Source organism: Pelobates fuscus, chromosome 2 (assembly GCF_036172605.1).
Source record: "Pelobates fuscus isolate aPelFus1 chromosome 2, aPelFus1.pri, whole genome shotgun sequence".
NCBI lineage: Eukaryota > Metazoa > Chordata > Amphibia > Anura > Pelobatidae > Pelobates > Pelobates fuscus.
Genome location: NC_086318.1, coordinates 317,184,146 through 317,472,503, shown reverse-complemented (window position 1 = coordinate 317,472,503; position 288,358 = coordinate 317,184,146). Strand labels below are relative to the sequence as shown.

The 288,358-nt window shown below is 42.4% G+C and overlaps 1 protein-coding gene across 1 annotated transcript; it reads left to right on the top strand.

The window, feature by feature from the left end:
- The first annotated feature begins 94,756 nt into the window (after positions 1-94,756).
- ARMC2 (armadillo repeat containing 2) lies at positions 94,757-278,515 on the top strand. The gene is made up of 18 exons (XM_063443529.1): positions 94,757-94,817; positions 123,523-123,759; positions 151,478-151,550; positions 154,662-154,824; positions 157,231-157,408; positions 168,279-168,346; positions 184,318-184,425; positions 201,987-202,162; positions 203,125-203,227; positions 204,308-204,534; positions 204,990-205,135; positions 205,295-205,394; positions 253,058-253,361; positions 255,685-255,807; positions 264,811-264,924; positions 268,821-268,953; positions 275,314-275,474; positions 277,986-278,515. The coding sequence occupies exons 2-18, from the start codon at positions 123,548-123,550 to the stop codon at positions 278,138-278,140; spliced, it is 2,544 nt and encodes an 847-aa protein (XP_063299599.1). The 5' UTR covers positions 94,757-94,817; positions 123,523-123,547; the 3' UTR covers positions 278,141-278,515.
- Positions 278,516-288,358: the final 9,843 nt, after the last annotated feature.

Here is a 288,358-nt window from a genome sequence, read left to right as displayed (position 1 = left end):
GGGCACCTGGTCGCAGGGGTTGCAGGGCTGCGACCGCGGTATGTACACCAGTGCATGCAGATGCACACACACTTAAAGGACCACTACAGACACCCAGATCACATCAGCTCAATGAAGTGGTCTGGGTGTCAGGTCCCTCTAGTTTTAACCCTGCAGCTGAAAGCATAGCAGTTTCAGAGAAACTGCTATGTTTCACTGAGGGTTAATCCAGCCTCTAGTGGCTGTCTCACTGACAGCCGCTAGAGGAGCTTCCGCGATTTTAAGACACTGAACGTCCATAGGAAAGCATTGAGTAATGCTTTCCTATGGGCAGGTTGAATGCGCGCACGGCTCTTGCCGTGCATGCGCATTCGGAGCTGAGCGGCGGAGGGATCCCCAGCGCCAAGGGAGTCCGGCGCTGGAGAAAGGTAAGTGCTGAAGACACACACACACTCTCACGAACAGATGCATACACACTAGCTAACAGACACACACATTTACTGACAGAGACACACTCAGCGACAGACATACATACACACTCACTTACAAAACATACTCTCACTGACAAACACACACTCACTAACAGACATCAAACAGACTCACTAACACAAACACACTCAGTAACAGACACACACAGTAACACACTCACTGACACTCACTAGCAGACACACTCACTGACACTCACACTAACAAACACACTAACACTCACAGTAACACACACAGTAACACACACAGTAACACTAACACACACACTAACACTCACAGTAACACTAACACACACACACTCACAGTAACAGTAATACACACACACACTCACAGTAACACTAACACTCACAGTAACACTAACACACACACACTAACACTCACAGTAACACTAACACACACACTAACACTCACAGTAACACTAATACACACACACACTAACACTCACAGTAACACTAACACACACAAACACTAATACACACACACACACACACACACACTAACACTAATACACACACACACACACACTAACACTAATACACACACACACACACACTAACACTAATACACACACACACACTAACACTAATACACACACACTAACGCTTTTTTTTTAAATTTAATCCCCCCCAGCCTCCTTACCTTTTGGAGTGCTGAGGGGATTCCCTGGGGTCCAGTGGTGCTGCTGGGCTCCTTGGAGGCCGGTCACCCGGCGGGCAGTCAGGCGGGCGGGCGCGCGAGGGAGCACTCTCCCCTGAGTGCTTCCTCTTCAGCTCCCTCGCGTGCCGCGTACTGATACCGGCGCCGGAAGATGACGTAATCTTCCGGCTCCGGTATCAGTGCGGTGCGCGAGGGAGCTGAAGAGGAAGCACTCAGGGGAGAGTGCTCCATCGCGCACCGGCCAGCCTGACTGCCTGCCGGGTGTAAGCAGGGCCAGCCTCGGGGGGCCCGGAGGTGGCCGGCTCCTGGGCCCCCCAGGAGAAGAGGCTGGCCCAGAGCGTACATACCGGGTCGCAGGGGCGGCCGGGCTCCCTGGCGGGCCGGGCCCGGTCGCAGCCGCGACCCCTGCGACCCTGGTATGTACGCCACTGGATAGAGAATATAGATATTGTGAAGCTTAGAGTGCTCATGGCATATCTATAGACAGAGTAGATAGTCAGAACGGATATACAAGACAAATGTAACTGAAGCTGCTTAACAGACTAGTAGCAGCCTAAATAGCAACAATGTTCCTGATTGGCTACATATACTCAACCTTCTAACAGTGGTAGAAATAGATACCTATCTATTCAAACATAAAACAAGGACAAGTGAAATCAATTACAGTGTCATACTGTGAATAAGTGAGCAAATGTGATGTCTAAAAAAGACAATGAAACGCCTCCTCGCCATGGTCTTCTTGTGTAAGGGGCGGAGTGTCCTACCCACATATTGTAACCCACATGGGCATATTAAAAGGTATATAATATTTTTAGTAAAACAAGTAATAAAATCTTTATTTTTTTTTTTTTATCTTTGTTTATTAGAATATTTTTCAAAGTATTAAGTGGTACAGAAAGTAGAAATAGAATAGCATTTAAACAACACATTAAGGTAAGTAAATACATCCTTCAGGCTGCTACCCCCATCTAAGCGTACACATCAGGGGTTATGTGGCTGGGTATTTACGTGCGTTGGTGGTTGGACTTCATGAAATAAAATCTTTAATAGTGTATTCCTCTGTTGCATATTTAGTCTTAAATTTACTAATCCCATGCCCATGTGGGTTACAATATGTGGGTAGGACCATCCGCCCCTTAGACAAGAGGATTTATGAACACGTTAATAATATTCGGAAAGGTCTAGATCATCATAGTGTGTCTGCCCATTTTAAAAGGTACCACAATAAAGACCCTAGTGGCCTCACATTTTTAGGAATTCAAAAAAAACCATGGCGAGGAGGTAATTTAATCCAACACTTAGGGAAAGAAGAAATGAAATGGGTTCACACATTAGATACCCTTGAACCTAAGGGTCTTAACATTGAATTTGATTTGTATAACTTTTTTTTAATTTTTATTTTATCAAATTTTTTATGCTGTCTTTTATGCTGTCTTTTAGCATTACTTTTAAACTCATTTTTAGAATAATCTTATTTTAATACACACGATTATATTATTAATTACCCTCTTCTTCTTTTTCCTCCCTCATAGTAGGTGTTCTTTATATATTATTTTTTTTTTTTAATATATTTATTTTTATAGATCTCTTGTCTATTATTTTATCTTAACAAGACTGGTGTGTTTTGAAATATATATGTAATATATCTATGTTATTTATTTTATTTTACTACTGTTTTGAATATGTTGTATGGATATTTATGTAAAAGATGTCTCTGAGGAAGTGGATTAGCTTTTGCTACTTTCAATCTATTGTTGTATGTATTATGGGACTTCCCAAAATAGACATTTAGTGGATTTACCCCTTCTTGTGAATAATACTATGGGAAGCCATTTAAATAATTGATGAACACCACGCCCATAGTATGGGCTTTAAAAGGCAGGACCAGCTGCATCAGGACATGATCTGAGGAAGCCGATTGGGCGAAACGTGTCATCACGTCAATTACGTCATCACGCCATCACGTGATCGGACGGAACTCCGAGTTTCAGGAAGTGTAACCTGCGGTGCTGAAAATTGCTAAAGACTGGTAGATATCGTTTACACAGCACTGACATATGGTTATTAGGCTTCTATATGGGAACGGTGATCTTGGATTTTATTATAAGAAATAAAGGTTGTTTTACTTCTGATAGAGCTGGCGTCCTGCTATTTTGCACCATCATTCAAGTCCTGGGTTGAAGACTACGAGCTGGATAAGTTAGAGCAGGCTTCTACTGCTCTTCCTTTGTGAGTGATATTCCAATTTTAATATTGTTGGTTTTAATACTTATTTCTCAAACAATATTATACTAGGTTTCTCCTTTTTGTACCTTTCTTTATATATGTTCTAACTTGATTCGGAGCATCAAAGGAGATATATATTTTTTCTGTAAGTTATTATTTTGATATTATTTTTCCACTATTCACTTGCAATTTTGCACATATGTTATATTGAGTGTTTATATTGTGTATACACTCTTTTTTGCACTATTTCGATGCATTAATTCGCACTTTAAATTTCTAAAGGTACAGCGCACCTTTTTATTTGTAATTTCGTGTAATATGTATGCCATACCTATGTCTTGTTATGTATGTAACCATTAAATATGTCATGCTATTGTGGCACCGCACTCTTATTGTACCAATTCTTTGCACGACAAAAATAAAGAATTAAAAAAAAAAAAAAGGAAGCAGGTCATTCTTTAAAAAATCAATATAGAATTACAAACATGGAGAATATTTATTTTTCTGTTTTGAATGGTTAAATCTAGCCAGTATCGGTTGCGTCTTTGGAAACTCTTGCTTGCCCTTATATTAACAGCAGCAGCAGCTGTCATTTTAAAGCATTTTAAATAAAAAATAAATAAAAATGCGCCATTAAATAAATGCATTATCCATATGATATTTAAAAATGGGAATCACCTGCAGCATAATAAATTAATATGTTAAATGTAGGAAAAAAAATGCAGATTTTAGCCATATACCCATTAAATATATTTGCAATCCCTCCTTAGAAAGAAACAACAAAAAAGTGCAAAAAGAACACTTACATTCTCTGTCTCTTCTTTTAAAATTTTATTTTTAACTGAATGCCCTGGCATGAATGGAAACAGGGAATATAAAAATGTAATTGCTCTTAATCTCTAAAGGCACCCTGTCCTTTTGCATCCTACAACTAAGACCCCGGAGAGAATTAAAATTGCTTCAACCATGCACTACGTCTAAGTGATAGCTAAACCAGAAATATTGTTAATGTCTACCCAAAGACACATTATTTGTTCCTCTTGAGACTTATGAAACAAACTTTTGAAGTAGCAAGGGACAAGTAGTAAAAGTGTACTGATGTCAAGCTTCCAGGCAGCACAATAAAATAACTGTATATTAGTTGAACAAACACACAAAAAGTAATTTTTATTTTATTTTACAACTACTTATGGAGTAGGAAAGCAAACCAACCACAAACAAACATTATATTTTGCAATAAAGTATTTCTCAGAGGGCAAGTTGTATTAAGAATCTGAATCAGAATGGCCAAATCAGCCCTACTGTATATTCGTACCAGTAAGTTCCAGCATTTTACAAACACCTGTATTCAGCAGACAAAATGACACTTTCCTGCTCCCAAGATTACTACTTTCAGTCAATCAGAATTACGAGATAATTTTATTTTGGGAGCCTTAATATGCAGGAGCTAAGCTGAAGGGTGTCCGCTCTGCACTGCAATCAAGCCCCACTTCTGTTTTTTTTATTTTGTTTTTTTTAATATTACCTGTTCCATGCACTGTAATAGGTAGGCAGGAGCAGATCAGGAAACAAGGCTGGTTGTATGGATTAAGTCTTGCTGTAGGAAGGAAAGTTTGATATTTAGAGAACTGTATCGACTTTGCAAATTGTTAAAGTAATTATGCATTGCACCTAAATGGAAGAGGGTGTGCTGTAGTTGGTGAGAGGATGGCTAGATGCTGAGAGGAGATTTAAAATATAAATTATATAGACCTCGATTTAATAAGCTTTCCAAATGGTTTGTCTACACAAGTCACCGTTAAAGTCTAGGAGAACCTTTGTAGATAATTTATATGGAAAGTTTTTCAAGCATTATTGATTAAAGGACCACTATAGTGCCAGGAAAACATACTCGTTTTCCTGGCACTATAGTGCCCTGAGGGTGCCCCCACCCTCAGGGCCCCCCTCCCGCCGGGCTCTAGGGGGTGGAAGGGGTTAAATTTACCTATTTATCCAGCGCCGGGCGGGGGACTCTCCTCCTCCTCTCCTCCTCCTTGTCGTCGTCATCGGCTGAATGCGCATCCGTGGCACGAGCCGTGCGCGCATTCAGCCAGTCCATAGGAAAGCATTCTCAATGCTTTCCTATGGACGCTGGCGTCTTCTCACTGTAAAAATCACAGTGAGAAGCGCGGAAGTGCCTCTAGCGGCTGTCAATGAGACAGCCACTAGAGGCTGGATTAACCCTATTATAAACATAGCAGTTTCTCTGAAACTTCTATGTTTATAGAAGAAAGGGTTAATCCTAGCTGGACCTGGCACCCAGACCACTTCATTAAGCTGAAGTTGTCTGGGTGCCTATAGTGGTCCTTTAATTTACAAAGCGTATTAAATCATGGCCATAGCTAGAAAAAATGGGATTAAGTTAAGGCTAAGGATGGAAGAGATGGAGAGAGAGTTGAGTTATCACCAATAATTGAGATTTTGCTTTCTTGTGGCTCAACAACAGAAAGAGAGATGCGTGAAAGGCTGTGCTTGCTAGAGATGAATATTTTTACATTATTACTATGTAACTATAGTCTAACTACTCTGTGACATGTACCACCTGACAGTAATGGAATCAACATCTTTAATGTAACGTCTTTAATGTATCTTTGGCATATGAGCTAAACATGGCTCCCACGTTTTTTTCAAAAATATATAAAAAATACAAGGACAGTTGTTGGGACGGGACTAAATCAAGCAGCAGTCTTGTAGTAGGCTCTTTGCCCACCTTATTTTGTTAAGATCAATTTTCTAAAGCAGCATTACTTAAATTTGCCCATTCTCCACAGCTCAATGATTTCTTGGTTAAATTTAGTATAGTTAATAATAATTTTTTCATTTGCGATATTTTTTTTTCTTTTGTGCCATATAGGGCCTGTCCCTAGAGAGAGATTTAAAATTCAAATATTTATTCTTAAAATACTAAAAAGGAAATAAACAGGAAGTTAACAACACACATGAAAATAATGAAGTGAACCTAGGTCTAAATAGTAATAGGGGAGAGAAAAAACATAACGACGGACATACACTGGGTAAAGATTGGCTCGGGGTAGGAGTACCCTAATTGAGTTCTAATAGTGCTAAAGATACAGATGTAGTAGAGAATCAAAACCAGTTAGAGAGAAACACTGTAGCCTAACCGTTGATACAAGTAATATAATATAGGCAACAAATAGTATCTCATAGGAATCTTGTCTACCACACTACACTGTGTTGCAAAGCTACAGGTGGCCGATAATGCCAGTGTGGTGATGTGCCTCAAAAAAGTGTGTAATTGGCTTTGTATCAAATGCAAGCACAAACAAAATGATTTACCCAGTTATAAAAGCCAGAAAATAATTATGGCAGCAGGATCAGGTAAGTATAAACGGAAAATATCATAAGCAAACAGGTATAGTGATATAGTAATAACTGATTGACTGCCTAGTAATCTGGCGGTAACAGCAGGAGAATTATAAATAAGAGAAAAATGTCTGTGCCTTCAAGGGCACCTATATAGACACATGAGACTAGATAACTCACTGCCTGGTAAACTCAACTGATAAGATGCCGGCTGACACCGTATAAGCTATTGGGAGATTCTTGAGAGGAGGTAAGACTAACTGTGCCTTCGAGGGCACCTATCTAAAGTCAAATGTCTAACTGGCTGCCTCAAACGGAGAACAAGGAAGTTCTAGAGAGGAGGTAAGTCTATCTGTGTGTTCGAGGGCACCTATCTATAAACCAATTTCTGTCTAACTACCTGCCTCAAAGAAAGAACCAAAGGTCAGAGAAGTGACCCTAATCCCATTCTTTTGACCCTACTTACCTACCTCGATTCACTGAGTACCTTCTCTTCGAGTGTCCAGTACCACATTTGACAATAGTATTTAGGTTATTATGGTCCCTTCTCGGACCTTTGGTTCTTTCTTTGAGGCAGGTAGCCAATCTTTACCCAGTGTATGTCCGTCATTATGTTTTTTCTCTCCCCTATTACTATTTAGACCTAGGTTCACTCCATTATTTTCACGTGTGTTGTTTACTTCCTGCTTGTTTCTTTTTTAGTGTATTAAGAATAAATATTTAAATCTCTATCTAAGGACATGCCTCTCCTTCTGTATCTCATTATCTAACTAAGGGTTATCCCCTCACCTGTCCTTACTCTACCATATCTGGATGATCATTTGGCTTCACCTTTATTAGTCTCTTCGTTTCAGGTTGTCTCCATATTAATGTTTTTAATATTTTCACTATCTTGACTTGTCCATAACATCTGGCCTTTGCATCTGGCCTTTGCTATACATGTGCTGTAGTTCTTTGATGTTATTCATCTTCATTGACTTTAAGTACAATGTAATAAAGACATCCACCACTCCAAGCAGTCTTTTTACACCAATGAGAGATAGTTAAGGGTGGCACGTTATTAAACCACTATATAATGATGCTCTTTTTATTGACCTCTCTAGCTCTGTGCAAGAAAGACACCCATAATCAGGCGGTACACTATCTTCTGCAAATGTGTGACCTCACTCAAGACAGTCAGCCATAACCATGGAAACAGCAAAGAAGCGGCCCAGACTACACCAGAATTCTTTAGCTTCTCAAAAAGGAAAATCAATGCATAAAAACTATTAATTTAACATGCGTATGAGCATTTAGATTCAGATTTAAATTTCAGAGAGGCATATATCAAAGTAACAATAATTAGGATTGTAATAGAAATTTAGTTTTAGACAGAACACCTCTTTGATTCTTTAAAACAAACAAATAACAAGAAAATATATGGCACTATGCCTTTAAAAGGACACCAAAGGCACCCAGACCACTTTATCTTTAGCCCTGCAATGAAAAACATTGCCGTTTTGTAGAAACCGGAATGTTCTCATTGCAGGGTTAAACAAACCTCTAATGGCTGTCATCCTGACAGCTATTAGAGAAGCTTCTGCTACAATGACCACCATGAAGACGTTGGGGCGAGTGCTGCATTTACCGTGTATGCACTTCTCGTCCCCAATACTTCTCTATGAGAAGCATTGTATTGGATGAGAAGGCAATGAAGTGACGCCTGGCAGATGACGTTGTGGGAGGAGTGGATGGCAGCACAGAGTGAGTCTCATATGCTGGAATTTTAATTAAAATGCTCTTTTCCCAATTTTTTAATTGCAATTGGGGTGGACCTGAATCTAAATTGGGACTAGAACACTATAGCTTTACGAATACATATATGCATTCCTAATGCTATAGAGTTCCTTTAAATCATGTCAAGAGAAATGTATAGATAAATAATACATAGATATTGGTGATGCAAGAAAGATTGCAGTGTCTAAGGTTGGATAGTTAATTGGATAAACTTTTTTTTATTTATTTTCTTTTTTCTATCTATCTTTGGGGAGATTTATTAAGGCAAAACAGGTGCTATTCTAGGATAAAGATATATTTCAGGAGCAATTATCAAAAAAATTATCTTAACATTTGGTATTTTGCACCCAAAATAGCACATATTTTGCATTAGCAAATCTCCCGTCATATTACTAATTTTTGCTAGGTACCTAATTATAACTCCACAGTGTCATTCTTCACTATTCCATTACATTTTACATCAAATAATATTCCCTTATCTATGAACATATACTGCAATGACATATTGAATAGATTTCAAGACAAGCTTTGTCTAAAAATGACATCCTTAGGAATTGTTATATTTGATGTGTGCTTTAACGCAATGAAACTAGGATGACATGTAGTTCACACATAAATTAACTCATTTAGCTATAATGTACAATTTTATATCAATACCTCTTGTATCAGTGTGTAGAAGTGGTTTAGACAATTAAACCAGCAAAAAAAAAAAAAAGCAGCAGTCCAACCCTATTTAGGATTTATTTTGTGTTCCATTAAAACTGTTGATACAGTTTGCATGTTTTTTAAACTAATTAAAATCAATTCTCTGTACACCAATGTGTTTCTGTATATGTACTTCAATAAACTGAATTACCTTGTATTCCCATGTACTGTCCTCACCCAAAAACAATTTGAATGCTGCACTGATATTTCAATTTTCATAGACATTTAATCACTTTACTCTTAAAATCACTTAAAATCTAAATCACAAAATTCAAGCTAGCCTAACGTTGGCTTTGTGAGAGGTTTTGAGACAGAAGAGGGTCTCTTAGCAAAAATGGGGGCTGGACAGATGGTTCTGTTCCAGTGGTTGGATCGGCAGTGCCGGAGGAGATCGTCGTCGCAGCCTTGGTGGTAGCTTGCTCCTGGGGATAGTCTATGACCTCACAATAAGGATATGGTGATAGCCTAATGGAGGCTTGGTGAAAGGTTTTGAGCCGGAGAAGGGGCTCTTAGCCTAAATGGGGGGCTGGGCAGACGGTTCTGTCCAAATGGTTGGATTGGTTCCAACACGGGGATCCTTGGAAGCAAGCCGGTGCTGGAAAGGTTAATTATTAATGGTTAATTAAGCTAATTATAGTTTGGAAGTTATTTAGGGTTATGTTAACCCTGTGTTAAAAAAAATTGTCATTGCCTAATGTTGTTATAAGGTTCAATATATATTTAATGTTAATTGGAGGCAATGACTATTTTATTAAATAAAAATGGCTGTGGCCTCTTTTCAACCCACTACGTCTGTACCTTGTGGTTTGATTTATAGTAGACACAGCCTGGTAGTCGAGGCTACAAATGTCAAGGGCCCAATTAACATAGGGACTGATGGAGCTGCAGTTTCAGGCCCATGCCCATGGAATAGGCCCATTGATTTTGAAAAATAAATTTTTATATATATATATATATAATTTTTTTTAATTTTTTTTTACACACTACTCTTCACATACTCTTGCTTAAAGGGACACTATAGTCACCAGATCAACTACAGCTTAATGTAGTTGTTCTGTTGAGTATAATAGCTCCCTTCAAAAAGGCACTCCTCAGATGGCCACTGGAGGGGCTTCCTGGCTCAGTGCAGCACAGTAAGCAGCCCTGCCGTTAAGCATTGGATGCATCTCTATCAGGAGGCGCTGATTGGCCAAAACTGCATTTGGCCCCGCCCCCTTGCTGATTTTAGGCAATCCAATGCTTTAGCAATTTTGATGATGTCACCAAGGGGGCAAGGTCAGCTCTGGCGGACTCGTGGAGATCTGGAAATATTGTTATAGTGTAATTTAGAAATAAACAAAGATGTTTAAATGTCTATTTGTTCCTGTCCAAATTATAAAAGATTGAATTGCGTATATACGCTGAAGTAATTCAGACTGACACACGGAGTTCAGGTTAAAATAACTTAGAGGAAATTTATTGGCAAGTGAAGCAAGAGCGGGCTCGCAGGCCCTTTTAAGGGGAACTTTGCATCATCATTGATTATCGAGATATCAGTAAATAAACATCGTTAATTGGATTAATTGTTAAGTGTTTGTGTCAGTGACCACCCATCAATATGATTAATTGGCTCAAAAACTAAGTGGTTAGCTAAGTGTCCACCCACCGAGAGGTGGTATTGTTCTGGACACGGGTGTGGACAGAGGGCTCAAGCGCCATCTTTCCCAGCATGAGGTTTACTCGGTGGAAAGGGGGGCTTGAGCGTCATTTTACACAGTTAGTGATGTCAGTCTTGTGGTCAGGTGCAAGGTTCTCTTATGAATAGAACATTTCATTAGTACAGTGTTCTCATGGCCTTCAAATTATACTATGTTGCAAATTACAGGAGATTCAGCAATTCCTGGGTTAGTCATGTCTTTATAGAAAATACAGTCTCTGTTCATTGTATTAAATGTTGCTGGGAAATTCTGTCATGTAAGGTAGTTTAAAATGGATTAAAATGGAGGATCTGTCAGGTAATGAGGACAAAATGGAGGGTCGGTCACAGTGTGAGGTTAAAATGGAGTTAGTGCAATAATTCAATACAAGTTCAATAAAGATTTTTAATAATTCTACATCAGTCCCCCCTATGAAATGTTAGATTCTAAGAGATAAACTTTATTTGTTAATACCAGAAGACGTGTTAGCCCAAAGGCACAGAAATCCCGTGGCCGCTAGCTAGGTGTTAATGCAAAGTGCAACTCTGTCCCTAACTCTGACCCTAATAGGCTAACTCATCGTCAGCATGGCCCTCGAACACTTCATTCCCATGGGTGGCCCATGGTGGCTTGTCCACCACTTCTCCACACGGGGTCTTTACCATTCACTGACAGATGCTGTCCCTAACTTGGTCCCTTCCTAGAACTCTTGCACTTTATCAACAAAAGGGATAGTTTGCAGCGGTATACAGGGTGAGTTGAGATCTTGGAAATCTTGGTCATCAACTTCGAGATGTGTGAAAGTAGGTGCCGCTTGATCTACAGTCTTCATGAGGGATTTTCTCAGACAAGGGAGGACACAACAAACGAGAAGAGCAAAGATAAAAAGAAAAATTAGTATTGCTATACCAATATGCATTAAAGCTTTTTGCCATCCTGTCATCCAACCAAACCATCTGTCCCAAGGATCTTTTATCCCAGAATTCCTCTTTAACTCTTCAGAGAGTTCATTCAATTTTTCTATGGCTAAGGTAACTTTACCATTAGGGCCTGTGTTTTCTGGGATGTAAGTACAGCATGTCATGGTGTCGGGCAAAATTTTACATACTCCTCCTTTTTCGGCTAGAATCATATCTAAGGCCATTCTATTCTGGAAGGCCATTTGGGATGTGGCCTGCAACTGTTCGGCTAATCCCTGGAGGGCATCTCTAGTGTAATTAACAAAGCGCTGTTGGTTATAATAAATGTAATTTATCCAATTTAAATTCTTGTTTGCGGTAACTATGGTAAAAAGTGATTCAAATCCCGCGGTGTCACGTTTAAACATTTGTTATGAAGGAACACAACTGCAGATTTCGTATAGTTTGAATATTTATTAAATAAAGTAAAAGGTAAAGACTTTAATTCCACTTTACAGGTACTGTAGCATTAAGTAATAAACGATAAATGAAGTCCACAGTTACATGCACTGTAGCTTTAAGGAGTAAACGGAACTGAAGCAGCAAGAGTCCTTTAGTAGTATTAGTTAATTAGATGATAAGAAGTTACAATAGCTGTTCCATAGACTTTAACTGAAGAAAGATAGATGCAGCTAACTGAGACAAGTATGTGTTGAAGTTAGCTGTAACGGTTGGCTTTAACGAAGGACTTTGGAGACAGGAAATAACAGCTTTAGATGCAACGTTTATCAGAGAAGTTTTACTTAGCTTCCGGCTTATAGAACACTGGTTCCCGAGATTCCTCAGAGGCAGATTATCCTGCATGGATAGAGTTCAGCTTTAGCCGTGGATGAGGAAAGGTGAAGGGAACTTTGCAGAGTCTTTCAGTCCGGTCTGGTAGCAGAGGCTTTTACAACGAAGTTGTAGCCGGGTTGTGAGTAAGGAACGTAGTTCAATAATCCAGCCCTGATCAGCTGGTGCAGTCAGATTAAATAGGCAGACCGTGTCATAGAGGGGTGTGGCTAGACTCCGTGGAACCAGGAAGTAAGAGGATACCGTAGTTAAGGCATTACAGTACCCCCTCTCTAATGAGCAACCTCAGGGTGCTATTGACTTGGCTTAGAAGGGTAACGCTTGTGAAATTTGGAAATTAATTTGTCAGCATGAACGACAGATGAGTTTTCCCATGTATCTTCATCAATTCCATATCCTTTCCATCTGATGAGATATTGTAAGGAGCCACGATGGAACCTTGAATCCAGTATACTTTGAATCTCGTATTCTTCTTCACCCTGGACCAATATGGGATCAGGAGAAGTAGTGAGATTTCTTTGGAAAGGGTCAGGATGATGAGGCTTCAACAAGGACAATTGATTGGATCTTTGGCATACAGAACAAGATTTGGCATAAGATTCGATAGTTTGGTCTTGACGAGGCCACCAACAGTATCTTTTAGACAATTCAAGGGTCCTTTTCATATCTGGATGACCTGCCAGAGGAGAATCATGAATTAATTCAAGTATTTTAATCCTGAAGGAGGGAGGCACGTAAATCCGGTCTTTGAAATAGTAGAGACCGTTTTTCTTAGATAATTTCATTGATTTAGGAAGTTCAAGAGCATCTTCACTGAGACCTTTAATGTCGTCAATAAGAGAAGAAAAGATTCCAATGACTTTAGGCGAAGGAGGTACTTGAGGAGTTTTGTGTTGAGAAAGGACAGCTCCAATTGCAAATTCCGAAGCATCCGTTTCAAGGACATAAGGATATGAAGGATTTGGAAGTTGAAGGATAGGAGCTGTTGTAAACTTTCTCTTTAATTCACCAATGATTGTAGGAGGAGGAGACTCCAGTTCGGTGTCAGAACAACATGAGGTTTTAGCTAGTTCTTTCGTAGACTGAAGAATTGGAATACGTTGCAAGCATGTTTTCTTGCAATAATCAGAATCAAATGCAAGAGAGAAGGGAAACCATGAGATTTGAGGGTTGTGGTTCCTTAACCAGTTGATCCCCAATATAATAGGAAAAAATGGTGATGAGATGACATCAAATATAAGACTTTCCGTATGAGTATGATTGATGGTTACTTTTAGAGGGATGGATTCATGAAGTATTGGTCCCGATGAGATGAGGGACCCGTCAATCACTTTAACAGGTACAGAAGTTCTTTTACGAACACAAGGAATTTTATTCTTTGTTACAAAGGCTGAGTCGATGAATACTCCATTTGCACCGGAATCGATAACAGCCTTGGTTATGATTCTTTTATTGTCCCACTGTAATACAAGAAAGATAGGGGACATTTGAGTATTTGCTGTAGAGGGAAGTACACTTAGGATGGAAGAGGCATGAGACGGCCTTCTGCCTTTTGTCCGTTTCAATGAAGGACAATCAGAGACTGAATGAACTTGAGAGGCACAATACATGCAGAGGTTTAACATACGTCTTCGATTTTTCTCTTCAGGAGTGAGGGGACTTCTTATTATCCCTATTTCCATAGGTTCGATTGGTTCAGATGGGTTGTCAGGAGGCTTTGGAGCCCCTAGTTCCATAGGTTCACTTGTTAAGGAAGTCTTTTCTGGAGCTTTTGAGGGAGTGAAAGGTTTGCGGTCTTTTGAAAGAAAAAGAGACTTTTCGGCCTTTCTTTCTCTTAATCTTCTGTCAATGCTGATTGATAGGCGAATTAGAGCGTTCAAATTAGTAGGGAGTTCTGTTCTAGATAATTCATCTTTTACAGCTTCCGATAAACCAATTCGAAACTGGTTGCGCAATGTGATGTCATTCCATTGCGTTTCTATAGCCCATCTTTTGAATTCAGCAATGTAATCTTCAACGGGTCTATTTCTTTGCTGTAGTGTTCTGATTGTTAAATCAGCTGTAGCTTGTTTGTTAGGATCTTCATAGAGAAGAGACATGGCTTCAAAAAATTCATCCAGTGAATCTAAGATGGGGTCATCGTTTTCCAGAAAGGAATGAGCCCATGACATAGGTTCACCTCTTAGAAAGGAAATAACCGAACAAACCTTAGTTCTTTCTGTAGGATAGGATCTAGGTTTCAAAGCAATTAAAAGTTTGCAAGAGTTGAGGAACTCCCTGTATCTGGAACGATCTCCATAGAACTTTTCAGGGTTACACACAGCAGGATCACTAGCCGAGTGCAGAGTAGTATGAGGAGTATGAGTTTGTAAATCTCTGATATAAGTGAGAAGTCTTTCATTAGTAACTTGCAGGTCTTGCACACTTTGGGCTAGTGCATTAACTCTTTGATTCAGCGTAGCTATAGTAGAATCGAAATCTGCTGGATCCATTACAATGGCTGGATTATTCTGTCACGTTTAAACATTTGTTATGAAGGAACACAACTGCAGATTTCGTATAGTTTGAATATTTATTAAATAAAGTAAAAGGTAAAGACTTTAATTCCACTTTACAGGTACTGTAGCATTAAGTAATAAACGATAAATGAAGTCCACAGTTACATGCACTGTAGCTTTAAGGAGTAAACGGAACTGAAGCAGCAAGAGTCCTTTAGTAGTATTAGTTAATTAGATGATAAGAAGTTACAATAGCTGTTCCATAGACTTTAACTGAAGAAAGATAGATGCAGCTAACTGAGACAAGTATGTGTTGAAGTTAGCTGTAACGGTTGGCTTTAACGAAGGACTTTGGAGACAGGAAATAACAGCTTTAGATGCAACGTTTATCAGAGAAGTTTTACTTAGCTTCCGGCTTATAGAACACTGGTTCCCGAGATTCCTCAGAGGCAGATTATCCTGCATGGATAGAGTTCAGCTTTAGCCGTGGATGAGGAAAGGTGAAGGGAACTTTGCAGAGTCTTTCAGTCCGGTCTGGTAGCAGAGGCTTTTACAACGAAGTTGTAGCCGGGTTGTGAGTAAGGAACGTAGTTCAATAATCCAGCCCTGATCAGCTGGTGCAGTCAGATTAAATAGGCAGACCGTGTCATAGAGGGGTGTGGCTAGACTCCGTGGAACCAGGAAGTAAGAGGATACCGTAGTTAAGGCATTACACGCGGCAACTTCATCTCTTGCTTTAAATTCATTGGGCACCCCCCTAGGCACCCCAATGGCATCAATATAAATGTGAGGAGCACAACTTCCTTTTACTGGGGCTTCGTGCTTAACCTTGGCTGGGGTGTGTTTGGACTCATGGGTGTTGGAGTGTGTGTCAGAGATAATGTGTATAGGCATAATGGCTTTAGCCAAAGTACACTCCCCCCACCATTCCTTGTCCATTCTGGATCTTAGCTGTAAATCCCCACACAGCCAGTAAATATCCCCTAATGACCTAGTATGGAACTGCAACAAGTTCATGGAGACATTTCTGTAGGTAGCACAATACCCCTTAGAGAAGTTACCCAAGAATTTACCAATTCCATCATAATTAGCATAACAAGTGTAATTACCTTTATATACTGCAATACCATCTGGGGGTTTCACATCCTTGGCTAGAAGAGGATACTCTACTGTCCATGCTTTACATATGGACCTGTTGAAATCGTAGTGATAGGCAAAAAGACTCAAAACACATTCTTCTATATCTACAGGCAGGGTTAAAGGCGCGGTGCCCAGGTGAGGCCGGGCACCGCCACACACATAGCATGCGGTTTTGTTATGCTTGTTGGCATTATATTTCATCCATTCTAACCATAGATTAACATCATTAAAACCGGTTTCAGCGGCCATGGTATCTTCAAAAGTGGGGTTAGCGATGGCCATCATGTCCTTAAAGGACTGGATGTGAGGTTTTAATGGATTTGAGACCATATGAGTGGCCCCTTGCCACTCAGAAGAGTTACACATATCTTTAAGGTAGAAATGTCCTAACTTGTTATAGGAACCTTTTTCCCAATACATTCCCATTACATACTGGTCTGCATCTGTTGGACTTGGATGCTCAATATTGAGGATTAATTTCATTGGTGTACCCCCCCCCCCCCAGGCTTTCTCAAAGTCATTCTCTGGAGAAGGGATCTACCATGATCATCTACTTTAGATAAGGCACTTTTTGGTTTGTAACCCCAGGCAGGCCCGGCATTCCATCCCGCCGCCCCCCAATGGCCACAATTGTGCCCCCATTGTTTGTCAACTAAACAAACATATGGGTCTTTTGCATGAGGGATATCTCTATAGATATTCTGAATCTGTGATGTAGGAAATGGGCATTCTACGATATCACAGTAATCAAAGGTATAAGTAGCCACATGGGTGCATGATGAATTATACCAGAAGGTGTACCCACTAACATCTTTGGTGATGGCTACTTGCTGAGCCTTAATTAGACTAATTAAGGAGATAATGTACCAGAGGTACATGGTTGTGCGGTATCTGCTTCCTCTGGGGCAGGAGTCTTCTTGCAGTGGGAAGCGTGGATCCAATGTGGCCTGCCGGCCAATTTGACGGAGGTTGCGGTGATCAGGAGAACTTGGAATGGACCGTCAAATCTTGGTTCCAGGGTATTTTTCCGCACAAATTTCTTGACCAGAACCCAATCTCCGGGAAGCAGGTTGTGGGTACCTGTATCCAAATCGGGATCTGGAATTGAAGAGAAAACTTGGGCATGTATTTTGTTTAAGGCACTTGCAAGTTCAGTTACATAGTCTACTAAAACATCAGATTGAAGCTGCAACTGTTGCGGAAAATAACAACCTAGTCTGGGTGCTGTCCCAAACAGAATCTCATATGGGGATAATGAGTGCTTCCCTCTAGGTGTGTGCCTAACGCTGAATAAAGCTATTGGCAGGCTTTCTGGCCAGGGCATCTTTGTTTCTTGTGACATTTTTAACATTCTGGCTTTTAGAGTGTCGTTCATGCGCTCCACTTTACCACTACTTTGTGGGTGGTAAGGGGTGTGAAAGGCTAGGGTCACCCCCAGAGCAGTCCAAATTTCTTTAGTCACTGTTGCTGTAAAGGCTGGGCCCTGGTCACTTTCAATGACTTCTGGAAGTCCAAATCTACATACAATGTCTGCAAGTAGACGTTTTGCTGTTGTCTTGGCAGTAATATTGGCTACTGGGTAGGCTTCTGGCCAACCTTAGAACATGTCCACTATTACTAGTGCATATTCATGAGGCCCACTCTTGGGCATTTGTATGTGGTCAATTTGAATTCTCTGGAATGGGTACATGGGCTTAGCCAGGTGTTTCAAGGGCACCTTGGTTGGTTTCCCTGGATTGCATTTTGCACAAATGACACAGGCCCTACAGAAGCTGTTGATCAATGTTGTGATTCCAGGTGCTTCATAATACTTTTGTATGAGGGCGGCCATTAGGTCTTTTGACAGATGTGCAGGTCCATGTGCCCATTGGACAACTGCTGGATATAAATTTTTAGGAAGGCAGAATTTAAAGTTGTTGTAGTATATCCCGTCCTTTAGGACAGCTCCTTTCTTCTTCCATTTCTGGATTTCTTCGGGGGTTATTGCAGCTTGCTGTTCCCGCAAAATTCTTAGGTCAGTAGGAAGGGTCTGCAGGGTAAAAATAGGAACTTCTTCTTCTTGTCCGGACACTTCTTCATCCACTTCCTGCAACTCTCTGGCTGCTTGCTTAGCAGCCTGATCAGCCAAATGGTTGCCCTTTGCTTCATCTGTGTCCAACTTCCCATGTGCCTTGACTTTCAAGACGGCCACTTCCTCAGGAAGTAGGAGGGCATCCATTAGTTCCTTGATTGCAGAGCTGTGTTTGACTGGTGTACCGGCAGTGGTAAGAAATCCTCTTGTCTTCCAAATGAGGCGGAAGTCATGTGCCACACCCAGAGCATATCTTGAATCTGTGTAGATGTTGGCACGTTTTCCTTCGGAAATTTTGCATGCTGAGGTCAGGGCTTGCAATTCAGCTTCTTGTGCAGACATTGCTGGTGGTAAAGATGATGACTTGATAACTTCACCTGTTGTGGTTACGGCGTATCCTGTATGGTATTTTCCTTCTTCATCAGCATACCTTGAACCGTCCACAAACAGGGTGAGATCTGGATTTGGTAATGGATTCTCATGCACCGTTGGTAAGTGTATTGTCTCCATTTTCATCTGTTCAAAACAGTCATGAGGTGTTTCTGGGTCATAGTCATTCACTATGACCAGATCTTGAAATTCTTTTTCCAGGAAATGGCGTGGCCATGCTTCAAGAAGATCAGTTGTTGGGTATTTGGCAATGCCATTTTCCTGTAGCTGTGATTCATCCATGGTGGCCCATAATTTTGCCATGGGCCCAAGATCATTCCATGATCTTGTCTTTAACTTGGTAACGGGGACATGTGGGATAGCAGTATCCCAATGGCGGTACAGGTAATTGAGTTCTGGGGGTAGTTGGATCAGGACCATGCTATTGCCTTCAGAGTCACAATAGAAATCTTGAGCAGTGAGCTTCACCTCTATCCAGTGATAAAGCTCATCTTCATAGCAAGGTTCAGGAGTAATGTTTGGCTTGTACCACATGGTACAGAAGGCGTAATCAGGGCCTTCACAGAGGGGTGTCTTTTCTTCATGAAATGTTAAATCTGGATGCATCCTCTTAATGCACCCACAGAGAAGGTAGATGTAGGTTTCATCCATGATAAACCCATAGTAGATACCCCCCTCAGGGAGAGGAAGAAGAGTGGACGGATTAAGAACTTGACATCTTTGTAATGAAATGTTGTCAGGGAGAAGAAGATGGCACTGTAGACGCAGGTGTCTGGCAGGAGACACGTGCTTGAGCTGGACTTGGTTGATAATGGCAGAAATGTCATGAGGGGCCAGAACAACCAGGGGGTGGCCGAGGACCAGGTCTGCAGTTCTTTCAATAAGTTATCTTGCAGCAAAGACAGCCCTAAGGCAGGAAGGGGTCCCTCTGGCCACAATATCCAGTTGGCAGGAGAAATATCCAATAGGCCTCTGGCGGCCTCTTAAGTCATTTGTTTGGGTGAGGACTCCTGTAGCATGGCCTTGTCTTTCAGAGACAAACAATTTGAAGGGTTTGGTATAGTCTGGTAGGCCCAAAGCAGGAGCAGAGGCAATGGCACGTTTTAGAGTGCGGAAATTGTCCAGAGCTTCATTTGTCAGGCAGAATGGGTCTGACTTGAGTGCATCATAGAGAGGTTGCATAAGCAGAGAGGCTTCTGGGATCCATGCTCTGCAGTAGGAAATGAGGCCTAAGAAGGCATGAAGAGATTTTGAAGTCCTTGGAGGTGGAATATCCAGTACTGCTCTGACTCGGTCCCGAGTGAGATGTCTGGTACCTTGAGATAGGCAATGCCCAAGGAAAATTACTGAAGGTTGACAGAATTGCAGCTTGAGAAGTGATGCTTTGCACCCTTGTTCTGCCAGATAGCAAAGGAGACTAATTGAACAGGCTTCAGTTGTGGGTATGTCATCTCCACAGAGTAATAAATCATGCACATACTGGAGCAAAACAACTTCTGGGTGGTCTGCTTGCCATGGGTCATGGATGGAGCACATGGCTCTTGCAAATTGGCTTGGAGAGTTTTGTGCCCCTTGGGGCATGACAGTCCAGGTATACTGTTGCATCTCATGGGTGAAAGCAAACAGGTATTGACAGGTTGGATCCAGTGGGACACTGAAGAAGGCATTAGCCAGATCAATGACTGTGAAGTATTTTGCAGATGGTGGGACTCCAGAGAGCAGAGTGTGAGGATTTGGTACAAGAGGGGTGTCCAGGACAGTTGCTTCATTAACAGCACGGAGATCCTGAACCATTCTGTACTTCTCTGGCTCACCTTTTGGAGTTTTCTTCTTCACAGGAAATAATGGGGTGTTACACTCTGATTTACATTTCACAAGAGCACCCTTCTCCAAGAGTGCCTTGATTTGAATTTGAAATAGCTGCAGCTTGAGCTGGTTTTAAAGGATATTGTGGTTTTCTTGGTAACTTTGCTCCTGGAATTAGCTTTACCACCACAGGTGGGACATTTAGGTGACCTATGTCTTCTGGGCCTGAGGACCATAATTTAGCAGGCACCTTTGTTTTTAACACATCTGGAAAGTTGGACCTCTGTTCTGCTGCTTCCCCACGGGGTTCTTCTAAATGCAGCATCAGAGGCAGGGAGCACAAGGCTGAGGTGTCTGATTCAGATAGGGGTGTAGACATTTCTACCTGTCCATCTGGAGTGAAGGTGATAGATGCCTGCAGGCGGGAGAGGACATCAGCGCCTAACAGGTTAATTGGGCATGTGGAGGATACCACAAAACGAGCAAGCAGGTTAGGGTAGTTGCCAACTCGTAATGGAGTTGTTAAAGGACTGTGTCTTGGCTGGCCATCCACTCCAACACAAGAGACATCAATATTTGACAGAAAAGACGGGTCTGGCAGGTCTTGTTCTCGTAGAACACTTCGGGCTGCACCTGTGTCAACAAGAAATGTGGTTGGTTGGCCCTCAATGGGTAAAGTCACTGTAGCAAGTGGCCCCCTCTTATCCCCTGTAGACACTGCCATGACAGGGGTTACAGACACAGGCTTGCCAATTTCCTAATCATCAGGTTCCTCAACTATTGGAACCGTTGTTTCGGCCTTGGGGGCCGGGGCAGGCTTGGACGGCTTTCTGGGTTCTGGGCAATCACTTCTAAAATGTCCTTTAGCCTTGCAATTAAAAAAAAAACCATCCTCTGGTTTAGTGCCCCTGGGAACGGGGGTAGTGCGGGACACCATGAGAGGAGCTGAACTGGGCCTTCTGGGGGTCTGGGCAGATTCCAGACCTCTAGCAACTAAGAGTAAAGTATCCAGAGGAACAACCTTATATTCAGGGCGTGCAGAAATGATTCCCTTGCGTATGGAGTCTTTAACACCTTGGACAAACGCACCTGACAGCATTTGTGAATGAATCTTGTCAGTAAGATCAAACCCCAAATCTGTGAACATTTGATACAGTCTTGCATGGAACCTTTCCACTGATTCTCCTTTATCTTGTATAATATCAGTAAGGCCAGCAGCCTGATCTGCAAGTTTGTCCTTAGCCCATTCCCTTAGTTGGTTGCAAAAAGTTACTCCGTAGGGGTAATCAACATCACTTACAAGTAGATCTGTACTGAGGTGGCGGGCCATGCTGGGCCAATATGCATCCCCGGCTTTAATAGCACAAATGCTCAGTAAATCACGCCATGCTGCGGAATAAGTCTTTTGAATCTGAACTATCCCTCGGTAAAAAGGCATAGGCTGCTTTTCTGGGTCGGGGAGTGATTTCATTAAAGCACTAGCTTGAGTGGGATTAAAAGCAACATATTTGGGAGGGGCCCGTTCTCCCCGACCTTTATGTCCAAAAGGATCATCGATGGAATGGTGGGCCGAGACCCCCGCAGCTTCCAGGGAGTCCTGGGATACCCCGTCATCCTCATCCTCATCTATGATCTGGGCCCTTCTACGTAAGGGGACCACCTGAGGTGACAGAACCGGGGGATGTGAGGGATTCCCAGATGCGGGGGTGGCTAGTGGGTCATAAGCTTGGGATGAATAGTCATCGGGAAGTACCGGCATCAGGGGTGCTGGATGACTGGGGGCCGCCATATTGGAGGCGTGAAAGGACACTGCATTAGGGTTAAGGGAAGAAGTGGCGGCCATGTTGGATGTGGGCACTTCCGGGGCAGACTGTGCCGGACTGGGCATGACCGGGATCTGGGGAGTGGCTTGGGGAAGGGGGTATGGATAATTCGGATAGGGCAGGGACATGGGGTATGGGAAGGGGTATGGCCAAGCCATCTGGGTGGGGATTGGGGCGGAACCTGGGGAGGGCGGGACAGTAACATAGGGGTTAGGGAAGGAGGTGGGAACTTGGGTCGTGGGAGGAGTGAGCAAGGGAGAGGACGAAGAGGGATTAGTAGAGGTGGGTGTAGAAGGAGGAGGAGCCGGAGCGGATGCAGTAGGATTGGCGGTAGCAAGGGAGGAGGGGTTAGTTAGTTGGGCGGATGCAGATGGGAGGGTAGGATTATCAACGGAGAGAGAGTGTAGGGAAGGGATGGCAGATGAAATGTTTGGATTAGACACAGAAGGTAGTGCAGGGATGGATGAGGATGATGGGAATGTTAGGGATGGTGAAGGGGAAAAGAATGATCCATCAGAATTCAGGACCGGGCAAACAGGGGAGGTGACGGGATGGGTGCTGGGAGGATTGGGAGTGGGGAACATAGTCAGCTGGCTATCACCTATTGCTGACTGAACCTTGGGGATAGACATCCCCTGGGCGCCATTTTGGGGCGCTGGCTGAGGGAATGCCCCAGCAACCCAATTATTATGATACACAAACAATTTCACACCTTTTTGATTTATTTCTTCCTCAACCCAACCTTCCTGCTGAATAGCCTTCGCTACTCTGTACCACGCTTCAGCAGTCTTCAATAAATCGTTATCTGTAAGCTTGCCTTTCTTCTCTGTCAGTAATCTACGCCAGCTTTCTGGCTGCAATCTACCACATGAAGGCACAGCAATTTTACACACTTTAGCAATCTTTTCAACACCTTTAACCATCTCCTCACCCTCTCTGTCTTCAACTAAATCACATGCGAGCCAGCCCTTACTGGGCTTACTCAATTCCTGTCCCATAGTACCCTCCCCCTATACAGGCGTCCCAGATATAGGGAAAGAAAAAAATGAAACAGAACGTCTACAATGCTCGACTGCCACTCCCTCGTTACAGCAGTCCACTAGGAGTGGCCACCTCTATCCTCACCCTCGTAGTGCCCCTATGAACCCACTCATAAGTCCCACTACCCCGTGGTGATGAAGACAGCAATGCCTGCCCGAATTCACGCACCACAAATAAAAAATTGGAATGACTCCAGCTCAGCGCTCAAAGCTGGAGGGTACCACCTCTCTGCAAGCAGAGATACGTGCACAATGAGGCTAGCTAGGCTATCAAAGTGACACAAGAAGGATCCCAGGAAACTATGAGTCTACACAATCTCCACAGATCCAACACACCTCTTTTTCCATACAGCCACAGCCACGAGGCTCCTAAAAGAGGTAAACAGGCAAAGAAGACCACCAGGAAAACTTCCACAGGTCCACCCCCCTTTTTCCCTACAGCCACAGCAACGTGGCTCCTAAAAGGAGTAAACAGGCAACACAGGACTCCAGGCAAATCCCCCGGGTCCACCCCCCTTTATCCCAAAAGGGGCAACAGACAAACACAGGATCCCCAGGCAAACTACCACAGGTCCACCCCCCTATTATCCCAAAAAGGGGAAACAAATAAACACTCAACCCGGGCACTTAACTAAAACAGGCCAATTCAAACACACCCAGGCAACAGATAGACTAAATGCAGGTAAACAAGTGAGTAACGAGACACCGGGCAAGATATTACCTGTCTTTGATGTCCTCCCGGGAAGCAGTCACAGACACGTGGACGGGTCAATCAAAGGGGCCGGAACATACCGGTGGCTCTGCAGAAGTCTCTACCGTGTACTTGGAGGTGATCAGTCTCCCTTTCCTTCCCCCCGGATTCCTCCATCCAACAGCGTCTTCCTTAGGACGGCTCACCGGCCAGAGGCCATAGCCCGATGCCCCACGTTGGGCGTCAAATTGTTATAGTGTAATTTAGAAATAAACAAAGATGTTTAAATGTCTATCTGTTCCTGTCCAAATTATAAAAGATTGAATTGCGTATATACGCTGAAGTAATTCAGACTGACACACGGAGTTCAGGTTAAAATAACTTCGAGGAAATTTATTGGCAAGTGAAGCAAGAGCGGTCTCGCAGGCCCTTTTAAGGGGAACTTTGCATCATCATTGATTATCGAGATATCAGTAAATAAACATCGTTAATTGGATTAATTGTTAAGTGTTTGTGTCAGTGACCACCCATCAATATGATTAATTGGCTCAAAAACTAAGTGGTTAGCTAAGTGTCCACCCACCGAGAGGTGGTATTGTTCTGGACACGGGTGTGGACAGAGGGCTCAAGCGCCATCTTTCCCAGCATGAGGTTTACTCGGTGGAAAGGGGGGCTTGAGCGTCATTTTACACAGTTAGTGATGTCAGTCTTGTGGTCAGGTGCAAGGTTCTCTTATGAATAGAACATTTCATTAGTACAGTGTTCTCATGGCCTTCAAATTATACTATGTTGCAAATTACAGGAGATTCAGCAATTCCTGGGTTAGTCATGTCTTTATAGAAAATACAGTCTCTGTTCATTGTATTAAATGTTGCTGGGAAATTCTGTCATGTAATGTAGTTTAAAATGGATTAAAATGGAGGATCTGTCAGGTAATGAGGACAAAATGGAGGGTCGGTCACAGTTAAAATGGAGTTAGTGCAATAATTCAATACAAGTTCAATAAAGATTTTTAATAATTCTACATCAGTATTATGAAATATATGATATTTCATAGAACCTGCAACAGTCCAGGTATGCTGCATACCTCCCAACAAACCCACCGTTACAATCGGGATAGGGTGAGCGGGGCCTTGGGGTGGTATTACCAACAACACAACGCTTGTTACTAGCGACAGCCATGACAAGCTGTTTGGCTTTGCACCCAGCCTTTAGGACCCTGCAAGGTGTGCTGCTGAAGCGCTCTCTGCAGGGTCTTAGTGTTCGCTGCCCAGGGCAAACACAGATACAGGACACCAAATTTAGGACTGTCCTGCTAAAAGCAGGACTGTGGGGAGGTCTGATGCAGCAAAACCTAATATAAGCACAGACTATGTGTATAAGAACAGGAGAGATCTGTAAAAAGGTAACACCTGACCCACTAGTGGCATATGGAAAACTCCTGCAAAAATAACTCATTTTAAAGGACTAAAATATACAAAAAATATATGACCATTCACATACAAAAGCTCCTGTTCCACTTACCAGATATAATGTACCCAAACTGGATCAGCACTCCTAAAGCATTTCATAAACGCATAGTAGCACACGCAATATTTTAATCTTATTGAGGTCATTTTTAAGCTGTGTGTGTGCCACCAAAAATTGCTAAAATACTGGAGGCGTACTGGCTTATTTTGGATTGTTTGCAGGACTGACATTGAGAATGTTTTTCCAAAATTACATGCAACATCTCAGTACCAACACTAAAATACTTTTATAATTCCACACCTCCACATATTAATACTGATCTTTGCTGCCAAAGTTGCAAAACATCAGTATTTTGTCATTGTAAAGCGCTGCGGAATTTGACGGCGCTCTATAAATAATATAATAATAATAATAATAATTTTACAATAATCAAAAAATTTACATGTAATAAAAATATTAATTAGCCATACATGTATACTATACAGAACCTGTCCGTAAAAATTCATAATGCAACTTTTTCATCCATGGATCAATAAAAGATTAATGTTACTATATAAAACATTTATTTATTTCTACCATTTTAAAACTGAATATGATTTATGCCATCAATTTCTATGCATAAATCTTCATTGCATTACATTATGTTAAATATATTTCTGCCTTAAAATACCCTGCTGGCATGAAGCATCAAACTCATTTAGTTTCAGAAAGGTAAGCGGCTATAGTTAGACCAAATGATAGACTTGTATAAGCTAAAAAGGGATATTTAATGCCTGACATTTTGATGACATACTAGAATGTCATTGGTCTTTATATGGTTAATCCATTGTTTATTTATAACTATTTTTCCAATAGATATATTAGTTGAGTGCTTTTTTCAAAGTCCTCTAAAATGTTATTTTTTCCATACTAACAAAAACAAAGGATATGAGAACTCTGGGAAACTCAGTAGCTTGCCCTTCTCAAAATAGTTTTTGCTCACTTGTGCCATTATAGAGAGAACATATCTGAAGCATATCAGACTGATCCCACCCGTCACGGCAGTCCAGAACCGAAATGCCAGCAAGTTTCCTCTGCACGAGAGATACAGCAATCCCAGACAATCGTTTCGGCCTTCTTTAGTCCTCGTCAGTGAGGTGTAGCTGATATCCCTCTAGGCAAAGTAAGCACGGGGTCCACGTCTGGATTACCCTTTTAACAAGGTTGAAACGATTGTCGATATGCAAATGGCCTGGTTCTTTTTGTATTGGCACAAGATGAGCTAAAACCATCTTGAGATCTGAGAGGGGACCCACCGAACGGCAGGCTATTTGAGCTGTTGTCCGTTCTCAATATTCTCTTGCGCCCTGTTTTTGCTCTCCCTAAGTTTAAAGGGTAATCCAGACGTGAACCCCATGCTCAAAGGTCAGGCAGCTGTTAGGCGAAATAGGCATTCAATATTTCCTGGTGGGCTGCCCCTGTGGGGGGCCGCAGTTCTGGGCGAGCGACTCTTGAGCCGCCCCCAGTGCCGGGCTGATACTCAAGGCGTCTGAAGGTAGGGGCGCCGAGAAGAGCCCTGTCACAGGGGGGCCAGGAGGTGACCATCTGGTCACCTCAGTGCACCCCTGAAGCTGTGCTAGGTAAGGCAGAGCAGGCACCTGCTTACCTTGATGGCAGGTGCCTGCTCTGCCAACAAATGCCAGTGACCGGAGGAGAGGGGGACAGACGGCGAGGAAGGCTGTTCTTGCAGCCTCTCACTCCTCCCTCGCACGCCCTCTGTGATGCTGGGAGCCAGAAGATGACGCCATTCTGGCCCTGGCATACTAAACAGTGCACTGAAGGAGTGAGGAGCTGCCCCACACTGGACACCAGGGAGGTAGGGAGGCTGGATGGGCCTCAAAAAATAAAATTATGTGAGATGGTGTGTCAGTGAGTGAGTGAGTGTGTGTGTCTGTCAGTGAGTGAGTGTATGTATGTCAGTGAGTGAGTGTATGTCTGTCTGTCAGTAAGTGTCTGTGTGTGTGTCTGTCAATGAGTGAGTGTATGTCTGTCAGATAGTTTCTGTGTGTGTGTGTGTGTGTCAGTGAGTGAGTGTGTGTGTGTCAGTAAGTGAGTGTATGTCTGTCAGTGAGTGTGTGTCTGCGAGTATGTGTCTGTCAGTGAGTGAGTGACATGAGGGGGCGGATCTTTGGATCTTTGCCAAGGTTAAAATGATCTTCTGGGGTTGCTGTATCTCTTGTGCAGAGAGAACCGGTCTGCATTTTGAATATGTCTGATATGCAAATGGCCCTGGTTCTTTTTGTATTTGCACAAGATGAGCTAAAACCAGCTTGAGATCTAAACGGAGACCCACCGAAGGGCAGGCTATTTGAGCTGTTATCTGTTCTCAGTATTCTCTTGCACCCTGTTCTGCTCTCCCTAAGTTTAACCCCTTAAGGATCAAACTTCTGGAATAAAAGGGAATCATGACATGTCACACTTGTCAAGGGGCCTTAAGGGGTTAAAGGGTAATCCAGACATGGACCCCTTGCTCATGGTGCCTATACCGATATCAGCTATACCTCACTGATGATGCCTAATAAACATAGAAACATAGAATGTGACGGCAGATAAGAACCATTCAGCCCATCTAGTCTGCCCAGTTTTCTAAATACTTTCATTAGTCCCTGGCCTTATCTTATAGTTAGGATAGCCTTATGCTTATCCCACGCATGCTTAAATTCCCCCACTTTGTTAACCTCCACCACTTCAGCTGGAAGGCTATTCCATGCATCCACTACCCTCTCAGTAAAGTAATACTTCCTGATATTATTTTTAAACCTTTGCCCCTCTAATTTAAGACTATGTCCTCTTGATGTGGTAGTTTTTCTTCTTTTAAATATGGTCTCCTCCTTTCAGGGCTGCCATCAGAAATTTTGGTGCCCCTGACAAAGCACAAGGTCTGGGCCCCCTCCTCCCCCCCCCCCCCATGTGTAGTGAATGCAGAGAGTGTGTTAGTGTGTAGCGGATGCTGAGTGTGTGTTAGTGTAGTGAATGCAGAGTGTGTTAGTGTGTAGCGGATGCAGAGTGTGTGTTAGTGTAGCGGATGCAGAGTGTGTGTTAGTGTAGTGAATGCAGAGTGTGGTAATGTGTAGCGAATGCAGAGTGTGTGTCAGTATAGTGGATGCAGTGAGTGTGTTAGTGTGTAGTGTATGCAGAGTGCATGTTGTATTAGTGAATGCAGTGTGTGTATTGTATTAGTGAATGCAGTGTGTGTATTGTATTAGTGTATGCGGTGTGTGTTGTATTAGTGTATGCGGTGTGTGTGTTTGTGTATGCGGTGTGTGTTGTATTAGTGTATGCAGTGTGTGTTGTGTCAGTGTATGCAGAGTGTGTTGTGTTAGTGTATGCAGTGTGTGTTGTGCTAGTCTATGCAGTGTGTGTGTTGTGTCAGTGTATGCAGAGTGTGTGTGTTGTGTCTGTATGCAGTGTGTGTGTTGTGTTAGTGTATGCAGTGTGTGTGTGTGTGTTGTGTTAGTGTATGTGGTGTGTGTGTTGTGTCAGTGTATGCAGTGTGTGTGTGTTGTGTTAGTGTATGCAGTGTGTGTGTGTTGTGTTAGTGTATGTAGTGTGTGTGTGTTGTGTCAGTGTATGTAGTGTGTGTGTGTGTGTGTGTGTTGTGTCAGTGTATGTAGTGTGTGTGTTGTGTCAGTGTATGTAGTGTGTGTGTGTGTGTGTTGTGTCAGTGTATGTAGTGTGTGTGTGTGTTGTGTCAGTGTATGTAGTGTGTGTGTGTGTGTGTGTTGTGTCAGTGTATGTAGTGTGTGTGTGTTGTGTCAGTGTATGTAGTGTGTGTGTGTGTGTGTTGTGTCAGTGTATGTAGTGTGTGTGTGTGTGTGTTGTGTCAGTGTATGTAGTGTGTGTGTGTTGTGTCAGTGTATGTAGTGTGTGTGTGTGTGTTGTGTCAGTGTATGTAGTGTGTGTGTGTGTGTGTGTTGTGTCAGTGTATGTAGTGTGTGTGTGTGTGTAAATGTCCAATGAGGAGGGGGAGGGGGGGCATTTTAACATTATTTAAAAAAAATAAAAAAAAATGTAATTAATTAAATTGTTTCTCCCCCCTCCCTGCTTACCTGTGTCTACCTGTGATTCCATCCCCGGTGGTCCGGTGGCATGGTGGGGCCCCCCGGGTTCCCTGTTACCGCAGAGGGGGCCCAGGCAGCACACTGCTTCTCCTCTTCTCTCCTCCAATAACTCTCGCGAGACCCGCGGAGCGTTGCCATGGCAACCGGCTCTCGCGAGCGTTATTAGCAGGGAGGAGAAGAGAAGAAGCAGTGTGCTGCCTGGGCCCCCTCTGCGGTAACTGGGAGCCGGGGGCCCGGGGCTGCACACATAGATAGCGATATTCGCTATCTATGTGTGCAGGGAGGGAAAGTGGGGCCCGAGCAGTCCGGGCCCCCCAGGGTCGCCGGGCCCGTGACAACTGTCACGGTTGTCACCCCCTGATGGCGGCCCTGCCTCCTTTACTGTATTGATGTATGACACCAGGGAACATATACAGGATGTTGGGTCAGGACCCTAAAATAAAATATGTACCGTCAAAATAAGGACTGTTGGAAGGTCTACATTGACCACATGTCCTCAACTTTGTGTGGAAGGAACAGACCATCCACTCATAGTGAAGAATTTTGCTAATCTAGTGTAGTGCATTTCAATGACATGGCTAGTGGCTACATCTAAAACTGTTCATAATGCAAAAAAAATTAACCGGCCCTATACTTACTTTAATGACATTTTGTTTACTAAATAGCATATATTAAAAAAGGAAGGAAAATGTAGAAAATCACTTACCAACTAGGTGCAGTTTCTTCCAAGACACTTTGTTCTTTCACCTTGGTGATAACAAACAGATATCTATAGAATGTAAGCTCGTTTGAGCAGGGTCCCCTTCAACCTATCATTCCTGTAAGTTTTTTTTAATTGTCCTATTTATAGTTAAATCCCCCCTCTCATAATATTGTAAAGTGCTACGGAATCTGTTGGCGCTATATAAATGGCAATAATAATAATAATAATAATAATAATAACAGATGACACGAGTACAATCTCTTGAAAACATTTTGTACCCTTTACAGAATATCAAATACAATGTTTTATCTGTAACCATCATCTAAAGCAATAAATAAAATGGACAACATCCCTAGATTTCAATTATGAACCTGATTATTAGCAGGCTACTTAACCCCAATACACCCCCCCCCCCCCCCCCCCCCAATAAAATCTACTATGCACGCTGAATAGTCAAGTAAAGCTGGAAGAAATTACATTTAAATCACAAAAATTTTACTCAAATTACCTTAATGCTTAATGACATGCATTTATAAATCTTAAAGACTATAATCTGCATCATTTTTTTCTGAGGGCATTTCAAACACAATCTATATTTACTGTTATTTCGAACTCATCACTGTGTTATAAACAGCCTGTTGTGTAAGGCAGAGATATTACGCTTTAAATAAATATCTACAGATGTGAGAAGATATAAGCGGAGTTATAAATAGTTTAATGGACTCAGACGTCTATGAGGTGACTAGTGGGAGGAAGGGCAGCCCTCAGCTTACACCAGAAGGAAAAACAAATTGCTCCCGAATTAACGAAGCATACACTTTCCTCATGTTTTATCTTTTTTTTTTTTTTATTAGGAATATGCCAGGTGCATCCACTTTTAACATTTCATTTTGTGTACGTTTTATAGGTATTAGCCCAACATTAAAATACCGGTTTCATAATTCTTTAAAAATGTAAAATGAGCACAGAAAGAATTCACAGTTTTACAATATGAATGATGCGAAAGCCACAACAGACCATTCAATGGCTCTCTGTATTTCCCTCCCTTAGTGACAGCAAGTCTATTGGTCCGTAGATAATGCGAGGGATTCTGTTCTACTGGCTGCAGCTTTGTGGCTTAAATCTTGTGATAGGCAGACAACAGATGACGTACTGACCGATTGGGTGCGTTGTATCTAGGAGAAGCATGGTATACATAGCTATTTAAATCTCAGACAAGTGATGCAAGCAGGGTTGTCTGTTTTGAAAAGTAAAATAAAAATAAATAAATAAAAAAAATATATAAAAATAAAGGTTAGCACTAATGCAATCTGAGAGGGAATTCTTGTCATGCTGAATTATTCAAGCTCTGAACATAAGTAACTTAATCCACCCCTTCACTGACCCAATTATCAACAATAACGTGAGACGTGCGCTCAGCTTCTGAATTGTTTTGAGACCGTATCATATAATAAAGGTTTCTTTTCCCTAGGGATGCTATCTCCAAGGATTATACCATTGTATGTCCTTATGACCTACATTAAAATCACAGCATACAAAAGTAAAGCATAAGCCCCAAGCAGCATTAAAATGTTCTAATCATTTGTATGCCAGCGCAGTGTTCTTTAAAATCATGCCCAGTGCACTAGTTTTATGTGAATTCAGAGCAGGATTTGGGCAGTTTTTTTTCCCCTTTAATTTGAATCTGCATACGATGAAAGAGAATTTAAATAAAAGTCCATGTCTTAATAAATCATCAATGTTTATCCTAGGTTCTGCCGGCTGTTTCTTAAATATATTGGGAGAAATATAGATTAGTGTCTTGCGAAAAAATATAAATCAGAGTGTAAGAGAAGCAAAACTCGGGCTCTTTATGCTCTGTATAAAACTAAACAGTATCTTAAATCAATAGCATGTTTTATTTTTTTAAGTACGTAAGTGCATTTTTTTAATTACATGTTTTTCTAAATAAATGTGGAACATGAAGAGGATTTTCCAGTAAAAGCAAATGTGATCTGCTATTTCTAGGAAAGAATGCAATTGTTAATTGTTTCCAGTGTTTGCCATCCATCGTAAATAAAGAGATGCTGAAACACAACTGGACGTGTGAAACATGTTTTTCTGATCAGGTACTGGGCTAAAATACTTTGTGATTCATATGGCAGCTACAACTTATTTACGGAAATTAAAGCTGCTTTCTGGGATCACTGCATTAACCGTCATCCATCCCTGTCACATTTCTGTTATACTGATCTTATACAGAGGTCTACACAAAGAAAGTGATTTATATGACTTGTGAAGTTAAAGAACCCTCCAAGCACCATAACCACTAGAGCACACTGTTGTGGTTATGCTGCCAGTAGTAGAGTGCCACGGTGTAAGTAATCAAATGGTTTAGTAATGGTTTTGACTTTTGTTCCATGCCTCCTTTCAGCTGGAATTGAGAACTAGAACCACTTGCTACAAGCTTCCATTAGCTCCCCAGAACTATTCATTGGCTAAGGGTATCAGTTGATTGCCAAGCCTTGTACCTCCAGGCAGACTTCCAGATCTGGACTGGACAATGGCGGATGCCTTTCTTCACAAATGGCCTAGATATAATAGCTCTCCCCTCCTCCCCCCCCCCCTCCCCAATTCTCATTAAATTAAGCGTGTGGTTTATTTCGACCGCCTTCTCCAGGAATTTATATTTCTGGTGGCTCAGTTATGGCAGAGCCACCTTGGTTTCCAGATCTGCTGGACCTATCAAGCAGAAACCCCTTTCTTCTCCATCATTCTCGTTTCTTATCTGAGAACTTGGGAACTTGCATCTTTTGGTCTTTGGCATGTGGCCCCGATGGTGTCTTCTCTTGATGGTCAAAAAAGGCTTCAGAAATTGACCAACGCTTGTTTATCATATACTAGTATATATATTGTTTCTCCTGTATTCTCTCGGGTCCTAAGCTCAGACCTATGATTCAGCCTGTTTACTTAAACCATAAAAAAATGTGCAGTTCTTCATTTGCCATGACACTGTATTTACCTGTGATTTTGCAATATGCTTATCATGCTGTCGTGGCATCACAAGCAAAAATGTTACTCCATGCACTAAGAAAATAAAGATTTTTTTTTAAAGTGAGGACACACTTAGGTCTTTAATGTAATATTTTTAGATACGTTTTTCAAATGATTTAATATTTTTGGGTAAACTTTAAAATGATTTAATATTTAGAAAAAATATATAAAAATTTTAATATAGAGATTTGTTTTTGTACATTGCATTGTATATTTGCAGATTGCTTAAGCCAGCATAAAATTCACAAAAAAAAGTGTTTGTATGAAAACGAGTGGCCAAATCTAGTTGCTGTATTCTGACTTTTTGAGTGTGGAAAAAGAGAGCAGCTGTCTTACTCAATTGTTGTACCCTGCTTGGGTGTATCACAATCAGCTCACTGCACTGGTTGTTTTGCTTCAGTGCGTTGTCCCTCAGAGGCATGTTTTGTGCTTTTCTATAATTCTTGAACTAGGCTAATTCCTTATAGCACTACCTGTTTCCAAGTTTTCTATAATTTTATTGCCTTAGTTTTAAGGTTGGCCACTGTCACTGATTGTAAATATGCTACTATCCTGTTATTGCTTCTAAATTTAAATTAGACTTGAGGTCTGTGTGTTTGGGTCAAGAAGTAACAGAAAGCAAACTTTTTCCAATATACCACATTTATTCACCAGAGAATTTCACTTTCTGTTCAAGGACTTGCACTTTGGCCTTTCCTACATTCCACTAAGACTTACTCTTTACCACAATCTTGGACCTGGAAGAATAGCTTTTCTCAGAAACAAGGGTTGGTTTATCATTCTGTATTTGGACAATTGACTTATAAAAGCAAGTGCAAGTAGGAATTAAGGATAGATCTGAAAGTAGTTATAGAAACTTTACAGACACATGGTTGGATCAAAAGTTGGGATTAATTATTCTACAAGAAAAACAGCTGAAACTGAAATAGCCATTCTATAACATATATACAAGATGTTGCTAAAAGAAATCACCATTCAAGGACGTGAATTTCAACTCCATTTCTTTCAAGGGGATGTTCTTGCAAAACTCTTATCATGGTTGTACTTATCACAGGTACATCTGCCTTGGTTTGGGGCACACACCATGGCCATTTGTCGGTGTTTGGTGTCAAAACTCAAATGTACCCATCAATTCATTGCAAGTCACCTAAAGAAAGTCACTTCATATAAGGCAACCCTACCACAGTTGCTTTTTAAAATCATCAAGCAGGCAGTTGCTCGTCTTTCCTATTACTTCTCTGTAGTCTAATTATGTCCTGGGAAGAAATAAATATCCTCATATCAGTCATCCAAATCTGAGGCACCTTGAATGTTCTAGCCCAGTGGTTCCCAAACCAGTCTTCATGGCTCACCAATAGAGATGTCCCGAACAGTTCGCCGGGAACTGTTCGCTGGCGAACATAGCTTGTTCGCGGTCGCCGCGGCGGGCGAACATATGTGATGCTCGGTCTGCCCCCTATTCATCATGGAGGTGGGAGGGTCTGGGAGGGAGGGTCTGTTGCTGATTGGCTGGAATGTGTCTGCTGACTGTGAGGTACAGGGTCAAAGTTTACTCAATGATGACGAATAGTGGGCGGACCAAACATCGCATATGTTGGCATGCCGCGGCGACCGCGAACAAGCTATGTTCGCCGGCGAATAGTTCCCGGCGAACTGCTCGGGGCATCTCTACTCACCAACAATCCAAGATTTATGTATTTCCCATTTTTATTCCAGTGGAGATACTGACAAAACCTAGATTGTTGGTGGGCCATGAGGACTGATTTTGGAACCACTGTTCTAGCTAATACCTTAAGCAAGCAAACATACTCAAATTTGGGATGCTGGACGTGGAACTCAGGGTGTCCAGGGGAAAATAAAACTACATTTTCTATCAACAGATTGGGCAAGTTGAAGTTTTTCTCTAACATGGTTGTCATTCTGATACTAAGGATTCTGCAGAAAAAAAAAGAGAGACGAGCTGCAGTGCACACATTTCATGTAGCTTTTGGACTGAATGATCACTACCAATTCAGCAAGCTGTTTAGGAATATCATCTGGTTACCCTGCAGTTTCTGAAGACCTTGCCTACAGTAGAGTCTCTCAATGCATGTTCCGCGGGCCTATATTCTGAAGCAATAAAAGGACCACTAAAGTTACCCATCATTGTTTTGCAGAAAGGTCAATGTTTAGCTACAAGGGTTAAAAACACATCTACTGTCTGTAATACTGACAGCCACTAGAAGCACTTCCGCTGCACTGAGTGAATGTGCTGCTGTTCATAGGGAAGCCCTGTATTTAATGCTTTCCTATGAGGAGCACTGGATGGGCGCTTTCCTATGAGGAGTATTGAACTGGACCATCATTGGAGGAATGACGTTGCAGGAGGCAGAGAGGCCAGTAGCTAGAACAAGGTACGTAAAAGCTTTTTATGACAAACAAAGGGCCCTGAATATAACTAGGGATAGGGGTTTGTATTCCTAACACTATAATGGTTCTATAATACCATAAATCAGGCTAAACAAACAGTGAGCTAACAATGATTTGAAATGGATATGGAGTAATATTATTTTTTGGTGGTGCACGTGACCAGCTGATCCTGTGCCTGCCCCTTGATATCAGGTCCTAGGGTTATTTGAATTAGGCTTTGTTGCTCTGTTTCATAATCCTTTTAAGAAACACACCAAACACCATAACCATTAAAGCTGTGCTGAGGCACCCACAAAAGAAAGGACTACTTACCTGGGACTGTCAGACGCCCATTCATACCTCCCTGATTTCCTATAAAGAGAGGCGGAATCTAAAAAAAAAACAGGAACTTTCCATTAACTCTTTTGCTAAGCCATTTAATGAGCTCAGTCAATGACCTAAGCACTACATTAAATAAAGACCTTTCGGTTCTCTACAGGAAGTAGTGGAGGTAGGGAGTGACATCTGTTTAACCTCAGGTAAGAAGTCAAACCATTCTAAACGGTTTGACTTCTTTTACATATGGGGTGTCTGTGTCACCATAACAGTGCTCACTGAAAAGAGATATAAAATATGCACAGAATTAGCATTTGGCAGTCCAGAACAGAGTTCTCTGCTGCCAAAGTCACATGTGCCGGGTGTGTAACTAGTTCAAATATCTCTGTATGGGCAGTGTTTCAAACAGAAATGCTGCAGATAGGGACTCTTACTGATACCGGAGAAACTGACGGAAGCCAAGCACAGAGAGATGGACACAGGTTTCTTCAGGAAGGAAGAGATTCTTTATTCGATTCACCGACCGGGACTCAGAGGGACTAATGTCACCAAAAAACAGCAAAGTCTGAGTCCTGATCATACAGTGTAGGTCCCTTATATAGGCATGTAGCTCCTCCCATAATCAGTTCAACCTACACATACTCTTATCTAATCAACCGAATAGAGACTAAAATCCTGTTTGACCACATGGCTTGCCCAGCACAATGGAGGAGGGGAAATACTCGTATATCCTGTATTCCTACTTATGTTCCTTACACTACTGATTGTATCTTAGCTACGTGTAACTGACTTAACTGGTACATCAACATATGCAAATGCACATACCATGTGGCAATCTTGTCCTAGTAAATTTATTTTTACTGAGATTCCACCACATTACCACCATGTCCAGTTCAAATCACTAAAGTGGTCATGGTGGTTGGAGTAAGATTTTTTATTTTAAGATTTCACTCTATGCTATTCGCTTTTGCTCCATTATGAATTTAGCAGCTCACAGTTTGGTCATCAAATTCATGAGGGCTATTTTAAACATTCTGCCTGCATATGTCAATTTGCCTCCATCACCTTTAACTAAAGTCCATTCTACCTACCTTCTGGGCCTCAAAAGTGTAAATTCTGCTTTACCAAAAAAGCTCAGAAGGAGGTGGTTTTCGGGTGATGGACAAATAATTATTTTGTTTTGAACTGTTCTTAAATTGTTTGAAATAACAATATGGGACTGCACCCATAAACTGTAGAAAGCATAACCAAAACACAAAGCTGTAGTGGATATGTTGCTTAGAATGCACCCTTAAGAACCAAGGTCATTTTGGGACTGGCATGAATAAATAGATTACCAAAAATGTGTTCCCTAGTAGAACAGAAAATAACTGCCAGCAAGGAGCAGGTACATGACTGCAACATAAGTAGTCCGCCCCTGATTGCCCTTGTTCTACATCACATCAACATAAATTATTAGTAATAGATTTCTCAGAACAGTATCACTCCTGACCACACACCGATCACACCTCTACCATTATAGTGTCCCTCTTTGTCTATTGGAAATGTTGAAAGGTATGCCGTCCTTTCTCCAGGACAAGATAAAATAATGCTAAACCAACCATAGCATGTTGATAAACATACGCAGGTTTTTATTGTCCTAATTACAGAAAAATGTTGTAAAAATTTTACTTCTCATTTATTTTTTACAACTGTATTACATTTATTGAAGCCTAATAATGTTCCTATTCAATGATGTATATTGATTTTTAAGAAAATTTTACTTTTGTTTATCTGGCAAAGCAGCCACGATGGGTCAGACTCTTGTGTAATCTGACCAACCTCTACTTCTACTAACATGCCTTCTATTGCATTTTCGCACTTAAAGGACCACTATAGGCACCCAGACCACTTCAGTTTAATAAAGTGATCTGGGTGCCAGGTCCATCTATGGTTAACACTGCCTGCTCTAAACATAGCAGTTTCAGAGAAACTGCTATGTTTACATTTGGGTTAATCCAGCCTCTAGCGGCTGTCTCATTGAAAGCAAAATTTACTGATCAATTAACTCCAAACGTAAGAACATAAAAACAGGAACTTAGAAACATTAGAATCGATCCTATAAGGAAAAACTGGCGGACAATGAAGAAAAACTACCAACTTTGTGTAAGTTTCACCCTGGAAAGAACAGAGATAGGCGAAAGGCAAGAGCCATGGCGTTGTATCATTATAAACGACCATTATAACATACTAACTCATCCTGAGACATCCAGTAGTATTTGAACTAATGTATAACTATGGTAAAAAACAATCCCCAAAAAGCACAATTTACCATATTACAGTCCCAATAACACCCCTATGAGCAAAATAAGATACATATATGGGTGGGACAGAAGAAGAAAGAATAGGGAGGGAAAATACTCGCCTCCTGTCATTACTAAACTTAAGATTATAGGTACACTACGATAGCATAATCTACAATTTTACCACAAGACAGGAGGCTTCCTCCTATTTTAAATTTTTAACGCTTAAAGAAGAAGAGCAAAAGAAACATGAGAAGAAGGACGAAAATAGAAAACACGGAATGTATCTTTGCATGGCCAGTCAGCTGAAAGGATGATATGTGCAAGCAGGCGCTTGACGAAAGCGCCTGCGACGCAGTCGCCCCGCGTACCGAATGCCCTCCGAAACAAGATTCAACGCCAGCTAAGGATAGAAGCCAATGTACCCATCTGGCCAAAGGAGTGGCCGATACCGATCAATGTGGCATGACATATGAGATGAGTAATTGACCAGTCTAAGAGCAACGAGGCGGAGCAGTAACTTCCATGTAATGTAATAATGCCTTTACCACGCAGAGTTGAGCGTCTTGAGGAAAAAACGGGTCAAAAAATTTCGTTGAGTCAGTCTTACAACATTGAGAAACCGAAAATAAGATCCCTTTCCAGGATGAACGAGACTCCGTCCTCATTGAAAGCTCGAATGATGGACACCCGACGAAAGAACACCAAACAGAGCAAAAGCGTCAGTTTTGCTGAGAGGTGCCATAATGATAACTACAAATTGCCCGGCCACGGAGAAAACGCAGAACTATGTAGACATCCCAAAGGCGTGCATATTTTGGAGCCAGAGGACGTGACAATTTAATCCCATGGAGTAGTCTACAAACCAGTGGGTCTCGACCAACCGGTAGGCCCCCGAAATGGCCGAACCTGAAACGTTGATGGAACGATAGGCTAGTCTTGATTAAAACAGATGAGATAAAAAGTTTAACACTATGGGAATAGGTGCAATAAAGGGATCCGAGTCTCTTTCCAAACACCAGCCAGTCCCATGAGTCCCATAGCAAGTCCCTAGTGACCTGTGATAGGCTGTCGACCGACTAGTATACCCTGAAATCGTCCAAGCCACAAGTTCCAGACAGTCTTGGAGGATGAGGGGTGAGGTGCCCCCTGCGTGCCGATCAGGTGATGAGGGAATGAAGGAATGAGAACATAGTTCTAATAGGTCCTGGAACCAAGCCTGGCTTGGCCATAATGGTGCGATGACGAGCAGAGAGGTTCACTGAACTCGAACCTGGTGTATGACTTTCGCCAACATGGAGAACGGAGGAAAGGCATAAGCTCCTCTCAATGGCCATCTCTGGAGAAATGCGTCCACTGCTTCGCATTCTGGATCTGGAAGCCATATGAAGAACCCGGGAAGTTAGCGATTGGTCCGGAAGGCGAATAGGTCGAGTTGGAACAGGCCCCTGGAGTCGACTAGTCGGTGAAGATCATCTTTTGGAGACGCCAGTGGCTGCTGTCCCTTCAGTGTTGTGAGTACTAATCCGCTGTGCAGTTGGATATCTCTGGAAGGTATTCTGCCTGCAACGTGATGTTGCGGGATAGACAAAAACTGTAGATGTCTATGCTCGCTTCCAATAAAGTCTGTGAGCGAGCACCGCCCAGGCAGTTGATACATTGAATCCATGCGCAGCAGGATGCAGCAATTGGTCATGTTGCGAGCCAGGCTGCGAATGGCGAAGGACCCCACAATCAGTTCCAAGCAGTTGATATGTAAATCAGTCTCTTCGCCCAAACAAGGTCCTCCGGTGGATGAGTCCACACAGTGTGCTCCCCAGCCCCAAAGGCTGGCAGCCGACTCCACCACGAAATCCGGTGATGGGCCCTGCATATGTAGGAGCCACCAACAGAGTTCCGTCCGTACTTGAGCGGTATCTTCTGGTCGTATGAGCTGTTGGATTGCAGGTAGTGTGCCTTCAGTCTCTGCATGGCCCGATAGTGGAGAGGGCCCGGGTAAATTGCTTGTATGGAGGCCGACAGGAGGCCGACAATCCAAGCCAGAAGTCTTAGAGCAACGTGTTCCATGCATAGAATCTTCTGAATTTCCTTCCGAATGGCCTTTAAGGATGATCTGTGCCGTATGCAGAGCAGATCTGACAGAAATCTGACAGGTAGGTGAAATACAGGTAAGAAAATGCGACCTGCAACGAAATCCAAGATGGCCGCTGTGAATCTCGCAAGATTCAAGATGGTGGGCCGTTGTGCGCGCGAGGACCTGCCGGGACCAACTCCCACGGGTCCAAGCAGTGTGGAGATATCGCAAGCGCCCCTACCATCCGGCTATAAACCACTCCCCCCACAGACACTGCGAGAATCGGGCTTAGGGACAGGTTCCCTGTGAGAGAATTGTGACAGGACCCAAGCAGGGGGGGGACAGAAAGCAAGGTGGTTATAAGGGGCAATTAAATATTAGCTAGAAGGTTATATAAGGTTACAGTTATAGAAAAGCGTATGAAACTGACAGGCAACCATATATAAATCAACTAAGAAATGAAATAAATACTGTCAAGTCTAACAGCAGCAGTGAGTACTCTGACCTGAACCCTGCTGGAGCAGCAAAGAAAAAGGAAGTGTGTGGGCGGACTTAGACTTATTTAGACTTATATACTCTGTTTCTTCAATCTGATTGGTTGATCTTTATATTGAGATTTGCTGATGGCGTAAAAATAAAGAAAGTTAATGCAAAATAAGAAACCTCCTGTCATGTGGTAAAATTCACATTTTCAACCATTCATCCGAATAACGAATGAGGAGCAGAACAAACAAAACAAAGGAATGGGACCTAACAAAAATTTTCCATGTGCCATTCATTTGTTCCTTCATTCACAATTCACGTTCGCCCTTTTGTATTGGACTGTCTGTAATTCAAAAGTCGGAACGTTTCATTTAAATGCACGGATGGCTCATTCTTTTGTTGAGTCATTCGTTCTTTCTGCTTATTCCCATCACATCTGACGGGAGTGAACCAAACTAACGATTGAGCCTCGAATGAAACAGCCATTTGTGCATTTGGATAAATTCGAACGATACAAAATAAGCCATGGAATAATGTGGATTAAATCAATGGATTAAAATCCATTACATTTTTTCCAAATTCATTTTTTTGCGTTCGAGTCATTTTTATTTTATTAATTCAACAGGATTTATGGATTTTTATTTGGCCTTTTTTGGGGCTGAAAAAAGAAGATTGAAGAAAAAAATTAAGACATCTAATGGTAAGTGGACCCAGGACATACTTGAAAAAGAGAGAAATCTCAATGTATCCTTCCTGGTAAAATATTTTATAAAGAAATAAATAAGTAGGGATGTTTTATTTTACAGGTATTTGGTTTATTGTCTCCTCACTATTGTTAGAGTTGCAATGGCTGGGGGCTAGGGTGGGGGGCATAACAAGACCCTTGTTTAGTATAATAGACCCCACAGATGGGGGCTGGAGCGGGACACTATGTCCATCTCTCAATAATGATTTAGATTTTTATTTTTTTTTACATGCTCCTACTTGCAGCATAGCGAGTGGGGGCAGAAGGAAGGTTATAACCTCTCTTATTTACTAATAATAAGTAATTTTTTAGTAGATAGCTTCCTAATACTTGTGGGATTTGGGGGGCTATTTAATAAACGGCTGCAAGATGCAGCCGTGGCCTGAATTGGAATTATGCACAAACTTCGTCTGCAAACGAATGAGGAAATGGCAGAAATAAGTTTTGGACAAAACGAAAATTTCCCCTATGCCCAAGTCCGTTATGTGCTACAGAATTCTGGATTCCATATCTCCGTTCAAAAAAAAATGCAAGGGACAACATGACAGCCTAAGCAGCACCTGGCCTGTGGTATATGAGCAGATTATTTATAGTTAGTATAACCATGGGTAGCACTCTTTTATTTAAAATAAATGGTCATATCAGATCCCCATCAAATGATGCTCAGTGACACATACGTTATAAGTGAAACTTCTAATGTAAGTAAATAATGGCAGTACAGAACTACTGATGTGCTAACTCCAGGTTATTAAAAAAAAAAACAAAAAAAAAAAACAGCTGGGATAGAGACAAATGGGCTGCTACACAAGTATACCCCACCACCAAATCTGCATTTGACAAATTGTTAGAATAATCTGCTCAACCTACAGGCTTCCTTTTGTACCCCATGAACCACTGTGATCTCCGTAGGGAGACAGTTTAAGTCTTTACTAAAAAGTGTACACCTATGGAGTCACCTTGCACAGATGCTGTTTACTTGGTCATTAGGAAAAATAAGCTAAATCCAGGCCAAACATGAAAAAAATAATATGATGGCTTGGAAGTAAAGTAGGCTCCTTCCCAAGCCTTGTGAAGAAGAGAAAGAAAGTGTGAGCAACTGACTTATGTCTCCTGACACTATTCTCTATATTTTATTTTCTCACATAATTTGTATCGATCCATTGTACAACATTTTCTAAATAAAGATTTATTTAAAGGACCACTCTAGGCACCCAGACCACTTCAGCTTAATGAAGTGGTCTGGGTGCCAGGTCCCTCTAGGATTAACCCTTTTTTTTAATAAACATAGCAGTTTCAGAGAAACTGCTATGTTTATATAAGGGTTAAGTCAGCCTCTAAATCCTCTAGTGGCTGTCTCACTGACAGCCGCTAGAGGCGCTTGCGTGATTCTCACTGTGAAAATCACAGTGAGAGCATGCAAGCGTCCATAGGAAAGCATTGTAAATGCTTTCCTATGAGACCGTCTGAATGCGCGCGCAGCTCTTGCCGCGCATGCGCATTCAGCCGAAAGGGAGGATCGGAGGCGGAGAGGAGGAGGAGAGAGCTCCCCGCCTTGGCGCTGGAATAAAGGTAAGTTTTAACCCTTTACTCTCCTCAGAGCCCGGCGGGAGGGGGTCCCTGAGGGTGGGGGCACCCTCAGGGCACTATAGTGCCAGGAAAACGAGTATGTTTTCCTGGCACTATAGTGGTCCTTTAAAAAATAAAATAAACTGTATTCATTGTTCCAGAGTGTGGTCATGAATGGTAATCACTGCAGTACCTCCTAACCCCTTTAAAGGAAACCATTACAGCTTGGAATCATAACAAATTAGAATTAAGTTGTTATGGTGTGATGAGGTCCCAGGCACCGGGTTACCTGTAGTGGTGTGAGTGCAGTGGCCCTTTAAGTTTTAATCCTGCAATCTGAAACATAGCCGTTTCAGATATACTGCAATGTTATGATTGCAGGGTTATTTCCCGACAGCCACTACAGGCCGTTTCCCCTGTAAGTTTCCCTAGGTCATGTGACGTTTGACGTAATCATACCTTGCATGGGGATATTGAATTTAATCAAAGGGAAGCTTTAGATTCAAGAAGCAGTTAATTGGACATGCTCGCAATGCTTGGCACGCATTCACATATCTTCCCCAATGCTGCTCTTTGAGAAGCATTATATGATCATGGTGGAAGCGACACCTCCCGGGTGAAGTTGCGGGAGGAGGAGCAGTTGGCAGCACCAAGTGAGTGTCGGTGCTGGAAAAAAGGTAAGTAATATTCTTTGTTCCCTATTTTTTATTGCAGTTGGGGTGGGGGCTAAATGTTAAAGGGACACTCCAGGCACCCAGACCACTTCTGCCCATTGGAGTGGTCTGGGTGCCAACTCCCACTACTCTTAACCCTGCAAGTATAATTATTGCAGTTTTTTATAAACTGCAATAATTACCTTGCAGGGTTAACTCCACCTCCTTCATACTTCATACACTTCCTCCTTCATAGCACAGATTATCTGTGCTAGAGCGTCGCTGGACGTCCTCACGCTGTGTGAGGACCTCCAGCGTCGCTCATTTCCCCATAGGAAAGCATTGAAATTATTTTTCAATGCTTTCCTATGGGGAGATGTAATGCGCATGCGCGGCTTTGCCGTGCATGCGCATTAGGTCTCCTCGGCCGGTGGGCGGGATCAGTCTCGCCCACCAGCCGACGCAATGAAGAGGAGGAGCGGAGGAGACAGCGGCGAGGGACATCGCCGCTGCCTCAGGTAAGTGACTGAAGGGGTTTTTACCCCTTCAGTAACCGGGGATTGGGGGGTGGGAGGGAGAGGGTACCTCCAGTGCCAGGAAAACGGATTGTTTTCCTGGCACTGGAGATTCCCTTTAACATGGAGTACAACACTATAGTATTATGAACACATGTTTAACCTACCAGTAGCTTAAAATGAGAACAGCAAGTGAAAAAAGTACATATCTTTTTTTTTAATGGTGTGTCTGGGAACATTGAGCAGAAGTTCATAACAACTTCACTCAGAAGAGTTTGTTATGGTGCCCAGAGTGTCCCTTTAAATACATTCAAGAGACCAAAACATGGTTTGGCATTTCTGCACTTAGCCACAAGCATTTTATGTCTGAGAGGCTTTAATAAATAAGGGCCACAAGAGCACAGAGGTTTTTGCCTTTGTTGTAATTTACAAAAAGAGGATGACTATGAAAAATTTGACTGCCACCTGAAGAAATATATACAGTGCAGGTTGGTTTAAGTATGTAATGTATTACGCAAAACTGCTATCACAATGCATTGTATCAAGAGTAATTTAGGGGCAAAGTTAAAAAAAAAAATGAGGCAGTTAACAGGGAAACCAGTGGAATGTCCCTGGTTATTCTTTCAGAATTACTATTTATATATAACCCCCAATATAGTTATACTTCTGGTTGGGACCCATAGGCGTGCGCACTGGGTGTGCCAGGTGTGCCTGGGCACACCCTAATCAAGCCTGTGCTGCACTGTAATGCCGGCGCAAAAATCCGAAAGACTCAGATTTTTTACATTACCTGCTGTCTCCCTGCAGCCAGCACAGAGCAGCCATGGAAGTAGGCCAGCCACTCCTGATGATGTCAACAGAAGGGGGCGTAACTTTCCCTGCTCTTCCAGACTCCCCAGCAATTTGCAATCTGCAATCCGCTGGGGAGTTTGGGAGAAGAGCAGTGGAAGTCACGCCCCCTCCTCAGGAGAGGCTGGCCTACTTCCATGGCTGCTCTGTGCTGGCTGCAGGCATCTGCTCGAGGCTCCTGTCCACCCCTCCCAGGCCTCAGGGGTGGGGGATTTTTTTTGTCAGCCCATGCCCCCCTCTACAGCCCCTGCCCACCACTTCTATAGCTCCTGTGCTCCATCTCAGTCCATGTTCCCCTTTCTATAGCTCCTGCCCACCCCTTTTTTAGCCCTTGCTCCTGTTCCCATTTCTATAGCCCCTGTGCCAACCCCTCTACAGCCCCTGTGTCCCCCCTCTACAGCCCCTGTGTTTCCCCTCTACAGCCCCTGTGTGTGTGTCCCCATCTACAGCTCCTGTGTGCGTCCCCCTCTACAGCCCCCCAATAGATCTTTTCCCCCCTTGCACATACCCTATCCCTCACCACAGCTCCTGATCCCCTTCTAGAGCCCATGTGTCCCATTTCCACCAGGAATAAGGTGGTCACAACCCCATGTGTTTTGTTTTTTGGGGGCGGCAAAATGCTACTTTGCCTGTGTAGCTAAATGTTTGTTTATTTTGATATTTATATGAGTGCGGGTCTGTGTATGTATGTATGTATGTATGTATCTTGAAAAAGACCCGGCAGGGTCGAAACGTCGATTATTTTTGCTGTATGCTTAACCCCTTAAGGACCAAACTTCTGGAATAAAAGGGAATCATGACATGTCACACATGTCATGTGTCCTTAAGGGGTTAATCACAAAAAAAATCACATTGTACTTTTTTGATACCTGTGTGTGCATCCTGGATTTCTGTTTGTGCTTTAGGGTGCACACCCTAATGCAATAGGCTGCGAACCCCAGTGGCGTACTAAGGGGGGGGCGATTCGCCCCGGGTGCCACTCACTAGACTGTGTCGGGTCCTGGGTCACTTATCGAGGACCCGACACCAGGAGGGGGCCCGGCTTCTTGCTTGATATGCAGTGTGCAGAGCTGCAGACCATGTGTCTCGCGAGATCTCATCAATCAGAGCGTTGCCGCGGGTTACCACAGCAACGCTGTGACTGGGTCTCGCAAGATTCATGGTCTGTAGCTCAGCGGAGCTGCAGACCGGATATTATGGCCATCAGACCACCAGGGAGCCCACCAGACCATCAGGGAATTAAGGTATTTAGTCTGTCTCGGTCCCCTCCTCTCCCTCTCATCATCACCCCCCTCTCTCTCATCAATCCCTCCCTAACCATCACCCCCCACTCATCATCACCCCCTTATCACACACTTATACATGTGTGTCTGTGTATCTGTATGTGTCAGTGTGTGTATGTGTATCTGTGTGTCTGTGTTTGTATCAGTGTGTCTGTATGTGTGTGTGTCTCTGTGTGTCTATATGTGTCATTGTTTGTCTGTATCTGTGTATGACTGTGTTTCTATGTAACTGCATGTGTGCACCTATGTGTCTGTGTATGTGTGTCAGTGTGTGTATATGTGAGTATATGTTTATATGTGCATACATCTCAGCATTTCGCCTACACTACACACAAATACAAGACTGCATTTAAATGTCAGCACTACATAAAAACACACAACCATATTCAAAAACCACACTACAGAAAAATGCACACCTGCATTCAAAGACCAAAAAGTGCAAACACACCCGTACATTCACTCACACATACTCCATACAAAAACATGCTTACATTCAAACACACAAACACTGCTCAGTGCAAATACATAAAAAAAATACAAACACTGTTTGGTGCCAAATGCTCCAGGTACACCCCTGGTGAACGCCTTTTTTACAAAAAAAGCAGAGGAGTACTATACATCTTGTCCTTGAGACAGGGAAGATGGTGGCGAACCAGGGATGCGAGTCTCCTCCTCCAGATACACATTGGGGGCAGGTTTGTGATTTTTATTCCTGCACTAATGTATATAAAATGGCGAGTGTCTTTTAAGGACAAGATCCAATGAAGATCCAATGAAGAAGGGCTATGCCTGAAATGCCAATATTTGTTACATGTTAAATGCTGCAGCACTTGTTGCTCAGACCTCTGGTTGTGCTTACCTCCTTTTTCTTAAACTTTGCTTATATCACTGTAGGAGGCACAGTGAGGGTGGATAGCAGCGTCTATTCTTTGCAATTTAACTTTTAGTTTGGGGTTGTGGCGGAACCCACCTCGCCACTGGACATTGGAGGGGCCTGGCTGCCTGCCTCTTACCCGCTGACTATGGCCCCTGGAAAACTGGTACATTTAAAGATTTATATTTGGGCTTGTTATACTGTATATTGCTGCTACTGGCCATTTTAACAGCATCTATGGACACATTGGGACTTTTGGGACTACTGTCCCTTTAAGACTGTGAAGCATATTCGAGTGTACTGCCTGTAATACTATATATGTATTTATAGATGTGTTAAGTTTATCCTGGGTGATTTGTATGAAGCATTCATCTGATTGTTCGGTAGAATCACTCCATTCAGTATATTGAGTGAAACTACCGAACAACCAGACCACCCAGGAATGAGTGTGCCTCCAATTACCGTTTGCAACAATGTTGCAAACAGGTAATTGGCAATCAGTGCAGTGTGGTCTGTGTCCTCTGGGTGGCCGCCATTCGGGAGCCGAACACGTGGCGGCGGCCATCTTAAACTACCGAACAGCGGTGTTTTGCCGTCGAGCGTCTGGAACTAAAATCGGACACTCGACTAGGCAAACACCGCTGAGACCTCCAGACTTCCAGGATTTCGTATAGAAACTACCGAATGGCCCGCCGTTCGGTAGAAAGAACCCCTCAAACAAGGGAATTCATTCAAACCCTCTCCAGGCTCTATAACACAGGCAATTCGCCTGTTTTCATTCCCTTGTTTGTGACCGACCGCAGGGCCAAAATGCATGGAACTGTTTTTGGATTCTTTACCCATGCGGTCGGTCAAAACTTTGCCTGCTCATAACTCCCGAACCCCTGGTCCGATCTGGGTGATTTTTCAGTATGTTGCTCACCCAGATCAGGGCTATCAGGGGATACCTGTTTTAGGGGTGTATCATATGTATTTGGGGTACATCCAGGAATTGGGGAAAAATGTGTACTATATAATTGGATTAAGTGTTAATCTAAGGGGAGGAAAGGTGTGGGAGGTACATCCATGTGATTGGTCAATTTCATCCTCCCCCTGGGAGTGTCCTGTATGTACCTGTTTGTGAATAAAAGCCGGGCTGGATGTGCCAGTCCAGAGTTCCTGTTTTACCCTCAAAGTGAAGTGTCGTCTCATTATTGGGGGAAGGATTTATTGTATGCTGTTCCAGTTGACTGCTAGGATTGAAAACCTATTCGTATGGTTCCTATTCAACTGTCTACAGCATTCAGAGGCTTGAGAGGATTCATATGCTTCTCTGATTCGGTGATTGTGGTGTCTGCCAGAGTGCTTGGAGTCCTCAGGAAGCGCTAGGAGCATCCATTAACGGAGGTACCAAGTCGGGGTGCCAGGCGATCCGTTACATTGGTGGCAAGCGGTGGGATGGCGTCCTGGTGTGAGAGGAACAACACCCTGGAGACACAGGAATTATTATGGAGTGGCATAGAACCAGCGAGTCCCTGGACAGTGCTCCAGGTGGAAGAGGAGTTTAACCGGAGGTTACAGAACCTCTTGGCGCCACTGGTAAAGCCAATAGTAGAGGCAACCAGGTTGGACTGCAGTGAGAGCGCCCGACAAGAGATGTGGGAAGAAACCCTAGAGGGTGTCCAGCGTTGGCGAGGTGAGCGTCTCCCCAGCAAGGAGCAGCGATTACAAGCCAGAGTGGCCCTACGGATACCTATGCTGGGAGAACAGGCTCAGGAGGAATGGGTGATGCAACTTGATTCACTGGCATGGAGAGAACTGGGTCTCGAGGACGCATACCAAGCGCTACGTTGGTACGCGGTTCAGCGGGTGCCTGGAATGGCCAAATTTGGCAAACCCGAGGGCGAGGATTATAATGGCCCTGGCTTATTATGGGGGACATTTGCAGAACCAGAATTTGGGAGTGCGGCAGAGTCACGGCTTTGGGACATATTTGACTACAGAGAAGCCGTGCTGGATCTCCCTATGGCCGAGGACCTAAGGCCAGACTTGACTGAACTGGCTGTCCAGGAATGGGAGCTGGAGCAGGATTACCAACACCTGTTCAGCGCCAGTCAGTTACCATATACCCCACAAGTACCACCAGAGCAGTGGGAGATCGAACAGAATTATGCGGACTCATATGATCCAGTGACACCGCCTGTCTCTAACCTGATGGGGCTTCTGGACTGTACACCATTGGGAGCGGTGAGTTTTGTTCCCCCTCCCCAACAACTAAGCCCGCCAGTAGGAGACCTGCATTTAGTACCTCCTACTGCCCAACCAGCCCCAGAAATGGGGGACCTTATCGACTGGTCCTGGGAAGACCCACAGATGGCAGGTGGAGATGGGACCGTGGTCTCTCTGCCGGCCCTACAGGGAGGCTGGGCAGTTGGCCCAGATCCCCAGCGGCAGGGCGTGTTACAGGGGGCTGAAGGTGCCGTCCTTGCCCCCCAGCGGCAGCCTAACACACCAAGGGGAGACAGTGAGCCCCACAACAGCACAGAGGAGACCGTGGTCTCTGTGCCCAAGTTACAGGGAGCTGAAGGAGCCGTCCTTGCTCCCCAGCGGCAGTCTACGGTTCAGGGAGAGGAGTTGGTCATTCCCTCTCCCCAGCGGCAGCACAGCTCACCAAGGGGAGACAGTAAGCCCCACAACATCACAGATGGGGCCGTGGTCTCTGTGCCCAAGTTACAGGGAGCTGAAGGAGCCGTCCTCGCTCCCCAGCGGCAGTCTACGGTTCAGGGAGAGGAATTGGTCATTCCCTCTCCCCAGCGGCCGCACAGCTCACCAAGGGGAGACAGTAAGCCCCACAACAGCACAGATGGGACCGTGGTCTCTGTGCCCAAATTACAGGGAGCTGAAGGAGCCGTCCTTGCTCCCCAGCGGCAGTCTACGGTTCAGGGAGAGGAGTTTGTCATTCCCTCTCCCCAGCGGCAGCTTAGCACACCAAGGGGAGACAGTAAACCCCACAACCATGCAGATGGGACCATAGTCTCTGCACCTACACCCCTGGGGATAGGGACAGTCGGTCCTAGTCCACAACAGCCAGACACAATATCGGAAGGGGAGAAAGTCGTTTTTCCCCAACAACAGCTGTGTTCAACCAGGGGAGAGGACACCCTGGTTACTTTTTCCTCAAGCCTTGGACCTATAACTGGACACAAGTGGCAGGGGGCCATCTGGACAACTACCCCATGTGAGGACAGCCAGCCGACTATCAGAGCCCCAGACCGACTGGAGGTCTGGAGTCTGGATAGTCTAAATGGGAAAGGGGAGAAATGTGGCGGAACCCACCTCGCCACTGGACATTGGAGGGGCCTGGCTGCCTGCCTCTTACCCGCTGACTATGGCCCCTGGAAAACTGGTACATTTAAAGATTTATATTTGGGCTTGTTATACTGTATATTGCTGCTACTGGCCCTTTTAACAGCATCTATGGACACATTGGGACTTTTGGGACTACTGTCCCTTTAAGACTGTGAAGCATATTCGAGTGTACTGCCTGTAATACTATATATGTATTTATAGATGTGTTAAGTTTATCCTGGGTGATTTGTATGAAGCATTCATCTGATTGTTCGGTAGAATCACTCCATTCAGTATATTGAGTGAAACTACCGAACAACCAGACCACCCAGGAATGAGTGTGCCTCCAATTACCGTTTGCAACAATGTTGCAAACAGGTAATTGGCAATCAGTGCAGTGTGGTCTGTGTCCTCTGGGTGGCCGCCATTCGGGAGCCGAACACGTGGCGGCGGCCATCTTAAACTACCGAACAGCGGTGTTTTGCCGTCGAGCGTCTGGAACTAAAATCGGACACTCGACTAGGCAAACACCGCTGAGACCTCCAGACTTCCAGGATTTCGTATAGAAACTACCGAATGGCCCGCCGTTCGGTAGAAAGAACCCCTCAAACAAGGGAATTCATTCAAACCCTCTCCAGGCTCTATAACACAGGCAATTCGCCTGTTTTCATTCCCTTGTTTGTGACCGACCGCAGGGCCAAAATGCATGGAACTGTTTTCGGATACTTTACCCATGCGGTCGGTCAAAACTTTGCCTGCTCATAACTCCCGAACCCCTGGTCCGATCTGGGTGATTTTTCAGTATGTTGCTCACCCAGATCAGGGCTATCAGGGGATACCTGTTTTAGGGGTGTATCATATGTATTTGGGGTACATCCAGGAATTGGGGAAAAATGTGTACTATATAATTGGATTAAGTGTTAATCTAAGGGGAGGAAAGGTGTGGGAGGTACATCCATGTGATTGGTCAATTTCATCCTCCCCCTGGGAGTGTCCTGTATGTACCTGTTTGTGAATAAAAGCCGGGCTGGATGTGCCAGTCCAGAGTTCCTGTTTTACCCTCAAAGTGAAGTGTCGTCTCATTATTGGGGGAAGGATTTATTGTATGCTGTTCCAGTTGACTGCTAGGATTGAAAACCTATTCGTATGGTTCCTATTCAACTGTCTACAGCATTCAGAGGCTTGAGAGGATTCATATGCTTCTCTGATTCGGTGATTGTGGTGTCTGCCAGAGTGCTTGGAGTCCTCAGGAAGCGCTAGGAGCATCCATTAACGGAGGTACCAAGTCGGGGTGCCAGGCGATCCGTTACAGGGGTACAGTGGTAACTCCTGCCTCTGTCTATTTTAGTGATGAATACTATGGTGGAAACTCATTTCCACCAATTCTAAGTTTAGGGCTCTGCAGTCAGGGCCGGCCTTAGGCATTTGGGCGCCCTGTGCGAAAAATCTTCACAGCGCCCCCCCTTCCCATCCCCCCTCCCCCACTCATTCCCTCTTCCCACACACCCTGTCACACACACACACAGGCAGACAGCCATACACACACACACAAACACACTCAGGCAGTCATACACAGACAGCCACACACAAACACACACACACACAGACATAGAATGTGACGGCAGATAAGAACCATTCGGCCCATCTAGTCTGCCCAGACAGTCACACATAGGCAGCCACACACACAAACACACACACACACACACACACAGGCAGACAGCCACACACACACACAGGCAGACAGCCACACACACAGACTGGCAGTCACACACAGACAGCCACACACAAACACACAGGCAGACAGCCAAACACACAGAGGCAAACAGCCACACACACACACAGTCACACACACAGACAAACAGTCAAACACACACAGGCAGACAGCCACACACAGACAGTCTCACACACACAGACACACACACACTGGCAGACAGTCACACACACACACACGCAGACAGTCACACACACACAGGCAGACAGCCACACACACACTCACTAACAGACAAACACACTAACAGAAACACACTAACAGAAACACACTAACATACACACACACTAACAGACACACACACACACTAACAGACACACACTAACAGACACAGACACACACTAACAGACACACACACACACACTCACCCACCCACCCACATTAACACATTTTTTAACATTTATTTAAACCCCCCCCCAGCCTCCTTACCTTTGAGAATGCTGGGGGGGGGGTGTCTCTTCCTCCCTGGTGGTCCAGTGGCTGCTGGGCGAGCGGCACTGGCTGGTGGGCGGGCGGCTGGCAAGGGAGCACTTCCTCTGAGCTGTCTGCTCAGCTCCCTCGCGCGCCTCAGAGTGAGTCTGGGAGCCGGAATATGACGTCATATTCCGGCTCCCAGACTCACTCAGCGGTGCGCGAGGGAGCTGAGCAGACAGCTCAGAGGAAGTGCTCCCTCGCCAGCCGCCCACCAGCGCCGCCCGACAGCCCAGCATGTCTGTTAGCCGCAAGGCTAACAAGACATTTGCCTTGGGCATTTGGGGGCGGCTTTTTTTGCCGCCCCCTGGAAAATGCCGCCCAAGGCAAATGCCTTGTTTGCCTCGCGGCTAATACGCCCCTGCTGTGAGCTATGCGGCCGCAGGGCGTCCCCTGCTCAATGGCGCCCTGTGCGGCCGCACAGCTCGCACACCCCTAAGGCCGGCCCTGTCTGCAGTCAAGGACTCATGCATTGACTGTACTGTTTTAGGGGTGTATCATATGTATTTGGGGTACATCCAGGAATTGGGGAAAAATGTGTACTATATAATTGGATTAAGTGTTAATCTAAGGGGAGGAAAGGTGTGGGAGGTACATCCATGTGATTGGTCAATTTCATCCTCCCCCTGGGAGTGTCCTGTATGTACCTGTTTGTGAATAAAAGCCGGGCTGGATGTGCCAGTCCAGAGTTCCTGTTTTACCCTCAAAGTGAAGTGTCGTCTCATTATTGGGGGAAGGATTTATTGTATGCTGTTCCAGTTGACTGCTAGGATTGAAAACCTATTCGTATGGTTCCTATTCAACTGTCTACAGCATTCAGAGGCTTGAGAGGATTCATATGCTTCTCTGATTCGGTGATTGTGGTGTCTGCCAGAGTGCTTGGAGTCCTCAGGAAGCGCTAGGAGCATCCATTAACGGAGGTACCAAGTCGGGGTGCCAGGCGATCCGTTACAGGGGTACAGTGGTAACTCCTGCCTCTGTCTATTTTAGTGATGAATACTATGGTGGAAACTCATTTCCACCAATTCTAAGTTTAGGGCTCTGCAGTCAGGGCCGGCCTTAGGCATTTGGGCGCCCTGTGCGAAAAATCTTCACAGCGCCCCCCCTTCCCATCCCCCCTCCCCCACTCATTCCCTCTTCCCACACACCCTGTCACACACACACACAGGCAGACAGCCATACACACACACACAAACACACTCAGGCAGTCATACACAGACAGCCACACACAAACACACACACACACAGACATAGAATGTGACGGCAGATAAGAACCATTCGGCCCATCTAGTCTGCCCAGACAGTCACACATAGGCAGCCACACACACAAACACACACACACACACACACACAGGCAGACAGCCACACACACACACAGGCAGACAGCCACACACACAGACTGGCAGTCACACACAGACAGCCACACACAAACACACAGGCAGACAGCCAAACACACAGAGGCAAACAGCCACACACACACACAGTCACACACACAGACAAACAGTCAAACACACACAGGCAGACAGCCACACACAGACAGTCTCACACACACAGACACACACACACTGGCAGACAGTCACACACACACACACGCAGACAGTCACACACACACAGGCAGACAGCCACACACACACTCACTAACAGACAAACACACTAACAGAAACACACTAACAGAAACACACTAACATACACACACACTAACAGACACACACACACACTAACAGACACACACTAACAGACACAGACACACACTAACAGACACACACACACACACTCACCCACCCACCCACATTAACACATTTTTTAACATTTATTTAAACCCCCCCCCAGCCTCCTTACCTTTGAGAATGCTGGGGGGGGGGTGTCTCTTCCTCCCTGGTGGTCCAGTGGCTGCTGGGCGAGCGGCACTGGCTGGTGGGCGGGCGGCTGGCAAGGGAGCACTTCCTCTGAGCTGTCTGCTCAGCTCCCTCGCGCGCCTCAGAGTGAGTCTGGGAGCCGGAATATGACGTCATATTCCGGCTCCCAGACTCACTCAGCGGTGCGCGAGGGAGCTGAGCAGACAGCTCAGAGGAAGTGCTCCCTCGCCAGCCGCCCACCAGCGCCGCCCGACAGCCCAGCATGTCTGTTAGCCGCAAGGCTAACAAGACATTTGCCTTGGGCATTTGGGGGCGGCTTTTTTTGCCGCCCCCTGGAAAATGCCGCCCAAGGCAAATGCCTTGTTTGCCTCGCGGCTAATACGCCCCTGCTGTGAGCTATGCGGCCGCAGGGCGTCCCCTGCTCAATGGCGCCCTGTGCGGCCGCACAGCTCGCACACCCCTAAGGCCGGCCCTGTCTGCAGTCAAGGACTCATGCATTGACTGTACATACTTGAATCATTAGTGAATTACTCATATCTAGATCTCTTTATAAAGCAATTACCCCAGTGGGATTTGTGTGAGTAATCGTAATTAATTATACACTTTTTTCATTCTACTCTTTTACCATATGTGTACTGATCTGACCTGAGACACACTCAACCCACACTCGGAGCTGCTGTAGGGAAGTATTTTTTTCTTCTTCTTGTTTTGTGTTTATCATTTTGCTCTCTTGTAAAAACACTTTAGAATACACACTTTGTTACAGGGAATATGTCACCTATTGTGATAAGCATTGAACCCATCTTATTCTTGGCAAAGCTTTGGAAGTTGTAGTAGATGCTCTTGAAAAACATTATTGCATATTTGCCAATCCTCCTTGCCCATCTTGCTGGTTGCACAGTTTAATTCCTAAAATGAGTGGACAGATTATTGTAGCTTTTTTATTTTTTACAAATGTCTTAGTATTATATGCAAATGCCTTAGTATTCTATGCACCGGCTATATATTGGTTTAGAAGCTTTTAGACAAACATCCTGTAATCTACAGGGAGTGCAGAATTATTAGGCAAGTTGTATTTTTGAGGATTAATTTTATTATTGAACAACAACCATGTTCTCAATGAACCCAAAAAACTCATTAATATCAAAGCTGAATATTTTTGGAAGTAGTTTTTAGTTTGTTTTTAGTTTTAGCTATTTTAGGGGGATATCTGTGTGTGCAGGTGACTATTACTGTGCATAATTATTAGGCAACTTAACAAAAAACAAATATATACCCATTTCAATTATTTATTTTTACCAGTGAAACCAATATAACATCTCAACATTCACAAATATACATTTCTGACATTCAAAAACAAAACAAAAACAAATCAGTGACCAATATAGCCACCTTTCTTTGCAAGAACACTCAAAAGCCTGCCATCCATGGATTCTGTCAGTGTTTTGATCTGTTCACCATCAACATTGCGTGCAGAAGCAACCACAGCCTCCCAGACAATGTTCAGAGAGGTGTACTGTTTTCCCTCCTTGTAAATCTCACATTTGATGATGGACCGCAGGTTCTCAATGGGGTTCAGATCAGGTGAACAAGGAGGCCATGTCATTAGATTTTCTTCTTTTATACCCTTTCTTGCCAGCCACGCTGTGGAGTACTTGGACGCGTGTGATGGAGCATTGTCCTGCATGAAAATCATGTTTTTCTTGAAGGATGCAGACTTCTTCCTGTCCCACTGCTTGAAGAAGGTGTCTTCCAGAAACTGGCAGTAGGACTGGGAGTTGAGCTTGACTCCATCCTCAACCCGAAAAGGCCCCACAAGCTCATCTTTGATGATACCAGCCCAAACCAGTACTCCACCTCCACCTTGCTGGCGTCTGAGTCGGACTGGAGCTCTCTGCCCTTTACCAAACCAGCCACGGGCCCATCCATCTGGCCCATCAAGACTCACTCTCATTTCATCAGTCCATAAAACCTTAGAAAAATCAGTCTTGAGATATTTCTTGGCCCAGTCTTGACGTTTCAGCTTGTGTGTCTTGTTCAGTGGTGGTCGTCTTTCAGCCTTTCTTACCTTGGCCATGTCTCTGAGTATTGCACACCTTGCGCTTTTGGGCACTCCAGTGATGTTGCAGCTCTGAAATATGGCCAAACTGGTGGCAAGTGGCATCTTGGCAGCTGCACGCTTGACTTTTCTCAGTTCATGGGCAGTTATTTTGCGCCTTGGTTTTTCCACACGCTTCTTGCGACCCTGTTGACTATTTTGAATGAAACGCTTAATTGTTCGATGATCACGCTTCAGAAGCTTTGCAATTTTAAGAGTGCTGCATCCCTCTGCAAGATATTGATACCGGAGAAACTGACGGAAGCGAAGCACAGAGGGATGGACACAGGTTTCTTCAGGAAGGAAGAGATTCTTTATTGGATCACCGATCGGGACTCAGAGGGACTAATGTCACCAAAATACAGCAAGTTCTGAGCCCCGGACAATAGTGCAGGCTCCTTATATAGGCACATAACTCCTCCCATATTAAGCTCCACCCGCACATTCTCTTGACCAATCAATACTAATAAGAATTAACTTCCTGCTTGACCGCATGGCCTGTCCAGCACAATGGAGGAGGGGAATACTACATCCTGTATTCTTGCACATGCTCCGTACACTACTGATCGTATCTTGCCTCGTGCAACCAACTGATCGATACGTCAGCATATGCACGTACACATGCCACGTGGTAATCTCGGCCTACTAAATTTATTTTTACCGAGATTCCACCACATTCCCCCCTTTGATGCCTCTTGATATTTCACAATTACTTGAGGCATCACTTAACCTTAGTTTGCATACACCGCAAGTTACCTTGAACCAGACCAGACTTATCTTATGATGTGAATCTTCAACACTCATCTTCCTGCATTGGTTCTCCCTGATCTAGAGCCTTATATTTATATATTGCCATTATCTGTGCAGCAGCCTTCCTCTCTGCTATATTTTCTATCAGGCTTTGCACAGACCTAACTATTAAAGGTATAAGACACGGCAGGAGTAGACACAACATTAAAATCAGTAGGACTCCACCTACCACTGCCTTAAGCCCTCCAAACCACTCATACCAGCTACCAAACCAACTGCTTGGATTATACCCTTTCCATACCTGAGTATGCACATGCGCTAGTTTAACCATATGGCTAGTAAGCTATTGCTTGCCCTTCGTCATCTATTTGAAGACAGCAATTGCTCAGGTTAAACTTCCCACATACACCTCCCTCTACTGCCAAAAGGTAATCCAAGGCTAATCTATTTTGGTAGACTGCTGTCCTCATCCTGGTATTATGCTTCGCAAGAAGATTGAGCGCTTGTGATGTCTCGTTAGTAATGATCTCAACCACCGCCTGTAATCGTATAATACGGTTGAGCATATAAATAGGGGTTCTATAACCAAAGGTACCATCTTCTGCCCACGTGGCTGGCCCATAATAATCTATAATACGCTGGGGAGGCCATTCATTATCTTCCCAGGCGCCTATCTCTATGGGTCCCCTTTTCTTCCTATGATTCACATCATACACTTTAACACCTAAAGTCTCACCTGTTTCAATAGGTAACAAGAAGAAGGATGGTTTGAGCATACCCAACACACATGCCCCTTCCCAGTCCTGTGGCAACTCCGAATAGGCTTTCTTACCACAGATCCAGTACAAATTTGCTGGGGCTCTCCAGGTAGATGTGATAGATAGGTCAAACCACACATCCTTTAAATTGGTGTATCTAGCAAACGGGTTAGATGGTTCTGAGACATTTGAAGCCGACCACCAAGTTGTATTCTTTGTATCATCATCATAAGCTTTTTGCCCTAGACAAGTTAATTCTCCTACAGAAGTATTATACATCATTCCTTTCCTTGCTATGCAAACATAACCTATGATGGAGGTCTTTAATCTCCACTCAGATTTACCTCTAACACTCATATGATAATCGGCTTGTGTAGATATTAATTGGTCAACTGCCTCAGAACCGGACATTACCTCCTTTGCTTCCCAAGGCCATTGGTCTCCCATGTTAGTACCTCCACACACATAGCAGTTGGTAACATTAAGACTACCGGCAATACTTTCGGCTAAATCAATGAACAGGTTTTTAGCATTATGGGGGATCTTATTATCTATGCTCATCTCTTCATAAAAGGAATGGTATACTTGATGAGTCTGGGAGGATACCGTATCAGTCTCTATCCCTATAAACAATACTGTCCCAGGATCTAAACCCGTCCCATATATTTGAAACCCAAATAAATTACCATATGTATCTAAAAACTTGTCGGGGTTATTTATAAGTATATGGACTGGATTGCATTCCATAGACTTACAATATGGGCTGGTAGGCAACTTAGTCACTATCATGTCCTTGTCTACTGTCTGTCCCCAAGTTGCCCACCCCACACAAGACCAATATGGGCAAAAGTTATAATCTCTATTTGGGCATCTAGGACTCACATATTTATTTTTACTACTGGGACAAATATATTTATCGTTAGACCCATACGTCCTCTCCCATCTAAGATCCCCACATACATTCCACGGCTTTCTACCACTTGATATCGCCTTACACGCATCAAATAGCAGAACACCCGAAGAATGTACAGATTCTAACACCGTCTTATTAATTAGGGTCCCCTGAGGATCTCCATTCCTGAGAGTCAACCAAATTGTACGAGGTTGATACTCCGGACTGAAGCACTTAGGTTCTCCTACTCCTAAATGGCACACACTATATTCTATATTTAGGTATCTACATCTTGATACATCTCCTTTACACTCGTATTGTGAATGCCAAATTAGGGTTTGGGAAATATGGTTACCTGTTCTTGTAGTCTTAATGCATACCTCACAGCTAGGAGTGTCGGTACCCCTACCTTCCTGAATATAAAAATACACATAAATAAACATTATCAAGAACACATCTTTCGTCGTCATCCTCAGTCTTCGTCCGTGCGAAGGCACCTCAGCTTCCAGGATGTAAGGGCTGCAGGGAATGGAGTTCTGCTCGTCTTCACAGGAGTCCCTTCGAGACTTTCCTGGCTTATACACTATACGTCGGTGGGCGGACAGGCTTTATTATGGCCTCCTCACTCACGTACCAAATCTCTGAAACAATAAAATTTTGTAATCCACAAAGTTCCTCGTCACTCCGACTGAGTCGTGCGTTTTAACCGGATCTTGCAGGGATTCTCTGGATCTGCTGTAACTTGCCAAGAATCGACTGCTGCTGGTTTAACCCTGGAGTGATGTATCCACGGAGTCACTTCGGCTACTTTTATCGCTGTAGGGGTAGACAAAAGAACAACATAAGGACCTCTCCACTTGGGCCCTAACGGTACATTATTCCCCTCTTTAATCCACACTTAGTCTCCTGGGTGGTAACTATGAACTGGGGGATAAATATTCACAGGTAATCTATCTTGTACCCATTTCTGTACCTCCTCCATAGTCTTACCCAACTCTACAACCTGCTGCCGGGTAATTCCTTCTCCCAACTGACTCAAATCCCCCCTTAAGTGACCAAGTACGGGAGGTGGTCGCCCATACATAATTTCAAAAGGAGAGAGGCCCATCCTTCTGGTAGGGGTACTGCGGATTCGCAATAGAGCTATGGGTAAGAGAACGTTCCACTTAAGTTGGGTTTCCTGACACATTTTAGCCAACTGATTCTTAATAGTTCTATTCATTCTCTCTACCTTACCAGAACTCTGGGGTCTATATGCCGTATGAAGCCTCCACTTTATACCAAGCATATGAGTCAGTTGTTGTAGGCACTGATGAACAAAAGCTGGACCATTGTCCGATCCTATAGAGCAGGGTAGTCCATATGGGGGTATTATTTCTCGTAACAGGAATCTCACAACTTCTCCTGCTTTCTCTGTACGAGTAGGACATGCTTCTACCCAGCCTGAATAGGTGCACACAATTACCAGCAGGTAACGATGTCCACCCGATTTAGGCATCACTGTATAGTCTATTTGTAAATCGGACATGGGGAGTCCCCCCATAAACTGGACTCCTGGTGGCTTTACTGGTCCTTGCCTTGCATTATTTTTAGCACACGTTACACATCTTCGTACAATGGCCTGAGTCAAGTTGGACAATCTTGGTATGTAGAAATGTTTTCTGAGAGATTCTTCTGTGCTGTCTCTCCCAGAATGTGTCCCGTTGTGATAGTTTTGGACAATTTCTACCGCTAGTGATGCTGGAATGACTATTCTTCCATCTTCTAACTGATACCACTTGTTCTCCAAATACTTTCCAGGTTCAGTCTTTAACCACTCCTCTTCTTGAGCTGTATAAACTGGAGTCCATTGAGACAGGGGAGTTGGTATAAGAGCAGCTATATGCCCCACATACTCCTGTCTTCCCGATTCAGCGGCACGCTTAGCTGCACTATCTGCCATCCGATTTCCTTTGGTTACATCACCATCTCCTCTCAGATGCGCTCGACAATGTATGATACCGACTTCTTTCGGCTCGCACACTGCTTCCAATAGTTGTAGGATTTCAGCTGCATATTTGATTTCTTTGCCTTCTGAATTCAATAGTCCTCTTTCTTTATACAAAGCTCCGTGGGCATGAGTGGTTAAAAACGCATACTTGGAGTCCGTGTAGATGTTCACTCTTAAACCTTCAGCCAATTGTAACGCTCGTGTCAGTGCTATCAATTCTGCCTTTTGTGCTGATGTTCCTTTCGCCAGTGGCCGAGCTTCTATCACCTTGTCAATTGTTGTTACTGCATATCCTGCATAGCGGATCCCTTCTTTCACATAACTACTGCCGTCGGTGTAATATTGAACATCGGGGTTCTGGATGGGAAAATCACGAAGATCTGGTCTACTTGAGAATACTTCATCCATTACTTCCAAACAATCATGTTGACTTTCAGTAGGTTGTGGCAAAAGGGTAGCTGGATTTAAGGTGTTTACAGTCTCTAAATGCACTCTTGGGTTTTCACACAACATTGCTTGATACTTGGTCATACGGCTATTACTAAACCAATGATTTCCTTTGTAATCCAACAACGTCTGTACTGCATGTGGGACTCGTACATAAAGTTCTTGACCTAGAGTGAGTTTATCGGCTTCAGCTACCAGCAGGGCGGCTGCAGCTACGGCTCTTAGACAAGGTGGAAGTCCGCTGGCCACTGCATCCAGTTGCTTAGACATGTAGGCAACAGGTCTTTGCCATGATCCCAAGTACTGTGTCAATACTCCCACAGCCATTCTTCTTTGCTCATGTACATACAGGTAGAATGGTCGTGTGTGATCAGGTAGACCTAATGCTGGGGCACTCATCAAAGCCTTCTTCACATCTTCAAATGCCGTTTGCTGTTCTTGAGTCCATAAGAAGGGGTCGTGCTCTGTACCTTTGATAGCTGCATACAGAGGTTTTGCCAGTATTGCGTAGCTGGGAATCCATATCCTACAGAAGCCTGCTGCCCCCAAGAATTCTCGCACTTGTCTTCTATTCTTGGGTATTGGTATTTGGCACACAGCTTCTTTTCTCTCTGGCCCCATAATTCTTTGACCTTCAGAGATATGGAATCCCAGATATTTGACAGTTGGCAAACACAACTGAGCCTTCTTTCTAGACACCTTGTATCCTGCCTTCCAGAGAATGTGTAGTAGATCGTGCGTTGCTTGCTGACATATTTCCTTTGTAACTGCTGCTATCAACAAGTCATCTACATACTGTAACAATACACACTCTCCTGGGATGGACTCGAAATCCAGTAGATCTTGACTTAGAGCTGAACCAAATAGGGTAGGTGAATTTTTAAACCCTTGGGGCAGTCTTGTCCAGGTCATTTGGCGTTTTGAGCCCGTTACAGCGTTTTCCCATTAGAAAGCGAAGATACATTGACTTTCTGCGGCAATTCGGAGGCAAAAGAAGGCATCTTTGAGGTCTAAGACTGTAAAGTAAGTAGCCCCGCCCGAAATTAAAGCAAGCAGGTTATATGGATTGGGTACAACTGGATGTATACTAACAACCGCATCATTGACTGCTCTCAAGTCCTGCACAGGTCGATACTCATCTGTACCGGGCTTTTGAACAGGCAGCAATGGGGTGTTCCAGGGGGAAGTACAGAATTTTAGGATACCATACCGTATGAACTTATCCAGATAAGATTGGATCTTCTTATTAGCCTTCTGCGGGATGTGATATTGTCTTAGGCTCACTGGATAAACCCCAAGTTTTAGTTCGATTTTAATAGGTGGAATATTGCGGGCCAGTCCTGGTGGGTTGTTCTCTGCCCAAACTCCTGGTATGTTGAATAAGGATTCATCACTCCTAGGGTTTTGGCTAGTCAACGCTGTATAAAGTCGCCACTCTTCTTCCTTTGGTACGGATAATGTCATAATACCTGAAGGTCCATTAAACTTTAAGGATGTTGTTCCATTTGGTAGGAACGTAATCTGCGCTTGTAATTTAGATAGCATATCACGTCCCAGCAATTGGACTGGACATTCAGGCATATAAAGGAATTGATGTTTTACTACGTGGCCTCCCAATGTACAGAGTCGACTTTTAAGAACCGGTTTTTCAGCACTTCTTCCAGTTGCTCCTATTACAGTAATAGTCCTTCCAGATGGAGGAGCAACTAGATTAGTCACCACTGAATGTTCAGCACCAGTGTCGATCATGAACGCACTCCTTTTTCCCCCTATTGATACATCGACCATAGGCTCCGCTCGACCAAGGGGGATGGAGCCCGGTCGGTATCAATAGTCCTCCATGACCGTGTCAGCCAATCCCACAAAGTCCCTACCTTCTCTATCGCGGGACCTTTGCGCTGCTGGAAAATACCTATCTTCCCTAACACTTCCTCTGTTCCCATTGCTCCCTCTATTACCATTACTCCCTCCGGGGCCTCTTCTACCTCTCGCTCTGCCTCTAAAGTTTTCGTAACCTGCCCTGGGTTGGTCTCTCTCGTACTGCTCTCTTTGTGGGCACTCGTTCCTCCAATGCCCTTCTTCCTTGCAATACGCGCACTGATTCCTACTCAAAGGCTCCCTATTCCATCTACTATCGCCTCTATCTGGGCCCCGTCTATCTACGCCTGCGATCGCTACCGCTAACATATCTGCCTTTTTACGCATCTTGCGCTCTTCCTCTTTCTTACTTTCTGTTTCCCTATTCATATACACTTTATTCGCTACCTCCATTAGTTGGGTAATAGACATACCTGCAAACCCTTCTAACTTCTGTAGCTTGCGCTTAATATCTCCGTAAGCTTGGCTGACAAAGGCGGAGTTCACCATTCGGGAATTATCTGCGTCTTCCGGATTAAAGGGGGTATACAAGCGGTATGCCTCCAATAATCGGTCATAAAAGACACTGGGCGCTTCATCACTTTTCTGAATCACCTCAACTGTCTTCGACATGTTAATAGCTTTCTTTCCTCCGGCTTTCATGCCAGCAATTATAGCGTCTCTATAGGCTCTGAGTTGAACCATATCAGCACCATTTACATTCCAGTCGGGATCGGTGTTAGGATAATGTGTTGCGGCCCATGCTGCTGGATTGGCTTGATTCAAAGCACGGGCTCTATCCTCTAGCGCTTTAATGGCCGCTTGGTTAATCCTTGTCCTTTCCTCATTGTTAAACAAAGTCATTAATAACTGCTGGCAATCAGCCCATGTCGGGTTATGTGTCTGAACTATCGAGGTGAACAGATCAGTCATAGCTTGTGGTTTCTCAGTATACGAGGAATTGTGGGTCTTCCAATTCAAAAGATCGGTTGTCGTGAACGGGACATATACGAAGACTGGGTCAGCATGTGCCATTTGACCTGCGGCATCGATATAGGCTGACCCGGGATTCAGACGAAGAGGCATCTGATAATGTTTTAATTGTTGGGTACCGGTCAGTTGTCGGGTTAGTATGGGGCTACGTAGAGGGGCGTCAGTTAGAGGTTCCGGTCGGGGGGTAATAAAGCATGAGGATGTGGGAGCTTGGTTTTGGGAAAAGGTAGTAAATAAAACACTTCAAGCCGAGCTAGAAGAAGCTTGACCGGAAGTCTGAAGTGGCGCCAAATCAGGATATTCAGATCTAATGGGGGTTGGTTCTGGTTCCGGAAGGGGAGATTTAGTATGAGAGGGGGTGGATTCTGTACTAGAGGAGGAAGCGGAAGTGGATGGGGGCAATGGGGGAAGGGGTGCAGGACTTCCTGCATTTGCGTCACTTCCTCTTAAAGGAAAGTAAGGGGGCGGCAAAGGGATCTCGGACTCAGGGGGCGTGTCCAAAATGGGCCTAACACCAGTCCTAGTGGACAAACAAGTCCTAGCCACCATGAGGCAACATTGCTCCTCGTGGCATGTCTGAATCCATTTTGGCGAGTCATTTACGGCCTGTCTCCAACAATCAATATAAGGAAACTGCCCGTAAAGTTCAGGCCTACCTGATACAGCCACGTGTAAGCGCTGTACCAGAGTTGGATCCAAACTGCCACGTGGCGGCCATGCCGCAACCAAAGTAGGCCACTCCCTAGTACACAAAGTGACCAAACGTACAGGAGACATTTTAACCCCAAAATCACATGTTTTGAATCCCTTTTTAAAATTCTTCACCATACAACCTAAGGGATCCGGAATCGTTGACTCCGACGCGCCCATACTTATCAATGGAACGTCGTTGACAACGAATACTATGCACGCGTACTATTCAACAGTCACACCCGTTTCCTCTGGCAACAGCACCACGTGGTACGGTTACCAAGTGAAACGTACACAATAACACAATAAACACTCAGGGAATTCCCGTACACGCACAGCTGTTACACCAGTCACTAGATAATCAATATTATGCCCTTTGGCGAAACTATACAGTCACCCACGCTATAATTCTCTATATACGAATTACCCGTCTATAACACACCCCAGTAACATCGTCTTTTACAAATAGCGGTTACAGTACGGTTAGCATAGGTCAAAGCACAATTTAAGGTCACAATACAATTATTAGTGGTTATGGTGTTAAACATGCAATAGACGACAATGATTAGTACTTATATACAGTGTCAGTAAATATACAGGGTTATGGTACCGTGCACTATGATACAGCAACACACTATTAACACTCTCGCTAGACGGCTGAGCTCACGCTATCTAACAAGATATACACTTTACTAAACAATCTTTAACACATTTACAATTCCCAACTAAACTATTGGCCAGTACCTTGAATGGACTACCTAAAACTATGTACACCCGTTTTGGTTAGCCACACTGCCCAAGCACCACATATAGCGAACTAGAGGGCGGAATTTACACAGACGCCTCTTAGTCGATTACTATCAAAAATCTAGTGGGTTCCAAATTTACACGCCTTCCCACTTAGCCAAGATAGGTTGAGAGCTAGCGAACCGAATTTACACAGGCGCCGCTTAGTCTCCCGGTCCCTCCGACCTAGCGAACGTAATATACACCCTAGAACGCTAGTCTAGACAAGACACCGGTGTCCGGCTAGGGCTATTTACACCAGAACCCCGCCTGACTAACCAAATCAAACGGTCTGACTAAAGAGCGTTCGATTGAGCGGTGCGCCTTCGCTCCTTCCCTCCAACAGAGGGGGCAGATTCCATACACAAATAACCCCTTATGGGCCTACCGCACAATCGGTATACCCCTAGTGGGTCTGCCGTCTAAAACAGCAGTTGTCTTACCTCCTCGTTCCTGAACCTGAGTTCACACTCATCGACGGGGACACCCCAGCACTTCTTACGTAGAGGCCGATGATCTCCTGGACAACAGACCAGTGGCGCCGAGACGAAGGGAGGTCCACGCAGAAGTTCAGGGGTGCAGCCGTAGAGAACGTGGGCAAAGATAGACCGTCTCACGCCTCTGCCTCTCAGCTACCGTTGAACGATGAGCTTCCCGGCCAATGCACCAAATGATACCGGAGAAACTGACGGAAGCGAAGCACAGAGGGATGGACACAGGTTTCTTCAGGAAGGAAGAGATTCTTTATTGGATCACCGATCGGGACTCAGAGGGACTAATGTCATCAAAATACAGCAAGTTCTGAGCCCCGGACAATAGTGCAGGCTCCTTATATAGGCACATAACTCCTCCCATATTAAGCTCCACCCGCACATTCTCTTGACCAATCAATACTAATAAGAATTAACTTCCTGCTTGACCGCATGGCCTGTCCAGCACAATGGAGGAGGGGAATACTACATCCTGTATTCTTGCACATGCTCCGTACACTACTGATCGTATCTTGCCTCGTGCAACCAACTGATCGATACGTCAGCATATGCACGTACACATGCCACGTGGTAATCTCGGCCTACTAAATTTATTTTTACCGAGATTCCACCACAATATCTCACTATTTTTGACTTTTCTGAGCCTGTCAAGTCCTTCTTTTGACCCATTTTGCCAAAGGAAAGGAAGTTGCCTAATAATTATGCACACCTGATATAGGGTGTTGATGTCATTAGACCACACCCCTTCTAATTACAGAGATGCACATCACCTAATATGCTTAATTGGTGGTAGGCTTTCGAGCCTATACAGCTTGGAGTAAGACAACATGCATAAAGAGGATGATGTGGTCAAAATACTCATTTGCCTAATAATTATGCACTCCCTGTATTTATCTGATCCTACAGAATGCATTAATAAAACATATTTATTTATTTATAAAATATTTAACAAGGGTGGATACATTCAGATTTCTCTCCTTTACAAGTCCTCGGTTATACTTGAGATATATATATATATATATATATGTGAAGGTTTCATGTGAAAGTACAAAAATGTTATTTTGCACCATTGTTAATGATCCCATTTTAATAAAGGAACACTCCAAGAACAATAAGCACTGCAGCCTGATATAGTGGTTATGGTCACAGGAATACCTTAGCTCTGTCTAAAAGGAACAAGTCAAACTATTTAAGGATGGTTTGACGACAACCCAGGTTCCACCAGGCGCCTTTCATTGCCACCCTTGCTGTAGGAAACACTATGCTAAGCCCAGCAATACAAAGACTAATAGAGAAGTGAGGCGATGGCTTCAGCCCATTTGTTTACAGTTTGACTAATTACTCTGTGAGGGTGCCAGGGCACTCCTGACACCATAAGCACTACAGCAGGCTGTACTATAGTGGAGTGTAAAAAAGACAATAGATTTTATGTGCATAGAGTGTTCCTTTAAAATCTCACTTTTTTTTCATTCTGTATTTTTGTTTTCAAGCAATTGACTTATTTTAAAGGAAATGCTGCAGTTTATTTCACTTTGTTTAACCTGGGCACTATAAAATACAATGCATTGCACACCAATTGTCAAAACTCACTAAAGTTACAGGAGAAGGCTATGAAAATTAAAATGGCATAGTGTGGTCGCTGCTGTAATATATAAAAACGTTTTTTTTTGTGTGTGTGTGTGTAATTCAAATAATTATTAAAATATAAGTAATGACATAAGGTATAAGAAACTTCAATCCCGTCATCAAGTAGAATTCCCAGATTTTACTAGTAACATGACGTAAAGTCATGATTTTATTAAAGACACGGAGGCGAGTATTATGCATAACTCTTTCTTTATTTCCTCAGCAGCAAAGATAGAGGAATATAAATATTGTCAAAATGAAAGAAAAAAACTGAACAGGCATAACAGTCAGCCAATCACATAACAGAGGAAGTAGCTATATAAGTCCTGTGTCTCCCACAATCCCCCTCTTTCTTGCGAAAACCGAAGACCAGGTAAGATAACGATGTCCCACTTGATCCAAACAGGAAACGGGAAACAATACGAAAACTTCAAGCTAAAAAAGATAGAAAAATATGGTAATTTCCAAACTCAAAACTGTAGACTTACCAAACATAACCGTGAGGAGCCATACAAAAAACTGTATTCTGAAATAGAAAATATATAAAATTAGGATCCAGCATAAAATGGTCAAGATCATCCAAAACATGATGCAAATACATGATATAAATACATGATATAAATACAGACCTAATTGAAAAGCATACCTGAATAGCACCGAAGCATCTCCTTTCCCAGAATCCACACCGGGAGGGTGGGCGGGAATAATACTCGCCTCCGTGTCTTTAATAAAATCATGACTTTACGTCATGTTACTAGTAAAATCTGGGAATTTTATTAAAGACACGGAGGCTCATATTATGCAAGTTCAAAGCTGTGCCACTACTCGAGATGCGATGTGTTCAATTGGTCTGAAATAGAAATCTCGAAAGGTCGATTCCCTGGACCAGTCCGCCGCTCGCATAATGTCTTCTAGACGACATCCGACTGAGGATGCTTTCGAAGCCATCGCGCCCCGCACAGAATGAGGCGTAAAAACAGAGGTGTCTATACCTGCAGAAGATAGTAGCCAACGCACCCAACGTGCCAGAGTAGGTGTCGAAACTGGCCGGTGAGGTGACTTAAAAGATAAGAACAAATCATGTAGATCAGCGGAGCGAAGGGAATGTGTAGCATCCAGATAAACCTTGACGCAATCCACTGGGCAGAGTGCCGGACAACCAGAAAACCTCGGGTAAGTAAACGACTTGGATGCAGACTTCGTCCTCCTGGATATGTCAAAAGTAACACCTTCTGGGGTGAATGCAACGGCGTCCCAATCCAGGGCCCTGACGTCAGAGACCCTCTTGTAAGAGATCAAACAGAGTAACATCACCAGCTTGGATGACAACCGTTTCAAAGTCAATTCATGGTTAGGGTACCACGATGAGAGGAACTGCAACATCATGTTGACATCCCAAAAGGCAGAGAAACGAGGCCGAGGAGGACGTGCAAGGCGAATACCCTTGAGAAGGCGACATACGAAAGGATGTCTGCCGACAGGGGAACCATCCAAACCCCTGTGTCCGGCCGAAATAGCCGAGCGGGATAGGTTGATCGTGCGGTACGCCTTGCCCGAGTCAAACAGGAACGTGAGGAACTCCAGGATCAGATGTAGAGGGGCAGATACGGGATCCACTGCCCGTTCCATGCACCAACCAGACCACGATCTCCATGAAGCTCGATAAGCCGTTCGTGTGCCTGGGGCCCAGGCGTTATCGAGGAGCAGGAGAGTTGTTTGCGGAACGTCTGAGACAACCCAAGGTCCCCTGAAAGGAACCATGCTATCAGGGGCAACTGGTGTTGAATCACCAGGTCGTGCGAGTTCCCAACCGGATCCAGAAGGAGGTCCTGGAAGACTGGTATCAACCGGGGAAAATCTATTGACAACTCCATCAAGCGAGGGAACCATGGTCGAGATCTCCAGAGAGGGGTGACCAACGCCACACAACAGTCGTGGCGAACAAGTTTCGAGATCGTGCGTGCGATCATGTTGAACGGGGGAAAAGCGTACAGGTGACCCTGCGGCCAGTCTTGGAGGAAGGCATCCGTCGCCACCGCTGCCGGGTCCGGCCTCCAACTGTAGAACCTCGGCAGCTGAGTGTTCAGCCGTGATGCGAACAGATCCATCTGGAACTTTCCCCATAACATGTCCAGGCCCTGGAACACCGAGGCGTGCAAATGCCAATCGCCAGAGTCTCGTAAGTGTCTGGAATTCCAATCCGCTCCCGAATTGTCCAGACCCGGAATGTGCTCCGCCGTCACCGAGACGTTGTTGTAGAGGCAGAACTGCCAGAAATCCTTCGCTAGAATCGCCAACATTTTGGACTTCGTGCCGCCCAGGTGATTTATGTAACGGACCGCCGACACGTTGTCCATCCTGAGCAGAACGCAGCAATTCGCCCGCCCTGGGGTAAGGCTGCGGATCGCGAATGCCCCCGCCAGAAGTTCCAAGCAGTTGATGTGTAACGACTTCTCCATGTCGGACCATCTGCCTCCTGTGGAAACGTCTCCACAACGAGCACCCCAGCCGTGCAAGCTGGCATCGGACTCTATCACTACGTCTGGGACGGAGCCGAAAATGGCTCTCCCGTTCCATGCCTCCATGTGTGCCAACCACCATTCTAACTCGTCTCTGGACTCCGCGTCCAAGCGTATCCGAGATTCGTAGGAGTGGCCCAGTTGAAGGTGCGACCCTTTGAGCCGTTGAAGGGCTCTGTAATGTAGTGGGCCCGGGAAGATCGCCTGAATAGAGGCTGCGAGGAGGCCAATAATTCTCGCCAATTGTCTTACTGACAAGTCTGAGACACGAAGAGCCCTCCGGATTTCCTTCCGAATGGCTTTCATCTTGGAATCCGGTAGAAACAAAAACTGTTGGACGGAATCCACTTTGAAGCCCAGGAATTCTATCGACTGGGCGGGGGTCAGGACCGATTTGTCCCAATTGATCAGAAATCCCAGACCTTGTAAAAGGTTGGTCGTCCAGTCCAAGTGTAGTAGGAGGTCCGCCCTCGACTGGGATAGGATCAGAATGTCGTCCAGGTAAATAATGAGGCGGACCCCTCGGGTTCGGAGGAATGCCACCACCGGCTTCAGGAGCTTGGTGAAGCACCAAGGAGCCGAAGAGAGACCGAAAGGCAGGCAGGTGAAGCGCCATCGTCGGCCATGCCAAGTGAAATGCAGGTAGTCCCTGCAGTCTGCGGCAATGGGAACCGTGAAGTAAGCGTCCTTCAGGTCCAGTTTGGCCAGCCAGTCCGCTTGGCGTAGAAGGTCTCTGAGGCAGTGTATGCCCTCCATCTGGAAATGTTGGTAACGTAGGAAAGCATTGAGAGGGGGAGAAGATTTATCACGGGGCGAACTCCGCCTCCTTTCTTTGGTACAAGGAACAAGTTGCTCGTAAAGCCTCGTGCGGCGAACGGCAGTTCCTCTATTGCGCCCTTGGACAACATTTCCACGACTTCCGCGGAAATCATCTCGTCCTGATCTGGTGGAAGAGACAGTTCTCTGAAGGGATAAAACTGGACAGGCATAGAAACGAACTCTAGGCGATATCCCCTTACACACTGTAGTACCCAAGCATCTGAGGTCAGTGCCACCCACCTGTGATAAAACAAGGCCAACCTCCCCGCTACCTGAGCGGGAGGGGAAGAAGGGGTACTCACCGTAAGGACGTCTGTTAGGAGCGCTACTGCGGGGGTATCTGGAGCCCCAAGCTCTGCCTCTGGCTGGGAAGAAGGTGGGTGCTCTCGGGTCTTGGAAGCCTCGTGACGGAAAAAAGGAACCTCTGGGTGCTCGGAGCGAGCCTCTGTAACCGCGGCCAGGCGGACGGTTCCTGCTACGCCCGGCCCCTCCAAAAACCTTGGGCGTGAACATGCGTTTCATGTTCGCTTGCGCCTTATCCATTGCGGTAAAGGTCTTCACATAGGAGCCCATGTCTTTGACAAAGGAGGAGCCGAACAGCAAGCCCTCCTCAGTCGGGTCAGGTTCTGTCACCGTCATAGCGGCCAGTTTAGGGTCGATCTTTAGGAGGATCGCCTTACGCCTCTCAGAGGACATAGCCGTATTAGCATTGCCCAGCAGGCATATAGCTCGCTGGACCCACCCGATGGCCACATCCATATCCAAAACTGAGTCTCCAGATTTGGCAGCTTCAAGAAGCTCGTATAACTTCGATAGGGGCCCCAGAGTATCCAGGATCTTGTCCTGGCACCCTTTCAGGGAGTGGTCAAGGCCCTTCTTGGGCTTCCAGCCCGACTTATTGAGGAATTGGGCAATTTGGGGGTCAATATCCGGGGTTTTGCCGGCGGCGCTGGGGAGGGAAGGCCTCGGGCATTCGGCGCGCAGCTTATTGCGGCCTTCTTTAGAGATCGGGGTGCGAATACGCTTAGCCACGTATTGGGCAATATGGTCTGGGGGAACCCACTCAGCGGACCTGGGGTGCCGCAAGTCGTCAGGGTCGAACAGGGGGTTACCCTGCGGGTCAAGAATCGCCTTGGTATCTCCAGAGGCGTCTAATAAGTGGCCACTGGTCTTGGCAGAGGAGCCCGAGGGGGTCACGCCCGTAAGGGGCAAATCCTCGCCAGATTCACCTTCGTCAAAGGAGTCATATCCCATATGGTCGGACTCATCCTCCACACTCCGGTCGGTATCCGACCCATCATCTAGGGCTCTGGCCCTTTTCCATAGTCTAGCCTTTTTAGCCCGGCCAGGGGCTCTTTTGCGCGTGGGGTGCGCGCTATCAGTGACCGCTTCCAGCGTGTCATTCATGGCAGGTAGCACCTGCATCGAGGAGTGGGAGCCGACATTTTTGGATTTGGCCTTAGCCTTACGTGCCCCAGGCACTGTCTGGGCAGGGGAAGGGGACCCCCCACCCTGGGAAGTTGGGGTGGTTACTGCAGGTACAACCATAGAGTGCAGGGAGTGGGTAAATGAGGAGGAGACAGCCCCCATGGCCGAGGCAATAGCCTTCTGCAAGGAGGAAGCCATAGTGGCGTCAAGCAATGCTTGAAATTCCTGAGAGGCCATAGCACTCTCAGTAGTCTCCATGGTAAAGTCCCCAGAGGGATCTGCAGGCCCATCATCCCTATCCTGCATGCTGGCTATAGTTTGTAAGAGCAAACTTTTAAACTAACGAAATGGGGCAGGAGAGAACTAAAAGGGTTGAGTAACCCACAGAGAAAAGCAATAAGAAATAGTCAGACCGTTAGTGTGCCCGGGAGGGATCGAGGCGACCGACTGCACGGCAACTAGGAGGCAGACCGCATGGAGGTCCGTCCAAAATGGCCGCCGCACGCGAGGGAAGTGCTCGCGGCCGTGCACCCGTCGGGGGAAGGGGCGCGTGCACTCTGCCCGCGCGGTAAGACCGTGGGCGGGCAGGGAAGTGCACGTAGCCGCGGTCGTGAAGCAAGGACCGGCCGCGGCAAAAATCACTGTTTGCACCCGCGAGGGAGCAAGGGAAAGGCAGGGAGAGAAAAAAATCTCCCGGTAAAGGGGAAAAACCCCCAGGGATCCCCAAGGCACACTAAGAGCACAACAAATAAAAACGATGCATATACATTTAAACAAGGGATGCATCAATAAACACAACACCAAAGTAAAATCAGTAAATGGCAATAATAACAAGAAATACCACAATCAAAGTACAACAAGTAAGAGAGCTAAACATGGATACTTAGCTGTCTGAGGAAGCAGCAAAGAAAGAGGGGGATTGTGGGAGACACAGGACTTATATAGCTACTTCCTCTGTTATGTGATTGGCTGACTGTTATGCCTGTTCAGTTTTTTTCTTTCATTTTGACAATATTTATATTCCTCTATCTTTGCTGCTGAGGAAATAAAGAAAGAGTTATGCATAATATGAGCCTCCGTGTCTTTAATAAAATTCTGAAAAAGGGCCAAAAAGGTCTGCTCAATAATAGAAAACCATAAATAATTAAGTAAAAATTATGTCAGAGGAGAACAAGAAAGAAAAATAAAATGTCCCTCCTTCTGTTACCAGACATGCCAAGCAGCAGTTCTACACAGCTGAGAGACAAGGATGGGAGAAGGTGTGTAGGCTGATTACGTAGAAACATAGAATGTGACGGCAGATAAGAACCATTCGGCCCATCTAGTCTGCCCAATTTTCTAAATACTTTCATTAGTCCCTGGCCTTATCTTATAGTTAGTATAGCCTTATGCCTATCCCACGCATGCTTAACCTCCACCACTTCAGCTGGAAGGCTATTCTATGCACCCACTACCCTCTCAGTAAAGTAATACTTCCTGATATTATTTTTAAACCTTTGTCCCTCTAATTTAAGACTATGTCCTCTTGTTGTGGTAGTTTTTCTTCTTTTAAATATAGTCTCCTCCTTTACTGTGTTGATTCCCTTTATGCATTTAAATGTTTCTATCATATCCCCCCTGTCTCGTCTTTCCTCCAAGCTATACATGTTAAAGGGACACTCCAGGCACCCAGACCACTTCTGCTCAACTGGGTGCCAACTCCCGAGTGGTCTGGGTGCCAACTCCCGCTACTCCTAACCCTGCAAGTGTAATTATTGCAGTTTTTTATAAACTGCAATAATTACCTTGCAGGGTTAACTCCACCTCTAGTGGCTGTCTATTAGACAGCCATTAGAGGGAACTTCCTGCTCTATAGCGCACGCTGTGTGAGGACCTCCAGCGTCGCTCAAATCCCCATAGGAAAGCATTGAAATTTGTTTTCAATGCTTTCCTATGGGGAGACGTAATGCGCATTCGTGGCATTGCCGCGCATGCGCATTAGGTCTCCTCGGTCGGTGGGCGGGATCAGTCTCGCCCACCGGCCGACGGAAGAACAGGGATGAGCGTCGCGGAGGAGGAGACAGCGGCGAGGGATATCGCCGCTTCCTCAGATAAGTGACTGAAGGGGTTTTCACCCCTTCAGTAACCGGGGATTGGTGGGTGGGAGGGAGAGGGACCCTCCAGTGCCAGGAAAACGGATCATTTTCCTGGCACTGGAGTTTCCCTTTAAGATCCTTTAACCTTTCCTGGTAAGCTTTGTCCTGTAATCCATGAACCAGTTTAGTAGCCCTTCTCTGCAGGGGCGTATTAGCCGCGAGGCAAACAAGGCATTTGCCTTGGGCGGCATTTTCCAGGGGGCGGCAAAAAAAGCCGCCCCCAAACGCCCAGGGCAAATGCCTTGTTAGCCTTGCGGCTAACTGACATGCCGTCTGGGCGGGCGGGCGGTCTGCTGGGCAGTGCTGGCGGGCGGGCGGCCGGCGAGGGAGCACTTCCTCTGAGCTGTCTGCTCAGCTCCCTCGCGCGCCGCAGAGTGAGGCTGGGAGCCGGAATATGACGTCATATTCCGGCTCCGCCTCCCAGCCTCACTGTGCGGCGCGCGAGGGAGCTGAGCAGACAGCTCAGAGGAAGTGCTCCCTCGCCAGCCGCCCGCCAGCGCCGCCCAGCAGCCACTGGACCACCAGGGAGAAATAGGACCCCCCCAGCATTCCCAAAGGTAAGGAGGCTGGGGGGGGGGGGGGGTAAATTAAAAAAAAAAAAAAAGTGTGTTAAATATGTGAGTGAGTGAGTATGTGTGTATGTCTGTTAGTGTGTGTGTGTGTGTGTGTGTGTGAATGTCTGTGTGTCTGTTAGTGTGTGTGTGTGTGTCTGTCTGTCTGTGTGTCTGTGTATGTCTGTTAGTGTGCGTGTGAATATCTGTTAGTGTGTCTGTGTATGTCAGTGTGTGTGTCTGTTAGTGTGTGTGTGAATGTCTGTTAGTGTTTGTGTGTGAATGTCTGTTAGTGTGTGTGTGTGTGAATGTCTGTTAGTGTGTCTGTGTATGTCTGTTAGTGTGTGTGTGTGTATGTCTGTTAGTGTGTGTGTATGTCTGTTAGTGTGTGTGTGTGTATGTCTGTTAGTGTGTGTCTGTTAGTGTGTGTGTGTATGTATGTCTGTTAGTGTGTGTCTGTTAGTACGTGTGTGTGTGTGTGTCTGTTAGTGTGAGTGTATCTGCTAGTGAGTGTGTGTCTGTTAGTGAGTGTATCTGTAAGTGTGTGTGTGTTTCTGTTAGCTAGTGTATGCGTATCAATGTAAGTGAATGTGTGTGTGTGTGTATTTAGAAGGCGGGGCGGGGGAAGGGTGGGGGTGGTGCGGGCGGGGGGGAAGGGTTGGATGGGGGTGGCGCGGGCGGGATGGGGGCGCCTGAGTTTTGTCCTGCCTAGGGCAGCACAAAACCAGGATACACCACTGCTTATCTGAACTCTCTCTAAGGAATCAATATCCTTCTGAAGATACGGTCTCCAGTACTGTGTACAATACTCCAAGTGAGGTCTCACCGGTGTTCTGTACAATGGCACTTCCCTCTTTCTACTGCTAATACCTCTCCCTATACAACCAAGCATTCTGCTAGCATTTCCTGCTGCTCTATTACATTGTCTAAGGCAATAAAAGTACCCAAACCACTAAAGAACAAAGCGCAGCAAACCTACTAAATAGTGTGCCCTCTAACAACACCAGAATAATAATATAACAAAATAGATAAGTAGGGATGCAGAACAAGAGATAAACACTTCTAAGGTGCAGATTTAAAAATATATACAACCTTATAATAACGAAGTGGGCGATATCTATATAAAAATAAATAAATCGCACACAGTGTGATACAGAACAAAAATTATCAAGACACGCAGGATGACTATGTGGAACTCACAAGATAACAGTGAATGTCAAGCCCATCATCCTCAGTCAAAAGCGATCTTCAGAATGTATAAAACCAAATCTTCTATATATCCTTTTTTTTTTCAATTCTTTATTTATTTCAAGACAGGATGAAAGATACAGCATAAACAAACCTTCCATTAGCTTTAAACAGACACACATTAACGTACTTTGAACAATAATTGCACAGGTATAAGCAATGAAGATAATGCCGGATATAGTATAACATGTGGTGTCCTTACAAGGAATCCGTGCAATGTGTCTGTGACCCAATTAAAAAAACACGCCATACCCGACATCCCGCCCTGAGGTTTAAGTTAAAATAAAAATGAAATAGTGTACAACTAAATATACGTCTTCCGACAAGACAGGAATGACGGTGTTCCAGTAGACTCCTCCCGTTCGGGAGCGGTGTATATTCTTAGAATATCTAAGCCGTCTCATTCCTAATCTTTGAACCCTAATGTTAAATCCATGCTACGAAGTCGCACTAGGTGAGTCGGAATACGATTGTAAGGTCAAATAGAAAAGTAGTAAAGATAGGATAAGAAGGGGGGGAAGAGATCAGGAGAAAAAAAAAGGGGGGGGGAGGATTTTGTGGGGGTCGACCAGTTTGTCACTAGAGGTACAGTTACTGATTACTGGACCACAAGGGAGTATGCCCTAGGGTAGGTCGGTGGATAGTTATCTCTCAGGGGGGTCTATGGAGTCTACTCGTAAGGTGGCACTTTCTAAATTTGGCCCGCTCGTAGCTTCTATTAGGAGATAACAGGTGCGCGGGGGACTAAGTCCACCCCACCCGTCCTCAGTCGCTAGCTGCGTTCGCCATCCATGGGCCCCAAGTCTTTTCAAACTTTTTCATCGTCCCTCTAACCGTTGCAGTTAATTTGTCCATAAGAAAGGTATCTTTAATCTTTTGTATTACCATGGGGAGTGTAGGTGTTTCCCTCTGTAACCATACTTGAGCCAAGGCTCGCCTGGCTGCTAAGTTTATCTTATGTAAAAGGTTTTGTTCCGTTCGTGTCCAATTTTCTAGGGATCTAGCCAGTAAGTAGACCCAGGGATCTATTTTGACCTCTTTGTCAAAGATGTCTCGCTCTAGTGCCTCTATACGCTTCCAGTATGCCTGCGCTTCTGGACATTCCCACCACATGTGACTGTAGGTGCCCTTTTGTCCACAGCCTCTCCAACACAAATCCGTCAGAGTTTTATGCATTCGATGTAGTTTGACCGGTGTAGTGTACCATCTAAATAATGTCTTAAATGACTGTTCCTGCAAGGAGACACACACAGAGGACTTTGCGGCGGCCTCACAGATTTCCTGCCATTCTATGCCTTCCAGCTCCTCCCCTAGGTCTGCCTCCCACTGATCTGCATATGTAATCCGTCCCCACTCCAAGGTGTGAGTGCTCAAGTGAGTGTATAGGCAGGAGATTAACCCGTTCGGGAACGTTTCCTTGAGACAGATCCTCTCAAAGAACGTTGGTTGTGTTAGAGCAGCTTTCTTCACCTGCGGAGTTTGTGCATAATCCCTTAGCTGAATATAACGAAAATAGTCGAAAGGTCTTAATACAGCCATAGTTTTCAGTTCCTCGAATGTTACTATAGAGCCATTTTCGAATAGATGTCCTAGTCTCTGCAATCCCGTATTTTCTATACCTCTAAAGTCCCTAGCTGCCAGTCCGGGGGGGAACGCTTTGTTTTGCAGAAATGGGGTCATCGAGGATGGGGAGGATGTCAGGCCGTATTTTACGGCACTCTCATCCCATATCTTAAGTGAATGCAATATAGCTGGACAGTTCGTCTGAACCGTCGGTCTATGTTCTTTAGGGGTCCAAATCTGGAATTGGGGTAGATCTGCTCCCGTAAGGGAGGTTTCCAGATCCACCCACCTTCTCTCCTCCGGGGGAGAGTGCCAGAACGCTATCTGGGCTATTTGCGCTGCGACGTAATAATAGTATAGATTCGGGAGTCCCAGGCCCCCTCTATTCTTCGCCCGAAAAAGCAAGTTTCGGGAGACTCTAGGTCTTTTGTTCTGCCAGACAAATTTGCCTATAGCCTGTTGAAGTGAACCAACGCTCCATATCGTTCATTAAAGTACGAATTAGTGGGGTGTAATTATGTTGGTATAATTGGGTCGGGTCGGCCGTCAGTCGAATGCCTAAATACTTGATGGAGTCCTGCGCTACATGTATGTGGTAAGTCGATCCTATATATAGTCATGCCTATGGGGAGCGCGCTAGATTTGTTCAGGTTTACTTTGTAACCAGCTATTTCGCTATATGTTTGTCAATGCCACCATCGATCCTTTAGGGTCCGTTATTGTTAGGAGTATGTTAGGAGTATGTCGTCTGCAAATCCGGAGACCACGTATCGCTGTCCACCCACTGTAACTCCCCCAACGCCCGGAGAAGCGCGTATCATCTGTAGCAAGGGTTCCAGAGATAAAGCGAATAGTAAGGGTGATAGGGGGCAGCCCTGTCTAGTACCGTTGCTCAAGCGAAACGGGGTGACCTTCGCACCCGAAATCCGTATGCGCGCCTGCACGTTAGTGTACATGGCCCGGATTGCGGTGATGAATTGGGCCGGAATACCAAAGTGATGTAATACTTCAAATAAATATGACCATTTGACCCTGTCGAACGCCTTCTCAGCGTCTAACGACAGGATCAATGTTGGTGTGCCCCTCGTGGCCTGTCTCCAAATCAGATCGACATTGCGTCTCGTATTTTCAAACATTTGTCTCCCCGGTATAAATCCCACTTGGTCCGGATGAACCAATCGGGATAGCATCGGATTCAGTCTGCCCGCTAGAACTTTTGCTAGGATTTTAGAGTCGTGGTTTATCAGGGAGATTGGGCGGAAGTTTCCAGGGATCTCTTCGTTTTTGCCAGGTTTCGGTAGTAGAACTATGTCTGCCAGGGACATATCTCTGTCCGGTGTGCCCCCTTCCATTAAATCATTGCACCAAGTCTCTAGGTGAGGTACAAGACCTTATAGTAGCTGCCGTCGAAACCATCCGGGCCTGGTGCTTTATTGCTTTTTAATGCCGATATAGCCGCGTCAACTTCATCAGCGGAGATCCGCTGTTGCAGGGTTACCACATTCGCGTCAAGGAGTTTAGGGAGTTCCATCTGAGACAGAAATTCTCGGATCCCCCCCACCTCATCGCGGGGACCCGGAGAGTCTCCCAGTGAATGGTTATACAAGCTAGTATAGTAGTCCGTGAAGACTTCAGCTATATCGGTGGGGTTAGTATGATATTTGCCTGTCGTGTCCTTGATTTTCGTGATGTGTGTGCCTCTGTGCCGCGGTCGAAGGGACCTCGCCAAGAGCGTGTCCATTTTTTTCGCCTTCTCGTAGTAGTTCCGTTTGGACCACACCATCGCTCTAGCCGTATCGTCCAATAAGGCATCGCGAACTGAGTTCCGTGAATTCTGCACTGTCTCTAAACTGGCCGGGGTAGGATCCGATTTATGTTTTAATTCAGCTTTCCTTAGGGACGTCAAAAGAGTCGACAGTAGTTGGGTTTTGCGCTTTTTCTTTAGCGTCGCTTCGCGTATCAGGGTACCCCTGATAACTGCTTTGTGAGCAGCCCAAATTGTAGCCTCAGAGAGGCCAGAGTCTGCTTCTCTTGCGAAGAATTCCGTCAAATCCGTCCAAATTTTCGCGAGAATCTCCGCGTCCCGAAGCAAAGAGGTGTTTAATCGCCAGGACCAAGGAGACGTCGCACACAATTTATCGAGCGTTATGGTAATCTCCGCGTGATCAGACCACGTTATGGATCCGATGGCGGAATCGGCAACCCTAGCTACAGTCAGAGGATTAACCAGGAATAGGTCTATCCTCGAGTAGGTGTCGTGAGGGTTCGAATAAAATGTATAGTCATTAACGTCGGGGTGGTGGGCTCTCCATATATCAAGAAGGCCCGTATGTTGCATAAAAGTATGTAATAGTTTATCTTGTCCGCCCCGTCTATGGGGCCGCGGAAGGCCATGGCAAGGTCCTCTGTCCGCCGCCGGACATGGTGCCGCATTAAAGTCCCCCCCCACTATGATCATGCCATGAGGCAGAGTGGTGACCATGTGAGTGAGTTCTTACCAGAATTCTTTATTTGGGTCATTGGGGGCATATAGGTTGAGGATATGGATCGTATGAGAGAATAATGTACCCGATAGTAACACATATCGCCCTCCCGGATCAGAATATACCTTGCCTATAGCGATCGGGCATTTGTTATTTATAAGTATGGCAACCCCATTCCGTTTGTTAAGGGCTCTGGATTCGTACGCATTGCTATATGTGTGATCCCTGAGGGCAAATTTCGCTGATGCCGGTATGTGTGTCTCCTGCAGGAATGCAATGTCAGGGTTGGTGCGTTTAAGTAACCTGAACATCAGGCGTCGTTTAAGTTCCCTGAACATCAGGCATAACTCGTCATATAGGTTAACGCTGTGCTTACCTAAGCTGTCACTATGCGACCCACACCTCTGATGTTTTCCACGTAGGTGGTGACTCGGTGATACGGCCATACCGTTTCGGCTATCCTGCAATAATTCGTTCTGTCTGGTCCCCTTCGGTCCTCCCCCAAGGGGTAAGGTATAAGGAGCGGGTAAAAGGGAGAGGAGGGAAGAAAGAATAGAAAAGAGTAAAGAAGAAAAGTGAAAGAGTAACTTATAATACAGAGATTGTCTGGTCTTACCTATAGCCAGATCCATTTGGGGTTTGTGTCCCAGCTCCTCCAGACCGTACCTACGAACCCTGGAGCAGCGGGGACCCAGACCGACCTTGAGTAGTACCTTGCGGGTACCAACCATTAAACGTAACAGGACACGGCAGAAAACGGATCCCACATAACAAAACTTGAGCCCCTAAAGCGCCGTTCTTGCATTCGGACTGGGAGGACTCACCATGCGCAATCAGCAAGTAACGTCCCATCCGTGTGTATTGTTTAAATCCTCCCCTCACCCCTGCCCCCTGTGTGCCTCCCCCTACGCCCCACGCGGTCGTGCCAGGGGCAGGGACACAATGCCACGCGTGGGGATAGCCCATGCATATAACCCACAGCTACAGCCACCCTCCCGGCTCAGGGACCAGAGTAATAAAACTTGAGCAGCTCCCATAAAGTCCCTTCCTCGCTCAACAATAGCGTAAGCATAATTAACAACAATGTAAAATACAGAAAACATCTCTATGTGAAGACTAAACAGTGCCACAGTAGGAACTCCACACCGCCGCCCAAGATTAAAAATCTACACGTGACATAGAAAGCATGACACCTCCCCTCGCCCGTTGGGGGAGTACCGCGAGGCGGCCTGGTATACAGTCAAAGAGCCCCCCGTGATTGTCCCGCAAACATAGAGGTGAACAATAAAGTAATGAAACGATAATGGCAAGTGGGGGGTAGTTCCTACTCCCGTTGCCAGAACTCTCGGCGACGAGACCTACCCAGGCAAAAAAAAAAAGCAAAAAAGAGGGCATAGCCCCAAGAGCATCCCTAGCCCGCCCAATTCGGGTGTAGCCCCCACAGAAATCTGGAGGCCAAGGATCATGGAGCCCCCCCCCCATGTTAACCCGGCAGTAGGGCCATGTGGACCCCAGGGGGTCACCCGTCGAGAGGCTGTGTCTGAGGGAAGAAAAGAAAACCCCCCTCCCAACATAAGCCGTCAATCCCTCCCCAGCAGCGGCTCTGCCCGAGGTAATCACCTTTCCTGATGGGCCCGAGGACGCCGCCTGACAAATACCTCAGTCGGCCGTCGAGAGCCACTCGCGTGAAGGGGTGGCAGTTCCTCCAACAGCACTGCGGACGCCTCCAATTCCACTGTCTCCTGGATGCCCAGCTCACGCAGAAACGCTGTCGGGTCACCATTCATATGCAGAACTCTGGTGCGACCCTCCCGGAAAACCAGTAGCCGGAATGGGTGTCCCCAAGCATACCTGATCTGGTGTTTTTGCAACAATGTAGTGATTGGTCGCCATGCTCTACGTTGTTGTAAGGTAGCTGGGGTGAGATCCTGGAACAGGGATAATTCCGCGCCTTTATACCAGATTGGGCCTTCCCTGCTTCGTTTCATGAGGGCCTCTTTCATGGGGAAGTGGAGAAATTTCACGATGACGTCTCTGGGGTATTGGTTGTCCCCCCGTTTCGCCCGAAGTGCTCTATGAGCCCTCTCAATATGCCACAGATCATCCGGCGTGTCAGGCAGTAGTGGCTTGAAAATAGCAGTAATCACTGCTGCCAGGGGGCCTTCTCCCTCCTGTTCTGGAAGTCCTCGCAACCGGATGTTGTTTCGGCGTGATCTGTTACCTAAATCATCCATGGCGGATTCCAGCAGCATCAGCCTGGAAGTCAAGCGGTTAATCTGGGCTACAGCTTCGTTATGAGCCACCGCCGTCGATTCCAGCCTCGTTTCTAATGCCGCCGTCCTTTCTCCCACTGCCTGGATCTCCAGTTTGACCTCATTGGTGTTCCTGGCGATTTCGGTGGCAAGGTAGGATCTCACCTCCGCTAGCTTCTCCAGGATTTGAGCAGCATTAGCCTCCGATGGTGCACGGGCTGCTGCGTCCTCCGGGCTAGGGGGTGTGTGTGGGATTCTGGGGCTCTCCCGTCCGCCATCTTGGGAGCTCAGCCTCCTGGCGCGGGAGGCCGCAAACATATCGGAGACTGTTGCGCCCTGTTCCGACGTTTTTTTCAGGTGCTTTTTAGCCGTCCGTTTATCCATGGTTGCACCTCTGTGGGTCACTGCAAAAAGAGCCGTGTCGCTATGCTATAGTGAGCTGTCGGCCCTTAGATCCGAGCGGAGCTTCACCTGGATACGTCCAGCTTGCTCCAGCCACAGACCACGCCCCCTCTTCTATATATCCTTGTAAAGGAAAAGAGACCAAATAATAGTGCAGATGGAAATAAAACTTGACAAAATGTATTTTTCAATGCACTTACAACAGGGTCCAAATAAAAAAGCATGTAATCCACTCCAAGGTGGTATCGACAGCATACAAAGTAAGTCCCCCAAGTGGTGTAATCCGACGCGTTTCGTCTAAGTGACTTCCTCAGGGATTATGATTTTCTGTTCCATGGGTCGCCATTTAAATGTACCGCCAGAAAGCCGGAATGTGCTTCACCTGTGTAATTCCTCCGTCGTGTGCGTTTCAGCTTGGAACGCACTATATACGTCCGGCGTCACTTCCGGTTCCGGTTTAGCGATGAAACCCTTCTATCTAAACCCTTTTCACAAGCGAAAACCCAGAACATAAAAAAGAACACTACATAGTTACAATAAGATGTCCCATAGTGAAAAGATATATTACTACTTCTGGTAAAAAACGTAAAAATGACTGTAAAACAGAAAAAATATGTATATATCCAGTAATCATGGGACACCTTTTTACATCTATAATATGGAAATACATATCATAATGCTGTTTGAAAACAAACAATCATATATATATATAAAACCAATGTATAAAAATATATATATTGACACTCCAGTGAAAATGGAAATAAATATGACTATAAACTTCTTGCTCCAAAGATATTTCTGAAAACTTAAAAAACAGAAATTAAAAATCAAGAATGCACAAAATATAATAGAAAATAAATAAATAAAAATAAAAACAGATAAATAATAAGACAAAATGTATTATAGATAAGCAAAAACCGGCAAGAAAGAGTAGGAAAAGGAAAAAGGGAAAAAAAGACTACAGATCTGTCTATCAGGAAGAGTCAAATTAGTCCTGTGAGATCTATATCCATATTTAGGTCCTTTTTAAGGGTGCCCAAGTTGTAAATCCATTGTGCTTCTTTTTTGTTCAATAGTATAGATCTATTACCTCCTCTCCAATTTTTGTCGGCTCTATCTATCCCGATAGCCATAAAATTCTCCCATGAAAAAGACGGACAAGTATTACAGTGTTTAGGAACACTGTGTTCCGTTTTGTTGGTGCGGATATTAAAAATGTTCCGCCAATCTAGTATGTAGTTTACGTGTTGTTCGTCCCACGTATTATGCACCACAACCACATTGTAAAAGATAAATGGCAAACGTAGTGGAACATTGGATAAACTTTTTTATCCCATATTTTTTATTGGTGTAGGTGCCAGTAAAATCATGTGTGGTTCTTTTTTTGAAATTTACAAGTGGAACATTTCCCACAACTGTAGAAGCCTTTTAAATCAAATAGATGGGTATCAACTTTTTTTGTACGTAGTAAACTAGGTGCTAACTGATTTTTTTTTAGATTTTCCGCCTTTTTATATATCACCATTGGCTTTTCTGGGATCACTTTTCCTAATATATCATCTTTCCTCAGTATATGCCAATGTCTTTTCAGAATTTTTTCAATTTTTTTGGCCTGGGAATTAAACCTGGTAATGAAAGCATATTCAAATCTATTATTAATTTTATTTTTTTAAGAAACACTTTGATTTCTTAATAGAGATTGTCTTTCTATACTTTTTATTTGTTCCTCATCCCGATTTATTTTGTTCAAATCATAACCTTTTTCCTGGTAACTCTTTTTAATAATCTGTTTTTGTTCCTCAAATGTTGATAAATCTGTACAGTTACGTCTTAGACGCATCATCTGGCCCTTAGGGACATTCGTAAGCCACGGACCGTAATGTAAACTAGACTTATTGATTGCTGTGTTACAGTCTGTGCTTTTAAAGAAGGTTTTGCTCTTTAATTGTTCTCCTTCAACATAAAGGGTAAGGTCCAGAAAATCAATAAGTGTAGGATGTATGACTGATATGAAATGTAAATTATAATCATTATTATTGATGTTATTTATAAAGGATACCAGTCCATCTGTCTGACCTTCCCATATAATCAGGACATCGTCTATGTAGCGTCACCATAGGACAAGACCGCCCCCGGCCGCCTCATCCATCGTGATAGCCCTGGACTCCCAATGGGACACGTAAAGATTGGCAAAGCTCGGGGCGTATCCTGTCCCCATGGCGACGCCACATAGCTGCAAAAAGAAAGTAGAATTGAACCAAAAATAGTTCTTGGTTAATACAAAATTAATACAGTCAATCAAAAAGTCTATCTGGTGTATATTCAATAACTGTTTGGAAACTAGAATCTCTTTTATGGCTCCTAACCCCCTACAATGAGGGATACTAGTATATAAAGAAGATACGTCCACTGTAGCCATAATATAAGTGGATTTCCACTTTATTATTTGAAGATCATGTAATATGTGTCTAGTATCCTTAATGTATGATGGGATCATTAGTATATATGGCTGGAGAAAAAAAATCAACATATTCGGATAACCTAGAAGATAAAGAATCAATCCCGCTGATAATTGGACGGCCCGGGGGATTAATCTGATCCTTATGAATTTTTGGAAGGAAATAGAATATTGCCGTTTTGCACTCTATATTGAACAAATAATCAAATTCTTCCTTTGTGATTATTTCTTTTTCCATCCCGGCTAATAAAAGATTTTTAAGATCTTGTGAAAATGCTTGTGTAGGATCTTTGGGTAAGGTTTTATATGTGGTGGAATCTCCTAGGATCCTATTTGCCTCTGTCATATAGAATTGTCTGCTCATTACGACTATCCCCCCACCCCTTTGTCAGCTTCTTTTATAATCAAATCAAAGTTATCAGTTAGTTGTTTAAATTTAAGTTAGTTGTTTTAATTTAAATAGATCAAAAAGAAATTCTATATCTCATCAGGGACCTTAGACTCCAAAAACAAGATCTCTCCGTTCCTTTCCAGCCAAAAAGACCATCGTGTCTCAGCCAGAAGAACAGGGTATAAATCAAGAAGTTTTTTAGACAAGGCGCAAAACCGAAACACACATTTCTTACCCACCCGCAATCGACTGCACAATGTAAGATCCCTAAACAAAAAAAGACCTTACATAGAAACAGAAGATTACCCTCTTCCATCCCAATCCAGGAAATAATCCCTGCGAATAAAGTTGAAGGTATTTTTAATATTTCCAATATTGACCTTACTCCACATCAATTATCCCTTTTACAAAAAGGTTTAAAATTTGCTCCAGCCACTAACCCACAACCTTTTTATCTCTTTCTGGATAATCAAATATTTTTAAAAAAACTAACCAGAAAAAGATTTTTTGAGAAAAGACAAAAAGAAAAAATAGAAGAACCATTACCTAATAGGAATGATGCTTCTGAAAATTGTGAATTATCTCTAATACCGATAGTACATTCCAAACTAAAAAATAAGTCCAATTTCTATCCCCATATGGAAAAAAACAAATATCTGGAACTGTTCAATGAACTTGTTCAATATGATTTAGAAAAAATTTCACATAACAAATATACCCCAAATCTGTCCAAAAAAGAGAAGGAAGCAATAAAACAACTAACTGATAACTTTGATTTGATTATAAAAGAAGCCGACAAAGGGGGGGGGGGGAGGGGAGATAGTCGTAATGAGCAGACAATTCTATATGACAGAGGCAAATAGGATCCTAGGAGATTCCACCACATATAAAACCTTACCCAAAGATCCTACACAAGCATTTTCACAAGATCTTAAAAATATTTTATTAGCTGGGATGGAAAAAGAAATAATCACAAAGGAAGAATTTGATTATTTGTTCAATATAGAGTGCAAAACGGCAATATTCTATTTCCTTCCAAAAATTCATAAGGATCAGATTAATCCCCTGGGCCGTCCAATTATCAACGGGATTGATTCTTTATCTTCTAGGTTATCCGAATATGTAGATTTTTTTCTCCAGCCATATGTACTAATGATCCCATCATACATTAAGGATACTAGACACATATTACATGATCTTCAAAAAATAAAGTGGAAATCCACTTATATTATGGCTACAGTGGACGTATCTTCTTTATATACTAGTATCCCTCATTGTAGGGGGTTAGGAGCCATAAAAGAGATTCTAGTTTCCAAACAGTTATTGAATATACACCAGATAGACTTTTTGATTGACTGTATTAATTTTGTATTAACCAAGAACTATTTTTGGTTCAATTCTACTTTCTTTTTGCAGCTATGTGGCGTCGCCATGGGGACAGGATACGCCCCGAGCTTTGCCAATCTTTACGTGTCCCATTGGGAGTCCAGGGCTATCACGGTGGATGAGGCGGCCGGGGGCGGTCTTGTCCTATGGCGACGCTACATAGACGATGTCCTGATTATATGGGAAGGTCAGACAGATGTACTGGTATCCTTTATAAATAACATCAATAATAATGATTATAATTTACATTTCATATCAGTCATACATCCTACACTTATTGATTTTCTGGACCTTACCCTTTATGTTGAAGGAGAACAATTAAAGAGCAAAACCTTCTTTAAAAGCACAGACTGTAACACAGCAATCAATAAGTCTAGTTTACATTACGGTCCGTGGCTTACGAATGTCCCTAAGGGCCAGATGATGCGTCTAAGACGTAACTGTACAGATTTATCAACATTTGAGGAACAAAAACAGATTATTAAAAAGAGATACCAGGAAAAAGGTTATGATTTGAACAAAATGAATCGGGATGAGGAACAAATAAAAAGTATAGAAAGACAATCTCTATTAAGAAATCAAGGTGTTTCTCAAAAAAATAAAATTAATAATAGATTCAAATATGCTTTCATTACCAGGTTTAATTCCCAGGCCAAAAAAATGGAAAAAATTCTGAAAAGACATTGGCATATACTGAGGAAAGATGATATATTAGGAAAAGTGATCCCACAAAAGCCAATGGTGATATATAAAAAGGCGGAAAATCTAAAAAAAATCAGTTAGCACCTAGTTTACTACGTACAAAAAAAGTTGATACCCATCTATTTGATTTAAAAGGCTTCTACAGTTGTGGGAAATGTTCCACTAGTAAATTTCAAAAAAGAACCACACATGATTTTACTGGCACCTACACCAATAAAAAATATGAGATAAAAAAGTTTATCCAATGTTCCACTACATTTGCCATTTATCTTTTACAATGTGGTTGTGGTGCACAATACGTGGGACGAACAACACGTAAACTACATACTAGATTGGCGGAACATTTTTAATATCCGCACCAACAAAACGGAACACAGTGTTCCTAAACACTGTAATACTTGTCCGTCTTTTTCATGGGAGAATTTTATGGCTATCGGGATAGATAGAGCCGACAAAAATTGGAGAGGAGGTAATAGATCTATACTATTGAACAAAAAAGAAGCACAATGGATTTACAACTTGGGCACCCTTAAAAAGGGCCTAAATATGGATATAGATCTCACAGGACTAATTTGACTCTTCCTGATAGACAGATCTGTAGTCTTTTTTTCCCTTTTTCCTTTTCCTACTCTTTCTTGCCGGTTTTTGCTTATCTATAATACATTTTGTCTTATTATTTATCTGTTTTTATTTTTATTTATTTATTTTCTATTATATTTTGTGCATTCTTGATTTTTAATTTCTGTTTTTCAAGTTTTCAGAAATATCTTTGGAGCAAGAAGTTTATATTCATATTTATTTCCATTTTCACTGGAGTGTCAATATATATATTTTTATACATTGGTTTTATATCTATATCTGAGTGTTTGTTTTCAAACAGCATTATGATATGTATTTCCATATTATAGATGTAAAAAGGTGTCCCATGATTACTGGATATATACATATTTTTTCTGTTTTACAGTCATTTTTAAGTTTTTTACCAGAAGTAGTAATATATCTTTTCACTATGGGACATCTTATTGTAACTATGTAGTGTTCTTTTTTATGTTCCGGGTTTTTCGCTTGTGCGTTCCAGTATGGAACGCATAGAAGGGTTTCATCGCTAAACCGGAACCGGAAGTGACGCCGGACGTATATAGTGCGTTCCAAGCTGAAACGCACACGACGGAGGAATTACACAGGTGAAGCACATTCCGGCTTTCTGGCGGTACATTTAAATGGCGACCCATGGAACAGAAAATCATAATCCCTGAGGAAGTCACTTAGACGAAACGCGTCGGATTACACCACTTGGGGGACTTACTTTGTATGCTGTCGATACCACCTTGGAGTGGATTACATGCTTTTTTATTTGGACCCTGTTGTAAGTGCATTGAAAAATACATTTTGTCAAGTTTTATTTCCATCTGCATTATTATTTGGTCTCTTTTACTTTACAAGGATATATAGAAGATTTTGTTTTATACATTCTGAAGATCGCTTTTGACTGAGGATGATGGGCTTGACATTCACTGTTATCTTGTGAGTTCCACATAGTCATCCTGCGTGTCTTGATAATTTTTGTTCTGTATCACACTATGTGCGATTTATTTATTTTTATATAGATATCGCCCACTTCGTTATTATAAGGTTGTATATATTTTTATATCTCTTGATCTGCATCCCTACTTATCTATTTTGTTATATTACATTGCCTGCCTACCTTTAAGTCATCAGAAATAATCACCCCTAAATCCCTTTCCTCAGATGTTGAGGTTAGGACTCTATAAAAAATTCTGTACTCTGCCCTTGGGTTTTTACGTCCAAGATGCAATATCTTGCACTTATCCACATTAAATGTCAGTTGCCACAACTCTGACCATTTTTCTAGTTTACCTAAATCATTAGCCATTTGGCTTATCCCTCCTGGAACATCAACCCTGTTACATATCTTAGTATCATCAGCAAAAAGACATACCTTACCATCAAGAGCTTCTGCAATATCACTAATAAAAATATTAAAGAGAATGGGTCCAAGTACAGATCCCTGAGGTACCCCACTGGTGACAAGCCCAAGCTTTGAATATACTCCATTGACTACAACCCTCTGTTGCCTGTCACTCAGGCACTGCCTTACCCATTCAACAATATTGGAATCCAAACTTAAATATTGCAGTTTATTGATAAGCCTTCTATGTGCAACAGTGTCAAAAGCCTTACTGAAATCTAGGTAAGCAATGTCTACTGCACCACCCTGATCTATAATTTTAGTTACCCAATCAAAAAAATCAATAAGATTAGTTTGGCATGATCTCCCTGAAGTAAAACCATGTTGTCTCTGATCTTGAAATCCATGTGTTTTTAGATGTTCAACAATCCTATCCTTTAAAATGGTTTCCATCATTTTCCCTACTACTGAAGTAAGGCTTACTGGCCTATAGTTGCCCGACTCCTCCCTATTACCTTTCTTGTGAATGGGCACAACATTCGCCAACTTCCAGTCTTCTGGGACTACCCCTGTTATCAATGATTGGTTAAATAAATCTGTTAATGGTTTTGCTAGTACACCACTAAGCTCTTGTAATAGCTTTGGGTGTATTCCATCAGGTCCTTTGACTTATTTGTCTTTACTTTTGACTGTTTACTTTTTGAGAAAGATGCAAACCATCTTTTTTGTACAGTTTATTTCCATTCCAAACAGAGCTACCCTGAGAAATAAAGCCAAATCCTTGCTCCAGACACCATTCACCAAGCCACAAGTTAAAGTCCCTAATACGCATCCGCCTGTCTTTCTGAGTGTTATGCACAGGCAGAACTTCAGAGAATGACAGCGTGGAAGCAACCTGCCGTATATCATTGGCAAAAGCACTAAAAACTTCCTTAACCTCTGATTGTGGTGTTGGGGGAGGCTGCTTGCAGTGTTGTATGTTTGTGGAGATGCTGTTTGTGGGGGTACTCGCGTGTGGTGTCGCTTGTTTCTGGGAATGTTTCTTGTGGGGCTGTGTAAGAGTGCAGCTTGTGTATTTGGGGGTGGGCTGCTTGCAGGGTTGCATGTTTGTGAGAGATGCTGCTTGTATGATTGCTGGGGGGAGTCTGTTGTGGGGTTATGTATGTGTGTGTGTGTGGATGGGGCTGTTAGTCGTGAATATTTTTGTGTGCATTTGAATAGGGGCATGTATGTGGATTTGGGCTGTAGTAGTGTGTGTTTAGGGGCATAGGTTCTGCATTGGGTGTTTAGGAGATACAAGTTTTAGTGTGTAATTGGGAGGAAATTGGAGCTGGTGGGCGTGTGGAGAGATAACTGGGGCTGTAGTGTTTGTGTAAGATTGTTTTATTACAGTAACTGCTCGAGGGGTGAGTCTGAAGTTACCCAGTGTGCCCTGCTCCAGGGGTGAGGGAGCCTGTAGTTACCTTCACAGATGTTTGTGGAGACACAAACATTTCCATTTCTTACAGACCGTATGTTATGAAATCACAGCTTCGCCGTGGTTGCCAGGATATCAACAAATTGGAGGAGTGAGAATAAACTTTAATTATAGAGTTTGCCAGGCCAAGGAGTCCCACAGAAGCCAGCACCACCCAAGTAAGCTTTAAACACATTACCATGTTCCAGTGGACAACAGGATAACACAATGGTCCACTGGGAAATTTACCGGTGGTGTCTCAAAGTGGCCATGATGCCGCTCCTCTACCACCTGCTGCAATTCCAACCCTCCTGACTGTCCCGATTTTGGTGTCCTGTGCCTTCATTCCGATTTAGTTCTCAGGTGTCCTTATTTAGTTTCCCTTTATTCTATGTCAGACATTTAGTGGTCAACTGTACACCCACACTACTAGGTGTCTTTCATTTTTGCAAGGCTGGTACACTACAAATAGGGTTTACCAAAATGTAGATCCCAAGCTGTTCTAAGATGTTGTAGTTCTTGCATTATACATATATGTAAGAGTTAAATTGCACTGAATACAGCTTCAATCTTCATTATTATGTTATTATTTATATAGTGCCAACAAATTCTGCAGCGCTTTACAGTGGGTGGAAGAACAAACATGAAGTTGTAACCAGACAAGTTGGACACACAGGAACAGAGGGGTTGATGGCCCTGCTCAATGAGCTTACATGCTAGAGGGAGTGGGGTAAAGTGACACAAAAGATAAGGATTATATTAGACTAATTACAGTTGCAAGAGAGGAATAATTCGGTAGCTATTAACAGTTTAATTTATATGCTTTTATGAAGAAGTGGGTTTTTAATGATTTTTTGAAGGAGTGGAGACTGGGTGAGCATTTAACAGAGGAGGGAAGTGAGTTCCACAGAAACGGTGCACCCCTCGAGGTGGGAATACGGACAGAAGATTGATGTAAGTCTTCAGAAGAGCGTAAGGGCCTAGACGGGACATACTTGTGTATTAGGGAGGATACATAGGTAGAGATTTGAAAGCAAGAACCAGAATTAAAAAAACAAGCCCTATATCTTACAGGAAGCCAATGTACGGACTGACAGAAGGGTGAGGTCTGGGAGGTGCGGGCAGACGGGAAGATGAGCCTCACCGCCGCGTTCATTGTGGGCTGTCCGCGTTCACTGAGAAGCGGATTACAGTAGTCAAGGTAAAAAAGGACAGTGGAATGGACCAGCACCTTAGTCGCATCTGGCGCTAAGTAGGGTCGGATGCGCGCAATGTTTTGGAGATGGAAGCGGCAGGATTTGGCGATAGACTGAACATAAGGTGTGAAGGAGAGGTCGGAGTCAAAGAGAACACCTAGGCAGCGAGCCTGCGTGGTGGAGCTGATGGTAGCACCGTTGACTTGGACGGAGACAGACACAGGAGTAGCAACACTTGAGGGAGGAAAGACCATAATTTCAGTTTTAGTCAAGATGAGTTTAAGTAAGTGAGCAGCCATCCAGTTAGAAATAGCAGAGAGGCAGTCAGAGACACTAGTCAAGCGGGACGGGGAGAGATCAGGAGAGGACAGATAGATTTGCGTGTCATCCGCATAGAAATGATATTGGAAGCCAAAGGAGCTAATGAGTTTACCAAGGGCGGCAGTATAGATAAAGAACCGTAGAGGACCAATGACTAAACCTTGGGGGACACCAACAGAGAGGAATTGGAGACAAAAAGCAGAGCCAGAGAAAGAAACACTGAAAGAGCGCTGGGAGAGGTAGGAGGAGCACCAGGAGAGAGCAATATCTTGTAGACTGATATTGCGGAGGATGAGAAGAAGCTGTTGATGATCAACAGTGTCAAAAGCCGCAGACAGGTCAAGGAAAGAGTTAGGAATTAGGAAAGAGTAGTGACCATAAGAATTAGCAGCGAGTAGATCATTGGATACTTTGGTCACAGCTGTTTCAACAGAGTGACAAGCGCAAAATCCTTTTAATCATTTAAAGGAACACTCCAAGCACAATAACCACTACAACAGTGGTTATGGCAGGATTGTGTCAGGACTGCTCTAGTGCCCCCAAACATTGTTGACTTGGGGTCAACTAGACACCTCTCCAAGCCTCCACTGCTTGCTGTGGAGAACTGGAAGCAAGGTGCTTTGGTCAATAGCCTTCACAGCTGAGAATCTATCTTTTGGGCTCCTCTGGTTTAAACTATTATTATTTTATTATTTAAATAACGACAACAAATTTCGTAACACTGCACAATCAGAGAAAAAGTACAGAGTAACCATAAAAGAGACATACATGGTTATAAAGCATATTTTATGAAATGCATGTATGTGAAATTGAAATCAGAAACTGCAAAAAATTTACAAAAATAGCCAAGCTGTGACTACACTTAAGTTGGAGATTTTTTTTTTCCAGGTCAACTGTTTGTGCCTACATTTTGTAATTTTTTTTTTTCACAAGACAGATTTTCAGTAAAATTCAGACTTTGATGAATAACAAAAATGTGAGATTGGCAAAACGTCAAGAGGAGTTTATTCATCAGTGATTTAAAGTTAAGTGAATTGAAGGCAATTGCAAAATTCAGGCTAAAATAGTTGATTTGGAGGAAATTTTAAACTCAGCTATATTTTGCAGTTTGGAGTTAGATAATATGATTACTTTTGTGTCTGGTTCTCAAAACATTCAGAATGCAGAGGCATTTCAAGAGACTTTATGATATCACAGAGCATGCCTAGTATGTGTACAAAACAACTCTGTATTGAATCATACTGCCTGCCTCCCCTGTCACGTGACATCCCCGCGCATGCTCGTTCAGGCCTAGCAGCCGTGGTTGGCAGGGAGACGGTTTCGGCTTCCCTGTGAGCGCAGACAGGTGAGAAGAGGTACCGGGTCCGCCAGTAATCCGTGCTCAGTATTATAGATAGTGATGGCGTGATATTTAACTCATACCGGTAGCTGTGTGTCGTGCTGGGCGGGGGGAGGCCGGCTGTATGGGAACGAGCGTTGTGTATTGCTGTCGCCATGGAGACAGAACACACGCTGCTATGGTTAACCTGTCCATGGAACGTGTGTATGGGAGTGTAATGTAATGCATACTGTGGGGAATAAGATGTCACATCTAACCAGGGAGGATAATGTGAAACTAGAGATAACTTAAAATAAAATAAATGTTACCATGCAGAATCAGTCATTTCTTAGCACCTCCTCATGACAGTGATGGATACAAGCACATGGGAAAATGATAAATATTTATATATTGTGTGTGTATGTGTATATATATATATATATATATATATATATATATATATATATATATATAACATAGGTAGGGCAGGAGTACTGTCCTCCTCTTGTCCTGTGTTGCAGACTGTTATGATTAAAGGGACACTGTAGGCACTAAAACAATTTATTCTTATTGAATTGGTTATAGTGTTTGGAATCCCCTGGTGCTGCCCATCCATTTTAATGTTTAACAATTTAAAACATTTTTTAACACTGAGCATCCTTGGCAGAGTTGACACACACATTATTAATCTTACCAATTCATACCAGTCAGGATCAGCTGTTTTAAGGTGAAAGTGCTCAGCTAACACTCTGTTTATCGTTGCCACCATGCTTTCTCATTAGCCAAAGCTGCACAGGTGAGATGGGTTGCCGGGGACTCTTATTTAGTGTTCAAGGTACACTAGACCACTTCACCTCATTGTAGTGGTCTGAGTGCAGTGTACCTGTCCCCCTTAATCCTGCAATGAGGAACTGCAATTTTTATATTGCAGTGCTAAGACAGCCACGAGAGTCACTTCCTGCTGTTTCATGGAATTTGACTCTGTGAAACGGTGCTGTATGAGGATGCCCAGCGTCTTTAAATTCCTTACAGGGATGCATTGAGACAATGGTTTCCTATGGAAAAGGACTAAGGCGCGGGGCAATCACCGCACATGTGCATTACATTCCGCCATCAGTTGACGTCAGCAGATGAGGAGCGTGACCCAGCATAAAGGGACATAGTGAAAAAAGGTTTTGTTTACCGGTGGGGAGTGACACTATACACTATAACGATTTCACAATTTCAAGTAGTCGAAATGTTTTAGTACAGATTGAATTCTTACCTACGGTTCACCAGATGCTGCTCCCCACCTCCATTACTAAGTCAGAAGCTTCTAAGCAGGAGCCTCCATTAGCTTTTTAGTGCTACATCCCGCAGTGCAATCATAGCTCGTTAGCTGAGAGCGTCATTTTTTTTTTTTTTTTTAAGTAGTAAGGGTTCTAAAGCCAGGTTACAAATTAGCAGGGAAAAGGGCATCCATGACAGGTGACGTGTGATGGGAAGGGTTTAGATTGGAAGACAGGTCATTACCCTTGAGAAGGGCACTGAGTATAAGCCTAGGATGGTGCTGATGAATGAGGGCAGGAAACTGATTTTGGAAAGAGTACATTTCATGTAATCGTAATTATTTTGGTTGAACACCTTTTTGGCGTTTAGAGCGATCACAAGTGTTGTACGAGACATGCCTGTGAGGGACGACCTCTGTGGCTACTTGTTTTTTTTTTTTTTTTTGTCAATCTGTTTTTATTGAAACATTTATGAAATGGGGTACAAAATGAAGAAAAGGGAGTGTACGTTTACCATACAATTTGGGGCTTTAATGTTACAGTATAGCTTTTCTAGCGCGTTACATCCTCATTTTGTATTAGATGCGCCAATCGCTGCATCACAAGCCATGTTTCAAGAATTGGTATAAAGGTTAGTCTGTGTTTGCTTCAACAGTAGATTACATGCGTACGGTATAACTGAGTAAGTATGCTATTCAGAAACAATACAGGTACAGTAATAGTACATCTAGGCATAGCATGGTTATCCTATCACAATACAGGTTCGGTGAACGTGAGGCTGCACCACTGTCCAATTTACGTGTACATGTTAAGCTTGACTGTCAAATGTTACTGTAAACACGTAGTCTGACTACGCACGTCTAAGGCCTCAGATAATGGGTTGCAGGTGTGCCGTCTAGCAGTCCTACTTGTTATGAACATACTGGGATAATTAGCAGTGCATTGAGCACCAAAATGTAAGTGTACGGGGTCTTGGTAAGTTTAACTAGGGGGGGGATTGGGAGGTTCTGCTCGGGAGGTAGACCTCAATTGTCGGCGCTATCAGCGGGCGTTATTGGATGTACAGTCTCTGGTCTGTCTGGCTTTAATATTCGTAAGTCTTGAGATCCCTATCTGGTGACCAGTAGGGTATAGGGTAAGTACCTATGTGGGTTTCAAGGGTCTGTCCTCTGCCAGCCACTTGCGTGGTCCAGGGGCCCCCATGCCTCCCAGTATGTACCCATGGACATCCCATATTTCCGTGTTTCTCCTTGTATTATCAGGAATTAGCTACCAACTAAACTGGCCGATCCTAGGCGCCTGACCCAGGGTCGGGGTGTTTCCTCAGGGGGGGAGGGAAGGGGGTCAGAGGTCACAGTCGCCAGATGGAACCCGGTCCCCCCACAACCTACTCCAGTATCTAGCCGCCCGCCTCCTCGGGGTCCGGAGGAGATCCCTCACGGTTCTGTCACCCGGTGCGGCCCAAGTCCCGATTCCGCGCCGGACGCTGGTGCAGGTGGTAGGGTCGGTCTACCCGATATGTGTAGTATCCACGGTGTCCAGACCTGCATGTATTTTTCTGTGGTGCCACGTAACGCGGCGGTCAGTTGTTCCATTCCGTGTATTTCCTCCACCTTGTCCATCCAGTTTTGCAGGGTGGGTACCTGTGAGGTGCGCCATCTCGTGGGGATGAGTATCTTAGCTGCATTCAGGAGGTGCTTGACCAGAGTCTTTTTATATTTTGAGATAGGGAGCGGTGTGTGATGAAGAAGCATCTGGAGTGGTCGCATAGGAATATCTGTGTCTGTGATATGTTTGATCTGGTTTCGAATTTGACTCCAGTATGGGGTTATCTTCCGGCAGGACCACCAAATATGGAGTGTTGTGCCAATCTCATTTTCGCAGCGCCAGCAGGTCGCCGAGGCGTCTGGTATCATTTGTTGGATCCGCTCGGGCGTCCTGTACCAATTGGTCAGCAGCTTGTAGTTGAGTTCTTGTTGTTTGGAGCTTAATGAGCTTTGGTGGGTCAGGATATGTATGTTAGTCCATTGATGGGCTGTCAGCGTGACTCCTGTGGCTTCCTCCCAGCGCGCTATGTGTTTCAGTGGTTCCCTCGGTGTGGAGGTTATCAGCATCTCGTAGAGGTGTGAGATTCCCCTGCAGATGTGTCGTCTCTGTGTGCATAGTTTCTCGAACTTAGTCAGAGGTCTGTGTATCAAGTTTTTGCCCGGGAGGGCCTGGTAGTAGGATTTGACCTGGAAGTATCGAAATCTGTCCAGCCCCGTCGGTGTCCGATCAGGTATTAGGTCGGTTAGTTGCTGCATTGTGTCGTTCTTGCACCACTGTTGCATATACGTCCAGTCCGCGGCCCCAAAAGCCTTGATATCTCGTGGTGTGAGTCCGCCAGCCAGGTCTGGGTTGTGCGTAATCGGTGTCAGCGGTCCCGGGGTAGTCGTCAGTGCCAGTCTAGACCTGATGGCGTAATAGACTTTCAGGGTGGCTCCGATAAACGGGTGCTTGTGGGTTCTCGCGACGGTTAACGGGCCTCCCAGCCACAGTGTCGCTGGCAGTGAGCCATTCAATTGGTTCCGTTCTATATGTATCCATTGCTTCTGTGTTTCTGAGACATGCCAGTCAACGATCCTGTGGATGTGTACCGCTCTATAGTAATCTAGAAGCGATGGTAGACCTGCTCCCCCTTGCGACTTTGGCAGACTGAGTTGTGTCCTCTTTAGTCTAGGTGCCTTGGATAGCCAGATGAACCGAGTAATGGCCGTGTCCATGGCTCTAAAAAAGGGCTTCGGTATAGCGATCGGTATGGTCTGAAACAGGTAGAGGAGTCGAGGCAAGAGGTTCATTTTTATTGCATTCATTCTCCCGAACCACGAGACGCTAAGTCCGGCCCATCTGGCTAGGTCCGAACTCAGTTTTGTTTGTATTGGTGTAAAGTTGTGAGCGTACAGCTGGGACAGGTCTGCAGATAACCAGATACCCAAGTATCGTATTTTGTCACGGCACCATGTAAAGGCATATTGGGTTTCAAGGTGGGTGGTCAACTGCTCCCCCGTGGATATGGGTAGAGCCTCTGATTTGTCAGTATTCAGTTTCAAGTTTGATAGTTGTCCATATTCCGCAAAGGCCTTCAGGAGATTCGGCAGCGAGACAATCGGATCGCTGATAAAGAACAGCATATCATCGGCGTATGCCGCCACCTTATGTTCTCGACCATGCATCACAAAACCCTCTACCGCCCCGTCCTGTCTGACCGCCCCCAGGAAAGGTTCCAGGGAGAGGGCAAACAGAAGGGGGGACAGCGGGCATCCCTGCCTTGTCCCATTGCGTATGTGTACCGGGTCCGACAAAGCACCGTTTACCCTAATCCTGGCCGACGGTATTGTATACAGGGAAGAGATCCATGCTAAGATGTGGGGGCCGAAGCCCATTGCTCGAAGTGTCGCTAACATATACCGCCAATCCACGCGGTCAAAGGCCTTTTCCGCATCGGTAGAGAGGAGAAGGACCTTCTGGCCCGATTGTTTCGAGGCATGCATGATGTTCAGGGCGCGGATGGTATTGTCCCTTGCTTCCCTTCCCGGAACAAACCCAACCTGGTCGGGGTGGATCAGGTCCGGCAGGACCCAGCCAATGCGCGTTGCCACAACCTTCGTGAAGAGCTTCAGGTCTGTGTTCAGCAGCGAGATTGGTCTGTAGCTAGCGCAGTTGGCTGGGTCCTTGCCCTCCTTTGGGATCACTGTAATCGTTGCTGATAGGGTGTCTCGAGGGAGTGTGCCACCATCTAGCAGCGAGTTGAGTCCTATCAGAAGCTTAGGCATGAGTATGTCACCTAGTTCTTTATAGTATCGCACGGGAAGGCCATCTGGGCCTGGTGCTTTGTTTGGCTTGGAGCTTTTCAAAGCTGCTTGGAGCTCCTCAATTGTGATGGGGGCTTCCAGGGCTTCCGTCTCTGCGCGGCTAAGGGTCCTGTCGAGGTGCCGTTGTAGGTATTCCGCTATGCGTGTGTCCCTAAGGCGGCCAGCCTCTGTGGCGTCGTCGGCAGGTAAGTTATACAAGTCGCTATAGAACCCTCTAAAGGCACCTAAGATTTCGTCCGGGAGTTGAGTGGTCTTTTGGTCTTTGTTCGTGATCTTTGTAATCTGGCACATCCTGCGTCTCTTCTGCAGGGTCCGGGCGAGTAGACGGCCACATTTGCCCGAGTATTCGTAGAAGAAACGTTGTAATTTGCGGATCGTGTGTTGGAGTTTGCGGTGGAGTATGTCCCTCAGTTCCCGCCTAGCGTCTAGGAGGGATTTGTAGTCATTGTCCGCCTGGGAAGTTTTGTGTGAGGCTTCCAGAGCCGCAATCCGCGTGGTTAGGTCGGCCACCCGCTGGCGCTGCTGCTTCTGTCTATGGGTGCACAGTTTAATAAGATGTCCCCGAATTACGCATTTGTGCGCTTCCCACACCGTTAGGGCTGGGACTTCTGTGAAGTCGTTCTCTTCAAAGTACGTTGCCAGGACCGTCCGGAGTTCCGTGACCACTAGCGTGTCATTAAGGATTGACTCATTCATCCGCCATTGGCGGTCCCTCGGTCTGAATAGGGGGGATTTGAATTTCGCAAGTATTGGAGAATGGTCGGACCCGACCATTGGTAGTATCTCCGCTGAGGTCAGCATAGACAGGAACTCCTGGGATACAAGTATGTAATCCAACCTACTGTATGATTTATGTACCGCGGAATAGTAGGTGAAATCTCTTTCCCCGGGGTGCATCGCTCTCCAGCTGTCGATAAGGCCGGATCTCCGTAGTGCTTGTCGGATGGTTTGAAGGTCCTGTCGTGCGAGGGAGCTTGTGCCTCTGGAAGTGTCACATCGAGGTTCCAAGGCCACGTTCAGGTCTCCCGCCACCACCAAGAATCCTTCTCGGAATCTCTCGATCTTCTGTAGTGTCTGTCGGACAAATCTGCCCTGTCGGGCGTTTGGGGCATAGATGCTCGCAAAGGTATACATGCATCCGGCAATCGTGCCCTTGACAAGCAAGTAGCGTCCCATGTCATCCGCTAGTGTTGCTGTGCAGTTAAAGGGGATCGTATTAGCGAACAGAATTGCCACCCCAGCTTTCTTGGCCGTCTGATGGTTTGCGAAAAACCCTATTGGGTATTGTGCGTCCCGTAGTGCAGGGCTAGTCGTCCCCTTGAAATGAGTTTCCTGCAGAAAAGCGATCGACACTTTCTCGGCCCATAAGGCGCGCAGCAGGTGAGATCTCCGCTCGGGCACGTTCAGACCCCGGGTATTGCACGACCAGAAATGGAGAGGTGCAGGTGTGAACCCCGTCCCCATGGCCCTGCGAAGGGGAGAAGGATAGACAGGGAGAAGGATAGGAGTTATGGGGTAAGTGGGGTCTAGGATGGACCTGTATGACTCAGCACCTGTGGCGGGGGAGCCGCGCTTAGCGCCCTCGGGGAGCGTCTCGCACCCTCCCCGCCAACCTTCGTGTGGCGCCTGTCTAGGGGGAACTGGACCTGCAGAGCCTAGGTGCAGGCTATCTTCCTTTTATACTGAATCAAACTAGCAACAGTAACTGTCCCTTATTCAAGGGTAATTAAATAAACTTTAAATGTGTACCTACTACCTTCCGTCCCCCTGGCCTAGGGTGTCTTGGCTTAACGGGAGGCATAAGGTTCCGGGAGAGCAGGTATGATCAAGCTTGGGATCGTCATGTGGGCGTCAGCGGTCTACGTGGGCCCTAGCCTCGTCCATCCTGGGGGAGCCTGGAGGACCTGCGGGTCGGGTCTGCCTGCGGGGGGGGGCAGGCGGGTCAGGGGTCCAACTTGCCTCGTGAGCACTGTCACTGGGGGGGGTCGGGGTTTGCCTCCCTGTCTCAGCTGCCTTACGGAGCGTCGCTGCCAGTGTGGTGATAGGGTATGCGTCTCCATGGTCACACATCAGTGGGGGGTCTAGGGCGATTAGCATCAGGCATCATGGTCGGGCATCTCTTTGGCAGGTGTCTCAACTCTGTGGCTGCGTCTATTGTGGGTCCTCGGGCCTGCAGTCTGGTGCGTCGTCTCTTAGGGCCTCTACCATCAGTTGTCTGGGGAGGCCCGACATGTCAGGGTTGTCGGTTAAAGCTGTCAGTGTCTCCCAGCGGTGCCTATCGGTCTGAAGTCTGAGGCCCGGTTACCTCCCCCCCAACATACACCCCTGCACGGTAGATGATGGGAGAAGTCCGTTTAGCAAGCTTCCTGAGTGTATTTCCGGCAAGTGTACATGACGTTAGGGGCCGGACTCACAGACCCCGGTGGAGCTGACCCTGGGACCTGTGTCTGGCACCCCGGCTGTCTCCCCAACATGGGAGGTTCCCTGTGGGCCCAAGCCCATCTACTGCCTGTGCCAGCCTAGCGTGTCCAGGACCATGATAGGCCATCGTATGCAACACTGAGTCCTTCAATATTGCCCAGCATCCCCCCTCCCAAGCCTGCCATCCCAGGGTCATGTGCTTTTAGTCCTTCACCTTCCGCTCATATCGACTGGCGATGGCTGTCCAGAATAGTGCCCCACCCAACACCCCATTGCCAGATACCAGGTGGCCTATCAGTCCCCATAAGAGTGTGGCTGCTGGCCCCCCTTGTCAACCCCCCTCCCCAAGTGTCCACTTCCCTCCCGCTGTGTCGTTGTCCCCTTTGTCTTATAGTGTATGTATGTCCCCAGGAGTGGACTGGACTCACCACATTCCGCTGTGCTTGACCGCCTTTCAGGGATTACTCCTCTGGGCCCCCTCGCCGGCTCGGTACGGCGTTGTTGCCTGGGGCTGGCGCCGTTGGGTGTATCGGTGCCAGAGGATCTCTTCGCGCTGCAACAGCTTCGTCCAGGATCCAATTTCTGATTCTGATGGAGGGTAGGCCCAGCGTCCGCAGCATGCGGGGGATGTCCTCTGGCCAGCGGGCCGTAAGCCACGAGTTACCGTGCTTCACCTGAAGACTGAATGGGAAGCCCCACCTGTACGGTATGCGCTTGTCGCGGAGAAGTCCAGTCACCGGTCTCAGGGCCCTTCTGGCATCGAGAGTGAGGCTGGAGAGATCTTGATAGAGAGCAACTTCAGCGCCACGGAATCTTATTGGGGACTGCATTCTTGCGGCGGCCATTATTTGATCTTTTACACCATGCGATGCGATGTGGCATATCGCGTCTCTAGGGCTGCCATCTTGTCTCATCGGGCCCAGAGCTTTGTGTGCCCTTTCAATATGAAAATTGTCAGGGGCCTGGTCCCCCAGCAGTTGTTGAAACAGAGCGCTCAGGGATGTCTGCAGCTGGTCTGAGTCCGACTCCGGTAGGCCCCGGACTCTGATGTTATTTCGCCTGCTCCTATTCTCCAGGTCCTCTACTTGCCTGCGCAGCGTGAGGAGCATGTTACCTTGTCTGGTAACCGCCACCTCTGTCGCTCTATGTTGCTCCTGGCAGCCCTGGGCAGCAGTTTCCACTTCTTCCACCCGGTTTTCAAGCGCTGTGATGTCAGAGCGCATGTCAGCTAGCTCCCCTCGCAGGGCTGTGCGGATCTCTTGAACTAAGGAGCCAGTGTCATCCTTAGTGAGCATCCTGGCTGAGATATGGGCCAGTTCTGCCCTGATCAGGGCCAGCTCACTAACCTGGGCATCTCCTGTGTGGGATTCTGCCGCGTTCTCGGAGCTCGGGGAGACGGGCGCCATCTTGCGCTCACTTTGCGGCCCTCGCATGTCGGGCGTTGTAGCGACAAAGCCGTCCATCGGTCCAGTGTGTCGCCTGGGTGAGTCAGCTCCCGATGCTTCAGCAGCTAACTGCCGCTTTCGGACCATGCTTTCTCCGCTGAAAAAGGCAGATTTTCGCGTGTTAGGCGGCCAGGGGTGCGGAGCTCCTTCACCTTGCGTCCTGCACCATGCTCGGTCAGGCCACGCCCTCCGTGGCTACTTGTTAAGATGGATTTTATATGCTTGAAAGTGGTTCTATATACGGCTGCAAAGGAAATTATGGCATGGGATCAATCCACATAGACCAGAATGACACACTCCTAATTGAAGCATCACATCCTAGTGTGAGATGTGTCTGGTAGCAGCTACACACCTACCAAGCAGGGCACTGAGGATGCATTAAAAAGTACATTTAAAAAAAATATGTTAATTTGTGATTATGTGGTATGCATTATGCATATAATGCTTTACGAAACATAGGGTCATTTTTTTTTCCAACTTGACAATTTTTATTGCATTTTTGTGTGTGGTACAGAAAGGAAAGGGGGGGGTAAAGAAAGACAATGGGGGTTACACATCCTTCAATCGCTTTCTTGGGGACCTCATCCCTCCTTATCATGAGTAACATTCATGCCATGAAGTGTACACTCCTGTAAAACCCATATACAACACACTAGAGTCTTTAGCCTAATTTGTTTACTTTATACTATTCTTTTGGGTACGTACTCATGAAAATTAGGTAATTAGTAGGGTCTTGCCGTCCCAGGCTATGGCTCATGAGAAGAAGCTAATTTTGGCTATCTCACCAGATAGGGCTCACAAATGTTATACGGACATATCCTGCAAATGTGTGATTTGAGCTTCGCTCCCATGAGCAGTGTTTCGTGTAGTGTTAACTCCCCACGTGCTCCTATAACAATGTACAAATATGAACAGGTAACATAGAAAACTTTGTACAATAGTGGGTATTTAGTGAAAATTCGATTTAGAGGGACTTATGAGCTGAGATTTATTAATCTATCTATCCCTGATGTTTCTAGCCTGTCCAGGTAATGGTCTGTGAAGAATCACCACTGACATGTTATGCTCATTCCATTTTGTAGCGTAGGGCATCGCTCTGTCTGCTGTTGTGAGTGCAGTATATATTGATGCATAACCCGATAAATGCGTAACCTAGTTAGGGAGTCACGTTCGGTGGTAAGGTATTCTTGTACGCTGCAAATTTGCATTGTGTGATGCGATTTGAATTGTTTCCTGGCTATGGTCTCATAGTCTAGGTTAACTGTCACCTGGCGTATGAGGGTTTGTTTGAAGGTCCTGGCCAAAAGTGTGAGGGCGACTATCGGTGTATGATATATCAAGATGCTATCCCCTCTGGGACAGCCACCTAGGTGGAGAAATAAGAGAGCCATTTCTGGTGTCAATGTTATATTTGAGTGGCATATGTCAGTGAGTGTGCCTTGTACCATTTTCCAAAAAGGCTGGATATGAGTGCACGTCCACCATATGACATACATTGTGCTGGCATCCCTTCCGCACCTCCAGCAACTATCTGTAATGCCGGGGTAAAGTTTTGCCAATTCCGCCAGCACCATTTACCGCCGGAAATAAATCTTGCTCAAAGTGAGAAGTGCATAGAGTCTTACCCTTATGTGCCCTAAGTGCAGTTTGCCATGTCTTCTGATCAAACTGCAGTTACAGGTCTGCTTGCCATATGTTTTGGTATATACCCGTGTCCCTGGTTCCAGGGTGGTTTTAAGAGTTTGTCTATTGTGGAAAGAAGTCTCTTGGGTGTAGTCGGGGCCAGGCATTTTGTTTCAAATATCGTGAGGGGGGTCAAACCAGAATCGGCTCCTCGTGAGTCACCGAGTAACGATTTGAGCTTTATAGAAGAGAACAATGCTCTGTTTGGTAAATTCAATTTAGTTTGGAGCTCTGGGAACTATGGAATATTGACGCCCTGAAATAGTTGGTGGAAATTGGTACATCCCCCGTCTGTCCACAGTCTGTAGTCAAAAGTGGGATTAACAATATGTGTGCTTGCCATGGGTGTAGCTTTAGACCAGTTGGGACTGGAGCAGAGACTGCCCCTCGCCACGCTTCATGTTCGTAGCATTGTTTTTGTGGTGGGCAGCATAGAGGGGCTATCCGGTCTAATTTTTGCCGGTACCCAGAGCAGCTGGTGCAATTTGTGTACCTGGGCCCAGTGGGATTCTATGTCAATCCACTGTGGTTGTTGTATTTGTGAGTGGGCCACCACCGCCGAGGAAAGTATGGCTGCTCTATAATATAACTTGATATGAGGTAGGCCTTACCCTCCCTCCTCAACCGCTGCGCATAGGAATTTAGTGGCTACCCAAGCCCTTTTACGTTCCCATACAAATTACAAGTTATTCGTTTTTGTATCTTGGCGAAATATGTCTGTGGGATCGCGATTTGTAAGGTGCGGAATAGATACTGGAGTTTGGATAAGAGGAGCATTTTTATTGCAGCTATTCTGCCTATCCACAAGAGGTATTTCTCCTCCCAAGTTTGTAAGATATTAACCATTTCTTTGTATAATGGTTAGTAATTGCATTTAAACGTGTTATCAGGATTCTTTGTAACGTGGAAGTCAAGAAAGGAGACATAATCGGAGCTCCTATCCAGGTTGAAATTAGTTTGGAAAATGGTTAGTGTAGTATCGGTGATCCCTGTTCCCATGGCCTGTGTATTGCACACATTCAATTTAGTATGAGTTACGTCCATATGCCACTATTTATTTGAATAGGTTCGGTAGTGAGATATGAGGCTATGTCAGAGTAAGGAGCACATCGTCCGTGAATAAGAAAACCTTATATGTATGGTCGCCTATACGGACTCCGTGTATATCTACATTTTCCCTGATCCTGGATGCCAGAGGCTCCAGGGCCAGCATGTAGAGTAAGGGCGAAAGGGGGCACACCTGCCTCGTCCCATTAGATATGGGAAATGCTTTGGACAGAAATCCCGCATTCAGCACTTGTGTGGAGGGTGAACTATGTAGAGCCCCGACCCCTCCGGTATCTCAAACCTTTTCATGACCGCTTCTAGGAATTGCCAATGTAGCCGGTCAGAGGCTTTCTCCGCATCTAGGCAGAGAATCAAGCACGCCCCTTTGTTTGAGATGTTGCATGCTGTAAACTAGGTCTAAGACTTTGCACGTGTTTTCCGACCCCTGACGGCCAGTCATGAAACCTACTTGGTCTGTGTGTGTGATATGTGGCAATATTTTACAGAGTCTTAATGCGTATATATTTGCAAAATGTTTGGCGTCGGTATTTAATAGAGAGATCGGACTAAAGTTTTGTGGTTGGGTTGGTGGTTTCCCTAGTTTGGGGAGGGTTACTAGGTGGGCTTCCAGTATGTCCTTGTGCATGTGTTTGGTAGTGATGGCCTAAACATCTGTACTAAGTCTGGTGCTAAGACCTTGCTAAAGGTTTTGTAGTAAGCATTTACCTTCGGTAAGGTAAGCTCCAGGACACAATAGATTTTAATAGAATAACCTAGTGATGACATACCTTTTTAAGTGTGAGTGCCCAAAATCCAACACAAAACTAAATTATTCACCTCAAGGTGCCATTAAACCTGAAAACTATGTGTTTTTTTTGTTTGTAGAAAAAACACTTTGCACAACTGCAATCTGCAATCTGAACAAATTAACTTATTTTATCTTATATGGAAAACACAACAAAATAAGTTTCTTTTCTTTTTTTTATTATTGATTTAAAAAATACATCAACAACATTGTCACTAACAATTGTGAAAATTATTAAAACAAAATCGATTTAAAATATTCATTATTGTTCTTTTTCAAGTAAGATTTCACTTTATTTTTAGAGGCATTAGGGAACCAGGGTGGCTAGATGGTGGTTTTACCCCGTAGGAAAAGGAATACATGTTTGTGTTCTTGACCCTATAGTGCTCCTCTAAGAGTACACCACCATTTGGTTTCACTTATTTCCACTTCTTTCTTTCTTTTTTTTTTTTTTTTAATTCTTTATTATTTCGTGCATATAGGTTCGACAGGCATGCTTGTGGTACCCCAAAGGCATTCCACTTGCTAAGATCAATAACATTTGTTACAGTGGGGTATACAGAGACTCGTGCACGTTTTATATTTAGAGTGAGGATGAACAGTAAAACATGAGTAGTAGCAAGGCATGTATATAGTAGGTACATTAGGCATAACATTGTTGTGAATGTAAAATATATGTTTATCGTTTGTGCCTAGCTAAGATTTGCAGTATAAGACCTGAGCAATCTATATTGCAGTTAGGCTGTGAGGTTACACATCATGTCTAGTTAGCAGGCTGGTTGTTTGGGTGTATGCCTACATAGCAGATGCTAAAGAAAGAAGGAAATGTTAGACGATATGCTCAATATTATTACAGTGTCACATGCCAGACTATATACGTGTGTGTATCCATGCTAGTTGTGCTTATGTGTGTAGGTGTACAGGCAAGTTTCGGTAGCGAGCAGCCAGAGGCTTTACTCACAGCTCAGTCCTAGCCCCGGTCTGCCCATGGGGACAGCACAGTCCCATCCCAAGCAGTCACACTGCATGGCGGCGCCATTGATTGCGGGTAGGTAAGTTGGGGCTGTGGTCGATTTTTGGGGGTTCTTTTCAGCTTCTCCAGCTGCAGCTGTGCCCTTGTGTGCACTCTCCTCAGTGACCTCTGTGGTGCCGCTGTGGGTCTGACTGAGAGAAGGCGCTGGAACCGCTGGGCGGCTTTGTTGAGCCCTCTTCAGGGCCGTTGTGTTGCAAGGTGGGTGTGGGGTGAGTACTTTGCTCTGCTGCGAGGTTGGTGGACACTGGCTGAGGCAGGCTTGTGGCGGTCTATCAGCGTGGCAAGCGGTTTGGGTCCTGCCGGGTCTCCGCCGCTGCTTGCCTGTGTCTTGCCACGTGGAGTGGTTAGGTAAGCGTTCGCTTGTGGGGTTGCTGTGCAGAGGGAGCTAGGCTTGGGCTTTTCTAACCCCTTAGACCAGCATCTGGGTACCCAGTCGGTTGTTGCGTGAGTTCCAACACACGGTCTCTGCCATCTTGGGTGGCGCGCTTTGCCTTCGAGCGGGATGCTGGCGTCCCTGGGCTCTGGCCGCTTGGGTTGTAGGGTGATGTATACCCTAAGCCCGATAGAGCCGTTAAACTGGGGAGCAATACTGATACCCCATAACCCAAGAGGAACAACAAAGGGCTACAGCGCACGGCACACCCTTAGTCCACACAAGCGGCTGGTGTGTTATACATATCAGAGTTAATACTGGTTACTTCCCATACAGGCCACTGACGGCACCAGAGAACCTAGCATGTCCAGCGCAGAGTGACTCATGTTTACTATTATCTACTGTGTTGATTGAATTGCATTCCTGTTGATTACTTTTCTCTTCTTGTAATGAACGTTTGTAAACTACCATCAAAACCGGTGGGCATTTTCCCACCACAAAAATAAAGAATTAAAAAAAAAAAAAAAAAAAAAAAAATTAATTAAATTTACTACTTTGGATGTGTTTCTTAATAGAGCTTTATTTAAGAAATTTTTAATTCTCAGGTACAATTTTTTTTTCTTATTTGGTAAATGTAATTTAGCCTTAATTTCAACAAAGGGTAGTAGTTGTTCTGTTTGTAGAATAACATTAATACTCCATAGATGTTTAGACCAGTTATTTAAGGATATATCCTGCATATTATCTTCCAAAACAACCAAGTGACATGATTTAACTACTTTTCAATATATCCCACGCTTGAATAGTTTTTGCTAGTATTAGATAATACTGTAAAATAATCTGTAGCTTTTTTGCCACAGTTCAGCCACAGATATCTTTCAAGTCTATCTTTTCCGACAGCATCAGATTCTATTATATACCACATTTCTTTTTATTTTTTTTTATAAATTTCGACTTGTAACTTATAAACATGCCCTATAATATTAGAAAAATAACAGTTTCTTATATCTTGATAGTTCAGACCCCCTTTTTGGAATTTCCTCGCAAGAACTTTGGCGCTTCTAGGTTTTTCGCTTTTCCATATAAATGATTGAAAACTGGATTGAATCATGGTTAACCAAATATCCGGCATATGGAGGGGTAACATTCTAAAAAGATATGACCACTTTGGTAAAATGTAGGCATTACTTGTGTTAAATGGACACTCCAGGCACCCAGACCACTTCTGCTCATTGAAGTGGTCTGGGTGCCAACTCCCACTACCCTTAACCCTGCAAGTGTAATTATTGCAGTTTTTTATAAACTGCAATAATTACCTTGCAGGGTTAACTCCACCTCTAGTGGCTGTCTACTAGACAGCCACTAGAGGTCACTTCCTGACACACAGCACATATTATCTGTGCTAGAGTGTCACTGGACGTCCTCACGCTGTGTGAGGACCTCCAGCGTCGCTCATTTCCTCATAGGAAAGCATTGAAATCTTTTTCAATGCTTTCCTATGGGGAGCGCGAATGCGCATGTGCGGCATTGCCGCGCATGCGCATTAGGTCTCCTTGGCCGGTGGGCGGGATCAGTCTCGCCCACCGGCCGACAGAGACAGTAGGAGGGGCGGCGCAGAGGAGGAGACAGCGAAGAGGGTCATCGTCGCTGCCTCAGGTAAGTGACTGAAGGGGTTTTCACCCCTTCAATAACCGGGGATTGAGGGGTGGGAGGGAAAGGGTACCTCCAGTGCCAGGAAAACTGATTGTTTTCCTGGCGCTGGAGTTTTCCTTTAATCCTGCCTGAACAAGAGGATTCTATTGAGCGCCATTCTTTTAACTTTGTTAGTATATTTTAAGAGATTAAGAATATTTATTGCCATGGTGTTTTGAATCGGATTTGGAATTATGATTCCTAAATAATTAAAGTCAATATTTGACCAAATGAAGTTGTATTTATCCTTAAGGTCTTTAATACAGTCATTTTTGATCTTATTAGTTAAAACTATTGATTTAGCTTATAGTTTGATACTTTACTGTATTTATTTAATGTATTACATATGATAAAGATGACTCTGGAGATGTAAGCGAATATAAAATATCGTCGGCATATGACGATATCTTGGCGTCTGCTTTATTAGTTGGAAAACCTTTGATCTTTTGGTTTGTTCTAATATTGGTCGCTAACGGTTCTAAAGTTAAAACATAGAGAAGGGGCGATAAAGGACAACCCTGCTTTGTGCCATTTTGAAGATTAAACCAGCTTGCTATAATATTTACCCAGACTGTTCTTGCTGTTGGTTCAGAGTAAAGAGCCATACTAGCTCCGTGGATCCACCCCACAAACCCAAAGGAAACCAATCTGGCATCTAGGAACCTCCAGCTGACCCTGTCAAATGCAACAAAAGAAGCTTCAAGGATACAGTCATATGCATGTGCAGCATACTGCATTAGGGTGTGCACTCATAGTAATTCTGCTTTAAGCGTACTTCTATCTCCTCCTCCATCCTATGCCCATACTTTTATCTCCCCATCCGTCCCATGTCCGTTCTTATTTTTCCTCATCCATCCCTCCTGTGCCTCTTCTTCTCTATCCCATCATGCTTTTCCATGACCCTTCTTCTCACTCCCCTATCCATACATATCATGCTCCTTCTCTTTTCCATGCCCCTTCTTCTCTCATGTAGTGAATGCAGAGTGTGTGTAAATGTGTAGTGAATGCAGAGTGTGTGTTAATGTGTAGTGAATGCAGAGTGTGTGTTAATGTGTAGTGAATGCAGAGTGTGTGTTAATGTGTAGTGAATGCAGAGTGTGTGTTAATGTGTAGTGAATGCAGATAGTGTGTTAATGTGTAGTGAATGCAGAGAGTGTGTTAGTGTGTAGCGGATGCAGAGTGTGTGTTAGTGTAGTGAATGCAGAGTGTTAATGTGTAGTGAATGCAGAGAGTGTGTTAGTGTGTAGCGGATGCAGAGTGTGTGTCAGTATAGTGGATGTGGTGAGTGTGTTAGTGTGTAGTGTATGCAGAGTGCATGTTGTATTAGTGAATGCAATGTGTGTATTGTGTTAGTGTATGCTGTGTGTGTTGTGTTAGTGCATGCAGTATGTGTGTGTTAGTGTATGCAGTGTGTGTTAGTGTATGCAGTGTATTGTATTAGTGTGTGCAGTGTGTGTTGTATTAGTGTGTGCAGTGTGTGTTGTATTAGTGTATGCAGAGTGTGTGTTGTGTCGGTGTATGCAGAGTGTGTGTTGTGTCGGTATATGCAGAGTGTGTGTTGTGTCGGTGTATGCAGAGTGTGTGTTGTGTCGGTGTATGCAGAGTGTGTGTTGTGTCGGTGTATGCAGAGTGTGTGTTGTGTCGGTGTATGCAGAGTGTGTGTTGTTGTGTCGGTGTATGCAGAGTGTGTGTTGTTGTGTCGGTGTATGCAGAGTGTGTGTTGTTGTGTCGGTGTATGCAGAGTGTGTGTTGTTGTGTCGGTGTATGCAGAGTGTGTGTTGTTGTGTCGGTGTATGCAGAGTGTGTGTTGTTGTGTCGGTGTATGCAGAGTGTGTGTTGTTGTGTCGGTGTATGCAGAGTGTGTGTTGTTGTGTCGGTGTATGCAGAGTGTGTGTTGTTGTGTCGGTGTATGCAGAGTGTGTGTTGTTGTGTCGGTGTATGCAGAGTGTGTGTTGTTGTGTCGGTGTATGCAGAGTGTGTGTTGTTGTGTCGGTGTATGCAGAGTGTGTGTTGTTGTGTCGGTGTATGCAGAGTGTGTGTTGTTGTGTCGGTGTATGCAGAGTGTGTGTTGTTGTGTCGGTGTATGCAGAGTGTGTGTTGTTGTGTCGGTGTATGCAGAGTGTGTGTTGTTGTGTCGGTGTATGCAGAGTGTGTGTTGTTGTGTCGGTGTATGCAGAGTGTGTGTTGTTGTGTCGGTGTATGCAAAGTGTGTGTGTTGTCGGTGTATGCAGAGTGTGTGTTGTCGGTGTATGCAGAGTGTGTGTTGTCGGTGTATGCAGTGTGTGTGTGTTGTCGGTGTATGCAGTGTGTGTGTGTTGTCGGTGTATGCAGTGTGTGTGGTGTCGGTGTATGCAGAGTGTGTGTTGTCGGTGTATGCAGTGTGTGTGTGTTGTCGGTGTATGCAGTGTGTGTGTGTTGTCGGTGTATGCAGTGTGTGTGTGTTGTCGGTGTATGCAGTGTGTGTGGTGTCAGTGTATGCAGTGTGTGTGTGTTGTGTTAGTGTATGCAGTGTGTGTGTTGTGTTAGTGTATGTAGTGTGTGTGTGTTGTGTTAGTGTATGTAGTGTGTGTTGTGTCAGTGTATGTAGTGTGTGTTGTGTTAGTGTGTGTTGTGTTAGTGTATGTAGTGTGTGTGTCAGTGCATGTAGTGTGTGTGTTGTGTCAGTGTATGTAGTGTGTGTGTGTGTGTTGTCAGTGTATGTAGTGTGTGTGTGTGTGTGTGTAAATGTGCAATCTGGGGGGAGGGGGAGTGGGAGGAAGGTGCATTTTAACATAATTAAAAAAAAGAAATAATTGAATTGTTTCTCCCCCCTCCCTGCTTACCTTTGTCCAGGGAGGGGGGAGATTCCATCCCTGGTGGTCCGGTGGGGGGCCCCCTGGCTTCCCTGTTATCGCAGAGGGGGCCCAGGCAGCACACAGCCTCTTCTCTCCTCCAATAACTCTTGCGAGACCCGCGGAGCGTTGCCATGGCAACCGGGTCTCGCGAGATTTATTAGCAGAGAGGAGAAGAGAAGAGGCTGTGTGCTGCCTGGGCCCCCTCTGCGGTAACAGGGAGCCGGGGGCCTGCGGCTGCACACATAGATAGCGATATTCGCTATCTATGTGTGCAGAGAGGGAAAGTGGGGCCCAGGACTGCCAGAGCAGTCCGGGCCCCCCAGGGCCGCCGGGCCCGTGACAACCGTCATGGTTGTCACCCCCTGATAGCGGCCCTGGTTGTAGCCTTTCGCACATATATTGACTTAAGTACCTCCCAAAACAACACTCTTCATCCAATCCTAAATTTCCTTTTGCTGTATCATACATGCGCAGTTCAAGACAAAATTAGGCCCTTCGCCCCGAAGACCAATATAAATACTTACTTTAAGGGCAGTCCAGGCTTCAGTTCTTAAATTCCTTAAACAATTCAAAACCTATATATTTCTGTTCTATAACTATATTCACGTTAATGTGTGAAGGTGTTTGTAGTGTTATGCATTGCTGCTGTTATGAGTGCCAGTGTGAACTGTTGCTGCATTTTTATGTCAACAGCATTGATGTATACACTGATCAGCCACAACATTAAAATCATTGATAGGTGAAGTGAATAACATAGATTATAATTGTTACAATGGCACCTTTGAAGGGGTTGGATATATTAGGCAGAACAGTCAGTTCTTTAATTTCATGTGGTGGAAGCAGGAACAATGGGCAAGCGAAAAGACTTTGACTTTGACAAGGGTCAAATAGTGAAGGGTAAACGACTGGGTCAGAGCATCTCTAAAACGACAAGTCTTGTGGGGGTGGCTAGTACTTTCCAAAGTGGTGCAAGGAAGTGTAACCAGTGAACTGGTGTCAGGGTCACGTGATGCATATGGGGAGCGAAGGCTAGACAGTCTGGTCTTATCACACAGAAGAGATAATGTAGCTCAGAATACTGAAAAACGTAATGCTAGCCATGATTGAAAAATGTCAGAACACACAGTGCATCACAGTTTGCTGCATATGGGACTTCATAGCCACAGACTGGTCAGAGTGCCCATGATATCCCCTGTCCACCTCCAAAAGCACCTTCATTGGGGGCAGAAGTGTAAGAACTGGACCAGGGAGCAATGGAAGAAGGTTGTTTGGTCTGATGAATCACAATTTCTTTTAGATCAGGTGGATGGCCGGTTGTAGCTGGGGAAGAGATGGCAGCTGGATGCACTATGAATAAAGGCAGGTTGGCGGAGGCTGTGTTATGCTCTAGTAGGACAGTGCTCTCCTGGCTTGTGTGTGAAAAGAAGCAGGCGTTCACGAAGTTGACCGTTGTTCGCAGGGTCGAGTGTCCGAATTAGAGTTACAGACACTCAACGACCAAGTCCCGCTGCCTCTTTTTGTGTGCGAGAAGATGGCCACTGTTTTCTCCAGCACGTGTTGTTTGGTTATACGAATGGTGGCCACACAGGGAGAGCACTAATTCCTGTGGTTTTCTTTGAACTTAATAAGCCTGGGGTGGTCGGTATTCTGTAGATTTATCTACCGAACTAAGAAAAATAAAGTTTGAGAACCAAAGTGAGTAGTTTTGTCACAGTTGTAATTTGCTCTTTTTTTTTATTTAAATCAATTATTTTACTGTGCAAGAATTAAGCTTGGAAAAACAGTGTTAAACATGTGTGACATGTGAGAAAGCTGCACATTTTATAAATTTTATAGGTCAAGAGTAATACAGATTTGTTCTTAAACATGCCCACCACTCTCGATTTAAGTACTCATAGATATGCTGCCTAGTGTAGTAGGCAAAGTAAAGCATCAATTTTACAACGTTGGTTACAGGTGCTACATGTTATGCATCATTCAGGCGGTCATCACTTAGTACAAGATATAGCTTATTCTAATAGCATGGCTAGTCTGGATAATGCTACAGCTAACTGGTCTAAGGCTGTATACCTACATATGACTAGCTGGCATTGGTATGTCTATGGTTACACGTATTCTATGCACATAAATGACAATATTAGTAGATCTTAGGGCTGTAGCTAAGAATGTTTTTGTTTGCAGTGATGGCTAAAGAGTACAGTGTATTATAAGGTACATGCTGGAATGAGGTATGTTGCTTCTATAAGAATATCACCCTGTTTGATCGAGGCTTCTGGCATCGCCACGGCAGATAGGGGCTGGCACCATGGTAGTCTCGAGGCCACACGGGAGGGAGCAGTCTGTTGGTTAGCCGATGTATTGGTGTAGCAGGGGGTTGGCGTCCGTTGGGTCCAGAATCTGGGCACATGTCTTCTTTACTTCCCATTGGGTTCCGTGCAGGTTATCTTTGAGTTGCAGTCGGGTTATGATGGGTCTGCCATATTTATGTTTTATGCTGGTGACCTCCGAAGTATAGTGCAGGATGGTGTCTGTGAAGACCTGCTGCTTTTCTCCACGCTGGGTTTGTCTGGTTCTCCGTGATTTTAGCCGGGTGTAAGGTGGGTATGGGGTCGGCTTCAGTACAGTAGTACCTAGTTTATCAGCAAGAGCGGCTATGTCTGGTGGGAGTGTTCTCCGTGCCGTGCACCGTCCCCTCGGCGCAGCAATTGTTGGCAGTGTGGATGAAGCACCCCAACAGTTCACCGCCGGTTTAGATAGCTGCCAGGATAGGTGAGGTCGAGAAGTCGCGGGTCCACTGAGCTTAAGCCCGGGAGCCACGCTGGTTACCGTTGCTGTGTGGGGAGAGCAGGTCGTCCCTCTACCTCTTGCGCACATGGCGGCCGCCATCTTAGTTGCTGCGCTCGGGCCACCAACCACAGTAGTGTTGTCGCCGGGTCTTGGTTGCGGTGCTGTGGTCGTGGCTGTCGGGTGAGGACCGGGATCACCCCCACCGGTCCATGGGGGGGGGGACAGTGCCTGGTCCACTCGGAGCTGGGACTCTTTGGTAGGATAGCGGGGCAGCGGCCGTCTGCCCCACTCACCACCAGGGAAGGCCCCGACTGAGACATCAATGGTTTCTCCTCCAGGGGACTGTAGCTCGATGAGCCAGCCTCTCCCTGGATCCAGTGTGCCCCAAGCACTGAGGTCCGTCGCGGTTGTTCTGTTTTCAGGCTGTAGGTCATGTTTTGTCAAGTTTGGTCAAGTTTTGCAGGAGCTAAGCTTGCATGCGACCATCCAGCTCGGCGGTTTCTGCCCCGCCCCCCGTAATTTGCTCTTTTTAAAGGACCACTATAGGCACCCAGACCACTTCAGCTCCTTGAAGTGGCCTGGGTGCCAGGTCCACCTAGGGTTAACCCTGCAGCTGTAAACATAGTAGTTTCAGAGAAACTGCTATGTTTACAATAGCAATAGTGGCTGTCTCATTGACAGCTGCTAGAGGCACTTCCGCGCTTCTCACTGTGAAAATCACAGTGAGAAGACGCTGACGTCCATAGTAAAGCATTGAGAAATGCTTTCCTATGGACTGATTGAATGCGCGCGTGGCTCTTGCCGCGCATGCGCATTCAGCGCTGACGTCAAGAGGGAAGAGAGTACCCCGGCGCTGGAGAAAGGTAAATGATTAACCCGTTCCTCCCCTTTAGCCCAGCGAGAGTGGTACCCTGAGGGTGGGGGGACCTAAAGACCCTATAGTGCCAGGAAAACGAGTTTTTTTTTTTCCTGGCACTATAGTGGTCCTTTAAATATATTTCTGTTACAAGATGTTGACACCCTTACCCTCGAAATGCCCAATACTATTACCCCTAACTCTTCACAGACGGGTTAATCTCCCAACTTACTTCACCATCCCCCTCCTCCCCCCCCTGACAGAAGCATAACTAGAAACCACAGGGCCCTGGTGCAAAAATTGCCCTGTGCCCCCCCCCCAAAAAAAGTCTACCGCCCATCACCTCCCCCTCATATGTCTACCCTCCCCTTTTTATACGTTCCCACCCACATACATACATACACACAGAGACATGTACATACAGAGACACAGACAGACATACATAAAAAACAATCACACATTCAGACACACATACACACACATGGAAGGCAGGGGTGGCTCCGGCTCATCCTGATGGGAGTAAGAGTTCCCACTCTGACTTCCTCTTCTCCTTCCTCCTCCCGCGCAGCTCCTGGTGTAAGCTGGGAGGAGTGACTGGGGCAGTCACTTCTTCCCAGCTCTGATGTCACCACAGGGGCTGTTAAAGCGCTGCAGTGCTGACCAGGCCCCCTGGAAATACATTGCCATCGGGTGGTCCTAACAGCAGGCCAGGGCCGCGTTACATAGCCGGCGGTCACAGGGGTCTGCAGAGTCGCCAGGCCCCCTGGAGTGACAGGAAAGTCCTAAGAACTCAAGAAATGCTAGGAGGGTCACAACTTTGATGATATAGTATAAAAAATAGTACAGTCGAAGTAAATGACCTAAAAGGTCAATCAACAGGAATGTATAGGTTGAAGGGCATTAGGGCATAACCCAAAGGAGTAATAAATAGAGAAGAGGCTGAAATGGGTTAAACTGAAAACAGTGCTCCCAAATACAGTCTCTATACCCTGAATACAGCGGCTCCCCTAGTATAGAGCAGTAATTTGCTTGTCTTAGGAGCCTAAACAGAACTTAAAAATCATAGCAACCTTCTACTGCCTACCCAAGATCCATAAAAACAACCTAGACCCTCCAGGACGCCCAATTATATCAGGCATTAACAATCTTACACAATGGCAGCATTTATTTGGATAAAATCTTGCGCCCATTCGTGGAGTCTCTACCGTCCTCTATTCAGGACACGAAACAAACCCTGGCATTACTTTCGAATCTTAAACTGCCGGAACCTGTGAGTCTATGTAGCCTTGACGTTGAAGCTCTTTATTCCTCTATACCACACGAGGAAGGCATACGACACGTCAAGCATTATCTAGACAAAAGAGGATCCAACTCTGAATTTATCTTGGAACTTTTGAGATTTATTCTTTTTCCTCTTCAATGACAGGTTTTACCACCAGGTGCAGGGAACAGCGATGGGGACGGCTTGTGCCCCATCATATGCTAACCTACACCTTCATTGGATCAGAAAAATGCTCACACTTTACCTCTATGATACATCTATGGGCCAGGTACATAGATGATATCCTAATAGTGTGGAAAGGTACGTCCAATGATTTTGACCAATTTGTGACTCTTCTTAATGAGAACAATCTTAACCTAAGGTTTACCTCCGAATTTGGTGGAAAATACCTTAATTTTCTAGACTTGACAGTCTCAATTGACAAGCAAAGGTCTATCCAGACAACACTTTATAAGAAACCAACAGCGTCCAAATAGCCTCCTGACCTGGGATAGTTTTCATCCTAAACCCCTAAAACAAGGTATACCCATTGGGCAATACCTGAGGGCACGCAGGAACTGCAGTACTATCCAGGAATTTAAAATCCAAGCTAATATCCTGCGACAACAATTCAAACACAAAGGTTATCCCAACCGTTGTCTGAAAAAGGCATACAGGAGAGCTTTGGAGTCTGATAGAAAGACACTTTTGACCGACAATAAACCACCCACACCTACTAACCCTCCCCCACGTCTTATTGCAACTTATGACGCAGGATGGGAAAAAGTGAAATCTGGGATCCAGAGGTTTTGGCCCCTTCTAACTGGTGACACCCATCTAAAAAAGATCCTAGGCCCCAGAGTGGAAATGACAGCACGAAGAGGAAAAAATCTAAGAGACCTCTTAGTCCCTAGCCATTTCCAATCACAATGTATCAACATGAAGACATGGCTAAGCACTCCAATTGTTGGCTCTTTCCAGTGTGGACGATGTGTCGCCTGTAAGTTCATCAAAAGAGATTCTAAAATGGTATCTGATAGTGAGAATAAAAAATCTTTTAATATCACCTCATTTTTTTAACGGCAACACCGCAGGTTTAGTGTACTTACTTACCTGCGAGTGTAATTGCAAGTACGTAGGCAAAACCTTTCGTCCTTTTAAAGAAAGGATCAAGGAACATGTCAGGTCACCTAAACTTAGCATTGAAACTTCAATAGCTCGCCATCTAAGGGAACACCATTCAGGCAAATCACACGGCTTACGTTTCTGTGGTCTAGAATTGGTGAAACGAGATAAAAGAAGAGGTGACTATGACAGGTTCCTTAGACAGCGCGAAAGTTTCTGGATTTACCGTCTTAAAACCTTACAACCCAATGGGCTTAATGAAGGTTTTTCCTTTACACCCTTTATCTAAACTAAATATTTTTGAGTATATAGTGTATGGACTGTGAACCTGAGTACTATCACAGAATGGATCATTCTTCTGTATCTATACTTGTTGTAACCTATTTGTACATAGTGAATTTGCTTTTAGCAACATCACATTTTTTTTTTTTTTTTTTTTTTTTTTTAGCGATTATTTAAGCAGTTTATTGCGAATGGCCACAAACATAGAAATTCTTTTTTTTTTTTTTTTTAATTTTTTTTTTTTGCAGTGCAATGAGATAGTACAAACAGTCTTGAGGTGCCCCGACAGCATTCCTCAGGCATTTCCCTCGCTGAACATGCAGGGTTTTGATTTACATGCACAATTTTATAATAATATGTTATAAGTAGGCAAAGTAGTTAAAGCATTGCAGTATCGACTTATAGTGTAGTAATAACACGAGTTGTACAAGCTTATAATGCTGGTAAGTTACTCAGGCTATTGCAGTGAAGGATGGTTACAGTAGTAATTTAGGTAAAGCTTATAGGAAAACGGTTAAACTTAAACATTGAGAAAGGTGGACTATGAGACCAGCTTTTTAAGTGCTGTGTGCGCCTAGATTAGTCTAGCTAGGGTAAACAAGATTAGTGTAGGAGACCGATGGTAACAAATCGTAAGCAGCTCAACACTAAGTGCAAGTAAGTCAGTCATGCTAAGTTATCTGGCATTTAAGTTAAGCAAGATCACATTTTAAATTCACTCGTAAAAACAATAATGCTTGTTGGGGTTATTGGTCCCGGGGAGGGGGAAACTAGAAGAGTACTATGTCTGTAGACACTATGTGGAGACGGATGGCGGGAGATCGGTAACCTGTAGTAAGTCCCAGTCCGTGAGAGCAATTCACCCGATGCCTGCTAGTATCAGGGTACATTCCCCAGGAAGCGTGTGGTCAGGGTTGTGCTTTGACCGCCGGATAGGTCCCTTGGGGCTTGTTGCGGTAGTCTCCTGCTCGCAGTGGTTGTCGCATGGGTCTGAGTTGAGACCGGAGTTGGCGGCTCTGTGCAGGCAAGGTAAGTCCTCCCCTCCGCCCCAGACCATCAGAAGGGCCGACATTTTAAATCCACAGGTCCGGCTTTCACCAGGGGCCGAACCTCTCTCCCTGATGGAGTGGTAGGGGGTCCCGGTGGTCGGCTGCTGAGTGCGGCGGCGAACCCTCCTCCAATGTGGGTGATGTCTCGGGGTAGCGCCCCGATTGGCCTTCGGCCTGGTTAGGCCAGTAGTAGATGGCACAGGCTTTTGTGGTTTCGGTGGGCCCGGGGAGGTCCCCCGTGCCTCGCGGCTCTCACCTCTCCGGTCTGCTTCCCGTGGCCGTGCCGGCTTGGTCGTGCAGGGATATCGCCGAGCTTTCAAACGCTGTGGTGGTGTGGGTGGACACAATTTGCTCCGCAGTTTCCGCCAAAACACTTGGAAGTGTCTGTCCAGGCGGGTGAGTATGTCGTTGAAGCGCGGGAGCCTCGTTTCCTCTGCCATTATGGTGGAGCTGCTTGTTTGTGGGTTTGGTTTTGCTTTTTCTCCCCATGGTTTCGTAAGAATCAGCTCTCTCGGCGCGGGCAGTGTGGTGGAGCCTGATCTGTTTGGTCTCTGTCTGGCTGAATGACAAGCTGCCGCCATTTTGGAGGCACCATCCCCCGTTTTGCTAGGAGCTGCTGCGGGCCCAAGTGGAGGGTGCCGGGTGTGGGGCTCTCCTGCTGGTGGGGACCGGGATGTCCCCCACCGGTCCATAGGGGGGGGGGGGAGGTACGGCGCCGAGCTTACTGATTGCTTCGTGCGTCTGGCGGGAAAGCGGCCGCCTTTCTCCACCGCCTCCCTCGGTAGGCCCTAGTCTGCCGATGTGGTTCTCGGTCACCCCAGACATGGAGTTTGGTGTCTCTGGGTTCGGGTCGGTTTCCCCAGTCCAGTAGGCCCACTTGTAGGAGGATGAGCGCAGGTTAGCCCGTTTTATTCGACGTTTTGTGCTCGGTGCCCAGGAGCTAGTTCAGAACACGTCTGCCCTGTTTGCTAGTCAGGCCCCGCCCCCTATAAATTATCTTTACAAGAACCCACATCTTATTTTTTATACATTTGGTTTGTACAACTTATCATTCTGTTTTAGTTCCATCAATACTGACTATTCGGGATATCAAGGACAATGATCTGTGTTTTATTTAAAACCTATAATTCACCTTTTATTTACCCATCCTATATCCAGTCTAACTATATATATATATATATATATATATATATATCTACTAATCAGCTGAATTTGTTTTTCATAAATGAACTACATACATACATATGTTATTGATCCCCTGGTTTGGGACCAACAATATACTTAGATTATTTTCCGTCATTGTGGGGTTTAATATTCCCCTCATGCTGAAATTAGTTTATCGTCACTCCCGTAGCCCCGCCCACTACTAGTGCCGTCTAAAGATCACCATGACGTCACAGAGAAAGGGACCGGCAATAGAGGGTTTAAAAAGTGGCGCTTTTTTAATAACGGGTTAGCTCTTGACAAAGGCGCAGGTTAGCGCCGAAACGCGCGTTGAGTTTAACCTTGTACACTATGTACTGTAATTAGAACTATCCGCTTTCATCACCACCTAGGGTTTGGGTTTTGGGGACTTCTAATACTTGTAATATTTAGGATTTGGTCGACTTTAAAGACCGATACTCGTAGGGTGCGGGCTACTAATATACGGGGAATTGCTGGTATTTTCTTTATCTACTCAGGCTAGCGATAAAAAGAGCAGTATACCCATATATGGCATACTGACTCCACCGAGCACCTTACTTTCTATCAGAGTATTTAATGACCAATCCTTATTACTGATAAATGCTCCTTACGGGGAAATTGTAGGCAGTGTATAGGGCATAAGAGATTTATGTTCTTTTGTAAAAGTTTCCGGCCGGACCTATCTAACTGCCCTTTCTCATTGCATTAAGGTAGCTAATATACTAGGGTGCCGACGGAGCGTGGAGATCGCCAATATTGCCGTCTCCCCCCCCCTTTTTGTATATTATTGACTTTTAGAGTCCCCACTATTATAAGAAGCAATTTCATTGCCAGTGTTTACTCTTATCAAAAGTTACATTTACAAGTACAAGTGTATGCACGTGACTTTACTAAAGGGATTACTGTTATTCACTCCCTTATCAAGCTACACTGTATTTTGTTTAGTTTATAACTTACACTAAACAATGTTGCTATAGATTTCTTTTGTTCACTCAACTATAGCCTTTATCTCTCCTAACCCCAAGAGTGATCATATATCCTGTGATTATATCGCAGTTTAGCGGATTTACCCTTTCTTTCACTACTTATTGTAAATATCACTGTTTATACTTAGTTTCTATTTTTATGACAGTTTTGTCTCTTTTTTTCTTCTTTTCTTCCCCTAAGGGGGCTCAATAAAATTATTTTTTAGTTCTGTTTAGGCTCCTAACACAAGCAAATTACTGCTCTATACTAGGGGAGCCACTGTATTCAGGGTATAGAGACTGTATTTGGGAGCACTGTTTTCGGTTTAACCCATTTCAGCCTCTTCTCTATTTGATAATATAGTAATCTATGCCAGTACTAACATTTCTTAAGGAACACTCTTCGCACCAAAATTGCTACATCTCTTTTTTCTCTGATCAGGCAAAACACTGTCATTTCAGAGATGAAAGAGTTTACATTTGGACTAAAACACATCTCTAGAGACTGAGCCAGCCAGCCATTAGAGGTACTTCTTCCTTAAGACCTTCAATATTCAAAGGTCTTCATATCGCTAATGCTTTTCTAAGACATTATTTTGATTGATGATCTCAGAAAAGGTGGAGTGGCTGCAGAGAGGAAAATGTTCCAGCACTGGATTTAATGTTTTATTTATTTATCCTGAATTTAAATACAGTAAGGAACACATCCAACTTAAAAAAATACACATAATTTCTAACTTTGCTTTACCTTTTTTTTCTGTGATTTCCAGCTTATACAGCATTGATTCAGAAGAGATGATGCAGCCTTCTCGTGATCGAGATCAAGACCCCTTTTATAAACCCCCCATCTCTGTGCAGAAGACAAGTGCCGAAATTATAAATGAAGCCCGCCGTGCTCTGAGAACCTTGAGAACCCAAAGACCGTTTACACCAAGAGATAACCAAAGGAAGCTATTTGGATCCACATCTTCCAGGACTGCAGACAACAGACCACCTTCTGCATTTAGGTATTTCCATCTGTACTTTCAGTATCATTGCACATAGATTAGGGGAAAATCTGCTAAATGTAAATACAATAAAGAAACATAGCGTTTAATTGTGTGGGGACTGGCACTGATTTATAGTTACAATTGGTCACTCACAGATTTGCAGAATTAAAAAAGCCTTGAGTGGTATCTTTCAGTGTCCAATATGTTGTCCCTCTTCATATGTTCCTCACAGAGCAGAGTGTATGTATTTCAAAAGAAAAAGATATATACACGAATGTAGTACACTTCCAGAGTTGAATAAAAAAGTATTTAATGACTTACATATAAGTATAAAACAAACGGCTTGTCACCATGCACGTCCTACGCGTTTCGTCCTGGATATGGACTTCCTCAGGGACTTGGTGCAGTAAAGTGCAAAAACGTAATAGCAGCATAAAGCATATCCCCCCTCCCCGTCCTTATATACATCCCCATTTAGTCCCAAATGTTCGTCAGCTGGTTTTCAATTTTCGCGGCATGGAACCCGGTGACGTCATCACGTGTGCCGCGATGTTTCTCCTGGTGACGTCATCACGTCCAACGTGTGCGTTCCATCTTGCGTTTCACAGACCCGGAAGTGGGTCGCGGCCATTGCAAGTCTCTTATTCTATCGTATTGGCTCAGAACATTTATATGTGAATAAAGGAAACCGGGGTGGGGAAAGAAGAAGACAGTTAAAAGAACTCTGGATGGTACTACTCTGAATAAATAAAAAAAGCAAAGATATATGTTCCTGCTGCAGTTTATATTCATCTTGCAAACTGTAATTACAGGGTTTGTGAATACATCTCGCTATACGAAATCGAATATAATAAAAAATATAATAAAAAATGAAGATTCATGTACAAACATGAATCAACTATTCTGCATGTGTATATATACAATTCTTGGATTTCCATACATATATTTTTCTTACTATTTGAAGATCTTATATGATACAAATATTACTACTCTTTAATGTACATTAGTCATACAGTACAATACATTGGTCATACAGTGTTTGTTATCTATACACATTGTTGTGGTTAGTGAGACCCATTTATATCACGCTTCTGTCCCTTTCTACTTAAAGGTGAATGGAGTTCATTTCGTCTTTGAGTTAAATGAAATCCAAGATATGAAAAAATTATAAATATGAACAAAAAATAAAAAATAAAAATAAAAATAAAAATAAAAAAAGGGGAAAAATGTGTACGTAATCAAACATACTGGTAGGTATAAACATATTGATGGATATAAAAAATATATAAAAAAGTGTATAAAAAATTATGTAAAAAATGTAAAGATGAAAATAAAAATAAAGATAAAAAAAAATAAAGATAAAAAAAATAAATAAAAATAAAAATAAATAAATATAAAGATAAAAATAAAAATGAAAGTAAAAGTTGAAAATAAAAAATATATAATATAAAAAATATAAAATATATATCTTCAATTTTTTTTTTTATTTTTTTTTTTCGAATGGGAGAAAAGTGTGATAATACCCATGCACTACACAAGAGACGGAAAGAAGATAATTTATTTAGTCTTCAAAAAAGCTCCACAGGTCAATGTCTAAGTTTAGACCGAGAGGTTGGAGTGTTTTTAATTTGCTGATCCAAAAAGTCTCTCTTTGAGAGAGTTTTTTGGTCAAATTTCCTCCTCTCCAATATGGATCCACCTGCTCAATACCCAAAAACATAAAGCTCCGCCAGTCAAATTTATTGCAAGTGTTGCAATGTAGTGGTACTATATGTTTCATTGATTTCTTTCTAATATTGTTTTGGTGTTCCAATATTCTCTCTTTTAGTTTTCTGCATGTTCTCCCCACATACCGTTTCCCGCAGGGGCATTGTAACATATAGACCACATTCCTCGTGTTGCAATTAATATTAGATTTTATTTTAAATCTTTCTTTTGTAGTGAAGCTTGTAAATTCTCTCTTTTGTATAAATTTTTGATTTTTACAGGCTTTACAAGAATTGCAAGGGGTGAAGCCACTGATGTTCGAGGTTATGCTTTTACGTGGGATTTTTAGAGCATAGCTTGGGGCTAATACATTTTTTAGGTTTTTTGTTCGCCTGAAAATCACTGGTGTTTTTTTTGGTAAAACTTTACCTAAAATGGGGTCTTGACGCAGGATGTCCCAATGTTTGTTGAGGATCTTTTTTATTTTCCAGTGTTGTGTGTTGTATTGGGTAGTGAAAGAAAAATTATAGTTATCCTTAAAGTGTCTTTTGGGGTTTGAAGCTATCAGGTCCCTTCTATTCTTTTTTCCTATTTCTTTAATTTCTTTGTCTAACAGTGTTGTTTCATATTTTTTTGCCACAAATTTGTTTTTTAAATGCTCAGCCTGTTCTCTAAAATCTGAATTTTTCGAGCAGTTTCTTCTTACTCGTATTAGCTGGCTTTTCGGTATGGTTTCCAACCATTTGTCTTTGTGGCAGCTTTTTCTATGGATAAAACTGTTACCTTCAGTTTTTTTAAAAAAAACATTTTGATTGAATCTGGTTGTTTTCTACAAAGAGGTTTAAATCAAGGAAATTAATGGTGGTGGTGTTAACTTCATGTGTGAACTTTAGACCATAATCATTTCGGTGAATGTAGTCTATGAATGATGACAGATCATCCTGTGGTCCTTGCCAAATTAAAATAATGTCATCAATAAAACGCTTCCATAGGACCAGGTTCGCTACCCAGCTATGCCCACTCCATATGTGGTTGGATTCCCAATATCGCATATATATGTTTGAAATATGTTATGAAATTTCGAAAATTTGATGATATGTTTTCATCTTTCTCCATAATTCTTTCCACTGCACCCAAGCCTTTCTTATGTTTTATTATTGTATATAATGATGTGACATCTAAGGTCACCCAAACATAGTCATGTTCCCAAATTATGTTCTCCATAATTCTTAGAACATGGGCGGTGTCTTTTAGGTAAGAAGGTGCTTCTTGCGCATATTTTTGAAGGTGGTGATCCACAAATTCTGATAAGTGAGCGGATACAGAGTTTATGCCGCTGATGATTGGTCTCCCCGGGGGTGTTATTGGGTTCTTGTGTACTTTGGGGAGAAAATAAAAAATGGGTATGATTGGGAAATTATTAAAGAGTGCAGTGGAAAGAATTATGGAGAAAGATGAAAACATATCATCAAATTTTCGAAATTTCATCCTAAATAGTATCCATTACATCCTTAAACACAATTATTTTTTCTTTGATGATTCATTTTACCTTCAAACCACTGGCACAGCCATGGGGACCAGGTTCGCCCCCAGCTATGCAAACATATATATGCGATATTGGGAATCCAACCACATATGGAGTGGGCATAGCTGGGTAGCGAACCTGGTCCTATGGAAGCGTTTTATTGATGACATTATTTTAATTTGGCAAGGACCACAGGATGATCTGTCATCATTCATAGACTACATTCACCGAAATGATTATGGTCTAAAGTTCACACATGAAGTTAACACCACCACCATTAATTTCCTTGATTTAAACCTCTTTGTAGAAAACAACCAGATTCAATCAAAATGTTTTTTTTAAAAAACTGAAGGTAACAGTTTTATCCATAGAAAAAGCTGCCACAAAGACAAATGGTTGGAAACCATACCGAAAAGCCAGCTAATACGAGTAAGAAGAAACTGCTCGAAAAATTCAGATTTTAGAGAACAGGCTGAGCATTTAAAAAACAAATTTGTGGCAAAAAAATATGAAACAACACTGTTAGACAAAGAAATTAAAGAAATAGGAAAAAAGAATAGAAGGGACCTGATAGCTTCAAACCCCAAAAGACACTTTAAGGATAACTATAATTTTTCTTTCACTACCCAATACAACACACAACACTGGAAAATAAAAAAGATCCTCAACAAACATTGGGACATCCTGCGTCAAGACCCCATTTTAGGTAAAGTTTTACCAAAAAAAACACCAGTGATTTTCAGGCGAACAAAAAACCTAAAAAATGTATTAGCCCCAAGCTATGCTCTAAAAATCCCACGTAAAAGCATAACCTCGAACATCAGTGGCTTCACCCCTTGCAATTCTTGTAAAGCCTGTAAAAATCAAAAATTTATACAAAAGAGAGAATTTACAAGCTTCACTACAAAAGAAAGATTTAAAATAAAATCTAATATTAATTGCAACACGAGGAATGTGGTCTATATGTTACAATGCCCCTGCGGGAAACGGTATGTGGGGAGAACATGCAGAAAACTAAAAGAGAGAATATTGGAACACCAAAACAATATTAGAAAGAAATCAATGAAACATATAGTACCACTACATTGCAACACTTGCAATAAATTTGACTGGCGGAGCTTTATGTTTTTGGGTATTGAGCAGGTGGATCCATATTGGAGAGGAGGAAATTTGACCAAAAAACTCTCTCAAAGAGAGACTTTTTGGATCAGCAAATTAAAAACACTCCAACCTCTCGGTCTAAACTTAGACATTGACCTGTGGAGCTTTTTTGAAGACTAAATAAATTATCTTCTTTCCGTCTCTTGTGTAGTGCATGGGTATTATCACACTTTTCTCCCATTCGAAAAAAAAAAAAATTAAAAAAAAAATTGAAGATATATATTTTATATTTTTTGTATTATATATTTTTTATTTTCAACTTTTACTTTCATTTTTATTTTTATCTTTATATTTATTTATTTTTATTTTTATTTATTTTAATTTTAATTTTATTTTTATTTTTATTTTGATTTATTTTGATTTTATTTATTCTTTATTTTTTATTCTTATTTTTAATTTTACCTTTATTTTAATTTTATTTTTATTTATTTTTTTATCTTTATTTTTTTTTATCTTTATTTTTATTTTCATCTTTACATTTTTTACATAATTTTTTATACACTTTTTTATATATTTTTTATATCCATCAATATGTTTATACCTACCAGTATGTTTGATTACGTACACATTTTTCCCCTTTTTTTATTTTTATTTTTATTTTTATTTTTTATTTTTTGTTCATATTTATAATTTTTTCATATCTTGGATTTCATTTAACTCAAAGACGAAATGAACTCCATTCACCTTTAAGTAGAAAGGGACAGAAGCGTGATATAAATGGGTCTCACTAACCACAACAATGTGTATAGATAACAAACACTGTATGACCAATGTATTGTACTGTATGACTAATGTACATTAAAGAGTAGTAATATTTGTATCATATAAGATCTTCAAATAGTAAGAAAAATATATGTATGGAAATCCAAGAATTGTATATATACACATGCAGAATAGTTGATTCATGTTTGTACATGAATCTTCATTTTTTATTATATTTTTTATTATATTTGATTTCGTATAGCGAGATGTATTCACAAACCCTGTAATTACAGTTTGCAAGATGAATATAAACTGCAGCAGGAACATATATCTTTGCTTTTTTTATTTATTCAGAGTAGTACCATCCAGAGTTCTTTTAACTGTCTTCTTCTTTCCCCACCCCGGTTTCCTTTATTCACATATAAATGTTCTGAGCCAATACGATAGAATAAGAGACTTGCAATGGCCGCGACCCACTTCCGGGTCTGTGAAACGCAAGATGGAACGCACACGTTGGACGTGATGACGTCACCAGGAGAAACATCGCGGCACACGTGATGACGTCACCGGGTTCCATGCCGCGAAAATTGAAAACCAGCTGACGAACATTTGGGACTAAATGGGGATGTATATAAGGACGGGGAGGGGGGATATGCTTTATGCTGCTATTACGTTTTTGCACTTTACTGCACCAAGTCCCTGAGGAAGTCCATATCCAGGACGAAACGCGTAGGACGTGCATGGTGACAAGCCGTTTGTTTTATACTTATATGTAAGTCATTAAATACTTTTTTTATTCAACTCTGGAAGTGTACTACATTCGTGTATATATCTTTTTCTTTTGAGATACATACACTCTGCTCTGTGAGGAACATATGAAGAGGGACAACATATTGGACACTGAAAGATACCACTCAAGGCTTTTTTAATTCTGCAAATCTGTGAGTGACCAATTGTAACTATAAATCAGTGCCAGTCCCCACACAGTTAAACGCTATGTTTCTTTATTGTATTTACATTTAGCAGATTTTCCCCTAATCTATGTGCATATATCTATTGAAGACAAGAGGAAGTCTTCGGGGAGTTATCGGGATACTTCACCTGAAACATTAAGGGAAGTCCTGGTTTGCTTTGAATCACATATATATAATTTTTTCTCACTGGGTTGTGTTCACATATATTGTTGTTTTTCTTTGAGTATCATTATCAGTTTTTTCAGTACCAATCAATGTAATATTGTAGGTCAGGATGTCAGACTATCAGGGCCATATTAAGAGATGCTGACAATTATTATGGGCCTACTTTCAGAATCTTATCGACAGAAAACACTAAAACAGTCATACCTCCCAAGTGTCATGTATCTGGCAGAGATGGTGCTGGAGGGAAAACTCATATGATGTAGCTATAAGAAAACATATACCCTATGACTCTTTCTTTCATCTTTCAAGTAAATTCATACCCCTCAACTCCAGTGTCCGGTGAAGCAGGATGTCGGTGAGTGGGGTAAAAGGTTGGGTCACTGACAAGAATCATGTAACCAGAACTGCCAAAAGAGGCGAACATGCACAAAAAGGGGGTGTGTCTGCATGAAGAATTGAAAGGCCAGCCCTGCGTGCCAATCATGCAGGATGGCCAACTAAGGGCATACTATGCTGACAGTACCCTGAGCTTCGCATAAATGTATTTAATGGGGCGCTCAATCCATGCTTTCTAAGGACAGTCCCCTAGCACTCACTAGTTCACTCCTCCATGCAGAGGGCTCCTCCAGTACAATGGCACCAGACCTTCCATTGCACCTTCCCTTGCCCAGACAGATTGGTCTTTGGGTATTGGAATCTTTTTTTTTTTTTTTTTAAATGACGTGAAAACAGTTACAGAAAATAACAGAGGGCCTACAGATCTATAGTGCATACCATTTCATCTGATAAATATTATTATTATTGGAATCTATCTAATGCCATTATATTTCACAGTGCTTTACAACATTATACAGGGGAAAATTTAACAGTAAATGAGACGATTCCAAATTGGTTGATAAGGACTCTGCTCGAACGAGCTTACAATCTAAATATATGGGTATTAGTAAGTACAGTTATGGTAATTTAACTCCTGTTTGTATCTTTGTTTTAATTGGCATAAATATGGAGTTTTCAAATATTCCATGAGGAATAAATCCATTAATATTTAGAGTAGGCACAGATTTTTCTTGTAATGTATAGAAGGATTTGCCTTTGAGAAAAGTCATGAGCGGTTTTGCCATTCTGATTATATGCATTAGTAAGGGAATTAAATCAGAAGTCTGTGATAGGTTAACCTTCTGGCGAACTTGCATCAGGGGAATTGAGTGCTCCTTACATTATTATGCTGCTAATTACAATTCTGTTGTTTTTTCAATCAAGATAAAGTTACCAGTGTACGCATACAGAAATTAAAAATAGTTGAGATCCAGTGCCCAAAAGATCTATGAAATCTGCAATCTAGAAATGTAGAAACCTCTTACATGCACCAAATGTATAAAGCAAAGATACATTTTTTAAAATAGTTGCTCAACCAGAAAAAAAACTATTGATTAACATATTAGATCAACTCTGTATATATCCAGTAATAAGTGTTATATAACAGAAAATATTGTTGTAAACTTCATATCGAAACCGTGGATAGAATTGGAGGCTGAGAGCATTAGCTGTCTCTCTTACTCCAGGCCCCATGACAACAATTCCTTATGAGCAGGGTGAGTGAGCAGAGTATGGGAAAGTGTCGCTGTGCGCCAGGGCACCCAACTTTGATGTTAAATAGTGGGAATACGTTTTGACGCCTCAAACGGTTACTTCAAGAACAATGACCACTTTAGTAATTTGAAGCGGTCAGGGTGCCTAGAGTCTGTACTTGGAGAGATACACTTCGCTGCACATATGGAGTTTTACCCATCTGCTGCAGGAGCTGTAATTCCACCTCTGATAGGAGTGTAATCAGCAACTTTCTTTGCACATAATGACATTAATTTATGATGACGCTCTCAGCCAAGTGATGGCGGCAGTGTACGGCTTCTGAAGCTCTGGAGAAGCCGGGAGCGCGTCACTGGACAACAGGGTGCATTGGATCTCAGCAGGGAGCCAGGTAAGGGGACAACCATTGCTAAACGGTTTACCCCATTAACTGGAACCAGTGCCAGGGTACTCCGCGCTAGGGCTGTAGTGGTTATGATGATTTGAATAACCCTTTAAGTTAAGATGGCTTTTTGAGGATAGAAAGTCCATTAACAAGTATGCTAGATGAGCCATTCTTGGAATTGTGAAGAGTCAGAGAACATATCATGTAATAATGTGTAATGTTGGTTAATCCCTTAAAGAGATACGAGTATGATATCCACTGAGAATATACAATAGGCACTGTGGAGTTAAGCGGACGCACTGTGTGAGCTCCCAAGCCTAGCCTTGATAATTGTCTTTAACCACGACTTACTCTCTCCATCTCGGACTCCACCCTACAGAATATCACCTCACAGACATCGGTGAATCGGGGGGTGCCTCATACGTCTATACCGCCCACTGAATCGCCCAATCCGAGGCTTGGGGCCTATGCTGTGCAGAGCAGGGGAGAGATGGCCGCTCTCCTAGCCCTTAACCGCATGCAGCACCCACGGTACACAGCTTCCCCCACCCTCTTCTGCACCGGTGGGGGTTATCCCAGTCCCCACCGCTCAGCTACACCTACCTCTACTGCTTCTAAACACCAGCCCCAATTCTGTACCGACCCAGCCTGCCGCGCCCCGCTCCAAAATGGCAGCTGCACAGCCACGTCACGTGCCGTCTTTGTGCCTCTGGAGAGCCACTACAACGCAACAGAGCACCTACTCGCACACTTGAACAATCTGTTTGATAGCTTCTGGGCACGGTTTGAAGCTCGACATGCTGCAGCACAGACTCCGCCGCAGGAGAGCTGGAGTACAGGGGTATGTCAGAGGGATGGCAGTCGGAGAGGGAATGTGACACCCTGGGGCACAACCTTGATGAAACAACACGAAAATCCCCACGCTTGCCCACCAACAACCATCCAGTACCGCCGTCACGAATCCCCCCTAGAGAAATCGGATGAGCGAGATATGCAGCAGGCTCACCCCCCCACCAGCGGACTCTCTCCAAAAACAAAGGGATGCTACCCAGTCACACATAACAGCCACAGGCTCTCTAAGTCCTGTTGACACAAATAGATGCAGCATCCCTGTACCCACGCTTCTGCCTTATTTCCGATTATGTTTTTTCTTGCCATGTTTTTCTTTTATACATTGTGTACTCCTGGGGTAGGGCACTGAGGGGGTGCGCAGATTCTGGTGGTTATAATAATGCTGAACCTACCTGGTCCACACTTAAACTAACAGGTTTCTATGAAGATTAGATGTATAGTTTTAAAGTTATAGTACATGTGTAAAAAGTATATTTTTCCTGCCTGTGATAATTACATTAACCCATTGTGTGCAGTAAGGATTTTGTGTGTAATTGATGGGAGTGTTTGTACCGTATACTACGTGTTTTATTGGTTGTTCTGAAAAACCCTGTGGGTGGTCCTATGTAGGGAAAACCTGCATAAAAGAAAGCCCTTTGCTGCTGATTAGAACAGTTCTTCTTGACCCTCAACACGTAGTCTTGTCTCGTGATTGGAGGGTACAGCTACACTCACACTGGGGCTTGCTATGCTTTGCATACTCCCCTGAGCTTTAATCACTTAGCTCTTTTAAGAGCTTGTTCCTGATACGCTCTCCTGGAGGAGAGGTCTTCCCCACACGCTCCTGGAGTACAGAAGCTGATCCAGGATGGACAGAAGACGGCGAGACTCCAGTTAAGCTACGGCGGTTGTGGAGTCTGCGGTGGTTGTGGTGTCCAGTGCGGTGCTTGTGGTCCTCGGCACAGGCTTGGAAGCGTCAATCAACGGAAGGTACTCGGTCGGAGTACGGGGAGTTCCGTTACAGATGCTTAAGAACACAAATACGATAACGGAAAGAAATAGAATATTACAGCAACAACCTGATCTGTCCATATTGCACATCAACCTTGCCCATCTTGTAAATAGCACTGTCCACATCATAACTCCGGTGCATGAAGTCGGGGTAATGTTGTTTATGTTCCACTTATGTTGCATGGTAGCTTTAGTGGCAGTGCCCTGGGTTGCTGAAAATCTTAGGTCCTGGGTGAAAATAGGAGATTAAGTCGTAGCCAAAACTGGGAACTATATTGATTTTATAGGGAAAAAACATATTTGCTTTCAAATTATAGCGTGACTTAATATTTTAGTAATTTAAATTTCCTGATCTCATCTTATATTTTGGCACTAGATAATATTGTAGGTATATATTACATTCCTGCTGGCTATTCTGTCTATGTATCTTCAATTTCTAGCATTAAACAAATTGCATTTTTAATTTTACAGTTTTTGATTTTATCCAGTAAGAATAAATACCAAAAGCTTATGCCAGCTGGAAAACATCTTTGAGGTCTGTTGTTATTTCTGAAAAGCATATGGTTTCAGATTAGTTATTTTTGAATTACTAAATCTCCCACATGGCCTTGTTTTACATGTGAGATAGTTGGCCATGTTTTACTTAAAAATTTACAGTTTTACTCCTGCAGGAAAAAAGAAAACAATGCATGATTTTAAGTCAAAATATTAACTTTTATTGAGCATATATGTCACGGAGACATATCAAGTAATTTATTTGGAATGAAAGTGGACCCATCTCCAAAAAAAAAAAAAAAGACAGTCTTTAAACAAACCCAAATAAACAACAAGTGTGTGTGTTCTTTTACTTCTTTTGATTACTGGGCCCCCTTGTAAATCTAACAGCACCGGGACACTTACCTCGGTGCAGCCCAATCCTGCATGTAGCTTGATAAACAGTGTTCAAATGATTCTGCAATTCGCCAATGACCACAATCCACCAGTCCACTGTTTCACTATGAGAATCTTTCATTTCAGTGGGGAAGCTTGTGGTAGCAGTGATACTTTTAGTAAATAATAAAGTACAACTAAAGCCACCCAGAACACTTAGTCTCAATGAATTATTCTGGGTGCATTTGTCCGTTTAGTACTGGGGTAGTCAACCTTTTCATACTTACTGCCCACTTTTGTGTCTTGGCTGATGGTAAAATTTTCTTACCGCCAACCAGTGTAGTATGTGTGAGAGAGGTGCTGTGTGTGTGTGAATGGGGCAGTGTGTGTGCGAGGGGGCCATCGAACCCCACTGGGCGTTTTTCTGCAGAACCCACCACGGGATCAGGTTGACTACCCATGGTTTAGTAGAAACTGCATTGCAGAATTAAATATTCATGACAGCCAGTAGTGGTTCTTCTGCTGTGAGAATTGAGTCAACATTTTTTGTCCTAATGCTCCCATGTAACTACATGTGTGTCTCTTCTATTGTGTGTGTGTGTGATTATAGGGGCTGTAGGGAGTGTTTGTATATAGGGGCTGCAGAGTGTATATGAGAATTGCGTGAGTATGTTTTTTTTTTTTCACTTTCACATGTATCATATTTATTGTTATTGATGTGTTATACAAATAATTTATTTTTTTATATATACAATCTACATAAGAATTTTACGTGCGTCTCACAGGATTCGATAGAATCATTCATCCAGGTATTTTTGTACAATAATCCTTACAAGCAATATAATCTTCCAAAGTTTCATAGAAGCAAGTATAGAACTAGGAGTGGTGTACCGATAAGAAAGAAAAGTTTAGGAGAAAAGTGGTGTGAATAGTGGATAATATGCCTTAGGATCCACAATATAAAGTGTGGGGGTTGAATGAAGTTATCACTCCGAAGACCAGTCGCCCCGTACATCTGAAAAACATCTCAGGTTTCCCGAGAGCTTAACCCCTTAAGGACACATGACATGTGTGACATGTCATGATTCCCTTTTATTCCAGAAGTTTGGTCCTTAAGGGGTTAAAGGACATTTCCTCATATCTCCTGGTGGTGAGAGATGGATGGGATTTCCTCCCCTCCCCCCCACATCCCTTGCTGTTATGATATGTAATGCCAAAGCTTTTCTTGCCCCTGTACATGGCACTCATTAAATATTTACATATTAAGAAGACTCTGGTGTTTGTGGGAGAGTAAGTGGTTGCTTCTTTAATTTTTGACTGTATATCTTTCGAAAACTGGCCTCCATGTTCATGTGAGTAATCGTACTTGTTAAGCGTTGAGGCATAAAATTACAAGCACATGATCAACTTTCTATTAGTTTCACTGTGTTCCAGGCACCTAGAGATTTGTTGTGCATTGAGTGTGTTTATTAGGAGATGATTCTAATACCTAGAATTTATATAGCGCCTTTCTCCCAGTGGTACTCAAAGCACTTTTCAGGGAACACTGAATAATAATAGATGTTATTTACCCAATTGATGGTACTCATTTTATCAACCTCAGAAGGATGAAGGGCTGAGAACCTGTGACCTTGTATTTTTTTAACAGGCTCTGTAGTCAAGGAATTTACCAACTGAGCTACCTCACCGGCCAATATAGTGACTGTGTATAATGGGTGTATTATGGGGGAGTTGAGTACGTACATGTGGGTGCACTGTGTGTATGGGGGCTATAGTGTGTGTAAGGGGTGTAGTGAGTATAGAGTGTACGCTGTGTGTGTATAAAGGTGTTATGTGTGTGTGTGTATATGGGGTGAAATAGATCCTTTATTAATAATAATTTTATAACTTTTAAAAAAGAATGTATCCCCCCACCTTCAACCTGCTTTTATCTTACAGGGATGGGGACATGCCGATCCATTGGTGTTGTCTAGTGGACTACCTATGCAGTCTGCACCTCTGCTCGATGCCCACCTTGAGGATCTTGCGGACTCCGGCACTTATAGCGTCTTAGCGTTGCGGTGGTAACCTGCAGCAACACTCTGATTGTCCAGAGCTCGGGAGGCTGATCCCATTGTTGTAGATGGAGGCAGTGTGGCTTCTTCCCCTGCAAGAGTTTACTTTTGTAGTGCGTGAGATCTTTGATCTCCCCACCATCCGGTGAAGGGACAAATATTTCTCTTGGGCCAGTGCACGGGCAGTATTGTGCAGCATACTTCCCTGTAGGACACGGCTCATGGTCATCGCAGCCCACCAGGCGTTTGCCCAAAGGCCAGTCTGGGACTGGGCTTGAATAAAAATCATGCCTTAATTCCTATGTCCTTGCATCATCAGCTTACTGCAATCAATAGGTGAACAAGCAAACTAAAGCTGTCACCTAAAAACTATTTTTAAATATTCCTTTTCATCAATTTTTGAAACAAAGTAGTTTTTTTTGTTAAATGAAGTATATGTAAAAATAAAATGAGAAAAACTCATCCCTATCTTTAGTATATGACCGGATCCTTTCGCCTTTAACATACACATTGGGTCAGACAGTGTTTGAGACCAACAGTTAGTCTATTTGGTCTTCACAGCGTCTGTGCAGGGAAGTGGTTTTGTAACAAAAAAAAACTTTATTTAACCCCTTAAGGACACATGACATGTGTGACATGTCATGATTCCCTTTTATTCTAGAAGTTTGGTCCTTAAGGGGTTAAGCAGCAGATAATTTAAATCCTGCAAGTTTTGAGGTAGTGCCTCCATGAATTAGATGTGTTGTTCCAGCACATCCCACAGATGAAATCTGGAGAATTTGGAATCCAAGGCAATACCTTGAACTCTTTGTCATGTTCCTCATAATTCCTGAATAAGTTTCGCCATCAGGGAACACCATTGTCATGAAGGGGTGTACATGGTCTGTCACAATCTTTAGGCAGGTGCTATGTGTCAAAGTAATATCCACATGGACACCAGGAGCAAGGTTTCCCAGCAAAACTTTGCCCAGATCTTAGCACTGCCTCCGCCAGCCTGCCTTCTTCTCTTCCCCAGGTAAACAACGCACTCACACACCAGGCCATCCACCTAATCAAAAAGAAAATGTGATTTATTCATTAGACCAAGCAGCCTTCTTCCATTGCTCCATGATCCATTTCTGATGCTCCTCTCCCCATTGAAGGTGTTTTGCATTTGTGTAGCAGTATAATTGACAAAACTTGCCAATGGGCGGAGCTTAAAGCAAGGTTCTGTTTTAGTTCACAATCATTTTACCCAGAATCCATCAGTAAAATGTGTCCCACAGAACAGCAAACAGCTGACTTCATGGGCAGAGGAGAACAAAATGGCTGCACCCAGGTATTGAGGTCCGGCACAAGGAAGAAAAGACAATAAAAGAATAAATATTAGGGGCGGGATGACGGAAGGCACGTGAAGACGTGCACGCTCACGCCGTGAGGGGAGGAAGCGGCCTCATGGAGGGGAAAAAGCCGAGCGCCTAACGGGATCCCGAGAGTGAGGGAGAGCGGAGAGAACGGCGGACACAACACAGCACCGTAGGATTATCAGCTCCGTTTGTATCAGCTCCGTTTGCTCCGTTTGTATTGTATGCTGGCTCTGCATGTGTACCACAAGCTGGCTCAGCTCGGGCACGGAATACGGAGCGGCAGAGGCGGACGCGGGTCAGAAGAAAGTGGGAGCTAGAAACGCTGAAAAATCGTTATTGGTGAGGCAACAGCCGATAGCTGAATGAAGATCTGATTGCGAATTCTATGCAGTCTTTTTCGTGTAGGACACCAAGCAACCATAACGGTCAGTAACTTTACTCATATAAGTACTCTGATTTATATATGGTTCATGGTGACCAAAAGTAAAATAGGCAAAGAAAGTTACATATTAAAAAAAAAAAAAAAAAAAAGTAAATTAAATCTGAGGTGGACAAGTGAGCGGGAAGAGGAGAGAGGGAACACAGAGGAAGGAGGAAAGAAAGGGGTAAGAGGAAAACATGGCGTCAAAAAAACGCAAGAAAATAAAATGATATTAAAATCGGACAAAAAAGGACAAAAAAATGGAAAAAGACTATCTAACAGTCAAGAAAGCACAGATAACTCTGTTCTAGAGCTTTCTCTCTCAGCAGCCACGGTCCCAATCAAAATACCATCAGAAAAAGAGACGGTCTCCCTCTCAGAACTAAAGGCTTGCTTGGAAGAGGTTTCAAATGATATAAAGAAGGAGCTTAAGGAGAAATTCGCAGATATTAAGACAGACCTTGCTATGCTGGATAATAGAATTCAAAAAATGGAAAATATAGAAGAATCGAGAGAATTTCAAATGAAAGAGCTGAAAGACTCACACAATAAGACATTAATAAAACTCAAAGAAATGGAAGATAAGGTCTGTGTAATAGAAGACAGATCAAGAAGAGCTAACTTGAGAGTTAGAAATATCCCTGAAGAAATTGCGGACAATCAACTAAGGGATTTTTTAGGAGAGTTCCTAGAACATCTAGGAATACAGAAGACACAACAAGATTCACAGATCATCAGAGCTCATAGACTGTCCCAAAAGAAACAGGGTCAGAAATACCCTAGAGATGTTATTATTGCGTTCCAGTCATACGAACTAAGAACTCAGATATTCTTCACTGCAAAAAACACATCTATAGCGGAAGAAAAATTTAAATCTCTGAAAGTCCTAAACGATCTGTCAGCTACCACAAGGACAAGAAGATTAGCGTTTGGCCCTATCTTTCCTGCTCTGAGAAAACATAACTTGAAGTTTAGATGGAACCCACAATCAACCTTGTTTATTCTCTTTAAGGACACATGGACACCTTTTGGCACATTTGAACAAGCAGCAGAATGGTTAAACACTAACGATTTAGCATAAAGACTTTTTTTTTTTTTTTTTCCTCCCTATGGGAAATAGGTTTTTTACAAACTTAACTGCACTCATGCTTAAAGTAGAGGTTAAAATATACTTTTGTAAAAGGTTAAAAAAAAGGTTTCTGTGCGCAGATAGATTGTCACTAAGCTCAAACACGGGGAAAATTTTTTCGTTAAAATAAGGATTCGAAAACCACAACAGTTGGAAAGAGGGGGAAAAGGAGATGACAATAGAAGTAATCTATAGGGATAATGGGATTCTTGATATTATGTTTTATTTTATTTTATTTATTTATTTTTTTTTTTTTATTTTTTTTTTCTTAACACTACACAGTATCAGAGATGAAGGGTAGCAACCAGAAAACAATGGAGTGTAAATAATGGATATGGAAGTAACTACGCTATAGTAAGTCACTAAAGGAACAAGGAGACACTGCACATGGTTTAAGAATTCATAAGGTCACAAATTAAAGATGAGAAATAATATAGAATTTCAACAGGGAAATGCACTATCTCACTAGATATGAGAGTCTGAAGATAATTTTTTTTTTTTTTTTGTACACTTTACATAGTGATATGAAATATGAAATAGAGGGAATTAAATGTAAAGGAAAGGGAAATGAGGAAAAGCTCAAATGCACAATTGACACTCAAGTATACAAAGGGGCTATACACTAATGGACGGTTATATATATATATATATGCAAACAAGGTGTACTTTTTTTTTTTTTTTTCTTTTTCCCTTACGAATAACAGGATTCTCACAAATTAAAATTAAAAGATAAGAGCCAGCTCACTTCTAAATCAGAGGATAAAATATATTAGAGTAAAAGGCTAAAAAAAATTCTCAGTGCACAAGTATATTGTCACAAAGCTGGAACTTGGGTAACTCCATGTTAAAAAAATAGAGAGAAAAAAAGAAAATCATAAAGCTGGGAAAGAGGGGAAACGAGATAATAGTGGAAGTAAAATAGAGGAAAAGAAAATGTGATCCTTTAAATTCTGTCTTCTGAATGTATAAAAATGGTGTTTATAGAAATATGAGATGTAAGGGAAAATTTAATATATGAAAATGAACAAATACTAATAAGCATGAAACAGTTAAGACTGGTGATATGGAAAGTTATAAAAGAAAAAAAAAGAAAAATATAACACAAAATAGGGGATATATTTATAAGTAATGAGTATGTACATAATGTTTTTTTTTTTTTTTTCTCTGTTTTCTCCTCTCACCCTCTCTCTCGTTCTCCACAAAGAGAGATTATGAAGAAACTAATTGAGGCGATTTGGAGCAGTCCCCACTAAGGGAAGCTGCGTTCCCCCCTTAGGGTCCCTGAAAGGTACCCAGACCTTGGATTACAAGAGGTTATCCAAGAGTAGGTTTTAGGATGAAAGATTATGTTGTGAGTGTATGTCTGAAGTATGTAACACGGAAATGGGTTTTGCTCTCAGTATGGTTAACAAGAAGAAAGGGATATGGTTAGATTGATCACTATTAACGCGCAAGGTTTAAACTCTCATGTGAAAAGAGGGTTTTTATATGATACTTTGATTAGAGAGAACATCAAGGTGGGATTCGTCCAAGAAACTCACTGGCTACTCAATGACAAACGGCTATGGCACTACAAAAAGTTCCCTCTTCTCTACGCGGCCTCCCTATTGGGGAAGAAAAAATGTGGTGTAGCAATTATTTTTTCGAAAGAGGTGAACTTTGAGTGCCAATATCAGTTTTTAGACCCTGAGGGAAGATTCATTATTCTGGTCGGGCTGTTAAATGGGACAATATACACATTGGCAAACGTGTATTTGCCAAATATACGTCTAACTAAGTTGCTGACAAATATTTTAAAGATAATAGAACAGGTGAAAAAAGGGAAACTGATAATAGCAGGAGATTTTAATTGCATACTGGATCCTATAATGGATAAGCAGCTGGGCCCCAATCAACTAATGGATAAAAAGTTAATAAAACAAGCTGCAGAAATGAATAGAGTGCTCAAAAAATATGAGGTATATGATTGCTGGAGGCTAGTCCACCCAAATGACAAAGAGGTAACTCATCGATCTATTCCTCATAAATCAGCAGCAAGAATCGATATGATTATGGGAGATATTAACCTCTCTAAGGCCATACATTCAATAACAATTAAAAAAAATACCTGGTCTGATCATGATTTAGTAATCGCTGATGTACTAGATGTGATTAATAAGTGTCCACCAATATGGAGACTGGATGAAAAGCTATTAGAAAAAAAGACGAATATAGAACATATAGCTAAACTTATGGACTTATTTTTTAGAGAAAACTCAATGGAGGAAATATCTAAAGAATGCTTATGGTGCTCTTTTAAAACAGTTATAAGAGGCTACTGGATAAAGCTAGCCAGCCAGCAAAAAAATAGCAATCCTAAATTATCAGACCTCTACATCGAGTTCTATAACCTATCTAGTTTAAACAAGAACAGCATATCTATGGAAAGAACAGAAAAAATTAAGATTTGTCAAAATAAAATAAATAAACAGATTGAGGATAGAATACAACGGAATCTAAAGAAACTACAAATTAAATTTTACTATAAGAACAATAAAGTAGATACCATGTTAACAAATAGATTGAAAAAACAAAACGTGGAAAGGAAAATCTCTAAATTAATTGAGAATTGTAAAAATATTATAAATCCTGAAGATATTGCAGAGACGTTTAAAGGTTTCTATGAAAAACTATATAACCTAAAATTAAACCCACCATCTAAAGCTCTGGAAAGATACTTTTCAAATATAAAGCTGCCAAAAATTTCGCTGGAACAAAGAAATGAACTAAATAAGACCTTCACCACGATAGAAGTAGAACGGGTAATAAATAAGCTGGTAAACAAAAAAGCCCCAGGGCCGGATGGATATTCCAACCAGTTCTATAAAACTTTTAAAACACAGATCATCCCTGTTCTAACAGATACATTCAATGAAATCTCTATAAAAGGACATGCATCGACGGATTTCTTAAGAGCGCATATTAGCCCAATTTTAAAGCCAGATAAACCCACAACAGATATCGTCAACTATCGTCCAATATTGCTTATAAACGTAGACGTTAAACTATACTCGGCTATATTGGCGGATAGGTTACAAAGGGTGCTTCCATCTATTATCAATATAGACCAGATAGGTTTCGTGAAAGGGAGACACTCAAGTAACAATACCCGGAGAATATTAGAGATACTAGATTGGGCAAAGTCAACGGACACGCCCCTGCTAACCCTGTCGGTTGATGCTGAGAAAGCCTTCGACAGGGTTGGCTGGGACTTTCTAAAGAGAACTATGACGCATTTCGGTTTTGAAGGCTGGTTCATGGGAGCAATGGGAGCACTCTATTCGAATCCATCGGCTAGAATAGTGGGAAGAGACATTCGATCAGAATGGTTTAAGATACAAAATGGAACCCGACAGGGTTGTCCGCTCTCCCCTTTATTATATGTTTTATCCATTGAACCTCTAGCCTGCAAAATAAGACAAAACCCATTAATAAAAGGAGTATGTATTCCCAAGGACGATTTAAAAATATGTCTATATGCAGACGACATACTATTGACCATCACTGAACCCAAAATATCCTTACCCACACTAATGCTAGAGTTTGAACAGTATAGTGAAGTGTCGAACTATAAACTAAATATAAGCAAAACAATGTCTTTAGCAGTAAATATAAAAGAGGACAAGCTACAAAATTTAAGACAGACATATGCGTTCAATTGGGTAGTTAAAGAAATCTCATACCTGGGCATTTGGCTGACAGCCGATGTGTCCCACATAATGTAAAATAACTTTTTAAAAATGCTGAAAGAAACAAACAAACTTTTAAAAGACTGGAGATCAATTGAGATATCATGGTGGGGAAGGATCAATACAATCAAAGCTTATATTGTTCCAAAATGGATATACCTATTTCGCATGATCCCCCTCAAAATACCAGTGTACTGGCTGAACATGATACAAAGCAGCTTTACAAACTTTATCTGGAGAGGTAAAAAACCCAGAATAAAAGCTACTACGCTAGCCAAAAAAGCCCAGTCTGGGGGGATGAGCTATCCCTTGATATCTCAAACATATCAAGCAATTATGACGACACACGCTTCCAATCTACAAATTGTAGATATCAAGGACCAGGCGTGGTACAAACTAGAAACACATAGGGAGGGGATAGATAATCTAGAAATACTGCTATGGAATAATATCGGAAAAAAGAAAAACTTTCCAAATCTGAGATCCACGATTCTCTCTCAGACACTGAGCGAATGGTATAGACTAAAAAGAAAGCTGGGGTTTAACAACAAGATACCAGACACTGTATCCCTTAAAACATTAGAACTCATAATGCCAGATATGAACTTGATAAACTGGCATAAAAAGAAAAATATTCAAATTAAAGACCTATATGTAGATAAGCATCTAAAAGAGTATGTGGAAATATCTGACATGCTATCTCTACCTCCTAGAGAATTATTTAATTATTTTCGAGTTAAAAGCTTTTTGAAAGAATATGTATTAATCATAGATGGCGATACGGGTACTCTGATTGAGAAGGTCCTCTCAATCGAATCTGCTAAAAACAAATACTATCCAACAATGGAACTACTAAAAGATATAGATGGACCAGATATTCCTACAGCTTTTAAAAAATGGGAAAGAGATTTGGGTATAGAGATTCAATATAAACAATGGTGTCACGCTTATTCAAGAGTAAAAAAATTCATACACTGTTTAAATATATTAGAAAATTTCATCAAAGTAAGCCATAGATGGTATATGGTCCCAAGTAGACTCAATAAAATGTCCCAGAGTAATCCCCCCAATTGCTGGAGATGCTTCCACATGGATGGCTCTATGATGCACATCTGGTGGAACTGTCCCAGATTAAGATCCTTGTGGGACCTCTCATTCAAACTAATATGCAAGGTGGGAGACACTTGCCTGAGTAATAAACCTGAAATAGCATTATTACATTTGTATGGAACGAAATTAGACAAAAAAGTAGAGATTATGGTAATTCATAGCCTTTTGGCGACTAAATTATTGATTGCTAGAGCGTGGAAACAAACATTAGTACCAAACATGCAACAATTGAAAAACCAAATAATTTCACAAATGGAGATGGAAATGGGTGGGATCTCACCAAACTTGCATTTTAAAAATAAAACTAAGGATCTCTATCTGAGTCTTATCACGGATATTAAAAGAGCCATAGTTAATTAAAAAAGGGAAAGAGAGGAAAATTTGAGAGAAGGATAAAGGAGGCGGGATGATGTGCCCGTAAAGAGTGAACCTGAGCGTATAAACTACCTTTTTCTATATGTATGTATAAGACATATGAGGAAACCCAAATCCCACATGAATGCATGGTATGAATGTTATAGATGTAAGAGTAATAGTGAGAGTGTAAGTGCAAGAGCAGGAGGGGATACAAAGACCCAATAAGAATGTTACAAGGCTGAGGCATTCTAGAGTCTATCAGCGTAATAAAGGATAATAATTTCTGAACATCTATTACTGAACAAACGTAGCTATCTGATAGACTTAGCTTAGCCTGGAAAATTATGGTAATACTGTATGGGGATATAGGGCCTAATAACTATTGGCTAAAAACGTTAAACCTCAGTAAAGATGTATGAGACGTATTCCACAACAACTGCTGTTTGTTTGTTTGTAAACGGTTCCATGGATGAACCTATACATGTCTATTTGTATTTATTGTATTAAAAAAAAAATCTTTTTCAATAAAAATTAAATTTAAAAAAAAAAAATAATAAATATTAATATAGGGAATTGGCAAGGGAGGGATTATAATTATTAAGAGTCAGGGGGCATAAGGAAATTAAAAGTTAAATAAAATTACAGGGCTGCTTTATTTACCACTCTGTACCCAGCATTGTGTGCTCGTGTAATTGCCAGAATCTCCTTTGTGCCACAGACCGTGTTACTTGCTGTAACTGATCTCCAAGCTTTACATAGATTTGATAGACAGAGACTTGGAAGTAAGTAAAATGGCTAGAAATAATGTTTTAAAATGTATCATCCTTTCCATTATGCACTGGGTATACCAAACAACTTATCAGATACATTCCCGATAATTTCTTCTGTTATCTAAAGTTGACTGCTACATTTTTTTATTCAAATTCATACTCTACAGCACGAATGTCAAACTCAAAAGCTAACTGTGGCTAAATAAACAAGGCTTACGTTTATGTGGGCCAAAAAGAAAAAAGATTTCGACCTAGACCAACACAAACTAAAATTACTTTATCACCATACATTCATTTATCATCATACATCATTCTCACAATATGTAATTGTGACGAAACGCCTTTTGTCACCGGATTTTTAGCTGACAAGCTGCCCTTTTCCTCTGGCTGTTGGAGGAGCCTGATTGCCAGCCTCCTGTCTCATGACTATGGCCCTGGGAGATTTGGCCCTTTAAAAACATTATTTGGGCTAATGGATTTATATTGTGCTGCTGCTGGCCCTTTAAGAACTGCATTGTGGCTTATGGACTTGTATTGGACCATGCTGGCCCTTTAAGAACCATCTGGGGACATATTGAGACTTTGTGTGACAATGCCCCTCTAAGACGGTGTCCCCAGACTTAGTTAAAATATTTTGTTCCTGGCTATTTTCCACTTGGTTCAGTAAATGGGGCTTACTGAACCAAGTACCACACAGTGTTCGGGCAATTTACCTCCCAGGCTGTGAGGTTACTGCAGGTTAATTGCCGACCGCTGGGTGGCCGCAGTTTGTGCAATAGAACACGTGGCGGCGGCCATCTTTGTTCATTCGAACGAGGTCAGAGGTATGTGTAGCCAAATCCATGGAACTAAAATTGGCTACACATTTCCACGAACACCGCTGACCCTTACCTTCTTCTACACTGAACTTTCAGCTGCAGAGACTAAGTCCCGTTCGAAGATTCGAACGCACGTTCGAATGCGACTTAGTCGTTTCTCTGCATAAAATTGACCGGCCGCACAGGCCAAATCTATGGGCAGGAAAATGTGCTTGCGGTCGGTCATAAAGGACTTTGTCTGATTTTTGGTTATGTTCAGGGATCAAGTCCTGGGGAAAAAAGTGTGGGAACTCACCCAAGATCCACCCTCCTCCCCAAAAAGAAAATACACTTGTATGCATATATAAACGCGTGCACACACACACTGACAGGTGCACACAGACATACACTCACACACACATACACTCAGACACTCACAGACGCACACACATACTCAGACACTCACACAGTGGTGTATTTTAATTGTGTGCTGCCCTAGGCATGACTAAACCTGAGCACCCCCTGATCTAAATTTACCACCCCTTCCTGTCAAGGGCACACCTCTTCCTGATTAAGAACACACCCCTTCCTCTTTCGACTCCACCTTTTCCTGCTCCTTTTAAAGAAATACTATAGTGCCAGGAAAACAAAGCTGTTTTCCTGGCTCTATAATTCCCTATAGTGCCCCCTCCCTTGTGTCCTCCCCTCCCCCACTCAGTAACCCAAAGGGTATTTAGCAGATGCTGGGTGTCCTCATGCACAGTGCAAGGACGTCCAGCATCAGTTAGGCGACCTTTAGTCACCTAACCACCCAAAAGTCCCTCTAGTGGCTGCCTTGTAGACAGCCACTAGGGGTGGAGTTACCGCTCAAGGTAATTATTGCAGTTTCTGAGAAACTGCAATAATTACAGTTGCAGGTTTAAGGGGACTGTGACATGCACCCAGACCATTTCAATGAGCTGAAGTTGTCTGGGTGCCTATAGTGTCCCTCTAAGCACACTCTCTGACAGACACACACACATGCACTGACACACACTGGCAGATACACACTGACTGTAACACACGCACTTAATGACAAACACACAGACGTCACTGATTTATCACACACACATATGCACTGACACACACTCATTCACTGACAGAGAGACACACACAAACACACTGACAGACACACACTAATAGTCATACACACACTAAATGATAAACAGACTCACTGATTTGACAGAAACTCACAAACATACACATGCATACACTAACAGAAGCACAGACACACAAACATACACATGCATACGCTAACAGAAGCACATACACTCATACACACAAACGTACATATGCTAACAGATATAAATACACTCATACACACACACATACACTAACATACATACACTCATACACTAACAGACATACCTACACTCATACACACACACTGACACAAACATACACATATACTAACAGACACACACAATAACAGACATACACTAACATACATACAGACATACACGCACACATACATACACTAACAGACATACACACACACGCACTTACAGACATATTAATATTATTAGAATTAACATTTCCCATCCACCCACTCTCCCTACCTTTTGGGAAAGCTGGCATGAATGGGTCCCTGGGTTGCAGTGGGGCTGCAGTGAGGCTGGCGGCTGTTCTAATCAGATGCGGCGAGGGAGCTATTATCTCTCTGCTCCCTCACGGGCTGTCTACTGATGCCGGGAGCCGGAATATTACGTCATATTACGGCTCCCGGCGTCAGCAAACAGCGTGCAAGAGAACAGAGCTGGGAGAACATAGCTCCCTTGCTGCGTCTGATAGGTAGACAGGTGCCCGTGGGGGGGTTCATCAGGTGGCCCCCCCATGACAGGGTTAACACGGGGGTCATTTGGGAGCGACATTTTATGCCTCTCCCTGGTTAGTGCCTGCAGGAGGAATGGCGTTGCTGCTGTTGTGAAAAAAGTGCAGGAACGCCGTTCCCATGCGTTCCTGCAGGACTCGAGCCCTGGTTATGTTTATATTTAAAGTATGCTGATTGTGAATATGTATGTTTTATGTGAATATGGTGCATATTTGTAAAGTTACAGTGTATGTATAAAAAGTGTATTTTTCCTGCCTGTGATAAATTACATTAACCCATTGTGTTCAGTAATTATATCACAGGCAGAGGGGAGGGATTGTATGTTTGTGCTCGGTGTGTTTTACGTTTTTCCTGTATATGATTGGTTGTACTGTGTCCCACCCTGTGGGATGTCCCCTTGCATGGGGACTTGCACAAAAGCCAGTGTGTGGTCATTAAAAGTTCAGATCATCTTGGACCTTCATGAAGTTTCGGCTCATGTTTGGGGGGTTGGAGAACTACACTCTGGGGATTGCTATAATCACTATACTCCCCAGGGTATAATCACTAAGCTCTGCTAAGAGCTTGTTTTTGTTCCTGCTGTCTGGAATTTGGAGAGGTCCACCTACTGGAAGCTGGACCCTGGTCTTGGGTCCAAGGGTGGGTGGAGACGGCGAGACCCCAACCAAGCTGCGGCGGTTCGTGGGGTATTCAGTGGTTATGGTGTCAGGCAAAGTGCTTGGAGTCCTCGGAAAGCACTAGGAGCATCCATCAGCGGAAGGTACCCGGTCGGGGTGCCAGCGGTTCCGTTACAGTAATCCTGGATACATATATATCATTCACTCAAAAGCTTCATTTGAAGTTACTTACTATCTTAGTAGTAATGCCACTGTCTGCTCCACTCGCTCACTCAGTCCCTCTGCAAACTGCAGTCTCAGTCAGGTAGGTAGCCACACTGTCCGCTCCGCTTGCTCCCAAGTCCCTCTGCAATCTCCAGGCAAGGTAAGGTGTGGCTGCACACTCCACTCCGCTAGCTTCTATGCCCCTTTCATCCACGTCTCCAACTCCCCCCTATCCATCCATGTCTTTCTGTCCTCTTCTATCCATATCTCTCTGCCCCCCCTTTCCATCCATATCTCCCATCCCCTTCCATCCATATCTGCCATGTCTCCCTTTCCCTTCTTCTATCTATGTGTCCCTCCCTTCCATATTTCTCCCACGTCTCCCTCCCCCTGCCATCCATGTCTCTCCCCCCATGTCTCCCTCCCAACCCATTCCATGTCTGCCTGTCTCTCAACCCATTCCATCCATGCTTTCCCCATTCCATTCATATCTCTCCCCACTTTCCATTCATATTTCCCTCCCCTCTTCCATTTATAACCCCCCTTCCATTCATAGCTCCCTCCCCCTTCCATTCATAGCTCCCTTCCCCCCTTCCATTCATCGCTTCCCCCCTTCCATTCATAGCTTCCTCCCTCTTCCATTAATAGCTCCCTTACCCCCTTTCATTTATATATCCCCCAATCCATGTCTCCCTTCCTACCTCTTCCATTCATTCATTCTCCTATAGATAGATGGCATGCGTGTTGAGTCAGACTGAGAGCCGGGTAGTCACGTGACACCCAGCGCTCCGAACCCTGCTCTAGACTATAATATAATCTTCTTAGTAGACTGAAGGACCTGGGTGGTGTTGGGTTCTTCCTTATTTGCAATTAAATTTTGAGAATTGCCTCCAAGCAACTCTTGCAACGTCCCAGCTTGTCTGGCCTGGATAGAATTTATAATTTTGACATGTTGACTCCATTAGGTCCAAAACCAAAATTATAAGTACATCTTAACTTGTCATATCTCAATTCTTCCCTCTCAATTTATGAACACTGCTCTCCCTGCAAACCCTGCTTAGATTGACATTTGCAATCATTTTAAAGGAACACTATAGGGTCAGGAACAAAAACACGTATTCTTGACCCTATAGTGTTAAACACACCATTTAGGTGGCTTTCCCCCTGAGCCACGCTAAAAAGAATGAAAACTCCTCTTATTTCCAGTGCCACATGGGTCCGCCAGAGCTGGTCCTGCCCCCGATCCACCTCCTTGATGACATCATGAGAATAGCCTTTTTTTTAGCTAATTGGATTGGCTAAAATCATCAAGGAGGCGGGATGGGGCGGGGCCAAACACAGTTTTGAATCAATGCATCTCTTTGAGGAAACTTCAGCGTCCCCATGCATAGCGTGGAGGTGCTGAACGGCAGTGCTGCTTACTATGCAGCACTGAGCCAGGAAGCATCTCCAGTGGCCATCTGAGGAGTGGCTTGGAGGTGTCCCTAGGGACAATGTAAATGTTTGCATGAAAATGCCTACAGGTAAAGATTATATTCACCAGAACAACTACATTAAGCTGTAGTTGTTCTGGTGACTATAGTGTCCCTTTAAGGTCTTAAGTAGCTGTTTGTTTTCTTATTACACAACAGTTTCTCTTACAGGGTTATTCACTAAAATGAGAATTCAAATAGAATTTTAAATTTAAGGCCAGAGTAAGCAAACTGAATGTCACCATAACCACTACAGCTTAATGTAGTGGTTCTAATGTCTATAACCTGTCCCTGCAGGCATTTCAATGTAAACAGAGCCTTTTCAGAGAAAATGTAGTGTTTACATTACTGCCTAGAAACACCAATAGTGACTACCACTCAGACGACTACTAGAGGTGCCTCCTAATACAGTGCTGCACAGTGTCTCCACTCTCTGCATGGAGGCACTGAACACTCCCCAGAGATGCATTGATGGCGACACCCACATGGTGGTAAAGAAAACATAAGTTAAGAACATTTTATTTACACAGAGAAGGGGACCGGGGAGCATATGCATTCCTGCACTATAGTGTCAGGAATACGTTTGTATTCCTGATACTATAGTGTTCCTTTAAATTTGAAATACTTCTTGAATTCTCAAATTAGTCGATAACCCTGTTAGTCTAAACTGAATATTAGTGCTTCGTTCGTTTACACTAGTATTATTTATTTTTTACCTCTAAAAACTAGTAAATAAAAAAAATAAATTTCGAATGGTTGTCCTGAATCATAGAGAAGCATTGATTTCTTTGTGACCACTTTTTTTGTTAAATTGTAGAAATTGGTTGGCATTTTCTTTTAAAAATTAGTGTTCCATGATAGTATAGGAAATTGCACATTAGCTGCAACCATTTTGTGATGTAAATTCCCATCCACTTTTAATAAACTATTTTCTTTTCTGCAGTCTTCATGCTTCAAGCTTTGAAACCTCTGACTCAAGACCAGTGTCAGGAACGCGGCTGAGCCCTTTACCTCATGTGAGTAACATGTCGTGTGTGTGTGTGTGTATATGTATATGTATGTGTATATATATATATATATATATATATATATATATATATATATATATATACTGGCTATGTTTTTCAGGTGGTTTATAACTGGTCTGTGGAACATAATGGGGCCTACATTCAAATCCTGCTCCTATAACAATTGATAATGTTTGTGACTTTCAGCTTTTTGCAGCAGTTCTCCATGAAATTTCAATCCAAATTCCACAATGTTTATTTTCTCCCAACAACACTAAAGCCTGAAAACGTTAGCAATTTAAAACTATGCCTGGGGAGGGCAGAGTGGGTGCATTGAGCTTGCTACTGAATATGAACAGATGCATCTTCTTGAAGCTCATGAGAAATCCATATATTTTTGTCAATTATCCCTAAAATTACCCACCATCTCGGGGAGGGACATACTGCAAACTTCCCAAGGGGTCTCCTGGCTCAAACGGATGTCGTTTCTTCACACCTGAAGCCAAGAAAAGTGAAACGCAGGCCGTTTGCCTACTACAACCTACTCTGGCCAAAATTGAAGTGCTCCTAGGCGGATCCTCAACAGCAGACTTCCACTGCACAACTGATCCTAATCCACCTAAGCTACAGGGTGGTACACCCACCATGGGGCGCCAATCGCAGAGACCGTCTGTGGGCACCTAGTCAGAGACAAGAGACATCTGAACGATGCTGCATCGTTTACCACAACCCAAGATGGCGCATGCAGAAGGCCCGAAGGCCTCTGCCCCACGCAGCCTTGAGGAAATGGTGGAAGGGCTAGAACTTGCCACATAGCAAGACATCCAGAAATTCCTGCAGGACATTAAGCAAATGCTGGCAGCTGACATAGCTGTGGTCAAGGAGGATGTCAAGGCGGTAACTGACAGAGTTCACGCCTCTGAGGAAGACATCTTGGAATTGCGTGGCAGTCTGTCTACCTGCAGGACTCTCTTAGGAGAGTTGAACCCTCTCAAAACAACCTGACTACACGCACGTCCACAATGAAGGATCGATGCAGGTGACATCATATCAACGTAAGGGGCGTACCTGACGAGTTCTCCACCTGAGGAGTTGCCACACTACCTGAGGTGCTTAATGACCACTATTTTACCCCAACACTTGGCCAGGAAATTGACCATAGATGGGTCCTATAGATTACCGCATCCCCCGAAAGCACCTCCTAATGTCACCCGAGACGTCATAGTCCGGTGCTCCTCTCTTCAAGATAAGGGACATATTATGACCGCTGTCTATAAAACACCTTACCTATTCGAGAATTCACAGCTCACGTTTTATCAAGACCTCAGAAGGTCCACACTGCAATGGCGTAGATCTCTTAGTCTTGTAACTGGTCGATTGCGAGACTCTGGCCTGACCTACCGATGGGGTAGGGATCAGGGAACTGTCCACGGGCTCACGTCCATTGCGGACGCACCGCAATTCTTGCATGATTTGGGACTATGGATGCAGAGAAAACATCTAATGCTGCCTGGGCATGGTACCCCACTCATGTGATCCCCTTTATTCCAAGGGGTTTACGAATCCAAACGGAAACCTGACTAATTTGGTATGCAAAAACAAAGAGAACTATATCCTCTGATGTAAATTATTTTATTGCGTTTTGGAATTTTTCTTTGGTAACCAGTTTTATGTCCACCCTACCAAACCACCAATTTTCTTTTTTAGCCTCAGTGTCTGGGCCAGTAGGTTCAACTGCAGCCCCCTTGGTTAGGAGCACTCTAATGTGACATACTACTTGTCACCTCTAGCATATCGAGTCTAAAGTAAGGTCTAGGCCACGTGCCACTAACAGTCTGTTCCTCTCCCTCCTTAACTATTGACACACTGCCTTCTGTAGGCAAGGGAAGAGAAGGCACTCACCTTCCTTAGAACATGGGTGCAGGTAATCTATCTGACCTAATCATGCTACTATTGCTCTCTTAATATGCGAGCGTCCTCCTCCTAACAGAGGGTAGTGTAACTGAATATTCTATTGATCCGCAAAGGCTCTCACCAACCCCAATGATTAACCACTCTGGCTTTATTCCTCATGGGCATTACGGTGATGAGATAGCTACTGACACTCATCCTACAGGTGCATAGACCGACACATGATCCCACCTGGGCCACAGCACATAATTGACAAAAAGCGGCACCCCCACTGCATGGTTTAGTATTCCCTTATTACTCTTACCCCTGCAATAGGTACTGTTACACCGAATAGGTTATTCGCATAGCAAGAAAGTGTTTATTCTTTAAATTTTTATTACCTATCCTTAAGCTGTCCTAAACGCCTAGATTTGTAATGAGAAAGCATAAAAACTGGAATCCATATACAAGTCTTGTGTACGTGTCTTGCAGGAAAAACAGCTAGCTTGCATTTTCAGTTTATAGTTATACAAAATAGTGCACGTTACTCAACAAAACATGTCTTTTACTACTAATTTGTCATGTGAAAATCACTCATGGGAAATGCCCTGAATCTGTTCAAATGTATGTCTATGCACTTCAAAAATAAAGAATAATAAAAAAATAAAAAAACTAGGCCTAAACCATAATTTCATTGTTAATCTCGTGAAGTAACGCTATATCTTAGTTACAGTGCATGTTTATTCTGTGTTGTTTAAATGACACGGAATTGTAAATTAACGTTGCTTGTACATGCCATCAATTCCAGAGAGGTGTTTGTGGTGTTTGTTTAGCTTGTGCGCAAACACTCACAGGGTTATTCACTTAAGTGAGAATTCAAAGTGAATCTTAAATTTAAGTTGGTTATGCTTCCTGTATGACTGCTTTGGCTTTAAGTTTAAATTCACTTTGATATTGGGATATTGCTTACCGGTATTTGTTACAAATACTGCTTTCCGTCCTGTTAAAGCTGCCTGCAGGCAACTAGTCCTGATTTTTATCAGTCGCCAAGAGAAAAATTGGTGAAATTGGTAAAATATAGTAGTATAGTGTAGTAATAAAGAGTTTTTTGTTGTTCTCATACAGCTATTTTTTTTTTTAAAGGTTTTTAAAAAAACTTTTTTTCTTGTTAGAGCTTGTACTTTCACATCATTAATTTTTATAGTTCACATAAGTTCATTGTCGTTACAGAAGCCGAAACTGCCGGAATCCCCACCTGTGGAAGACGAAGGTGTAATCACGTTCCCTCAGCCTCCAGCACAAGCTAAGGGAGCCAGCCTCACTCGAAGTCGCTTGTTCAGAGCATTGTCACATGGAAACAAAAGAGATGATTCTGACATTCTTCCAGATGATGGTTAGTACATTTTCTTTTTTTTAAATAAAGAAAATTGATTGTCACATTTGTAATTTTATTAAAAAATGTTTATTTTTTGACAGCTCAAATTATTGTTTTTTTTATCTTTAGTTTTGGTCCGAGACCAATTTGGCACTTGTTACTTAGGGGCCAAACCTTATTTTATCTTTGAATTTCCTCAGGCTTATTTTAGAAAAGTGCAGATTTCCAGAAAAAAATGTCACCTATATAAATCCCCTTAGTAACACCTTCTGGTCAAGCAGACAGCTCGGAGGGATTTGCTTTGAATTGTAGTGAGTGCTTCTCATAGAGAAGCATTGATTTCAGTGTTTGGTTTTATTAATATTATTATTATTATTTTTATTATTCTTACGATTTTTATTATATTAAGAGAAATTGGACAGTGGTTAAAGCTTGAATCTTATATTAGAACATGTTACATCACCCACTATGTTATGGAGCTTAAAATAAGGGTAATCTCCTCTCCGACCACTTTTGTTGCTTCATCCCTACCCCGTACACAATCTATTATTGTTGAGTCTAAGAACCCAGTTTTTCTCTTTAGTTTTCCTCCTGCTTAATCACACTATTGTATGCAACATGTTTTTTTTTTGTTTTTTTCTCCCTTTTACTTGTTGCAGTAATAATTACACTATAGGATGCAATTACGCTGTGTAGTAAAGTCTGTGAGCTTCCTACTCTTGTATAATTACTATTGTCATATACCCTTCGCTTCAATAAACTCTGAATAAATACATTCTATAATAAGCATAATGCGTTTTTCATTTTTTTATTTTTTATATTCTTTATTTTTCAAGAGCAGAGTTAAATACATGCCTTGGTAGAGACATAGCATGAGATAAGATCACAAGATATAGGTGTGAGTTGTCAAGATATGCTGCACTTATTTTTTTTTTGTTGTTCACAGCTACACATGCCTGTCTAGTCCTAGCTAGAATTGTGTGCTTGCGGTAGAGGGAAAGTAGTATTATATAATCAACAGGGGTATGCATAGCTAGGTTATCAAAAAAGCTTTACCACTGGATAGTATAAGACACCACAGCCTAGGATGTAGAAATACTGACAAGAATATAACACCCTATATAACTTAACTATCACAAAAAAAATATATAGCAGAAGGTAAATAAGCCTTGCTGTGGAAGTGTTCTGCGACCAACTCAACCGATGCCTGCAAAGGGTGAGCTGCTTCCGTGCCAGAACTGGAGTCCAGCCAAAGTGAGTAGATCTTCCCACCATTTTTTAGCACTCCCTGGTAATAAAGCGTTGGTTGAGGATCTTCCTGTGTGAGAAAGCCAGGGATGCATAGTGGGAATCCGCGGAATGCTTAGGTCTGGAGTGCAAGATCGGCGAAGCTTATGTGCCGACCTTGAGGTTCATCTGCGCCTCCACTTCCGCGATGTTCTGTGGGGGACCCTCAGCAGAGACCCTGGTCTGCAGCAGTGTCCAGCAGTTGCAGTCCCAAAATCCGTGGCTCGGCACACTTTTGTTTTGTAGCTTTTGATTGCGTAGATTCGCTCCAAATTGTGTGCACAAGCGGTCATAGGCTTGCAGCAGCAGGTCCACATGGAAAGGAGGCCGCAGGAAGGCCCGCAGTGCAGTAAACCCTGGTACGGCCGTCCGTCCGTCTTCACAGGTAGGGCTCAAAACTGCTGTGTAAAGAGTCATCCAGTTGGGACCGTGATATCCCCCACCGGTCCAATGGGGGGGGAGCACAGGGCTCCGGAACAAGCCCTGGTAGCCCCAGACAGAGGATCGACCGCCTCCCCCGCCTCAGGCATGTCTATAGTCCGCCAGGTCATCAAACATGGGTCATGCTCATTGGAGCCAGACAGGAGCAGGTTGTGCTTTCAGCTGAGTCCTCTCTAGGGTAGTAAACCCAGTTTGTGCCAGAAGCTGAAAGTTCAGATTAGTTATCAGGCATATTAAATGATTTTCTCAGATGAGCTCTAGCCACATGCGACTACCTCGGTCGGCTGTCAGGCCCCACCCCCCATAATGCTTTTTTCCCTCTACATTTTCTGTGTAAATTACAAGATGGTGCCAAGTAACAAAAAGTAACTTGTAATTTTCAATTGCTATTTTTTGTTGAAAAACAAATAGTATATAATCCTAAATTTAGCTTTTTTTGGGAAGCTGAACTGATATAAACGTGAATAATATATTGATATTCAACTAATATATTTTAGAAATATTTATAAAATTACTCCCATGGCTTCTTTAAGTATTTTTAACTTTTTGTGGTGAATGATCTGCCAAAAAATAGAAATATATAATTTGTAGGGGTTGCTCACCAAAATCGCAGATTTTGTTTTTAACATTAACCCTTGCTTATTTCCTTGGTTTAATATCCTTTAAAGTAACATTAATGTGGATTTTATGTTACAGGAAGGAATCCGCAATGTTACGAAGATATGAGCCCTTTGTCAAAAGCTGATTTGGAAGAATTTGACACATCATTGTGTGTTAACAACAACCCTCTACAAATCCACAATGTTGAAAATATCCCACATAAACTAGGGGAAGATTCAAAGGACCCATATCCACCAAGTAACAAGAATGAATGGTTTGTATTTTTTATTTTTTACATTAATGTGTAGTGATTTCTAAGAATTTACCAGCTATTTCTTCTTGTCTCTAGCAGTTTGACTAATTGCAACTATACCTATTATTTAAAAGACCAGGTGCTCTGTGCAATGTGAGAGCCTAAACACAAGTGACTTATTCATTAAAAAAAAGCAGCTACCACTCTATGTGAGTCTCTCCTAGACTACACACAAAATCACAAATACAAAACAGTGCACTCTGCTCTAACTACCACACAGAGCACTGCTTTCTATTATTTATTTAATACAACTTCCAGTTCAGTTTATAAGCACATCATAGGGCAGTGATGGCGAACCTATGGCACACGTGCCACAGGTGGCACGCCGGGCCCTTTCTGTGGGCACGCGGCCATAGGTCGCCGGGAGGGGGAAGACGGCTTGCGCGGGTCGGCATCAATGCAGAGTAGGCACCTGCCTGCTCAAAACGGCAGGCGCCTACTCTGCTTCAGTGTCGAAGGACATGGAGGCAGGGGGAGGGATCTGACAAGCAGATCGAGCCTCCCGCGAGCAGGCTGTGGGGAGCGTTGCCGCGCGTTCCCATGGCAACGCCCAACACAGCATTGCGCGGGAGGACAGGAGAGCGGAGACATACAGCCACTTACCACCACCGACTGTGTCCCCCCTCCTTCACCAAAGGTAAGAAGAAGGGGGGGATAAAATGTTTAATGATTATGACAATAAAAAAAAATTACTACCTGCAGCACTCCCCCCTCACATAGCACCCCCCATTTACACACAGCACCCCCCCACCCACTCACACACAGCACCCCCCACCCACTCACACACAGCACCCCCACCCACTCACACACAGCACACTCCCACCCCCACGCACACTGCACCCTCCCACCCACACACACACTGCACCCTCCCACCCCCACACACACAGCACCCCCACCCACACACACACAGCACCCCCACCCACTCACACACAGCACGCCTCAGACACACACAGCACCCTCCCGCCTCAGACACACACAGCACCCCCACCCACTCACACACAGCACGCCTCAGACACACACAGCACCCCTTACACACAGCAATCCACACCCTTACATACAAACACATACACTGCACCCCTCAATGCAGTGTATATATATATATACATATATATATATATATATATGTGTGTGTGTGTGTATTCATCAGTCTGTATGTATTCAGCGGACTGTGTGTGTCTGTTCAGTGGGCTGTGTATATGTGCTCAGCGGTCTGACTGTGTGTATGTGTGCTCAGCGGTCTGTCTGTGTGTGTGTGTGCTCAGCGGTCTGTCTGTGTGTGTGTGTGTGTGTGTGCTCAGCGGTTTGTCTGTGTGTGTGTGTGCTCAGCGGTCTGTGTATGTGTGTGTGTGTGTGCGCTCAGCAGTCTGTGTGTGTGTGCGCTCAGCAGTCTGTCTGTGTGTGTGTGCGCTCAGCAGTCTGTCTGTGTGTGTGTGTGCTCAGCAGTCTGTCTGTCTGTGAGCTCAGCAGTCTGTCTGTGTGTGTGTGTGCTCAGCAGTCTGTCTGTCTGTGTATTCAGCAGACAATGTGTACTCCGCATTCTGTGTGTGTGTATTCAGCAGTGTGTGTATTCAGCAATGTGTGTATTCAGCAGTCTGTGTGTTTGTACTCGGCAGTCTGCATGTGTGTGTACTCAGCATTCTGTGTGTGTGTGTATACTCAGCATGAATACACACACGCAGTCTGCTGGATACACACACACGCAGTCTGCTGGATACACACACACACAGTCTGCTGAATAAATACAGACTGCTGAATAAATACAGACTGCTGAATACACACACAGTCCGTGTTGGCACTTTGTATTGCGGTTTGGGCACTCAGGCTCAAAAAGGTTCGCCATCACTGTCATAGGGCAATAATTTGATTTGCTGGTAAACATTTGTAGTTTTTGTGTGGTCCCCCCCCTTAATTTTTCATTTTTTTTTTAAATGAAAAAACTTTGTAATGATTGCTCAAAGAATGTTATATGAGCATTTTTTTTTTCCTGTTTTCCCCAGCACGTCTATGTAAATGTATGGTAGAACTACCTCTAGAGCAGCTAATACAGCACAAGCTCTTACTTAGAAATACTGTTCTATTTATTTACTATTATAGATATTGATTTGGCTACTATAACCATTTTCAGTATGTTGTTTGGGCACTATTACCCTTATCCATTTACCTTATGTATGTTAAAAGCTTTTTAATAAAATAAAACCTATCTTTAATCCAGCACTGGGCAAGGTTCTCCTGGCTCGGTTCTACGCCCCGTCTGTCATCAAATGCTTTTCATAGAGAAGCATGTGTTTGGACTGTTTTCCCAGGCCTAGAGCACATAAGTGTGCACTGAGTTGTGGAGGGTGGACAACGAGAGGTGGTAAAAGAGAGAGTATATATATATATATATATATATATTTTTTTTTTTAACCCCTTAAGGACACATGACATGTGTGACATGTCATGATTCCCTTTTATTCCAGAAGTTTGGTCCTTAAGGGGTTAAACAACCAAATACTTTCCAAATATGCAGGGTGGGAGCACGCAAGGGAGCGGGCATTAAACATCCCCTTGCAGGTGCTCCCATCACTGCCTGCACCAAGGGTAGAAGCTCTTTATGTGCCTGTCGCCAGCACACTGTGCGTGCTGACAACAAACCTCATTTTTGCACAGAGTTAACATTTGGCAGCCCGGAACAGAGTTCAGACTATAACTAACCCCATGGAGTGTAACTAGCCCCATGCAAAAAAGTGCAGATTGCTCTGTATTTGCAGCACTTTAAGCAGAAACATTCACATACAGATTCCTACCACCAACTTCTTCTAAAAGCAAAATTGGTCATGGACATTGAGTAACTCTTTAAATGAAGTTGTTTTAGTCTTTTTTTTTTTTTCTTCTTCTTCCATTATTGAAACTATAACAAAGAAACTTTAATCAGTAAAGTGATGCCCATATTGGAACTATATTTGCAAAGTTGTATGTGACTCACGTTTTTATGCACTTATATATAATTGGCAGTTTTTTGTTTTAATGCAACTAGCTTTCTATATTATCCCCTTTTTCCAACAGAATACACTAAAGGGACACTATAGACACTAGAACAACTACAGCTCATTGTATTTGTTTTGGTGGAGTAGAATCATTCCCTCCAGACATTTTGCAGTAAGCACTGTCTTTTCAAAGAAAATGTAGTGTTTACATTACAGCCTAGGGATATCTCCACTGGCCGCCACTCCTATGGCTATTAGAGGTGCTTCCTGCCATTCAGTGTCTCCACCCTCTGCGTGGAGACACTGAACCTTCCTCATAGAAATGCATTTCTATGAGGAGATGCTGATTGGCCAGGGCTGTGTTTGGCTTGTGCTGGCTCTTCCCCTGATCTGTCTTTTTGACAAGCTAAGCCAATTCAATGCTTTCGTATGTGAAAGCATTGTGATTGGCTCAGATTCCCACTTTTGGTGATGTCAGCCAAGCTGGCAGATAAGGGGCAGAGCTAGCAACAGAAGACTTAAATAAAGGTAAGATTTTGCTATATTTTAGGGACGGGGACGGGAACATGGGGGCTAGATGGTGATTTTAACACATGGGGTCATGAATAAATTTTTGTGTTCCTGCCCATATAGTGCTCCTTTAACCCCTTAAGGACCAAACTTCTGGAATAAAAGGGAATCATGACATGTCGCACATGTCATGTGTCCTTAAGGGGTTAAGCAGTGCTTTCTAGATTTCCTTGATATGTTGGAAAGAATGTGAAAAGTTAAGAGCTAGACAAAAATAAATTAATAAGCAACATGCTTAAATAACCACAATAACACACATCATATCAACCACCGTCTCTCACGCATACATTTTAACCACTCTCATAATCACAACTAATCTGCTACTCACATGCTCATGTCAAACTTGCTGCACACTCTTAAATACACACATACTAGTTCCTCACACAGTCACATAGTCATATTCTTGGTGTCATGGCTCATTTCTGTTTCTTCATGGTTTTTGTTCATCATGGTGATGTTACAACACATTATCATTTACAGATATTTACTATTTATAGAGAATAAGCAAATTCCACAGTTTTGTACAATATAATAGGATTACAGACATTACATAACACGCATGTAACTACATACTGGTTCTTGCAAGCTTAAAATCTAGCAGAGGTTAATACATGGTAGGAGGTGATGGCTAAGGTAGCGGAAACATAAGAGCCATGGTAATGTTGAATCTGTATTCTCAATTACAGCTCATTTACAGATAACTGAAGAATCAACAACATCAACCCTGTTCTTGTCTTTAGTCATATGAGATGTAGTCAGAGCATGGATAATGGATTGTGTTTGATTTTACAAGAACAGAAAATGCTTTGTGGAAGTTTTTTTTTCATGTTTTTAAACCATTTAAATTATATAGATAATGGCTAATCTGCATATTTTTTTTTTTTTTACATGTTCAAACCTCCTATAATGGGTTTGTCACTACCACCTTTTATAACAATTCTAATTCATAAATGTTTTATTTTTCTTTCTGAGAAGCTAGAAACATACTGTATTCAGCAATCTAGATATTTGCATGTCGCAGTGAAAGCATTTCACATGACAACATAGTATAATCCTAATATTAGTTTATGTTGATCAAATAAAAGAACATTTTCATAAAGGGACACTCCGGGCTCCCAGACCACTTCTGCCCATTGGAGTGCCAACTCCCACTACCCTTAACCCGGCAAGTGTAATTTTTGCAGTTTTCATAAACTGCCATAATTACCTTGCAGGGTTAAGTCCTCCTCTAGTGGCTGTCTATAAGACTGCCACTAGAGGGACTTCCGTGTTCTTAGAGCACGAAAAGTGTTTTAAGCGACGCTGGACGTTCAGCGTCGCCGAAATCCCCTTAGGAAAGCATTGAATAATGCTTTCCTATGGGGAGGTCTAATGCGCTTGCATGGCCATTGCCACGCATGCGCATTAGGTCTCCCCCGCCGGCTGATGTTGGTGGGGGAGGAGCCAATACAACTTAAAGGACTGATAAATGTACTCCGACCATTATTTCTCAATTAAGTGGTCTGGGTGCAGTGACCTTTACTTTTAACCTGGCAATCTAAAACATTGCTGCAATACGACAATGTTATGATTGCAATGTTAACACACCCCTAGTAGCTGTCTTCTTGACAGCCACTAGAGGCACTTCCCCTGAGAGAGTCAGATTCTGTTCTCAGTCAAATGCTGCTCCTAAAGAGCATTTGATTGTCACAGTGCAAAGATTTTCTGCGCATGTGCATTAGCCTCCCAATGCTTCGCGAGACCAGAGCTGTGATGGAATAGTAGTAAGTAAAACTAATCTTTTAAAGCCTCACGGGGAGCGGATATCAAATTAGGTAGAGTCAAACAAACTTTAGGAATACATGTTTTTATTTCTAATGCTATACTGTTCCTTTAAGTGCATATTTATGATATTTTTCTCCACATTAAAATGATCTTCTTTAAAAAAAAGTTCTGCAGAATAACTCCACCCCTTAGCTATGCCCTCTTTTAAAAAGTGGGAAGTAAGCAGTTGACGCTGAGCCCTTGGCATGAGTATGCCCCTCAGCCAATCACTGTCCTCTTATTATTCGCTCCCTTTACTATACATATGATAAGACAGTGATTGGCTGTAGGCCTGAGTCAAATGCGTAGCTCAGTTCAGTGATCTCTTTGATTGTCTAATCTACGCTGCATTTCTTCCAGTTTGGAAGACATTTTGTGAATGGCAAAAAGTGGAATTATGCTGCAGAAAGCAACAAAAATGATTTTTGCAAAAAATTGATTTGAATGCAGAGAAAAAAAAAATCTGCATTAATAAGGCCAAAACCTAAACCAAAAATCAAATGCACAGATGTGTTGGTACCCGAGTGTTTTTTTTTAGAAAACAAAAACATTATCATCCGTTTCAAAACATCCTAAACATTATCCTTGGCACTCTACATGTTTGAGAACATGTTTCATAGTGAGCAGCATGGAAGCATGGCTGAACATTATGATTTATCTAACTATGTTAAACATGTGTGCCACTAAAGTTACTGTCACTGTCTTGTAACATACTTACATACTGCTTTTATGTTTTTTTTTATTATCTTTAGTAAGTTTAAGGTAGTTAACAATATGAATTGTCATACAGTTAATATTGTTATGCAACATTGTATCAGTTCAGGGAGAATCCAGAATAGATGGTATATAATAGCAACCATGATAAAAGGTATAAAATTAGATGTCCTATCCAATTAAGAATATAGTACAATGAGTTTGTTTTATGTAGAGGTATGAAGACCTATATAGCAAAGTTTAGTTTTGAGGATGTGCTGATAATTTAATATTGGCCTTACCCAATTCTTTTTTTATGTATTAATGCTGGAAGCAGATGTATATCAATATGTACAATCATATACCACTCCTTGCTTAGGAGAAGTTATAACTTCTGTGCATAACTGAGTTTTTTTGGCCATGGTGCTAAGGGGTTTTCCTACTAGTACATTTCTTGTTAGCCATTAACTTCTCGCAATCATTTCTGGAGATTGTATTTAGGTACATCAGAAGTACTTAACCCTTTAAAAAGGATTGATTCTCCTTTTCTATGAAGTTCACCTTTTCACTTTTTCTTTTCATACTTTCTTTTTTGTGTTTGTCATCTCACCATAATTACGTTATTATTAATAAAGTCATTGTGATTAATTAGCAGTTTTTCTAGTCAGGGCGCAGTATCTCTAAGATTGGGATCACTCCTTTTATTTCATTTCCATATGCCACTCCTTGCCCACCTGTATTGTGGCACTGCTGTTCCGAGCTTGGAAACTGGGCCTGGCGTCTCCTGCAAGTCTGAGGGAGGAAAAGGTCATGTAGTGGCAGAGTTAGATCTAGGACTTGTGTGATAGACGATAGTACAAAGGCAGCTCTGTCTTCAGAGATATTTCTGGTAATATTCTACCCTCTACAGGCTGAGCCAGGCAATGCCAGTTTTGTATGAACAGTAGTAACAGGGAAAGCAGAAAAATGAAAGTGATAAAGGCAAAATATGTGGATTTTCCTTTAAAATTTACGATTGTAAATCCGTATTTTATTGAACATTAAGAAGTTACAGCTGTACATTTTACTCAGGAATATCATTTACATTAAACAGTGTGCGACCAAGTACCATGATTCTTTTTGTAATACAGCTTGTGTCTCCATCGCTCTCCTCCTTTGTTTTGGTTTTTGTGCAAGAAGGTTATCCAATAGAATAAATGGTTCAGAGCTTTTAACTCGTCAATAATCAGTGGATGTTTGCATTAAATGTATGGTCCAAATGTATCAAAGTCAAAATTTGGAAACATAAGGGAGGGGGGTAAGAAAATGCTTGTTTAGACCTCAGACTTGTTACTCCTCTGCCCTTGAGCACCACCAGAAACTTCAAGTTCTATCTAAGGAGGTGGGGGGCGGGAGAGTTCGTATTTCCATTGCTATATTAGAGGTCAGCCACTGTGTCGAGATTTCCTAGTAAGTTTGTTGCCTACCCCAGGTACTGAAGATCATCTCCTCTATTCCCCATAGGTCCTACATATGGGCATACCACAGCACCAAGGTGGTCATGTCTCTCTGCCTCCAATTTAGCAATATTAGGCTTTTTGCTACATTTAAAGTTCTGGTAGCGATTTTTTTTTTTTTTTAGGTCGATGTTGGTGTAGTCGTGTTTTAGAGGAGAAATGGCACTGGCTAAGATTGGTGGTGGTTTCTCAGAGAATCTCTGTATGAGGGAGTGTATTCTCTGCCAAAATGGTCTGATCTTCGGGCAGTCCAACAATATATGCAGGGCTGTACCCTCAGCATTCAAACACCTCCAACAATGACCTGTGCAGGAGGGGCCAGACACTTTGTGTTTGCAGTGTTTTATACCACAGGCTCAGTAGCTTATATGATGTTTCTTTGATTTTGCTTGATAGTAATCTGGGATGCGTAATGTCACAGCTCTTTTGCCACTAAGTTACTGTAAAGGACAAGCCTTGGATATCTTCCCACTTTCCCATATAGGAGGGTTGTAAGGATTTATTGTTGCAAGGTGGTGTATTGGTAAGAGATTCCGTGTTCTAGTGGGACTGGGTCCACACATAACTCTTCAAATGCAATGAGGTCCCGGCCAAAGAAGCGTCACTGCTGGACTTTGCCCAAAAACGTCTGTATCTGGTGATATCTTAGCATCTTCATAAATGGCACAGAATCCAAACCCAACAGTGTTTGCAGTGGGATTATCTTGCCATCCGCCTTTAGATTTCTGACTCATAAGAGTCTTTGCCCTGTCTGTTGGTTAAACACCTTGGGTCCAATCCCGTAGTAAAGGCAGGATTATACACCAATGGCGTTAGTGGAATGGTAAGGAAGAAAAGTCTAGCATAAAGGCAAGCGTGTGCCATATATTTAGAGTGGGTGCAACAAAGGGATGTGGAGATGCTAGAGTAAAGGTCTTCCCACGTGAAACTCCTTTATCACTTTCCACTGCTTGTGGACTCCCTCCATTGTCAACTCCACCACATGAAGAAGGTGAGCTGCCTGATAATAGCGTTTAAGGTCGGGGACCGCTAGACCTCTCTGATTATTAGGTTGTGTCAGAGTAGAGAACCGCAGTCACTGTTTGTTTTTCGCCAAATATATACAATTAACAGCTTTTGAAGGGATTGGAAAAAACCCTCAGTATAGATATAGGAAGCATTTCAAAAAGGTACAAGACGTGGCAGGAGATTCGTTTTAACAACCCCTATGGGTCCTCAACCATGTTATGTGCAGTAGTGCCCAATCATCCCAAATTTGTATTTTTTATTTTTTTATATCCCCTTAAGGACACAACTTCTGGAATAAAAGGGAATCATGATGGAATATTTCCGTCATGTGTCCTTAAGAGGTTAAAAGTGTTCCTTCAAGAAAATGGGTAAAAGAAACCCATGCTTCCTGAGGTAGGCTACAACAAGAGCAGAATATATTCAAAATAGCGGACCTGCACTGAGATGTACACAATTTAATTAGGAAATTCTTCAAAATTATTATTATTTTTTTTTTTTTTTAATTCTTTATTTTTATTGTGCATGGATTGACATACATGCATATGATGCCATGACGGCAGTGGTAATCATAATAGGAACATACATCAAAATATTGTGCCATGGCATGTGAGTATTCTGCACTTTTTTTAGAAATAATCAAACAGGCTTAACTTTGGATCTAAAGGTAAGATCTGAATAATTATACATTTATAGAAACATAAGGTTTTGCTTGGAGCATGGTATATGCTAGGTAGGTGCTAGGTACAGTTAAGGTAAACATAGTATATCATGCCAGGGTTAACATTGGATTTTGTAGTGTTACATGCTCATTCATCTGCGGACTATAATTAAGTAGTCATAATAACATAGCTTAACTATGCAGAGAGATAATACATCTAGACTTAGTGATTGGTTATCGCTTAGCAGTAGCCAACAAGCTGGGGTGGTCCTAGCACTAATCGGCGTGGGGCTGGGTACCGACACCCTTCTCCAGAGGGTGGCAAAGCTGCGGTGGAAAAGCCTCTGTTCGGAGGTAGGGTGGCTCACCGCTGGTTTCGGGCTGCGGTTCAGAGGCTTTTGTCGGGTCGCCCACCTCCTTCCTCCCGCCATTCAAACTGCGCCGTGGCTCCATTCTGTAGCTTTGGGTTGTTGCACAGCCTCTTTTGGGGGTGTTGCAGGTGTAACCTCCTCAGCAGTGCCCCCTCGGCGATAGATTTTTGCCCAAAAGGCAGCGAATAGGCGGTCAAGCCTTATCTCGAGTGAGGGTAGTGGGGGGCTGATATCCCTCACCGGCAGGGGGGGGAGGGGGAGGGGAGGAGAAGAGTGTACCAGGGAGCCCTCCGGGTGAGTGGGCTGCAGTCCGTGTAGGGAGCGGCCGCCTCCCTCACACCGTCTGAGTAGGCCTCTTCTAGACCTCAGGTTGTTCCCGGAGAGAAGCTGCCGGTTGCGGTCGAGAGACCCGTCGCTTGTTGCCGCCTTCTCAGGCTTTCCTCTCTGGGTCGCAGAGCTGTCTAGTTTTGAGGCTTTTGCCCCGATTTTAGCTTGTTTTGAGCGATTCACTACGGAGCTCCTCTGATATGCGACCATCTAGCATGGCCGCTTGGCTCCGCACCCTCAAAATTATTTTTGGTACAAACATAAAATTAGGTGATATTTACATTTAATAACTGCAGAAAACATATTATCTGAGAAGTCAGTAGTCCTTTAGTGGTTCCAAATCTGAAGATAGGAAAAAAAAGCTTCTTATTACTAATTACTCTAGGCATAGTTTTTCAGACCTCATATGACTAGTGTAAGTTTATTTATATCTTATTATGATAGTTTACAGGTTTACACCTTAGGTATCCATAGATCTTTGAGATAAATCTCATGCTTGCTGCTTGTGTGCTTTAAAAATGGTCAAGTCAATTATAGTTGAGACACTCATATGTCCATTTAAATGTAACGGTTAACCCTGTATTGTGTTTAACAGCTGTTTTGTTTGTTTGTTAGACTACAGGTAATAGCATCATACTTAGTGTGCACCATTGTGTTTCCAGTGTACTCCTTCTAAGTAACTTAAAGGAACGCTATAATGTCAGGAATACAAATATGTATTCTTAACACGATAGTGCCTGTGTTGTTGTCCCTGCCTGTCTTTGCAGAATGCATCAAGTTAAATAGTTTTATAGTTTGGCAGAATAATGTGGCTGGACATTAATTACAATATTTAACACTAGTATTGTTTTTTTCATGTAACGTTTTGTTTTTTGAGACGTATGTTCTGTAAGTAGACTATATTTAAACGCACTGCTTTTGTTTTGTTTTTTTTTAAAGTGGAATCAAGAACAGGCCATCGCCATGTCCCAGTCATGCTGAGACTGCATTACTTGGAAGTAAAACAGGTAAGTGTGTGTTTCAGATTTCAGACAGACACTTTAATAGTCTTAACCAGCAATTGATTAATTCTACAAATTCTAGACATCTGGTCACATTGACGTATGCATTTATGCACCTCGCATGGATCTGAAAATTAAAAAAAAAAAAAAAACACTCCTGAAAGATTTCTTTCCCCCTAATATTCGGTAGTAAACCCACAACCAAAAACAAACAAACTTGTATGCCTTTTTTTCTACATGTTGTCTTTGCAGGCATACTACAAAACTGTTTGGAAAACCTACAGATCTGTTTTTTGAACCTTTACAAGCCCTCCACTCTTTCCCCAACACAGACTTTCAGACTCCTTGAAAAGTGTCTGTGTTGAAGCCACCGACACTCACAAGTGATTTCAGCTTTCCAATGATTCTCAGTGAGATTAAATACAGCTCACTTGAGAAGAGCGGAAGGCAGGCATGCCAGGATGGAAGTCTGTAGAGCTAACGGAAGCAGAATAAAACCACCAGGCTGTCAGGGAGGGGGTTCAGTGTCCAGAGATGAAAGTGGCTCTCGAGGTGTGCCGCCACGACGAGTCATGCCAGAGTGCAGGGCTGGGGAAACGCTATGGAAACGTGAAGGTCTAAAACCTGGGACCTGGCTGGGCGCCAGGGGGCAGAACCCTCCACCCTCCTATATGACCTTCTGGCCACTAACCCCCTTCCTTTTTATGTTTTTTTAATCTTTTTTCTTTCCTCCCCTCTCTCTTTTTTTCTCTCGCATCGCCATCCACCTCAAATTATCCCCTACTTGGGAGGGAACCATTTATTTTACGTACCTATTCGCATATCCGAAACAGAGACCCCACATACCACACATATGGAACACTCACCCCCGACTGCCTGAGAGCAAATCCCCCCTTCAGGGTTGACAATCACAAACTCAGCGGTACTTGATAAAGATGCTTTGCACCATGCTTACAGAAATAACCCTTTAGAAAAATCTTACCTTAACCAGCTTGCTCTTTTGCAAAATCACATTTTCACAGAATGTGTCGTTATGCTCAAGATTAGCAATAGTTTTAGCTCCAGCTGTCTTTACCCAGGCTGCAAATGGCTTCCACTTCCCAGTCCAGCTAGATACATAGTGACAGGTAATTTGTGATGTCATTAGCTGACTGTGACATGGATGGCTTTATCATGTCATCAACTGAGCTAATGGCATGCATATCAATATAGTTGAAAGAAATTGGTATGGTGAATGGTTTTCTTAATCATAAATAACTGAAACTTCTTTAAATGTGTTAATATTTGTTAGTGTTATTAAAGACAGATATTCATTTTCCTTTACCTATTGAGTTGGTCTTTCAATTTGTTATATGGGTAATCTTTTGAGAGCTGGTCTTTTTTTTCCTGGGATTACTTCTCAAAATGTCCCCCCTATTTTCAATATTGTCTTTATTGGGTTATGCCCATTTTACCCACTTAGTCCAACTTGACTTCAGGGCCAGTTTTTTTTCTCTGTCCCTGTTGTCTTGTTCTTCTTTTCTTTCAACATTACACTTACCCTGTAACATATGTGATTGCATTAATTATTCTTGCTTAGAGGAGGAAAATTGCCTTTTTGAGGGAGCACTCCTATTTAAAGAGCATACAGGATCTCACAATACAAACAGCTCGTGACAGAGCATGGCGTGAGTACAGGATAAGGTGGTTTTGTGGTAGAGGTGAATAAACTGCTAAAGTTCTTTTGCAAGATTCATGGGGACTTCCACTTTTTAATGTTGTTCATGTGAAAGGGCATATCTGGAGTGCTTTAGAGAAGATGGCTGGAGACATGGATACAATTTATAATGCCTTAGAATGGATGCTTCAAAATGTGCAGATATTGGAGGCTTCTGTCATTACTTGCCATTGATATATAATTCAGTAACATAACATTGTCACGTCACCCACTGATGGAAATAGATTACTTAATTGGGGCACAGATTAGATTGCCTATCCTGGTAATTGTGAACAGTTTTAACGTGACCAAAAAGATCATGCATCAAGCTCTAACTCACAGTTTAGTGTTTGCATAGTGTGCATGTGTATGGTGAATACCTGGCTGCCTTTAACTTGGGTCTTCAGGCTTCTGTGCAGACTCCTTATATGCCTGCCAAAATTTCTTTGAAATTCAGATCTTTGTCAACACCATTATCTGCTATATGGATGTACCTGTATTGTTGAAGGAAACATCTCAGGCTTTTGATCGCTGGATCCTCCGACTGATACCTTTTTGATTAACAAGATAAACCTGCCAATCGCAGAGTCTCTTTGGGTTGAGACTACTGTTTGATTCTCCTGTTTTGGAGGTTCATTAGTTTCATTTATTGACTAGTGTTCTGAGTGGTAAAACCTGGAAGGAGAACCCGAGGCTGATACTTACACTCCTCAGATTCTTCTCCCCTTATCATCTCCAATCTTTGTTCTTTCTTTTTACATGCTAGGCATTCTGTTACTTCTAGCCATGCCCCATTTTACAAAAGGGGGGTCTATATAAGACAGATGCTCAGATCTTATTGGACATATGCAGAGGTGCATAGACATCTGTCGCATATTGCATAAAAGGGTGCCTCTTCCTATTCAACCATCAGTCAGGATTGCATATAGAAGAAAGTCCAGGTAAGGCAGCTGGATAGGCATAACATAAGGCAAGTAGTCTCTGCTTTGTCTTATGCTTATCTTTTGATTGGTTATGCATTTTGGTGAATTCCAAATAAGATTATTTGGAATAATCTCTGCTATGACCTTGAATTTTTACCTTCAGCGGGTCATGCTTTACAATTATATAATGATATTAAAGGAACACTGCAAGCACCATAACCACTATGGCAAACTGAATAATCCTGTTCGTTTATACAAAATTACAGGACAATAAAAGATAACCACGGCCAGGGGGTGTCTGAACATGCCTTTGGTCAAAATGTATAGATATACATTCACTAATGAACAAAAACAGTCAATACACATTTACCACCACTTCCTGTATTAATCTTATTACATCCACATCTCATTCTGCACTTTACAAACCTAATATTTTCTTCCAGCACAAACTGTTACCTATGTCGATTCAAGCATAACTTTGAGTGTTAACAGGTAACTAACAATCTTACCTTGACCAACTTGCTCTTTTGTAAAGTCAAATTTTCAATTTTCATAATAAATTATGTTCAAGATTATGAATAGTTTTAGCTCCAGCTCTCTTTACCAAGGCTGCAAATGGCTTCAACATCCCAGTCCAGCTAGATACATAGTGGCAGGTCATTTGTGATGTCATTAGCTGACTGTGATATGGCTCATGATGCCATTAATTGATTGTGACATGGCTTTATGATGTCATCAACTGAGCTATTGGCATGCATATCAATATAGTTGAATGCTATTAATTAATCACCAGTAACTAACTACCTTGTACACCTAAATGTTTAAATTCCCATATTTATGGTAAATGGGTTTCTTAGTCACAAACAATTGAAACTTCTTTCAACATTACACTGGCCATGTAACATATTGTACAGGGCGTGCACAGCTGTAATTTTTCCTTTAAGTAGTCTCTTTATTTTGAAGTGAAATACAACAGGATGACATTTACAGGGATATTCACTAAACTTAAAGTTAATGCAAAAATAAATCTGAATGAAAACATTGAGGCAAAAATAGCTTCTCTGGTAATAGTCTCCAACTAAGCCATAGTTTTTTTCAAGACCAAATAGTGATATCTCGACGACTGGGTCAGAGCATCTCCAAATGGCAAGTCTTGTGGGGTGTTCCCAGTATGCAGTGATTATTACCTACCAAACGTGGTTCAAGGAAGGTGTACCGGCATCAGGGTCATGGGCGCCCAAGGCTCATTGATGCATGTGGGGAGCGAAAGCTACCATCTGGTCCAATCACACAGAAGAGCTACTGTAGCTAAAATTTCTGAAAACCTAAGGCTGGCCATGATAGAAAGGTGTCAAAACACACAGTGCATCACAGTTTGCTGCATATGGGGCTGTGTAGCCGCAGACCGATCAGGGTACCCGTGATGATGCCTGTCCACCATTGAAAGCGACTTTAATGAAGACATGAGCATTAAACTGGACCAGGGAGAAATAGAAGGAAGTTGCATGGTCTGATGAATCAAATTTTCTTTTTGATCAGGTGGATGGTCAGGTGCATGTGTGTAATTTACCAGGGATGCACTATGGAAAGAAGGCAGGTTCGCAGGAGCAAAGTTATGCTCTGGGCAGTGTTTTGCTGGGAAACCTTGGATCCTGGCATTCATGTGGATGTTACTTTGACATCTACCTAGAGATTGTTGCAGACCATGTACACCCCTTCATGACAAAGGTTGTCACTGGTGACAGGGCCTCTTTCAGCAGGATAATGCACCCTGCCACACTGCAAAATGTGTTCAGGAATGCTTTGAGGAACATGACAAAGAGTTCTAGATGTTGCCTTGGCCTCCACAATCCATAGGTCTCAATCCAATTGAGTATCTGTGGGACATGCTGGAACAGAAAATCTGATCCATGGAAGCCCGACCTTTTTACAGGACTTGCATGATCTGCTGCTAATGTCTTAATGTCAGATAACACAGAACATGTTCAGAGGTCTGTGGAGTCCATGCTTCAATGAATCAGAGCTGTTTTGGCAGCACAGGGGGGGACCTCTGTGATTTTGGCTAGTTGGTTTTAATGTTGTGGCTGATCAGTGTATGTATGTTTATATACATACACACACTAATATTTTTAATATCTGTATTAATGCTGATGGGGGTGGGTAGTGGTAGGATTTTTTTTTTACTAGTTTGCTGCACAGTTAAGACCCATGGCCACATGTATGTATGCAGGTGTAGGTGTGGATGTATACGTTAATAATTATAATCATAGCGCATATTTTGATATATGCATGTGCATCCAAACTAAAACCAATTATATATTTATGCACAATCCGGATTTCTCCTTGGTCCTTCATCTTACCAGTATCTGCTTCCTTGATAAGAGTGTGATTTTACACATTTTGCCCATATGAAGGCCTTCACACACTGCCCGAGTTACTATTATCCAGATAACCTTCTGTCTTATACAGATACGTTCAAATTTAACACTATAATAATTCATTGCAACCTAGGTCCTCATTGCACAATCAACTCATTCATCATGTTTCGAGCAGGGTCCTCATTTACCATTTGGGATTGTTAACATTTGTAATAGTTTGTCACATAGTCTGTCTTCACTGGACAGAACAATTTCCATCCTTTACCAGTTTCTCCTTACTACCTTTGCTATGAGAGAGCCAGAGGGAGGTTGAGCTGGGTTGTTCATTCTCTACAGTTTCACTGAGCAGTTATTAAAACTATTCGTGACAGGCAGCACAGTGGTCTGTGTTAGAAATGCCCCCCTCCCTTTGTCACCCCTGGGTTCCCTGGCTTTGTATATATTAATTATATAATTACGTAAATTCCATTGCATCAGCCCGCAGGCAGTCTCTAGTGCTATTGGGTAAAGGAAGAAAAATATAATCTACACCTATATTTGGCAGGGCCCAGTAGCTGCTGATGTGCTCTCTGTGTTACTTCCAATATGGCTTAGTGCTTCTCTCTCCTTTGGGCTCTGTAACCCCACCCCTGGTGCTATCAACCAATTATCGCCCTGAAGAAAGAGGCCAACAGTATGCCTCCACTCATGGGCAGCTGGCTCTGATGCATCATGTCAACATCTGTCACTACACATGATCTCTAATATCTGTATAGGTTACGCCAATGGAATAGAGAGAAGGAGAGAGAGAGTAAAAGAAAAAGAAGACAGAGACAGCAAGAGGGAGAGAATAAAAATATACAAAAATAGTAATAGTGTGCCACCACTCACACCTCCCCACCCCCTCCCCTAGCGTCTATAAATCTCTCTGAGCCTGACTATAGATACGTTCTTTCCACTGTTCCCAAATCTTGGCTGAAATGTCTTCTTAAAGGTCACTAGGCATGAGCAAAACCTGCTGAAAGAGGGGCTATTTGAAACCAGCCCAATTTCTTTTGACATGTCTAGATGGTGTCAAGAAAGCTTCTCCAAACATCTATCAATAAGGGGGAGAGGCCCTGCAGAACTGAACCTATTACAGAATTAAACAGTTACTAATTTTTATTTTTTTTTACCATATTTGTTGTCATACCACCCTCCCTCCAGAAAAGTAATCATAATGCAAGTAAGGCAAATACTTTTTTCCCCACATAAGAACTGATGGGACTCTGCCCCAAGTGCCCCTATGGACGAGCCTCCACTGCTTTGAGAGCTGCCTGCACACACAGTTTGTTCCCATTCTGTCTAAGGTAGAAGAGAGCAAATTGGGAGAAATCATGAAGCTAACACATAATTAGCTTTAATTTTAATTGCTGCATGGGGCAGGCAGACACATACAGACAGGATTGCCTGTTGCTGTTATGAAGTGCACAAATGCTGTGTTCGCTCTGTGTAAAAATGCAGCAGCAGGCAAGTTATATTGAGCAGCAATAAGACCCAACATAACTGTTCAGCTGTTAGAATAGTGACATCGATCAATAATAATCTAATACACTTTAAAAAACAAGAAGTGAAAATGTGATGACAGTTGTCCCTTAAAACACTATGGTTTATGTATGTTGAGTGAGTGAGCTGTGAGACATAAAAATGGTCAAGCTAGGTTTTGTGTCTGTTAATTCCCTCATCCTTTTGTATCTTATTGTACAATTTGCTGTATCTTATTTTCTGTGTATGGGGGTTTTTGAGTGTCTATAAACTGTAGCACCAGCACTGCCTTGTCCTGTACATTGGGGAGCATTTTAACACTGGAGGGGATCTAAATAAAACATTTTGTTAATTCATATTTCTATATAGTTAAGAATGGGTCCTTGTATTGTGCTATCATGGAATACGTTGTCAGGTTATTACCATGTACGTAATTTGCTACAAAAGATTAAGAAGCCTTGTTATAGAGACTTTTTGATCCTGTTACTATTCAGTGTGATAACATGGTGGTAGGCATTGTCTAGCTACTTTGTGTTGAATCTAGATACATGCTTTATCACAATTTTGATGATCATTTGTCAGGATATCCTGCTTAAAGAACAAATGTGGGTGATGTTTATTTGGCAAGTGTCACACTGTTCTGCTTATAGCTTAAGCTGTATGATTGCTTTGGTTTTGATTGTATTGTTCTTTTACCTTTTTATTTGAAAAGTGTCACATTTGTGTGGGTCATGTGAGTGAATAATTGACTTATGCAAACTGCTCAGGTGCTCTTGTGTTTGTATATACACTTATATTCACGATAAACAATATGCTGCGTTCAAATACCTCTGTATATGTGTAGTGATGGAGCCAATATTACTTCAGATGAAGTTATGTACAAATAAGAGAGTCTGTAGTGGTTACAGTGCCTTGGTGTTCCTTTAACAACATCCAATAGCTTGTAGTGACTACAAATTACAAGTAGGTTTGCCACCTGGTTGCTAAATCGTAGTAAGCTTTTGATAATAATGGCCCCTGTTACTGAAACCACCCACTTGCATATTAACGACTTGCTGGTAAAGTACAGAAACACAAACCTGCGCATGCACACATTACTCCAGGTGGACAGTAGTGACAGGAAGTGGCGGCTTGTCTGTAAAATACCGCAACCGGTCGGAACAAGAATTTTTAATTCAACATATTGTATTGGGATATAGCTGTCATTAACCTCTTCACACCAGAACAGAGGCTGCGGTTATATTTTTTGAGTTAGCAGCAGAGGTAGCTAAGTAGCCAATGTAGCGGAGAGGTAGTATAATCCACAGGGTCTCGGCTGGTAGACAGGAAAAGCAGGTAATAATCCCAGTAGGCAGATACAGCATGCAATAATCCAGGTAGCGTTATAAGAATCCTTCCCTCCCAAGAACTAGACGACACATAGGCTAGGAGTCAACTGAGCTTTTAATCACAGGTCTCGTCTATCCGGGGCATAGGGTAGGTGTCTGAGGTAGTCTTATCGTTGAGCCTCCGGTAGTCCACACCAAAACTGGTCATGCCGTCCCATTTCGGTACTTCGGTAAGATTAACACCTTTTGTCCCACCTGAAAGCTGCGGTCCCTGGCTCCCTTATCGTACCATCTGCGCTGTCTTTGTTGGGCCGCCTGGAGGTTGCCGCGTACGTTCTGGGTCAGCACCTCCAGGCGGTCCCTAAACTCCAGCACATAAGGTACGATGGGGGTGCCGTTAATGGTCTCTTCTCCCTCCCAGTGTTCCTGAATTAAGTCCAGGGGGCCCCTCACTCTCCTCCCGAACAATAGTTCGAAAGGATAGAACCCGGTGGATTCCTGGGTTACTTCCCTATAGTCAAACAGTAAGTGGGGTAGAAACCTTTCCCAGTCCTTCTGTGTATCTACGAACGTACGGATCATCTGTTTAAGTGTTCCGTTAAACCGTTCACAGAGCCCATTGGACTGGGGGTGATATGCAGAGTTCAATATCTGCTGAACTCCACATATCTTCCAGAGTTGTTGTGCCACTTCGGCGGTAAACTGGGTGCCCCTATCCGAAATAATTTCCTTGGGAAATCCCACCCGGAAAATATTCGCATCAGGGCATCCACTATCGTCTCTGCGTGCACATTAGTTAAGGCCACTGCTTCAGGGTACCTGGTGGCATAGTCCACCACGGTCAGGACATATTTCTTGCCGGAGGGGCTGGGTTTAGATAGGGGTCCTATAATATCTACCGCCACCCTATGGAACGGTTCTTCAATTATGGGAAGAGAGCGGAGCCGGGCTTTGTATCGGTATCCCCTCTTCCCTACCCTCTGTCAGGTATCACAGGTCTGGCAATATCGCCGGACATCTTGTGAGATCCCTGGCCAGAAGAAGTTCTGGGTCAGCCTGTGCTTAGTACGGCTAATCCCTAAGTGCCCAGACAGAGGAATGTCGTGGGCAATGCGCAATAGCTCTAGTCTATACTTCCGAGGCACTATTAATTGCTTGATGGGTATGTGTAACGGAGCTCCGTGTACTCCGACCGAGTACCCTCCGTTGATGGACGCTTCCTAGCTTGCGCCGAGGACCACAAGCACCGCACTGGACACCACAGCCACCGCAGACTCCACAACCGTCTTCTGCCCTGCTTCCCTGGATTGTGGAGAAGCCTGTTTGCCAGCCTCCTTCCTCATGACTATGGCCCTGGGAGATTGGGCCCTTTAAAAACAGTATTCGGTCCTAACAGAGTGCATGTCACTCATTCTGGCCCTTTAAATACAGTGGGGTCATTCGGTACTTGCCCTGTGTGAGCGGTGATACCCCAGATAGCTATGCCATGGAGCCTATTCATATAATGAAAGAGTATAGGAAAGACTTTAGCTCCATGGCAATTGAACTGTGTGAATAGGATCTGCGCGCTATTCGGTAGTTTTGTGCGCTCAGATCCCAGCTATCTGGGGATATGTGAAATGTCTGTGTGTTATGTGTAAAAGGTGACTTTATGTATTTTAAAGTGTTTTACTGTCTTTGTGTCCCCATGTGCATAATGGAGTCTTGTCTGTGTCCTGGGAGGTAATTGGAATACTTCTCCATTGTCTCCAGAAGAGAGGGCAATTTCTCATTTAAAGGGCCAGTTACAAATAGCAATTTGTAACAGGTATGGGTATAGACCCGGACACTACCTTTTCTGCGTGACAGTACAGCAGCCCCTTGTCCCAGGTATATCTCTCCCCTTCAAATCCTGCCTGGTCTTTATTACTGCGATCTTTGTAAATCTTCAAGCAGGGGTCCAGGGCCACTTCAGAACCAAATTCTAGGGGGGATGCCCAGGGCGTGACATTAGGCATGGAGGGTACATTGCTTACCTGAGCCTCAGAGTGGTTAGGCGGAGCTGTGGTGCGGGCCTGCTGCCGGGTCACAACCGGGTACGCCTCTTGTACTGCGGTTTGAGGAACAAAAGCTGAAGTCAGCTCCCCCAAGTCGTTGCCCAAAATGACGTCAGCGGGTAGGTCCTGCATCATCCCCATCTCCACATTGCCATGCCCCGCTCCCCAATTCAAATGTACCTTGGCAGTCGGTACTTTATAAATGGCTCTCCCATTAGGTTGCTCTTAGGGACCAGGTGGTTCCGGACCAGTGTTAAGGTGGCCCCAGAGTCACGAAGTCCTTGTACCTTTTTCCCTTCCATCTGGACCTCTTGTCGATGACTTTGTCGGTTGTCAGAGGCAGCTTGAATGGGGTTTAATTCATGCAGTGTCCCCAGCGGTTCTTCCCGGGGAGCGATGGTTTCGGGTGCTCGATATGGTTCCACTTGCATTTAGTGTACGGCTGCTCGGTTGCTGGGTGCTGCATTATTCCAACTGGGTCTGGGTCGGTTGCGGGGACAGTCTCGCTGGATATTCCTCCTGCTGGTTACACCGAATTGGAGGGTGTGCAGGGTACCTGGGGTTGTAAGTGTTTTGGCTTACCCCAGGTCGTGGCTGGAACGTGGAAGTCACAGCGGGTGTCGTCGGGGTAGGTTTGTAGGTGGTTTGGTTGTGCATGGGGTGGTCATGCCGGGTATCCAGGTATTCATCCGCCAGGTTGGTTCCCCCTTGCAGGGTCTGTGGCTTGCGGTCCCTGACCCAATCCTGTAGTTTAGGCGATATCCCCTTGAAGAACTGTTCCATGACCATTAACTGGAACAGGTCCTCCATGGTGCTAATTTGTGTAGCTTCTAACCACCCCTTTGCAGTGCGTTGTAGGCGATGTGCCATTCTACGTGGGTGTCTTTCGTAGTCTTTTGAATGTCTCTGAACTTTAAGCGGTAGGCCTCTGTGGTAATCGCATACCGGGCTAAAATGGCCTGTTTCACCTTGTTATAGTCTGTGCTGTCCTCATCTGGCACCGCCCGGTACGCTTCTGCTGCGCGCCCAGATAATCTCCCTGCTAATAGCGGTACCTGGTCGGCCTCACTGATGTTGTGTAGTTGGCACAACCTTTCAAAGTCCTGCAGGTAGTCATCTACCCCACCATCCGCTTCCGAATAGCTCTTAAAAGCTTGGTAGGGAATTTTAGCTTTCCCTGGAAGGTTGTTAACAGGCGTTGTGGCTCTTTCCCCTGTTTGCTGGTTCATTTGCGACCTCCGAAGCATGATGTATTCCTGCACATCTGCAAAAATCCTGTCAGGCCTCTCGTCAGATGGTGTTGTTGGAAGTAGAGCCACCCTGCTCCTGTATTCCTTCTCAAATTATGTTGGCTCCTCCTCCCTTGGAGGTGCTGCAGCAGCTGCGGCTCTGTCTCCTTCCATTAGCTCTGCGATTAATATAGCCTTTGCCTTGTTGCTGGCTATTGCTCCTCTTGCCTCCAGTAACTCCTCAAAGTACTTTGCTTTAAAAGTGCATAATTCGTGCCCATTCACCGGCCGTTCATGAGTTTCCACGTGTTTCTGGGTTCCGGTTTCATCCGAATGAGTAAACTCACAAATTGCTGCTTCTTTTCATCTGTTTGTTAGAATTTCTGCCGAAAGTTGCTTTGCTGGGTAGTTGAAATCCCGTCGCTTGCCACCAATTGTAGCGAAGAGGTAGTATAATCCACAGGGTCTCCGCTGGTAGACATGAAAAGCAGGTAATAATCCCAGTAGGCAGATACAGCATGCAATTATCCAGGTAGCGTTATAAGAATCCTTCCCTCCCAAGAACTAGACGACACATAGGCTGGGAGTCAACTGAGCCTTTAATCACAGGTCACAGTATTTATGGGATTCCCCATGCAAGGGGTTTCCCTACTGACATTACAGGGGTTGTACAGTAGGGGACTACATGGGGAACTGAACAACCTGGAAATTTTTCCCATCATGCACTGCTGTACGAGAGGGATACTCCCACTAGAATATACAGTTAAGTGGATTTATCCCTCCGTACAGCAGAACCAATATTCTACATGAAAATACATAACTTTTATAATATTCGTTAGATTTAAATGAATGGACGTTCGGTAGATAGCTGGGGTCTGAGCGCACATTTCGTGAAAGTACTGCTCAGATCCCAGCTTAAATAACCGAACGCCGCACGAAACACACATTATTTCTAAGTTACATTCAAACTACCGATTGACCTTAGGGAAACACATTACCGAAGGACCGGGGCTCCCGAATGGCTTGGAAGTCCAGCGGTATTCGTGCCGCCGAGTAGCCGATTTTAGTTCCAGGCGCTCGGCGACCAAATACCGCTGGACTAACAAAGGATCTAAGATGGCCGACCACCGCGTGGTCGGTAGCCGAATGACGGCCACCCTGAATCCTCTTAATTACCAATTGCAACAATGTTGTAATCCTTAATGGGAGCCACACGACCTCCTGTGTGTGGTCTCCCTTCGGTAGTTTGTTAGTTTCACGAACAGTGTTGAAATTCACTGTTCATGAAACAATTGCATGAATGCTGGCGGTTTTCATGCCACCAGCATACGAACGCTATAGTTCACCTGAACCATATTACACATACTTACGCTTGGTTCTTAAAGTGGTACACACATATTTAAACAACATAGTCTTAAAGTGGCTGCTTTTGCCACAGCCAAGTACTGCTTAAAAGTTCCTATAGAAAACAAGAGCCATTGACCTCTACTTAGTGACTGGGTTTCACTAGTGGCAGCAACTCCCTAGTTGTGAGATGTTGCAGTAGGGAAAGGGATGCTACATGCCAATGTTGGCAACAGGCATGGTAATGAGCAGTAACTAGTCACTAAAAATTAGCAACATGAGCCTCTTGCCTCTGTCCTACTAGTATCTTTATAGATATATTATTTTTCCCCCATGTTGCTGTTTTCCCATTAACCCCATCTTCAATCTCCTGGGTTCTCCCCTCCCTCCCCCCCTCTGTCAGTCTCTATGTTCGGCCATTTCTAGATTTTAGTTTGCCTCTGGACAGTCTCTGTATTACTACTCCCCTGCTCCTGTCCTCTCTTTCATGTTTCTCATTTCTCATTCTCCTCCTGACTAAAAAAAAAATCTGCTAAAAGATTGTATTCGGCTGCTGAAGTACTATGTACTTCTGAGAAGATTGACAGCATTTTGTGTTGTTGGTCCATTTCCATTATTGAAACACATCATTTTGACAGTTTTTTTACATCAGTTTCACAGTTGCTCATTGTTTCAAATTACCTTCATAAAGGCATATGTGCATTATTTTGAGTGATTTCACAAAGCAGAAAAAAATAATTACCGTACCCCTTTAATTCTGCCAGCTCTCAATATTATAATACCAAGGTGCTTCTAAACATATGACGATTTTGTTTGCCTTCTGAGTTTAAACAAGATTATACTGTACCTAGCTTTATTTTGCTGCCTTGGCAATCACCTAGTAGACCTATTTACTTTTTGTGGTGGATAGCTTCATAAGCATTGAACCAAGCGATATCTTTGTTAAATGTGTGGGTGAGGCTTCTATGCTGCTGCATTGTTGCTAAGGCTCCTGAGCCTTCCTGCTAAAAACAGTAGCCAATCATTGGAGACTGGGTAGTGCAACACACTTTATTATTTTTGGGTGACCATTCTGAGGAGTAATTGTAAGTACACCACAGAGACCGCAGTAACTCCGGCATTAATTCTTTGCTCATTTGTTTAAGTTTCCTGTTCATTATTTGCAAACCAAAATGATAGATACAAAACCACTTGTCTCATGCTTATTCACATGGCAAAAACAAAATGACTTAGAACAAAAGAATTAAAAAAAACAGCAAATTAAGAGAACGTGTTCTTTTAGAGGTGATATAAACTTTCGTAATCTAAAGTCATTTCATTAAGTGCTTAAACTTCTATTATATCTATGGTGGTAATTCAACTTATAGTAATTTTGTGAGGACTTCAGCAATATTATGTAAAAATACATCTTTGTTTTTTGTAGGGTTCAACTCTTCTGATAATCATTAAATTATAGGAGTCGAAACTATAAAAACCCTAACAGGAATTTTAGAAGTTAGGGGAAAAAAACATGACTTTTATTTAATTTTATACATTTTGTGCTTTGAGGTTGTCCGTGGCTGTTTTCACAGAGTATAGAAGTTCTTTGCAAGCTGTATTACATCTCTTCTTACTTATTGGTGACAGAACAAGCATGGTAATGCTTCTTTATAGTATGTTTGAACAATTTAAACGGACACTATAGGCACCCAGACCACTTCAGCTCAGTGAAGTTGTCTCGGTACAGGATCCCAATTGCACTTAGGGCTTACTCGCACTTTAGGGCCAGAGAAACTTCAATGTTTACATTGCAGCACTAAGTCTGCCTCCAGTGGCTGTCTACTAGATAGCCACTAGAGGCGCTTCCTGCTGTTAACAGACTTTTGGTTCAGTAACTGATGCTGGACATCCTTAGACTCTGCATAAGTTATTTCCCTATAGGAATGCCTTAGTGACTTCGGATCGAGGGATGCACAAGGGAGCTAAAGTGCCAGGAATACAGCTTTAATCCATCAGAGACATCCTGAATAACTACCAAGAAGCTATGTTCCACGTTTCTGTAAAATTTCAATATGTGAACATGCTCAAGCATTAGAAAAGAGATGTAATATAACAATAATATCCTAAAGATGTTTTTGTTTGTTTGATTAAAAAAAAAAAATTATGCCATACTGGTATGAACAAGTGATACACAGTGAGAAATTACTGTGTCATGAAAAACAGCTTACAGATAGGTAGATAGAAAACCATGTCAAAAACTGTAGTTTCTTTTTCATATGATGCTATTTGCTGCCCCAATGAAGCACTTTTGGTGTATAAATCATGCCCCTGAAGTCTCACTGCTCAATTATCTGCCGTTAGGGAGTTAAATCACTTTGTTTATGCATGTGACATACACAGCCTTCCTAAACACTTCCTGTCAGGAGTCATCTAATGTTTATACTTCCTTAATTGCAAAATCTAATTTTGAATCTCCTGCTCTGTTAATAGCTTGGTATGACCTGCAGGAGCCTCCTGTATATAATTAAAGGTCAATTTATAGAGCAGGAGATTTTTTATTTAAAATTAAAAAAAAAGTTACATCTGATTGAAAATAAAACCGTTTTTTATTTCATGCAGGCAATGTCAGTCACAGGGCTGCAGAAACAAAACAGATATACCTCTTAAATGGCAATGAATTGAGCAGTGAGACTGCAGGGGCATGATTTATACACAAAAAACTGCTTCATTAAGCTAGAAATGTTTTGGTGACTATTGTGTTCCTTTTAATAATCCCTATAATTCCGTACAGATGCTCCTCACTTAATGACCAAGTTCCGTTCTTACGACCTGTTCGTAAAACGAGTTAGTCGGTAAGTGAGGCGCATGTGCACCAGTGCTGGTCTATGTTTGGGAAAATTTCCCCGAACATAGACAAACGCAGAAAAGCAGAGAATCCCTCTAAGCTATGTTCGGGGAAGTTTCCTTGAATCCCCACGCTAGGGAGCTGGTCGTTAGTGAAAGCCATCGCAAAACAGGTAGGTCGCAAAGTAAGGACCACCTGTTTTTTTGTTTTTTTTTAACAGCCATTTTACATTCACCTGTCTGAAAAATATTACTCTCATCAAAACGTATCATATAAAATCCTCACTATTCTAGCCATATATAACACTTTTTATTTGTGTTTAATTTGTGTTATTTACTCTATCTATCTATCTATCTATCTATCTATCTATCTATCTATCTATCTATCTATTATCTTGTCTGTTAAAAGAGTTAAGCATTTGAGAAGCTTAATAAAATCTCTCATGTCATTGCATTTTCAATCACAGAAATAGCATAACCTTTGATGTAATTTGAAAGTGAAACAATTTTGGACCAACTAATTTGTGATACCCCTTCATACTGAATAAATTAGGAAGAATGGTCGGCATTGCATATAGTGATCCATTTTATGTATAAATGCATTGTAGGGAAAGGGTTTTGACGATAATCTAATTACCAAAGTGAGAAATAGATGTATTTATTTTTTTGCCGCATTTCCCATATCAGTGTTAAACTGACTCATTTTGTGCTATATAGTTTCAGAATCAGAATCTACATTGAATGAAACCGAGACTGAAGATGAAACGATCTACTGGAATGAAAAGGTTCTTCCAATTTTGCAGGACTTGCAGACGGCACAGCAAGGTAGGATATTTCTTCAGCAATGCAATACTGCATATAATTAGTTACTGTAGTAATCAATTCTAGTCAACTTCGTAAATGAGGGGAAATTGTAGATTATGCTAGCTTTAGTGTACCTATAATCTTAATTTTATTAATGACAGGAGGCGAGTAATTTGCTTAAGTCTTTCTTTACTTAAGTTTCACAGCAGCACTTTTTATCATAGTAACAGGATAACCAATCAGAAAAAAAAAGTAACAGGGTATAAAACTCCCTCCCAGTGATGTCACTTCCTCTTTCTGGCTGCGAAATGAACAGGAACAGGGCAACCGTAGGTGAACCGGATGCGAATCTCAGCGTACCAGACGAGGAGAGTTCATACTTGAGAGGGACAGGAGCTAGGCTTGTCCTTTTTAGGTAGCTTTACGCTGAAACGAGAGAGCAGAGTCGAAACAGAGGATTAATCCACGAAATGGACTTCTAAAATCAATGCCATCAATTCGTATTAATTCATATATTGAAGTATACATGGGACATCATATCTAACCTCCCACCCCGTAGAGTAAAATACCTTATAAAATATTCAAGTAAGTCAAAATGTACTTACCCTTCTCTTCAATAAACTTACCTAAAGAGGTGACAAACTAGGGGGGGAAGAAAAAGGGTGGGAAAATACTCGCCTCCTGTCATTAATAAAATTAAGATTATAGGTACACTAAAGCTAGCATAATCTACAATTTTATAACATGACAAGAGGCTTCGTATTTTGCTGTTTTAACGCTCCCCAAGTAGGATTTAAGGAAGCTTGTACAGCTGGACGAAAGTAGAAATCGCGAAATGTCTCTTCCCGGGACCTGTCTGCCGATTGAAAAATGTCCCGAAGAGAAGCTCCAGCGTTGAACGCTCCTGATGCCACCGCACCTCTGAAGCAGTGGGCTCCGAAGGAGGCTTCTATCCCTGCCAGGGAAAGTAACCATCTATCCCAACGGGCCAGAGTCATGGTTGACACTGGGTTATGTGGTCGAACGTATGAGACCAATAGCTGACTGGAGGAAGATGAACGAAGAGTGGAGGTGAGAGATAGATAGATAGCGAGAGAGAACCGAGACTACACACAATTTTGGATGGTTAGGGAAATAAGGATAAAATACAGCAGAGGTGTTCGATTTTGTCTATCTGGATAGGATAAAAGTGACACCTTCTGTGATGGCGTCATGGTCGAATGCCCGAACATCAGATACTCAGCGGAAAGAAACTAAGTGTAGTAACAGGGTGAACCTTGCTGAGAGTTGGCGGAGAGAAAGGTCTTCGTTGCTCGGCCAAGCCTGTAGGAAACAGATCATGATGTTAACATCCCATAGGTGTGAGACTTCGGTGCTGGAGGGCGAGTCAGTTTAAGGCCCCGTCTACAGTCCAACGGGTCCTGGCCAACTGGAACTCCATGTAGAGGAACATGGGCTGCCGAGATGGTCAATTGGGCAACGTTGATGGACCGATAGGAGCGGCCGAGGTCAAAGAGGTATGCAAGGAGAATCAAGATAAATTGTCTATGGGCTGTAAGGGGATCAGTACCCCGTTCCAGGCCCCAATTGCACCAAGAGTTCCAGGAGAAGAGGTAGCATCTTCTGGTTCCAGGAGCCCAAGAATTCCAGAGGAGTTCCTTAGATCTCTGCGATAAACGTCTGAAGTTCCAGGCTCCCCGGAAAAGAGTCCAAGCCACTAATTGGAGGTGGTCTTCCTACCTCCAGGAGATTGGGCAATGACGGCAGAAGGAGAGTATGTCGGCAGGAGAGGTCTAGAAGGTCTGGAAACCATACTTGGCCCCGCCAGAGTGGGGAGAAGTACAAGCGTGACTAGTTGTCTGCGAATCTGGAGAAGGACTCTCGGGATCATTGCAAAAGGAGGGAAGGCGTAGGCCCCAGTCATCGTCCATCTCTGTAGGAAGGCATTCAATACCAAGTACTCTGGGTCTAGTAGCCAGCTGAAGAACTGTGGGACTTGAAAGTTCGTTTGGGAGGCGAACAGGTCCAGCACAAATGGGCTCCTGTGTTTTGAGATGTGAAGGAAAACTGATCTGTGAAGGCGCCAATCGCTGTCGTCTCTCCAATGTCGGGAGAACCAATCCGCTTCTGATGTTCGTCTCTCCCAGAAGGTATTCCGCTCGAAGCATGATGTTGCGTTGAAAACAGACATAGTAGATGTCTTTCGTCACTTCTGAAAGTGTGCGAGACCTGGCCCCGCCCCATCTGTTGATGTATTGGACGGCTGAGATATTGTCCATTCAAAGGAGAATGCAGCAGTACGAGAGGTAAATGGCCAGACTGCGGATTACGAAGAAGCCTGCGAATAATTCCAGACAATTGATGTGGAATGAGTGTTCTGCAGTTGTCCAGGGTCCCCCAGTGGAGGTCGTATGACAAGTTGTACCCTAGCCTCGAAGGCTCGCATCTGATTCTACTACGAAGTCCGGAGTGGAGTCGAAATTGGTTTGCCATTCCAAGCAGACATGTGGAGGAGCCACCAACGGAGTTTTTCCCCTTACCTCGGTGGTAGTCGGGACCCCCTGGTTGTACGACGAGTGGGCTCGAAGAAATTGAGCTTTTAGGCGTTGCATGGCCCGATAGTGTAGGGGTCCTGGGTAGATTGCCTGGATGGGAGCGGAAAGGAGGCCCACAATACAAGCTAAACCTCTGTGAGGTATATCCACCTGTCGATGAGTATTACGTACTTCTTTCCGGATCGCCGATAGTTTGTATTGAGGCAGGCGGAGAACACAGGTCGAAGAGTCAATCTCAAAGCCGAGGAACTGGACCATTTGGGATGGGCAAAGTGACGGCTTCTCCTGGTTGATAATGAACCCCAAGGATTCGAGCAATAAGGATGTGTAGTTCGTCTGAAATCGCAGTCTGGATGTGTCTTCGCAAAATAGTAAGAGATCGTCGAGGTAGATTAGGCAGCGTATGCTCCTGGCTCGAAGATGTGCAGTAACCAGCTTGAGCAGTTTGGTGGAACACCCTGGTGCGTAACTGAGGACAAATGGTAGGCAGGTGAATTGGAAGGTCTGGTGGTTCCAAAGGAAGCAGAGGAAGCATCGACTGGCTGGGTGTACTGACACAGAGAGGTATGCGTCCTTGAGGTCGAGTCGGATGAACCAATCGCCTGGCCGAAGTATGTCTCGGAGGAGATGTATGCCTTCAATTTGAAATGCTTGTACACCATGAAGGTATTCAGATGGCGGAGGTTGATGACCGGGCGGAGTTCCCCTGACTTCTTCTGGATCAGGAAGATAGAACTGAGAAAGCCCTCATCGTTTTGGGCGAGTTGGATCGCTCCTTTTGTGAGTAGGGATCGTAGTTCTGAATCGAGCAGAGACGTGTGTGACAGCTCTGCTTCCTCTTCCCCTATCCGACCTTTGGGTGTAAGTTCGGGAAGAATGGTGATGTGTGAGGTCGCTGGCGTTGGCCCGTGGCCCAGAAACGGCTGGCTGTATGACCCCTTGTACAGCCAGCCCTGCCAAAAACCCGAAAGGGTTGTTGATGAAACACTCTTTTTATGGGTGACTGCACCTTGTTCAGTGTGGCGTATAGATTTACATGTTTGTGGAATTCTTTATAGGGTTCTCCAAATAGTAGACCCTTGGCTTTGGGGCCTAATTCTTTTGCTCCCAAGTCGGACAGTTTGGTGTCCATGCGCAGCAGCACTGCTTTCCTACGCTCTGTACAGAGGGATGTATTTGCATTGCCCAGCAGGCATATGGAGCGTAGTGCCCATTTTCCGATTACAGTTGGGTCCAATGGTCCCTCATCAGCCAGTAAAATTGTTTTTGCAATGATAACCATCATTTTGTCCTGGGTGAGGCATAAGCTGCGTTCAATGCCCTTTTTAGGGTCACGGCCAGCTCTGGCTAGGTATGTGTAAAGCAGCGTGTCAATTCTGGGGTCATAGCGACCTTGTCTGGTAGGGTAGGTCTTGGCCATTCTGCTTAGGCGTCTCCTAATCCAGAAGGAACCGTATGCTCTAGTGTGGGGTCACTAATAGTATCTTGAGGAAAAGGTGTTCCCCCGAAGGATGCCTCAGGCCAGTCCCTTACATCATCCGATGAGTGGTCGGCTTGCCATTCATCTAGAATGGCTAAGGGATGTAGGGCAAAAGCGTCTTCCTCCTCTTCCGACAGAGTAGGCTGGACAGAGTGTTTCTCTTTAGTGTCCGCCTGTCTGGGGCATTTACCCTTACGTTTGAGTGGTTCTGGCCCATCCCCTTTCCAATAGCGTTATAGGATGCGGAGAGATTCCGTCTTGAGGAAGCGGAATCCTCTGATTCTTTGGCAGAAAGCGGGGGATCAGAGATTTTGTGTTCCTTGGGCTCTAAGGGCAGCACCCGAGCCAGGGCCTTTTCAAGTGAAGCGGCGACAGCCGCGTTTATGAGAGCTTGCAGATTTTTAGCCTGGTATGTGGCCTCCGTAGTAATCGTATTGGCACCTTTGGGGTAGAACAGGCCGGTAATAGAATGTATATCAAGGCTGTATTATATATAGAATAATATATCTTAAATCCAAAGTGCAAGCTTAAGCTGGGGTTCATCCAGCATAAATAACCTCCGGGTGTGTATGTATATAGTTGTTTATACCCGTGAAGAGGTATGGTGGCACAGACAAAGCGGGCCAATCATGGGCTGTATATCATAACAGCAATCATAAATAATTCTTAGGGGTTTACCCTTTATAAATTCACAGTGGAATGTGATTAATAGAATAGGCTGATAAATATCATATGCGATGAGGGGGAAATACCCCAGTGCAACTATAGATAGGAATTGGGTGTGGGGCTCACCCCAATAATAACAGTTTTGATAGTAGTTTTAAATTAATTCAATGGCATAAAAAAATTGTATGCAGTATCTTCAAATCACCACCAGGGGAGTCAGCACAGCACAACAATGACCGTAACAGGCATTACAGTATATAAATCCCCTTAGGTGAGGAAGGAGTGGAACCCACCAGGAAGTGTGGGATCCACTGGTCGGCATAAATAGTGTCCAAAATGCAATAGGGAATAGTTAGTAGAATCTTATAATTTATAATTGGTTCCGCGACAAGGAGCTGTACACCAAGATGGCCGCCGCACAACCAGTATGAGCGCAGGTCGCGGCTCCAAGAAAATGGCCGCCGCGACCTCGCACATGCGCAGGAGTGGAACAAACGGCCGTTTGGATCTCGCATCAGTGCGCGAGATCCAAGATGGCTGCCGTGCGCACTAAGGGTCGTCGGAGGTGTACTCCACGGCCCAGAAAGCCCGGGAAAAATGGGGGAGACTGCCGACCGCAACCCGGGCTAAATGAGGCAAAAGAAAGTAAAGTAAAAAACAGAGAATAAAAGAATAAAGAATAAAACAATATAAAACGGGATGTATTAAGTAGCAGGAGATATAGGAAAAATAAGCTGAAGAGAATTTTAATTAAAATAGTTAAATCCCAGCAGACATATGCCACAATAATAATATCAAAAGTATGTGAGAAACAGATAAAATAAATAAATGAATAAACCACAGAGAGTAGGAGACAGTGGCACTCTGACCTGTACTGGTGTGAAGCAGCAAAGAAAGAGGAAGTGACATCACTGGGAGGGAGTTTTATACCCTGTTACTTTTTTCTGATTGGTTATCCTATGTTAAAAAGTGCTGCTGTGAAGCTTAAGTAAAGAAAGACTTAAGCAAAATACGAAGCCTCCTGTCATGTTATAAAATTTATTTTCTTTTGACCTCTTGAGCTCTTCTTTGATCTTTTTGTTATATCTGTGATTGCTATCATCGGTGGTGTTGGTAGCGGGACGTTGGGGTTTGAATCCCATGATTTGGGGAGCCTCAGATCTCTCTGAAGATGGTACTACCCCAGGTGACAGTCACTAGGGATGTTCTGGGCAGAGGGGCTGTAATGTATCCCCTTCTTCATTGCTTAGCTAGTGGGGATATGTCCTTCTTAGCATAGGGGTCATCATGTTTTACTTTGGCGTTTCTCAAAGCTAGAAAAAACCCTGGTAATCAACTTGCATAGCCAAAAGATGTTTTGTTGGAAAGACTGTCATAAAGATTGCAGTCTTTCATAAACATAGAACATGTGTAATATTGTTTTACTACATGAATTGTAGTTGTCTGTATTAAGTGAGTGGTCGAAGGAAAATAATCACTACAGCCCCAGTGGTTTTGTCACACCATTTTTTGAACAATTTCACAAAAACTCTAATGCAAACCCAATCCCCACTGTCCATTTTTCTTATTACATTGGTTGATAATGCACAGGGCCGGCCTTAGGGGTGTGCGAGCTGTGCGGCCGCACAGGGCGCCATGGAGCAGGGGGCGCCGTGGATTTTTAAAAAAAAAAAAAAAAAAAAAAATTTTTTTTTTTTTTTAATTTGCAGCGGGGGCGGAGCTTACCGTGCGGCGGGGGCGGAGCTAAAAGCGCCGGGAAACTGCTGCAGGGGAAGCAGGAAGGAGTCCTAGCTTCCCCACCAAACAGTCACCAGGAGCTGCACTGCCTCCACAATGAACTCCACAGGTAACTGTGGGATTGTCAGGTGAGTGTGACTCTCTGCCTGTGTTTATTACTGTCTGTGTGTGTGTATGACTGTCTGCCTGTGTGTGTCTGTGTGTATGACTGTCTGCCTGTGTGTGTGTGTCTGTCTGTGTGTGTGTGTATGACTGTCTGCCTGTGTGTGTCTGTCTGTGTGTGTGTATGACTGTCTGCCTCTGTGTGTGTCTGTGTGTATGACTGTCTGCCTCTGTGTGTGTCTGTGTGTATTACTGTCTGCCTCTGTGTGTGTGTGTGTCTGTCTGCCTCTGTGTGTATGACTGTCTGCCTCTGTGTGTGTGATTGTGTGTATGACTGCCTCTGTGTGTATGGCTGTCTGCCTCTGTGTGTCTGTGTGTATGGCTGTCTGCGTGTTTGTCTGTGTGTATGACTGTCTGCCTGTGTGTGTGTGTATGACTGTGTGTGTCTGTGTGTATTACTGTCTGCCTCTGTGTGTGTCTGTGTGTATTACTGTCTGTGTCTGTGTGTATGACTGACTGTCTGCCTGTGTGTGTCTGTGTGTGTGTGTGAGACTGTCTGCCTTTGTGTGTGTGTGTGTGTGTGTATGACTGTCTGCCTGTGTGTGTGTGTGTGTGGATGTCTTCCTGTGTGTGTGGATGGCCGTCTGACTCTGTGTGTGTGTGTGTGTGTGTCACATACAACCAATACACGCATATCACACACTGTTAATACACCTATTACAAATATCACACATAGCATACATATCACACACAGTCATCACATACACAGACAACACAAACATTACAGCATACATGGATGACGGGGGGGAGGGGGGGCGCTGTGAAGATTTTTCGCACAGGGCGTCAAAATGCCTAAGGCCGGCCCTGATAATGCAGCAGTGTAAATTCCATGTTATGAAGTTGGCTGTGTGACGAAGTGCCCTTCGCCACTTGGGCCTGGAGAGGACTGCTTGCCAGCCTCTTGCCATGTGATTATGGTCCCTGGGAGATTGGGCCCTTTAAAAACAGTATTCGGCCATACCAGAGTGCATGTCACTCATTCTGGCCCTTTAAACACAGTGGGGCCATTCGGTACTTGCCCTGTGTGAGCGGTGATACCCCCAGATAGCTATGCCATGGAGCCTATTCATATAATGAAAGACTATGGCAAAGACTTTGGCTCCATGGCAATTAAACTGTATTTGTGTGGTCTGCGTGCCATTCACCTAATAATGTGCACGCAGACCTGAGCTATCTGGGGATATGTTACATGTCTGTGTTTAATGTATAAAAAGTAACTTTATGGATTTTAAAGTGTTTTACTGTCTTTGTGTAACCATGTGCTCAATGGAGTGTGCCTCTATCCCTGGATAATTGGATTACTTCCCCCCCATTGTCTCCAGGATAGAGGCCTCTGTAAAACCTGTGTGAGCCAGATTTTGCCATGCTGCCAGCCAGGGCCCAAAAGATACTTTTACTAACTTTTGAACCCCTGGTCTGATTCATGACATTTTTAATATGTTGTTCCCCTGAATGGATTGATTGTGGATATGTATTTTTATGTGAATGTGATGTATGGTTTTAAAGTTACAGAGTATGTGTGGAAACTGTATTTTTACTGTATGTAATAACTATGTTAACTGCTTATCTGAGGGGAGGGGATGTGTGGGTTGTACTGTTACTTGATTGGTTATTTTATGCCTCCCCCTGGGTGTGTCCTGTATGTGCACAACCGTAATAAAAACCAGGCTGGGTGTGCCAGCACCTCAGACCACTGCTTGACCCTCAACACGGAGCCTTGTCTCGTTCTTGGGGGGATTCACTGTATGCTGTTGGAGATTGATTGCTAGGAGTGTAAGCTGATGTCTGCTTTTCCTGTTCGTCTTCTAGCAGCTATTCGTGAGGTTCCAGTTTGGAGTGCTATTTTGTATCCAGTTCGGTTTTGGAGTTTGGTGTTCTGCAGTAGCTGTGCCTGTCTCTCAGAAAGGGGCATATCGCCTAAACGGATTTTAACCCCTTGTCTGCTGAAACGGTCCGTCACAATTGGTGGCAGCAGTGGGATCGTTCCTACAGCCAGAAGGACAGCTACAGGAAACACCATTTTTTTTATTTACAAGTGGGGGCAACGCATGTCCCAGTACAGCGACTCTAAAAGCAACAGAATGGAACCAGCAGTGTTATACGAGGAGGAAGACCTGGATCGCCGGGATGCATTAAGGAAAAGCATCTAGTACCAGGCCCTGGATAATGTACAATACCAGCGGGGTGAGAGTCTCCCCAGTGAAGAGCAGCGGTTGCAGAAGCAAGTGGCCCTGCGGATGCCCTTCCTGGGAGAGCAGCCCCTGGAGGAATGGGTGAAGGAATTGGAGCTCCGAGTATGGCAGGAGATTTGGCTGGAAGATGCCTACCAGGCGCTCTGGTGGTATGGGGCACAGTACCTGCCCTGGACAGCCAAACATGACAAGCCAGAGGGAGAGGAGTTTGATGGTCCGGGCTTGTTATGGGAGGCTTTTGCAGAGCCTGAGTTTGGGAGCCCTACACAAGCCCGGTTCGGTGATCTCTTGGAGTGGAGGGAGAGCAGGTATGACTGGGACGACACTCACGAAATTGAGCAAGACCTGGCTCACCTAGCAACCCAGGAGTGGGAACTGGAGCAGGACTACCGAATTCTCGTCCACTCCATTGAGAAGATTCAGCAGGACAGCAAGGTGACAGATCCAGTTCCAGACCCATTCAGCTGGGAAGATATTGTTGAGATTTATTGGGAGGAACCCCAGGCGGCAGGTGGAGATGGGACCAAGGTCTCTCCACCGGTATTGCAGGGAATTGGGAGCCCAAGCTCCCTTCCCCAGCGGCAGGCTGAGTTACAGGGGGCAGAGACAAGTGGTCCTGTCCCCCAGCAGCAGTGTACCTTGCAGGGAGAGGAGAGCAGCGTCCTCCCTTCCCAGCGGCAAGGTGAGCTACAGGGATGCTGGGCGGTCGGCTCATATCCCCAGCGGCAGTGTGATATACAGGGAATTGGGAGCCCAGTCTCCTTTCCCCAGCGGCAGGACTCTTCCCCCGCGGCTGGAAGTATGTATGGGAGAGGAGCTGGTTACCCCTTCTCCCCAGCGGCAGCTTATTGTACCAGGGGGAGACAGTAAGCCCCACAACTGTGCAGATGGTCTCTGCACATACAGCACAGGGGGTAGGGATGGTCGGTCCTGCCCCCCAGCGACCGGGCTGTTTAGCCAAAGAGGAGACAACCGGCCTCTCTTCCCAGCGGCAGCCTGATTTCCAGGAGGAGGTGATGGTGGATCCCTCCACTTTACAGCAACCAGCGTCCTGGGGAGTGGAGGCAACCGGCCTCCCTCTCCTCCACCAGCCAGAGGTACCTGAGGTAGTGGACCTCATAGATTTGTCCTGGAGACACACACAGATGGCAGGTGGAGATGGGACTGAGGTCTCTCCACCGGCCCTACAGGGATGCTGGGTACCCGGCCCAGATCCCCAGCGGCAGTGCATCTCACAGGTAGAGGAGACAACCGGTCTCTCTTCCCAGCGGCAGCCTGAGTTCCAGGAGGAGGTAATGGTGGATCCCTCCACCTTACAGCAACCAGCGTCCTGGGGAGTGGGGGCAGCCGGCCTCCCCCTCCCACCGCAGCAGGAGATACCGGGTGAGGGGGAAAACAACCCTAACCACACTGGCACAGATGGGACCGCAGTCTCTGTGCCAGTCCTACAGGGATGCTCGACGGGCGGTCCAGATCCCCAACCTTCCCCGCAGGGATACCAGGAGGAGGTAAGCAAGCCTTCCCCTCCCCTGCTACATCCCGACCAGGTCCTGGGGGCAGTGGATGAGCCTATGATACCCACTGACCCCCTTCCAGCTGAAGAGCTGGCATCCGGGCATAGTGTTGCTAGCCTCTGCCCTCCCTTTTTCCCTGGTCCAGAGCCTGATTTACCGCAGGCTAACCCAGCGGAAGAGCTGGCAGCAGAGCAGAGCGCCGCTGGCCTCTGCCCCCCTAGTAACCCCAGCTGTCTGCCTAGCTGCGCCAGGGAGACCGAGGAGGCTGAACTGTCCCACTACAACCTGGAACCTACAGGCCAGTACCATTTATTGTGGGGGGGTTACTCTGTGAACTGTTTACTGTGGGTGGGCTGCCCGACTAACCTAGGTACTGACCGGCAGAAGGTCAGGTACCTGTTTAGTCTTCCCCCCAAAGGGAAGATGTGTGACGAAGTGCCCTTCGCACTTGGGCCTGGAGAGGACTGCTTGCCAGCCTCTTGCCATGTGATTATGGTCCCTGGGAGATTGGGCCCTTTAAAAACAGTATTCGGCCATACCAGAGTGCATGTCACTCATTCTGGCCCTTTAAACACAGTGGGGCCATTCGGTACTTGCCCTGTGTGAGCGGTGATACCCCCAGATAGCTATGCCATGGAGCCTATTCATATAATGAAAGACTATGGCAAAGACTTTGGCTCCATGGCAATTAAACTGTATTTGTGTGGTCTGCGTGCCATTCACCTAATAATGTGCACGCAGACCTGAGCTATCTGGGGATATGTTACATGTCTGTGTTTAATGTATAAAAAGTAACTTTATGGATTTTAAAGTGTTTTACTGTCTTTGTGTAACCATGTGCTCAATGGAATGTGCCTCTATCCCTGGATAATTGGATTACTTCCCCCCATTGTCTCCAGGATAGAGGCCTCTGTAAAACCTGTGTGAGCCAGATTTTGCCATGCTGCCAGCCAGGGCCCAAAAGATACTTTTACTAACTTTTGAACCCCTGGTCTGATTCATGACATTTTTAATATGTTGTTCCCCTGAATGGATTGATTGTGGATATGTATTTTTATGTGAATGTGATGTATGGTTTTAAAGTTACAGAGTATGTGTGAAAACTGTATTTTTGCTGTTTGTAATAATTATGTTAACTGCTTATCTGAGGGGAGGGGATGTGTGGGTTGTACTGTTACTTGATTGGTTATTTTATGCCTCCCCCTGGGTGTGTCCTGTATGTGCACAACCGTAATAAAAACCAGGCTGGGTGTGCCAGCACCTCAGACCACTGCTTGACCCTCAACACGGAGCCTTGTCTCGTTCTTGGGGGGATTCACTGTATGCTGTTGGAGATTGATTGCTAGGAGTGTAAGCTGATGTCTGCTTTTCCTGTTCGTCTGCTAGCAGCTATTCGTGAGGTTCCAGTTTGGAGTGCTATTTTGTATCCAGTTCGGGAGTTTGGTGTTCTGCAGTAGCTGTGCCTGTCTCTCAGAAAGGGGCATATCGCCTAAACGGATTTTAACCCCTTGTCTGCTGAAACGGTCCGTTACAGGCTGTAGAGAAGACAGTTTTTGAGGGCTCTCACTTTTGACAAAACTTCTCTTTGCACTGGCAAAGAGACTTGGCAGGATAACCGCTACACTGAGGAGTAGTGGCTGTGTTGCAAATGCTACTCTTTATTAAGTAAATTACTGCTTACTTGTTTACTTCACCCCTAGTGTTTAATTTTACATTTATGGTACAGTAATATGCCATAGACCAAGTAGAATTCAATATCTACTAGATTTATAGGAGTAAAGCATGTTACAATAAAGCCTTTGTAATTGGTAGGAACTAGGCAAAATGTATTTTGAATGCAGGAATGTACAGCACAAATATATCATATATAAACATGTCAGTAGGATTGGTTTTCTTAAAAAAAATAATAATATTTAATTGATGCCTGTTGTACAGCGTTACATTATTGTAACTTACTGTGTATAGAAAATAAGGGATGAACACCAAACTTGATGGAGGCAGTGTTGTCTGTCACATTTGCCCAACAAATTTACATTACTGACTTCTGGACAGTGTGAAAGCAAGCATAATTAATGTTTGTGCATTGTACTCTTTGGCCTAAACCGGGTTGCCTCCTGAGACCTTTTCGGCTCAGGAAGTGGTTAATAGAGTGCTACATGTAGCAGTCTGTATGTAGAACAAATAAAACATACATTTTATCTTTCTGGGCACCAAACATATTGACATGACCAAAAATCTATAAAAAAAAATTTGGTTTCTCCTGTAAGTGTCTTACCATTCATGAGGGCATGCTTTGCTTTGCTAATGTCAGGTTGGAGCTGTGGCTCAACACACACAATTAAATCAAAGTGATAAACGTATTACCTGGGCCTTAGAATGGTCTGATTTAATGTAGAAAGAATAGTCAGAAACAAGCTACAGACAGGGGCATAAACGAGAAGACAAAGCCGAAGGGTCAGGGATACCAGAAATACGGATAGTTAAAACAAGCCAAGATCAAAAACCAGGATAACAATATACCAAACGTGCTCTCGGATAACCAAAGTAGTGGAAACCATGACAGGGCACTGAACCCTAGCAGGTTTGGGTTTAAAAACCCTCCAAAGCCTGCTCGTTGGTTAAAATGGGACCTATGACCCCAAAATGTACTTGTCTGTCGAAAACGTGACGACGCACGTTTACGTCAATTATGACGTTTTTGGGGACTGAAGTGGCTGGCGTCCATAACGTTGGACCTGGCCGCTACACCAGGTGCTGCTCAGAGGGAGAGGCTCTGTGGATTAGGTAAGTAACCTCTCCCTCCTGCATCATGGCCACACCGATCAAGTGCAGCCAGAAGGCGCCGATTGGGCACCGTGTGAGCACACCGGTCAAGTGCAGCCACATGGTGTCGACTGGGCACCTTGACGGTTTGATGTTTCAATGCTCCTGTCAATTTAAGGTCTTTGCCGAATTCCTATACAGTTTTGTATGCTTACTCTGGAGATTAGCCAACAACAGGATATCTTACTACATCAAGTTTGGGCTTTAGTGGACTCCCTTAGTAATTTATTCTGTTCTTGGTCTGGTTTTCCCTTTAATGGCCAAGGCAAATTCCTGGGGATACATTCTCTTAAGCTTGACCTGTTTTCCCAAATGAACTCAAACCAATCCATTCACCCATCAAACTGGAACATCTAACATCTCAGCTTATGTAAGGTAGGCATCAGAATAGTGTACCCGAGGGCCTGCAGAGTGATGCGGTTAGTATGAGTATCGACTATCAGAGAGATGATCTCCTTGTATTCGGTTGACCGACATCGATCAAATAGTGGGTGGAACAGGCACAATGATTTGGTCCACTAGCCAGTAATGACGACAGAAGAGTTTCCGTCTCTCCCACGCCAGCCCCGCTAGCATGTCACCAAAAAATTGGCAAGCAGTCTTGATTGAAGCTTATGTGACCTCAAAATCCTCATTCAGTGATTTTATGTGCGTCGGTATATTAAATCAAAGTTGGATGCTAGTGACTAGCTATTTGTATCAACATGCATCTGCTCTGCTCACAGGTCAGGCCCCACCCCTTTATCCCCTTTTAGAGTCCACATTCAGACCTTTAGATTGCAAACTTCAGCATTTTCCTTTTTTTGTTTAAACAAAAAGGAGTATGTCTCTTAATTAACCTCAGCCCTTTGCTAAACTGATTAGAACAATAGGCAATATTTTTATGAGTTTCTGGAATTGTGGATTGCATACAAGCTTACCGTATAAAACCATTTTTATTTTTCAGCTTTTCAATGCACTCTTTTTCCCATTGTCCTTCTCCATGGCACAGGATATTTTCTTATGCAAAACTATATGCAGTCAGTCCACCCATTCGATATGTATATTGAAGTTAGGCCAAATAAATGCTGTATTACAGACGTTTTATTTGATTATTAACAGATATGGATGGAACTGTACTGCTATTCACTGACTCATTAACTCCTCTGTTAATGTTCATTTAATGTTCTTTCCTTGCTTCCTTTCTAGTAATTTATGTTCCACTGAACAAAACAACATTGCATCCAAAGATCTGATCTAAGCAGAGATATGTGAGCAAAGCTACTTTTTATGATACACACAGCCACAGCATTGTTTCACATGAATGGCTGATTTGTAAAGTTCTTTCTTTGAGATAATTCGGTAGGGGAGTGTGGTGATGACCATAGTAGGTTTAACACAAAAAGAGGAAGCTTTTCACATTTTTTTATAATTGTATCAAAATATCTTGTGAGCATTTTACTGTTATCAATAAAAACAATGCTGTGTATAATGTATAGAATTTAATATTGTTAGTGTCTATGAATGGGATTTCTCCTTCGTGAACTAAACTTAAAGCTTTGCTCCTAGCCTTTCCATGTTTGTACCCTTTCCGCTCTTCCTCCTTTTAAAGATCCTTCATTTTGATGTGGATGGCCTTAAAAGTTGATAGATTGTTATTTATTTTGTTCACCAGGTATACTTAAGATTTTCTGTGTAAAGTTATGCTACTCCAGCAGATAATCTCAGAACTTTTGAATTAGGTACCATATTTTTCAGAATGTGACGCACTGGAATATAAGCCACACCCATATATTTTTTTCTAGAAATTTAGGGGAAAAAATGTAAATCAACCTGTGCCATAAATACAATACATTTTACTTCATGCATATCGGGGATGTAGGATGTATGGGTATATATAGTATATTCCCAACCAGTGGTTCGCTGCTTCGCATACCCCCAGGGGTATACTCCAGTTACCCAGGGGAGCGTAAAAAAAAAATTGTAATGGTGATGGTGCAGTTACAATGCACAGGTTAGGGACTGCATGTGCCATCAGGGGACCTAGTTGCGCATTGCGGTGCTTTAACAGCGCAAACGGGACCCTTTTTATCTGTAGTTAGTGCTGTGAGGAAGTGAGAGCAAACAATTTTCTCCCAGCTGAAACAGAGCACCACTAAGGAGGGGGGAGGAGGGGCAACGAAGGGCCCTCAAACTCCCAGCATCCCCAGCCAGCAGAAGCCATCCTTCTGCTCCCAAAGGAAAGGGTGGCTAAAATGTTGACCTTTATGTGCGTTTTTGTGTGTCTGTATGTGTATGTATGTATTGTTTGTATCTGTATGTATGTCTGTGTATATTTGTGGGTCAGTGTGTATATCTGTATGTCTGTGTATCTTTGTGGGTCAGTGTGTGTATCTGTATGTCTGTATATCTTTGTGTGAGTCAGTGTGTGTGCATTTGTGTGTCACTGTTAGTTTCTGTATGTGTCAGCTTGTATATGTGTGTCTGTGCAACTATATGTGTGTCAATGTTTGTATCTGTGCATCTGCATGTGTGCCAGTGTCTGTTCATGTTTGTCATTGTTTGTGCATGTATATCAGTGTTTGTATATGTGTGCCTACATCTGTTTGTGTGTCAGTGTTTTTATCTGTGTATCTGCGCAAATGTATGTGTGTCATTATCTTTATCTGCATGCGTGTCAGTGTTTTTATCTGTATCTGTGTGTCTGTGTATCTGTTTGTGTGTCTGTGGGTGTATCTGTGTGTCTGTACCTGTATGTGTGTCAGTGTTTGCATTTGTTTATCTTATATGTGTGTCTGTGCAATAGCATGTGTGTCAGTATTTGTAACTGTGTGTCAGTGGTTGTTTCTGTGTCTTTGTTTTATTTTGTGTGTGTCTGTATCTATATGTAAAGCAAATAGTGAAAGACACAGGCAACACTCCAAGGTTCTTGATGGTGCGTTTATTAGAGGGTAAGTCTCCTCACAAATAAGTGCAATGTTTTGGCTCTATGGAGCTTCCCAAAGGAAAGGGTGGCTTAAATGTTGACCTGTATGTGTGTTTTTGTGTGTATGTATGTAGTGTTTGTATCTGTATGTATGTCTGTGTGTGTATCTATATGTCTCTGTATCTTTGTGTGTCTGTGTGTGTTTCTGTATATCTGTGTATCTTTGTGGGTCAGTGGGTGTATCTATATGTCTCTGTATCTTTGTGGGTCAGTGTGTGTATCTGTATGTCTGTATATCGTTATGTGGGTCAGTGTCATTGTTTGTTTCTGTATGTGTCAGCATGTATCTGGCCAGGGAGGGAGATACATAATTCCTTGGTGGTCTGGTGGGAGAAGCTCCTGTTACAAATCCCCTGGTGGAGGCACTTATCATGAACCCTGGCATTCTACAGTGACGGAGTGCTTGCATGCAGGACAGGACTCATCGGAAGTGCAGACAGAGAGTCTGCACTCTCGAATTGTAGAAGATGATCTACCTCGCTGGGAATGATTGCCAATGTGTATATATTGCAATAATCATTATATATACACAGAGTATAGGCTGCATATATTCAAAGAGGATGCAGGAATTTTTTTTAATACAAAAGTTTTTAATAAAAACTGCGTCCTATATTCTGAAAAATACGATAAATCATGCAATTAACTATTATACAGCATGTAGGAATAGATAGATCTAAATAGGAGTTGTAATCTGTAAATCTCCATAGTGTGCTTACTTGTTCACCCAACATTTAATTGTAGATATTAAGAGGGATGTGGTCCCCACTTTGCAGCTATAACAACCTCCAAACATCTGTAAAGTCAGACATTTGTGAATTTGGGATTGGCTTGCAATTGATGTTTTAATTTATCTCAAATATATTTATTGGACTTAATGTCAGGGCTGTATGCAGGCCAGTGAATTCTTCCTGAGGAATATCAGAATATCAGCCAAATATCAGTGTGTTTGCATAGAGGCATTCTAATGCTTTACCCCAAAGTTGTCTTCCAATAAGATAATTGTCATTATCGTCGTTGTATTCTGTAGTGTTTAGGTGTCTCTTCACAGAAACTAAGGGTCCTACTATGCACAATGAAGAACAGTTCCAGAGCATTATTGTACCTCCCCCAAACTGTCTAGTTGACACTGTGCATTGCTAGGCATCTCCATCCATTTGCCAAATAGCAAAGTACGATCTGTATCCAGATAATGTGATTCCTCTTCTCCAGAGTCCAATGACCATGAGCTACACACTGGTTTAGCCAACTCATGGCATCGTGCATGGTTGTTTTAGGCATGTATGAAATTGCTTGGCCATACCAGCACATTTCACAGTGAATAGACTGATGGATTTTACATAATCATGTTTCTTTTTAGAAATGGCAACTGAATTGTTAGATAGTAACCTTACTGAGCTCAGCATTCTACTGCCAGTGGTTGAATATGAATGACCATGTACTTCATTTTACTCACCTTGAAGTTATGACTTTTTCCCCTCTCACTAACAGACAGAAGTGTTGACGATCTTTGCCATATTTGTACCAACCTTCACAAAGTGTTGGAAAATGGGAATATGTTAGAAAAGCGTTGCAAAAGAAGAGCTTTGATTCTGAAGACATTATACAAGCTGGTCGAAATTGGGTCAGATAAACTTGGTCTAACTGTAGCAAAGTTAATTCTTGCGGTAAGTTATTTTTATTATTTTTTTTTAAGCACATGTTTTTTTAACATATACATTTTTCATGGATTCTCTTTTATGGATTCTCTGTTTATTTTTCTATGTTCAAGAAAAAAAATTGTATATAGACAAGTTTAAGCAGTGCACTGACCTCCAAGAAAGAGTAGATCGCTGATATCACTGGTGTAGAGTAAAGAAAGTAACAACTCATTTTAGCCAACGTATGAAATAAATAGGAAAGGATTTGACTATTTTTTTCTCTTTGGTTGCAGTAAAATTAATTGATATTGACATAAATATGAGCTATTCTGTCAGGCTATATTGAGATATTCAATCAGCACATACGGATATGAACAAAGATTTAGAACTTCCTAAAAATTGCGGTGCCAGATTACTACTATTACTACTATCTGTCTTCATGGGAGTTTAGTAGGGATATTAATGGACAGTGAGCATACAGGTTAAGATGTTAGTCTACCGTGTTGGGTTAATTGCCGGCAGTAGATTTGTGGGTCACTGGTGCGTATGGTTGGAACATAAAGACAAAGGCCTTGGTGGTTCAACATATTTCCTTGGATAACGTAGGTGGCTGGGTTGCAGACATGAAGGCCCTAGATGTCTGCAGTGCAGCCATCCAGTTGTAGGGCTTGAATTATGCTAATATGCAGAAAACTGGAATCCAGATTTGAGGGTCAGAGAACAAAAGTGGAGTTGTAAGAAGTAGTGCAAATGTAAGGCCCACAGAATAAGAGCTGAAGAGTAAGGCCCAAGGAGCACGAACGTACATGTGAGAAAACCTCTACATATGCATAACGTCCTAAAGATCTTCTTCAATTTTATGGTGACATAATTTCACTGGCCATTTACTATGTAATTTTGTTTCTTATATGATAATACACATCATAATTTTCAGTTCTCTGCTTTTAGTACATTATCCAGACTAATGATCATGTTTATTATGTGTCTAGTTGAAAGTGAGTGGGAAAAATCTTCTCAACATCTGCAAACTCATATTTAAAATAAGTAGGACTGAAAACAATGATTGTCTTTTCCAAAACAATGACATAATAGGTGAGTACTCTTGAAGCTTTAAGATAATTTTTTTTCTTGTTCCGTATGACTATTTTATTTTATTTTCCACGACATAATGTTGACAATATTGGCATCCATCCAGATATGTTGGCAAAAATTCAGGCTGAACTGCTTACCTTCGAAAATACAGTATAGGGTTTTTTTATAATAAGCCATTCAAACCTAGAGTTGTAAAATGATAATGGCTCCATTTTTTAAAACACCCATAATTTAACAAGATGATATTGATATTTTCACAGCATGTATAGTAGGCATAGAGTCCTTTTAATGTGATAAAAATCCTGAAATGTTGGCAGCTCGCTTTTGGACAGACAAACAAACAGATAACATTACATGTTATGCCTATTTTTTTAATTCATAGACAATGTTTTCATAGCTGATTCTTCACGGGAGTGATGTCTGTTAACCCAATTCACAGCATAATGCCGTCTGGTAATATAAGAAGTTTTTAAGAAGGCTTCCCTTAATCTGCTCCTTACCTGCATTGACAGAGAGGGACTGTCAGACATTCAACTCTGTTACTGAAGGATTATTGCTTAACATACGCGCTTCCTATATGAATGTCTACCTGGCACTCTAAAGTATAATAGCCAGATCATGCTACCCCAGCAATCGAAAACTGTGAATGCCTCCTTAAAACAATTTGAAGAAATAACATCAATACAGCAATTATGGAAAACATTAACACTATATAGTGTGGGTTTTGTACAGTCCACTGTAGCAAAGTAGTTGTACCTGAATTCTTTACACCAACTAAACAGAGCTATAAACTTGAAATGGTTGACTTTTTATTTTATCTTTAACGTTGCTAATAAATTGAGTAGCACCATTTATAGATCTCTTTCCTTGCAATTTTTACATCACAGATACTTTTGCAAATGAAGGGATTCTAATAGAGTTTTACTTTTCATCTCTTACATGTCATTATATATATATATATATATATATATATATATATATATATTTATATTAATTAGGTGACGGTACTCATCTGTGAATATTATGGTTATTTAGTGTCAAAATAGTTTGATTCTATTTCAAATAATGTATTTCCTGTAGATAGCTTGATGGAGGTCCTACAAAGCGAAGATGTTGAGGCCAACAGTGAGGCATTCGTCTACTGCCTGGGAACGATCAAATTCCTGTCTGGAAATTCAGTAATTTTAAACGAACTACTCCAAAAACAATCTGTCAAAATACTAGTAGAGCTAATGAAGCGTGTTGTTCAATCAAACAAAATTTCAGATATCGGATCTTCTGTTGACATGGGCCATCTTCTAGTACAAGTGAGTACATTTTCTTTTTCTTTTTAAATTACTCATCATATTGGTTTTCACCAAAGACATTCATTGTAATTAAGTTTTGTTCACTTTCAAGCCGTAGTTATTACAATAAATCTCTTAAAATGAACAAACTTATTAATATTAATTGATTTGGAATTTTCCCTATGAATATCAGAGTTCTTTAAAAAAAAATCTTACTGCATTTCATTGCCCTAATCTCCCATACAGTTTACTTAATGCAAAATTCATGCACACACACTTCTTCTCAGTGGTTAGAGGTAAGGAAAGGGTAAACTCTTTATTGCTTGTCTTAGTTATTGGGTATCCCATAGTACCTAAAGTATAATGGAGGAAATGGCAGGTCATAGAGTAGAACACATTACAAGAATTATGGCTAGGTATTTATGCTCATTAACTACTTCTAGTAACTTGTATTAAATCTTAATTTTTTTACACAGCTGACCGCAACATTAAGGAACCTGGCTGATCTTGCTCCATCTAGACCCAAATTCATTGCAAACAATGCTCTGGCTGTTCTTTGTCTACTGCTTGACATATACATAAGGGATGAGGACATCTGCACTAATGTTTCACGAATACTAAGGTTTGTTTCAAAACAAAACAAAACCATAAATGTATATGGCCGTGATCTTTAGAAAACTGCATGTGATTATTTTTACAGCTAAATAATTGTGAAATACAGGTGTATATATAATGAATTGCTACGTCAATGCTCTTTTAATTTTTCTTTTCTTTCGGCTAGCAAACTTTCTTCATACAATGACTGTTGTCTGGCTCTAGCGGAGTGCATTACTTGTTACTCGTCATTCTTATCCGTTTTGAAAAGTCATTTAAAGAAGCAGGTCAGTTGGTTTCTCTACTTTCTTTTTTGTCAATCTTTGTTTTTATTGAGGCATAGATTTAACATACATTACAACAGCACATAAGTGACAATTTCAATGTAAGCAATGCTGTGACTACATGCAAACAGTGACATATGTCTGCAAGGGTGCAAACTCAGCAGTATTGCAATGTTAATGAACCGTGTGTACGCGGTCACTCAAGGATTAGACCAGCCTCTTTTTCTTGTTAAAAAGAAATAGATAAAAGTAAAACAGAGCAAAACAAAATGAGCTGATGAGTGAAGGCTCATAACATAGAGACAAAAGTCAGAGAGCAGAATACATGCACTAGGAGAGCAGCATACATGTACTAGGAGGGTAGGTAGATGTCCAATTCCCATATAAACAAAGCTAGTATCACACTGTGTTGTGCTGTCAAGGTGCACATCATACACTAGAGGGAAAAACAAACAGCCCATTTTATGATAACACAGACTTATAATAGGAAAACGAATGCTCGAGATTATCACGAAGTGGTGTCTCTACTTTTTTATGTATTTTTTTTTTTTTAATTCTTTATTTTGTTAAGGCATATATAAAGGGTACAAAATGAAGAAAAGGGAAATGCAGGGGTGTTCCACATTTATGGATTAGTACAGAGATATTGTCATTAATTACATTTCCAGGTAGTAAGTGCCTCATTTTTCTTTTTATATGGCATTCAATATGAACAGGAACGTTATTCAAACAGTATAAATCAACGTAAAGCATGATGTCAGAAAGAAGTGTATTAAACTGTTGAGTGACAATTTAGTGTTGGAGCGTCAACGTTAATACTTAACAAGAAGTAACCCAATTAGGCTAGTGGTTTTAAGCAGAGGTATACCATAACGTCTTGTTATGTGGTGTATGTGTAAAGGGCTTCCGTCAAAGTATGGTGAGTGGGTTCCTGTTGGTGCCTTATCAGGGGTCGGCTGCCTTCGTGGGTCGTATCGTCTGGCCACCCATGAGGGGTTGAAGGGTGGGTAAGTCAGTGGTGCAGTGTGTTTGTAGGCGTGTGCCTCTTAGGTAGGTAGTTGGTGAGGGGCAGTGGCAGAGGCCCCTGTCGTTCTTGTGTTCCCCTAACCTATGGGGAGACGGGGGGGGGGGGGGAGATTGTGGTTAGAATTAACGGGTTCGTCTGTTCGTGTGTCAGCATTAGTGGAATATCTGACGGTATGCGCCATGAAACATAAAACACAAAGTGAAAACATGAAATTAAACCAAAACTAGGTACATTAGAAAAGAGAGAAGAACATGGAATATTCAATTGCTACAGTCCGCTTTGCAGGGTGCCACTATATTGTGGCTCGGTGGTAGATAATTCTTTCTTTGCCGCCAACATTGGGGAGGTGCACTGAAGTAGTGCCGGTCAAGCTGCGATTAAGTCACTGAGTCTTGATCCTGAGATGGGTTGCGATTCCGAGCTGGAACAAAGGGTGTCACATTGGGTATGTCCCATTGGTGATGTGTTGCCGGTCTCGGTGGAGTTCCAGCGCCTCTCATCAGGTCCAGGGCTGTGAAAAAGGTGGGGGCATCCGTTGGAGAAGACGCTGTGTGCACCTTTCCGTCTTTGATGACCGTAAGGGTTCGGGACGCCGACCAGCGGTAGGCCACACCAGCCTCTCGCAACTTAGTTGTAATAGGTTGCATGGTTTTTCTCCAGTGAAGTGTTGCCCTGGTGACATCCTGGTAAAATGTCAGCTGGTGTGATTCAAAGTCCATGGGGGCCTGTTCTTGGAACGCCTTCATGAGCTTTTGTTTGTCTGTAACGGTTTGGCATTTGAGAATAATATCCCTGGGCAGGCTCGTTGGGGCGCGTTGTGGTCTATTGACCCTGTAAGCTGTACACGGTCAGTGACCGCTTGTACTTCAGTTTTGACTAGGGCGATGTCTGTGTCAAATAGTAGCTTGATTCTATCATGTCCTTTTTAGTAGCGTGTGCTGGGCTTGGGGACTCTGTTACGACGGCTGTAGCTGTGTCTGGGTTCTTGCTGCCTTTCCCGTTCCCCCCTTCAGGCTCCTGAGGCTCTGTGGTGTCTGGGACGGCTGGGGGTGGTGAGAGTTCTGTTGTTTTGGGCCTGGAGCATTTGAGGAGCGTCCCTATATCTCTCGCCTCTGGAATGGGTGCCCCTGTCTGTTTCTGTGTTTTTCGACCCATGATTGGAGTGTCAGGGTCGTTTTGGTAGGGGTGTAAATACTCACTCCAGTCCGCGAGGAGCTCGGCGTGGTAAGTTGCGGCCTTTAGGCTTTCAGACCGGAGCTTCTGCCGGGTCTTGCGGGGTGGAGCTGAGGCGGATCCGAACCGGAATGGCATGGGTCGATGCAGCAGGGGTTCCCCTTCCCGCTGTAAGTGTTTGTAGTCGGCGGCTTGAAGTAAATTTCGCCGTTTTCTGCGTTTTTAGGCAATTCTTAGCGGAGCTGTCTGTAATGGCGTCTAGGATGTAGCGGTGCCAGGCCACGCCCCTTTTTTTTATAAATTTTTAAACCTAAAGAATTGTCTTGTGTGCATATTTATCCACTGATAAAGTAACTGAGAAGGTGATAGGGAAAAAACAATTTGAACTGGGGTACTATAATAAGAAAATTATTTGAAATGTATTGACAGGAAATCTATCAAGGGAGGTTGGTGGTGATGGGAAGGAGATGAGGATTAAATTATACTGGAGAAATTAAATTATACTGGAGAAAGGGAACATACAGCACCAGTACAAGTTCTCTGAACTGGCGCAAACCAAAACAGTCTGGAAATAGCCCTAACTAGTAATAAACATAATAAATAAGTAAACATACTTCCTGCCAAGACCCTTGACAGTAATAGTGGTAATCCAGTGATGGGCACACCATGACAAAAATAAAATGTGGTGTATTGCTGTCTGGTTGGGAGCTTTCCTGCTTGTCTTGTGTGTGCCTCGCTTCAGTAGATGGTTTTGCACTGCCATCTTCCGGCGATGGCGGTGCAGTCTTTCCCACTTGATGCGGGCCACCGTCGGGCCCAGAGCCACATGTCTGTTGCAGGGGTTCTGAAGTACATGTGCAGGCAGGTGAGACTTTAGAGGTCGTGTGACAGGCAGTAGACACTTGTCCTGCAGCCTCTGCCAAAACTGTTTGAAGTGGTGCCTCAGCTGCTGCAGAATATAGGTGCTCTCCTCCAGATGCTTCAAGGAGGGTGCTATCGTTGCCATGCTGGATGCGCCATCCGCGTTAACAGCGGGAATCACGGCACTGCTGCCATCCTCCCACGTAGGTAAGGAGCCCTCGTGGCAGGGACCGGGATCACCCCCGCCGTTCCATGGGGAAAAGGGGGGTAACATGGCTTTGGTTCAATGAGTCAGTGCGCGTCTGGCCGGGAGATCAGCTGCCTCTCCCCTCCGTAATGCCCACTAGGCCTCACACTCAAATTCTCAGCAGACGACCGCTGGATGCGTTCCGAGACGGTCAATTGATGCTGGATAGCAGGATGCTTTAATCAGATAAAAATAGGAAGCCAATGATGCCGACGACTGTTCTTAATTGCCACAAGTTTGAGGAGCACATGTAGAACGCATCCAGAGGGGAGGAACAGACAGACGCAATTCTTGCAGGCTCCTCTGTAAAATCTACAATCCCAGAAATCTCACCAGACGAACTGCCGCACTACACAAGATGCCTACTGACCACAATCTTACCTCGCGCTACAGTAAAGAAAATGGCTACTGGGGAGATATACCGCCTATCCACATCAGCAAAGGCGCCTACAAATGTGACCCGAGATGTGATACTCAGGTGCCTAACGGTCCATGACAAGATACAGATCATGTCCGCGCTAAAAGGTAAAACACCTCTGGCCTTTAAAGGGCGCTAGCTTGACTTTCCTCCAAGACCTCACAAAAGCCATCCTAATGTGGCGTAAAACATTCAGCTCTCTCACTAGCGGCCTAAGATCGGCAGGCATCACTTACAGATGGGGGATAAACGCATCCCTGGTGGTGCACCGGAACGGAACCCAACACGCTTACCTCGATGGAGGAGGCACCCACACTCTTAGAGACACTGGGACTGGAGTTCCCGACCACTGGTCCTCCTCTGGGACCCACTGCTGCCAACTGGGACCCAGAAGATTTCACGCCATTTGTCCCAAAGACCAGGAGCTCCCAGGCCCCAGAACCAAGACAGCCTCAGGGGACTGGCTGTGACAGCAAGGCACAATAACCCATGAAAGGGAGCCTAATAATGATACTAATAAGGATGATTGATTGGCAGATACCTGTAAGTCTGTCACTTTATTTTTTCTAAATCTTTATTTTTGATGTGCACAGATAAAGCATCACAGACACTTAAAATTACCATGTTGAGCAAGTAAAGTGTACACAAATAAACATCTTTACATTTTTTTTTATAGGAAAACAGAAAGAACACAGTACTAGGCTTGGAGAGCAAATTAATGATAAACAAGCATAGCACATACACAAAGATTAAATTCAACTGAGACAGGAAATCCACTAATCGCTTTGTAAGAAATAAAAAGGGAACAAAACAGCATGCGTAATGGTGACATAGAAAAGTAACAAGAATTCCCATCTGCGGTAGCACAACCTTTGCAATCCAATCGGGACACCTGGCAGCAGTAAAAAAAATGAGTTCCAGGATTCCAAACGTCCACCAGTCTTACCACCCCAGCCTAGTCCAGCAGCCAGAGTACATCCCCTTGATCCTCCCCAAACCGTATGCAGCATGTGCAAGCTGAGGGCCTCCCAAAGGTGTGAGCCACGTGATGGGTAACTACCCAGTGTGACTCGTGGTCCAGGAAGTTGGCAGCGCAGCTGAGAGCCTGTCCACTGTTGAGTAGGCACCTTCCTCGGTTTCACCCTCTGCTCTCGCCATGCAAGGGCTCTGCTCAGAGTGAGCCTCGGATACGGCAGACCACAGGACAGTGCAACTCGGTTCAGTAAGGGTTCTTTCATGCAGCGATTGAAGGCATGAAGCTATGCAGGCTCCTGTGCGTCGGCCATTTTAGAGAGCTGGCCTCAAGACATTGGCTTCTCTCGTTTGGGTAGAAGCTCTGCAAGGTTTCAGGCAGATCAACATTGGGGACTACTATACCTCCCATCGGTCTAGAGGAGGAGGAAACTGGTCTCAGGAACAATCAGGCACAGTTCAGTGGAGTGGATCGGCCTCTACCTCCAATCAGACCATGCCAGGAGGCTGTCAAGACAATCCTCCCAGACACCAAGGTTCAAAGTAGGTCAGAGTGAGACACGGTGGGCTGAAGCTTCCTCTCCAAATATAGTTTGGTAACAAGCGAAAATTGTACCAGGTGTAATTAGCTTAAAGTCGAGTTTACTCCGAGCAGCTCCAACAACATGTGTCTGCCTTGGTCAACAGTCAAGCCTGCCCCCATGTCTGTCACTTTAAATACATTTGAGCATATATATGGGGATATGGATGAATAGATATAGAGAATGGGTTACATATTTACATAGCTGAAAAGAGACATGCATCCATCAAGTTCAGCCTTTCTCACATTTGTTTTTGCAGTTGAAAAAAAGAAGGCATAAAAAACAGTTTGGAGAGCTTCCAAATTTGCAAAAAACAAGGAAAACATTGCTTCTTGACCCCTGAATGACAGTCGGATATCTCCTTAGATCCAGAAGCTATTATCCCACTAATTAAAAAAGTTATCCCTGAATAGTATGTTTTTGCCAGTATTTACCCAATTGCTGTTTAAACATATGAATAGACTGTGATAAAACCACCTTTTCAGGCAGAGAATTCCACATCCTTATTGTTTTTATTGTAAAAATATTCGTTCCTTTGCTTTAGACTAAATCTCCTTTCTTTCAGTCTAAATGTGTGACCTCGTATCCTATGTATAGTCATGTTTATGAATAGATTTCCAGACAATGATTTGTATTGGCCCTGCATATATTTGTATAATGCTATCATATCCCCTCTGAAGCCCCATTTTCCAAATTAAAGAGATTTAAATTTGTTAACCTTTCTTCATAACTAAAATATTCCATTCCTTTTATTCATTTTGTAGCCCACCTCTGCCATTTTTCTAGTGCCATAATATCCTTCTTTAAAAGAGGTGCCCAAAATGGCACAGCATATTCAAGATGTTTTCTTATCAGTAATTTATAAAGCGGCAAAATATATTTTCATCCTGAGAATTTATACATGGATGCCCCTTTTTATACATGACAAGTTGGATGCGTTTAAGGCACATTCTAGAAGAGGAATGCCTTTAATGCATTATGTTTGTCATTTTTAATAGCAGAGTAAGCGATCTGCTGCTAATGTTGTTATGTAAGATTGACTGATGTCATCCTCGCTCTGTCCAGACAGGAAGTTGAAATGTCAGTACACACAGCTGACTGTTCACATTTACCTTTTGCGTGGTGAAGTGAGCAGACCTCATGAAAGGAAATGTTCTGAACAGGAAACAGCATACAAATGAAGAAGTGCTGAGAATAAGATGTTTAAAAAAACAAACAAAAAAACTCTTGGAACCTAGAGCAAAATATTGCGCCTGGTAGAGCACCATGCTAAGTTGTTAAAAAGGGAATTCCTACAAACCTAAGGAGAAATAATGAAAGCTACACTTAACTATAGTACCATTTCAGTAGTTTTTCCAATACCGAGGGGAAGTTTGAGAATTTTGTTATGGGAAAATACATGTGTTTGCACCCCTCTGCCACCCCCATCCCCCCCCCTAATCTTTCATGCTTGCAAGGTTCTTTAAGCTATGACCGCAAAAACATTGAAATGACACCACAGCAAGAACTCAGAGACCACAATTAGTACAAAATATTTTTTTATTTTTTTTAAAAGGTGGGGAGAAATCGTCATAATAAACATTCAGACCTCCGGGTTCTTAAACATAAGATTCTCTAAGCTATGGAATTCCCTATCATAGTTTCGTACAAGGGAACTGTAAACCACAGTGACAGACCTGGTTGTGAGTTATTTCATTACAAAATGAGGGACGTTGTTTGAACAGATAAGGCACATTGTGCAAATCCCTGCAATTGAAGAAACACATAATAAGAGAGAGCTCTAAGCACCCCATACCTGTGCAAGGGCCATGGAGCTTATGGCTCTTTAAACACTGAAGATACAATGCAATTTTTTATTATCATACAAACTTTGAAAGTAGTAGAGGCACATCTGGCTGTAGTTACAGTCGCTACCTACGTTGTACACCTGGATGTTGCAATATTTTACTTGCCATTATTATTCTGAGTTTGTCAACTTGACATGGACTACTGGGGTACAACAATTTTTAGATCTTGCCATGGATTCTCAGTTGGACTGAGGTCTGGATTTTGTGCCATTCTGAGAAACACAGGCTCTTATTTTTAAACAATTACAGAGGAACACTGCGTGGAAGGTTGCCTAGTCCAGGCCCCTGCAGACCAAATGGTTTTTATTTATTTATTTTTTTATGTTCTGCAATTTGCTTCACTTATCTTGCTCTCAGTCAGGGAGGAATTGCTACCGTTCACACAGAAGTTAATCCACCCTATGGGCATCCAGGGTCCGACAGTCACCATATATAATATCAGCTTTCTGCGTGCGCAAGGCAGAAGCATCTCCCGCGGTAGCCCCCAGAGATGCATTAGTAGTCACCAGAGACATGACAGTGAGGGCCGCAATTATGAACAAATCCAGATCCTTGGGAACTTTACACTATGACGGATGTTCAGTGACGCTTTATAACAACCTCCCTTTTACGGTGCTCACCGAGAGGTGAATGCTGGCTCCGATTGCCAAGAGGTTGCTGGTACGCTTCATCAAGTTCAGATGGGGAGCGGAGGGCTCTCTGGGGCCCCACACAGTGACAAATACATCACATTATCCTCCTCAGGAGACATAGAGGCTTTTGTGAGCAAACTAGGTCTGAACACAGCTTCTCTAACAGAGACCATGGGTTAGAAAAAGCAGAGACCTGAGGCAGACAGCCCATGAGAGGGAGGCTCACTGACCCCCATGCGCACACTATGGGGCCTGGATCGCAAACCAGTAACTAGGCTGTAAAGGGCAATGGACACCTTATGATAAGTTAAAGGTTAAGTTAAATAAATAAGGACTTAGTATCAACAAGGAAATAGCAAAGTATATGTGGCCTCCCTCATGGCTCACCATCACTAAACCTACCTATAATTTTGTCAAGATACTTCATACTTCAAACCCATGCTCAGTATATTGTTTGATTTTGTAAACATTTATTTCCATATAATGACACAGTTGCATATTGTGTGTGTAAAAAAAAAAAAGAAAGCAGATATGAGAGAGAAAAGTGCCAATATTTAATACAGACATGTTGGAAAGTATGACAGCTAAAAAGAGTGTTATAACAATAGCCCAAACATTTCCTAGAAGTACAGTGTCCATTGCGCTCAGTGCTTTAGTTTGTGTTCAAATCATGCCAAAGCTTTGGGCATCACTCTTTAACTCAAGTCAATCTATTAACCAGTTTTAAGGTCATACTACCCAAATGTAACTCTTCACTATCAAGTTATCAACGCTCAGTATTTATTTTAATCATAGGATAAATAGCTGGCATATTATCCTAGATGAAAACAGCAACTTTCCTGGCTCTATAGGCTCCTGGAGTGACCCCCTCCCTCAGGGCCCCTATTAGTGGGGCTGAAGAGGTTAAAACCCCTTCAGCCACTTACCACCGATGTCCCTCAGTGCTGGGTCAGGCTCCGCCCACGGTCCTCCCACGCAATGGCCACACGCGCACTAGACCTCCCGGTAGGAAATGCATTATTCAATGCTTTCCTGTGGGGAAAATCTGACGCTGGAGGTCTGTGAAAACGTCCAGCGTCAGATAACGGACTAAAGGTCCGTTTGGATTCCGGAAGCCCTCTATGTTTTACATTGCAGCACTAAGTGCAAAAGGGTCACAGCACCCAGACCACTTTAATTAGCTGAAGTGGTCTGGGTGCCTACAGTGTCCCTTTAACATATATATTGCTGTTGAATGGTTCCTAAACAAGTACATTAAAATAATTTGAATGTCTCATTTACTCATTCAACCATTGGAAAAAATAGCTAGGATAATAGAAATTGTACAGAATCCCCCTGCCTTGCAGTATTTTATTCTGAAATATTAATGTTTACACATAAATAAAAAACAAATTCACATACCCTGTGTGAAAGGTGTGACAAAAATAAGTAAAAGTGGTCAAATATACTGTTTATGGATATATTTATAAGGAACCCAACTGCATTTTTTGGTGACGCAACTCCCAAAAATGTCCTTAAGGAGGTAAAATAATTGAAGCCCACAAAAGTAAGGTACTGTTGTCTGGCTAAGGCAGCTTTTAGATTGCAAAACCCTATTGCAGCTTGCATAGAAGCCCTGTAGTGTGCTTAGGAGTTTCCACACCATCGTGCCCAAGCTGTTGGAATGCAGACAGTGTATTTCGAGCCATATCTGCATATATAGTTTAGGAGAATCCATACCCTCCGTGCCAAGCATAATTTCTCCTCTGGATGAAGACCAATAACAGATTAAAGAGTAATGCAAGTGGGGTTTAACAGGCTAAATATTGTTTTTCATTCCTTTACACTGTAAAATAAAAATGAGCACACGTGGGCGGAGCTAAGCGCTTGGAAGTGGACGGTCACATGGCCACGAACCTCCGGGCTAGAAAGAATAATAAACAGGTTCTGAGGGCTCACTCACCCGAACTGTACTTACCAAGAATACGCCTGAGACCCGCAGAAACCAAATGGGTCGGAAAAACAAGAAAGCTAAACCCGACAACCCCTGCCAGAATAGGGACATCGGGGAATTGTGGCGGCAAGCGCACGAGGCGGCGGAGGCCAAGATGGCCTACCTGCATGGCGGCTGCTCCGATTTTACAGAGGGGTCATCGGATGAGGAGGGGAGTGCTTCCACGATGGCCAAACCAGCACCATCAGCGACACAGGCGCCTACTCGCATGAAGACCCCCACTCCAGTGACTGTGGAGGCGATTGGGGAGCTAATGGCGGCCCACCACGAAAAAATAGCGGCCGACGTGGCCCTCATAAAAGGAGACATCCAGGGCATAACGGTGAGGCTGAGAGCGGTGGAGGTCTCCTCCGCTGACCACACCACCCAGATAGCAGACCTCAAAGCAGCAGTCAGGGCGCTTCAACAAAAATCATGGCTGCAAGAACAACAAATCTCTGCGCAAGAGGACAGGAGCCGCAGAAAAAACCTAAAGCTCCGGGGTGTTGCCGACTCAATCCCGGAGGAAGAACTCCCACACTTTGTCAGGCGGCTCCTCACCTACTGACCCCTAAAACAGCGAAAGCAATCACCCTGGAAGGCCTTTTCCGCACACCAAAGCCAGCAAGGGCCCCACCGGCTGCCTCGAGGGACCTAATAGTTCAGTTTCAATCCGCTAAAGACAAAAGAGCAGTTCTGGAATCCACAAGAAACCAGACCACTTACCATTTCGAAGGGATGACCCTCTCCTTTTTTGCTGACCTTTCCGGCGGGACGCTCGCGTGGAGACGATCCATGCAGGCCTTCACGGCCTTACTAAGGCTCCACCATATAAGGTACCGCTGGGGTCCCGGCCGCAACATACATATCGACAAAGGGGACTCAAAACACGTTGTTCGCGACATGCAAGACGCAGTGGGGACACTGGGCCTACTCAACTTACCCGCAGGCTCGCTTACACTCACGCCGCACCCAGCAGACCGCAAAAGCACACTCGGAGGTGATGCCGCGAACGCCCCAGAATTTATCCCGCGGGGAAAACCTTCAGACCCGAACGCCAAGGCCACCACCTGAAGACGGATCCCAACAAACACTAACTCTGCTACAACCGCACTGGAACACAATGCAGAACTATGCGCATTTTGCATGCCACTTAAAATGTGACTCCACGACTGCCTACTACCAAAACACGTTTATTCTTGTTTTGTTTTTTTTGTTTTTTTCTTTATTTCTATTTTTATTTTCATTCTCATTATTTTATTTTTTACTCAGTCCGCGTACGTCAGTACCATTGTTTTTTTGTAGTATGACCTATTCCAAAGCGGTTACTAACCTGCCATTATCGAGTAACCAAGAAGCTATTTGAAGCCAATACTGCCAGCCTGTCCCACACATCACTCATTTGATAGACCGGGACTTAATATGTTGTCATAAATTGCAGATGCCCATTTGCCTCATTAACAACCGTATGTATAGATGTGACTAACTATTCTCCCCAATTAGGCTATAGTATATGTGCCCCAGGTATATACAGCATGTGCAACATAACACTATGCTGTACTTTCCACTTCTCGGAACTAGCAGTACACATATGCTACCGGGGGGCATCTCGAAGTGGCACCAAGCCTATTTTTTATTTGCATCTTTATTTTTTTACTTGGTCTGCGTTCATCAGACAAAATGTTCTTGTGTAGAATAACCTATTTCTAATTGGTCACTAACGTGTCCCTATTGAGTAACCATGAATATGTCTGAAGCCAAAACTGCCAGTTTGTCTCATACATCACTCATTTGATAGACAGGGACTTGAACTGTTGTCATATCTTGCAGTTAATCATATGACTAAATAGCAACTTTATGTGTATGTGTGGATGTCTATCCTCCCCAATAGGGCTATAATGTGTGAGCCCCAGGTTTATACCGCATATGTAACATGACACCGTGCTCCCCTTTCCAATTCCCTGCACTAGCAGCACACATGTGCTACCGGGGAGTACCTCGAGGTGGCACCAAACCTGCTATGACTGACACAGCACACATAATCCAACAGAGATTGGTGGGGGGAGACACAATAGGCATTCAATGTATATACATATATATACCTCTCTTTTATTCTTATTTTTCTTTTATTTTTACTTCTCATGTATTCTCCTACAGCGATAATGTCGAGGCCGTAGACCTCACCACTTAATGCGAATGTTACCATTTGCTCCCGATACCACGGTAATTAATATATATCAGGTACACATTCATTGGTCCCCTAGGTTTTAAAAAATGCTTACCCTGGCGGGGAATAAGCGGGTTCATTCTCATGAACAGCACAACTTCATATGCTACTGTCTAACACATAAGAATCTCTTTTATCGCGTAAGAAGAGTAATATCATACACCTACACTGAACCTCAACGAGGTCGCACTAACTATCAGCCTTACAACCCACACATGTTTCAACTATTATACCAATGTTACTAAGTAAGTGATTTTTGTATATGTTCTCTTTTAAATTACAAAATATGCTGTACAATCTGCCATGTCATACAATGTTATTATGTTGTGAAATAAGCGTGCAGCTGCTGTCGTGGCCCTGTGCGCCTAATGTTCTTTCATGCACATTAAAAATAAAGAATTTAAAAAAAAAAAAAAATGAGCACACGTATGACAGGGAGAGGAAGTGGTCAAAGATTACACTTAATACATCTGTGTGAAGAAAGGGACATTTTCATTAGAAAAAGAAAGCATGAATATGAAAAATAACTTCTAGCTCAAATAGCCTACTGTCCAAAAACAACAACTGGGGCTTCACAGTGATTGCTAAGGGATATATTTTTTATATGTTATTATATTATATTATATTTTTTGTATTCTTTATTTCTTATCTTTTTTTGTGTGTTGATAAATTCACTTTTAAGAACATAGATACTGAGAAAAAAAGTGTTTGAATTACGGACAAGCCCTGCCACAAGCTTGGTGTGATATTACAATGTACTGTCTAGAACAGTGGTTTCCAACCCAGTCCTCGAGTACCCCCTAGCAGTCCAGGATTTGGGGATTACCCAGTTGTGTCCAAGGTGTTTTTAGAAAGAAAGAAAGAAAGAAAGAAAGAAAGAAAAAATCTTTAGACACAACAGGGTAATCCCTAAATCCTGGACTGTTAGGGGGTGCTTGAGGACTGAGTTCGGAACCTCCAACAAACCAAACAATGGATTTTGTATTGGGTAGATAAAATGTAAGATAGAAGCAACGTGGAAAAACGAAAGAAGTTCAGAAAAGAAAGGGTAGAGAAAGGCATAGAAGCTGAATCCCGTGTGAAAGCATGGGGAATGCAGACTCAGGAAATGTTGTTGTTGTGAGGAGGGTTCAAGAGTACCTTTTGATTGCCACTGTTTGTTGGTAAGGTTTATGGGCCCTGTAATCGTCCCAGAGTGTACATCATAGGAAATCTTGCCTTTTTTTGTATAAGAAATATACAAGAGTTGTGCTTATCAACTGGGCGGTTAACAGTACTGATCTAAGTTACATTCACCAGTACCTCAGTGCTATGGTATTCAGGAGTTTAGAAACCGTACTTAGCTGCCTCTAGTGTGATTCAAGAAGAACAAAAGAAAAGGGAAGAGCTGCGCCACAGGTAAACACTAATAGTACAACTTATTTGGCATAAAAGCAGAAATAGGTCTGGTGCAAACAAAGAAAGTTTTTTATAATCCAAAGATGAAAAAGTCAGTGCTTGATAGGATGTACTGTCCTCAATTCAACTTGACCATAGATAATATGGAAGACAAAAGACTTTAAAGGTTAAAAGGATAAACGGCAACTGTCAACCACGTTCACACCAAGATGATATAAAAGACAGGAAACAGGAGCAGGTGCTAGTGCAGACTGTATAATTTAATCAGATAAAAGTATGAGATAACAATGGAACACTTACATTTAGAAGAGCTATAGCCAGCTCTAGCAGAATGGGCGTACAGCGGTATAATCCCCGCTTTAAAGGATATGCAGCAAATGTCCACCACGTCCACACACTCAGGAAGCAATAAAAAAGGCAACAGATAGTGCTCTCAATAAAATTGAGTAATCTCTAATAAAATGAAGTAAAATTATACTTAAAAGGATAGAGCAGACTGACTGCTCTATGAACACATCATTGGTGGTATTATCCCCACCTTGGGATAACTTGAAGTATAAAACTTAAAATTACCAGGGAAAGTGCAAATAACAAAGGAGACTGGCACAAAAAGGTGACCAAAAAACATTTAATAAGTTAAAATATGTTGTTCTTGTTCTCGCCAAAGGGTTTTGAGGGATTCCCTTTGCTGGGGCCGCTGCCTACCCAATAATCCTGTGTTAATTAGCGCTGACCTTCTTTTTTGTATTTTGCATATCTAGTGTGATACACCCTGTTGTATGCAGAGTTGGGCTTTGTCTGTTGATACAGCCCTTATAGATGATCTACTACTTAATATTCACCATCTTAGTGATAATGTCTGCAATTATGTTAAAAAATGGTTTAATCACAGAGCACTCCCACCAAATATGTATCATAGTGCGTCTCTCTCCAGCATTTGTCTGAGGAAGACCTGACTACATGGGCCAATCTTACAGGTACCAGATACCATCTGGTCAAAATCTTCCTAATTAGTTCCAGACAAGATTTTGGTAGCTTATATCAAAGGGAATTTTATTTTAAATAATAGTGCTTCGTAGCAAACAGATATCACCTTCTTTTTAGGGAACAAGTTAGCGCACATCTTTTCTTTGATTTACATCCCTGAGGTCTGGTTAAGTAGGGAAGAAGAATGTGCCTGCTTTAGACTTTACAGAAGAGATTGTAGTTGAAGGTATGGTAAAAACAAAGAAGATGGTAGTGTAAGCTCAGCTTTGAACAGTAGAAATGGTGCTACACTATTTTCTTCCAAATCTTGTGCAAGCTTCCCAGGCCCTGTCCCTACCAGCCTTTACTGTTTAATGTGGGAATGAAATATTTAAAACATCTGATGGAGGTGGCCAATGACACGGGTTTCCATGTACAAACGTTTGATTTGTATTTATCCCATGTTTTCATCATTACAGTCATGGTGGGTAATACGTCTGGCATACTGGGTCTCAAGGTCTTTGTCAGCCACAATAGGATCTGAACCAATGTGTCCAAAGTGACTCAATGTCTTCTGTAACAGAGCTTCCTGTACCCCGGTTGGGTACATCCGCCGACTAATGCTCCTAGTGCTCACCGAGGACTCCAAGCCCTCCACCAGACACCATCAGCACCGCAGTCCCCATGTCCAGCATTACAGCATGGCTGGGAACTCGCCGTCTCCTACCCAGCCTGGACCTTCGACAAGGCTCCAGGTTCCAGTGGGTGAACCTCTCTTCCTCCAGAGAGTCAAGCAGGAACAGCTCTTACAAGAGCTTAGTGATTATAATCCCTGGGGAGTATAGTGATATAGCAATCCCCAGGGTAGATGCAACCTTTTCCCCCATACATGAGACGAGACTCTATGTTGAGGGTAAAACAGGAACTCAGCTTTAATGGGGCACACTGGCCTTTTATACCAGTTTCCCAACAAGGTTGACGCCCAGGTGGACCTTTTTGGGCACAGGACACAAAGTATACAAGCCTATCAAAACAATGTAACAATGGACGACACTCCCACATACAGTAAACAATGGCTCCCCTCTGCCTGTGATATAATTAAGGCAGATAATGCATTAACTTAATCATCCACAGGCAGAAAAAAAACACAAGTTTTTACAAAGTCCAATAAGTACCCCAAAACACAACATATCCCCATAGGGCCCATAGTCACAGGGTAGGAGGCAAGCAAACAGGCCCCTCCAAAAACCAGTGGCGCGGTCACTTTCGCCACATCTTCCCATTGTAGTTTTAGCGTATTGCCGTGAGCTCCTATTACGTAGTTGAGTAAGGTAGCATGGCAGATCAGGGCTATTCATACCGCCATCTAGAATTTTCCTATTAGCGTTGCTTTTGGGAATGTGAGCTTTGTGCCTGCTATTTATGAATCTATCTATTTGGTTTTGAATAGTTGGTAAGTATGAAGGGGGTAGTTCAATTGGTAAGGAGTGGAACATGAATTGGAGTTTTGGGAGTAACATCATCTTGACTGCCGTAATACGACCCAGTCAAGTTAAAAATGTTCCTTTCCATTTTTCTATGCCTGTGCGGAGGTCTTTAGCTAATTTAACTTTTAAAAAGATTGTTCAGGTATTTTGTCAATATAACCCCATGATAGCCAAGGTGGTCCTCTCCCTAGCCATAACGAAACCTTTGTTTAAGGTTTTTAATTATTGGGGTAAGCTTGTAAAACAAGTATTTACCGGAACATAGAGGTGGGGTGAAAGTATGCACCCTTGGGGTGTGCCATTAATTATGGCAAACCGTTCTGATAAGAATCCTCCGTACGCCATCCTCCGTATGCCACCCAAGCAATAGGTAGGTTATAGAAGGCTTTGACTGAAGCCAGACACATGTCTGGGAACTGGAACTTCCTCAGAACTGCTTCCAGAAAGCTCCAACTAAGGTGGTCAAAGCTTTCTATGCATTTTTTCTATTCGTTGAGTGGATTAAATTCAGCACGTATTGTCAGTCATTTGCCTGTGCTTCACAAACCCAGGATGGATTAATGTCTAAAGCAGTGGGAAACCTATCGCCGGGGCCTGCATGCTGGAGAAGGGGCCATCGGGTGGTCTATGGAGTTTGGGCCACCCAATGTGTATCACTAACAGGGGCCAGGTCCCTGGCTGCGGCTCTCTAAGAGGGCGACCAGGCCCCTGTATCGGCAGAGCTGGGAGAAATCGCCAAAGGAGACTTAATTTGTCATGACTTTGAAGACCTGGGATGGTTCTCACTGAGAGAGTCATTTTCTAAAAAAAAACAAGAGACAGAGTTGATGTAAGATCAAAGAGGAGACGAAACGTTGTCCCCATTTCCCTGTTTTAAACAAAGACTGCCTTTTAGAAAAAACCTCAGGTGTGCCTGGTTATTTCCTATTTTCCCACTCACTGAGAGAGTCATCAGGCGCAGTAGATACTGGGTGACCAAACCCATTAGCCACCCATAGAATGAGAGAAGTGTCCAGGAGAATGGCTCGGCGAGAGAACTCCAATATCTTTATAATTTCATGACAAGTTGCTCTTCGATGTTAGTAGAGTTTGTCATGATTTATATAAGGAGAGAGAACCATGCGAGAAGAAGGAGACGGAGGCAATGAGCTGTTGCTGACCCACATCAGCTTCAGTCAGCAGCAACCCAAAAAAAGTCACCCTCCTGCAGATAAAAGTTATGTAACAAGAGGGTGCCTGCAAATATTTAAAAAAAAATAATTCTGTGTGTGTGTATTTGTTAGTGTGCGTGCATGTGTGTGTATCTGTGTGTCAAGATGTGTGTATTTGTCACAGGTGCGGAAGTTGTAGATCAGCCACATCCGGACGGGATGTAGTTTGAGATGCCTGAATTAAAGGGTCAATCCAAGCACCATAATCACTACAACTATCTGTTATGTGCACCTTTTATATTATGTCAATATTTTCCGGCTGTTTATACGTACTGACTTTTTTTGCACCTGTGAATGCAAATTGTAACCTCTCAAATTGATGAGTCCACAGTGGATCAATCTTTAAACTTTATGATAAAAATACTAAAACTTTTAAGAGGGTATTTGACTTTTTATTTATCTGTATATATCTGTGCAATACTAAAATAGGCCAGTAGGAGTCTGTCTTGTACTGGCTCTTGTAAGGTTAGTTTGTATTTCTTAATCTTCGATAAAGAATTTCATTCTACATATCATTTTTAAAGACAGATAATTTGCACACAAAAAAATATTTATTTATTTATTTTAATTTTTATCTGTTCATAAATCCAAATTTTTTTTCCTCTCAGTTTTACATTGTTGTTGTTGGGTTGTTGTTTTTATAATCTGCTTTCTGAATTTATCTTACAAGCCAACAATTATGTTTGTTCTATGTAAAATCAACACATACTATTTATTGTTGAGTTTTATGGCAAATTTCCCACTTACCATGGTCAAATTCACAACAGCAAAACAACAGAGCATGTTAAAAGGTTTATCCACTATACTACACTGAATATTTAAAAAAAATAAAAAATAAAAAAAATACTATTTGTCAAATTTAGGCTAAAACAGCTAAACTGTTACTATAGCTTAGTTGGACTTTTTCTTGTCAAAATCAGGGGCCCTACATAATCTTTAAACACTTCACCTTGTGGTAGTGCATCATATCTTATTTTTATGTTTTCCAACAATTTTGTAGTGCTCGTTATGCAAGCAATTTATTTTTCCTGTATATTCGTAGATATCACTTTACTATCTCCCACTAACAGTAGGTATGTTTATATGTGAAAATAATTAAAATACCTGTAATAAAATGACATCTTCAGTATTGTCCATAAGTGTTTAAATAGTGACACATGAATGTCTCTTGACTCTGTACTTCATTATTAAGCACATGATGATAAAAATTGCTAATCTGCAGATTGACTGATTTTTTGTATTTGTGGGTATTTACATTTAGAAATCAAGAAACACATTGGAATTACAGCCCTTTTTAACTACACCGTTCTTCTATTTTAAATAATTCAATTTGGAACAACTGGAATTTCTCCTGTTTCTTGGCTTTAATTGTTTAAATGTTCTTTTATGTTTAAACAATAAAGTTGCAGTTGTCTCTCAACATGAGGGTAAATAAGAGTCCGTACCAGTTAGACAGGTCCTCGTGAGGCTTTAAAAAAAGAACATCGCAATCTTAAATATAGCTAAAACAGTAAGTGTGTCAAAACCGAGAGCTCCGCAATAGCAAAAACATTTGCTATTCGTTAAAGGGGCAGTCTAAGCACCATAGCCACTACAGCTTGCTTTACTGGTTATGGTACCAGGTGTCTCCTGGTGCTGTCCCACAGAAAATAGTATAACTGTTTTGAACAGTTTGACACTAATCTGGGTACCTCCAAGTGCCCACTGTCTTTTTTTTTCATTTTTTTGGTTGCACTTTAACTATATCAGTTCTGTGAACTGCTCATGTATTTTTCTTGCTGTGTCAGCATTGAGGTCTCAAACAGTACCATAAAGATATGATGCCACCATAACTTCAGAGAATTATTCACAAGATGCAAACCATTCGTAAGCCTTAGGAATAGAATGCTATGTTACAGTTTGCTGTACAGTACGCAAAAATAATACCTGAAAACCAACCTGGAACAAAATATCATTGGCACATCAGACAAAGAATGACAGGCACCACAGATTGATGGAAAAAGGGTAGTTGTGAAAACAAAAATAACTGCACATGACAAAAAACCTTGATGAATACTCTTATCCTTGTTCTTACGGGTCTTTTCATGTCACATCAAATAATACACCTTCTTATCTTGCAGTGATAACACCATATTACTCTGTAACAAAGTTCAACTCTTACGACATTGCAGCTGCACACTGCATAGTCTTTGATAATTTTATATCGACCCAGACAATTTAACACAGACTTGTTATTGGCAACATTCCATCTGCCATATAATAATCAAAAGTATGAAACTTGAGAACCTGTCTTGAATAACAACTCCGTCCTCTATCTAAATAGCTGGTTCCTGCTACTTCTCATCTTGATCTTGATTCCACTCATATTCTATATACTACATGGATTACCTTTTTCTTTGAAGGGTCACCCCAGACCCATAAAGCACTTTCGCTTGCTGAAGTGCTTTATGTGTGAAGAGTGCTTTCTTTCTTTCCATATTAAAAAAGTGCAGATTTCAAAGAAATGATAAATTATAAATATAAATTATACCTGTTACGACTCTCTGCTTGTCAGACAACTGATGCTGTTGCTTCCTAGTTTGTTTAGCTCACAAATACAAATGAATATTTGTTAAATGTGTTAATTAACCTTATGTTAAAAAAACATTGGAAGTAACAGTTCCCTTTATACCTTGATAATTGGATTCGATATCCTAAATTCTAGTGGGTTTAATATGCTCCTCTCATCGTTTTATGTCATATGATCATTAATCCAGTATGTCACCCAAATTGTAGTGGGAGTAAATCTGCAGTGGAACACCTTAAATTCTTAACAATAAGTAAATATATTATAATATAAATCATTATTTAAACATTTAAATCTTACTCCCACCTTCTCTTCCTTTTAATCCTACTGCTTCTGGCAGCTGGTGATGTCTCTCCAAACCCTGGTCCCTCCTCCACTAAGCCACCTGGTGCTAACACCAAAAACCACAATAATCTCATATCCATTCCATGTAACTCTCACTATAATTCCTCCTTTAAAACTGCCCTCTGGAATGCACGCTCTGTGTGTCGCACCGTTAAATCAACTTCCATCCATGACCTATTTATCTCACACTCCGTAAACCTACTCGCACTAACGGAAACATGGCTCTCTCCCTCTGATACTGCTACCCCTGCCTCACAATCGTTTGGTGGTCTTTACTTTACCCACAACCCAAGACAGGCTGAGAGTAAAGGGGGCGGTGTAGGATTTCTGCTTTCACCCCACTGCTTCTTTAAAACTTTGCCTACCCCCCTTCCCTATATTTCTCCAGCTTTGAAATTCACTCAATTTGTCTGTTCAAACCCATCTCTGCTAACGTAGCTGTCCTCTATCGCTCCCGGGTTCCCCTAGTCTGTTCCTTGACCATTTTTCTGCTTGGCTTCCCTGCTTCCTTTCAAGCAATATCCCTTCCCTAATTCTCCTCCTTTCTATTACCTCCTCCCTTAGCCTATCACAGTGGGTAAATACTCCCACACATGTGCAATACCCTCAATCTTATTTTTTCTAATGCATGCACTATCTCTAAGCTCCACAACACTCCATTTCCTCTCTCAGATCACAAACTCTTATAATTTGTTCTTGAAAGACCCCTCACCCAACAGCCTCACCCTAACCACCCTCAACTCACCAATGTGGTGACATTCTGTCATCAACTAATATGGGGATCAGGTATGCCTTGCTTACAGGGGGATAAGCTTTACCCTTTGATATGGTAATAAGGTAATTCAATACCTTTACAAGTCAGGAAAGAGAGAACCACTCCCCCCCCCCCCTAATCTCCTTTCCTCCCTGTTCCTTCTTGGCGGTGCTACTGAGCAGACACTTGAGCAGACATGGGCTAATTTCTATCATGGTGAATAGTGATGTCGCGAACATTAAATTTTCCGTTCGCGAATGGCGAACTTCCGCAAATGTTCATGAACCCGGCGAACCGCCATAGACTTCAATAGGCAGGCGAATTTTAAAACCCACAGGGACTCTTTCTGGCCACAATAGTGATGGAAAAGTTGTTTCAAGGGGACTAACACCTGGACTGTGGCATGCCGGAGGGGGATCCGTGGCAAAACTCCCATGGAAAATTACATAGTTTTTTTTTTTTTTTGTCAATCTTGGTAAATGGGGTACAGAATAGAGAGAAGGGGATGTACGGTTGTCATACAGGTTGGGATCATGCTAACACAATGCATCATCTCCTATGAGTGACTGCCTCCTTTTATATTATTCAAGCATTCTATAATATTACTAACAGGTTTAGCGTAATAATAGTCATAAAATAAATATAAAACAATGAATTGAAATACAACACAAGTAAAATAATCATCTCGACATTCGTGAGACATATGAATTGCGAGTGACTACAGTACTGATTATTTGCATTGCCGTTAATATAATAATACGCTTGTGGGCATAGGCTGAACGTGTGAGATTAACCAAGGAGACACACATACAGGCTATGTTGAGAGACAGTGGGATTCACTCTGTGAACTTAAGATAGTTAACTGCTGATATTGTGCCCCTAAGAATAGGAACAGGGCAGCTGGAGCATGTAGGTTTGGGCTCAGTCTAGGCACCCTTCATGCACTGAACACATATTATTTTTTCATGTTTAAGTCATATCATGCTAGCATTTGCCCCTACCACCGTAAAACATGGCTAGAGAAGTGGAGGTTAAAGAAAGCGTACCACAGGGTATGTGCCTAAATAAAATACCATATTAGAACTTATTAACGATTAACCCCTTAAGGACCAAACGTCTGGAATAAAAGGGAATCATGACATGTCACACATGTCATGTGTCATTAAGGGGTTAAACAGTGCAGTCCCTGCGTCTTGCTAAAGTATGTGCATCCGCTCTTTGCCTGGGTCAGCCGACCCGAAAATTACATAGTTGATGCAGAGTCTGGTTTTAATCCATAAAGGGCATAAATCACCTAACATTCATAAATTGTTTGGAATAACATGCTTTAAAACGTCAGGTATGATGTTGTATCGATCAGGTAGTGTAAGGGTTACGCCCGCTTCACAGTGACAGACCAAACTCCCCGTTTAACGCACCGCAAACAGTCCATTTGCACAACCGCAAACTCCCCATTTGCACAAGGTTGGATACCAAGCTAGCCATGTCCCGTTCCTTGTCCTCACTGATGTCATTGAAGGTCTCTTCCTCTACCCAGCCATGTTCAACACCAAGGGTCCCCGAAAGGTGACAACAAGCCCCCTGTATTTTTTTTTTTTAAATGTACACTACTGTTACACCAGATACGAGTTGCACTGGTGTGACACTGTGCCCTGGCAGGCTCTGAAACGCACACGTGTGAATGAAACTGACTGCTATTATATTACAGTCAAAAAAGTTTTGTTTTTTTTCAATGCAAGCTATTGTGACACCAGATATGAGTGGTGGCACTGGGACCACCTTAAAAATATTGGATATTGCTAAAAATCATGATCACTATATACTTTCTCTACAAACCTCTAAAACGAACCAAACTACTCATCCATCCGCTATACCACTTTATCCCACCTAGAACTAGTGCCCAGTTAAAATACTTGACTCTTACTTACCCACACTCAGTCATGCCACACACATTTCACCACTACTCTCACCGAATCCCTCTGACTACGGCTAAATTCATCTTCTACATCAGAACACTACTCCTAAGATTGGGTTGTATCCATGTCTCAGGTCTTTCATTTAGAATAGGGGCAGCTTCGGTCTCCTTCAACGCTGACACTCCAGTGCATATTATTAAAAGATTGGGCAGATGGAAATCCTCAGTCTACAACCGATATATTCCTCATCCCGAGAAAGAAATGAGGAAAGCTTTTAAAAGTTTGGCTTTGTAAATTTGATGCAATCAGTGTGTTTTTCTTTAATACCTTTTCACCCTCTTTGCATGAACCCGATTTACATATATTACTAATATGTTTCTGAACATATATATTATATTATTCACTCACTCACTCACTCTCTGGGCCGGCCTAAGACATCATGCTGCCTAGGTCCAACGATAAATGACTATAGGGGATAATGTATAGTAAACACAGGTTACTGGCTATGGGGGGGATAATGTATAATAAACACAGGTTACTGGCTATGGGGGGGATAATGTATAATAAACACAGGTTACTGGCTATGGGAGGATAATGTATAATAAACACAGGTTACTGGCCGTGGGGGAATAATGTATAATAAACACAGGTTACTGGTTGTGGGGGATAATGTATAATAAACACAGGTTACTGGTTGTGGGGGGATAATGTATAATAAACACAGGTTACTGGCTATGGGAGGATAATGTATAATAAACACAGGTTACTGGCTATGGGGGGATAATGTATAATAAACACAGGTTACTGGCTATGGAGGATAATGTATAATAAACACAAAAAAAATGAATGCAGCTTCAGAATTAATCTAAATTGTATGCTGTCTAGGAGGTGGGAGGGTCTGGGAGGGAGGGTCTGCTGCTGATTGGCTGGAATGTGTCTGCTGACTGTGAGGTACAGGGTCAAAGTTTACTCAATGATGACGAATAGGGGGCGGACCGAACATCGCATATGTTCGCCATCCGTGGCAAACGCGAACATGCGATGTTCGCCAGGAACTATTTGCCAGCGAACCGTTCGGGACATCACTAATGGTGAACTGTGAGTGGGATCTGGTGACTTCATAAATTTTAGTTATTGTCAGTTAGTTAGATTGTGGTTGTTGCTGTTTTAGTTAGATTGTGTGTCATTATTTGTATGTTGTTGTTGTTTTGTCTCTGAATAAATATTTGTTAAAGTAGACGGACCAGAGTTTATGTGTATGCGTGCATAATTTATAGAGTTTGGTAATATACCACAGACCTGAATTCTCTTGACCGCCAGCAACTCTCAGCTGATCTCCATTCAAAACTCTCATTCATCCCCACTTTCTCCTGTTCCTTTCTGGCTATCTCCTCACATAATGATACCCTCAACTCTGCCCTGGGTGCTGCAGCCCCGCTCCAAAGATGCACCTCAAGGAAGACACGCCTCCAACCATGGCACACTAAATTGAACTGCTACCTGCAGAGATGCTCCTGTTTAGCTGAACGCTGCTGGAGGAACTTCCTCCATTTTAAATTAATTTTGTGTTCATGTAGCACAGCCCTCTCCCTTGCTAAACAATCCTACTTTTCCTCTCTTGTTCGTTCATGCTCACACAATCCCAGGCGTCTTTTTAATATCTTCAACTCTCGCCTTCGCCCACCTCAAGCCACCCTTAAAACCCACCTTTCAGCAGATAGCCTTGCATGCTACTTTACCGACAAGATTGAACAGTTAGGGGAATAATTCAGGTCAGACAAGAAACTTATGCTGGGTTAACTCTGTTTTTTTTTTTACTTTATAATATTATTATAACAAAATAATAAGCGTGGCAGAACTTAAGGGGAAAATGAAACAATACAGGCCAAAGGAGTTATTATTATTATTATTATTATTATTATTATTACCATTTATATAGTGCCAACAGATTCCGTAGCGCTTTACAATATTATGAGAGGGGATTTTACTATAAATAGGACAATTACAAAAAACTTACGGGAACAATAGGTTGAAGGAATTTAGGTTTAGGCAATATGCCCTAAATAGGTTATCAGGGTACAAGTTGTAAGAGATAAATAGAAGTAGAACCTATAAACGAAATTATACATTGGTAATGAGGTAAGAAGGTTATCAGGAGACAGGTTATAGGAAGTAATAGAAGTAGAACCTATAAATCAAATTATAGGTAAGTAATGAGGTAAGCAGGTTATCAGGAGACAGGTTGTAAGAGATAAATAAAAGTAAAACCTATAAACGAAATTATATAAATACCAATAATTATTATTATTTTGTTAAATCCAGATACAAATCACTTTACAGATTTCAGAAACATCATTTAAAAATAATAATAATAATTAAAAAAAATAATAATAATAATAAAATTAAAGCTTACCACAGAGTCATAACATTGAAAGTGGATGTTTATTTCAATGTGTAAGGAAAATGGTCTCTTGTAGAATAGTAGAATAAATCCAGAAACAGACCACTTGCTGTCCAGCATAAGAACCATTTTTGCTATATGTGTGTTTGTGTTTTTATTATATGTGTGTTTGTGTTTTTGTTATATGTGTGTTGTGACACAGAGGTACCCAGGTAAGTGTCAAACTGTTCAAACATTTCACTATTTTCTGTGGGTCAACGCCAGGGGACAACTGGTACCATAACCAGTAAAGCAAGCTGTAATGGTTATGGTGCTTACAAACCTGGATTTAGGTTTGGTTTGGCTGCAAATCCAAAAGAGCCACCTCTGGTAAGAAACACTGGTAGATCTTTAAATCTTCTTATACTATTTTAAACTGGTTTGTAGGATTTATAATTTCAGATACCAGTTCTAAATTTTGGCTCATGGATTATCTCCAGTAAAATGTGCTGGTTCATGGGTTCTCTCAGTGGTGAAAAAATGTCCAGACTGTAAACCATGAACTTGGAACCATGTTTCATCATTGGTAGGAGCCTCTTCTGCTGAAATGCAAATGGATATGAACATTTACTGTAACTTTATGTATAACAAGCTTGTGTTTTGTGCTTCATTTAACAAGTAAAATTTACATTTTGTAATTTGTATTCTTTATTTCTTGCAAACACATTTTCTGGTTGAACAGTTAACAAATATTAACTTTTTATAACATAAAAAACATTGGGTAGACTCCCTATTGAACTGTGCTGCTCATATTCATGGTCAATCATGGGTTGTGATGTGTGTGTACATTTATGACACCATAGGGCATATATTATTTATTTATTTTTTTATTTATAAAATATTTTACCAGGAAATATACATTGAGATTTCTCTCGTTTTCAAGTATGTCCTGGGTCCACAAATCATTGCATTGTTACAGTTAGTGTACAATAAAATACAAAAACAATATTAATATACAACACAGAATTTAACATAGAACAGGTAGGAAATATATAATCAATCATGACAGGTGCATTCTGTTTTGAGGTATGTAGAGAGGGATCTCTTAAAGGACTTTAAGCTTAGGGAAGATTTTAAATTGTGCGGGAGGTCTTTCCACAATTGCGGTGCTCAGTAGGAGAAGGAGGATCGGGCTGCTTTCTTTTTGTATTGAGGTAGACTAAGTAAAGTGTTGGTACTGAATCGGAGGTTATAGGAAGTGGGAACAGCCGGGGAAAGCATTGTGTTCAGGTAGGGTGGGAGTTTCCCAAAAAAAGCTCTTAAACACAAGGCTGGAAAGTAGAAGGGTGCGTCTGGATTCCAGCGACAGCCAGTTTAGTTATTTTAGCATGTCACAATGGTGGGTCCTGTAATTACATTGTAGCACAAATCGGCAGAACAAGTTATACAATGTGTTGAGCTTATTAATGTGGGATTGCGATGCAGATGCATATACTACATCCCCATAATCAATGATTGGCATCAGCATTTGCTGTACAATCCTTTCCTTTACTGAAGGGCTTAGGCAGGATTTGTTTCTGTACAGGGCACCTAGTTTTGGATAAAGTTTAGATGCAAGCTTTTCTATGTGCAGGCCAAAAGATAAATTGGGGTCTAACATCATACCCAAGTATTTGAAAGAGTGGACTGCAGTCAGTGTGCCATTTGAAATTGTTTAATTGTTTTGATGGATAGGTGGGAATTGTGTAATTTGTGTAATTTAGGTACTGTTCCAATTTATATATGTGTGTGTATGTGTATTTACAGTTGACTCCACACTTGTAGTAACTTTACTGTACAGGTTTTAACATCCACATTTTTTTTGTATAGTGGCAGTATGTTTTCCAGGTACATCACTGCCCTACCAACCCTAAAGGCATGGGTTTAGGAATTATATTTTGCTTATATTTGTTTTTTGTTTTTGTTTTTTTATAGCAGTTCGTGTGTAGATATGATCTCATGAGTGTTCTACTAAATATGTATATCACACCATTGCCTTAACTACTTTCCATGGATGAAATGTATCATTATTATTATTATTATTGGTATTTATATAGCGCCAGCTTATTCAACAGCGCTTTACAATAAAAGGGGGATTTACCAAATGAGACAATAACAAAATGTAACAGGAACATTAGGTAGTTGAGGACCCTGCTCAAACGAGCTTACAATCTAGAGGAGGTGGGGTATTAAAACACAATAGGAAAGGTATTGAGAGAGACAGCAAATAGACATGGTGGGAAAGTGGCAGAACTGGAGGTGAGAGTAGAGTGTGGCCCTGTAGGAGAGTTACTCTTGGAGGCCATACGCATCCCTGAAAATATAGTTTTTCAGGGACTTCTTAAAGGATTGAAGACTAGGGGAGAGTCTGACAGGTAAGGCAGGCTGTTCCAAAGGAAAGGAGCCGCCTGTGAGAAGTATTGCAGGCGTGATTTGCAGTAAGGCTGCGAGCAGCAGACAGGAGAAGGGTCACCAGTAGAGCGGAGAGACTGAGAGTGGGCATAACTATAAATCAGTGAAGAAATGTAAGAGCGGCTAGCGTTGGTTAGAACTTTATAGGTAAGGGTTAGTATTTTAAATTGACACCTGTAGGGTACAGGAAGCTAGTGTAAAGATCGACAGAGGGGTGAGGTGTGAGAGGAGTGACAGGAGAGAAAGATCAGCCTGGCTGCAGCATTCACCACAGATTATAGGGGGCAGTACGGCTTCTAGGGAGACCAATTCGGAGAGAATTACAGTAATTGATGCAAGAGATTACTAGAGCATGAACAAGCTCCTTGGCAGCATCTTGCATAAGAAAAGGGCCAATGTTTTTAAGTTGGAATAGATCGGTTTTAGCAACAGACTGGACATGAGGCGCAAAGGTGAGGCCAGGATCAAAAGTGAAAGCAAGCTTGAAAGGATGGGGTGAGGCAGGTACCGTCAACCTGCAGGGAGAATGAAGGAGGAGGATCAGTGTCATGAGAAGGAAAAATAAGAAACTCAGTTTTAGAGAGATTGAGCTTCAGAAAGCGGGAGGACATCCAATCAGAGATAGAAGAAAGGCAAATGGTGACACGTTGCAGGACAGCAGGGGAGAGGTCAGGGGAGGGGAGGAGAGATATATCTGGGTGTAGTCAGCGTACAGGTGGTAGTGGAACTATACAGAGAGAACAAAAGGGGACCAAGAACTGAACCTTGAGGGACTCCGACTGAGACAGGACGAGGAGAGGAGGTGCTGCTGGAAAAATAGACTCTAAAGGAGCGGTGGGATATATAGGAGGAGGGCTGTGTCACAGAGACCAAAAGATTTTAGAGTTAGGAGAAGGAGGCCATGATCAACAAAGGCAGTCAAAGGCAGTAGAGAGATCAATAAGAATTAGTATGGAGTACTGGCATTTATATTTGGCTGTGATTAGGTCATTTGTAACTTTAATAAGAGCAGTGTCAGAAGAGTGTAGGGGATGGGGTGAAAGCAAGATTGAAGAGGATCGAGGATGGAGTTGGAATTTAGGAGTAAAGACAAGTCTTTCTAGAAGCTTTGAGGAAAAAAGAAGCAGGGATATGGGACGATAGTTGGAAGTGGAAGACAGGTCTACGGATTTTTTTTTAGGATGGGTCCTACAGTAGCATGCTCAAGGGGAGCAGGGGCAACACCAGATGAAAGAGAGCAGTTTAGGATGTGTGTTAAGGATGGTACAAGACATGGGGTGGGAGCTCTGATGAGGTGGGAAGGTACTGGATCAAGCGGACAGGTGGTGGAATGAGAGGAGAGGAGAAGCGCAGCCACCTCCTGTTCAGTAGCTGAAGGGACGTCTTGGAGGGTAAGGGTGGTATGGTCCAAGTGAGGTTGAGATAGAGGGGAGAATTCATTCCTTAACTGTTTAATCTTGTCAGTAAAGTAACCTGCAATGCTATCAGCTGAAAGATTAGTTTGTGGGGTGGCCACAGCAGGGCAAAGAAGAGAGTTAAAAGTATTAAAGAGATGCCTAGGATTGCGGGAGCATGACGTAATGAGAAAAGAAAAGTAGGACTGATTAGCAAGAGTGAGGGCTGCACTCTATGAGCACAGGACAAATTTATAATGTAGAAAGTCTGACAAGGTGCAAGACAAGGTGCTGAACGGGAGCATCTCTGCAGGTAGCGGGTTGACTTAGTGTGCCACGGTTGGATGTGCGCCCTCCTTGAGGAGCATGCTTGGAGTGGGGCTGCAGCATCTAGGGCAGAGGTTAGGGAAGCATTATATGAGGAAATAGCCAGAGAGGGACAGGAGAAGGTAGGGATGGATGAGAGTTTGGAATAGAGATCAGCTGAAAGTTGCTGAAGGTTAAGAGAATTTAGATACCTCCTGAGTTACGGGGGTTAGGAGGAGGATATTGGGTGTGGGGGCACTCAAACAATATCTTTCTGATATCTGGTACCTGTCAAACTGTGGGATCATCTAACTCAGTCTGTGTAATTATACAACTATTTTACCTGCTGCCTTTTTCAGGCACAATACATTAGAAATGGTGTTTATAACCCTTTACAAAGTTATCATTTTCCTGTTATTTGTTGCTTTTTACATCTAGGCATTGTAGTCCTTCCCTCAGTGTTGCTTTAACATTCTCCTGAATTGTTTCATTTTCTTTGATTTCTGCATGTCTGTTTTCCATATGATTTGTATTTGGGGGTTGCATTGTTTCTTACTGTTAAAATTTTTCCTCAATAAAAATCAGATTAACAAATAAAAAGAGTGTCTATGAAGATAGTGGAAAAAATGTGCAGTAAACGAATGGTAAAATTGTCTATCACTGAGGAGTAAATTGTGTTTTGAATGGAGGTAAAATTTATATTTTCAATGTGTTATAATAGTACTGTTAAGCACCTGTTAAGCCATTTTCAGTTTTGTTTTTCAGAGGCGCAGTCCTGACGCATTTAATGGATTCCAAATGTTTTCCTCAAAGAAGATATTACATTCTAGTATAAATAGCCAAAAATGTAATCATGGGGGTGTAACTCAATGTATCGGTCTCTGAAATTGAACCTCTGGATTAGAATACAAATTTCTGGGATATATACAGTAAACAGCAAAATGAAAATTTGCAGATATCACGCAAGACCTTCTGACTTAAATGTGACATGCTCTTACTGTGTGGCTGGTGTCTCCATGAAGTCCACCTCTAGTGGCTGTCAGTATGATGGGCAGTAGAGGCGCTTCTGCTGCACTGACCGATTAAAACTTGGTCACATGATGCAGACGCTTATGGAAGGCTTGAATGCCTACACAGTACTCGCCACGTTTGCACATTAAGTCCCCAATGCTCCTCTATGAGGATTTAGCCTGGGGAGGAGAACTAAGCAGTGCCAAGAGAATTTTGGTGCTGGAACAAGGTGAGTCAAATTGTTTTTTGTTTTAATCCTCCATATGACTGGGTGACGGGTCTTAATATTACTCTAATAATACTATTAGATTATTACTCTGTATTCTGTAAATTGAAGTGCGGAAAATCACGGGTGTACAACTCTTACACATGGTCATAGTTCCACTATGCAGTCATGTCAGTGCATATTCCAAGTGGAATATGTTTGTTTTTGTAAAAAGTGCAATGACGGTTTTCTGCTAGTGGGATAAATGGAGTTGATAGTACTCTAAAACTGAAGACTGCAGGAAACCTACTAGATCAGTAGTTCCCATCCTTTTTTCACTTGAGCACCTCTTGGCAGCCCATTTACATGATTTGTACCTCTCATATTATCAAAATGTTTGTAATTAATAGAATTGCTGTTACTTCAAATATATAATTTATTTTCTCTGCTCCATTTCCCCTTTTTCTCTGCCCGATGCTCCCGCTGCTTCTCCCATTCCTCAGGCTCTCCCTATTTCTCCTCTGCCCAAGGCTCCCCTATTCCTCCTCTGCCCCTGCTTCTTGCTGCTTCTCACAGTGCAGATAGAAACACTAACATACATGCAAATACACACACATACAGTTGACTGACACACTGATACACACACTGACATACATGCAGATGTACAGACACAGATAGAAACATAGAATGTGACGGCAGATAAGAACCATTCGGCCCATCTAGTCTGCCCAATTTTCTAAATACTTTCATTAGTCTCTGGCCTTATCTTATAGTTAGGATAACCTTATGCCTATCCCACGCATGCTTAAACTCCTTTACTGTGTTAACCTCTACCACTTCAGCTGGAAGGCTATTCCATGCATCCACTACCAGTAAAGTAATACTTCCTGATATTATTTTTAAACCTTTGTCCCTCTAATTTAAGACTATGTCCTCTTGTTGTGGTAGTTTTTCTTATTTTAAATATAGTCTCCTCCTTTACTGTGTTGATTTCCTTTATGTATTTAAATGCTTCAATCATATCCCAATTCTTAGCCCCTGACGAAGGTGTTCTAATACACCGAAACGCGCGTCGGGCGTTGGCTCTTTTTTTATTTTCACTTCATCACTGATTTGCTCACTTTAGGGACACTTTTGCTCACTATGGGTATTTAGACCCTCACTGGTTAATACAATTGTCTTCACTTTATACAGTGCTGTCCATACAGTTAGTGTGACGGCACATTAGGCAGCAATTGCTCTATTTTAGAGTTAGCTACAGATTAGAACACCCTCGAAGGTGTTGGGAGGTAACTAGGGACTGATGTACAGCCTCTCGGTCAGATAGATACCAGATGAGTCAGTTTCCAGTCTCCACTATATAGATATTAGGGGAGTTGGTCTCCAATCTATATCTCCCTCTGTATAATTAGCAAGGAAGGAGTTACTTTAGCTGCATCACGTTTGATGATTGCAACATTGTATTGAGCTAACACTGTGGCTTCCTACCCTTTGCTTTTCCTATTGCTGCTAGTGTGTTTTTATGGGAAATTTTTGTTTGCTTTTGGTAACCAGACCACAGCTACAAACACCATTTATTTATCGGTTAGGCTACAGCTACCGATAAAGGGAGACTGTTTATCGGCAAACTATGCTATTAAGGATCCATTAAAGACAGCAGTCATTTTTTCTCTGCATAAGTACCGATATTTATTCAGTAAGGAGTCGTTTATCTCCTACCTCCCACCGTTTTCCCATAACAGGACATTACTGTAAGGCTTAGTAGGCACGGACCTCCAAGTTGTTCAAATATACCAACCTGCCAGTTAATTAATATTTCTCAATTTCTATCATATCCCCCCTGTCTCGTCTTTCCTCCAAGCTATACATGTTAAGATCCTTTAACCTTTCCTGGTAAGTTTTATCCTGCAATCCATGAACAAGTTTAGTAGCCCTTCTCTGAACTCTCACTAAGGTATCAATATCCTTCTGAAGATAAGGTCTCCAGTACTGCGTACAATACTCCAAGTGAGGTCTCACCAGTGTTCTGTACAATGGCATGAGCACTTCCCTCTTTCTACTGCTAATACCTCTCCCTATACAACCAAGCATTCTGCTAGCATTTCCTGCTGCTCTATTACATTGTCTGCCTACCTTTAAGTTATCAGAAATAATCACCCCTAAATCCCTTTCCTCAGATGTTGAGGTTAGGACTCTATCAAATATTCTGTACTTTGCCCTTGGGTTTTTACGTCCAATATGCATTATCTTGCACTTATCCACATTAAATGTCAGTTGCTACAACTCTGACCATTTTTCTAGTTTACCTAAATCATTAGCCATTTGGCTTATCCCTCCTGGAACATCAACCCTGTTACATATCTTCGTATCATCAGCAAAAAGACATACCTTACCATCAAGACCTTCTGCAATATCACTAATAAAAATATTAAAGAGAATGGGTCCAAGTACAGATCCCTGAGGTACCCCACTGGTGAAAAGCCCAAGCTTCGAATACACATACTTGACAAAGTCGAAACATTGCGGTACCAATTAAAGCTGCTTAACGTATCACAGTGAGTACCGGAGATTTTTCCCTTAATACATGTTCTATGGGGTATGCTGACCCATACTCGGCTGGCACCCTGTGTTATTTATGATTGAGTGCAACCCTCTTTTCTCTTTTGGAACAGATATAAACACTGCCACACATACAGATGTACAGACACATGGATACAAACACTGCCTCACAATAAGATATACATACACACAGATGCAAAACACTGCAAAACACACATGCAAATAAACAGACACACATATGGAAACAGTAACAAACATGCAGTTGTACAGACATACTGATACACACACTGACACACATTCAGATACACAGATGCAAACACTGGCACAGATACACATACTGACACACACGGGTACACACACTGATACAGATGTACAGACAGACACAAACACTGCCACACATACAGATGTACAGACAGACACAAACACTGCCACACATGCAAATACACAGACAGAAGGATGCAAACAGTGACACACATACAAGTGCATAGACACACTGATACACATAAGCAAACTGCCACACATACAGATGTACAGACAGACACAAACACTGCCACACATACAGATGTACAGACAGACAAATGCAAATACTGCCACACATACAGATACAGGCAGACAGATACAACACTGCCACACATGCTAATACACAGACAGACTGATACAAACACTGACGCATATACAAGTGCACAGACACACTGATACACAAAAGCAAACTGCCATACATGCAGATGTACAGACAGACACACACACTGCCACACATGTTGATACACAGACACATCGATGCAAACACTGACACAAATGTAGTTGCACAAAAACACTGATACACATTCTGCAACAAATGCAGATGCACAGATACACACAATGACACACATACAGATGTGCAGATACAAACACTGCCGGACATGCAGATACACAGACACATAGAAACAAACAATGAAACAAATGCAGTCACACACACACACACACTGCCACACTTGCAGATTTACAGATGCAAATACTCACACACATACAGATATACATCATAACACATACAGATACACACAGATACAGACACTGCCACACATGCAGACACACATACACTTGCAAAGATATACTGATAAATATACTGACTTACATACAGATGTACAGGCACACAGATACAAACATTGCCACACATGTAGATACAGACATACAGAGACACACGCACACTGACACACATGCAGATACATAGACACACAGATACAATCAGTGGCACACATACAGACATACACATATGCAGATACACATAGATACACACTGACTCATGCTGATACACACACATGCAGATACACACACAGACATACCAATACACACACTGACACACATACAGATATACACAGACACACAGATACACACACTGACAAACACAGATACAGTCATACAGAAACACACACTGACACATACAGATGTACAGACAGACATAAACACTGACACACATACAGATACACACACGGACATGTACAGATAAACAGACACACAAATACACACACTGACACACATACAACCATACAGAAAAACACACGGACCATACAGATACAGAGAATGATACACAGAGACACAGATGCAAACACTGACACACATACCGTTGCACGGACATATTGATACACACACTGACACAAATACAGATATACAAACAGATACAACCACTGCTACACATGCAAAGACACCCACACTGACATACATAAGTACACACACAAACACACAGATACACATACTGACCAACATACAGATACCCACACACACACACACATACTGACACATACAGATACACACTGACACACACACAGATGCACACACTAGTCCATAAAGCCTCACTTACCTTCTAGTTATAATTAGTAGACTGCAGGGAACATATTTCTCTGCCAGAAGCCACTAGTCACTACTAATATAATGAATGTAAAGATTCTGAAAATGTCTGTTCACACCCTGCTTTCAAACAGTACAGGAAGTTAAAATGGTTGATATCATTCCTGCAGTCGGGGAGGAGGTGGAGTGAATGGACGCTACCTTTTCACTGCTAGCATTCCAGGGATTTATTAATACTATTATAGCAGATTTAAATACCTTTATTTTAGAAATATATCATTTAACTGCATTTACTGTATGTGGGCGGTATGCTGAAATACAGAAAATTATTTTTAGATTCTGTTGCCATGTTTAGTAAGCTGTAATGCTGTATTAATACTTTTAGGGTCCTTACAAATACCCATAAACAATATATTTGATAATTGTATTTATTTTTGTCATATCTACTGTATGTGAGGAAAAGTTGCATTGCTTTTATACAAACATTTCAGACCCTGTATGAACTATTACGGGCACTGTATACAGTCTAAAGAGTTTCATTTCCCAAATATTTTTATAAAGGATGAATGAATTAGTGAAAAATAAAAATGGTGTAAATGTATATATTTGTATTTTTCAAGTTCCTCTACAAAGCAATATATACACAAAATTGATGTATTGTGCTCGGTAGTGAAAGGCAGGCCCGGACTGGCCATCGGGCACACCGGGCAAATGCCCGGTGGGCCGCGGTGGCCATGGGCCGAGGCCGGCAGGGGAAGGTCCCAGAACTTCCCCTGCCGGTCTATGCAGGGCCGGCACTATCCGAGCGCCGGCCCCGCTGTATTCCATGATGGGCCGGTGGGGAGATCAGAGATCTCCCTCACCGGCCCACATGCTGTCCAATGCGGCTGCCGGCGGGGAGAGAGGGAGGGAGGGAGCCAGCCTGCCCGGAGAGAGGACCCGGCGGAGCTCTAACTTGCAGCTCCGCCGGGTTTCTCTCGCGAGATCCGGAGCGTTGCCATGGCAACGACCGGATCTCACGAGAGTGAACTCTAGCCCGCAGGCTAGAGTTCACTCACCACGAGGACCACCAGGGAACACTGCCACTCTGCCTCCCAGTCCCAGGTACCAGTCCCCCCCCCTCCCAGGCTAAAGGTAAGAAGGGGGGACATAATGCCTGTTATTTTATTTGTTTACCCCCCCTACACACAAAATCCATTCTAACATTTATGCAGCACTCTCACACACATCACCCGCAGCACTCTCACCCATCACACTCAGCACTCTCACACTCAGCACTTTCACCCACAGCACTCACACCCATCACACACAGCATTCTCACACACAGCACTCTCACACACATCATACACAGCACTCTCACACAAAGCACACACAGCACTCTCTAACCCATCACACACAGCACTCTCTCACACACACACACACAGCACTCTCACACACATCATACACAGTACTCTCACACACATCATACACAGTACTTTTACACACATCACACTCAGCACTCTCACACTCAGCACTCTCACACACAGCACATTCAGCACTCTCACACACAGCACTATCACACCCATCATACACAGCACTCTCATACACATATCACACAGCATTCTCACACACACCACACACAGCATTCTCACACACACCACACACAGCATTCTCACACACATCACACACAGCACTCTCACACACATCACACACCGCACCCTCACATACCGCACCCTCACACACAGCATCCATCACACACAGTATCCATCACGCACACATACTGCACCCCTCACATACACACAGAACCCCCCCAACACACTGCACCACACACATACACAATAGTTCCAAACACACACACACACACACACACACACACACACACACACACACACACACACACACATATATATATATATATATATATATATATATATATATATATATATATATATATATATATACATACATACACACACACACATGCTGCACCCCTAAACACATTACATTCCAGACATACACTAGATCCCTTACCCAACTCTGGATCATCTACACACATACACACACTAGATTCCTGTATACACTCTAAATCCGTTATAAACACACACTCACTAGATCTCCTACACATTCTGGGTCCTTCAAATACACACTAGACTCCTATACACATACACACACACACACACACACACACACACTACACTCTTAACATACACACTCTGGATCCCCTATACACACACATACTACACCCCTAAACACACACTTTCTACAAACACTACATCACCTATACACACACTCTATATCCTGTATGCACACACTTGCTACATCCCTTTACATACATTCTCTACAGCCCCTAGCCACATATGCATCACATTACACCACAGACACAACATGTCTAAAACTAACCTTATTACACAATACCACACCACAATAAGCTCACTCTACACACACGCAATACCACAAGCAGACTCCAAACACATGCACAATACTCTTTCCTGGCATTTTTGTCTCCTAGTATCCATTTATAGAGACACCAGAGACAAGTTGCAAGGAAACACAGCGCAAGCATGTTATTAAATTTGCTTGCACTGTGCAGAACAAATACAGGTTTTTTTTCTCATGCTAGAGCTCTTCAGCAGAGCTCTGCGCATGGTCTGCCCTGGAAGAGCATTGAACCAACATGCTCACTTTGAGAGGGGGCGTGCTTGTCATTGGTGATGACAAAACACACCTCCTCTGCCCCGCCCCCTTCTTAGTGGGCCACTGTGATAAAAAAATGCCCGGGCCGAATTTTTCTCCCAGTCCAGCCCTGGTGAAGGGGTTATCCATATTTAAGTTTATTACCTTCTATTTTTTAAAATATACCTGTGGATTTGTTAACCCCAGAATTTAGGTTACCAAAAAGACTTGGTTCAAAGAGCATCCATCCATCATTTAATAAAAAGTGAGAGGATAAGCAACAGGCATATCCTGATAAATATATTATAGACCCTTTCCTTAAAACAATAATACAATGTTATGTATTGAAATATCTTATTATTAGATCTTGAAATGAGTTGGCACTGCACACTCCTTTTATACGGAATTGTATTACACAGTTTTGCAATTTCTGAATCATCATTGTCTGTAAAGAGCTCAAACACATTTTTGTGGTTACCGAGATCATTTCCTGACTGCTTATAGGCCAATACTGTTGCTAAGAAGATCAGGCTTTCCTGCAGAATCATTAATTTCAATCATTCAATTTAATCTAGACGTTCATATTCATACCCTGTGTTGCATATGATGCTTCTGTTTTACTCTTACATTGTGCAACAAATAAAGTTACCAAAAGCTGCCATTTGAACCATATACTTTTTTAGATTTTTCCACCTAGAGTATAAAGCTGCACTTTCTTAATCTTTTTATTGCTCGCAAGAGAATCATATAAATGTTGGTGAGTCAATGTAGGTTGTTAACAAACAATGTGTTTTTTTCACAAATGAATTCCAGTTCTGCTTAGATTTGCTTTATTCTAAATGGTTATTTGCATTCTAATAAGAGTTGTGACTTATGCAAATTTGAATCATATTTGAAAATGTCCACTGGCCTCTACTAAGAAAAAACACCTAATAATACTAATCTGTAGACAAATAAAAAAAATGATTGTGTTATATTTATACACTCAGGAAGAGACTCATGATTTTAACCCATGTACCCAGTAACCTTTATACTGCGGCCCATTGAACCCAAAAATATCGGAAGACTCACCACTCCTTCTGATAATTTTTTTGCACAGTGAACATTTCCTAGCATTAATGTTTAGTCACCCTGATATACACGCAGATTACACTGTTAAATCAACTAATGCGGATACTTAGGGCTTGAAGAAATGCTATCGCCTCAAATGTTGAGCTTTTCTGCCTATTTATTTATTTTTTATTTTTATTTTATTTAAGGAATTTATTCACAAAAACAGGGAAAGTAGTCAGGGTACAGAAAAAAGGAGGTGGGGAGGGGTACAGTGGTATTGTTACATCAATTCTATATAGATTCAAAGACGGGTGTTCCATTTAAGTTTCGATTTGCCCCTTCCAGGATCAACTTCTTAGTCATACACTAGATTGAGAAGGCCATTTGTTAGGAATTTTCAACACCCTCCTACTACTATGCGCCATATGACATACACATTCCCTGGTTTATTATGCTGATCATTTACTTTGTTCCATTACATATTTTTAACCAGACCCATGGGGACAGTCAGCTTAGCTTTCTCCACCACTCAGTCCCGTAGAGTTTCCCGATCTCCATGTGTTCCATTCCGTCCAGGAATGTGCCACCTGTTTATTGGGTGGAGAGTTGTCATAATATAGGGTTTGATATGTAGATAGGTGATAGGTTTACACAAATGAGGTAGAGCGCCATTTATACATTTCATTTCCCAGAGTGTAAGATTACTCGTTTTAGCGACCAAGGTTATATTGCGTTCGGTGTTCTGTGCCAGAAAGGATTTTAATTGGATGTAGGAGTAGTGTGAAGCTGCGGGAAGATCACACCTGGTTCTCAATGCATTAAAGTCTAAGAGTGACATATTAGAATATAATTATTGTAGGAACTTGATTCCACAATCGGACCATGGTTTGGAATGGAATGTTTGGATGAAGAAATAAAAAATTATGTGCAGCAGGGGTTCCAAGGCCAAAACATACAATCGTGGGGACAGTGGGCATCCCTGGCGAGTACCATTGGTAATGGTAAATGCAGAGGAGAGGAAGCACATTTGAAGTACCTGAGCTAATGGGTCACTATAAAGTGCAAAGACCTGTGTTAAAAACTGAGGGGGGAATCCATATGAAAGCATTGCCTGTCTGAGGAACGATCATCCAATGCGGTCAAAAGCTTTTTCTGAATCTAGTGCTAAAAATAGACCACCCCGTCTGGTGCCACTCAAATGTTCCATAATCCGCGTCAACTTCCTAGTATTATCAAGTCCCTGATGTCCAGTCACAAACCCCGTCTGGTCATCTTTTATCAAAGTTAGTAGTATGTGGCTTAGACGATTAGCTAAGATTTTTGCTAAAAGTTTTGCGTCGGTGTTTAGTAGAGAAATTGACCTAAAGTTTTTGCACTCGTCCGGGGGTTTGTCTGGTTTGGGTATGGTGTCAATAGTGGCTATGAGCATCTCCGATGGGAGAGTTCCCCTAACCAGGGCTTGGTCATATACTCATAATAGGTATGGGGCCAATATTCCGGCTTATTTTTTTATAATAGGCATTGGGAAAGCCATCAGCTCCATGGGACTTACTACTAGGTAATGCCTGAATCGCATCTAATATTTCTGTTAAGGTAAATGGTTGAAGTAGCTGATGTTTTTGGGTGGCCGTTATTTTTGGTAGAGGGATATTCATCAAATTACTTTTTATTGAGGCATCCTCTGGAGTGTGAGTGTTAGGATCTGCCTTCAAATTATACAGCTTCGGGTAGAAACTTGCAAACTCCTGACGAATATCTAGCGGGCTGATTTTCTTACTATCGCCTTCTCCTATTATGTGATTTTTGCAGAAGCGTATTTGTTTCGTTACCGGGCAGCTAACATCTTGGTAACTTTCCCGCTGTGATCCTTGGAAAACTCCTAGTCCTTAATATAAATATAAAATAAAGTAGAGTATTTTTTAGAGCATTTTATGTAAAAATGTTAGAACAAATTATAGGTGATGTCAATGTTTTATTACATGGTGTAACTTCCAGAGAAGTGACAGTTCTCCCTTTATAGATTCTGCTATAGATTGTAGTGTATTATTATTATTTGCTTACTCCATTCTGACGTTCTCCTGCATTACATCCTCTGTGTGATCTATGTTTAAAATAGGAGTGGGGTTGTCATGCTAGCTTTCTGTGCTGAGAGCTAACTCCCAAGATTATATATATTCCTCTGATCTGCCAACTAAAAGCCCCGTTTCAATTTATCTCTTAACTTCACTCATTGTAATAGGCCAGGGATAGGCAACCTTCGGCTCTCCAGATGTTGTGGACTACATCCCTCATAATGCTCTTACACACATAATGCTGGCAAAGCATCATGGGAGGTGTAGTCCAAAACATCTGGAGAGCCGAAGGTTCCCCACCCCTGTAATAGGCAATTTCTTTCTCATCTCACATCCTCGTTTACCTTATGTAAAGTATGCCCCACTTCCTCTAGACTGAAAGTTGTTCCAGTAGAGCTTTTTTGTTTTCTTTGCACTAAAATTCACATAAATATGGTGTGATTTGCTTGCATGTCCTATCTATGAATTGAACAGTGTTATGGACTATATTAGTGCATTAATAATAAAATACCGGTAATACAAATAATAATTAAACAGGAAAGTGTTTAGAATATTGTCAGAACTACATTCAACATTTAATTCAGTTATTGTTTTCATTGAATCATTTTTAGGTTACATATAATTTAAGAAAGAAATGAAATTACAGTTTAATTTTTTTCCCTTGTTTTACATGTAGTTATACTCATCTTATGATATCTTATTGGGGTACTACAGTGGAACAATAGTTCAATATGAAGGCCTATCTTTCTACTATGCTCTTGTAGCAAATACATGGTATGAAAAGATAGCCTTATGGAGTAGTGACCTATGTTTAGTCACATAGAAAGCTGATATCCTGCAAAAATACAACAATAAAAACCATAGAAAACATATAGATGAGAATGCAATATCCTATGGTTTATTATCAGATGTAATGCTTAATTTTCCATGTTGTATTACTAATATCATGCAGTGCCATCTGTACCCTGTACACAAAATGTCCACATACCACCTAATTCCAGTGCCCTAAGAATTGTAATGCAGGTGGGAGGGACGCAAATGGAGCAGACCAGTGATGCAATTGTGTCACTTGGTTCCTCCCCAAAGGCATGGTTTGTGACACATTGACCAACTTGGGAGAAACATTCCTGAACAGAAAAAAAATATTACTGTGTAGTTTACACTAAATTTAACCTATCATATGATGCCTAATGAGCACTGCGAGTGGATGCCTAGAGTTGTTGCTCCACATTCTAAGATTTTATTGTGTGCTATACTTCTATCATGGCATCTTTCTGTCATTTCCCCTTTTTATTGTCACCGATCAGCACTTTTACATGCACAAACAGGCCCCTGTGGCCATAGCCATACATTTACCCCTTTTGGCAAAGTAAGGCAAGAATGCTAAATAGGACCATATGGGGTGGTCATTAACTTCCAGGCATCTTCTTTGGAGATGCAACACTTAAGCAGGCAGATATCTTGTGATGACCTATGCAGCAAGCCATCGTGAGTTGTGAGTTGCATGGGTCATTTATAATACTAGACAAACTAGAAGTTACTGCTCCAAATCTACTTATAGGCTGCCATTGGAAAAACGGATGTACTTTCTGAATTAACAACATGACTCCATTAACCATTTCCAGGACTTAATATACTTTCTTTTATATTTTCCTTTGCTACGTTTGCCCAAGGAAGAGAGCAAATGTTTCCCATTACAGTAAGAGGCCTTTACCTACCTACATATAGTAAGGTCTGTAAATATTTGGATACTGACACAAGTTTTGTTATTTTTTCTGTTTATCAAAATATATTCATGTTCCGGTTAAATAATGAATATGGGCTTAAAGTGCAGTCCTACAGCTTTAATTTGAGAGTATTCGCTGCCAGTTTGGAGAAAGGGTTTAGGAATTACAGCTTTTTAGTATGTACCCCCTCTTTTTAGAAGGGACCAAAAGTAATTGGACAATTGACTCAAACGTTGTTTCATGGACAGGTGTGGGCTATTGTTTTGTTATTTTTTCATAAATTAAGCCGGTAAAAGTTCTGGAGTTGATTCGAGTTGTGGCATTTGAATTTTGAAGCTGTTGTTGTGAACCCACACATGCGGTCAAAGGAGCACTCAATGTAATTGAAACAGGCCATTCTTATATACCAAAAAAAGTCCTGCGCTCACACTTACACTGATTATTCACCTTGCTTCCTTAAGCTTTAGACCATTCTTAGCCTGCAATTTTTTTTTTAATTCATCAGAGCGATATCAGGAACATTAGGAGTGCCAAATCAACAGTTTGGTACATTCTGAGAAAAAATGACTGGTGAGCTCTGCAACACAAAAAGGGCTATACGTCCATAGAAGACAACAGTGGTGAGTGATCGTAGAATGCTTTCCATGGTTAAGAAAAACCCCTTCACAACATCTAGCCAAGTGAAGAACAATCTCCATCAGGTAGTCATATTATTATCCAAGTCTACCATTGTAGCTGTACTTACCCTTTCCAGGGGCCGGCCGAGGTCCTCTGTTCAAGCCGCGCGCGGTCCTGCTGCTGCACGAGCCGCGCGCGGCTCATCCGCTGTCTGTGACAGGAAGGCGGGCAGTGACCGCGAGAAGCAGTCACGTGTCCCGCCTGACTCTAACAGCGCGCCGCGGGTATCAGGCGCGCTCTTAAAGGGACAGTGGGAGCCTAAATTGACAAAGGCCTCCCATTGGTCCCTGTCATGCCACACTCCCCATACACTTACCTTTTGGGGGCGTGGATATGACAGGGGCCAATCAAAATAGATGTTTAGGTATATATACTCACCTTTTTCCCTTAGTTCCTTGCCCTATCGTGGTTTCTGTTTCAGTTCCCTTTAGCGCTTGTTGTGTTCCTTCGTACTTGACCTTGGCTTTGTTATCTCTTTATCCTTATCTGTTCTGTTTGCCGGCTTGTTGTTTACTGTGTACCAGACCCCGGCTAGTCTTAGTTTACGCTGTCTCTTTGTGCCCTTGACCTCTTATCGCTCCTGACTCTGTACTCCTCTCATATATGTCGAGTCCGGCCATTCTAAGGTCCGGTAGACGTATCTCCCCTCTGTGTTGTCTTCTGTTGAGTTGAATCCTGCGTGTTGGGGTATATTTTCGTTACAACCATAAAGCGAAGACTTCACTAGAGCAAATAAAGAAGATTCTCCACAAAGTGCAAACTATTCATAAGCTTTAAGAATAAAAAGGTGAGAATAGGCTTTGCCAAAAATTATCTAAAAAGTCAGCCAAATTCTTGAACAGTATTTTTTTGACAGATGAAACTAGGATGAGAAAAGTATGGAGAAGGCTTGGAATGGCTCATGATCCAAAGCATACCACATCATCTGTAAAACACAGTGCAATGGCATTGGCATGCATGGCTTCCAATGGCACTAGGTCCCCTGTGTTTATTGAGGATGTGACAGAAGCAGCCGGATGAATTTTGAAGTGTATAGGGATATACTGCTCAGATTCAGCCGAATACAGCAAAGTTGATTGAACGGCTCTTCGTTTTACAGATGGACAATGACTTCAAATGTACTGCGAAAGCAATCAAGGAGGTTTTTAAGGCAAAGAAGTGGAATACCCTGCAATGGCTGTCAATGAGTCAACCATGTGATCTCAACCCATTTGAGCATGCATGTCACCAGCTGAAGACAAAATTTAAGGCAGAAAGACAAACAAACAACAACTGAAGACAGCTGGAGTATAGGCCTGGGAAAGCATCACACAAATGAGGAAACCCAGCTTTTGGTGATGTCTATGAAGTCCAGACTTCAAGTCATTGTCCGCAAAAGATCACATATTAACATTTTAGTTATGATTATGTTAATTTGTCTACTTCCATTTGAATCTCTGAAATAAGGGACTGTGTTTGAAAATGGTTGCAATTCTTAAATGTTTCACATGATTTTGTTCAACCTCTTGATACTCTCCACTTAAATTGAACCTCAGGGTGTTTCATTTCAAATCCATTGTGGTGTGTTTTACACAATGCACTCCACTCGTTGGAGAGGCTTCTTTGATCTTCTGTAGACCTTTATAGGAGAGCCTTCTTTGATCTTCTGTAGGTCTTATTTTCTGTAAATAAAATAAATATTTGCTATAACATTCAGCAGTTCAGTCATTTGGTTGTTCAAATGATAGTTTCCATTGATAAAGGTGATAAGTGAAAAAAAATATGGGTTCATTTCTCTTAATGGTCACATTGTCAGCGTGCTACATTAGTCCATGTTGAACAGTATGGGCAGCAGTTCGATATGTTACTGTGCTGGATACATATCTACATAAATGCATGTCTGAAAAGAGAGTTCAGACTTTCTGACATCTGTTTTCGCTGTCGATCCACAGTCTGAAGCGCTCTTCAATTTTGCAACAAACTAGTAAACCATTTCTTCTTGACTCCAGAATGGCAGTCAGATCTCTCCTTCGATTAAGAAATTTGTTAACCCACATAAAAAAATTATATCCCTGAATATTATGTTTTTGCAAGTATTCATCCAGAGAATTCCTTATTCTTCTTACTTTAAGAACAACCCTTTCCTTTGCCTTTAGAATAAATCTCTTTTCTTCCAGTCTAAATGCATGACCTAGTCTCCTATGTATAGTACTGTTTGTGAATAGAAGATTTTTAGACACTGCTGTCCAAATATATTGAAACATTGTCCTATGTGCCTGTATATGCTGTTGGGGCATTGCAAGCTAATTTGTCATGATTTTTAATCTAGCTAAATACCTCTCCAGCCAAGTACTATCCTGCTCACATTGAATTACTTTACAGAGTTTTGTGTCATCTGCAAACACAATTGCAAACATGTCTATTTCAAGTTTATTTGTTAAATAGAATGTGTCCCAGAACAGAACCCTTAGCGACACTACTTACCACTTTTGTCCAGCTTGCAAATTTACCATGAATCACAACACTCTGTTCTCTATTTTAAGGCCAACATTCTACCCAGGAACAAGAATTTTCGTCAAGACCAATTTCTTTAAATTTGAACACTAATCTATCGTGTGGAACTGTATCAAACACCTTGGCAAATACAAGTAGTTCACATCCACTGCAACACCCTGATCTATACTTCTACTTGCTTCTTGGTAGAATGCAATTAGGTTAATTTGACATGACCTATGTTTCATAAAACCACGCTGATTATTACTAACTGTTCTTCCCAATGAATTTCTGAATATTATCCCCTAATAACCCTTCAAATACTTTCCCAGCCACAAAAGTTAAGCTCACAGGTATATAATTTCCAGGCAAAGATTTTAAACCCTTTTTAATATAGGAACCATGCCTGCCTTCCTCCAATCCTCCGGTGCAATTCCTGAAGGAAAATCATCCTGAGAGTTTAAAAACCAGAGGTTCATTTATTTGCAAACATAACTCCTTAATTACTTGTGGGTGAATATCATCTTGACCTTGGGCTTAATTTAGATGCTGTACCCCTAGTCTTGAATAATCAAATCACAATTGTCCTGCAAGTCTTTTGCAGCAATCGTTTACGTATCTTTTGCTATATGTTTCTCCTTAATAATATATATATATATATATATATATATATATATATATATATATATATATATATATATATATATATATATATTTTGAGGGAAAATAGTTATTTAAAATTTCTGTCTGTTCCTTCCTGGGCTTCATTAACTATCCTGAGTGAGTTATCAGTGTGTTTCAAGAACCTAAGACGCTAAACAAAGGATGTCACAATTAAAATATTCCACATGCACCCTGTAAATCCTGAACTCAGCGGAAAATATTTTTTGCACTGTGGTTAATAAATAACAGTGTATGTGAAGCAAGCAATTTAGATCTTAAAAAGCAAGCAATTTAAATCTTAAAATATGTAAACTGAGCCAAAATCATAGATCATACCCATCTTTATATGATGTCGGTTGAGATTCACAAACATCGTACCACATAAAATGTGCATCTTGCGTTTGTTTCTAATACAGAGATTTGCATTCCTCAGTTACGTACTATCACAAATGCAAAAAGAAGGCAGCTGGTCAGGATGTGTGTTTTGCTTCTAAGGAATCATTAGTAATATTTCTTGTGAATAGATGCATATGCTAATTGATAGACTTTACGAGCAATGTGATCACAAAACAACTAACTTATTTATTGTAATGGCACTGGGCAACCGCTTAAAATGTAATTCGGAAGTTACTTTAAAGATCTCAACTTGAGATAAAAACAAATGTTAAAAAAAAGTTTCGTTACGTAGGCTGAAAAGAGACGTGTCCATTAAGTTTAGCTTTTCTCACATCTCTTTATTGCTGTTGATCCAAAAGAAGGCAAAAAAACCAATTTGAAGCACCAATTTTGCAACCCCACAATAAACATTTTTTTTTTTCATTTTTTTTTTTTTTTTTAAATGCTGTCAAATAGGGCGATATTATAATGAAACCCCTTTCATATGAGCAACCAGTAGACAATAAAACAGTAAAAATGAGAAAAAAAGATACATTTAGACAGGACTACGGCAGTGTACATGATATTGCCATTTTGGGTAATATCCAGGGTTAGTGAGGTATAGGGCTAATGGTGCTATAGAATGTAACTCAACTTTTCCACTATTTTCACTAGCAAAGGTCTACCTTTGAACCACGCAAATATTTGTACAGCATGAACATGCACAACATTCACCTTAACTTGCAGGAGCTTTGTGTGCTCATAGAACATTGCTTCAAGTGATGGAGATTTATTGGAATGTCTTGAGTGTGTTCATATTGTCCAAGTACTTAGATGCTTCAATGTGGGAACTAAACTTCCTCATATGACATCATCAGGAAGAGAGGCAGAGCTTGGGTGGTCCAGAGAAACCAGAACACTTAGCTCCATAAACTATGATCCAAAGTCATATAATTTGCTTGGCTATCTTAGGGTTAAAATTACGGTGGATCTTGATAGCTGCTCATCAACTCAATGGTAGAGTGGGTTCCTTTGTAGTATTAATAATAGGTACAGGAACTAAAGGTTGGCTTTTCCATAATGCAATTTCATGAATATACAACCCACCATCATTGTTACTATGATTTTCATTTTCTTCCTTCATGTTCCTAATGATTGAAACACAGTAACATAACAGTAAAAGTAACATGGTCAACATGTATGTTTCTCCTTTAGCTTATATGTTGTTCTCTTTTATCTTTTTTTAGGACCTTGTTGTACGTGTTGTGTTCATACTTGGTAATCTAACGGCAAAGAATAACAAAGCCCGTGAAGAATTTTATAAACATAAAAGAAGCATAAATACCCTACTATATGTGTTACACTTTTATTGTGAGCTTGATCGAAAGTTACAAAAGACTCATAAGAAAGAGGAATTTAAGAGGCCGTCTGAAGTTGAAGATATTCTTATAAAGGTGATAAGGTTGCTGGCCAACCTCTCTGTACATCCTACCATTGGTACTGACCTGGCTGCTAATGAGGGTTGTGTTTCATTGTTAATGCAAATTTTAGGTAAGTTCTAGTGCATATTTTCCACTTATGAAAGGTCGTTTAAATGTTCTTAGCTTTAATGTCCAAATAAGTAGTTCAAAACACTTCATGCTTGGGCAAGTGGATATACAGATGTAGAAGATATCTGCCATTATTAGGAGATCCAGCTGTATCTGCTAAATATCTGCTATTAAATTCCAATCATGCAGCAAATATACTGATAGGGATAACTATTTTATGGGCGTCAGATCCCCAGATACGTGGTTGTCGAGCTATGGTTTTCTTACCCAGAAGGCCAAATTAAATCTTCAAACCTTCTGACGATATGGACAAGAACCATCATCCATGATTGCAGTTTTGTGCTGCAATGGTTTGTATATTACAGTCTCTGTCCTTAACTCCAAAAATAGAAAAGGGAAGGCGTTTCTAAATGGTACTGGCATGCGTTTCTCAATGCATGTTCTTTTACAGTTGCACATTTGTAAATACCCTTTGCAGTGTTCTATTGTTTCATGAACTGAGATTGGAGATAATCTCTTCTACAGAACAGAATAGAGTGGTGAAATTTTAATATACAAGTACCTATTGCCTCTGTAACAAAAGTTAAAAGACAATTTAGCGGCTCTTTAACATGAAATGGTGAAGGAGAAAGCTAATAAAATACAGCAATGAAAGGATATGATTAAAGTCAAAGGAAATCTATCTTTCACAAAATCTGGAATCAAAAATCAGTACTTAAAGCAGCGTTATCCTACATTTAGATACTTGTGCTAGATTACATGAACATAAACATATTGCTTATTATTGATTGGATAGATTACCTTACAATCAGACATTGATGGCCTCTGTGTAGATATATCTTATAGGGAATCATCCCCTTTTCGCTTATAGCTTATGTGACCACTGGTGATCATTGCTTGTTGGGGACTGAGCTGAATAATATTTTTGTCACTTTTCCAATGTTCTTTTTACCCTGCCACTAGCCATTAAACCCTGACTTTATTAAATCTATCCTATCCGCTGATTGTTTTTTTTTTGTTGTTGTTGTTTTATGTTTAGCCATACCAGGTGTGCACTGAAAACACGCATAAACACAACACCTCAAGTATATTTTCATCTCTCTATTGACAGCCCTTTTCATCCCTACTCTTGAATAAAGGTGCTGGACATGTGTGAGAGCGCCACATTGCCCACTGGATAGGGCAGCTCTGTCTATAATATGAAAATGATTGTAAGATCCTACAAATTTATAGTCCTGAAACCGTATCAACATGGTACTTTTATAATGTAAATTGGTTGTGTGTGAGATTTGAGAAGCCAAATTCATATTGTTCATAAGCAGTGTTACTGCCAATGACTTTCCATTATGTAACTCCATCTATAGTCTGGCCCCCCCCAAAAAAATGCCTCAATTTGATTTCTTTTAGCTCAAATAAAAATTTCCTGCTGTTAGTCTTCCATATATTTTCACCTCTGCACCCCCTTTACAGAAGTTTGTGGTGTTGTAAAAATGATCTTCTTGGAAGTTAAAATTGCTAGGGTCCACAGTTTAAAGGGGGTTCAAACGTGTGGTTTTCTATTGAAGTTTTGCTTCAATGATAAGACTTCATTGTCTCAGACTGGAAAATAGAATTGACTTACAAAAGAAAAAAAAATTGTACACTGCCAAGACTGGCTACAGACAGAGCCAAAACTGTCTGGGGTTTCACTGTAATACTATATGCTTCCATTTATTCAAAGCTCGCAGCACCTCATAATCATAATTTTGATATTAAAATTATGTCTTGCTTTGTGTATTTCAGAAAATTATAAGGGCATGATTAGTTTTTACAGTACAGTTGCACTTACCTGATATTTATTTTAAAAATCAATAATGGAAATTGAGAGTCTCTACATTAAATAGGAAACACCACTCACAGCGATAGTGAAAAGCCTGCACAAACTAGTGTCAAATCTTTATTAGAAATATATTATTTTGTTACCCCCACAACTAGGGCAGGCATGCTGCCATGCATGGAAATATGAACATATGTGGACATCACAGGCAAACCTTTGACTGCATTTTTTCCATGTGTCTCTTTGCCTCAAACCTGTAACTTTCCCTGTGTATTTATAAATCGGAACTATATGAGATGTAGAGCTCTAGAATTTTTTTTTTTATATTATGAAAGCATAAACAAACATGCAGTTATTAACATTGACTTTAAGGAGGACTTTATGCATTATTATACTCAGGGTTGGACCTCCTGTCTATATTTTAATACATCATGTACATAAAAATAGGCCTTCTTCACTTAATTTGAAATCTAACCATTGCAATATGTTTTATTGCTCTCGGCACCAGAATACAAGCCCATTGATGAATGTGACGAGTTGGTGATCAATACTGTCGCAACAGTCAACAATTTATCCTACTATCAAGGTGACAGCTCTGTTATTGTAGTCAGAAGACTGGATATTTCTAAACGTAAGCCTTCCTTTAGTTTTTTATTCTGCAGATTTCTCGTGTATCCATGTTTGCTGTATTTCTAATAATTTTTTCTCACTTTGAGGTCGATTAACTTGAAAAGCATTACTTTACTGAAAAATCCCTCAATGTTTTGTAAAGGAAGAATTAAGTGTAATCACAATAGTGTATTTTGTACATTTTCCACACAGTAGGGTGCAGAAATAATTTTTCATAAAGCATGATATAACTGAATACATTTGTGTCCTTCCGCAATGTAGACGGCAGAGTTTTCTAAATTCCAGCAGCAATATGGCAAGATTTTTTTTAATCATTTGCTGTTGAAATTAAACATATTTGCAAAATTACCACATTTAGTGCTGCATACAAAAACAATTTAGCTAAACTAATGTAAAGAGTTATTCCTATGCTGAGATTATCGTTTGATGTCGATTTTTTGAGTTGATTATATGGGATGAATGAGCTATCTTTACTGATAGATGTTCATTCTACCTGAGTAAAGGAACTGAGCAGATGGGAGAAGAAGAAGTGGAGTGGTGAATAAGTAAAGAGATAAATGTAAGTCAAGGATAGAAGCAGGACCTGGCTGAACATCGGGCAAACCGGGCAAATGCCCGGTGGCGCGATAGCCAAGGACCAAGGCCGACCAGGGAGATGGCCCGTGCAGGGCTGATGCTCAGTCCCTTGATGGGCCGGTTAGGAGATTAGAGATCTTTCTCACCGGCCCATTGCACAGACAGGCAGAGCGGCGCAGGCAACAGCTGATCTCACCTCCTGCTGGGGGCCGACCATGTGCTCTTCTCCCGCGAGCTTCGGTTACTGAGAGCGTTGCCGCGAGTTGCAATGGCAATGCTCTCAGTAATGCCGTAGCTCCTCGGAAGCAGCAGCCAGAGTTCTCACTCAGCCCACTAGACCACCAGGATATCTCCCTCCCTTGGCCAAAGAAAACAGAAGGGAGGGTGGAACATATGTCGTGTTTTTGTTTAGTTTTGTTTTTAAAGTATTATTTAATTTAGCATAATACATCATTTATGTATGGGTATATATATATATATATTAGTATTATTATGAATTGTACATATATTTAATATTCCAAGCCCCATTCCTGTAAACAATACAAGCTGTACACAAACTAAAGCCCCCTATACAAATACACACACACCAACCCCTGTACATACACACTAAAGCTCCATATATATATATACACACACACAAAAACACACACACACACACCCCTGTACATACACACTAAAGCCCCCTATACATACATGCACACACATCCCTGTACATACACACCAAAGCCCCCTATACATACATACACACACACACTAGCCCCTGTATGTACAAACTAAAGCCCCCTATACATACATACAGACCAGCCCCTGTACATACACACTAAAGTCCCCTATACACGCACACAAACACACCAGCCCCTGTACATACAAACTAAAGGTCCCTATATATACACACACACAAAATAGCCCTTGTACATACACACGAAAGCCCCCTACACACACAAACACACACACACACACAGACACACAAACATCTCCTGTACATACACACTAAAGCCCCTTGTACAAAAACACGAAATCCCCCTATACACACAGCTCTTGTTCATATACACTAAAGCCCCCTATACACACACACACACACACACAAAACATTGATTTGTCTGTGGTCCTTGAGGCCAGGGATCCAAGACTGAATACAAAATTGTCAATCCCCAAGTTTGTACTCGCCTTTGGGCTCTACAGAGACGTTACCTGTTCCATGTACCCCCAGAGGCGGGAGGAACTGGATCTGTACCTACACAAGTTGGTGGATTTGGGGCACAAGTATGGGGGCTTTGCTTTTTATGACTACCACAAGTCGGTATCTGCCAAGGCTGCAGCAGCTTTGTCCCAGTTTAATATTCAGACAAACTAGGAGCAATTGAATAAAGAGCTGTTTTGTAGGCATTTTGCAGGCTTGAAGCTCCCTTGTGCAGTTTGTTACTCTTCCTCTCATTTCAGCAACTTGTGTCCCTGCAAAGCTGAACCTTCCACTTCTTCATATCTAGCACATACCAATCCAGGTTCCTCCCTAGGTCAAGATCGAGGCCAGAAGGATAAACTGGGCAGGCCCATCGTCTTCCTGGGTAAGGCACAGGAGTGTAACAACTTTAATGCAGGTACCTGCAATTACAGTGCATGTAGGTTGTTGCACATCTGTTCTATATGCTTAAGGGCACACGCCAAATCTATGTGCCCCTCCAAGCTTTTTCCCAGGAGATGACTTACGGAGGTCAATCTAGACAACCTCACTTATCATTTACGTGAACACCCTTCTCCTCACTTAGTGGATTTCTTGGTATCAGGTTTTTCTGAAGGTTTTCACATAGGTTTAGTGGCACTTCCCTCCGGCACACTAGAATGCCCCAACCTGTTATCAGCTTACTGCGACCCCACAGCAGTAGATACTCTACTGGCCAAGGAAGTCCAGCTAGGTTTTTTGATAGGCCCTTTCACCCATCCACCTTTTCAGTCATCACGCACAAATCACATAGGTGTTGTACCTAATAAGTCCTCCAATAAACAACGTCTTATCATTGATCTTTTGGCTCCTCATTCTTCACATACACCAAGCACTAACTCACTCATCCCTGCTGAAGAATTCTCCCTCCATTATGACACTGTGAATAACGCCATACGGGCCATTTTACACATGGGTAAGCACACTTGGTTAAGCAAGACGGATATGTCTAATGCATTCAAGTTGCTTTCAATCCACTCGTACCTGTGGCATCTTCATGGTATCAAATGGAAGGGAAATTACTACTTTTGCACTAGATTGACTTTTGACTCCAGGAGCAGTCTGAAACTATTCAATATTTTCTCTGAAATACTCTGCTGGCTGCTCCTTAATGTCGTTTTCTGTCCCATGGTGATTCACCATCTTGATGATTTTTTACTGGTGGAACCTGGTACACTGACACCCCAAAGTATTTTCAGCATCACAGCTCTATTTTCCACATTAAGCATCCCTATCTCACCTGATAAGACTCTTGGACCAACTAACAGATTGGTGTTTTTGGGTATCACCTTAGACACAGTGGCATGTCAGGCAAGCCTTCCTGACAAGAAGTTAGTACGCGTCAGAGAGGAATTGGACCGCTTCCTTCGGGTTGGTTCATGTATTCGTAGAGATCTTCAGTCTTTACTGGGATCCCTCAATTTTGATATGCGAATCATCCCGCAGGGTAGGGCGTTTATTTCCAGGCTTCTTTGTCTCCTACCTGGTTTGTCTGATGATGCCACAGTTCTCCTTGACCCCCTGCCAGAGCTGATCTACACATGTGGCGCCACTTTCTCTTATCTTGGAATGGTATTTCTAAGTTTTCCCACCTCTTTCTCACTTATCACCCTTCATCATGACTGATGCAGCAGCTCACACTGGGTTTGCCGTAATTTTTGGAAACTTTTGGTTCAGGGATTCCTGGCCAGTTAAGACACTCTCCTTGACTGCTTTCAACGCGACCTCCGCCCTGTTCGAAATTTACCCCATAGTAGCAGCGGCTCACACGTGGTGTCATCTTTGGACAGGGAAGGCCATTAGATGTCTGTGATAATGTTGTGGCTTGCGAAATCATCAATAAGGGATGCTCGTCGTCCTTGACCATCATGAAATTGCTCCGTCGATTGACTTGGCTCGACTTTTTCCTCTGTTGTGAACATATCTCAGGTGTTGATAACAGATTGGCTGACGACCTGTCACGTTCTCGATTAAAGGGTTTTCTCACGGCTTCACCCCACTGCAGACAGGTTCCCATCCAGAACTCCGCTCTTTCAAGAGCTTGTGATGGACTAGCTAGTCTTCTTTCTCACGCACGTGCACTCTCTTTCTCACGTTCTGCACTGTCTGTCAACACAAAGACGGCTTATGACATGGCTTTAACAGTGTTTAGAAGGTTTGCCATGGAATTCCACACCCAGGAGGATTTTTCCATTGAATCCATGGTAGCTTTTGCTTCTTTTTGCCACTTTCACCTTAAGTTAGCACACAACACAATTAAACTTTATCTCACAGGAATTCAACATCACGTAGTCACTACCTTTCCCAATCACACACCTGGTCTCTCATCATATCCTATTAAAAATATACTTAGGGGTATTAATAAATCCGACAGACCCCCTACTTCCAGATTACATATAGATGGTTCCATATTCCGTGCTCTCAGTGATTTATTAGACACCAGACCATTTGACAACAATACCAACCTAGTTATTTAAACCTCTATTTACATAGCATTCTACGGTTTCCTAAGACCGCAAGAGTTTACCGTAGCTAGACAAACCAACCTCTGTTCAAGCCTTAAAATATCAGATATCACAAAACACCAGGATCACTACATACTTTCCCTCCAAACTTCTAAAAGCAACCACACTAGTCTACTATCCCTCTGTATCCTACCGGAAACAAATGGTGTCCAGTTAAAATACTTGCCTCCTACCTGTCCACCCTCAAGCATATCAGATATAATTCATCACTTCTATCACTACAGGGTATGGCCTTTACCACTGCCAAATTCATCTTCTATATCAGAACCCTACTCTTGAGATAAGGTTTTAATCCAGCATCATTCTCTGGTCATTCATTTAGAATAGGGGCAGCTTCCGCCTCTTCCAGCACTGACACCCTGGTACATATTATCAAAAGATTGGGGAGATGGAAATCCTCAGTTTACCACCGATATATATTCCTCATCTGGAGAAAGAAATGAGGAAAGCTTTTATAAATCTGTTTTTTTTATTTTATTTATTTGATGCAATAAAGTGTGTTTTCTTTGATACCTTTTTGCCCTTTTTTATTACAGGCCACCCGTACGTTGGTTACGGCACACCCCAACCAACTTTTGCATTAACACGATCCATGCTTACTCCATAATGTTTTTTGACCACAAGTTTTAAGGCCATAGGTCTGTATTTGTGGGAGGGGTTTAAATATATCATTAGCTTATAAAAACCCAAATCACCCTCTTACCTGGGTCGTACTCGTTCAGGTTATCCCACCCACCTCACCCCTTATGTTATTTATTTACTTTTATTAATACCTTTACATTGGTGGGCCTTCTTTTATTACAGGTCTACCCGTACATTGGTTACGGCACACCCCAACCAACCTTTGCATTAACACGATCCACGCTTACTCCATAATGTTTCCGACCACAAATAGCTAGATATATCTACTTCAAATACCTTATCTCTACCTCTAAAATCCTTTTTCTATAATTGTAAAGTGCTACTGAATATGTTGGAGCTATAAAATTAATAATAATACTAACGATCCCCGTCTCCATTTCTGGACATTTTAGACGTTTGCTCCAATTACACCAGATGTTTGATTAGGATTTTTTTTATTTTATTTTTTATTTTTTTTATAATGAGAAAATGTAGAGTGAAACATGAGGACTAAGTGTGGTTTCACTTTAAAGAGTCATCATAATCGTTAATAATTACTTTATAAAGCAAAGTTCAGTAGAATTGGAGTTTTATTCATGACCACAATAATTGGAGTATGCTCCATGTGTCATCACTAACACACCCCCTGGTGCAAGGGTGTTGGGATCCTGTACCAATGACGCAGTAATGTATACGACATTTGTTAATGCTGTGTATTCATAAACAATAACTAACTTATATATTCTTAACTTTGTATATGTTGTTGAGATACTCTGTATGTTGCAGCTACCCCTGGGGCTTGTGTTCCCTCAGCCTCTCATCTAAGAAGAAATTAGATATTTTGGGATTACAGCTTGTTATCTAAAACCAAAACAAAAATAGCACATAGCATAATATTGTTTTAGAAAAATCACACAAGCTAGTGATTATTGCACTCACGAGTAATCCTGAATATATAGCGCTCACTGGTGCCTCCCATCGATGAATGTGGGGACTTTATACCTGTGTCAGAGTGACTTAAAACAAGTCTATATTGCAAAAGGAAAAAGTGAACTGGAGTTGTGGATACCAGTAGTCCCACCACCTACATTGAGGGCAGGCATCAGGGCTATATAATAATGATTTCTTGTGAGTGCAATTATCATTCGCTTTGTGGGGTTTTTTTTATGTGACTTTTTTTATAAACAGTATTATGCTGTGTACTTTTTTAGTTTTGTTTTAGATAACAAACTGTAACTTCAAAATATTGTACTTATTTCATATGCTGTGTATTCATTAAAGAGCTACTATGACTGTAGCAGAGCTCAGTACTCAGGCATCCATGGTAGTTTTCCTATTCCAAGCGAAAATCGCACTTGAGTGTTATGGCAAAGTTACATTCCACTCGGAAGTTCCACAGAGTTTTGAAGTTTGTCCCGGTCACTTTGTGGAAGTCTGGTTTGGGCAGGCCAGACTAAGCTTCCCAGTAACCCTGTGACCCTAATTAGCACAAGGTGATTTAGGCATAAGAAGGGAGTTGGAAGTGGAGAATTGGAGTTCTGTCCTGATGCCAGCACTTCTTCTGCTGGGGTTGCAACTGGGGAGGGAGGCCAACTACCTCCACTCCCTTTGCTGGGATCTGCCACTGGGGAGGGATGCCAGCCAACTCCATTCCCTTTGGTTGGAACAGCCGCTGGGGAAGGGAGGCCAGCTACCTCCACTCCTGTTGTTGTGATCTGCCATCCAGATCTCCTGTGCCTGCTTCGCTTGCGCCTCCAGCCAAACAATCACCTCAGCCATAGTGGACTGTATTGTTGCCTACGAGGGGTTCAGCCCATAGAAAGCCAGCCGCATCCTCATTCCTCAGGAACTCATGTTTTTTCAGGACGAGTAGGAGAGTGTTGTGCTGGCTTGGTCCCCCTCCATTAGTTCTGCAACTACCTATACTCCTTTTGTTGGGATCAGCTGCCTGGTAGAGAGGAAGAAAACCTCTGCTCCTTTAGTTGCACTCTGCCACTGTGGAGGGAAGACCTCCAACCATGCCATCCTAATCTCATGTTCCTGCTTCGCTTGCACTTGCAGGTTGGTCACCAAAGTCATAGTGTGCCTTATCATCTCCTCTGTGGGGTTGGGCCCATAGAGGGCCAGCCGCATCTTCATCTCTCTGTGGAACTCATGCTTATTAGAGGACGGGTTGAAGGATGCACTGCTAGCGTGGTCCCCCTACATCAGTTCTTCAATTAAGTTAGCCATTAACTTGTTGCTTGCTTTCCTTCCTCTCGCCTCCAGCAGTTCCTTTAAGGTGCTGCACTTAATCCACAACTAAGTTTGCTCCATCCACTGCCTTGGTCTCCTAGGGACTAGATCATCCCATCGCTTGCCACCAGTTGTTGCAGAGCTCAGTACTCAGACTGAGTACCTCCGTTGTAGTTTTCTTATAACAGGAGAAAATCGCACTTCAGTGATTATAGCTAGACGGCACTAGACGGCACATAGTGCTAGGGACAAGAACTTCCTTTATTGCAGCTGGGCAGAAGTATTTATACACAAAGATGTTAATTTGCACACAATAGGGTTACAGTGGTACCCAATGCGGTATGGACTTGGTATTCTAACTAATTACACAACATATCTTAAGCCAACCAATAATAGACTACAAAGCTTACAACTAATGTTAATGGAGCCCTGTAATTACCATGAAGGAAGGGGAAAAACAATAGCAAGGACTGAAAATCACATGGGGGATTAATATGTGTGGCAGGGCAGCCAGTTTGAACAGGTCTGGAAATGGGACAACACCCTCCTGGCAAAACAATAAAACAAGAGAAGGTGGAAGAAAATAACTAACAACAAATTAATACATTATACACACTCTGCACCTATAATGGGCACAGAGTGACTAAAACATAAGAGTAATCTGGGGACCTACATAAAGTGCCGTCTTCCGTCCCCATTGATGGTGACTACAGTCACAATGACTTTTCAGAAGAGCTGAGATTCTTCGACTTTGCTTCCGTTGCTATGTAAAGGCGAGAGAGTGATGACTCACAATTAAAGAGTAGAGAGTGGAGAGACTGTAAGCAAGATATTGCTTCTCAGTACATAGGGTTTCAAAGTAGGTAAAAAAAAATGTGGTGGATCGGTGAGGCTCTTAATGTAGTGCTTTAATTGGTGATATTGTACTTGCAATCTGAGGATGTTTCCAACTGAAAGAAGATAGTGAGAGGTTTTGTGGTTTTATTAATTAAAGGAACACTCTAAGCTCCTGGTGCTGACATTGTTCCACAGTAAGTAGTCAAACCAATTTAGTACAGTTTGACACCTTACCTGGGTCCTGTCGGGTGCCCATGGCCACAACCCCAACAGTAGAATCCAGCTAGACATGCAAGACCACACTTACTGGCTGATAGTGTCAGCTGAGCTCTCTCAGCCAATGAGCATGGTCCTGTATCAGCTGTGCTTTATTCTGCGGGGATATCTGACATCTCTTAGCTCGTAGGACACAGGTAAGTTGTCAAAGCCTACTAAAAATGTTTAACTACCGTAGAATTGTGGAATGGAATGGTGCCTGGGCAGTTTGCTGTAGTAGTTGTGGTGCTTGAAGTGTACCTTTTATTGTATGGTACATTTTGCCATTAATGGGTAAAACAGGAGGTAGGTACAGCACCTAAATAGTCCTTATTTGGGAGTATATAACGACAAGAAGAAAGAAACTGAATAAACTAATAGTGTAGTATGTAAAACAAAAGTTTGTATACATATGATGATAAAATGTGCAGGCGCTGCACCTACCTCTTGTCTTACCCAGCTTTTACCGGACAAGAGAGACTCCGTACTTGGTGTCACTAGCTGCCACTTGACTGTAATCATCTTACACAAGCGCTGAATTATTATTGTGTGTTATTTTGTCACTAATACTTACATTACCAAGTGCAAATTAGCACAAAATTACCAAAAAATAAATACCAGAATAATTGCTCTTGGGTATTATCATTCAGTATCCATTCTTCTAGAGCATGATCACAATAGTTGTAATTTTTTTTTCATAGCATGATAACGTGATATTTTTCTTTTTTTCCAACAGTGCTTTTAAAGTTGTTGCTATGTAACAATATGGATGGTATCCTAGAAGTAGCTCGAGTCTTCGGCAATCTCTCCCGCTACCAGGATGTACGTGATTTCATTGTGGAGCAAAGTGGTGAGTTCCTATGCATTCTTCCTGACATGTGCTAGTGATACAATATGTACAGATAGAAAGTTGTAGTCAGTGGAAAATTATAACATTTTTCTGAGTTCAGCATGCCGTCCACTTTTTTCCTAACTTGCTTTTTGATCAGTTTTAACATCTGTATAAGTGTATTTGGGGAAAAAAATCAAAGGAATGAGCAGAAGAAAGGCAGGTGAGCTTTTTTACCAAGTAACAGTGTTGTGTTGCATTGTAAACCACTATATACTTGTAGCATATACTCTAAAATGGGTTGTGCTTGGTAAATATTAAAAGCCCCTGCCCCTGTTGTTTCTATAGAACTTTTTTTTCTTTAAACCGGTTTGGCGAAAATCGGCTCTCCATGGTCACTTCCTGTCCTCAGCTGAGCAGATAATGAGGCAGATAGGCTTCTGCATAATTCTATCCAACATTAAAAGCGAAGAAGATGATGTGATAATACTGTACAACTATATGTATGGATATACAACATATAACCTAATATTAGTGTTCAAACTCAAGGAAATCGGTCTAGATGAAAATGCTTGTTCTTGGGTAGAGCATTGGCCTCAAAACAGAGTACAAAGAGTTGTCATTAATGGTAAATTTTCAAGCTGGACAGAGGTGGCAAGTGGTGTCCCTCAAGGGTCTGTTCTGGGACCCCTTCTATTTAACATGTTTATAAATGATCTTGAAGACGGCATTGAAAGTCATGTTTCAGTGTTTGCAGATGACACAAAACTCTGTAAAATAATACAATGTGAGCAAGATATTACTTTGCTGCAGAGGGATTTAGATAGACTGGGGGACTGGGCACTCAAATGGCAGATGAAATTTAATGTTGAAAAATGCAAAGTTATGCACTTCGGCGTAAAGAATACATAAGCAACGTATACCCTTAATGGAAGCGAATTAGGGATAACAACACACGAAAAGGACTTGGGCATTGTTATAGACAACAAACTATGCAACAATGTGAAATGTCAATCAGCAGTGGCCTAGGCCAGTAAGGTATTGTCATGCATGAAAAAGGGCATTCATTCTTGGGCCGAGAATATAATTTTGCCTCTTTATAAATCACTGGTAAGACCACATATTGAATATGCTGTGCAATTTTGGGCACCTGTTCTAAAGAAGGATATTATGGCACTAGAAAAAGTGCAGAGGCGGGCTACAAAACTAATAAAAGGAATGGAACATATCAGCTATGAAGAAAGGTTAACAAATTTAAACATATTTAGTTTAGAAAGTGGATATGATAACATTATTCAAATATATTCGGGGCCAATATATTGTGTGGAAATCTATTCACAAACTGGACTTTACATAGGACGCAAGGTCATGCGTTTAGACTGGAAGAAAGAAGATTTTGTCTAAGGCAAAGGAAAGGTTTTGTTTTTTTACTGTAAGAACAATAAGGATGTGGAATTCTCTGCCTGAAGAAGTGGTTTTATCAGAGTCCATACAGATGTTCAAACAGCTACTAGATGCATACTTGCAAAAACAGAATATTCAAGGATATAATCTTTCAATGTAGGGTAATAACTGCTTGATCCAAGGATAAATCTTACTGCCATTTTGGGGTCAAGAAAATGTTTTTTTCCTAGCTTGTTGCAAAATTGGAAGTGCTTCAAACTGGGTTTTTTGCCTTCTTTTGGATCAACAGACAAAAAACAAATGTGAGGAAGGCTGAACTTGATGGACGCAAGTCTCTTTTCAGCCTATGTAACTATGTAACCTGTATGAGTTACAATGTGCGTATGCTCCTTGCATAGGTTATAGTACATGGTGGTCCCCTGATGCTTTGTCTGTGCATCGCTGAAGATATAAGCCTATCCCAGAGCTCACAGCCTGATATTTCACTTCTGCTTAATAGATATAATTCTAGAATCTCAAATCTGGAAATGTCTGTATTATTTCTGCAGGAACAGTGGTGCCGGGCTTTGGATTCCTGGACAGCACGTTTTTTTGTCGAACTGCTCAAAAACATTTGACGAAACTAGAGGGACTGCCCCTAAAACTCCTTGTACCATGACCACTGTGATAAGTTGCTTAGTGTCATTTAATATAAACATAATAATTATCAGTTGTTAACTCAGGGATAAATCTGATAGCTATTATGGAGATTGGGCTGTGTATATTTTTTCTGAATAGCTACAGCAATAGGAAAGAGTGAAAGGTTGAATATGATAGACCTGATTGTGGTTTCCCAGATTGGTTCATATAAAACTTTATAAAAGCTTCTCTCCTTTTGTCATTAGGATCACTCATAAATATATTAAATAATGAAATCCATTTAACACTTTAAAAGCTATATTTTCTCTTCTGCTTTTTTTGGGCTGCATTGTGCATAGAATAAACCTATAAGTCACTCCTCCGAAGAACCCATGTTAATATTATTGTTGCAATTTTTATCACCTAGTAAATGAGTTTAGAGACAATGGCCTTTGACTTTTAAGTGGACTGCTAATTATTTTTACGAGGCTGCGCTAGCTCATGATTGGAGAGAAAAACCAAACAATGGAAATGACCAAACAATAGGCCATACTGTAATATTTAACCACATGCTATTTCCTGTCCTAATGTGTTTTATACCCCACCTCATATAGACTGTAAGCTCGTTTGAGCAGGGTCCTCTTCAACATATCGTTCCTGTAAGTTTTCTTGTAATTGTCCTATTTATAGTTAAATCCCCTCTCATAATATTGTAAAGTGCTACGGAATCTGTTGGCGCTATATAAATGGCAATAATAATAAGGTGACTGAAATATTAAATCCTTTTTAAATCTTTGCTCTGGGACAAGCAGCGGATTCTCTCAGTGAGAGAACCACATATGTACAATATGGATTAACAAGCAATGAAGCTATTTAATTAGTATGGTCTATGAGTAAGTGCCGTGTTGGCCACAAAAAAAGCATTAGGTTGCTCGTTATTTTCTTTTTGGTGCTATTAATTTCAATAAAACGGTTTTACAATTTTTTAAAGCCTTATTCTGTGAATTGTTGTTCTGGGGGCTTCTCTTAACTTGTGGGTAGAGTTCTGATAAATATTTATGTTTTGTCCTGTTTTCCTCTCCCAGCCATGCCTCAGTTAATTTTCCTTTGCTTAGCCTTCCTTCACCTTTTGAACTTCAATCTGCCCAGCCCTGCCTAGTTAAAATTTTGGGTGTATAAATCATGCCCCTTTAATTGCATTGCTCAATTCACTGCTATTCGGGAGTTAAATAACGTTTGTTTCTGTTTATGCAGCCTTAGCCACACCTCCCACACATGTTACTCACACAGGAAGCATAAAAAAAAAACATTTTCAATCAGATGTTAGTTTGCTTTTTAAGATTTTTATCTCCTGCTCTATAAATTGAACTTTAATCATACACATGAGACTCCTGCTGGGTCCAGCAAGCTACTAACAGAGGAGGAGATAAGAAACTCTAAATTATACAGAATATGCAATAAAGAAAGAATAAACATCAGATCTCTCTTGACAGGAAGTGTTTAGGAAGGCTGTGTAAGTCACATGCAGGGAGGTGTGACTGGGAGTGTATAAACAACTTGGTTTAACGCCTAAATGACAGAGAAGTGAGCAGTGAGACAGGAGCATGTTCAGCACACCAAAAACCACTAGATTAAGCTAAAGTTGTTTTGGTGCCTATAGTGTCTCTTTAACTTCCAATCTCCACAGTTGGATTTAACACTTTAAAATATACATTTATTGTGTACCAGGAAAATAAACAGCCTTTTTACCTCTTGGATTAATTTAACAATATTTTTTTTTCTTTTACAATAAAAAAAAAGGATAAAACTGGGCAAATCAGACAATAACATGAAATCTACCTGCAAATAATAACTCCTATCTTTTTGTCTTCTGCTCCACCTGCCCTACAACCTAGTGTACAAATATATGACAACACTGGTGGATGCCAAGCACCAAGATGTCTGCTTTTCTGCATGTGGCGTTCTGATTAATTTAACTGCAGACAGGAATAAACGGGCCTTGCTGAAAGACGAAGGAGGAATTAAAAAGTAAGAATGCAAACACATCTATTTATTTTTTTTCCTGAACATTTTATTACATTTTCAGAATAAGAAAGAGAAGAGCTTCAGAAAGCAAAAAGGGGGTTCAGATAATAGATAAGGAGTATGAACAACAAAAGTATATTATATAATGAGATAGCATATAGAAATATATTATGGGTTATAACGGCATAAATACATATTATAGTCATAAGCAAAGATGTTATACAATACACAATGGCATTATTAGTATTATTACTAATATTAATATTGATAGTTATATAGCGCCAACTTATTGTGTAGTGCTTTACAATATTATATTATAAAGGGGGAAATTTAGCAATAAATGTGACAATTACAAAATGTTACCGGAACAATGGTTTGATGAGAACCTTCTTAAACGAGCTTACAGTCTAGAGGAGGTGGGGTATAAAAATATAATAGGAAGGGCATCGAGGGGGATAAAACCAAGCATTAAGGTGGAAATGCAATGTAGAAAAACTGGAAGGTGAGATGAGTGTGGCTTTTTAATAGAGAGCAAGAGACAGATTTGTGATACAGAAGTTACTTTGGGCGGCCATAAGCTTTTCTGAAGAGTTTTGAGGGACTTCTTAAATGATTGAATACTATGGGAGAAACTGATGGGGATAGGCAGGCTGTTCCAAAGGAAAGGAGCCGCCCATGAGAAGACCTGCAAGAGTGAGTTAGCAGTAAGGGTATGAGCAGTGATTATGTGATTATGATCACAATGATGACGTGGTCACTTTAAGAACAAGCATGATGTCATGCATACAGTCTATATAGGGGAGTCTGGCTGCATGGATCGGCTGGACCGTGCGGCAGGAGGAGGAGAGCGCAGGCTGGAGGAGGGCTCCGTGGCTCGAGGTGAGTACCCTTCCCCATGCCACGCGGCCGCATAGAGTGGTCAGACAGCGTGGCAGGAGGAGGGCTGCGCGGCCGGAGGTAAGTACCACAAGTATATAACATAATCCTTTAGATTTCGTAGGGAATGTAGCATGATTTATTGGTATTTGGTAACTAGAGAAAGGTGTTCCAGTCTCTTCAAATGTGTTTCCACAAGACATACTTTATAGAGTTATACACTGACTAATAAGAGATAAGATCTTTAATGGAACTAGCCAAAACGAGAAACTGCCTATTTGTATTATAAAAGTAAAGCAAAATGCATAAATATATTCCCAACAAAAACCTGCTTGCCTTTGATTGTGTATTTTTTTTTATTGGGGGTATATATAAAAGCAGGTTGCAAAAGCTGCAGATCTCTTGTCTGAAGTTTTTGCCCGCCCAGACTGTCTCTCTGTCTGTCCGATCACAGTCTCCCAATGCAGCTCAATGAGAAGTCTTTGCAAGGCATGTGCTCTGGGCAGTGCCTGCCTCTTGAGTTTAGCTCCACTGAGCTAACCAAACCAGGAAGTAACAGAACGGTTGACTTACTGAGAGCTAGGAAGGGTGTAACAAGGTTAATTTACAAATGTGCCAATTAATTTGCACGTTTTGTAAAATGAAAAAAATAGGACATACTTTTCACACATAAAGCACTTCATCAAGCTGAAATGCTTTAGGGCTTCCGGAGTGTCCTTTTACCATATATACCATAAAAAGAAAGCGTGTATCTCACATGAGATACCTGCAGTGTAAAGAGGGGTAGGAATCAAGCAAGGAGTGTAACATTGATGAGAGCACTCGTGTGTGACTGTAAGGACATAAATGATTGTAGATGGTAGGAAGCATGTGAAGGTATATAAAAAATAAAAATGCAAAATAGGGTACTGTGTTTTAAGTGCATCATAAATGTTTGTTTTCTAAAGATTTAAATGTTATCACACAGAAGCAATGTATGCAACTTTGTTAATCAAAATAAACAGTACTTTCATAATTGCTCCAAACTTCAAAACATCAACACCATTGTGCATAGATAACTTGATAGTTATCTGTTCTGATGTGGTGCAAGCAAGACATCCGATCAGGCTATGTACAGAAAGAAAAAAAAATACGACACAGAACATATCTTAACTGATAAAGATAATGAAATGATGGACTATTTGAAAAGTGAGACAAATTGATTATTTATGCTGGCACGTTTTGCATTTATATTGGGCCCTGATATTTTTTCCAGTTGCTGTCTACCTTCCTCCGAAGAACAGATCATCATCAAAACCACGAGTATAGAAAATCGTTTGACCTGATTTAAAATACAGTTTCACATATATGCTTGTTGGGCGGCGGGCCAGGTGCCCAAGTTGTTTAGGCTAAATATTTATTCTTCGAGAACAATTCCCCTTTTTTGCTTCTATTTCTTTTATTTGTAGTTCCTTTTTTGTCTGTTCCAATAACATTGTGTCTTTGTTTGCTTCTAAATTTATCATTGAGAGTGGAAACTTTCTTCTCCAAGTTTTCAGTTTGCAAACCTCAGAAACAGTTTATCTTTACACAGACATGTAAGCAAGTACCCTATCCTTCATCTGGTTTATTAGTTGTGAAACTGGAACATTTGCAATATATGTTTTTAGAGGAAACCAGCTTGTTTATGAACTTAATGCCCTCTCACAATGCATTTGTCAATTTAAAATCATGTTTGCATCTTTTCCTCTAGATGAGACATGTTTGTCAGATTCCTTAATATTATATACTGTATATATACTTTGGCATCATTATTTAAAATATGGATCCTGTGTGGATCCTTACTATTCTAAAATAAGAATGATAAAAAAAAATTGCACAAAATATGTTGCATGATTACATTTTAATTGAAAGGCAGGTCAGATCCTTAGCAAAATGGCACACAAGCAAAATTCTCAACATTTATCCACAATTTCCATGTTTCAAAGAAATTGTGAATGTTTGAGGTCATTACGTATTGAGCAGCAATGCTCTCTGTAACGGACCGTTTCAGCATAAAAGGGAATAAATCCGTTTAGGCGATAATCCCCTTTTCTAGAGACAGGCACAGCTACTGCAGAACACCAAACTCCCGATCTGGATACGAAATAACACTCCGAACTGGAACAGTTGAACAAGAAAAGCATACAATCCGCTTACACTCTTGGCAGTCAGCTTACAATCCAATTCCCCCCAAGAACGAGACGACACTTCATTTTGAGGGTTAATCAGGAACTCAGGACTGGGACACCCAGTCTGGCTTTTATTACAAACAAGTACATACAGGACACTCCCAGGGGGAGGATGAAATTAACCAATCACATGGATGTACCTCCCACACATTTCCTCCCCTTAGATTAACACTTAACATAATTATACCGTACACCCTTTTCCCCAATTCCTGGATGTACCCCAAATACATATGCTACACCTCCAAAACAGGTATCCCCTGATAGCCCTTATTCAGGGGGACAACATATTCAAGAATCATTCGGATGAATGGTTCGGGAGATATGAGGTTCCAAAGATTTGACCGACCGCATGGGTAAAGTATCCGAAAACAGTTCCATGCATTTTGGCCCTGCGGTCGGTCACAAACAAGTGAATGAAACAGACGAATTACTGGTGTTATAGAGACTAAGGGGGATTCACATGAATCCCCTAGTTCGTACGTTTCTTTCTACCGAACGGCGGGCCGTTCGGTAGTTACCCCACGAAATCCTGGAAGTCTGGAGGTCTCAGCGGTGTTTGCCTAGTCGAGTGTCCGATTTCAGTTCCAGACACTCGACGGCAAAACACCGCTGTTCGGTAGTTTAAGATGGCCGCCGCCACGTGTTTGTTTCCCGAATGGCGGCCACCCAGAGGACAAAGAACACATTACATGGATTGCCAATTACCTGTTTGCAACATTGTTGCAAACGGTAATTGGAGGCACACTTATTCCTGGGTGGTCTGGTTGTTCGGTAGTTTCACTCAATATATTGAATGGAGTGATTCTACCGAACAATGAGATGAATGCTGCATATATATCACCCAGGTTAACTGCATACAAAAATACGTACATGACATTAAAGTATTAAAGGCAGGATTACTGTAATACGCTCCACAGTCTTAAAGGGACAGTAGTCCCAAAAGTCCCAATCTGTTCATAGATGCTTTTAAAAGGGCCGGTAGCAGCAATATACATTATTACATGCCCAAATATAGTTTTTCCAGTACAATATGTCCAGGGGCCATAGTCGCAGGGCAGGAGGCTAGCAACCAGGCTTCTCCAGTTCACAGTGGCGAAGTTGGTTTCGCCACACTCTCTAATACTTTTGAACTGCTGGTCAATCTCACATTGGTTTGGAGGACTTCTGCTCATTGTCTTTTCACAGAACCTCAGCTACAATTCGGCATTTGTAGGTGTGTATGCATAGGCCACTTTAGGTCCACCTTCAGCATTTCCCTGGGGGGTAGTTCAGAAGTTTGTTTTTCCTCTACAATATTCAAATCAATCTTCTTTCTAATCAACTCTGATCCAGACTGTATCCAATATAGGCTCCTACTCACCTATTACCTTTTCTCAAGATCCACTCAGCAAAGCCCTCACTAGTTTTCTATCTTCACATTGGTTTGAAGGACTTCTGGCCCTTGTCTTTTTACAGGACCTCTGCTACAACTTGGCATTTGTGGGTGTTGATGATTAGCTAGATCACTTTAGGTCCACCTTTCCCTAGGGGGATAGGTCAGACGTTTGTCATTCCTCTGCAACCTTGATATCTTCTTTCTAATCAACTCAGCTTCAGACTATATAAAATATAGGCTCCTACTCACCTATATGGTTCCTTTTATCAAGCTCCGCTCAGCTCCTCAATGGTTTCCTATCTTCACAATAAAATATATAAATTCATTATTACATCATAAAGAGGCCTCTACATCTTGCTTGACTGTTTCTTACAGCTCTGCCTTCATTATTAAATGCTCATCATCATATGTTTCATCACATCTTTAATCAATCACAAACAGGGCTTATTCAGGGGTACTCTCTTATTCTGGCCTCACTATAATAATCTTTATTTGCTTCCCTTACTGTTTTCAAGTACCTCCTCAGAACTCATGTGTAAAGATATTTAGAAATCATTCCACTAAATCAACTCAACTTTCATGTTTCTCTCAGTTTGACTTTTAGCCAACACTTTCTTATCCCGTGGTATTTGTTGTTTGCACAATCTTAACTGTACCTTGAGTTTCACATGCCCTATTGCAATTTTTAATGTGCATTTGTGGGCACGGCTCTCAAAACCAGCTGTGTGAGTTTCTATGTCTATTATGTTTTTGTTATTGCAACATTTGATCAATTTCTAGTGATACAAAATGTGTCCTCACAATATAAAAAAAAAATGATAATTATGTTCCTTCCTTAAAGGGACACACAATACACCTAAAGCACGTTAAGCTTGCTGCAATGCTTTATGGGTGAACAGCATGCCTTCTTTTTTAATTTTACAAAAAGTGCAGATTTCAATACAAATTGGCACTTTTATAAATACATCCCCTCCATCTCTCTACCCAGCTGTCAAACAGAGAACTGGTCCTGGTACTTCCTGGTTTGATTAGCTCAGAGGGGCTAAACGTAAGAGGTAGGGTATTGCTCAGAGCACTTGCATTGTGCAGTCTGTGATTGAACAGTTACATAAAGTCTGGGCTGGATTAATGGGGGGAGGAAGGGGTATGCAAATACTTCACACTTCAAAACTGTTTTAGATATACCGCAATGAAACATTTTTTATAACTAGCTGCATGTATTTTTTCGTAGGGAGTGTATTTACTTTCTTTTAGTTGTTGTTGTTGTTTTATTTTTGGTTTGTTTGTTTTTGGGCAGTGGAGTATTCTTTTTTTCAGCATTGATAGACTATTATATCTTGAGCACCGACATTAGATTAGCACAGCCTGTGTATCTAAATAGCAATAGTTAAGGAGTGTTTAGAAAATGAATTCACACTAAATCTGGTTATAAACAATGTATGTGATTGAAATGTTATGTTTCAGACAGATGTTAAAGGAACACACCAATGGCCATAAACACTTCCGTGCACTGTAGTGGTTATGTTCCCAGCTTCTTACCTAGTTTCTTTTGAACAATGGAGAGCTGGAAGCTTTCTCTCTGAGATAAACCCAGTGTTGCAGGTCTTAGCTCGTAGGCTGAGATGAACTGGCTCTGCATTTCAGACTTAGTTGAGTTAACAGAAGCTCCTAGCAGGTCTCCAGGTGAAAGCTGGGAGGAAGACGATAACAGGTAAGAAGTCAAACCATTACCAAAAATTTTTGACTACTTACATTGGGGGTGCCAAGGCCCTCTTGCAGCCTTAACCACTACAGCTTACTGTAGTGGTTATGGTGTTTGGAGTGTTCCTGTAAGGTTACTACTATTACCTTTTTAATAAAATATCATAAATAACTCGTATATTACTGCATATTCTTTTACAGGCTGCTTGACTGCTTACGAGACTTTGGGCGTTCAGACTGGCAGTTGGCTGGTCTGGTGTGCAAGGTATTTTGGAATCTGAGTGAAAATATAACAAACGCAGATTTATGCTTTGGAAAGGAAGAGACCAACACACTTCTGGGCCTCTTATCATCTTTTCTAGGTGAGGGGTAAAAAAATATCACTAATGCAGATTAGTTACTGTCAGCACTATGAGTCATGTTTTCAAGAGAATTTTATTGTTTTTAGTAAAATTTGTTTGAAGGTCTCATAAACTTGTTTACATTAAAGAACACTATAGTGTTATAAATACATTTATTTCTAACGCTATAGTGTTTTTTCCTCACAAATGTCTTATTGTTGTGCCATGGTGGAAATAGTTGAGATCTCACAACCAGTCCTGGTCCTCCCATAGCTTTCTTTGGGCAAGCAGAGTAGCATGAGGAATTGTTCGGGTTCCCCCTGCCCATTACTTTCCTTATATCCCACAGCATGCATGTCTCGCCACTGCCACACCACCTCATCGATTTAGATAGTTAGTCTTGATCTCAGTCAATCCAATGCTTTCCCATGGGGAAGTAATGGGAGGCTAGTGCTTGCCAAAACACAGCGATGCGCCTATTGAATCCTCTCTATGAGAAGTATTTGATTGAAAAACGTAAGTAAAAATAGATTATTGCAGTGAAAGCGGCTCTAGTGGTTGTCAGGAGGATTGAGGTTAGTTAACCGTGCAATGAAAGCATGCTCATATCTCCAAAATGGCAATGTATCTCATTGCACGATTAAAAGGAAAGGGCCACTGCACCCAGACCACTTCATTGAGATAAACTGGTCTGGGTGCCTATAGTGTCCCCTTTAATATGAACTTATATTAAAGTATAATTATCCCCTGCATGTTCAGCAGTGTAAATGCTTACATTGATGCCTAAGAACACCCTTAGTGGCAGTCACTTGGGCAGCTACTAGATTGGTTCCATTCCTGCAAGGATTGCAGGACTGACATTCATCGTCTCCATACTTTGTATAGAGAAGCTGAATAGCGTGCTAGCCTCCCAATGTGTCCCCATTGAATGATGATCTAAGGCAGGGGGTGTGCCCTAAAAAAGGTTTGTGGTTACTTTGTTATGCTGCCGATATAAAACTAGTATATTTAGTTTTGCATTTTATTATAAATCCTTGATATTGCTGTTAGTATTCTATTTATATATACAGTTGCAAGAAAAAGTATGTGAACCCTTTGGAATGATATGGATTTCTGCACAAATTGGTCATACAATGTGATCTGATCATCATCTAAGTCACAACAATGGACAATCACAGTCTGCTTAAACTAATAACACACAAAGAATGAAATGTTGCCATGTTTTTATTGAACACACCATGTAAACATTCACAGTGCAGGTGGAAAAAGTATGTGAACCCTTGGATTTAATAACTGGTTGAACCTCCTTTGGCAGCAATAACTTCAACCAAACGTTTCCTGTAGTTCCTGTTAAGTTCTCCTGCAAAATGTCTTGATAAACTTGGGAATTCATTTTTCCTTTGATGATAGCAATTCGTCCAGGCCCTGACGCAGCAAAGCAGCCCCAAACCATGATGCCCCCACCACCATACTTCACAGTTGGGATGAGGTTTTGATGTTGGTGTGCTGTGCCTCTTTTTCGCCACACATAGTGTTGTGTGTTTCTTCCAAACAACTCAACTTTGGTTTCATCTGTCCACAGAATATTTTGCCAGTACTGCTGTGGAACATCCAGGTGTTTTTGTGCAAACTGTAAACGTGCAGCAATGTTTTGTTTGGACAGCAGTGGCTTCCTCTGTGGTATCCTCCCGTGAAATCCATTCTTGTTTAGTGTTTTACGTATTGTAGATTCAGGGATGTTAGCATTTGCCAGTGACTTTTGTTAGTCTTTAGCTGAAACTCTAGGATTCTTCTTCACCTCACTGAGCAGTCTGCACTGTGCTCTTGCAGTCATCTTTACATGATGGCCACTCCTAGGGAGAGTAGCAGCAGTGCTGAACTTTCTCCATTTATAGACAATTTGTCTTACCGTGGATTGATGAACAGCAAGGCTTTTGGAGATACTTTTATAACCCTTTCCAGCTTTATGCAAGTCAACAATTCTTAATCGTATGTCTTCTGAGAGCTCTTTTGTGCGAGGCATCATTCACATTAGGCAATGCTTCTTGTGAAAAGCAAACCCGGAACCGGTGTGTTTTTTATAGGGCAGGGCAGCTGTAACCAACACCTCCAATCTCTTCTCATTGATTGGACTCCAGTTGGCTGACATCTCACTCCATTTAGCTCTTGGAGATGTCATTAGTCTAAGGGGTTCACATACTTTTTCCACCTGCACTGTGAATGTTTACATGGTGTGTTCAATAAAAACATGGCAACATTTCATTCTTTGTGTGTTATTAGTTTACGCAGACTGTGATTGTCTATTGTTGTGACTTAGATGATGATCAGATCACATTTTATGACCAATTTGTGCAGAAATCCATATCATTCCAAAGGGTTCACATACTTTTTCTTGCAAATGAATGTATATATATTCTGGCCAAAGGTTGTCCTTTTGGGGGGGGGGGGGCGATGGGGGAGTTTTGAAGTTTGTTCTTTTCCTTTTTTTTTTTCAGTTTTTTTATACATAACATTGCGTGTTTCAATTCACAGATGAACAAGTTGTTCTGGACTATAGATGGAATGCCGATCTAATGGAGTACCACAAGTCATGCTGGAAATTGGAATTTAAACCTGTTGCTATAGAGTTGTTAGATAGAATTCAGAGTTACCATTCCTATCTGGAACCTTTGCCTGGACCAGTTTAATTTGGGTGCATTTATAATCGGAGTATTGGTTTTGGAAGTAGAGCTTCCTAGTTGATATATGCCAATATGGATATGATCATTTTCAACTGTACAGTAAGTTATTGATAAAATATATACCGTATATTTTTTTTCAGCACCTTCTGCATCTTAGTGTTTTTCAAACCTGTCTCTAGACTTATTATAAGGCCAAGATATGAGGTTATTCCATAACCACTAAAGCCCACTGAGTTTGAGAAGAGCAATGGTTTACACAATGTTTTGTGGTGTTAATGGAATATTTTCTATAGAATGCACAACATACTAAACTTGTTAATACAAATTGTTTATTTTTATTGTAGTATCTAAGGAAACCTTATATTTTAATACAAGACGAAGATGTCCAAAAATTTATTTTTTGGATTAAAACAATAAAATGTAAACCTATTAACATTTCTTATGCCGTCATTGCTAATCTTGGTGGTTTCAATGATTGTAAAGTCCTTTACTATAGTAAGATGTCTTACCATTGTAATCAGATGGTTTATTGTTAATAGACAAGTTTAGTTTTGAAAGTTAAAATGGGATTATAGACAGAATTTATACAGGTAAAATGTAAAAAAAATGCATTAAAATCTGATTTTATATCTGTGATAAATACTTTATTGATATGCACATTGGGACTGAGGTCTGCCCAATGCTACATTATTTATATTTTTGTTATCTTTCTGGAGTGTGTTGGTCAGACGCTTCCTTGTCAGTCTAGTTTCTTGGTTGCTATCCTCTTGTATTGACATAAAATTTAAATAAAAATGTTTTATTTAAATGCATTCAAATGAAATTAGAAAGATACTGCATTCCGAATATCCATGTTTTGCTTTAAAATTTAAGTTTCTTATTGTTCTGCCATAATGTCCTTTCCCTCCAGAAAATAGTTGAGTCCTGGTCCTCCCATAGCTTTCTTTGGTCAAGCAAAGCATAAGTGACTGAAAACAATTCAAGGGAGTATTTGTATCGTTGGTACTGGTGATGTAAAGGGTTAAAAAAAACTTTTTTCACTTACCCAGCACCAGCACAGGGATTCCAGCACCGATGTCCCTCCTCTGCCGACGTCAGCCGATATGGAGAACCTTATGCTCATTAGACCTTCCCCATAGGAAAGCATTGATTGAAAACAACTTTACTCCCCTTACAGTGTTTACACAGATGTATTTCTTTGTGCTAGGTAAATTGTGCAGTAAGTGTTTTACATCTCAGCTTGGTAAATGAGATAGCTAGTAAAACCTTGGGTGAAATATGGCAAAGGGGATGAATATAGCACAGTGGTAAGACATGGTGAAAAGAGTGAAATATAGCAGATAAGGTGATATATCGCATGCAGCATAACTAAGAATGGATAATATAGGGCAAGGAGGATTTTTGGGATGCAAGTTTACTAATTAAAGGGACACTATAGTCACCTGAACAACTTTAGCTTAATGAAGCAGTTTTGGTGTATAGAACATGCCCCTGCATCCTCACTGCTCAATCCTCTGCCATTTAGGAGTTAAATCCCCTTGTTTATGAACCCTAGTCACACCTCCCTGCATGTGACTTGCACAGCCTTCCATAAACACTTCCTGTAAAGAGAGCCCTATTTAGGCTTTCTTTATTGCAAGTTCTGTTTAATTAAGATTTTCTTATCCCCTGCTATGTTAATAGCTTGCTAGACCCTGCAAGAGCCTCCTGTATGTGATTAAAGTTCAATTTAGAGATTGAGATACAATTATTTAAGGTAAATTACATCTGTTTGAAAGTGAAACCAGTTTTTTTTTTTTCATGCAGGCTCTGTCAATCATAGCCAGGGGAGGTGTGGCTAGGGCTGCATAAACAGAAACAAAGTGATTTAACTCCTAAATTACAGTGAATTGAGCAGTGAAATTGCAGGGGAATGCTCTATACACTAAAACTGCTTTATTTAGCTAAAGTAATTTAGGTGACTATAGTGTTCCTTTAACAGTGTTCCACAGTAAGAACATTCCGTGGTGTATGTGGGTCTAATGATCTCCACAACATTTATTCAAGCTCATAAAAGCACTGAGAAGTAATTACTACATGGAACAATGGTTGCCATTAAATACCAACATTCGACTCTGACATTAGTGCCCCTGCTAGCCCCACAAACATAGATGTGTTTGGTTGGATTAGTTGATAGCAGTGTACTGTGAACAAAACATAATGCATTCCTGGTAGGGGGTGCTGAAAATAAAGTTTATATTTGATATTTTTTAAGTATGAGGTGTTAATTAAAGGGTTCCTTTTGTCTTATAAACGGCTGCTTGAATTACAGTTCGTAAGAGGAGGAATTCTTTCTCCAGTGGAGACTGAATAGAATTTTTAAAAGCTGACTCTGAGCTAATAAGAAATAGTGTCAAATGTAAATATTCTCAGAAAATAAAGTCCATTTGGAAATAGCTGTAATGATTCTGATCGAGCTTACATTGATAAATTTCCAAGTTCACCACTCATTTCAGTAATGTACAGGATTTTTAAGGAGTGTTTCCATCACTTCATTCCTTGATGAATCACAGGTTTGTCCATGAAATTCAAGCCTTAGATAAAATATATATATATATATATATATATATATATATATATATATATATATATATATATTTCCGTTCGGGTTATTCCCACGTTTGAGCCTAAAAACACAGGTATTGGCTCCCTTTCTTTCACATTTGTTACATTATACACGTTTCTTCATTAGTTTTCGCTTAGTTATCTTAACCCATTAAGGACACAACTTCTGGAATAAAAGGGAATCATGACAGAATATATCCGTCATGTGTCCTTAAGGGGTTAAATGCATATACGCCACTTGCGTTTGTATCGTTCGTCTCTGTTCGGTTCCATACTGTTCTCATATTTGGTATACATTCCTTTTTACTCTATGTATATATTCAAGCCAGTTCGGCACTTTGCATTACTATCTTAAGCTAACCTTGTCACGTATCGTTCGTCTCCATGTGGCAAAAATTGAGATAATTAACTTCCGAAGATCGAGGGGAGTGCCACACGGCGGTCTTCTGCCATGATGCCTGTTTTTTGCAGCATGTTGGTGGACGTCGGCCGCTGCGGACCCACGTAATTATATAGCCCCACGTCCAACCTCGGTAAAAGACGACGTTGACGCGTGGGTGACATCACGCAAAAGACGAACACGCACATTTTGGGGTCAAGAGCTAGGTACAGCCAATCAGATCTGCAAGAGGGTTATTTAAACTCACTTATTCCTTGGCTCGTTTCCCTGTCGTGGTTTACCTTAGATGGTTATCCAAGAGTGTGTTCTTGATCGTGTTTTTTGTTTTTTTTACTTTGGCTTTGTTTTGACTTCCCTGATTTCTGGTACTCTGGGCTGTTGGCTTTTCCTTATCGCTGTGTCTCGTTCTGTGTCCCTGACATTGGCTAGTTTTCTGACTATTCTCGGGTACGTTAAGTCCGGCCATTCTAAGACCCGGTAAGAAGTTACCCTTAGTTCTAGGGTGTGATACTATTCTGTGTGCTGGATCAAAATAATCCTGACAAACCTATCAATTCATTCGTGGGTTCTCCATTCAACACACAAACTTCAAATAGACTACTCAAATTCACGTACGGTTAAAACATATGAATGCTAAACTCGCAAACCCTCCTTACCACATTAAACTATAAATTCACTAACCGATCAAAGTACACAAAGATAACTCACGAACGCAAGTATTTGATATACTATTCGCAAAAACTATTAGTGCCACAAACTGAATTCAATTAAAAAACACTCAATTCTCATTTACTCTGTTCGAAACATGATTATAGAAGTGAAGCAAATACTGAGAATTGTAATTGTGTCTAGAAATTGGAACCTTTTGTGTTATTTGAAAAGCAGTTTTTAACCCCTTAGTGACCAGACCGGTTTTCAATTTTCTTACCGTTAAGGACCAGGGTTGTTTTTACATTTCTGCAGTGTTTGTGTTTAGCTGTAATTTTCCTTTTACTCATTTATTGTACCCACACATCCTATATACAGTTTTTCTCTCCATTAAATGGTCTTTCTAAAGATACCATTATTTTCATCACATCATATAATTTACTATAACAAACAAAACTCAAACAGCTGGAAAAATCCAGACTGGCCGAGTATAACTGGATGTGATAAGAAAAATAAATAAATAGAATCGATACAATCTAGTGGAAAATACTAGTTATTAGATAATAGTGTGAACTTGCCTTGATGGCTCACCTCTATAAATATCAAGTGATACCCTGATACCTACAGAGCTCCAAAAATGCTAACTGGCTACTGACTTTATTGGGCAAAAGAATGGTCAAGTCCAGAGCTGGGAGTGTAAAGGGTAGGTGTATGTCACTCAGCTGACATGGGTATCTAGGGTATGGTCACTAAAATATAACCTTAGAAAATTCTTGTGCCGTATAGCTTGTAAATGACTCCAAACTATTAGTAGTCTAAATATATGCAGTTTCAGTAAACTGTAGTGAACCGAGTCATGGACCAAGCTGGCATATGGGGCAGCATATAGCTATTCCCTGTATATCTTGAAAGGATAAAATCTAGCTTTAGGGAGGAATACAGAAAATCCCTTTAAACTATTTCGCTAGAAAACTGTAACATCAAGCAAATAACGGTTGCAGTTGATACCAGGGAACCCCCAAACTATTCTGTGAGAGTCAATACTCTGCAGACTGTTATAAAGTAACCATAACCCAAAGTAAAGAGAGAGGTGAAATGAGACAGAGTTAAAGTGGCTCCATGTGCAGAACCATACTTAGAATGTTGGTTGCCTGCACATGGTGATAGATAGCCCTAAGTGAATTAGAGGTGAAGGAAAAGAGCCCATAGAGCCCGACGCGCGTTTCGGTGCTTGCTTAGATGCACCTTCGTCAGGGGCTGATAGGAGACTGGTTCCTAGTCTCCTTTTATATGTATTCAGGTCTCTGTAACTTAAATGGCTGTCCAATCAGATAACCGAAATCGAGCGCCAAGAATCCCACGTGGGCATATGCTAATGACCTAGACTGGTCAGCCAATCATATGCCTTGTGTCCTGACGTAATTCCAAGACCATTTAACCAATTGTGTGCCGAGAGGGAAACAGAAACACCTAGCTGTCAGTGTAATAGGAGGCATGTGAAACTGTGTCAGTTGAACTTGGCAACAATATCCACATGAAATAAAAAAGTCCCTCTCTTTATATTTTTCGGCAAATACTTATACGGATTCAGCTTTAATTAATACAATGTATCTGTATGTCTTTAATCCGTCGGCATATGCTAATGGGCTGGTCCAAACCAGCCGATCGTAAGCATTATATTCCGACGTTGCTCAAGCTGAATTTTAACCCCCTCTCTGCCAAGAGGGGATCGAGTGAACCTGTGTGTAGCTGAAGTGGGGTCCCTATGAGGCTGTGACGGTTCGAAATCGTCACAGTTTCTAAATCAAAAATAGGGTGCCACACTTACACAACTTGTCGGCTCTGGACTCAGCCGTACGTGTAATGTATTAGTCGTTGGTTTATGCTAGTACATCAGTGCAATAATGAGACAGTGGGGATCCATCAAGTATATCCCGGTATAGAATTACTCCATATGTCTCTTGGAATGCCATATGGTTGACCTAATCCTCCACCTGCTCATGAGGTATATAAATAATTTTATATACCTCTGAATGAGATTGGGGGAGCATAAACGGTACCAATTGTGGTCATCTTAATTTATGGGAATAATGATGATATAAGGTCCCCTTTCTCCTGGCATATTTATAAAAAGTGCCTAGGTTTGCACTTTGTACTCTAATATACTATAGTCTTGGACGATAAGGTATCGGAGTGCTAGATAACAGGGCAGATGGTCATAGGACCTATAAGTACGATACTTCTGATAGTAGAAAAAGAACAACAATTATATATTATTATTTACAAGTATTTACAGTATATACATATATATTACAATTTAGTAGTAATGAGTATTAACAAAAGCGTGCTTAAAAGATGGATATTGAACATATAGATATGAAGCCATCATAGGGACATGATACGGTTAGTATATTGAATATTAAATAATTCAAGCATACAGGCCAATGACCCGGGCATACGTTAGAAAAATTAGAAAATAAAGAGAATAAATAAAATAAAATAAAGAGGGAACCAAGGGTCTACTAATGAGAATGGGTGCCTCACTTATCTTTATTGATGGAGATAGTGCTCATATAAAAGGGGTGTAAGAGAAGCCCTCATTAAGCCCATTTGGGGACAAGGTTTTTAATGTGAAAATCCAGTAACTCTCTCTTTGGAGTAATTTACTGTCTATATCACCTTTTCTGGGACCAAGCTTTATTTTTTCGATTCCACTAAACCGTAAGCCATGCGCTGAGCCTCCGTGTTTTAGTTTCAGGTGTCTAGAGATAACTGTATCGATTTGTCTAGTGGGGTTCACTGAGCTCACATGTTCGAGGATCCGGTTTTTAAATGGTCTAAAGGTTTTCCCTACATACTTTAGATCACAGCTGCATGTTAGAAGGTAAATCAAACATGCAGTTTGGCAGTTAAAGAAAGTCTTAACCGCATGTGTCTGAGTATTTGTGGAGTTCGAAAAGGTTTTTGAATTTTTGCGGATAAACTTACATGCCTTACATCGGCCACATTGGAAAGTACCAATAGCTGGTGTTTTCAGCCATGTACTCTCAGATTTGGGTAGTGACAGATGGCTGGGTACCAGAAGGTCCTTGAGGTTGCGACCTCTTCTGGCTGTAAGCGATACATGTGGAGTTAGAACTTCTTTAAGTTGTTGGTCTTGAAAAATGAGGGGCCAGTATCTGTCTAGTATCCGTTTTACTGGGTCCCAGCCAGAGTCAAAAGTGCCAATGCACCTGATTAGGTTTTGAGGCTTATCTTTCTTGCGATTGTCTTCAAGGAGAGTTTCTCGTTCCGTCATTAGAGCTCTCTTGTAAGCTGACTTGAGGCATCTATTCAAGTAGCCCTTAGTTTTGAACTGAGATCTCAAGGACTTGGCTTTAATTTTGAATTCCTCAAGAGTAGAGCAATTTCGTCTAACGCGCAAGTACTGGCCTACCCGGTATGCCTTTCTTTAGAGTACTGGGGTGATGACTTTGCCAGTTCAAGAAGTTATTAGTGGCAGTGGGTCCCATCCTCACAGGTGGAATTTTTTTCTGTTAAATTTACTATAACAAATTGTAAAATATGCAGAATTTTTTATTTTTTTTTACACACTTTTTCTAACTTTGACCCTGAAAATCTGTTACGCATCTACAACCATAAAAAACACCCGTGTTAAATAGTTTCTAAATATTGTCCTGAGTTTAGAAATACCCAATGTTAACATGTTCTTTGCTATTTTTTGCAAGTTATAGGGCTATAAATACAAGTAGGACATTGTTGCTTCAAAATATATATTTTTAAAATTAATCAATAGTGACATTGTGAAACAGTTATCTGTCATAAATCTCTGAATCACACCTCACATGTACATATATGTTTTTTTAAAGTAGACAACCCAGGTTATCCAATATGGGGTATGTCCAGTCTTGTTTAGTAGCCACTTAGTCACAAACACTGGCCACAGTTAGCATTTATATTTGTTTGTGTGTAAAAAATGCAAAAAAACAAACCATTATGAATGCTATCTTTGGCCCATTTGCAATATCTCGGGTTGTCTTCTTTTGCAAATAGTATGCAATCATGGGGATAATTCTCATTCCTGGGCTACCATACGATTTCTAAGGCAACATAACCAATCTGGCAAATTTCAATGTGAAAAAATGGAAACTCAAGGGGGGTGAGGGGGTACTGTTATACTCAGGAGAATTCGCTGAACACAAATATTAGTGTTTCAAAACAGTAAAACTAATCATAACAATGATATCATCAGTGAAAGTGCAGTTTTTGTGTGAAAAATGCAACAAACGTCACTTTCAATGACAATATCATCACTGTGATATGTTTTACTGTTTTCAAACACTAATATTTGTGCTCAGCAAAGTCTCCCGAGTAAAACAATACCCCCCATGTACAGGTTTTAGGGTGTCATGGAAAGTTACAGGGTTAAACATAGTGCTAGCAAATTAAATTCCCTGGACTCTCTGCCTGAGTTATTAGGCAGGCCCCTTGAATTGTAATCAATAAAATTACTTATTATGTAAAAAATATACATAAATATGCACATAGAATTTAAATATGTATACATATTTATATATTTGAAGTCTAGGTGTATATTTATGAAATTATTTATGTAATTATGTATATGGATATATGTATATGGAGATATATATATGGAGATATACATGTCTATATATATATATATATATATATATATATATATATTTGTGGTCAGGGAAGAAGGCCGTATACAGTAACTTTTACCTATAAACATTATTAGAATATACACAGAAAAGGAGACCCTTGAAACAAGGGGATCCTGAGAAGCAACTTTGGACACGGAAAAGGCACTTGAATGCCCGGTAACAGGAAAGAGAGAGAGAGATGTGGATACAACCACCTAGACTAAGGCAAACACGCTAAATACCTGCTACCGCTAGCAAACCAAAAAGTCACCTAATAAAAAACTATAAAGTGCTACCTAAAAGTGTAAGGCAAACATAAGAAAAAATAAATAAAGTGAAGGAAACGCTCGACACGTTCCGTACCCTATTCCGTAAAAAGACTGCCACAAACAGTTTTTTGAACTGGCAGAGTCACCATCCCTACCCTTCAAAGGCTGGCATACCGACCGGACAGTACCTGCGTTTACGCAGGAACTGTTCTACGGTGGATGATTTTAAAATCAAAGCAGCCAACCTAAGAAAATCATTCAAAGATAAAGGGTACCCCAACAGGGTATTAAAAAGGGCTTACTCGAGGGCCTTAAAGTCCGAAAGAAGTGACCTTCTTAAAGACAACAGTCCAATAATTAGTCACCAAATCCGTTGTATCGGAACCTTTGATGCAGGTTGGCATACCATGCTGTCGATTCTTGGCAGATATTGGCCAATCCTGACGGCAGACGAACAACTAAAATCAGTGGTCTCCCCCTTCCCGTCAGTTACAGCTCGGAGGGGGAAAAACCTCAGGGGCTTATTGGTACCTAGCCATTTTGGACCAATTGGCAATTTAGCCAAACCATATCTTCCTAAAGGCACGTATAGTTGCGGACACTGTAGTGCCTGCCAATTTATACCCAAAGACACTAAGATGTTTTCAGACAGTTCCAATCACGATTTTCATTGTGTACAATCTTTCTTCAACTGTCGTACGGAGGGGGTCATCTACCTTCTGACGTGCTCATGTGGAATTAAGTATGTGGGGAAGACTTTCCGCCCCTTTAAATTCCGCATCAGGGAACATGTGAACTCTGTCAGAAGGAGATTGGAAACCCCTATCTCCAGACATTTGAAGATACATCATGCTAATTCATCTAGCAGACTACGTTTTATGGGTATAGAACTTATACCCCAGCCCCAACGCAAAGGCGACTGGGACCGCAAATTGAGACAAAGGGAGTCCTATTGGATTTATAAATTAAAAACACTCTCCCCTAAAGGACTCAATGAGGGGTTCTCATTCACTTCATTTTTATAGTTTAAAGGGTACTATAACATCCACGGTTAATAGGCTAGTCACCCTCTTATAACTATTTTTAAATCCCTAAATTGCTGACCGCGCAATGGTGTATATATGTAAATAATAAAGTTTTTTTGTTTTCTGTCATCTGTTCTTCGGAACAACATTGTGTGTAATCACTAGCTCTTTGTCTGACTAAACAGTACTATCCCTTTAATTGAGGGATTGTCATTTAACGCAGTTTAACTAATGGCCCCTCTCTCTCTTTTTTCGTAGTTATTTGCAGCATATGGGGTTGATGTATTAATCCACATTATGCATTAGCATAACCTTTTAAGATAGTGGAGCTATAGAGTTGGCCTTGCAGCATTCATTTTACCTCCAAGCTTGGGTTAGATGTCGTAATTTGATCTTCCATTGTGGGCACTCACAAGTGGTTTATTTATCTATTAGCCCTCGTTAAACACCATAATTGGTGTATGTGCGATATGCTAGTTTAGTGAATAATCCTCACTTACCGGACTTTAGTGAGTGACACGAAGCCCCGCCTCTTCGACGGAGCTTCACACTCCCACTTAGTTGGACAGCCCAGCATTAGAGAATATATGGCGATCGTATTGCCAGTCACTGTA

Coding starts and splice junctions, on each gene's coding strand:
- ARMC2 (XM_063443529.1), top strand. CDS start 123,548: ATGATGCAGCCTTCTCGTGATCGAGATCAAGACCCCTTTTATAAACCC. Junction 154,825..157,230: donor TGACATTCTTCCAGATGATG/GTTAGTACATTT, acceptor TTTATGTTACAG/GAAGGAATCCGCAATGTTAC. Junction 264,925..268,820: donor TTTCATTGTGGAGCAAAGTG/GTGAGTTCCTAT, acceptor CCTACAACCTAG/TGTACAAATATATGACAACA.